The 274,779-nt window shown below is 37.6% G+C and overlaps 3 protein-coding genes across 10 annotated transcripts in view; all 3 read left to right on the top strand.

Moving 5' to 3' along the window:
• The first annotated feature begins 59,968 nt into the window (after positions 1-59,968).
• LOC132419216 (ubiquitin carboxyl-terminal hydrolase 9X-like) lies at positions 59,969-205,846 on the top strand. The gene is made up of 45 exons (XM_060003206.1): positions 59,969-60,382; positions 79,915-80,165; positions 88,203-88,348; positions 91,006-91,085; positions 93,975-94,087; positions 95,514-95,732; positions 97,059-97,174; positions 97,356-97,607; positions 97,683-97,821; positions 99,466-99,618; positions 100,894-100,998; positions 113,315-113,521; positions 116,303-116,439; positions 118,119-118,252; positions 123,899-123,986; positions 126,522-126,864; positions 128,004-128,099; positions 128,511-128,722; positions 130,045-130,285; positions 130,593-130,742; positions 131,543-131,663; positions 142,685-142,815; positions 142,988-143,266; positions 146,720-146,845; positions 148,572-148,697; positions 149,726-149,895; positions 172,505-172,613; positions 173,335-173,481; positions 174,755-174,901; positions 175,647-175,869; positions 178,573-178,793; positions 181,094-181,284; positions 186,361-186,534; positions 189,374-189,515; positions 190,878-191,622; positions 192,009-192,132; positions 192,900-193,125; positions 193,662-193,791; positions 196,902-197,087; positions 197,494-197,714; positions 197,799-197,887; positions 201,569-201,725; positions 201,878-202,090; positions 202,471-202,566; positions 203,260-205,846. Exons 2-45 carry the CDS (start codon positions 80,073-80,075, stop codon positions 203,395-203,397), a joined length of 7,656 nt encoding a protein of 2,551 aa, XP_059859189.1. The 5' UTR covers positions 59,969-60,382; positions 79,915-80,072; the 3' UTR covers positions 203,398-205,846.
• Positions 205,847-219,212: 13,366 nt separating this feature from the next.
• On the top strand, positions 219,213-235,277 carry LOC132419218 (ATP-dependent RNA helicase DDX3X). 3 transcript variants are annotated; one of them, XM_060003209.1, is made up of 18 exons: positions 219,213-219,456; positions 219,935-220,027; positions 222,844-222,904; positions 224,309-224,353; positions 226,398-226,527; positions 227,716-227,868; positions 228,284-228,383; positions 228,752-228,887; positions 229,884-229,969; positions 230,222-230,320; positions 230,402-230,562; positions 230,834-230,978; positions 231,075-231,219; positions 231,450-231,631; positions 231,708-231,825; positions 232,042-232,195; positions 232,470-232,600; positions 232,829-235,277. In XM_060003209.1, exons 1-18 carry the CDS (start codon positions 219,451-219,453, stop codon positions 232,906-232,908), a joined length of 2,025 nt encoding a protein of 674 aa, XP_059859192.1. In that variant the 5' UTR covers positions 219,213-219,450; the 3' UTR covers positions 232,909-235,277. The 3 variants fall into 3 exon arrangements, with proteins under 3 accessions (XP_059859192.1, XP_059859191.1, XP_059859193.1); XM_060003208.1 differs by having other exon boundaries at positions 224,306-224,353; XM_060003210.1 differs by lacking the exon at positions 219,213-219,456 and adding an exon at positions 219,814-219,836 and having other exon boundaries at positions 224,306-224,353.
• Positions 235,278-242,413: 7,136 nt separating this feature from the next.
• Positions 242,414-274,779, top strand: part of LOC132419222 (lysine-specific demethylase 6A-like) — a 168,432-nt gene continuing 136,066 nt past the window's right edge. For 4 of the 6 annotated variants that reach the window (XR_009518158.1, XM_060003216.1, XM_060003215.1 and 1 more), the window contains exons 1-3: positions 246,615-247,276; positions 247,469-247,532; positions 272,407-272,515. Coding sequence is in view for 5 of the 6 variants with exons in the window: in XM_060003216.1 (XP_059859199.1) it covers positions 247,125-247,276; positions 247,469-247,532; positions 272,407-272,515 (325 nt within the window). In the remaining variant the exon portion in view is untranslated. Of the gene's footprint in view, positions 242,463-244,176; positions 244,291-246,614; positions 247,277-247,468; positions 247,533-272,406; positions 272,516-274,779 lie in introns of those variants that run through there. The other 2 variants (XM_060003217.1, XM_060003218.1) reach the window with 2 other exon arrangements.

Raw genomic sequence — 274,779 nt, 5'->3', positions numbered from 1 at the left:
GGTGTGATAAGAGGTCTTTAATTTCACATCATTTATGATAAGACCACTTTAAGGTTAGGGGTCCAGCAGAGATTGTGGTAGGGGTGTGGAGGAACAGAAGGAAATGCAGGCAGCACTGTCCCTGTCCACTTAACACCCGGGAGCCTGTTGGGCTACTGAGCCTAATCCTCTGCCCTCAGAACCTCCCTCCTGCCACTCAGAGCCCAAGCCCTGCCCTCACACCCCCACGCAGGGCCTGATCTCTACAGTCAGAGAGCCCCTCTGAGAACCCCTCCAACATGCTGGATCTAATCCCCAACCACACCTCCCACCCAGGGCCCTACTTCGAAACTCCAGAACTCCACTCCAGAATCCCTCCTTTCCACGTGCTGCCTCCCCCCTTCAGCCCAGATCCTAAGCAGAGGCCACGCCCCACGCCCCACCTAGGCCTCGCCCCCAGGGCCTTTTCCAGCTGCTTGGGTCCTGAGCCCCGCCCCACACTCATACGTCACCCCCACCCACCTAGGTCCTGCCCCACCCTATACCCCACCCCTGCCTAAGTTCCACCCCTTCCTGAACTCTGCCCCAATACCCAATCCTTTTTTTTCTCCTCTTTTAGATTGGGTTTTGTTTTACCTTGTTGATTCATTGTTATTGATTCTTTTACATTTTTATTTTTCCTAATAAATCTTTTATTTTTCTAATTTTATTTTATTCTTTATACTTTGTTAGTGTTCTCTCCTTTTGACTTTTTCCCCTCCCCCTGCCTTTTTTTCTCTTGTTTTATTTTAACTTCTTGCTGTTGTTGCAATTATAGTTTTATTTTTCCCGATATATTTTTTATTTTTCTAATTTTAGTTTGTTTTTTATTCTTTGATATTTTACTGCACCTTTCTTTCTCTCTCTCTTTCTCTCTCTCTTTTTTCTTTTTTTTTTTTTTTGCATTTTTATTGGAGTATAATTGCTTTACAATTGTGTTAGTTTCTGCTTTATAACAAAGTGAATCAGTTATACATATGTTCCCATATCTCTTGCCTCTTGTGTCTCCCTCCTTCCCACCCTCCCTATCCCACCCCTCCAGGCGGTCACAAAGTACTGAGCTGATCTCCCTGTGCTATGCGGCTGCTTCCCACTAGCTATCTACCTTACGTTTGGTAGTGTATATATGTCCATGCCTCTCTCTCGCTTTGTCACAGCTTACCCTTCCCAATCTCCATATCCTCAAGTCCATTCTCTAGTAGGTCTGTGTCTTTATTCCTGTCTTACCCCTAGGCTCTTCATGACATTTTTTTTCTTCTTAAATTCAATATATATGTGTTAGCATATGGTCTTTTTCTTTCTGACTTACTCACCCTGTATGACAGACTCTAGGTCTATCCACCTCATTACAAATAGCTCAATTTCGTTTCTTTTTATGGCTGAGTAATATTCCATTGTATGTGCCACATCTTCTTTATCCATTCATCCGATGATGGGCACTTAGGTTGTTTCCATCTCCGGGCTATTGTAAATAGAGCTGCAATGAACATTTTGGTACATGACTCTTTTTGAATTTTGGTTTTCTCAGGGTATATGCCCAGTAGTGGGATTGCTGGGTCATATGGTAGTTCTATTTGTAGTTTTTTAAGGAACCTCCATACGGTTCTCCATAGTGGCTGAACCAATTCACATTCCCACCAGCAGTGCAAGAGGGTTCCCTTTTCTCCACACCCTCTCCAGCATTTATTGTTTCTAGATTTTTTGATGATGGCCATTCTGACTGGTGTGAGATGATATCTCATTGTAGTTTTGATTTGCATTTCTCTAATGATTAATGATGTTGAGCATTCTTTCATGTGTTTGTTGGCAGTTTGTATATCTTCTTTGGAGAAATGTCTATTTAGGTCTTCTGCCCATTTTTGGATTGGATTGTTTGTTTTTTTGTTATTGAGCTGCATGAGCTGCTTGTAAATTTTGGAGATGAATCCTTTGTCAGTTGCTTCATTTGCAAATATTTTCTCCCATTCTGAGGGTTGTCTTTTGGTCTTGTTTATGGTTTCCTTTGCTGTGCAAAAGCTTTGAAGTTTCATTAGGTCCCATTTGTGTACTTTTGTTTTTATTTCCATTTCTCTAGAAGGTGGGTCAAAAAGGATCTTGCTGTGATTTATGTCATAGAGTGTTCTGCCTATGTTTTCCTCTAAGAGTTTGATAGTTTCTGGCCTTACATTTAGGTCTTTAATCCATTTTGAGCTTATTTTTCTGTATGGTGTTAGGGAGTGATCTAATCTCATACTTTTACATGTACCTGTCCAGTTTTCCCAGCACCACTTATTGAAGAGGCTGTCCTTTCTCCACTGTACATTCCTGCCACCTTTATCAAAGATAATGTGTCCATATGTTTATCTCTGGGCTTTCTAGCCTCTTCCATTAATCTTTCTGTTTTTGTACCAGTACCATACTGTCTTGATTACTGTACCTTTGTAGTATAGTCTGAAGTCAGGGAGCCTGACTCCTCCAGCTCCTTTTTTCGTTCTCAAGATTGCTTTGGCTATTCGGGGTCTGTGTTTCCATACAAATTGTGAAATTTTTTGTTCTAGTTCTGTGGTAGTTCAGTGGTAGTTTGATAGGGATTGCATTGAATCTGTAGATTGCTTTCGGTGGTAGAGTCATTTTCACAATGTTGATTCTTCCAATCCAAGAACATGGTATATCTCTCCATCTATTTATATCATCTTTAATTTCTTTCATCAGTGTCTTATAATTTTCTGCATACAGGTCTTTTGTCTCCTTAGGTAGGTTTATTCCTAGATATTTTATTCTTTTTGTTGCAATGGTAAATGGGAGTGTTCTCTTGATTTCACTTTCAGATTTTTCATTATTAGTGTATAGGAATGCCAGAGATTTCTGTGCATTAATTTTGTATCTTACTACTTTACCAAATTCATTGATTAGCTCTAGTAGTTTTCTGGTAGCATCTTTAGGATGCTCTATGTATAGTATCATGTCATCTGCAAACAGTGACAGCTTTACTTCTTCTTTTCTGATATGGATTCCTTTTATTTCCTTTTCTTCTCTGATTGCTGTGGCTAAAACTTCCAAAACTATGTTGAATAACAGTGGTGAGAGTGGGCAACCTTGTCTTGTTTCTGATTGTAGTGGAAATGCTTTCAGTTTTTCACCATTGAGGACAATGTTGGCTGTGGGTTTGTCCACGTACCGCAAAATCAAAACAAAACAAAAAAAAACCACTACTAGCAACCATGGTATAATATTTATGAATATTAGTGTGTGAAATGCCCCAAAAAGTCATCAACAGGGGAGGAGAGTTATGTCAGCCTGATTTCTTCAAGAACGCTAGGTGGGGTTTCAGCTTCCTGTTGAGGGAAAATGTGAGGTTTTGGTAAGCAGATCCCAGGAGGCTTCAGAATGTGAAATTGACAATGAAAGTTGTGAATGTTTTAGAGAATAAAGCAAAAAAGAAAAAAAAACCTTCTTTTAAAAAAATCAATATTATAGGAGCATTCTGCATCTGAAATCAGACAACTATTATTTTCAGCATTCAGTACTATGGATGCTATAACACAAAAATCAGATCCACTGACAACCTACTGGCAATTTTTTAAGTCACTGTTACTGACTTATATGTAGAAAAGATACATTGTTAAAATTCAATTCCTCTCCCACAAATACAAAGCAGAACAATTAAAGCTCCTGTGTTCCCAAAATTCTTCAAATGCTGTTTCTCATGCTCTTTTCTTGTTGTACCTTTATAGTTAAGTATTCTTGTTTGGTTTTTTACTCTTAAATTAACTACCCAGAGAAGCAAGCCTTCAGAAACAGTCACCAAACCTCCAAAGGCAACCAGTGGCATTTACATGCAACATACAGAAACAATGCTCTAAGACAAAAAGCCCTATGTAACAACTGACAGTCATTTTTAAAATTCAAGGAAGACAAAACAGAGCAGGACTATCTAGAAAAAGATTTTAATTTTCCAAAGTAACATACTATATTTTCATGGAAGAAAATAGTATAATTATATTATATCCATCTAGTAAATAAACTTACTTTTGCATCCTAATCATGATATAGCACAAAACAAATTGAAATAAAAATTACAGTAAACCATAAATTTTTAGAACATCAGGTTTAACTCTGTATGAAAACGACAATGTTTAACTCAACATTGTAATCTTAAGTAAAATGCTTAACTCGATAGACTGTTTCCTTCTTTGAAAAATAAAAATATGACAGTTCTTACCTCATGTGTTGAGATAATCAAATAAGATAATTCTCAATTTCTCATCAGATAGCCCCATCCAAGTGCTTCATTAAAATGAGAATACTAAGAATGGAATAACTATGTACCTCCCTAACACTACAGTTTGGGCACTGGCCTTCTTTGGGCAGTAAAGTAGTTTGAGTGTATATACAATTTTTGGACTTCCCTGGTGGCACAGTGGTTAAGAATCCACCTGCCAATGCAGGGGACATGGGTTCAAGCCCTGGTCCAGGAACATCCCATATGCCGTGGAACAACTAAGCCCATGCTCCACAACTACTGAGCCTGTGCTCTAGGACCTGCGAGCCACAGCTACTGAGCCCATGTGTCACAACTGTTGAAGCCCATGTGCCTAGAGCCCATGCTCCATCCTCAACAAGAGAAACCACCACAATGAGAAGCCTGTGCACTGCAACAAAGAGTAGCCCCCACTTGCCACAACTAGAGAAAGCCCACGTACAGCAACGAAGGCCCAACACAGCCAATAAATAAATAAAAATTTTTAAAGTATATACAATTTTATAAAACCAAAATTAGCAAAGCATAAAGTATAATAAACTGAAATACAATTAAAACATTGTACCAAACTATAACTAAGTGAAAGTACTTAGGTTTAAACAAATTAAGATTTTTACTTTTTTTTTTTTTTTTTTTTTTTTTGCCGTACGCGGGCCTCTCACTGTTGTGGCCTCTCCCGTTGTGGAGCACAGGCTCCAGACGCGCAGGCTTAGCGGCCATGGCTCACGGGCCCAGCCGCTCCATGGCATGTGGGATCTTCCCGGACTGGGGCACAAATCCGTGTCCCCTGCATCGGCAGGCGGACTCTCAACCACTGCGCCACCAGGGAAGCCCAAGATTTTAACTATTTAAATAAAATTAGCACTAATACCTTTAAGGGTTACTTACTAGTTAACAATAAAAAATGTACAACGTATTTTTCTGACATAGTTTTCAGATCTTAAAGAGACATTGATACTGTCATGTGGCACAAACATGACTCAATACATAAGGCGGGGACTTCCGTGGTGGCACAGTCGTTAAGAATCCGGAAATTATGTACTGTTAAACACAAACAAGTACAGATTATTTTAAATGACTTTGTTGGAACAATGATATTTTACACTAAATATTATTCCTAAGGCAGTCTGAACCTGGGAAGAGTTACATAGATTGTTTCATCATAGCATTTTTTTTTAAAGGGAAAGGCATATTTGACTGCTGAGGATTCATTGTGATTATGATCGTTTGGTCGCTTGATTTTTTTTTTAAACATCTTTATTGGAGTATAATTGCTTTACAGTGGTGTGTTAGTTTCTGCAGGGGACACAGGTTTGAGCCCTGGTCTGGGAAGATCCCACCTGCTGCAGAGCCACTAAGCCCATGCACCACAACTACTGAGCCTGTGCTCTAGAGCCTGTGAGTCACAACTACGGAAGCCTGCGTGCCACAACTACTGAAGCCCATGCGCCTAGAGCCCGTGCTCCGCAACAAGGGAAGCCACCGCAATGAGAAGTCCATGCACTGCAAGGAAGAGTCACCCCTGGGGCTTCCCTGGTGGCTCTGTGGTTGAGAATCTGCCTGCTAATGCAGGGCACACGGGTTTGAGACCTGGTCTGGGAGGATCCCACAGGAAGCAGAGCAACTAGCCCCATAAGCCACAACTGCTGAGCCTGCGCATCTGGAGCCTGTGTTCCACAACAAGAGAGGCCGCAATAGTGAGAGACCCGTGCACCGCGATGAAGAGTGGCCCCCACTTGTCACAACTAGAGAAAGCCCTCGCACAGACACAAAGACCCAACACAGCAAAAATAAATTAATAAACTCCTACCCCCAACATCTTCTTTAAAAAATAATAATAACCCCTGGTCACCGCAACTGCAGAAAGCAGCCAAAAATAAATAATTTGATGAAGTCCAATTTATGGATTTTAAAATAAATAATAAGGCATTCAAAATTCTTTAGTTCCCTGTTTTACCTTAAATATTATATAATGGCACAAATTAATTTTACTTGCATATTAGTTCCACATACACTTTTATGTGACAAAAATAGGTGACTCATTACAATACATAAATTCATACAGAATATAATCATACTATGTTTTAATTTTCTTGAATCTGTCAACATTTGTAGACCAAACCACCCTGCTAATTATGGCACTGTTTATACTAACCCAGTATTCCAGCTCTACTTTCTTTAGTAAACATTTTAACAACTGCAGATTTTAAGCTTAATAAGATTAATCAGTTCATTACTGTTAAAATTAATGCTGTTTCTTCTTAAAAGATATATGTATTTAAGATGAAATATTATTCAGTGTTCATAGGTCCAAATTTTTTAAGAAGTTGTGGGCAGGAATAAGCTATATCAAGTTATCATATAGAATAAAAATTTTAAAATGGGGTTAAAGCTGCAGACAGGAAAATACAGTAAGTCCCCTACATACAAACAAATTCCGTTCCAAGAGCATGTCCATAAGACCAGTTTGTTCATAAGTCCAACAAAATGAGCCTAGGTATCCAACTAACACAATGAGCTATATACCATTGCTTTTACCCTTGCTTCTCGATATCCTGGGCTTGAAATAAAGATACTGTACTACTATACTCTATACAGTACTGTACAATAAAGTACACAAAAGCACAACCACTTGTAGAGAATGTACACACATTAAAATGTACGCCAGACACATGAGCTAACTTACATGAATGGACATGCGAATGCACATTCACATCTTTGAAAGTTCACAACTTAAAGGTTCATATGTAGGGGACTTACTGTACCACAATTGTAAAGGTATTGGTTCTTCACTGAACTGAAGGTATCTTTTCTTCATAAATATATCAGCTCTTTAGTTTTTCTGTTAAATAAGATGAGTTTTGTAGTACACAGGGATATTAAAGTATTCATTACATGGCAACAACAAAAACTGACACAGACAGAATATCTACAACATTTTGTGCACAGTGAAACAAAAATTTAATTTCTTTTTTTTAAGATTGAATTTTTTTACCTTTAAAAGAATGCCCAGGAGATCAAATTCATCTTTTATAACCTCTACCTTACTGTATACAATGGTAATAATCATTATTCAAAATGACAACCCTACAGCTTACAAAATCCTAAAGCACTGTATTTATTAATACTTTGAAAAGATTTTCAGTGTAAGTCATCTGGTGAATACTGAGTTAAATGGAAATTCAAATAGAGTAGTCCATCCTGCCCACTCTTCAGGATTAAACTTACAAAAATCTTATTACATGAAGTAAAGGAATTTACTCCCTTTCAATTCAATCTCTTCATGAAAATTATTATAGCCTAAGGTAAAATTTCATCTTCACCTTACAAATCATAGAGAAAAATTTTTCCCAAGAAAAAGTGGAAAAATAGTCTCTCATTTGGCACTTTACATAGTACAAGAGATTTAGAACTATTAACTCTGCTTAAAAAAATTCCAAAGACTATGACATTGAGGCTAAAGATATTATGTACAAAATGTCACTCCTCATATAGATTTTAAAGACTTCCTCAAACAGATTTGTTAATGCCCCTGCTTACAAATTTATGTAAAAAGATGGTTTCTCATAGCCACAAGGAAAAAAGAATAACATAAGTTTTTAACTAACCCCTACAGAGACCATAGGTGGATTTCTAGAGAATCCAAGAAACTCCTGATAGTAGAGACAAAATTATGTATTTTCCCCCTAGGGATAGGGCATTTTTCCTTCAGAACCTCAGAGGGATTATACCTCTCTCACAAAACATCTATAACCCACAAAAGCTAAAAATTGCTAATTTAAGAAATCTACCATATTAAGTATTTTAAAATAATCCCATGTTAATATTTATTTAACCAGGAGCCTTGAAAATTTAAGGTACAAAGTCATGTAAATTATTCCAAAAATATGTATCACAGAACCCTACACTTATAAAACCATTCATTTTATGTGTGCAATATAGTGCTGTTGACTACAGATACAAGTTGAACAAAAGATCTTTACAACTTGCCTAAATAAAACTTTATCTCGTTGATTATAAATTTCCCATTCCCTGAGACCCACGTAAACACCATTCCACTCTTTGATTCTATGAATGTGACTTTTTAAGATTTTATATAAAAGTGATCATACAGTATTTGTCCTTCTTTGACTTGCTTATTTCACTCAGTATAATGTTCTTAATGTTCAGTCATGTTGCTGCATACTGAGAATTTCCTTCTTTTTTAAGGCTGAATAATCTTCCATTGTATATATGTACCACATTTTCTTTATCCATTCCTCTGTTGATGGACCTTTAGGTTGTTTCCAATTCTTGGCTAATGTAAATAGTGCTTCAGTGAACATGGGAATGCTAATACCTCTTCAAGATTCTGGTTTCAATTCCTTCAGATAAACGTACAGACATGAGATTGCTGGAAACATGACAGTTCTAGTTTAATTTTTTTTTGTCCTACAGAATCTCTCTCACAAAACATCTATGTTTTGTATGGATTAACCTAACAGTATTAACAGTATGGATTAACCTCCATACTGTTTTCCATAGCAGACACACTATTTTGCATTCCCACTGAGTAACGGTTCCAATTTTTCCATATCCTCATCCAAAGTTGTTATTTTCTGATTTTTGATAGTAGCCATCCTAATGAGTGTTCACTGATATCTCACTGCAGTTTTGATTTGCCTTTCCCTGATAATTAGTGATGCTGAGCATCTTTTCATGTGCTTGCTGGCCATTTATATCTTCCTTGGAGAAATGTTTATTCAAGTCCTTTGCCCATTTTTTAAATCAGTTATTTTTTTAATTGAGTTGTTCTTAGTTCTTTCTATATTCTGGATATTAACTTGTTATTCGAAGCCTCAAAATTCCAAACAAGACTTATTATTAAAGAGAATATAATGTGACAGCTCCAGGCATCTTGTAACTTTAATTAGTTGACAGAACTTTTTTTTTTTGTTTTTTTTTTTTGCCATACGCGGGCCTCTCACTGTTGTGGCCTCTCCCGCTGTGGAGCACAGGCTCTGGACGTGCAGGCTCAGCAGCCATGGCTCACGGGCCTACCTGCTCCGCGGCATGTGGGATCTTCCCAGACTGGGACACAAACCCATGTCCCCTGCATCGGCAGGCAGACTCCCAACCACTGCGCCACCAGGGAAGCCCAGAACTTTTTAACTTTAGGCAAGGATTGCTGATAATCCAAACCCTCTTTATAGCCAATAATCTATTCTGCTATATTTAAAGAAAAAAATTGACATTAATCAATTTTTAAGATTATCCTTAGTGGACAGAAAATCCTCTTCACTGGAAAACAACAATAAAAAAAGATCTGAAAATGCACCAAAATAAATGTATTCTTTCACCAATTTTAAGCTATTTTACATGTTTTAAATAATTAACCACTTTAGACTGCTTGAGTCTGAAAGAGTTGGCCTATAAATTAATAACTTAATGACATTTTAATATTTTAGGCTGATGTTTAGCTAAATGATATAGAGGTCCATAATTAACCATCTTACTTAGTTCTCTCACAAATAACAACAGATTAAATATAAATTCAGTATTCAGTCCTCACAAAATCAGTACGTCTTGTGAGTCACAAAGAATTATGCAGTGATGTAAGCAAATGGCAGAGGAGGCATCATCAAGGTCTCATTAACCCCCCAAAAAATCAAGAAACATGCAGAACTGTCAAAAATCAATTTTGTCATGACTCTAGAAACCAGTTAGTTTCAGGAATTAAGTAAAATGATGAATGAAGAAAAAGGCCACTTGAAAATAGTACGAGGGACTTCCCTGGTGACTCAGTGGTTAAGAATCTGCCTGCTGGGCTTCCCTGGTGGCGCAGTGGTTGAGAGTCCGCCTGCCAATGCAGGGGACCCGGGTTTGTGCCCCGGTCCGCAAGGATCCCACATGCCGTGGACTGGCTGGGCCCGTGTGCCGTGGCTGCTGGGCCTGCACGTCTGGAGCCTGTGCTCCACAGCGGGAGAAGCCACAACAGTGAGAGGCCCGTGTACCACAAAAAAAAAAAAAAAAGAATCTGCCTGCCAATGCAGGGGACACAGGTTTGAGCCCTGTTTCGGGAAGATCCCACATGCCGCAGAACAGCTAAGCTCATGCACCACAACTACTGAGCCTGCGCTCTAGAACCCGCAAGTCACAACTACTGAGCCCACGTGCCACAACTACTGAAGCCCGTGTGCCTACAGCCCATGCTCTGCAATGAGAGAAGCTACCGCAATGAGAAGTCTGTGCACCGCAGTGAAGAGTAACCCCCACTTACGGCAACGAGAGAAAGACCACAGGCAGCAAAGAAGATCCAATGCAGCCAAAACTAAAAGTAAAATAAATTTTAAAAAAAACAGAGAGGATTGTCTGTGGAAGCCTGAAACAAGATGCCAGAGTAGAAGGACATACTCTCACTCCCTCTTATGAGAACACCAGAATCACAACTAGCTGCTGGACAGTCATCAAAAGGAAGACACTGGAACTCACCAAAAAATATACCCCACATCCAAAAACAAAGGAGAAGCCACATGAGACGGTAGGAGGGACGCAATCACAGCAAAATCAAATCCCATAACTGCTGTGTGGGTGACTCACAGACTGGAGAACACTTATACCACAGAAGTCCACCAACTGGCCTGAAGGTTCTGAGCCCCATGTCAGGCTTCCCAACCTGGGGGTCCAGCAATGGGAGGAGGAATTCCTAGAGAATCAGACTTTGAAGCCTAGTGAGATTTGATTGCAGGACTTCGACAGAACTGGGGAAAACAGAGACTCCACTCTTGAAGGGCAAACACAAAGTAGTGTGTACATCGGGACCCAGGGGAGGAGCACTGAACCCATAGGAGACTGAACCAAACCTGCCTGCTAGTTGGTTGGAGCTAGCTGGTTGGAGGGTCTCCTGCAGAGGGTCTCCTGCTTGTTGGTTGGAGGGTCTCCTGCAGAGGTGGGGGGTGGCTGTGGCTCACCGTGGGGACAAGAACACTGGCAGCAGAAGTTCTGGGAAGTACTCCTTGGTGTGAGCCCTCCCAGAGCCTGCCATTAGCCCCACCAAAGACCCCAGGTAGGCTCCAGTGTTGGGTTGCCTCAGGAAAAACAACCAACAGGGAGGGAACCCAGTCCCACCCATCACCAATCAAGCAGATTTAAGTTTTACTGAGCTCTGCCCACCACCAGTCCCTCCCATCAGGAAACCTGCCCAAACCTCTTAGATAGACTTATCCACCAGAGGGCAGACAGCAGAAGCAAGAAGAACTACAATCTTGCAGCCTGTGGAATGAAAACCACAATCAAAGAAATTTAGACAAAATGAAAAGGCAGAAGATTACATCCCAGATGAAGGAACAAGATAAAACCCCAGAAAAACAACTAACTGAAGTGGAGATAAGCAACCTTTCTGAAAAAGAATTCAAAATAATGACAGTGAAGATGATCTAAGATCTCAGAAAAAGAATGGAAGCACAGATGAAGAAGATGTAAGAAATGTTTAACAAAGACCTAGAAGAACTAAAGAACAAATGACCTGGAAGACAGAATGGTGGAAATCACTGTCATGGAAAGAATAAAGAAAAAAGAATGAAAAGAAATGAAGACAGTCTAAGAGACCTCTGGGACAACATTAAATGCACCAACATTTGCATTATAAGGATCCCAGAAGAAGAAGAGAGAGAGATAAGAACTGAGAAAATATTTGAAGAGATAATAGCTGAAAATTTTCCTAACATGGGAAAGGAAAGAGTCACCCAAGTCCAGGAAGTGCAGAGAGTCCCAGGCAGGGTAAACTCAGGGAGGAACAGGCTGAGACACATAATAATCAAACTGACAAAAATTAAAGACAAAGAAAAAATATTAAAGGCAATGAGGGAAAAATGACAAATAACATACAGGGAACTCCCATAAGGATATCAGCTGATTTCTTAGCAAAAACTCTGCAGGCCAGAAGGAAGTGGCACAATATATTTAAAGTGATGAAAGAGAAAAACATACAACCAACATTACTCTACCCAGGAAGCATATCATTCAGATTTGACAGAGAAATCAAAAGCTTTACAGACAAGCAAAATTGAAGAGAATTCACTGATACAAGACCAGCTTTGCAGTTCTCTTTGCTAAAAGAATTCTTCTAGGTCAGAAAGAGACCAGCAACTTAAAACAACCTTGTACATATATAGACTGCTATATCAAAACCTCATGGGAACAGCAAACCCAGAACTGCAGTAGATACACACACACACAAGCAACTTGTTTGTGTTGCTTTTGTGTGTGTGTAACACACACACACACAAAAGCAACACGAACACAACACTAAAGATGGTCATCAAACCACAAAATTAGAAAACAAAAGAGGAAGGGAAGAAAACAGTAAATGGACTCAATGCTCCAACCAAAAGACACAGACCGACTGAATGGAGACACAAATAGGACCCATATATATGTTATCTACAAGGGACCCACTTCAGACCTAAGGACACATACAGAATGAAAATGAGGAGATGGAAGAAAATTTTCAATGCAAATAGAAATCAAATGAAAGCTGGAGTAGCAATACTCATATCAGACAAAACAGACTTTAAAATAAAGACTGTTGTAAGAGGCAAAGAAGGACACTATATAATGATCAAGGAATCAATCCAAGAAGACATAACAATTGTAAATACACATGCACCCAACATAGGAGCACTTCCATATTTTAAGCAAATACTAACAGCCATAAAGGGAGAAATTGACAGTAACACAATAATAGTGGGGGACTTTAACACCCCACTTTCATCAATGGACAGATCATCCAGACAGAAAATCAATAAGGAAACACAGGGTTTCCATGACACATTAGACCAGAAGGACTTAACTGATATTTACAGAGCATTCCATCCCAAAGCAGCAGAATGCACATTCTTCTCAAGTGCACAAGGAAGGTCATCCAGGATTGATCACATGCTGGGCCAAAAAGCGAGCCTCAGTAAATTTAGAAAAAAAAAAGAAAAAGAAAAGAAATCATATAAAACATCTTCTCCAACCACAGCTCTATGAGATTAGAAATAAACTGTAAGAAAACAAACTGTAAAAAACACAGACACTTGGAGGCTAAACAATATGCTACTAAACAACCAATGGATCATTGAAGAAATTAAAGAGGAAATTAAAAAATACCTACAGACAAATGAAAATGAAAGCACAATGATCCAAAACCTATGGGATACAGCAAAACTTTCTAAGACGAATTTTATAGGAACATAATCTTACCTCAGGAAACAAGAAAAAATTAAAATAAACAACTTAACCTTACACCTACAGCAACTAGAAAAAGAAGAATAAACAAAATTTTAAGTTAGTAGAAGGAAAGAAATCATAAAGATTAGAACAGAAATAAATGAAATAGACCAAAAATATGATAGTAAAGATCAATGAAACTAAAGGCTGGTTGTTTGAAAAGATAAACAAAACTGATAAACCTTTACCCAGACTCATCAAGAAAAAAAGGGAGAGGACTCAAATCAATTAAATTAGAAATGAAAAAGGAGAAGTTACAACTGGTACCACAGAAATACAAAGGATCATAAGAGCAACAAGCAACTGTATGCCAATAAAATGGACAACCTGGAAAAAAGACAAATGCTTAGAAAGGCACAATCTCCCAAGACTGAACCAGGAAGAAATAGAAAATATGAACAGACCAATCACAAGCACTGAAATTGAACCTGTGATTCAAAAACCCCCAACAAACAGAAGTCCAGGACCTGATGTCTTCACAGGCTAATTTTATCAATTATTTAGAGAAGGATTAACACCTCTCCTTCTGAAACTGTTCCAAAAAATTACAGAGGAAGGAAAACTCCCAAACTCATTCTATAAAACCACCATCACCCTGATACCCAATCCAGATAAAGATACCACAAAAAAAAAGAAAGAAAATTACAGGCCAATATCACTGATGAACATAGACACAAAAATCCTCAACAAAATACTAGGTGTCTGAATCCAATAATACATTAAAATGATTATACACCATGATCAAGTGAGACTTATCCCAGGGATGCAATGATTTTTCAATATCTGCAAGTCAATCAGTTTGATACACTACATCAACAAATTGAAGAAAAGAAATTGTATGATCATCTCAATAGATGCAGAAAAAGTTTTTGACAAAATTCAATACCAATTTATGATAAAAAAAAAAAGAACCTCTCCAGAAAGTGGGCATAGAAGGAACATACCTCAACACAATAAAGCTCATATACAACAAATCTACAGCTAAAATCATACTCAACAGTGAAAAACTAAAAGCATTTCCTCTAAGATCAGGAAAAGACAATGATATCCACTCTCACCACTATCATTCAAAATAGTTTTGGAAGTCCTAGGTATGGCAATCAGAGGAGAAAGAGAAATAAAAGGAATACAAATTGGAAAAGAAGTAAAACTGTCATGGTACTGTACATAGAGAATCCTAAAGAGGCCACCAGAAAACCACTAGAGCTCATCAATGAATTTGGTAAAGTGGCAGGATACAAAATCAATACACAAAAATTTCTTGCATTCCTATGTACAAACAATGAAAGATCAGAAAGAGAAATTAAGGAAACAATCCCATTTACCATTGCAACAAAAGGAATAAGTACCAAGGAATAAACCTGCCTAAGGAGGCAAAAGACCTGTACTCAGAAAACTATAAGATACATGTGATGAAAGAGATAAAAGGTGACACAAACAGGTGGAGAGATATATCATGTTCTTGAATTGGAAGAATCAATATTGTGAAAATGACTATATTACCCAAAGCAATCTGCAGATTAAGTGCAATCCCTATCAAATTACCAATGGCATTTTTCACAGAAATAGAATAAAAAATTCCATACAATTTGTATGGAAATACAAAAGACTCCAAACAGCCAAATCAATATTGAGAAAGAAAAATGAACCTGGAGGAATCAGGCTCCCTAACTTCAGACTATACTACAGAGCTACAGTCTTCAAAACGGTATGGTACTGGAACAAAAACAGAAATACAAATCAATGGAACAGGATAGAAAGCCCAGCGATTAACCCATGCACCTATGGTCACCCACTCTATGATAAAGGAGGCCAGAATATACAATGGAGAAAACACAGTCTCTTCAATAAGTTGTGCTGGGAAAACTGGACAGCTACATGTAAAAGAATAAAATTAGAACACTTCATAATACCATACACAAAAATAAACTTAAAATGTATTAAAGATCTAAATGTAAATCTGGACACTATAAAACTCTTAGAGGAAAACATAGGCAGGACACTCTTTGACATGAATCACAGCAAGATCCTTCTTGACCCACCTCCTAGAGTAAAGAAAATAAGAACAAAACTAAAGAAATGGGACCTAATTAAACTTAAAAGCTTTTGCACAGCAAAGGACACCATATGCAAGATGAAAAGACAACCCTCAGAATGGGAGAAAATATTTGCAAATTATGTGACTGGCAAGGGATTAGTCTCCAAAATTTACAAAGAGCTCATGCAGCTTAATATCATCAAAACAGATGATAATACATTCCAAAAAAAAATGGCCGAAGACCTAAATGGACATTTCTCCAAAGAAGACATACAGATGGCCAGGAAGCTGATGAAAACTTTTTCAACATTGCCAATTTTTAGAGAAATGCAAATCAAAACTACAATGAGGTATCACCTTACACCAGTGAAAATGGCTGTCATCAAAAAATCCACAAACAACAAATGCTGGAGAGGGTATGGAGAGAAGGGAACCCTCCTACACTGTTGGTAGCAATGTAAATTGGTGCAGCCACTATGGAGAACAGTATGGAGGTTCCTTAAAAATCTAAAAATAATGCTACCATATGATCCTGCAATCCCACTCCTGGGCATATAGCCAGAGAAAAACATGGTCCAAAATGATATATGCACCCCAGTGTTCATTGCAGCACTGTTTACAATAGCCAAGACACAGAAGCAACCTAAGTGTCCATCAGCAAAAAAATGGATAAAGAAGATGTGGTACATATATATAATTGAATATTACTCAGCCATTAAAAAGAATGAAAATAATGCCATTGGCAGCAACAAGGATGGACCTAGAGACTATCATACTGAGTGAAGTAAGTCAGACAGAGAAAGAGAAATATTATATGATACTGCTTATATGTGGAATCTAAAAAGAAATGATAAAAATGAATTTATTTACATAACAGAAATAGACTCACAGACTTAGAGAAAGAACTTATGGTTATGGGAGCAGGGGCAGGGATAGTTAGGGAGTTTGGGATTCACAGGTACACGCTGCTATATTTAAAATGGATAACCAGGGACTTCCCTGGTGGTCCAGTGGTTAAGAATCCACCTTCCAGGGCTTCCCTGGTGGCGCAGTGGTTGAGAGTCCGCCTGCAGATGCAGGGGACGCGGGTTCATGCCCCGGTCTGGGAAGATCCCACATGCCGTGGAGCGGCTGGGCCCGTGAGCCATGGCTGCTGGGCCTGCGCATCCAGAGCCTGTGCTCCGCAACGAGAGAGGCCAGAACAGTGAGAGGCCCGCGTACCGCAGAAAAAAAAAAAAAAAAAAAAGAATCCACCTTCCAAACCAGGGGACACGGGTTCGATACCTGCTCAGGGAACTAAGATCCCACGTGCCACAACTACTGAGCCTGGGAGCTCTGGAGCCCGCATACCGAAACTAGAGAGAAGCCCACTCCCGCAACAAAAGATCCCGCGTGCCGCAGCTAAGACCCAATGCAGCCAAATAAATAAATATTTTAAATAAAATAAAATGGATAACTAACAAACACCTAATGTATAGTGCAGGGAACTCTGCTTAATATTATGTAACAAGCTAAATGGAAAAAGAATTTGAAAAAGAATAGATACATGTATATGCATAACTGAATCACTTTGCCATACACCTGAAACTATCACAACATTGTTAATCAACTATACTCCAATATAAAATAAAGTTAAGAAAACAACAACAACAAAAGAATGTGCAACAAAGACAAATATGTTAAGCACATAATCCAACATTTCTTAAAACCAATCAAATAGAAGATACATGCTCATTAGATTTTAGTAAAGGAAAATCACTTCTACTACTGCAAAAATGTTTCCAATAAAGTAAACAGAAATAACTGAAGAAAGTTTAAAAAAAAGAAAAAGAAAACCTGCACCCAAAGTTGAGTCCTTCCCAGTTCTATGAAACACAGGGGGATTTGGAATGTGCGCTTGATGCCCTATTTGAAAAGTGAAAGTCAATCATGTTCAAGTGCTTCACTCAGCACACAGCTCATTTGAGGTGCCAGAATCCCCTTCATAACCCAGGCCACAAATTCAAGTCTAAACTGTGCTGCAGTGGGCTCACAGGATATGTCCCTGACACCTCACTCTCCTTATTGTACTATTTATTAGCCACTACCTATAGACTTGTCATTTTGAAACTGCAGAATGCATCTCAGGGCTCAGTGGAGCTCAGCTTCCTATGTCTCAGAGTGGAAAGAATTCAGAGAAGGGCAAAATGACAGGTAAGAAGTGATTTATTAGTATAGGATGCTTGTGAGAGGTACAGGCAGACAGGCAAGAGGGGTCTCTCCCAAGAACTTAGAGAGCTACATTTTTATAATGAAAGGAAAAGTGAGGTGGGGGAAAGACCATGTTCTTCCTCACTCTTTGAATCATCCATTATTAACTCCTCCCACATGTTGCGCATGGAGTTACTGACACTCTATGTCCCAAATGGACTGTCATGGCACTATTGAAATCAGCAGAAGCATGGTAATATGTTAAAATATGGCAAATCATCTCAGCTTTCAGTATAATGTCACCTTTCCCCTGTATTTCTGCTCTTAGTATGTGTAGAAAAAGCCCCTTCCCAAAGCCCCTTCCCATTGCTGACCTCAATGGGCAGGATTGAGGCCATTCCACCATTGTTTTATTGTTTGGGGGCATGTCTTGTACTTCTATTGCATGATTTTCTTGCTAAGCCAGCCTGCTTTCTTGAGTGATCCTTAACTTACAGGGGTCTCCCAAATTTCCATCTCTATCTATGATCTCCCAGGGGGATATTTAAACTAGCTATTTGACTATCTCACTTTATCTCTCTCAAATTGATTCCTAAGATTCTCGAAGAAACAGAATTAATACCTACAACTGCACCAAAATGTCATGAAAGCCAAAAGAGAATGTACAAACATTCTCTGAAACCTATTTGAGTTGGCCAAAAAGTTTGTTCAGTTTTTTTCCATAAGATGGCTCTAGTAGCACTTAGTTGTCCTTAACTTCATTTAAAACAATTTTTTTAGATTATATTGTGATAGCTGTCATGTCAGGGTGCATTTTTTAAAAAACTTATCAAAATTGGTGAATTTTTATGTAGCCATTTTAATATTGGAGATGAAAAAAAGCAACATTTTCAGCACATTATGCTTTATTATTTCAAGAAAGGTAAAAATGCAACTGAAACACAAAAAAGAAGATTTGTGCAATGTACGGAGAAGGTGCTGTGACTGATTGAACATGTCAAAAATGGAAAATGGTTTGCGAAGTTTCATGCTGAAGATTTCTTGGTGGATTGTGCTTCACAGTCAGGTAGACCAGTTGAAGTTAATAGCGATCAAATAGAGATATTAATTGAGAACAATCAATGTTATACCATGCTGGAGATAGCTGGCATACTGAAAATATCCAAATCAAGCACTGAAAATCATTTGCACCAGCTTGATTATGTGAACTGCTTTGATATTTGGATTCCATATAAATTAAGCAAAAAAAAGCTTTTTGACCGTATTTCCACATGCACTTCTCTAGTGAAAAATAATGAAAACATTCTGCTTTTAAAACAAATTGTGACTGGCAATGAAAAGTAGATACTACAACAATGTGGAATGGAAGAGATTGTGGAGCAAGTGAAATGAACCACCACCAACCACACCAAAGGCCAGTCTTCAACCAAAGAAGGTGATGCTGTGTATATGGTGGGATTGGAAGGGAGTCTTCTATTATGAGCTCCTTCCAGAAAACCAAACAGTTAATTCCAAGAAGTACTGCTCCCAATTAGGCCAACTGAAAGCAGCACTCAATGAAAAGTGTCCGGAATCAGTCAACAGAAAATGCATAATCTTCCATCAGGATATAACGCAGGACCGCATGTTTCTTCGATGACCAGGCAAAAACTGTTACAGCTTGGCTGGGCAGTTCTGATTAATCTCCCATGTTCCCCAGATCTTTGGATTTCCATTTATTTAGGTCTTTACAAAATTCTCTTAGTGGAAAAAATTTCAATTTCCGGGAAGACTATAAAAGGCACCTGGAAGAGTTCTTTTTTCAAAATGATAAAAAAGTTTTGGGAAGATGGAATTACGAAGTTGCCTGAAAAATGGCAGAAGGTAGTGCAACAAAAGGGTGAATACATTGTTCAATAAAGTTCTTGGTGAAAATGAAAAATGTGTCCTTTATTTTTACTTAAAAAGCAAAGGAACTTTTTGGCCAAGCCAAATATGCACAAATACAAGCTGTTGCTCTTAATAGAGGTTACATATTCATAATACATTACCTCCCCCAAAAGAATGTATAATAAAAACAAGCAATGGGAACTGCCAAGTGCATTTTCAGAACTGTCTCCTGTAGAGGGAGTAATTCCCTATCCACCTAGCAAATGGACTTGGCTGGCTCTGTTTCTAATTTAATGGCTCTCATTTCCTGTCTGATGGCTGGCTGTATTAGACTCCAACAACACAACCAAATGGTGCAGGACAAGTCTAACAAAGGGAGGCCTGGTTTAAGTTTATTCCTCTCCACTGTTAATGACTAGGTTTGAGAATTTCTTTTCAATATCTTCAAACACCTAAGGCAAAACAACAAATTTAGCCACAATATTCAAGAGTAGAATTGTCAAACCAGGAATTGTAGCTAAATTTGCTAATTTTAGGGCATTCATCTACTATCCAAAAATAACTGCTAGAAATATAATGTGTCTCCTGTACATTCAATAAAATGTAAGTGCTACTCTGTGCAACATATGACATAGGGGTTCATTTTCATTTCAAATAGAATAGGCTTGAAGAAGTCATAAGCTAGACTTACATGAAAATATTTTCACTTAATTCAAGACACCATGATTTCCATACACCCATCAATTTTTTCAGTCAAGAGAGTTATATATAATTAGGGTTTTCCACTAAATTTTTTGAAATACCATTTAAGTGGCAAAATACCCATTCATTCATGTGTATCTTATTATATACGGGGAGAGAAAAGAGTTAAAACTGTTTAATATTTTAACCAGGAACCGCAGTACATATCTCAATAAGTTAACTAAAATTCAACCAAATTTAAAATTCCATTCATCTCTTACATGCCATTCATCTAGTCACATTTCAAGTGCTCAGTTGTCATTTGTACCTAAGGACTCCCATATTGGAAAGTGCAGACACTTCCATTATTGCAAAAAGTTATATTGGATACTACAGATTGAAAAACAAACAAATGATAATTTGAAAAAATACAATCACAACATACGGTCCTCCTTGCCAAATACTTTTTTTAAAGAGTATAGTTGTCTATAGTTCATTAAAATCATGGCCAACATCTCTCATGCATCCATGTGTCCCTCAAATAATGGAAACTCTCTTTTAAAAAGTATTTTACTGTACTATTTCTTGTAAGACAAAAAAAATTGTGCAGCAATATTTGGGGATTTCTATTTTTACGACACTTGCTCTACTGAAAAGATTTGAGTTCAGCTTGTATTAGTCAAGTTTGTCGAAGCATTCATGGTTTCTAATAAATTTCCAGTATAAAAAAATATTCCAAGGTGCTGGGAAAGAATACAGTAATGTCTCATATGTCTCATCTTCTATGTTACCCCAAGGCAGTCATTGAGCCATTTCTTTTCTATTAACAGAAAGAGGTGTTTAGAATTTAAAATATTGTAATTTTACACATTTATACAGGATTTTCTATTTTTTCCCCAGTTCCTTGTTACTGCTACTATACTTACTTCCTTTCAAGTACCCCCTAGAAGCCATAAAATATAAGAGCAATGAGATTAAAATTTAATATTCTTTGAATGAATTTTGCACTAAGTAGTAAACAACAGAATATACCCAGGCATTAAAAGTACAGTAGTCTATATCACTATTAACTCCGTTTCCATCTAGCATCACAGCAGAACTACACTGAAGACTGTTCAATAAAAAGGACATTTAACCAACATTTAATCCCCAAGGGAAAGTACTCAAATATGGTTGACCCACTTAAGTGTCAAGGTATAGAGTTGAAGACAATCAATCACTGGGGGAACTGTTTCTTGTTTATTTTTGTTAGAAAAATAACAAAGAGTTGTAAATGTAGTATTTTAATTTCTATATTGGTGCAAAGTTTACAAGGCAACATCTCAATTTTCCTTATAGTCATCCTAAGGATGACGTTTAGGAGTGAGGACTTGGAAAAAATTACCCAGGAAGGGGCAGACTTAGAAGTTAAATCCATAGCCCCTACTTTACTTGTCTAAACTGTGCCCAAAGAAACAAAATATTTACATCATGTATTGCATGAATGGTCCCTGACAACATCAATCATGCAGCCCCTTTGGGTTAAAAAAAATAAAAGCGAGATGATTCCAATTTTGAAACTGTTAGAAACTGCATGACAGATTTGTGAAGGTAAAGTCTAGTCCCCCTTAAAACAAGTTCCCTTACCAAGTTCATAATTAATCTCTCAATCCAAAACAATGGAGGGACTATTTCCACCTACAGTGAACACCATCAGTAAAAATTCGGTGAACTAGCATCCTAATAGGATACAGATTGGTACTCTTTTCTCATTAAGCAATTCAGGAATGTATATCAAAAACAAAGACAGCAGTAGCAGTGGGAGCCGAAGCAAAGACATTAAACCGTCTGGGGAGATCAGGCAAGCTTATCTATATGGATTTGCATACATTTTCTCCTGTAGTCAAAGGAAAGCATGGAGAGTTTTACACTCCAAAATAATCTGGGAAGATCATTCTGACAACAGAAGATAACTTGGGAGGAGAAAGACTGGAGGTCAAGAGACCAGGTAGGAGGCTTTTTAAGCAAGGAAGAGAAGAAGGAGACTGGAATAAAGGTAAAATTACTAATAACAGCACAATTAGTGACAACCAGCCAATCCCATTATACTCACTAGTTGACAGAATGTTCTCAGGTACCAAATACATGGTAACCCAGAACCTTGATTCCTCAAAGTAATTGGCTATGACTATCCAATAGTGATATTTAATTATCACTATTGCTATATCACAACATGAAGTATCTCTATTACTGGAAATACTTAGTAGTGTCTTTCTTAAATATTTATTTATTTATTTGGCTGCACTACGTCTTAGTTGCAGCACGTGGGATCTTTGTTGCTGCGTGCAAGATCATTGTTGCACCACACGGGATCTTTTAGCTGCAGCATGCAGACTTCTTACTTGCGACATGCTGACTTTTAGTTGCAGCATACGGACTTCTTAGTTACGACATGCAGGCTCTTAGTTGCCCCGTGGCATGTGGGATCTAGTTCCTTGACCATGTATCAAACCTGGGCCCTTGCATTGAGAATGTGGAGTCTTAACCACTGGACCACCTGGGAAGTCCCAATTAGTGGTGTCTTTAAATCTAATCAGATTATAGGAAAATTCCAAATTACCCAGAACCAACTTGGAAAACTCATCCCTAAGATTCTCCAGAGAGAGATCAATTGCTTCTATTCATTCCTTTTCTCTAAACAATTCTAATATAGATTTTGGCACCAAGAGAGGTTTAGAGGAACAGAGTCTTCTGAATGAGTTTTCTAAATTGTTTCTACAGCATTCAGAATATATATCTTAAACTATATATATATATATATATATATATATATATATATATATATATATACACATAATAAGAATACATTTGTGTGTATACCTATATGTATTACATTTCCAAACCACTTATAAGTAGTTCACAGACATCATAGAACTTTACCCCTAAATTCTTTATTCACATTTACTAAAATTAAAGACATGTTTTATATAACTGCAGTAGCATCACATCTATGAAAATTAACATTTATTCAATGACATCATTTCCACCAAGAGTTTTTTTTTTTTTAAGTATTTTCAGCCATTCTCTAATGTGGTTTTATTTATTTATTTATTTTTGCTGTGTTGGGTCTTTATTTCTGTGCGAGGGCTTTCTCCAGCTGTGGCAAGCGGGGGCCACTCTTCATCACGGTGCACAGGCCTCTCACTATCGCGGCCTCTCTTGTTGCGGAGCACAGGCTCCAGGCGCGCAGGCCAGTAGTTGTGGCTCACGGGCCCAGCTGCTCCGCTGCATGTGGGATCCTCCCAGGCCAGGGCTCGAACCCGAGTCCCCTGCATTAGCAGGCAGACTCTCAACCACTGAGCCACCAGGGAAGCCCCCCAGCAAGAGTGTTTGATGGTTCCCTTTTTCTATACATTTTCACCAACATTTATTTGTGTTATTTTTGATGACAGCCACTCTAACAGTTGTGAGGTGATATCTCCTTGTGGCTTTGATTGGCAGTTCCCTGATAATTAGCAATATTGAACATCTTTTCATTTGCCTATTGGCCACCTACATTTCCTCTTTGGAAAAATAGTCATAGTTCTTCTGCCCATTTTTTAATCAGGTTATTTGGTTTTTTGATGTTGAGTTGTATGAGCTCTTTATTTATTTTTGTAATTGAAGTAGTGATGATTTACAATGTTGTGTTAGTTTCTGGTGCACAGCAAAGTGATTCAGTTATATATATCTGAATATATATAGTCTTTTTCTGATTATTTTCCATTAGATTTTATTACAAGACATTGAATATGGTTCCATGTTCTATACAACAGGAGCTTGTGTTTATCTATTTTATATACAGTAGTGTGTGTCTGCTAATTTTAAACTCCTAATTTGTCCCTCCCCTGCCTTTCCCTTTGGTAACCATAAGTTTGTTTTCTACGTCTGTGGGTCTGTTTCTGTTTTGTAAGTAAGTTTATTTCTATCATTTTTTTAGATGCATGCATAATGATATCATAATATTTGTCTTTCTCTGTCCAACTTACTTCAGATAGTATCATAATCTCTAGGTCCACCCATGTTGTTGCAAATGGCATTATTTTATTTTTTTATGACTGAGTAATATTTCATTGTGTGTATATACCACATCTTCTTTATCCACTCATTTGTCAATGGACATTAAGTTGCTTCCATGTTTTGGCTATTGTAAATACTGCTGCTATGAACATTGAGCTTGTCTCTTTTCAAATTAGAGTTTTATCTGGATATATTCCCAGGAGTGGGACTGTTGGATCATATGATATCTCTGTCTTTAGTTTTTTAAGGAACCTCCATACTGTTCTACATAATGTTTGTACCAATTTGCATTCCCACCAACAGTACAGGAGGGTTCCCTTTTCTCCACACCCTCTCCAGCATTTATTATTTGTAGACTTTTTGATGAGGACCATTCTGACTAGTATGAGGTGGTACCTCATTGCAGTTTGGATTTGTATTTCTCTAATAATTAACAATGTTGAGCATCTTTTCATGTGCCTGTTGGCCATCTCTATGTCTTCCTTGGATAAACATATGAGCTGTTTATATATGTCAGCTATTAACCCCTTATCAGTCATATCATTTGCAAATATTTTCTCCCATTCAGTAAGTTGTCTTTTATTCTGTTGATAGTTTGCTTTGCTTAAGTTTAGCCAGGTCCCATTTGTTTGCTTTTATTTCCTTTATTCTAGGAAACAGATCCAAAAAATATTGCCACAATTTCTTTCAAAGAGTGTTCTGCAATAGTTTCCTCTAGGAGTTTTAGGATTTTGTGTCTTACATCTGGGCCTTTCATCCATTTTGAGTTTATTTTGTATATGTTAGAGAATGTTCCAATCTTATTGTTTTATATGTAGCTGTCCAGTTTTCCAAATGCCTCTTGCTGAAGAGACTATCTTTTCTCAATTGTATATTCTTGCCTCCTTTGTCATAAAATAATTGGCCATAAGCATGTGGATTATTTCTAGACTCTCTATTCTATTGCATTGATTGTGTGTTTGTTTTTGTGCCAGGAACATAGTGTTTTGATTACTATAGCTTTGTAGTATTGTCGGAGGTCAAGGAGCAGCTTGGTGGGAATGTAAATTTGTGAAGCCACTGTGGAAAACTGTATGGAGCTTTCTCAAAAAACTAAAAATAGAACTACTATATGACACAGCAATACCACTCCTGGGTTATATTTGGAGAAAACTCTAATTCAAATGCACCCCAGTTTTCATAGAAGCACTATTTAAAATAGCCAAGGTATCAAAGTAATCCACTGTCCATCAACAGATGAATGGATAAAGAAGGTGTAATAGACACACACACACACACACAATGTAATACTACTCAGTCATTTTAAAAAACTGCTATTTTGCCATTTGCAACAACATTGATCAAGTTGATGGGTATTATGCTAAGTGACATGTCAGACAAAGAAAGAAAAATACTGTATATTATCACTTATGTGTGTAATCTATAAAGTACAACAAACTAGTGAATATAATAAAAAAGAAGCAGACTCACAGATATAGAGAACAAATTAGTGGTTACCAGTAGGGAGAGGGAAGAGAGAAGGGAAAGAACACGGGTAAGGGATTAAAGTGCACAAACTCTTCTGTATAAAATAAACTACAAGGATATATTGTACAATACAGGGAATGTAGCCATTACTTTATAATAACTATAAATGGAGCATAACCTTTAAAAATTTTGAATCACTCTATTGCACACCTGTAATGTATATAATATTGTTCAACAAATATATTTAAATTAAAAAAAAAAGGAAATTACTTGCTACAGCAACAGTCTTCACCAATCCAAAAAAGATAACTGTAAGCTATATGGTTATATAATGAGCTATAGAAAATTCTAGAAGTTATAAAATAATAATATAAAACCAAACTCTTACTATAAAATGTAATTAATCTCTGCAAAATATACACTTCCACATTCCATGTGATTTATTTTATATCCACTCTTAAGACTGTAAGCACCATCTCAGATAAAAATTAGGGACACAAGCTTAAGATATGGGGCTTTTAAAAATACACATAATGTGAGTGGAAGAAGCTGTTACTTCACAGGATACACAGTCTTGTAAATGGAAGGTTAAAATATCCCTGCCTCTACCTACCCCTGTGCCTTGTGAGTGGTATGGAGTAAAGAGTAATAACCAAAAAGAAAAGAGAAAAAAATGAAAAAATTCAATGTAATATTCAAGCCATATTAAATTTTCTCATTTATCATCAAATGTTTTTAAAGATTACTCAATTTTAAAAATCCATCAAAGTTCATTTGCTAATTTTTTCTTAAATTTAATTTGTATAAGTCAGCCTGTCTTTAAAAATTTTTTATAACATTAAGATTTATGTAGAGTTCAGATCAGTTGTCTTGTAGAAATGATCAGAATCTGGATTTATTTGAATGTGTTCTCATGATTAGAATCATGTTAAGAATTTTTTGAAATTTAATTCATTGGGTCTGTGTGTACTTTATAAGTACACGTGAAGAGATCCATGATACTAGGTTGTCCAGTGTGGGTAGTGCTTAGTTTATTACTTGGCTTTGTTGGTGACTGCTTGGATATCTGCAAACACCCTATGATGTGTCAGTATTAGACTAGACTATATCCATACTCCCCTACTACATAAATTTGTTGCTTTAATGGGTAGTAAACAATGGTTGAACACTAGGAAGCTAGGGATATGAAGATAAAGGTATATGGCTTCTTTTACAAAACACACCAGGACTTCCCTGGTGGCACAGTGATTAAGCATCTGCCTGCCAGTGCAGGGGACATGGGTTCAAGGCTTGGGAAGATCCCACATGCAAGGAGCAACTCAGCTCCTGCATCACAACTACTGAGCCTGCCCCCTAGAGCCTGTGAGACACAACTACTGAGCCCATATGCCAGAACTACTGAAGCCCATGCACCTAGAGCCCCTGCTCTGCAACAAGAGAAGCCACCACAATGAGAAGCCCACACACCACAATGAAGAGTAGCTCCCGCTCTCCTCAACTAGAGAAAGCCTGAGCTCAGCAGTGAAGACCCAACACCGCCAAAAATAAATTATTTTTAAAAGTTCACTGTGATTTTAAAAAAAACAGGTATATATATATATATATATATATATATATATATATATATATATATATATATATAAAAATAAATAAATAAATAGAAACACACCAGTTAGTGGCTGATACATAGGGATTCTTTGACTACCATGGAAGCCTGCCACTCAGCTGTAATTCCAATACCAGCATCGGAATTAAGCTTTCATTCTCTGCAAGCATACTGTCTTGCTAAGGAGTCACTACTAAGCATTTTACTAAAAAACTGCCAGTAAATTTTATCTAGAGACCAGCAGCCCCCAGGTAGGAATCAACAGGTCACCCAGCGCAAGTAGGAAGCACATCCAAATTAGATAATATTCATTAATCATTGCTTACAAACAATTCCGCATGAACAATTATGCATGAGTTATTTCTCCCAGCCATCTAACTTGTTCCACTGTCATCCTCCTTTCACATGTGAGCTCCTGAAATAATGGAGAAAATAAAGTGGCTGGGAAGGGTCAGAGCATACATCCAACACGGACGACACTGGAATGTCCAATCTGCTGTGTAAGCCATGTAGCCTCACAGAACAGGAAGCTCATCTTCATATGCAGTCTCATGAAGAAACAGGCCACTAGAGCCAGGAAAAGTGGAGCTGCTCAGCTGAAGCAAGGAAGAACCTGGAATCCCCACCCACCCACCCTACTCCTCACCACAGCTTGGATTCCAGCTCCACGGGACATGGTGTGAAAACCACTGCACTGCTTCAAGACTGCAGGGAGTGATTATTAATTTGGAAAGAGGCCCAACAGAATATGAAAAGCTGTTCCCATCTGAACACACGGTTAAAGGAAATGCTAGAGAGCTATGAGCCTCTTCTAGCAGGTAATGTCACAAACAAACAGGCTTGTGTAACAAAGCACATACAGACACACCATACAGCAATCCTGCAGTCCTAAATTGCAATATCACAACCCAGTCCACAGCAGTGAGAGTCCAGAGTCCCAACCACTAGACCACCAGGGAATTCCCAATCTTGTACTTTTAAAGTTATTACAGTATTCTTGGATGAGAAGAAGATATAAATTATATATGAAATTAGTATTCAAATGTAATGAAATTCCAATAAAAATATTCAAATCTTATTTTTAAAATCACCATCCTTAGTTTATCTGCCATATAAGTTTTCTAATTCAGTGTATAAGGAGGTTGGAAGTCATTACTCCATCCTAATAACAAACTGAAAAATTTACAACTCTTCTTACATTCATCCAGAAGTGAGATTACAGGCAAAACACACCCCCAAAATTGGAGGGACAAACAAAGATACACAGATTCACACCTTAATAGAGTAGAAAACTCCGAAGGAACAAGTGATGAGGCAAGAGAGTTTGAACTGTAATTGACAAATTGCTAAAGTCTCAAAGTGAACAACTCTGTGTTAAAAATGCTAAGAGAAGTCATCTGGGGCAGGAGGCACCACTTTTGTGAGTTTTACCTCCTGGATCTCTACTAGGTCTTCCCAGTGAATATCAGAGAAAAATCCCTTCATGTTTCCGCTAAGGAGAAGAGAAAAGGAACAATTTGAAATGCACCTGAGCATTGTTCTTCTTGTCAGGGCCTTCCCTAAAAAGAAACTTGTTAACCAGAGCCTGCTGAAGTTTTTTCAGAGCATAACTGGCCTGGGAGAAGGGAAATACAAAACACCAGCCCATGGTAGCCATTCTGTCCCATCAAGGGAGTGGGGGAAACAAGAAGCACTAATAAAGTCATAACCTAGAGACACGCATTCCCTGAAATTCGAATACCTAATTATGGTATTACAGAATTCTTCCTCTCCCCCTACACCATAGCCATTCCTTTTACCTGATACATCATATCCAGATAGTAAGAAAAATTCTAAGACATAGTATAAGGCAAAAAACACAATTTAAAGACACAGAGCAAAGATCAGAACCAGTTATGGTAGGGATGCTGGAATTATCAGACTGAGAATTTTAAACAATTATGATTAATATACTGAGACTGTGTCCCATAGGGTTAAGAGGAAGCATGCCCTATAGGGTTGAAAGAAACTGACGACTAATAGAAATTCTTTAGCTAGTCTTACAGGATGGCAAATAAGAAAGCAGCTTGCTGAAATCCCCTTCACTTATAAGAAAACAAAACTGGATGCAAGCAATAAGACTGATCAGAGTTTGTGCATAATAAACTTGTTTGTCCAGTGGGTGATGTTTTGATGTCAACAGCCAGAAATTTCCCCACATTTCATACCAACTCCCCCTGGAATTTGCCTATGCGACACATGAAGAGGCACAAAGCCTGCTCGCATATGCATATGGGAACCTAGCACTTCCTTAAACTTTGCAACTCACCACTCTCTTCCTTCTTTAAAATGCCCAAAGCCCTAACCTTTAAATGTCCACCTCACCTTGCCACTAGGGAGACATATTTGAGAGCTCTACCTTCTGTCTCCTTGCTTGGCCATCCTGCAATAAACCCCTTTTCTTTCTGCAAAAGACCATGGTGTATGATGTAAGATAGTGATCTGGTATTATTTTTATTCATGGGGCTACCCAGTTTTACCAACACCACTTATTGAAGAAATTATCTCTTTATGTAATTTGCTCCTTTATCATAAACAAATTGTCCATATATATTTGGGCTTAATTCTGGACTTTGACTTTTGTACCATTGAACTATGTATCTGTTTTTATGCCAGTACCATACTGTTTTGATTACTGTAGCTTTGTAATATAGTTTAAAACCAGGAAGTGTGACACCTCTGTCTTTGTTCTTCTTTGTCAGGACAGCTTTGGATATTTAATGTCTTTTGTGATTCCATATGAGTTTGTTTGGTTTTTTTCTTTATTAGGGTATAGTTGCTTTACAATGTTGTGTTAGTATCTGCTGTACAACAAAGTGACATGTGACTTTTCAAATTTTTCTTTTTTATTTTGTGAAAAATATCATTGGGATTTTGATAGGATTTACACTAAATCTATATGTGGCTTTGGGTGCTATGACCATTATAACAAAATTAATTCTTCTAATCCATGAACATGGTATGTTTCCATTTGTCTGTGTCTTCTTCAGTTTCTTTCATCAGGATCTTGTAGTTTTCTATTTTATCTCCTTGATTAAATTTTTTCCTAGGTATTTTTATTTTGGTGTGAATGGAATTTTTTTTTACTTCATTTTCAGAAGTATTGAAATGCAACTGATTCTGTATGCTGATTTTCTATTCTGCAGCTTTACTGAGTCCATCCATTCTAATTTTTTCTGTGGAGTATTTAGGGTTTTCTATATATAAGACCATATTTAATACAAAGACAATTTCACTACTTTCTTTTCAACTTTGGGTGCCTTTTATTTCTGTAAATTGCCTTATTGCTCTGGCTTGGATTTCCAGTTCTATGTTGAATAAGAGTGATGAGAGTGGGCACCCTTGTCTTATTTCTGATCTTAGAGAAAAAGATTCAACCCTTCACCAGTTAACATGAAGCTAGAGCTTCTTATATATGTCCTCTATTTTGTCAAGCTATTTTCTTCTGTACTCAATGTGTAGAGATTGTGGGATGTTTTACTTTGTCACATAGTTTTATGAAATGATAATATCCATTTTTATCTTTTATTCTATTAATGTATATATTATATTTATTGATTTGCCTTTGTTGAACCATTCTTGTGTTCCAGGGATACATTCCTGCTGATGAAAATTCCATTATCAAGTTAAGATAAAACAAAAAGAATTTTATACAAGCCAAACTGAGGATTATAACCTAGAAGAAAGACTCTCAGAGAGCTCTGAAAATTCTTCCACCTGTTAGAAATTGAAAGCATAGTCATGAACATTTTCAAGACAAAGAATCATACATCAAAATGACATACAGACACTTTACATAAAGTTCACCAAATGTACATAGTCCAGTTAAGCACATATAAGGGGAGGAGCAAGTCACAATGTCCTCTACAGGGCTGGGAGAGAACATTAATCTTTGAAGAAGTTACACTGCTGGTATCAGAAGAAAGGGGGGAAAATAATCTTTGTGGTTGAGCAGGCATTCCCACATTTGAGAAGGTACAGTCGATGTGTAATACAGATGCACACTGCACACAGGAAGTAGGGGAGTAGGTCCAAATGGCCAAAGAGAGAGAATTTTATGTTTAAATTTTCTTGACCTGCCTTAAAATATAAATTTTATTTTATTATCGCTTTTGATCATGGTGTATGATTCATTTAATATGCAGTTAAATCTGATTTACTAGTATCTTGTTGAGATTTTTAAAATCTGTATTCATCAGTGATACTGCTCTGTAGTTTTCTTTTCTTGTAGTGTCTTTCACTTTATTATCAGAGTAATGCTGTCCTATTAAAATAAGATTGAGAATGTCCCCACCTCTTCAGTATTTTGTAAGAATTTTAAAAGGGTATATGTTAATTATCTCTTTAAACATTTGGTAGAAATCACCAGTGATACTATTGGTTCCTGGACTTTCATTTTTAGGAGGTGTTTTATTGCTGACTCAGTCTCCTTACATATTACTGGTCTGATTTCTATCATCATGCCTCAGCTTTGATAAGTTGTATATTTCTAGGAATTTATCCATTTCTTCTAAGTTATCAAATTTGTTGTCATTTGACTGCTCATAGTAGTTTCTTCTGATACTATTCCTATGTATTTCAGTTGTGTTACCTGTAATATCTCCTCTTTAATTATTGATTTTATTTGAGTCTTTCTTTTTCTTAATTGGTCTGGCAAAAGGTTTGTCGATCTGTTTATCCTTTTTAAAAACAGCTCTTGTTCATCATTTTTATTGCTTCACTGGTCTCTGTGCCATTTATTCCTTTTGTGATCTTTGTTATGTCCAGCCTTCTGCTAACTTTGTCTTTAGTCTGTTTTTCTTTTTCCATTTCCTCGATATGTAAATTTATTTGAGATCTTATTTTTTTCTTAATATAGGCTTTTGTCTCTATAAATGTCTGTCTTAGAACTGCTACAGATGCATCCCATAGGTTTTTTTTTTTTTTTTTTTTTTTTGCGGTATGCGGGCCTCTCACTGCTGTAGCCTCTCCCGTTGCGGAGCACAGTCTCCGGACGCGCAGGCTCAGCGGCCATGGCTCACGGGCCCAGCCACTCCGCGGCATGTGGGATCCTCCCAGACCGGGGCACGAACCCGTGTCCCCTGCATCAGCAGGCGGACTCTCAACCACTGCGCCACCAGGGAAGCCCATCCCATAGGTTTTGATATGCTGTCTTTCCACTTTCCTTTGTTTTAAGATTTTTTTTTAATTTCTCTTTTATATATTTTGACCCAATTATTATTCAGGAGTGTGTTGTTTAATTTCCGCGTAGCTGTAAGTTTTCCAGCTTTTCTCCTGTTGTTGATTTGTAGTTTCATACCATTTCTCAGAAAAGATATTTGGCATCATGTCAATCATCTTAAATTTGCTTTTATCATAAGATCTGTCTTTTGTGTCCTATCATAAGATCTATCTTGGAGCTATCCTAGAGACATTTGCATGCATGCCTAGGAAGAACGTATATTCTGCTACTGTTGGAATGTTCTATATATGTGTGTTTAGATATTTAGTCTCAAGTATGGCTCAAGTCCACATTTCCTTGTGATGTTTTGTCTGCATGATTTCCTCTTTACAGAATCTGTTCACTGTGATCTCGGGTGTATTTTATTTATTTATTTATTTATTTATTTAGCTGCCTTGGGTCTTACTTGAGGCACACAGGATCTTTCATTGGGGTGAGTGGGCTCTTTGTTGTGGCGTGCAGGCTCCAGACTTTGTGGGCTCAGTAGGTGCAAAGTGAGGGCTTAGTTGCCCTGTGGCATGTGGGATCGTAGCTCCCTTACCAGGGATCGAACCTGCATCCCTTGCATTGGAAGGCAGATTCTTAACCACTGGAAGTCCCTGTCTGGATGATTTATCAATTACTGAAAGTGGTGTATTGATGTCCCCTACTGTTATTTTATACTTATCTATGTCTCCCTTCAGATGTCTTAATATTTGCTTCATATGTTTAGGTGCTTCATTGTTGTAAGCATATATATTTATGATTGTTACATTTTCTTGATGAATTGACCTCCTTGTCTTTCTATAATGAACATCTGTTTTTTTTTCATTACTGGTTTTTACATAAAGTTTGTTTTGTTGGATATAAAGGTTGTGTTGTTAGCCACCTCTGCTCTCTCTTGGCTTCCTCCAGAGACAGGGAGGAAAGGACAGAGGGAGGAAAGAAAGAAAGAAAAACAGAAAGAAGGAAAGAAAGAAAGAAAGAAAGAAAGAAAGAAAGAAAGAAAGAAAGAAAGAAAGAAAGAAAGAAAGAAAGAAAAGAGAGGGAGGGAGGGAGGAAGGGAGGGAGGGAGGGAGGGAGGCAGGGAGGGAGGAAGGAAGGAAGGAAGGAAGGAAGGAAGGAAAGAAAGGAATAAGTTGGCAAGTATGTGGGCAAATTGAAACCTTGTGCACTGCTGGTGGAAAGGCAAAATGGCGCATCACTATGAAAAATAGTATGAAAGATCCTACAAGAGGTAAACATGTAGGGCTTCCCTGGTGGCACAGTGGTTGAGAGTCTGCCTGCCAATGCAGGGGACACGGGTTCGTGCCCCAGTCTGGGAAGATCCCACATGCCGCGGAGTGGCTTGGCCCGTGAGCCATGGCTGCTGAGCCTGCGTGTCCGGAGCCTGTGCTCCGCAATGGGAGAGGCCACAACAGTGAGAGGCCTGTGTACCACACACAAAAAAAGAGGTAAACATGTAGAATTACCATATTATCCATTAATTTCATTTCTGAGTATATACCCCAAAGTATCGAAAGCAAGGAGGCAAGGACCCAAAGAGATATTTGTACACCCTTGTTCATAGACAATTACTGAAAGACAGAAGCAACCCAAATGTCCACTGATGAACGAATGTGTAAATAAATGTGGTATATACATGCAATGTAATACTATCCAGTCTTAAAAAGGAAGGAAATTCTAACATAGGCTACAATATAAATGAACCTTGAAGACATTATGCTAAATAAAAGAAGCCAGTCACAAAAGATCACATATTAATGATTCCATTTATAGAAAATGTTCAGAATGGGCAAAATCAGAGACAGAAAATAATTTATGCTATCTTAGAGTTCGGGAAGGAGGAATGTGGAGTGACTGCTAATGAGTACTAGGTAAGAAAACGTTCTAAAACTAGATTATGGTGATGGTTGCATAACCTGCAAATAACCTAAAAGGCATTGAGCAGTACATTTTAAATGAGTGATTTATAAAAGCTGTGAATTATGGAAGACAGATTTTTCTGGCCTTAAGGTAAGAATGTTTCAAAGAATTGTCCACTGATACTAAAATTCATTATCTTTTCAATAAATATGTGTTTCAATGGGACCTTAGTCCTCTGTACTCAGTGGCGGCAACCTAAAGCAATCATGTGAGTCTGTTGGATATAGTCTGGATTTGTATCCACTCAGTTGGAAACCAACCCTAAAGAAACAGAAAAATATGATTACCAAACAAAGCATTCAAATGCCCAGTGAATTAATGAGAGTATAGGTAGACAAATGAAATCAGGAAAATGCATGAATAAAATGAGATAATTAGCAAAGAAACAGAAACTATAAATAAAAACCAAGCAGAAATTTTAGTGCTACAAATTACAATAAGTGAACTGAAATATTCAGCAGAGGGGTTCAACCGGTGACTTTACCAGACAGAAGAATCAGTCTACTCAAAGAAAGTATATTTAAATGTTTGGAGGTAGAGGGTGAAAGAAAGAAAGATGGGGGGTAGGGGGAAAGAAAAGAAAGGAAGAAGGAAGGAAGGAAGGAAAGAAGGAAGGGAGGGAGGGAGGAAGGTGGGGGAGGGTGAAGGGAAAGGAAAGGAAATGAAAAGGAAAGAAGGAGAAAGAAAAAAACAGAGTTTGAAGGACTTTTGGAGTACTATCAACCAACATATGCAACATGAGAATCCCACAAGGAGAAGAAAGTGAGAAAGTGTCAGGAGTGTGTTTCAAAAAATAATGGTCAAAATTTTTCCAAATCTGTAGAAAGAAATGAAAACACAAATTCAAAAAGCTCACAATAGGGACTTTCCTGGTGGTCCAGTGGTTAGGATTCCACACTTTCATTGCTGAGGGCCTGGGTTCAACCCCTGGTTGGGGAACTAAGATCCCATAAGCTGTGCAGTACAAACAAACAAACAAAAAAAGAAACTCACAATATCCTACTGTGATGAATTCAAGGAAACCTAGACTGAGACAGCTATAATCAAACTATCAAAAGTCACACACAAAGAGAAAATCCTGAAAGCAGCAGGAGAAAATTTACTTATATACAGCAGGGCTCCTAGAAAATTATTAGGGGATTTCTCAGCAAAAACTTTATAGGCTAGAAGTGAATGGAAAAGTACAAAGAAACTGCCCACTTCAAGAATATTATATCCATCAAAATTGTCCTTTACAAATGAGGGGGAAATTAAGACTGTTCCAATAAACAAAAGTTCATCACTAGACCTTCCCTACAACAAATACTGAAGGGAGTTCTTCAAGTTGATGTGAAAGTGTTGTACAGGTGCTGTGAAAGTGCTATAAAGAGAAACTATACAAAAGTATAAACCTCTCTGGTAAGGGTAAATATATAGTCAAATATAGAATTCTATAGTGGTGTTATATAGGTGCATAAACCACTTTTAAACTTGGCATAGAATTTAAAAAACAGAAGCATAGAAAGTATAAAACAATATTGATGGATATTCAATAGTAAAAGAGGTAATTTGTGTAATCAATAATGGAAAGTGGAGGGACAGACATGTAAAAGAGTGTTAAAGTTGTTATCAGCTTAAAAGAGTTTGTTATGGGCAGTCTGGTGGTTAGGGCTTGACACTTTCACTGCCATGGCACAGGGTTCAATCCCTGGTTGGGGAATCAAGATCCTGCAAGCCGTGAGGCATGGCCAAAAAATAAAATAAATAAAATAAAAGAGTTTGTTATAACGTTCAGATGTTTTACTTTTTTGAGAAGTTACCCAAAAGATAATATTTATAGAAAATACAGAAAAAAAAGAGAAGGTAAACAAAACATGTTAAGTACAAATAATCAATGAAGTACAAAAGAAGGTTGCAAAAGAGAAGCGGAAGGCCAAAAAAAGCCACAAGACAGACAGAAAATAATGAACAAAATGGCAATAGTAACTCCTTTCCTATCAATAATTACCTTTTTTTATTAAAACAGCATTTTTTTTGCTGTGTCAGGTCTTAGTTGCAGCATGTGGGATCTTTTCCTTGCAGCACACAGGTTCTTCATTGCGGTATGCAGGCTCTTCATTGCGGCATGCCGGCTTCTCTCTAACTGAGGTATATGGGTTTTCTTTCTCTAGTTGTGGTGCGTGGCATGCAGACTCCAGGGCACATAGACTCTGTAGTTTGCAGCATAGGGGCTCTCTCACTGAGGCCCGCAAGCTCAGTAAGTGTGGCACCTGGACTTGGTTGCCCCATGGCATGTAGGATCTTAGTTCCCCAGAGATCGAACATGCATCCCCTGCACTGGAAGATTTATTACCACAGGACCACCAGGGAAGTCCCCCAATCAGCAATTACTTAATTTTATTTATTTATTTATTTATTTACCTACTTACTTATTTATTTATGGCTCCATTGGGTCTTCGATGCTGCATGCAGGCTTTCTCTATTTGTGGCTAGCAGTGGCTACTCTTCATTGTAGTGAGTGGGCTTCTCATTGCAGTGGCTTCTCTTGTGGCAGAGCATGGGCTCTAGGCACGCGGTCTTCAGTAATTGGGGCACTTGGGCTCAGTAGTTGTGGTGCACAGGCTTAATTGCTCCACGGCATGTGGGATCTTCCCATACCAGGGCTTGAACCCATGTCCCCTGCACTGGCAGGCAGATTCTTAACCACTGCGCCACCAGGGAAGTCCCGGTAATTACTTTTTTGTTTTGTTTTGTTACTTTTGGCTGTGTTGGGTCTTTGCTGCTGTGCGCAGGCTTTCTCTAGTTGCGGCGAGTGGGGGCTACTCTTCATTGCAGTGCACAGGCTTCTCATTGCAGTGGCTTCTCTTGTTGCGGACCATGGGTTCTAGGCACACGAGCTTCAGTAGTTGTGGCTCATGGGCTCTAGAGCACAGGCTCAGTAGTTGTGGCACACTGGCTTAGTTGCTCTGCGACATGTGGGATCTTCCCAGGCCAGGGCTCGAACCCATGTCCCCTGCATTGGCAAGAGGATTCTTAACCACTACACCACCAGGGAAGCCCCCAGTAATTACTTCAAATGTAATAAACTGCTCAATTAAAAGTCATAGATTGGGACTTCCCTGGCAGTCCAGTGGTTAAGAATCACCGCTTACCCCACAGGGGACACAGGTTCGAACCCTGGTCAGGGAACTAAGATCCCACATGCCACATATGGCCAAAAAAATTTTTTTTAATTTTAAAAACCATAGATTGACAGAATAAGTTTTAACAAAATATGATTCAACTATATGCTGTTGACAAATAAAGGCTAACAGTGGAGGGAAAATAAAAGATACTGCATGCAAACAAGAACCTAAATTGAGTATGAGCAGCCATACTTATCAGACATAAGAGATGACCTCCAGAGATGATCACTTACTAGGCGTGTTATTCACCAACACCTATTTTTTCTGTTTCAACATTAGGTAGGCCTCCAAAAGGCCTAATCTTCAAAATACTGAGGAGGAAATATGTTTGTAAAAGATAATAAGAATCTAAAAGAGCGTGGATATATGTATATGTATAACTGATACACTGTGCTGTACAGCAGAAAATAACACAACATAGTAAATCAACTCTACTCCAATTTAAAAAAAACAAACTGCATTCAGCCGTTGGAGGTCTATAAGATAACAGACCCTGAAAATTAGTGCATTCCTGCATGTAGCCAAGACAGGAATATAGGTGAAAGGGAAAAGAAACTAGGTGAAAAGGGACATTATACCAAAACCTGAGATGAATTATCATATTTTTAGTATATGTCACCACCCATTTGCTAATACATGTATGATTTAAACAGCGTCATGACAGTCCCAGTTAAACCATGTAGGTCAAAGGAGCACTAATCATGTAAGCCTTGATGTCTACCCAAGAATGAGGAAGAAGGTGGTCTCCTCCCCTCTCCACTTTTTCTTTGATTATAAAAATGTAGTCCTCTTTGTTCTGGGGCTGCACTCCCTTGCCTGCCTTGTATCTCTCACAGCAACCTATGCTAATAAACTCAGTCACAGACTAGTGCAGTGACTCTCAATGGAAGGAAGAAGTTTTCCTACCTGCCAAGGGAACATTTGACAATGTCTGGAGACATTGCGGCTGCCACAATTTGCGGTGTGCTATTGGCATCTAGTGGATAGAGATTGGGGATGCTGCAAACATCCTACAATGCACAGACCACTCTCCACACACATGTATACACACATAAGAATTATTCTGGCAAAATGTTAATAATGCTGATGTTGAGAAAGTATAGTGGGAGAGAAACACAGCCTAATAGGAGAGGCGTATTAATTTAATAATCACACAAGCAAGTGCAAAATGGTAACTTTCGCAAACACAATGAAGGAGGAGAATTAACCTACTCAGAGAGGTCAGAAAGGGGATCCTGTGCTTTCCTGGTGGCGCAGTGGTTGAGAGTCCGCCTGCCAATGCAGGGGACATGGGTTCGTGCCCCGGTCCGGGAAGATCCCACATGCCGCGGAGCGGCTGGGCCCGTAAGCCATGGCCGCTGAGCCTGCGCGTCCGGAGCCTCCGCTCCGCAACGGGACAGGCCACAACATGGAGAGGTCTGCGTACCGCAAAACAAAAACAAAACAAAAAAACAGATGTTCTCAAAGCCTGGGACTAATATCAAAGATTACTATTTAATTTCGGAGACTTTTTTTTTTAATTCTGCAATGCATTGTCTCACAGAATGCCAATAAATTACTCTGGTTTGGATATATACTTTAGTTGCTGTTATTAATCAACATATGTAAAACATCTGCTTGATTATTACCAGAATATATCCAACACGTTTTCTTATGTATTTACTTATATATTTGGCTGCATCAGGTCTCAGCTGTGGCATACAGGATCTCCGCTGCAGCATGTGGGATATTTCGTTGCGGTGCGCAGGCTCTTCATTGCGGTGTGCTGGCTTCTCATTAATTGTGGCACACAGGCTCAGTAGTTGAGGCACTCAGGCTTAGTTGCCTTCGGCATGTGGGATCCTAGTTCCCTGACCAGGGATTGAATCCATGTCCCCTGCATTGGAAGGCGGATTCTTAACCACCGGACCACCAGGGAAGTCCCTATCCAACATGTTTTCTTAACTGTACATTCAGCTAAAGCAAGATGAGTCAGTAGTTCTGTTATTTCATAATCATTATGAAAAAATTATTTTTTAGAATTTTCTCTTTTTACTGTGTTTGTTCCTTTAGTGGCTGTGTCTCCAGGTGGGCAAGGAAGCCTGGAACTGGGCTCAGATATAACTTCCTCCAGAGACCAAGCATACAAAAGGGGACAGGAGGACAAGTACGGGGGAAGGTACTCCTCGACAGAAAGAATAACATGGGCTATTTAATAGTTTTTAATCACTATGTAACAAATTGGCATAAATTTAGTGGCTTAAAACAATATTTATTTGTTCATAGTTGTGTAAGTCACAAGAAGAGGTACAGGTTGGCATGGTTCTCTTCTTGAGATTGTACATACTCAAATCATGGTGTTGGCTACACTGACTTCCTTTCTGGAGGTCTGGGAAAGAATCTAAAGCTCATTGAAATTGTTGCTCAATTTCTTTCCTTGCAGTTTTAGGACTGACGTTGCCATTTCCTTGTTAGCTGGCAGGGTCTACTTTCAGTTCTGAGAGACCACTAACATTCCTAACCTCCTACATTACCAAAGCTAGAAATGGAGACTGTCTTTTGTGTTAAATCCTCTCATTTTTCAAGTCTCTTTCACCAAGAAGGGAAGGTTCTTTTTCAGAGTTACTTGTTTGATAAACACTACAAAGAATAATTTCCTTTTTTAAAAAATTTGGGACCTTAATTATATTTGCAAAGTACTTCACAGAAGCATCTAAAATACTATTTGATTGAATAACTGAATGAAGGTGTAATGATTAATTGTATGTGTCAGATTAGCTGGGCGTTGGAGCTCAAATATGTGGTCAAGCATTATAGATGGTCCTGTGAGAGTGTTTTGGGATATGATTTACACTTGTGTCAGTGGACTTTGAGTAAAGTGGATTGCCCTCCATAATGTAGGTGGACCTCATCCAATCAGCTGAAGGCTTAAATGGAACAAAAAAACTGACCTCTCCTGAGCAAAAGTGAATTCTGCAGCCAATAGCCTTGGACTTGAGCTGCAAGTCATCAGCTCTTCTCTGTGTCTCCAGACTGTCAGCTCACAGTGCAGATTTTGGACTTGTCAGCCTCCATATTTCTGTGAACCAATTTCTTAAAATATATGTCTTTATAACACACACATACACACACACACACACACACACACACTTATTCTATAAGCTCCATTTCTCTGTAGAACCCTAAGACAGTAGAAATATGTATACCACAGACCAAGAATTTTGTGTTCCATCTCAGACTTCTATCTACTGTGTGCTACTTCCAGAGGTTCTGAAATAGCCTAGTATACCAGAGGGAATGACAGGCATTTTAGTTGGCTGAAAAGATGCCATTAGAAACATTTTATTCTATTCATAGCAGTAGTTCTCAAAGTATGGCCTGAGAATACAAGACCTCTAATAGAGTTTGTAGGTCAATATTATTTTTTTTGATAGTCCTTAAGTCATTCATTAATTTTATTCTCATTCTCTTATGTGTACATGGTAGAGTACATTATTAAATTAAATATGGTTTAATGGTTTTTTTGTACCAAGTTTACTAGAAGTCAAATAAGATCTTATAAATTTGTCAACAAGAAAAATTATATGATAAAATTTGATTTTGTCAAAAAATGATATGATAAAAAATTTATAAGTAAATTAAATACAAATGAGATAAGAATTTTTAGGTGAACTCCCTGGGAAAATATATGTTTTAGTGATATACTTTTGTGGATATTAAATTCTAGTGTTGATTAATTTTTTTGACATGTTATATTTAATGCCTAAGACTCACTTCCTGTATGGCTCCTCATTACTAGTTACATTATTGTAAAATTTACTGAATTATTAAAAAGACATTCTAAGTTTGATTCTCAGAGCTTATAGATTATCACAGTAATATATGCATACTATGAAAGACATCATTTAAAAAACTATCTTCAACCTGGATGGAAGGACCCTTACCAGGTACTCTTAACTAACCCATGCGCAGTGAAACTAAAAGGAATTGACTCTTGGATTTATATTTCCCACTTAAAATGGGCCCCTGCACTAAACTGGTCTATAGAAAGGACTGTTGACCTCAACTCACCTTAGAACAATGCTCAACAGAGTAGAAAATATAGCCACAACAGGACATGAAGAAAATGACATGAGAAGTTGACTGTTATCCCAAGATGCTGGACCTGACTCATGCAATCATTTATAGTATTTTCTTGATTTGGGGGGACTTTTGCCTACATCAGTGATTTTCTGTCATGAGCACAAATCATATGCAAGTTTCAAAAACCAGTACAATTGTTGGGTTTGTAACATATTATCTATGTCCAGCAATTCTGGGTTACCCTGATGAAATTCACATCTCCAGGGTTTAGACTGGCTAGCCCTTAGGGATTTTATTTTAGAAGAAAGAAATTCTAGTGCAATGAAAGCCACTGTTTACATCACTAAGTAGGACCTTCCTACCTGGCCAATTAATGACACCTGTTCTGAACCTGGCCATAAATACTCCTTTTTACTAGATATGAATTATATTGGGTAGCTCCTAATAGGACCCAATGGATTTGTGGAACAAATGTATGACCTTGGCTCTCCCCACAGTGGCTAGGAAGATGCACAATTGGTTTTCCTTGGGCTCAAGGTCACCTATAATTAGACTTGGAATCCATCACTGCCAATTTGCCTTTAATGTGAGCACACTGGGATTGATCAGTCTTTCACTGGTATTATCATTTGGCCATGATATTTATTTCTTCACTTAGAATAGGAGATGTTAGTACTGGCATAGAAGCTTCAACAAACTTCACTCAGCAAGCAGTAAATGATAGTATCAAGTCATTAGCTTGCTCAATTCAGAAGTTCCATGATGAGAATAGTGGTCCTACAGAATAGCATAGCCCTTCATATATAACTGATTCCCAAACTTATGCTATAATATACACTGAATTTTGTGTTTCTATACCTGATGAGTCTTCTAATGTAAGCCATCTAATGACACATATGAAGAGTCAAATTATGGGACTTCCTTTGTGGCGCAGTGGTTAAGACTCTGCTCTCCCAATGCAGGGGCCCAGGTTCAATCTCTGGTCAGGGAACTAGATCCCACATGCATGCCACAATTAAGAGTTCACAAGTCACAACTAAGGAGCCCACCTGCTGCAATTAAGACTCAGTGCAACCAAATAAATAAATAAATTTTTTTCTTTAAAAAAAGTCAAGGAATTTCCCTGGTGGCACAGTGATTAAGAATCCACCTGCAAATGCAGGGGACGTGGGTTCGAGCCCTGGCCGGGGAAGATCCCACATGCCACGGAGCAACTAAGCCCATGCACCACAACTACTGAGCCTCCGTGCTGCAACTACTGAAGCCTGTGAGCCTATAGCCTGTGCTCCGCAATATGAGAAGCCACTGCAGTGAGCAGCCCACGCACCACAATGAAGATTAGCCACCACTCACAACCAGAGAAAGCTCGTGCGCAGCAACGAAGACCCAACGCAGCCAAAAATAAAATAAATAAATAAATTTATATGAAAAAAAGAGTCAAATTTCCACTCTGAATGATCCTCTTCCCAGGTTAGGAGAAATTCTAAGAAAATGGTTTGGATCCTGGTTTAAATCTTTACTAAAGACCATTCTTACTCCTATTTGCAATTTTGATTACAGTTTGTATAACTTATAAAGTGTTAGTTTCTTGCCTTTCATACTGTGTATCACCTACTCCTGTTACCAAGTACAAGCTTGCTCTGCTAGCCCCAGGACAGCCCAATAAATTGGGCGACAAGGTGTTGAGGCAGGGAAGATGGCTTTATTCAGAAAGTCAGCAGACTGAGAAGGTGAAGGACTAGTGTCTCAAAATAACCATCTTATTGGGGTCTGGATGCCAGTTTCTTTTATAGAATCAGAGAGAGAAGTAAAGTAAAAAGGCAGGATACAGAGGGATAGTCAATGAGGAAGTAATTAAAAAGGGCCATCAGTCTTGCAAAACATCTCCTGGAATGACCAGCCTTGGTGAAGGGATGTGTTAATTTCAGCCATTTACAGGTAGACAGGGTTCCCTGATACAGGCCATTATGTATGATTATAATAACAAAAGCAATGAAAAGCAAAGGCTAAAGTCAAAGAAACAGGTCCAACATGGAGTAAAAATTGGCTCTTCTCTGTTAAGATTCCCCCTGTCGATGTCCATTCCAAAATCTGTGGAAAAAGTTGTGACAACCATTCTAACTGTTCCATCAGATGGACCTTTCTGGAAGTGTCCGCCATCAGTGCCAGTGTTCCAAATGTTGAGATTTGTCTTCCTTTGTTCCTCTTTGGAAAGTGTCAACTTTACACCGGTAGACTTAAAAATATTCACAATCTATAAGTTGAGAGTTATTAAGAATTTTGAGGGCTTCAAGCCCAGGAGGCTGCATCTCAAGTTAAGGAATTTAATATTTTTCTATGCATGGGAAGATGCAAGAGTCTGAGCTCACTGAAGTCATTCCTTTGATAACCACCACAGCTATCTTGGGGCTTGTATCCTGTATTTTCACATCCTGAGTTTCCTCAGGCCTCACCATAGGAAGTGGCTGCAGTCTGATGGTGCAGTCTGATGGCTGCTAGGTGGCAGGTATTGTTCTTCTTCCTGAGTTTCCTCAGGGTTCACCCTCTCACGTTGGAGGGCTGCAATTGCTGGTGACTGGTCCTCTCCTCTTGGTCAGGAATCTGACCAATATTTGGGAGACATTTCATGATCAAATATTGTCCCATGGAGCTGGGATGCTCATCCCAGCTCAGGTGAAAATTCTTGATATGCCACCTCAAGGTGCTAATTTTCAGATTAGGCCCTATTGATAACGAAAGATTCTCTGGATCCTCTGTCTAATTATGATCCAGGAGACATTTTCCCTGGTTGCTTCTTCCCATACCTAGAATCACACTATTACAATTATTTTATGTTATAAATGTGAGAAGTTTTGCTGAAGGTCTGGTTACACACTGGGTACTGTAAGAGACAGCAATCTTATAAAACATACAGGATATAAGTAATGCAGCTAGTAACATTGACAAAGACATAGTGCAGCAGAAAAACACAAAGCACAAACAATTTGGAAACAAAGAACAAATTAAAACAATGATTGGTATAACTAGTTGTAATTCCAGTTGCAATAACTAGTGACCAAAGGAAACATAACTGCTTTAGTGAGCCATCCCCAGCTTTGAAACAGGAGAGAAGGAGGCGGGGCACAACCTTTGAAAGAATGACAGAGCCCGAAGACATGACATAAACTGATTAGAACCAAATGGGTCCAAGATGGCAGACAAGACAACTTCCACTAGACCTTGATCCTCAGTATATGCACACTGTAACACATCAGCAAGCTAACTGACACACCCACAGGTGCCAAGACAGTTCCAAGGCCGAACATAAGAATCAAAAAGTGACTAATGGGGCTTCCCTGGTGGCGCAGTGGTTGAGAGTCCGCCTGCCGATGCAGGGGACGGGGGTTCGTGCCCCGGTCCGGGAAGATCCCACATGCCGCGGAGCGGCTGGGCCCGTGAGCCATGGCCGCTGAGCCTTTGCGTCCGGAGCCTGTGCTCCGCAACGGGAGAAGCCACAACGGTGAGAGCCCTGCGTACCGCAAAAAAAAAAAAAAAAGAAGAGTAAGGTAAAAAGGCCATTAGTTTTGCAAACTATCTCATGGCTTGGCAGGCATTCGGGAGGGGTTGTGTTAATTTCTCCTTTCTGGAGCCATTCACAAGTGGGCAGGATCAGATTGTCTCCCTGTGAGCTGAACAAAGGCACTTTAGTTTAACATTCAGGCAGAGGGGCAGGGTTCTGTGAGGCAGGCCATTATGTATGATTATAATAACAAAATCAACAAAAAAGCAAAGGTTAAAGTCAAAGAAACAGATCCAACGTGGAGTCTGATTTAGCTCTTCCCTGTTACACTCCTACTAACATGATGGGATACAAACAGCTTGATACAATTGACCACATCTATACATCTCTATTAAGTATGGACAGGCACAATGCACATGAGAGGTAAAATTGGCAGAAGTCCTACTGGACAATTTGTAATTGATTATCAGTCTTTGCCAGATATCCTACCAGTACAACCCCATAAGAAAAAATTAAAAATGGGTTATTGAGACCCTGCATCAAGGGCGGTGATGGACCCAAGGCAAGTAAGCAACCACCCTGGAATCAAATATTTGAATGCCTAATACTTTGTATCAAAAGATTAATAATCAAAAGGGGATGTTGATAAAATAAAATTATTTTTAAGACAGGAAAAGAATTTAAACATGAAATTTTCTCTGCCCCCTTGTACATCCTCTCTCCCCTTTAGTGTGCATTGTGTATCTGCATTATACATTAACTAGACCTTCTTAGAAAACACAGGAAGGCCTACTCAACAAAAAAGAGCAATTTCCTCCTGGAACCAGCAAGGTAACTTGTTAGGAGATAATTTAACCAAGCAGGACCCTGTGGGGCCTTCCCAGGACAGGTCTTCCCCCACATCCTCTGCTTTAGCTCGTCTCTGAAGTACCTAGATAACAGTATTTGATGCACATTCCTGAGTTGTTTTGCAGATATGAAAACCCTACCAAAAGGAAGAACTTACTTGATGACCAAGAGCACATAGCCCCAGGCATGCTGGAGTCTAAGGACTGATAATGTTAACATCTGTGATACCACTGCCTCACCGTCAGCCAATCAGAGAATTGTGCACAAGCTGATCACAAACCCTGTGACCCCTCCTTCCCCCAACCTGACCTTTAAAAATGCTTTGCGGAAACACTTTGTGGAGGTCTAGACTTTTCAGGGCATGAGCCACTTCATCTCCTTGCATGGCCTTGCAATAAACCTTTCTCTGCTCCAAACTCTGATGTTTCAGTCTGTTTGGCCTCACTGTGCATTGGGCACATGAACTTGTGTTAACAATAACATTCCTTCCTTAATCCTGTAAATGGTCACTATGACCCACTACTTACCTTATACAGGCAGATCTGGACTATGTAAACTGTCAATATGTTACTTTGATGTATAACCCCTTGACTCAAAAACTTTATGTAATAGTATGTTTGAAACAGAGCAGGACTCTGTGGGACTCCCCGGTACAAATCCTTTCTGTGTCCACCATTTCTTGTTTGTAAGAAATAGGTTTCAGCCTCCTAGAGCTTCCCTGAGTTCTAAAGGGCAGAGTCAAACAGTTGCTAACCAGGGAAAGGAGGGAATGCAGAAACAAATGAGTACAGTGAAGAAAGAATAATGCAGGATGCGGCAAAGCCCTGGTTTCTCAGGAAGGAATATACAGAACTGTATCTTTGAGTATTTCTACAGGAGCTAAGTCCCCACCCAGGTGGAGGATGGCAACTTCAGGCTGAGCCCAAGATTCCTGGAACACTGCCCTGTTACCTCACCAACGAATCAGAAGAAAGTCACACACCCTGCAGCCCACACCCTAAATTTTGCCTGTAAAAACTTCTGCCAGAAAAGTATTGGGGAGTTCAGGGGTTTTGAACAGAAACTACCCCTTTTTTGGCCTTGCAATAACTTTTTCCACTCCAAACTCCAATGTTTTGATTTATTTGGCCTCATTGTGCATGGGGCACATGAACTTGCGTTTAGTAACAATTTTTGAGGGCTAGCCAAGGAGACACCAGGCCCATGGAAGGTCAACCATAGCCAGGGGCAGCCACTTCCTTGAGTCCCTAGCAGCTGACAGAGCTCATTTTGCTCCAGGGTAGTTGGAGGGACTCTCCCTGACAGGCACCAGCCACCCTGGCCCAAGGTTATTTGGAGCCAAGAAATGTCCTGAGACATGGTCCACACTTGGAGTTGTTTGTGGGTGAGTCATTCCAGCTTGCACAGGCTGGGAAATTCTACCTTCTCCCCTGGAAGGAGACTGAGCCACTCTGGGCTCATTGCAAGCCAGTCTGGGTCTATTCTTTTTCAGAAGCCAAGCCACTCTGGAGACCTCCAGCTGCAAGTGGGAGTGGAATTTTTGGACTAAACCCCCTCTGATTTTCTGTCTTTGCAACCATACCACATTTTGTGTGCATCAATTTGGGGTGAACCACTCTAGGCTGTGAAGCCTAGAAATTCAACCCACTTCATCTGGGCCCACTTCCCTTTTAGGGAGTGAGCCACTCTGGGCTTATTGCGAGCCAATCTGGGCTTGTTCTCTTTAGAGAAGTAGGCCATATTTTGGAGGCCTCCATTTGGGAATGGAAGTGGAATTTTGGGGCTACACCTCATCTGATCTTTTGTTTGTGGGACGTTGTTTGCTGTTTGTATGTGTTTCAGTACTGGCATTGGCTAGTGGAGATGTCTCTGAGCTCTGAACACTGATGACATGAAGGTATTCTTCCCTATTGCATTGGCTTTGCCTATGGCAGAACACTGGTTGGCATTTTTTCCCTTTTGGACTAAGGCTTAGCCATCTGGCCCCATCTCTGATTAAGCATTGATTGGGAATTTCCCTTTCTGGGTCCAGGGAACTGTGACCCTCAGAGACAGTTCTGCATTGCATTGGTTTGCTGTTTGGCCATAAATTGTTACATATGGATTCCCAGAACTCTTTTCCAACTTAGAGTCTCCTAAGGTGTATTTTTGCAAAACTGGAAGACCTTCAGCTATGTTCCCATGAATGAAAGAAAATGGTATTTTATTGTAACCCTGCTTGGTGTCAGTATTCCTTGAGATCCAAAGAAAAATGGTCCCTAATGTACTCTAAATTCTTTTATGCTGTTGTATCAAAGTCGGCCTTTTAAAATTTGTTTGCCTTTTATCTTGGGTGTGTGCATGAGCACTTTGGTACAGGTATCCAAATTCTATTCTCTCTTCCTGGTTTGACCCTTGTTAGGGGGTCCTGGTAATTTGAATGCTGATTTATGCTCATCTAGAAGTGAGGCATATGAGTTATATTTATTATTGTCTATTATTGTTATTGATTTCCACTATTTAGAGACTGAAAAAAAAATCCCAGTAAATGGTCAAGATGGAGCTCCTTTGACATTCTAAAACTAACTTTTGCATATGCAATTAGAGGAAGCTAGCTTTCTAGAAGGAATTGGTGTTTCCCTTTTTGTGCCTTTAGGATGTAAATAATCTTCCTGAGCTCTCAGGAGCTTTAATCATCTGTGATCCCAGAGAGTGAAGAAAACAAGTGGCCTTTTTATAGTCAAGCAGGAAGCAACACATGCAGCTCAATATAAAAAAAATAAACAACCCAATCCAAAAATGGGCAGAAGACCTAAATAGACATTTCTCCAAAGAAGATATACAGATTGCCAACAAACACATGAAACGATGCTCAACATCACTAATCATTAGAGAAATGCAAATCAAAACTACAATGAAGTATCACCTCACACTAGTCAGAATGGCCATCATCAAAAAATCTACAAACAATCAATGCTGGAGAGAGTGTGGAGAAATGGGAACCCATTGCACTGTTGCTGCAGTGTTGGTGGGAATGTAAATTGATACAGCCACTATAGAGAAAGTATGGAAGTTCCTTAAAAAACTAAAAATAGAATTACCATATAAGCCAACAATCCCACTACTGGGCATATACCCTGAGAATATCATAATTCAAAACGAGTCATATACCACAATGTTCATTGCAGCTTTATTTACAATAGCCAGGATGTGGAAGCAACCTAAGTTTCCATCAACAGATGAATAGATAAAGAAGATGTGGCACATATATACAATGGAATATAACTCAGCCCTAAAAAGAAACGAAATTGAGTTATTTGTACTGAGGTGGATGGACCTAGAGACTGTCATACAGAGTGAAGTAAGTCAGAAAGAGGAAAACAAATACTGTATGCTAACAGATATATATGGAATCTAAAAAAGATAAAAATTGCTCTGAAGAACCTAGGGACAGGACAGGAATAAAGACGCAGTCGCAGAGAATGGACTTGAGGACACGGGAAGGAGGAAGGGTAAGCTGGGACGAAGTGAGAGAGTGGCATGGACATATATACACTACCAAACGTAAAATAGGTAGCTAGTGGGAAGCAGCCGCATAGCACAGGAAGATCAGCTCAGTGCTTTGTGACCACCTAGAGGGGTGGGATAGAAAGGGTGGGAGGGAGACACAAGAGGGCGGTGACATGGAGATAGATGTATATGTATAGCTGATTCACTTTGTTATAAAGCAGAAACTAACACACCTTTATAAAGCAATTATACTCCAATAAAGATGTTAAAAATATATACATACAGTCAAGCAGGGAAACTGATATCTCTGTATCTTAGAGATGCAAGTGTGTCTATGTGTACCTTATAAATATGATGCATTTCTGCCCTCAAAACCAAAATTGGTTTGTCTGTTTAATTAGCTTAAAAGAAATTAAGCACTCATATAAATTCTCAAAAATATAGAAGAAACTCGCCAGAATGAATTTCAGGTTCTTGTGATCCGGGAAATATTCAGTACTGAATCAATACCTGGTATTGAAGCTAGCTTATGCTAGTTGGTTTGACTAATAAAGATATGTCTTTAGGCTCATCAGTGTTAAGTATGACACTTTTGCTGTACCTAGATTTACTAGAGGTCAAATAAGACTTTATTATATCTGTTGCAAACTTGTCAGCAAGGAAAGTAACTCAATATGATAAAACTTTTTTTTTTGATAAAACTTTTGAGCAAATTAAATGTAAATGAGACAAGATTTTAAAAAATTTTTGTTATTTATTTATTTGGTTGCCCTGGGTCTTAGTTGCAGCAGGGGGGCTCCTTAGCTGCGACTCACCTGCTCTTTAGTTGCAGCTTGCTGGCTCCTTAGATGCGGCACCTAGGCTCCTTAGTTGTGGGATGTGAACTCTTAGTTGCAGCATGTGGGATCTAGTTCCCTGGTCTCCTGCATTGGGAGCTCAGAGTCTTAGCCACTAGACCACCATGGAAGTCCCTCTTCCTTTGTTTCTGCATTCACTCCTTTCCCTGATGAGCTACTCTTTGAATCTGCCCCCTGGAACTCAGGATAGGTCCAGAAGGCTGAATTAGGCCTATTTCCTACAAACAAGAAATGGGGGACAAGGAAAGCATTTGTTCCTGGGAGAACCCCACAGTGTCCTTCTCAGTTTCACCTCCCTCCATAAAACCTCCTTTGTTTTAGAGATCTTGGTTGGTTTTAGTAACTAGTCATTTGGTCTGCTTGTGTTTTCTCTTTTTGGGTTTTAAATTCCCCCTAACATATTTTAAATTAATTAAAAAGAGTGAGCCTGTGGGGACTTCCCTGGTGGTCCAGTGGTAAAGAATCCGCCTTCCAATGCAGGGGACGTGGGTTCAATCCCTGGTCAGGGAACAAAGATCCCACACGCCGTGGGGCAACTAACCCCGAGTGCCACAACTAGAGAGAGAAAACCTGCACCCTGTAACCAGAGAGAAGCCCGCGTGCCGCAACGAAAGATCCTGCATGCCTCAATGAAGGTTCCATGTGCCGGAACTAAGACCCAACATAGCCAAAAAAAAAAGTGAGACTGTGAAACCCTAGGCTTCTACCTTTGACCCAAGTAAAAGCAGAATCCTAGGCCTGCACTCTCCCTACCTGCAAACTTGCTGTGTAACCTGTTGTCAATATGAGTTCATGTGCCCTATTTGATTTGTATCTTGTTTTTCAGGCTCTTAATGGTGTCTTTTCCAGGGTAAAGAATAATTATCGTAAAATTTAATTAATTTTAAAAAACAGATTATGCTTTTGGAGTGGTATCTGAGAACTCCATGGCTAGCCAAAGGTCTTAAGGATTTTTCTCTTATTTTCCTAAAAATTTTACTGTCTTAAAATCTTTTACATTTAGTTCCCTTCACCATTTCAAGTTAATTTTTGTAAAAGGATCAAAGTACTGGGTTTTTTTGTTTGTTTGTTTTGTTAAAAAATATAATTTTAATTTATGTTACTCTGCTGTAACATAAGGCGTAACATTTTCACGGGCTTTTTTGGGACTACAATCAATGATGAGCAACATACAATAGTGGTCCAACTTTCTAAATAACAATCACTAGACAAACTGGACACCCCCTTACATGTGCACAAATCTGCATGGGAAAATACTAAAGTGTTAGACTTGGACTTGTGTACTTTCTAGTGTATTAAGAAATGACATACACTTTAATTTGCCAAAATCAATGCTTGTATTCTGGCAGCAACATGCTACTTCCATTATACGGTAAAGTGAATACCAGAACTTAGAAAGGCAGAAGGTGTAAGTAAATTTTTATCGGGAAGGGAAGTTGTCAACTTAAACAGCAGCAAATGAAGAGTGAATAAGGAAACCCCCTGTTGTCACAGATACACAGGACCTCCTCAAAGTACCATTTTTATTTGTTGGTTTTTGCACATGGAAGTCAGTTCTAAGAGCACTGAGGCAGGAGATAGATGGTTAGACATATACAGCCAGCCTCTGTTTACACTTCCAGATAAAAATAACAACAGGAATAGGGTAAATAGCTGGACTTTACCTCCTCTGGACACTTTAAGATAACAGTAATGGCAGGAGCAGGGAGGAGGAGAGCCCTGTCCAGATAAAAGATAAAGAGACTACATATATCTCATTCTTAAGGTCAGGAGACCTTCCTGACTACACATGCACAGAAAGACTCCTCTGAGGTCAAAAAGGAGGGGACGCCACCCTGTACAGGTGATGTTGACCTACCGACAGCCCTCTTCAGTGGAATCCGTCTTGGCTAAGAGATGCACATGCACACAAGGGAGGACCCTGCAATGAACCAAATATGGACTCAGAGCCCAGCAAAGCAAGATGACTCTCCAGAGGAAACCTGGTAGAAATGCCCCATAAAATGATTCAAACAACAACGAGGGTGCAACTCTCTCTCTCGGTCTGCCCGTGTATCTATCCATACATACACTTTTGCCTCCTAATAAACACTTCACTTGCTTCACTACCTTCTATATCTTTTTTTTTTTTTTTTTTTTTTTTTTGGTTGAACCGGGTCTTAGTTGCGGCACGCATGTGGGATCTAGTTCCCCGGCTAGGGATCGAACCCAGGCCCCCTGCATTGGGAGCATGGAGTCCCAACCACTGTGCCACCAGGGAAGTCCCCCTTCTATATCTTTGTGGGAATTCATTTACACAAAGCCAATGAGCCAGGGTCTTGTCACTGACCACTGTCCCTCATGGTCTAGTGGCTAGGATTCAGCACTCTCACTGTCACAACCTGACTTCAATCTCTGGCCAGGGAACTGAATGAAATTCTGCTTCAAGCTGCTGCAGACTGAGGCCACCCAAGATCACATTTGGTTCTGAAACCTGGAATTCAAGGTAAATCATGGGCTTCACTCAGCTGCGGCTTGAGGCCCCTGACTTTTGCTCTTGCCCTCTTTGTCTTGCTCACTGCTTTGTCCTCTTTTCAAGACCTGCAGGGCACGATCTCAGTCTGCTCAGTGAAGAAGCCCAAGGGGTCTCTCTTTCTCTCTATCTCTCTCTGTCCATATGGAACCCTCTACTACGCTCTTCTTTTCCACTTTACTCACAAAACAAGGTCTCTTTCTCACTTCACATCTCCACACCCTTTCAGGGAAGGATTTTCTGGACCTCATTCCTAAACTGTGTTCCCACCACTGCCAAACTTGCTGTTGCCTGTGTCAGATAAAATCGTCAGAAGATTCCCAATTTTACCTTAGCCACCAAACAAACAGGGCAATAGACTTGGGGTTCTTCTTCTGTTTAATCTCCCCCCTGCAACATGTATATGGAAACACAAAAGACTGTGAATAGCCAAAGCAATCTTGAGAAAGAAAAACAGAGCTGAAGGAATCAGGCTCCCTGACTTCAGACTATAGTACAAAGCTACAGTAATCAAGACAGTATGGTACTGGCACAAAAGCAGAAATATAGATCAATGGAACAGGATAGAAAACCCAGAGATAAATCCACACACATATGGTCACCTTATCTTTGAAAAACGAGGCAAGAATATACAATGTAGAAAAGACAGTTTCTTCAATAAGTGGTGCTGGGAAAATTGGACAGCTATGTGTAAAAGAATGAAATTAGAACACTCCCTAACACTATACACAAAAATAAACTCAAAATGGATTAAAGACCTAAATATAATGTCAGACACTATAAAATTCTTAGAGGAAAACATAGGCAGAACACTCTATGACATAAATCACAGCAAGTTCTTTTTTGATCCAACTTCTAGAATAATGGAAATAAAATAAAAAGTAATCTCCCCCTGCATTGGGAGTGCAGGGTATTAAATACTGGACCACCAGGTAAGTCCCTGGGCTGGGCACTTTCAAGCTGATTCCAATTCTCACCTTAAGCAGAGCCCTGGGAATGCAAACATTCCCTATCAGGACACCTCACACAAGGGACTGGGTAAACCCAGCACATCTGGTCAGGGAACAATGAGGGAATAGAGGATGCTCAAAATCCCATCAAGCACAGGATTAGAAGAAAATTCAGAGGGCACTCTGAAACTCCTTCAGGTGCCTCCTGGTAATGTTTCTGGGACTCTAGACTTCATTTCTAGGCGTGCTGTTCTGGGTTGCAGGTTGCTCAACATGGGAGGATCCCCTCTCTAAGCCAGATGGGCTGAGAAAGGAAAAACTTAGGTTTTACTGTAACATTGCCTGGACTTTATTTAAATTAGGGGATTGAAAAATGGCCTGCAAATGGGTTTCTAGATTATAATACAATTAGATTTTTATTGCCACAGGATGGGAAAATGGACAGAGGCTAACTCTCCTGACATTCTAAACTATCCTCTTCTAACTTCTTTGAACTCTGGTTGGGAGGGGGCGGTGGTGAACCAAGCTTCCCCCACTCCTGCAAGTTCCTTTACTCCTTCAGATTCTTCTGATCAAACTAAGACCCCACCTCATCAGAGGGACAGTCCCTGCTGCAACAACATTTTATCATTTTATCAGCCTGTTTGCCCCTGTTGTGAGGGCCAATTTGAGCACTATCTGGTCTAAATTTTAGCTATGAAACTATGACTACAGAAAAGAAAGATAGTTTATTATCACATTGTGTGGCCACAATATATTCTTTGGACTCCAGAGAAAATTGGTTAAGATAAAACTTTTTTTGAAATTGCAAAACACTGGTTCTTTTGTCCATGTGCAATTAGAGGAAGCTAGCTTGTTAAAATAATTTTTCCTCTTTTTTTTTTTTTCCAGAATTCTGACCCAGAGGGAACAAGTCCTACTAGTAGAACTTGACTTTCTCTCCCTGTGCCTGGAGACCAGAGCTCTCAGGAAGACTTATCTAGACCATCTCTAATTCCTGAGACTGAGGGAAAAAAACAGGGAAGAAGCCTTTTAAATTTTTACTTATTCCAACTGTTATTTACAACTAGTGAATTTTATATTGTGATATCTGATTGATGACTAAGTTTAGAAAATGAAGCTATGAGATCTCTTGCTGTGTCTGTCTATATGTTTATGTGTGCATTATCTTTGTCTTTACATTTGGGTGGTATTATAAAAATTAATTTGTCAATGAGGTCTACTTAATTGGCTTAAAGGAAATTAAGCGCTTATATAAATTCTGAAAATTATAGAAGGTAACAGGCCAGCATTAATTTCAGGTTCACATGAACTGGGAAATATTCAATATTAAATTTATAGCAGATATTAATGTTTAAGTTTGTCAATCTAATATAGATATGTCTTTGAAACTGTGTAATTCAGATTGGGACTGGAACCCACATGCCAGGACCAGAACCCGGCCAAACCCATTATGAACCCAAGGTCTTTTAATTTAGATCACACCCCTGGTCTCAGGAATTAGTGAAGCTCAGGTTCTTGATGTCTCATTGCAGAAAGAATTCAGAGACAGACAAAGTGGTAGGTAAGAAGTGGATTTATTTAGAGACCAACATACTCCACAGACAGAGTGTGGGCCATCTCAGAAGACGAGAGCGGCACCAGGGTATGGGGTGGTTAGTTTTTATAGGGGTGGGTAATTTCCTAGGCTAATGAGTGGGAGGAGTATTCCAGCTCTTTTGGGGAAGCGGTGGGAATTTCCAGAAATTGGGGTACTGCCCACTTGTTGACCTTTTATTGATGGCCTTAGAACTGTCCTGGCACCTATAGGTGTGTCATTTAGATGCTAATGTATTCCAGTGGGCATATAATGAGGCTCAAAGTCCACTGGTATTCAAATCTTCCACCATCTTGGCCCCAGTTGTTTCTAACCATTTATGTCATGTTCTATGGCTATGCCATTCTTTTAAAGGTTGTGCACTGCCCCCTTCCCTCCTATTTCATCTTCAGATTCATCAACATTAAGTGTAATACCTTTATTGTATGTAGGTTTAATAGAAGTTAAATTAGATCTTATTATATCTGTTGCAAACTTGTCAGCAAGAAAAATAACTTGGTATGATGAAATATAAGTGAATTAAATTCAAATGAGATAAGAGCTTTGGGTGAACTTTTTAGGAATAATTATATTTTAGGAATGTCTACTTCAGAATAATCTCTCCAGATATTCACAACTTGAAGGTTAGAGGTGTGATAAAATAAGTTAAGTGATGGAAGATTTGTAGAAAGAGGACCCCGAGAAAAGAATTTTGTGCATGGTCAGGATTGATTAAGTTTAAAATAAATGTAATTGAGTAAATGAATTTTAAAAGTAAGCTGGTGCAAAACGTGAATTTGGCTTGTATCTCTGTTAAGAGGACAAGTTTTCTTAAAATGTTGAACTGCCTTTGAAAACAGATTTTGTTTACTTACCCTTTTTAAGAGATCTATTCTGTATTTGTCTTTGAAATCTTTTATTGTTACTTTGGCTAAGTGAATATTGTTTCACAGTGACCTATGATCCTATCTGAGGCCTCTAAACCCTTTTTATTTTTTGAGTTTTATTTATTTTTCTATACAGCAGGTTCTTATTAGTTATCTATTTTATACATATTAGTGTATATAGGTCAATAAACCCTTTTTGATCTTTTTTGGACAAAACTTTCTAAATCCAATTATTTCATTTGGCTGTCTCTGGTCTTTAGTCGTGGCATGTGGGATCTTCGTTGTGGCAAGTGGCTTTCTTTCTAGTTGTGGCGTTCAGGCCCCACAGTGTGTAGGCTCCGTAGTTGAGCATGCGGGCTTAGTTGCCCTATGGCATGTGGCATCTTAGTTCTCCAACCAGGGATTGAACCCACATACCCTGCATTGGAAGGTGGATTCTTAACCACTGGACCACCAGGGAAGTCCCTCCTAAATCCAATTCTAATGAAGTCCTTTTGAGCCCTAGCTAACTTTAGGGTGCTTCAAAGGGCTCCTGAAACATCCCAGAGATATTAAACAAATTAAGTTCATTTGGTATGTTAAATTATATGGGAAGTATTGTCAAATGAGTAACAAATCTTAAGTTATATTGTATAGTAAATGTTATTAACATAGATATTCTAAAAATTATATGGAGTTCCTAAAATTCTGATATGTTCTGGTAAAATGTTATCAGTCATAATTCTACTTATCTTAAAGTGTTGTATGTCACAGCAGTAACCAACTTACTTTGTCAATTGCATTGCAATCAGATTTTTTTTAAGATTATTATTTATTTTATTTATTTATTTTTGGCTGCATCGGGTCTTAGTTGCGGCACACGGGACCTTCGTTGAGGCATGCAGGATCTTTCATTGTGGCTTACAGTTTTCTCTCTAGTTGTAGTGTGAGGGTTTTCTCTCTCCAGTTGTGGCGAGCAGGGGCTACTCTTCATTGAGATGCGCAGGCTTCTCATTGCAGTGGTTTCTCTTGTTGTGGAGCATGGGCTCTAGGTGTGTGGGCTTCAGTAGTTGCAGCACACAGGCTCAGTAGTTGTGGCATGTGGGCCCTAGAGCATGTGGGCTTCAGTAGTTGTGGCACACAGGCTCAGTAGTTGTGGTTCACGGGCTCTAGAGCACAGGCTCAGTAGTTGTGGTTTATGGGCTTAGTTGCTCCGCGGCATGTGGGATCTTCCCAGACCAGGGATTGAGCCCATGTCCGCTGCATTTGCAGGTGATTCTTAACCACTGTGCTACCAGGGAAGTCCCTAAGTTTATAATTTGAATAAACAAAACCACTTTGGAGAAATACTTGGCATTATTTATTAAAGATAAACATATACTCAAAAAAGCCAGAAATCCAACTCACAGGCTTGTGCCTACTAAAAACAATGACATATATCCCCCAAATAACATGGTGTAAAACTTGCTCATTCATAAAAGTTCCAATATGGAAATGACTCAAATGTGTTGTCAGTACTAATTAGGTACATATTTATATAATGCAACACAAATAAAGCTCTTAGACACAATGTTGAGCAAAAAAGTCAAAAATAAAAGTTTACATGCTGTATGATTCTGTTTATATAAATTTCTAAATCAGGTAAAATTAGTTTAGGCCAATAGAAGTCAGAATAGCTGTTACTTCAGAAGGTTGAGGGTGGACAATGACTGGAAAGGTATGTTTTTGAAGTACTGGTAGTGCTTGTTGGGAAAGATGATCTGCCACGGGTCTTTCACTCTTTCCCTGGGTATGCTAACAATGCGTCTACGTCATTTACCTATGCCCATTACCTAAGTCATTTCTCAGTTAGGAATCTTGAGCGATAAGGTAGCATCCCTCCACCTCCCAACACACAAATAGCAAGCTTCCTTATTAGTTAGTATAAACTATTGGAATCCCCAAGCTCACTGTTTCTCAGCTGTGACGGAAATAGTGAAATGCGTGGCAAGAATATGTACTTCTTCACATCACTTGCGTGGGATTTAGGAAATAAGGGAAACCTGCAAACATGATAGTCATGCTGCTTATTCTGCTGTAAGTAATAAAGTCATTGATCTTGTCCCTAGCTCCTATCTCTTACCAGGATCCACTAAATACTGCATTCTATACGAAACTTGTCCAGGTTACAGAAATGTATTTACTTAGTAAAAATTGAGCTGTGAATTTTACAGGATGTATGTACCCTTAAGTAAAAACATTTACCCGCCCCCCCCCCCCCCAAAAGGCTCATGTCTAAGTATCAGCTATCAAAATCGTTCACAGGAGAAGGGAAGGCACGATGTAGGAGGCAAAAATAAGACCCAAAGGATTTTTACATGTAGGGTGCACTCTGATAGGGATTAGAACTTCCATTTCCCACTTACCATACCTATCTGTTGATCTTGATCAATTTACACTTTGTACATATTTTCTTTACAGAGAATCAAGGATGGTAATCTATGTCTTGAAAACTTCATAGAGTAATAAGTATTAACAACATCCCCATCATTAGCACACCTGCAATTGTATAATACTTGGATGGATGCTTGCAGGTGGACCCAGAAGATGAACAAATAGTACTAATTGAATCCATCAATATATTAAAAAATATTCTACACCAAGGCTAAGTGGCAGTTATCCCAAGAAAACAATATTGTTTTAACATATAAAAATAAATTAACAAAAGATTCCACATTAATAAAGAACAAAATCTACATGGTCACGTTAACATATCTCACACGGACAACCAACAAGCTTTCATCTTACTCTCTCAAAGAGGTGGCTGGCCCCCTGGATTCTACCAAATCGACAATTTTTCCCTCCTCAGCGCCCAAGGCCCTAGGAGAAGACTGAAGGGCTCGCAAAGCTAGGAGGTAGTAAGAGGTGGTGCCCAAAACTGAGTGTCGGAGATTGCCCAAGCACGGAACAAAAGTCAGTCACAGCATTTTTTCCATTCAGGTCCATATTCTCCCTGGCATTCCGAATCTGCAAAAAAAGTGACATCGGATGCAGCATTCATACGGGTTTTTCGGCGGGGAAGAAATTCACATTGCAACAAAACCCAGCGATACAAGTGAACATGTCAGTGTGACGGCGATGGGTCACCACACGCGATTAATCTGTGTTTAATACCTTCTTCGAATTAGTTACTCCTCGGGAGTCCCAGTCTCAATACCGTACTTTTTTATTCTGGCCCGTTCTCAGTCCAGCTGTTCCCCTAAGGAGCTCCAGAACCGAAACGGGTTAGAGGAATGAGACCCATTACAGTCTGTGGAAGGGCATGCGCAACAGTTACTTCTCCGACGTGGTGTGTTTACCGTGTGGTCCCCACCCCTTCCCCAGCAGTGCAAGATCAAGGTGTCTCAGTCAGACTGATTTGCTTCCGGCTTTGGGTTGGAACTTCTTTCCAGTTCCGGCTGAGTGAGGCCATGGGGGAGGGGAAAGGGAAAAAAAGGGAGGAACAGCTGACCGGCAAGGGACTGCGCAGGAGTAGGGGGGAGAGGCCGAGAGGCGGGACTTGGCGGCAGAGCGTTGCGGGGATTGGTCCTCCAGGCTCCGGGTGGCGCTGAGGCTGGTGGGAATCTGCGCCGCTGTGGTTGCCACTGGCCCGGCGGTTTTGTTTTTTTTTTTGTTTGCCGGATCCGCCATATTGAAGACGACGAGGCCAGGCGACTGCCTGAGCTCCAACGTCGCCGTACCTCGCCCTTTAGGGGGTCTCTTGAACTGAGCTACTTCCAGCCTCACCAGGCCTTACAGGAGCTTGACCCCGTGCCGCCTCTCCCTTACGGGAGACGGCCGCCTTAGCCCCTCATTTTGGTGTTGGTGTCGGCACCTAGGACTCCGTCGCTGCTTAGAGACTAGGCCCAAGAAGGTGAAAACCCCGCTGCCGGAGGACTAAGGACGTGAAAGAGGAGAATCTCACCACTTGGAGCGCCTCTAAGCTCAGAGACACGCCGGCGCGAGAAAAAAAGAGGTAAGAGGGCCACAGAATGTGGAGGAGGATGGAGTGGGAATAGTGCCTTTTTCCTCACGCTGCGGTCCGGAACCCGGCATCTGCAGTTTTTTTCCTATTTGGGATGAGCTTTGCGTCTCCGTCAGCTATTACGTTGTCTGGTTTTGGGGTAAAAGCATTTGCATTATGCAGTGAGTGGCCACGCCACCCGCACTTCCCCGGGGTCAACAAATGGATCTGTTCAGTATTTCTTCCCTTCTCCTTGCCGAGCCTGGAGGTTTTTAGGTCTCCTGTTGTCCGCCCTAACTGGGCTGGAGTGTCCCTCACCGCTGTAAAGGGTGCGGATCCTCAGCTCCAGGAACATATCCGTGTTTTGAAGTGTAAGGGAAAATGGCTGACGTCTCTGTCCCTCCCTCTCTTTTCCGACACGCTTTTATCTATGGCTGGAGGCTAACCGCTCCACTAAAGGCCCTTGCGATATAATCCTCAGAGGACCCTTGATGTATCCTCTTTCGCGCTTGCCACCAAACGCCATCACTGAGACCGAGTGATTCGGAGTAGAGCTAGGTTCCAGCTACGCCTGGCTATTAGATCTTGACGTTTGTCCATATTCCGAGATAGCCTCGGATAGCACACCAAAGTGGTGAGGGCCGAGGGTGAAAGATGTTTCAGTGAAGAACTGTTCCAAACTATGTTTTACTTTTTTGTTTTTGTCTGTTGCTATAAAAATACTAGCTTCATTCAGTTTCTTACTGTTAAAACTTCATTTTTGTTAATGTCAGCTGTTATGTTTCAGATATATAGTATACTTTTCGTTTTTATGAAATATTAATGTACAGTTGCAGAGCAGGTATTTCAGTTATTTTATGGAATTCTGTTAAAATGTTACTGAATATGCCACTGTGCAGTTTCTGCTACAGGTGTTTAAATATGAGGTTTTTTTAACTTAATTTAGCGAGTTTTAAATGTGGTTTAAATAGTCATGCTGTATTTTGAAAATGATATACTTTGTAACTTTTACTTAACCAGTAAACACGTTCATCCTGAGAAGCTGTATAACACTTTATACGTACTCTCGGTCTTAGAAAATAATTTGGTATGCTCTGCTTAGGAAAGATCTTTTATTGGGTCTTATCATTAGAGATTATGTCCTGAGTAAGCAGTAGTTGACAAGAAGCCTTGGTGCTTATCTTAAATTTAAAGACAAATTTTCCTTGCTCTACTAATTCGATAATTAAAGCATGTAGTTTTAGTTTAAATGTTTTAAACTTCATTGTCCCAGTATTTGGGAACTATTTGCAATTATTGATTCAGAGGGCACCTGAGAATGTGTTGTATTTCATAAATTTCAAGATAAGATTTTTAAATTATAACTTTTTCTTTCTTACCCTTTTCCCTTACAATTTTAACACAAAAGTTTAACCTGTCATCTTGATATTTTAATTATTGTTACTACTTCTTGCTTGGCCCTAATAATATCTAATGTTTCTTCTGAAGTTGGAGAAAATTTCTGTAGTGACAGCCTAACAGCAAAACATTACATTTGACAATTTAAGTTCTCAAGTAATTTTTAAGACAAGGTTTTACTTTAAACCATATTAGTGGGTAGAGATGGGTTTTTTTCTTCTATGATTTTGAAATGTATTTTCAGATTTCAGTAAGATAAAGTACTTTTCATGGATAATTTTTGTTTGATGAAGTATTTCTAATGCAGCTTACTCTGTTTGAAATTGGATATTTGTAATGAAATTTCAACATTCAATTATTGTCTAGCTGGACAAATGCACACTTTCAGCTTTTTAATATTTTCACATTTGTTTCAGCATTTTAATGTGGACACCACATTTCTTTTTTTGTGTGTGTGTTAAAGGATTTGTCCTTACAAATTGGAATGACAATTGTGTCTTTTGGCCATCGTGTAAGTTAATTTTTTTTTTTTTAAGTTAATTTTTTAACAACTTTAGTGAGGTATATTTTTTACATACCATAAAATTTACTTCTTTAACATATACAATTAGGCATAAATTTACAGTGCTGTAAAAACAACAAACCAATCCAATTTTTGAGTATTTCCATCACTCTGGTTACTACCGTTTACCTGCAGACATCCAGATCCTCAGATCCCACTCCCCCCGACCTTTAGTTTCTAGTCCCAGGCAATTTCTACTCTACTTCTTATCTCTAGAATTGCCTGTCATGGATGTTTCAGATAAATGGAATCATAAAATATGTAGTCTTTGTATCTGACTTCTTTCACTTAGATAATGTTTTTGAGGTTTATTCATATTGTAATATGCATTTGTATGCTCTGGACTTAAAGTAAAGCTCTTACAAACACTAATTTTCAAGTCTTGGTATGTGAACAATACATTTTTGTGTTGGGTAGATACCTGGGAGCAAAGTTATTGTATTGTAAATTTATGTTTAACTTAAACTGAGCAATTGTTTCCAAAGAGATTGCCTCCGTTTTACTTCCTACCAGGAGTTTATGAGGTTTCCAGTTCATTTTGAGTACATTTTGACTTTCTGGATATATCCATTCTAGTGGGTATGTAGTGGTATCTTATTGTGGTTAATTTGAACTTCCCTAGTAACTAATTATATTGGACATATTCTCATGTACTTATCAGCTGTTAGCAAATCTTTGGAGAAATGTCTGTCTAGACTCTGCTCATATTTTAAATTAGTTTTTTAAAATTGTTATTTGTTTAGGTTTTATCTTTTCTGTGATACATGACTTGCAGTATTTCTCCTCATCTGTGTTTTCTCTTTTCACTTTCTGTATGGCATGTTTTGAAGTGAGTAGTTTCAAATTTTGATGAAGTTCAGTTTATTGTTTTTCTTTATTTTAAAACTAATTGCTGTGTTGGGTCTTCGTTGCTGCGTGCAGGCTTTCTCTAGTAAGAGAAAGTGAGCGAGGTGAGTGGGGGCTACTCTTCATGGCGCCACGTGGGCTTCTCATTGTTGTGGAGCACAGGCTCTAGGCACACAGTCTTTAGTAGTTGCAGCACGTGGGCTCTGTAGTTGTGGCTTGCGGGCTTAGTTGCTCCGGGATCTTCCAGGAGCAGGGATTGAACCCGTGTCCCCTGCATTGGCAGGAGAATTCTTAACCACTGCGCCACCAGGGAGGTCCCTTAACGTTTTTCTTTTTATCACTTTTCAGTCTAGCCAAGAAATGCTTGCTTAACTGAAGGTCATAAAGATTCAGTCAAATTTCTTTCCTTAAGGATTTTATATTTAAAGTACTTAGTCTGTAATCCGTTTTGGGTTAACTTTTGTGGACTGTGTAAGTTAGGAATCCAAATTCATCTTTTATGTGGATGTACAGGTTGTTCAAAACACTTTTCTTTCACCCTTGAATAGTCTTGGCACCCTTGTTGACAATTATTTGACATTCAAAGGTCTTATAAGTAAGGGCTTATTTCTGGACTGTCAGTTCTGTGCTGTTGATCTGTCTGGTGTATCCTCACACTAGCAATGGGTAAATTAATTTATATTCTAAATGACAGTGACAATTAAATTTTGTTTTAAATTGTGGTAAAATACACATAAAATTTGCTACCTTAACTGATTTTAAGGGTGTAGTTCAGTGGTGTTAAGTACATTTACATTGTTGGGCAAGCATCGTGAGAATACCACTTTTATGTTAAATGTCACTGCATTTTTACTTTGACCTTACATTTCCCGAATCTTGATGTATTTTTCCTTGTCTCAGCACTCAAGAAATAAATTTTTAGGGCTTCCCTGGTGGCGCAGTGGTTGAGAGTCCTCCTGCGGATGCAGGGGAGGTGGGTTTGTGCCCCGGTCCAGAAGATCCCACGTGCAGCGGAGCGGCTGGGCCTGTGAGCCATGGCTGCTGGGCCTGTGCACCGCGAGGGGAGAGGCCACAATGATGAGAGGCCCGCGTACTGCAATCAATCAATCAATCAATCTTTAACTTCCATGTAGTTCTTTTAGGAGCGTATTCATTACTTATGTAATGAACACATAAATATTCATTAGTATTAGTCTTAACTTGAACAGAAAGTCTGATATTAGTATTTGGGAACGGGTTAATGCAGTTTTTTGCTCAACCCTGATAGTGCATTAAAATCACTTGTGCAGCTTTTAAAATAATGCTGATAATTATTTGTTATACTCCCCCAACCCCCTACCCTGCCCCAACTCTACCCACTTATCTAATTTGTCTAACATAAAGTCCTTAGGGTGATCTTTTAAGAGTGGGCAGTAATCACTTATCAGTTGTTTATAAGCATGCAGCTGTAATCTTTTAGATGAATAAATAAAACCATGACTTTTTTGATAGTTTTTTAATTAATAGCGAATTTGTCTTTTGAGTTTTAGGCTCAGCTATGGTGATTCCAACCATAGTACCAATTATTGTCATAATATTCTATAATAAATCACTGGTTTATATTCTTTTTCATTTTTAAACATTGAAACTTAATGTATCAGAGTAGACTTAGGTTTGATTAAAATTTTTTGTTTGTAATATTGTTTTAAAGATTATTAAAATATTTCGTGACTGAGGAGTAGCCACAGAGATGTGTATTGAATAAAGTTCTCCCAGCATATTACTTTTACTTTTCATTCCCAGCATATTTAGAATATTTAAATTGTGTTTATTTCTTTTTTTTTTTTAAATATAAATTTATTTATTTATTTATTTTTGGCTGTGTTGGGTCTTCGTTTCTGTGCGAGGGCTTTCTCTAGTTGTGGCAAGCGGGGGCCAGTCTTCATCGCAGTGCGCGGGCCTCTCACTGTTGCGGCCTCTCTTGTTGAGGAGCACAGGCTTCAGATGCGCAGGTTCAGTAGTTGTGGCTCACGGGCCTATTTGCTCCGTGGCATGTGGGATCTTCCCAGACCAGGGCTCGAACCTATGTCCCCGGCATTAGCAGGCAGATTCTCAACCACTGCGCCACCAGGGAAGGCCCTGGTGTGTTTATTTCTAAAAATGTTTGAATAACATACTATTTGTAAGAGATAAAAAATTGAGGCATTTGTCTTCCTGTCATTCACTTAAGTCATCTATAAAAGACTGGTTTGTCGTGCAATTCTGTTCCCTCAATTTAAGTGTTATATCTTAGTGTTATAAAAGAAGAAAAAGAGACTGTATGAAACTTACAGCATTTTCTGTCTATTGGGGTTTGAATTTACCTATTTTTATTTTACTTTATTTTTATAAAGTGATCATTATTATATACATTTAAGGAAGATGTGAAAAATATTGTAGTTTGATGCAAAATCATATCTAAGTTTATTCTTTAAATACATGTGTGCTAGTCCTATGTTTTATCAAATGTACACATGCATTATGCACGTATTTGACAGTAAATCCTTTTTCTTACTCTGTTTTCATAGTCATTGTATAGTTATGATTTTCTACCTCAGCTTAGAATTACCTGTGGAGCTTATTGAAAATTTTAATTAGCTCCTAGGATAGATTCTAGGGGCTTCTAACTGAATAGTTCCAGGGTGGAACCTAGATATTAAGGGGGAAAAAAGAGAAACTTAATGGGTGATCATGATGTGCAGTTCCTTTTAGGGAAAGGGGAGACCTGAAGTGCTTTGAAAATTGTTATTCTGCCAGTAAGCAGCTGTATCCTCTTTTGAGTGTTTAATGTCATTAGTGGTGCTATCAAAAATCTCATCCAAACTCATAGACACATAGTGAAAAGGATAACAGTAAAGAATGTGAGGAACTGGGTTCCACTTAGAATCATGATTCAATTATGTGTTTCTTACCACTTACAGTTTCAGCTCTACTACTCTTTTTGTTTCTTAAGACTTGTTTGCTTTTACCTTCAACAAATATTTGTTGGGCATCTGCTATGTACCTGGTCCTATCCTAAAGGCTTATCGCATACTGGTGTACAAAATACAGAAAAGATTGTTTTTTTCCTCAGACATTATGTTATATGCAGTGAATGGAGGTGGGTAGGACCAGATAATTTTGCTAGCTCTGATATTCCCTCATTCTTTTATTCTGCCTCAGTAACAGTAGGGTATAAGTTGTGTTATTAAGCCAGTGGAATTTCCCTGATACTTTTCAGTTTATGTCAGTTTAAAAAAGAAGAAAAAAGAACTTAAGTCTTCTCTCATGCAGTATAAGTATCGAGTATAGTAGAGCAGGAGTCTTTTTTTATGTATTGGCTTTAGGAATACTTGATCTTGGTAAAGCTTTCAAGTTCCATTCCTCTTTTCTGTTTCTGTGCTCTATCTTGTGTCTTCATGTTATATGTGTGTTTTTCTGACCTTGTTTTAATTTTTTGTTCAGTTTTTTTTTAAAACATCTTTATTGGGGTATAATTGCTTTACAATGGTGTGTTAGTTTCTGCTTTATAACAAAGTGATGTTCAGGTTTGATTAACATCTTCCTTCAGATTCTTTCAGATTCAGATCTTAACCTGAGGTCAGGTTAAGATCCTCAGCCACTATTCCTAGCACTGGAAAGTGTCTGACATGTAGGGAGTAACCATTGTTGAATAATCAGATCAGTTCACCATTGTCTACATGATTTCTCCTTTCTATTTTTGTGATTTCATTAATAGTTTTCATTACTTAGTTTAGTTTGACTTCACCTGTTAATCATTTTAAGTTGAGTAGTACAGGAAGGGAATTTTAGATTTAATAAAGCTCATTTTACAGATGGACAGAACTGTCTCAGAGAGGGGAAAGAGCTTGACATAGTACGGAGTCATCCATTACCTTTTCTCTGAAGTTGCTGTCATAAACTGTCTTATCTAACAAGTTGTTGATAATTAACCTTTCTGGATCCTGATGCCTTTTTATTTGTCTTCTCACCTAATACTGAGTTATTTCATATTTGTTAATTCTCCCCCTCGTACTGGATAATGAACTTGGCAAGGTCAGGAATACTTTCCTGTATATTTTCTGCGTTTTACAGAAAACGTAGAATAATATTGTGCCTGGTAACGGACAACATTTTTACTTTATTTCCAAAACCCAGAAATACTGTGCATATTGATGCATTACTTGATGGTACCTCACAGTTTATTGTTTTTTGTAATTGATGAATCCCATGATCATTAAACATATTGGAAAACCAAATTAAAGAAATTGCTTTACTTTGGATAATATTTGAGCTGGTAACTTGAAGATTAGATTTCATTTTCTATCACAGCAGGTGAAGTGGAATGAGACATTTTAAGAAAAGAGAATAAGGGAAGTCTCGCTTTTCTGTTTTGTATGCCAATTTCATTTCTGTTAATTTAATTGGCTACTGAACGTTGTAAGGTTATTGATCACCTTTTTCTTGTTTTTTTTTTTTTTCCTTAAGTAGCTATTATTGGGAACTTCTAATGAGTCTGGTTAGTTTTGACCATCAGAAGTTATATGGCATTAGTCCCATGTTCTGTGTAAACAGAATATGTATTTATCTCTGAGAAATTTGATTGTTCTTTTAGTAATGCTTCAAGAACTTAGAATAGTGCTGTATGAATAACAAGTATATCATTTTTTCTATAAACATACAGAAAAATTTACCTGGAGGACTAATTAAAAATACACAGTTGGACTCCATCCTCAGATTTCTAGATTATCTAAGTCTGGAGTGAGACCCTTGAGATTTTGCATTTCTAGTAAGTTCTCAGGTGATACTGAAGCTGCTGGTCTTAAAAGAGACCTTGAGAGCTGTTGACTTAGAGTTTATTTCCAGTGTAGCCTTTTTATTTTTAAGGGAACTTTATTTTTTATTTATTGAATTTTATTTATTTATTTTGGTTGCATTGGGTCTTTGTTGGTGCGTGCGGGCTTTCTCTAGTTGCAGCACGCAGGGGCTACTCTTCATTGCAGTGCATGGGCTTCTCATTGCGGTGGATTCTCTTGCTGCAGAGCACGGGCTTTAGGCATTCAGGCTTCAGTAGTTGTGGCGCACAGGCTCTAGAGCTCAGGCTCAGTCGTTGTGGTGCACAGGCTTAGTTGGTTCTCAGCATGTGAGATCTTCCTGGACCAGGACTCGAACCCGTGTACCCTGCACTAGCAGGTGGATTCTTTTTTTTTTTTTTTTTTTGTGGTATGCGGACCTCTCACTGCTGTGCCCTCTCTCGCTGCGGAGCACAGGCTCCGGACGCGCAGGCCCAGCGGCCATGGCTCACGGGCCCAGCCGCTCCGCGGCATGTGGGATCTTCCCGGACCGGTGCACGAACCCATGTCCCCTGCATCTGCAGGCGGACCCTCAACCACTGCGCCACCAGGGAAGTCCAGGCAGGCGGATTCTTAAGCACTGTGCCACCAGGGAAGCCCTAGCCTACCTTTCTTCCTAAGCACTTGTACACACGTGTATGTTTGTGTGCGTGTGCTTTTGTGTGTATGAAAGTTAATGCATATTGTTGACTGGTGAAAAGGTTTGGAGCCCATAAAAGAGAAATAGAAGGCAAAACACCACGTACAGATATTTTATTTCCGTGATACCACCATGTAGAAGCAATCATGTTATTAGGTATTTTTTAACTTTTTTGTGTTCATTTTTTAAAAATAAATGAAAACACTGAAAAGTACAAGTTAGTACTTTGTCATTTAAAAAGTTATACATAGGATTTTTCAGGTCTTTTAATACTCCATTTTATAAGTGTATTGTGATTTATTTACTGTTTCCCTTGGTGCCCTCTTTAGACTGTCAGCGGTTTTTGTTAGGTGTATGCTGTGATGAACATTTTCATTTTGGTGAATATTTGAATATTATGTTGAATCAAAGCTTTCATTAGTTGCAGTATATTTCAGTTTAGTAAAGTTTTTTCATGTTCTTTGTCTCTACTTCCTTAAGGCTTTAGCATTTAGATATGTGCTATCTGTTCATTCTGCCTGGGAGACGTCTTCATAATCCTTGTTTCTGTGTCAGATACTGCTGCTCCTCCTCTCCCCTTCCCCCACCCCCACCCCAGCTCCCTACCATATGGCTCAGAACTCTCATCATGAATTTAATTAACATTTCCAGCGTTAAAAGCCACACACACACAACTGAAAAGTTCTCTTAATTTTTTTTTTTTTTGTGGTATGCGGGCCTCTCACTGTTGTGGCCTCTCCCGTTGCGGAGCACAGGCTCCGGACGCGCTCAGCGGCCATGGCTCACGGGCACAGCCGCTCCGCGGCATGTGGGATCCCCCCGGACCGGGGCACGAACCCGTGTCCCCTGCATCGGCAGGCGAATTCTCAACCACTGCGCCACCAGGGAAGCCCTCTCCTGTCTTTACTTATTTTGACTCAGGATTTTCCATGCACACCCTAGGCTTACAGCTTTGCAACTTTGTTCAGTTCCTTTTGGGAGGATTTTCCTTTTCTTTGTTAGTGCCAGTTATTTTTCATTTTCAGTGGCTGAGGTTTATATGTAGGATGGTTCACGTAAGTAAAATCGTCTTAGGCTCTTTTAAATGAGGTTTTAAAAAACTTTCTCCTTAGTATTTTTCTGTCAGATAGTTGTTCCCAATGCAAGTTTAGCCTCTGTTTTCTTTTTAATCTGTGTGCTGGGACATGAGATTCATTCATTGTGTTTGAATGTAGCACACTGTTTGTACTTGAAGTGGTTGCCCAGACCTTTATGTAAATAATTACAGATAATCGCATGTAATCATATTCAATTGATATACTTGTTATTCATAGCATTTGTATGAATCTGTTAAGCAGGATAAAAACAGTAGATATGTTATCTGTTTTATGTAATTCAGTATTAGGGTTTACAGCAATAGATTTCAACTTTGGCTGATTTTGCCTTCTTATTAGAGAATCAGCAGTGTCGAAAAATACTTTTGGTTTTCATGATTTGGGTGACTTCAACCAACTTGTGAGTTATTTAACCTTAAAATGAGAGACTTGGGGACTTCCCTGCTGGTCCAGTGGTTAAGACTCCACGATTCCATTGCTGGGGTCACGGGTTCCATCCTTGGTCAGGGAACTAAGATCCCACATGCTGTTAGGTGTGGTCAAAAAAGAAAAAAAGACAGAGAGAAACTTAGACTCAGTATTTGCTATTTTATCTTACTATAATTCTTTAGTTGTAGTTATTCATTTAATGCCATTGATGGTTCTGGGTCAGGGTCTCTCTAGAGATTTTACTCAGGGTGCCAGCTGTGAGTAGCAGTCTTCTATCTGAAGGCTTGACTGAGACTGGAGTATTCACATCTGTGATGACGTATTCAAAAGACTGTTGGCAGGAGGCATCAGTTCCTTGGATCGCTCTGTAGTGCTGCTTCAGTGTTTTGGGGCAAGTGTTAGCTGCCTTGTTAAGAATACCTTTGTTAAGCTTTAAGAATCCTAATACTGCTAAAAAATTTTTGTACCTTGCTAGGGAAAATAATATTGAGGAATTTCAGTTTTTTCTCACATGAAGAGTAGAAATATGCAGTGATTAAAGTTGGTGTAGACAATTGCAGGTAAAATTGCATGTTCTTTGTTTTTTATCACAGTAAGATAATTAGCAAAAGGAGCTTATTTTGTATGTTGGACTTAACAGGCTAGCAGTTCTCAATTTTTTTGGTTTCAAGGCTCCTTAACAGTAAAAAGTTTTGAGAATCTCATGAAGCATTAGTTTCTGTGTGTTATCTCTTGATATTTACCATGTTGTAAATTTAAATTACAGATGAAAAATTGTTCAGTATTTCATTTGAAAACCAATTACATGGTAACAAATATTTTTGTGAAAGATAGCTATTTTCCAAGTGGAAAAATTTTTAATAAACTATTTTTTAGAGGAGTTTTAGGTTTGCAGGAAGACTACACAGAAAATAGAGTTCCTATCCGTCCCCTTTTCTCTGTTGTTCACTTCTTGCTTCAGTATGATGTATTTGTTATGACTGATAAATTTGTATTGATACGTTAGTCTTAACTAAAGGCCATAGTTTTATGTTAGGGTTCATTCTTTATATTGTGCAATTCTGTTGGTTAGGACAAATGTATAATGTCATGCATTCATCATTATAGGGAAAAGTTGCAGGTCCCTAAAATGCCCTGTGCTCTACTCGTTCATCTCTTCTTCCCACTCCCTGAATACTTGGTAGCCACTAAAGTTTCTGCTGTCTCCATAGTATTACCTTTTCCAGAATGTTAAGTACTTGGAATCATACAGTATGTAGGCTTTTCAGACTGGTTATAAAGAAAACACTTTGCAACAGTATGAATCTGAGACTTCTCCATGTCTTTTTGTTGCATGATGTCATTTATTTCATCTATGAATAATACTGTATTATTTGAGTGTATTTTTGTTGTTGTTTTTGTTTACCTATCTTGGTTGCTTCCAACTTTTGGCAAATGTGAATAGAGCTGCTAGAAACTTTTGTGCGCAGGTTTTGCCCAGGTTTGGACATAACTTTTTTGCTTTTTTTAAAAAATAAATTTATTTACATTTGGCTGCATTGGGTCTTCATTGTTACGCATGGGCTTTCTCTGTTTGCAGCGAGCAGAGGGCTACTCTTTGTTGTGATGCAGAGGCTTCTCATTGCGGTGGCTTCTCTTGTTGCGGAGCACAGGCTCTAGGTGCGTGGGCTTCAGTAGTTGTGGCACACGGTCTCAGTAGTTGTGGTGTATGGGCTTAAGTTGCTCTGCAGCATGTGGGATCTTCCTGGACCAGGGCTTGAACCTGTGTCCCCTGCATTGGCAGGTGGATTCTTAACCACTGGGTCACCAGGGAAGTCCCTGGTGTTTTTTAAAAATAAATTTATTTATTTATGGCTGTGTTGGGTCTTCGTTGCTGCACGTGGGCTTTCTCTACTAGCGGAGAGCCGGGGCTACTCTCCATTGCATTGCATGGGCTTCTCATTGTGGTGGTTTCTCTTGTTGCAGAGCACAGGCTCTAGGCGCGCAGGCTTCAGCAGTTGTGGCGCACGGGCTTAGTTGCTCCACGGCATGTGGGATCTTCCAGCACCAGGGCTTGAACCTGTGTCCCCTGCATTGGCAGGTGGATTCCTAACCACTGCACCACCATGGAAGCCCTGGACATATGTTTTCGTTTGGGTAAATATCTAGGTGTATGATTGCTGGTTTGTATGGTAAACCTATTTTTAGTTTGTAAGAAACTGCTAAATTGTCTTTCAAAGTGATGGACTACCATTTTGTATTCTCACCAGCAGTGTGTGAAAGTTTTTCAATAAGGGGAATAAGGCTATCATTTTTATATTCTGGGTATGAGGACTAAAAGATTTGTTTTTTTCTGTAAATAGACTAAATAAGGGTAACAATGATTTAATATTCTATTTTGGTAGCCATTATAGATCACCATGCTTCTAGATCCTCAGGGAAGAAATTAGTGAGAGTGATTCAGAGATAGTTTTTGATCAATATATGAGAATAAGATTCTGGATTTGGGGTGAGGAATTTCTTAACATCAGTTTGTGGAAACAGTTACAAAGGACATATGATAATTGGGAGTCCTTGGTATTTGTTTATGCAAATTCTGCCAGTGGTTGCTAGATTGGTGGAACACTTGACATATCTTACAGGCTTTTTGGGATTCATCATGAGCAAAACTCTAAGGCTGTTGTCATTATGGAGTTTATGTTTTACTGTCTTACAGAGAGATATTCACATAGATTCCAAAAATCACATAGATTCCAGGGGGATTGATGAGACTTGTCAGGGATACTTCAGAAAGGCCACATTTGAGTTGAAAGTTGCAGAATGAGTACAGAATTAACCAGACAAATTGCTGGTGCAAAGGTCCCAGAAATAACATGTGGAACAAAATTTAAAGGAACATGAAGAAGGAAAAAAAATTACTTTTAAATTAATATTTAGGTTTATTCTCCTGAAAATAGGATTCTCACTCAAATTTTGTTTTCTTATGAGAGAGGGAAAACTCTTGTAAGATCACTTATTAGGTAGTTGATTGTCTATTAGCAGCTAGTTTTATAAACATTTTGAGAAACTGTTGTTTGTATGCATTGTTCTATATAAACTACACTTTGTAAAGGCTTGCATTTTAGCATTGCATGTATATGATCGTAGACATATGTTAATAAGCCCATAGATAGCATATGAGGCTCATCATGCATGACAGGGAAGTAATAATTAGGAATTGCTGTTTTGTTTAAGATACTCGTCCAGAGTACCAGTACATTAAAGATACGCCTTCAGCCTTAACCGAATGCACTGTAGCAATTCAAGTTTTAATTTTAAATATTTGTATTAAAATTTAAATGTGTTAATTTAGAAATAGGTACTTTTATACTTTACCTTATTCTTTTACATAGGACTTAAAAATGCTTACTGAATCATAGTACAGAATAAACTATTATATGCATTTAACTCAGTGTTTCATGTATATTTTTATAATAGTAATTGCAAAATAGTTTGTAAGTAGTTTAAGATAGTTATTGTTTACTGTCTTAGAATGGTTTACAAGAGCAGTGAGGTTTAGTTAGCTTCATGAAGGCTAAGTATAGGTTGAGCTTTTCTGTTATACTGCTTGAATCTACTGAGTCCAGATTATATGTATGTTATCTAAATTGTATTAAAACATACATAAGAAAATTTAGCACTTTCCTCTTTTCAGCTATACCGTTTAGTGACATTAAGTACATTCATTCACATTGTTATGCAGCCACCACCATTCATTTCCAGAACTTTATTCATCTTGTAAAAGTGAAACGATACCATTAAACAATAACCATTTCCCCTTTCTCCTAGCTCCTGGCAATTACCCTTCTACTTTTTGTCTCTCTGAATTTGATTACATACCTTATTTGAGTGGAATCATAAGTTATTTGTCCTTTTGTGACTGGCTTACTTCATTAACATAATGTCCTCAAGGTTTATCCATGTTGTCATGTGGGTCAGAATTTACTTTTTCTAAGGCTGACTAGTATTCCACTGTGTGTGAATACCATATTGTATTAATCCATTCATTTGTCAGTGGGTAATTTGGTAATTGGTTATACCTCTTGGTGATCAGGAGTAATGATGCAGTGAACACATTTTTGCAAATATCTGTCTGAGACTCTGCCTTCAGTTCTTCTGCATATATACGCAAAAGTGGGATTGCTGGGTCATATGGTAATTCTATTTTTTTATTTTTTGAGATACTGCCATGTTTATTTCCCATGATGGTTGCACCATTTTACATTCCCAGCAGTAGTGTACAAGAGTTCCAGTTAGTCCACAGCCTCATTAACCCTTATTCCTTTTTGTTTGTTTTCTGATTTTTTGATGGTAGCCATTCTAATGGGTGTGGGCCAATATCTCATCGAGGTTTGATTTACATTTCTTTAATGATTAGTGATGCTGAGTATCTTCTCATATGCTCACTATTCATTTGTACATCATCTTTGGAGAATGTTTGAGTCCTCTGCCCATTTTTCAATCAGGTTATTTGATTTTGTTATTGTTGAGTTATAAGAATTCTTGAATATTCTGGGTATTGCTCCCACATCACATATGATTTTTACATTTTTTGTTCAGTTCTACAGGTTGATTTGTTCAATTCTGCCTTTCACATTGTTGATTGTGTCCATTGATGTACAGAATTTTTTGAGTTTGAGATCAGTTTATGTATTGTTGCTTTGTTGCCTGTGCTTTTGGTGTTTTTGTCAAGAAAATTTTGCCACATTTAATGTCATGAATATTTTCTCCTGTGTTTTGTTCTAGGAGTTTTATAGTTTGGGGTTTTAGATATTTAATCCTTTTTGAGTTAATTTTTGTGTGTGGTATTTTACGTCAATATATTACATTCTTTTTTACATGTAAATATTCAGTGGATATTCAGTTTTCCCAGCAACATCTGTTTAAAAGATTATTCTTTTCACATTGAATGTTCTTAGTACTCTTGTTGAAGATCATTTGACCATATGATTGAGGATTATTTCTGACCTTTCTATTCCTTAGTCTACATGTGTGTCTTTATGTCAGAACTATACTGCTTTGATTACTGTAGGTTTGTAGTTTGTCTTGAATCGGGGGTTTGACACCTTCAACTTCGTTCTTTTTCAAGACTGTTTTAACTATTTAGGAGTTGGCTTGACATTACGTATAAATACTAGGATGGAGTTTTCTTTATCTTCAAACACTCTGTTTGAAGATATTGGTATTGATAAGGGTTGCGTTGCTTCTGTAGACTGACATCTTAATAAGTCTTCCAGTCTGCGATATGAGATATCTTTACATTTATTCATGTCTTCAATTTCTTTCAGAAATGTAGTTTTTCAGGGTACGTGAAATCTTTCCTTCTTGGTTAATTTTATTCTTAAGTTTTCTTAATTTCCTTTTTGGATTGTTCATTGTTAGTGAACTGATTTTTAAGAATCAAAATCATTTGTATCTTGCAAGTTCAGTGAAATTGTTAATTAGTTCTAACACTTTTTAATTTATATTGTGGAAGCTTTAGTATTTTCTACATACAAGATTATATCATCTCCAACAGACATAATTTATCTTTGTTTTTTGATTGGGATGCCTTTTTAAACTAATTAATTAATTTTCTTACCTAAATGCTCTGACTCAGAGTTACAGTTCTGTATTAAATAGAAGTGGTGGAAGTGATCAGCCTTATTTTATTCCAGATCTTAAAGGAAAAGCTTTCAGTATTGAGTATGATGTTTGTTGTGAGTTTTTCATATATGGCTTTTTATGTTGAGTTTCCTTCTCTTGCTTTTTTATTTCTTATCATAGCAGGGTGTTCAGTTTTGTCTAACCCTTTTTCTCAATCAGTTGAGTTGATCATTGGTATTTTTCCCTTTATTCTGTTAATGTGGTATATTACATTGATTGGTTTGAAAATCCTACTTGGTTGTGGTGTATAATCCATAATGTGCTGTTGAATTCAGTTTGCTAGTACAGTATTTTGGTGAGGATTTTTGCATCAGTATTCATCAGGGATATTGATCTCTAATTCCCTTGTTTGTAAAACATATTAAAAAAGAAAAGGATCTTAAATCAACAACCTAACTTGACAAGTTAAGGTACTAGAAGAAGAAGATACTCATCCCACAATTAGCAAGAGGAAGTAAATAATAAAGATTAGCACTGAATTAAAAGACAAGAGAGAAGAAATAGGGAAATAACTGAAACCAAACTGCTCTTTGAAAAGATCAATAAAATTGACAAATGGAATAATAATGAAGAGAAGACTCAAATTGCTGAAATCAAATGAAACTGGAGATATGACACCTGGTCGCAAAATATGTCAGATTCTAAGAAAACGGTATGAAGTATTATACATCACCAAGTTAAGTAAAGTAGAAGTGGATAAATACCTAGAAACATTAACCCTACCAGAACTAACTCATGAATAGACATAAAACTAGTAAGGAGAATGCATCAGTAATCAAAAATCTTACAACAAAGAAAAGCACTGGACCTGATGATGTCACTTGTGAATTCTGTCAAACATTCAAATAACATCATAGCAATCATTCTAAAATTTTTTTAAAAGTTGAGGAGGGAATGCTCCTCATTTGAGTCCAGCATTACCCTGGTACTTCAGCCAGAGAAAGACACTATAAGAAACCTACAGACGGGTATCCCTTGTAAACCATGATATACAATAATCAACAATATACTAACAAATTGAATTCAGCAGCATATTAAAATGATAATACACAGTGAATAAGTGGGAGTTATTCCTGGAGTGTAGAGTGTAGGTTCAGTATATGAAAATAAATATAATCAAATTAACAATAAGGGAAAAAAATACATAATAGTCTCAATTGCTGCAGAAAAACATTTGGCGAAATTCTTTCAGCATTTTGAATATATCATCACTCTTCTAGCCTGCAGGTTTCTGCTAGAGAAATTTCTGATAATCATATATAGGTTCTGATAATCATATATAAGTTCTCTTGTATGTGACAAGTTATTTTTCTCTTGCTCTTTTTGAGATTCTCTTTTAGTCTGACTTCTAACAGTTTGATTATTAGGTGTCTTGGCATGGCTGTCTACTTCTTGGAGTTCCTTGTTGAAATTCTCATTTTGTTTCTGTATAATTTTCTGGTTTTGTTTAGTTATCTATCCGTGTTCTCTTTCATGTCATTCTGCATTTTTAAGACGGTTTAAAGAAATTCTTCTACGGGGTTGGTTTTTTGGACTTCTTCTTTTGATTAGGTCAGATTTCCCTAATCCCTAATGTTTTCATGTGTTCTATAATTTTGTTGTTGAGATTTTGGGCATTGGAGAAAATAGCTGCTGGTTCCAGTCTTTACTGACTGGCTTCCTGTAGGGGAAACCTTCACCAGTCAGCCCAGATAGATCTTTCAGACCTTCCTGGGCCTTCATGTCTTTGGCTTTGTGTGCTTTTCTCCAACTATATGTGGGTACTTTTGGCCATGTTCATTTGGCCATGTTCATTTGGCCATGTTCATTTCCATGTTTCTCATTAAGAGTTCTTGGTTTCAGTTTAACTAATCTCTTGCTCCTCCTGTCTTCCCTGTTGAACTGCAGAGTTCTGCTATAACATGCTGTGGCACTCATCTGTTTTCAGTGGCCTCGAACACTATGCCACTGTCAGGCCATTTGGAAATCCCTAGGAAAGCCGGAAATCTAGACCTAAGTTCCACTTTATTCCTTCTGTCCTGAGAAAGGAGTCAGTTGGAGCAAGGAATTGGGTATTATTTTTTCTCTTTTACTTTGAGCTACATTGGGTTGGGGAATGACCCAGTGTGAGTCAAACTTCATGAACTCTTATCCTCCTCACAGTTGTCGTTTCTGTTGTTCATGCAGTCATCTGGGTCCAGAAGCCCCATATTAACCAGTTTCTGGCTGTCTTACAATTATATTTTGATCCACATATTGCTGTTAACTTGTCTTTGAGGGAGATCTAGGGCCTGGAGCTTCATATTCTGCCATCTTGCTGACATCAGTCTCCTAGTACTAACTTTTATCTAGAGAAAGATGATACTTTCCTACTCCTAGAATATGTTGAACTACTAGAGTTTGAATATGACAGAAATGCTGTTGTGATCTAAAGGAAGTATCTAACATTGCGGTTTTGAATTACATTTCAAATGATTTGAATAATTACTCAATTGCTCAGTTGTGTCTCAGGGTATTGTATCTTTGTAGTGCAGAGTTTCTCCCTAGACAAAACACAGAGGCTTTGTGAGAAGTAATGGGTCTGTGATGTTGGAGAAAGGTGTTTTATTTGAGGGAAGGGAGATTGCATGGTCACTTTGTTTCCATTTACCCTAATAATACCCTGTTTTTTGAGAATGATTTATTCCCCTTGCTAAATTACTTAACATGTACCTCTGGATAGAGAGATAAGGGCAGACATAAAATGACAGATGAATACAATTTTAAGATATTTTAGTTCGAATAACGTCAAATGCCAAAGAGAATACTATGCAAGGGAAAAGTGTGTGAAGAAAAATTTAAGTAGGACCCCCTCACCTCCCACCCCAGGAAGTAGTGTTTTAGAGAGAGATGGGATTAATTCTAGGCTTCTGTACTTTCTTACCTGTGCTTTGTTAAATCACTCAATTTCTTAGAGCCTCAGGTTCCTAATTCATAGAACAAATTTCACAAAATCTGTGTAACTTCAGTTATGAAAGTCTTAGTTAAGTCTTGCTCTTGGACCAAGTGTCATCTCTCTTGTCCTCCGCAAAACACCCATACACATAAAGCTTTCATTGTAGGTTTAGAAATGCCTTATTTTCAGTCAGCCATGGAACTCCCTTAAGACGATTTCCTTAAAAGCAATTTTGAACACAAACCAGATGATGAGAAAGAGGAATGACAGACATTTTTTTCAAGAAATTCCTGAAGGACAGGTATCAGTGACTTTCGCTAGAGGAGTTTTAAGCATATTTTTGACCAAGAAAAATGGATCCAGAAAGAAATGGAGAAGCCAAAGTTTAAGACCAAGGCCTTTTTACACACGGAACATACACAGTGGGATCAGTAGCCCAGGTAAAAGGGCAAAAAGAACATTAGAATTGAATGGGTGGCTGATTTTTTTGAGTTGTAAGAAAAAATTAAATAGCTTTTGTTAGCAACAGAAGAACTCAACGAAAGATGATAGCGAATTTCTCTTGTTTTAATAATTGTCTACTTCATATAAAGTTTTTGAATGAGAATGTTTAAATATGGCAAAACAAAAGTGAAAGACTCTGTGATCTTCAAGTGACCATGTGGAGATATGTGTGTGTATATGTATTTATGTAATCTGTATGGATACTTCAGATGTTTTCTTGATCTACTTTCCCCCTCTAATCCTACCTTTATGAAATCATGTTTTATCTTAATTGGCTTTTCATTTTATTTATTTAAGAGCAGTCTACACCTTTAAGTATCTATATTTTCTCAGTATTTGATGGGCATTTTATAGATTCTTTTGTTAAGTAAAAGATAACTAAGAACTTTGTATTTTTTCTGGAATATTGTATCTAATATTAAGACTTTTATGTTTTCTTGTTATAACTACTGGTACAACAATGTAAATTTATTGAGTAACAATATTTATAAAAATTTTACTTTTTCACTTCTATTTATTTCATTTTTATAGCCATCTCTTACTGATTGTAAAGACGTGATTACCATACACATTAAAATTGGAACGATTCATTATTTTTTTAATACTTAATACAAGTATACCTTTTGTTCCCTTCTACTTTTAGGTAATGAAATGGTCTCTGCAAGATGGTCTATCTTTGAATTGGAGATATTTAAGGCTGACATATGCTGGTACTTCAACTCTTATAAGTGGACTATAATTTCTTCTCTTACGACGACTAAATAAACAGACAAAATAGCAAAAATCTGTTCTGTGTCGAGTATGACTGCCACCACTCGTGGCTCTCCAGTAGGAGGGAATGACAGCCAGGGCCAGGCTCCTGATGGACAGTCTCAGCCCCCCTTCCAGAATCAGGTAGGTAATGAAGGCTGTGTTTTCTTGGGTGCTATGGATTAGTAAACGATGGCCAGATGTCCTGAATAATTTGTAAAGTAATCATAAAAGCTATTGTCATTTTAAGTTACACTTTAAAAAAGTCACTGAGGTTCTTAGTAAAAGGAACCGTACTGTACGTATGCTTGAGAATGTACCTCTACTTTATTTTATATGTAAGGCCCTCTGAGCATGAGGGCAAAAGAGTTAAATCAGTCATTGTATCCTTTAGTTATCAGCATAGATTCAAGTCAGCTGTTTTTGTTGACATCCCATCTTTGTACCCACATGTACCTTATGCATCTGGTTAAGTAATATAATATCTAATCTTCAGATGTTCCATATCTTTAGATTAAAAATTCCACGTCTTTAAAATGAAGATAAATGAAATAATGTAAGTAAAGAGTTTGACAGATTTTAGTGCCAAAGTTTTGTGCTGGCCTACACGGAAATAGTTTTTTTCCTTTCTCTGGAAGAATTTGTATAAAATAAATTTATTCAAAGCTTAATTAACATTAATTCTTTGATTCTAATATCAGATATTGGTCATTTGTATTTATTATGTCTTAGGGGATTAATCAGTTTCATTAAACTTTGCAAAATAGAGTTCTGGAAAGGTATTGCCTTTTATTTTTTTCCTCCCATGTGTAATTTTTTTTCATGTTCATTAGATCATTCCTTTTGTTTTCCTGGGGTTTAATTTGTTGTTCATTTTCTAGTTTCCTGATAATGAACTTTAAATAATTGTTCAGCTTTTCTTTCACTTTTTCCATTTTCTAAAACACGCAATTTATACTATAAATTTTTGCTAAACCATATCCTGTAACTTTTTTTTTTTTTTTTTTGTGGTAAGGGGGCCTCTCACAGTTGTGGCCTCTCCCGTTGCGGAGCACAGGCTCCGGACGCGCAGGCTCAGCAGCCATGGCTCATGGGCCCAGCCGCTCCGCGGCATGTGGGATCTTCCCAGACTGGGGCACGAACCCGTGTCCCCTGCATCGGCAGGCGGACTCTCAACTACTGCGCCACCAGGGAAACCCTGTATCCCATAACTTTTGATATGTTTATGGTTAGTGTTACTCAGTTAACATTTTAAAATTTGCATGGTAATCTTTCTTTGTAAGGATTCTTTATAAACACCATGCTTCGTTTTCAAGCAGTTAGAGATTTTCTGTTTAACTTTCTGTCATTGGTTTGTAGCTTAATTCCTCTGTTATTAGAGAATCTATTCTCAGTGATGCCACACTTAGGAACTTTTTGAGGGTTGGTATGTTACTCAACATAGGGTTAATTTCACTTCTGCTTGGCAAAAATACTATATATTATGTATGCTGTAACATTCATTATGCATGTCAGTTGTTTCCAGTTTTCTCAGTATTCATTGCATATGTTTTATATAACCTTGTTTTATTTTGTTTTAAATCTGCTGGTTTTATTACTCGTTGAGAATTCTGTTGATCTCCACCTGGGATTGTGGGCTTGCCCATTCCACTTTTATATGCTATATTAATTTTAGCTAGACATATTTTGAACCAGTAAGATGCATTCACATTGAAAATAGTGATTTTGCGGGGAGGGGGTTTTTGACTCATTAATCTTTACGTGCACACCTCTTATGTGTGTAGAGATCTCTTTAATTAATTTTATAAATTTATTTATATATTTTATATTTGGCTGCATAGGGTCTTTGTTGTGGTTCTTGGACTTCTCATTGTGGTGGCTTGTCCTGTTGAGGAGCATGGGCTCTAGGTGTGCAGGCTTCAGTAGCTGTGGCTTGTGAGCTCTAGAGCACAGACTCAATAGTTGTGGCACATGGGCTCAGTAGTTGTGGCTCGTGGGCTCTAGAGCTCAGGCTCAGTAGTTGTGGCGCATGGGCTTAGTTGCTCTGCAGCATGTGGGATCTTCCCAGGCCAAGGCTCGAACCGTGTCCGTTGCATTGGCAGACGAATTCTTAACCACTACGCCAACAAGGAAGTCCTAGAGATCTCTTTAATCTCTAGTAACTCTTCCTACCTCAAAGCCTAACTCTCACATATTAGTATAGGTGCACCACTTTGCAGGGAGGGTGGAAAGTTATTGTTATGAAGGATATCTCATCCTTTTCTTTTTTAAACACCATTTGTTATTTTTACTGTCGTCTTTCATTAATTCCCCTGGGTACTACTGTTTTAAGTTATTCTCTTTTGTACTTTTTACTTGTGTTTAATGGGATTTTAGGTTTAGAGCAGACTTGAGCAGAAAGTATAGAGTACCTCCCTATACTACCCTCACACCCTGCACCACAACCATCCTTGTTAAAATCAATGAATCTATATTGACAGATCATTATCACTCAAACTCTATAGTTTACATTATGGTTCACTTGCATGTTATCTTCTGGGAGGATTACAGTATTGTGTTTTACATTTAGGTTTCTGATCCACTTTGAGTTTTCATCCTGAAGGGTGTATTGTCTTGTTTCTGAATTCATTACTTTGCTTGTGGATATCCAGTTGTTACAACATTATTTATTGTAAGGATGTCTTTTCACCATTGTTATTGTCTTTGTTCCTTTGTCAAAGATCAGTTGACTGTTGGTATGGGTCTATTTCTATATGTTTCTTCATTCCTTGAACTTTATATTTGTTTTTAGTATGTAAACTTTTAGACAGTTTTCAGCAAATGCAACATCAAGTTGAATTTCCTTTTTTTTTTTCAGTATGCGGGCCTCTCACTGTTGGTGAAGAAGGAAAAAGAAATTCGTGCTAGGTTTGCAGTTCCACCTCTAACTGCAAAAGTTATAGCCACAGTGCATGATAAATGCTTAGTTTAGATGGAAAAGGCATTACATTTGTACAAGGTGTTTTTTTGTTTGTTTTTTGGTTGTTTTGAGGTACTCGGGGCCTCTCACTGTTGTGGCCTCTCCCGTTGCGGAGTACAGGCTCCAGACACTCAGGCTCAGCAGCCATGGCTCATGGACCTAATCGCTCCGCGGCATGTGGGATCTTCCCGGATTGGGGCACAAACCCGCGTCCCCTGCATCGGCAGGCGGACTCTCAACCACTGCGCCACCACGGAAGGCCAAATTTTGCTTTTGATCCACTCAATCTTTGTCTTTTAATTAGTATATTTAGACTACTGATGCTTAAAGTGATTATTGAAATAATTGGATTAATACCTTCTGTATTTGTTAACTGTTTTCTGTTCATTGCTCTTGTCCTTTGTTCCTGGTTTTGTGTGCCACTTTCCACCTTTTGTGGTTTTAATTGAGCATTTTATGATTCTCATTTCTCTCCTTTTTTTAGCATATCAGTCATAATTTTTTTCCTTTATAGTGGTTACCTTAGTGTTTGCAGTATACGTTTCTAACTAATCTGCACATTCACTTTCAAATAACACGATAACAGTTATATGGGTAGTTTAAGTTCATTATAATAAATTATTCATAACTCCTCCCTCTGGTTCTTTATATCACTGCCATTATTTATTTCATTCACCCCAAATCTATTATCCTTAAATATATTGTTGCTTACATTATTTTGGACACATTATGAGTTCACATAAGAACTAAGATAACGAAAGTATTTATTTTGTCTTCACTTACTCCTTTTCTAATGCTTTTCCTTTCTTTATGTTGAACTGAGTTTCTGACCCGTATCACTTTTTTTCTCTTTGAAAAACCTAAAATTTCGTGCAAGGCAGAACTACTGACTATAAATCCCCTTAAATTTTGTCTTAAAGATTCCTCCTTCACTTTGAAGTATGTTAGTTTCCAGGACAGAGATTTCTAGATGGGTGGTTGTTTTCTCTTAACTCTTTGTTTTTTAATTTTTATTGGAGTATAGTTGATTTACAATGTTGTGTTAGTTTCTGCTGTACAGCAAAGTGAATCAGTTATAAATATCCATGTACCCATTCTTTTATAGATTCCTTTCTTTATAGGTCATTACAGAGTATTAAGTAGAATTCCCTGTGCTATACAGTAGTTCCTTATTAGTCACCTATTTTATATAGTGCTGTGTATATGTCAATTCCAATCTCCCAATTAATCCCTCCCCCTCTTACCCCCTTAACTCTTGAAATATTGTGGGGTTATTTTTCCTTCATGGCTTCTGAGGAAAAGTCTGCTGTAACTTTTTTTAAATAATTTTTTTGATATGGACCATTTTTAAAGTCTTTATTGAATTTGATACAGTATTGGTTCTGTTTTATGGTTTTTTTAGAGGCATGTGGGAGCTTATTTAGCTCCCTAACTAGGGATTGAACCTATGCCTCCTGCATAGAAAGGTGAAGTCTTTTTTTTTTTTTTCTCTTTTTTCAGTACGCAGGCCACTCACTGTTGTGGCCTCTTCCATTGCGGAGCACAGGCTCCGGATGCACAGGCTCAACGGCCATGGCTCATGGGCCCAGCCGCTCCACGGCATGTGGGATCCTCCTGGACCAGGGCACGAACCCATGTCCCCTGCATTGGCAGGCGGACTGTCAACCACTGTGCCACCAGGGAAGCCCGGAAGGTGAAGTCTTAACCACTGGATGACCAGGGAAGTCCCAGCCTGCTGTAACTTTTATCCTTGCTCATTTATAGGAAAGATTCCCCAGCCCCCCAACTAATGACTTCTTTCAAGATTTTTCTTTACCATTTACTTTTTGCAGTTTGAATATGATATGCCTAGGTGCTTTTCTTTCTTTCTTTTTCAAACATTTATCCTGCTTGTTTTTCTCTGAGGTTTTTGGATCTGTACTTTGGTGTAAGACATTAATTTGGGGAAAATTCTCAGTCATTGTTTCAAATATTTCTTTTTTTTTTTCTCTCTTTCTGCATTCTGGAATTCCAAGTATGCACATGTTACACCTTTTGTAGTAGTCCTTCAGTTTGTTCCTCTTTTTTCTTATCTTTTTTCTCTTTGCTTTCCAGTGTTGGAAGTTTCTCTGGACATATGATTAACCTTAGAGATTCTTTCCTCAGCTGTGTCTAGTTTACTAAGGAGCCCATCACAGGCATTCTAAATTATTGTTACACCATTTTTGATCGCTTGCATTTCCTTCTGGTTCTTTATTAGAATGTCATCTCTCTGCTTACATTACCCATATCTTCTTTAATGTTTACATTTTCCATTAGTGTCCTTGGCACATTAGCTGTAGTTAAAGTTTTGATCTGATAATTCCATCATCCCTCCCGTATTTGAGTCTGATGCCTGCTTTGTCTCTTCAAGCTATGTTGATTATCTTTTAGTATGCCTTGTAATTTTTTGTTGAAATCTGTACATACTATATTGGATGGTAGTAAGGAGGGACAGGATTACTGGAGAGGGCTAGTATTGGGTGTTTCTCTTTTCCCCTCGTGGAAGCCTATATAGCAGGCTAGAATTTGCTGTTTTCCTTATTTCGGGTTGGTTAGGTTCTGATAAAAACCTAGGCGATTAGGCTCTGGAAAAGTTTTTCCTGAGGATAGGCGCTATTAAGAACAGAATGCTTGGGGACATATTTCAGAATGGCTACTTTGTACCACCTCCTCCTCCTTCAAACACAAGGGAATTTTTCTCTGATCTTCACTGTGATAACTTGATAGGACTTCTGGAAGTAAAACTCAGAAAAGTGTGGGGGTTTCCTTAAGTTTAGACCCCCCTGGAGTTTTTAAACTCTCAGACTTTCCATACTCTGCTTCCAGCAGTTAATGAATTAACAGTTTAGGTTTTCTTATCCCAGTACAGTAGTATCCCTCCCCTGCACCTTATCCCCAAGGAATACATTCCGAGACCCACAGTGGATGCTTGAAATTTCAGGTGGCACCGAACCCTGTATATATAGTGTGCTTTTTCCTAACCATTGATACCTATGATAAAGTTTAATTTGTAAATTATGCACAGTAAGAGGTGTACAATTTTATTAATAATAAGATAGACAATTGTTGGGGACTTCCCTGGCTGTCCAGTGGTTAAGACTCTGACCTCCCTGTACAGGGGGCACAAGTTTGATCCCTGGTTGGAGAACTAATATCCCTCATGCCACATGGCAGCCTAAAATAAATAAATAATTAAATAAAATAGAAAAATTGCAGTAATAACATACTATAATAAAAATCATGTGAATGTGGTCTCTCAAAACACCTTGTACAGGCTTCCCTGGTGGTGCAGTGGTTGAGAGTCCGCCTGCCGATGCAGGGGACACGGATTCGTGCCCCGATCCGGGAAGATCCCATATGCCATGGAGCGGCTAGGCCTGTGAGCCATGGCTGCTGAGCCTGCGCGTGTGGAGCCTGTACTCCGCAACGGGAGAGGCCACAACAGTGAGAGGCCCAAGTACCGCAAAAAAAAACAACCAAAAAACAAACAAAAAAACACCTTGTACAAATGTAATGCCTTTTCCATCTAAACTAAGCATTTATCATGCACTGTGTCTATACCTTTTGCAGTTAGAGGTGGAACTGCAAACCTAGCATGAATTTCTCTTTCCTTCTTCACAGTTTCACAGGTAGAAAATTCATTCTTACCATAGGTGTTAGTAGCCTTATATGATTTTTTTTCTTCCCTTGTTAATTCAAGAACTTTCAGCTTTTCACCTTAAGAACTTTACAGCTTTTCTTTGGCATTTCTGAATTGCCAGAATCACTATGCTTGTGCTTGGTGGTGATAATTAAGTAAAATAAGGGCTTCTTGTAAGAACACAAGCACTGCATTACGAGGACAATCTGATAGCCAGGTGATAACCAAAGTGATAATATTCTTGTCCAGTGCAGGACCGGTTGGGCAGGAGCAGGATGCCTTGAGATTTCATCAAGTTACTCAGGGCCCACAATTTGAAAACTTGTGAAGTGTTTATTTCTTGAATTTTCCATTCCATAGATTTAAACCACAGTTGACTGTGGGTAACTGAAACTGCAGAAAGCAAAACTGCAGCTAAGAGAGGGATTACTGGTCTGGTTTCCATGGAGGTTTCTGCTTGTGATTTTCTGCTCTGGTAATTTTTGATTCTTTGTGTCCCCCCCAACTCTATTTTGATTTTGTGTGCAGCAGTTTTCCCCTTTGACCTTAATTATCTGCTCAATGTGAGAAGAGTTGTTGATTTTCATTTTATTCATCTCTTTTATTTTTTAAATATTCCCTTACTGGTTCTTTTTGAAGTATAGTTAATTTACAGTGTTGTGTTAGTTTCAAGTGTACTGCAATATTATTTAGCTCTTTTAATTGTTAGTAAGGAGTGACAGCTTACAGGCTCCTTACATATTGGACTGGAAACCAGCAGTCTCTTCCTATACTTTTACTTTCTTCTTTTTTGTGTACTTGTATTTAAGTATCTATATTTTATGTAGCCTATGGCTAAGTTGTTTTTTTTTTTTTTTGTAACTTAAAACAACACCCCTTTTCTCACAGTTTTGGTGAATGAAGAATTTGAGAGTGGATTAGCTGACTGGCTCTGCCTCAGTATCTTTTTTTATGGTTGCGGTCAGCATGTCACCTTGGATTATAGTTTTCTGGAGATTTGACTCGGGTGGGGACTTCATTTCCACAGTGGCTCACTCAGATGACTTTTGGCTGGGGATCTCAGTTCCTTACCACATGGGCCTCTGTACCTGTGCACATTGCCTTCAAGACACTGTTACAAGTGTCTTCAGGACATGGTACTTAACTTTTTCCGGAAAGATAGCTCTAAGAGAGTCACCAGAAGTTATGATGACTTCTGTAATGTAGCCTCAAAAGTTACTCTTTTCCACACTTTGCATAAAGATTTGTAATTACGGAGGTTCAGTACAACTATATTGTATTATCAGTAAACATTACAGAAACTGATGTTCTCTAATTTTAATCTGGTTAATTCATGTAGTACAGTGTAGCTATGAATTAACTTTTGTAGGGTTCTTAATTATGTGGAAGAATACTCATAGGTTGACAGGAAAAGATATCCGTGTGATTTCCATTTTGTCAAATATTTACAGATATATATTGACAATAAAAATTTATATTTTCACATAACCTGTGTTGGCATCTGAATTGCTAAATATTGTACATGTTATAAAAATTTAAATCTATAATATTTAATTTTAAGGCCTCATCACCTGATTCCTTCAATGAGAATTCCCCACCAGCTCGTCCAGATGAACAAGGTCAAGGTGATGCTCCACCACAGCACGAAGATGAGGAACCTGCATTTCCACATACTGACCTGGCAAAGTTGGATGACATGATCAACCGGTAAGTTCGTTGTTTTGGGTGGGGTTTGTTGGTTGGTTGTGTGTTTTTGTTTTGTTTCATTTTGGGTTTGCTGTTTTTGTTTTATTTTATTGTAGTATGATTGATTTACAATGTTGTGTTAATTTCTTCTGTACATCAGAGTGGCTCAGTTATACACATATATATTCTTTGTCATCTTTTCCATTGTGGTTTGTCACAGGATTTTTTTAAAAATTAATTATTTGGTTGTGTTGGGTCTTCACTGCTTCACACGGGCTTTCTCTAGTTGCATTGTGTGGGGGCTACTCTTCATTGCGCTGCACAGGCTTCTCATTGCAGTGGCTTCTCTTGTTGCGGAGCTCAGGCTTTAGGCACGCAGGCTTCAGTAGTTGTGGCACATGGGCTCAGTAAGTTGTGGCTTGTGGGCTCTAGAGCACAGGCTCAGTAGTTGTGGCGCACGGGCTTAGTTGCTCTGCAGCATGTAGGATCTTCCTGGACCAGGGATCAAACCCGTGTCCCGTGCATTGGCAGGCGGATTCCTAACCACTGCGCCACCAGGGAAGTCCCTGTCACTGGATATTGAATATAAGTCCCTGTGCTATACAGTAGGACCTTGTTGTTTAGCCATCCTATGTATTATGGTTTGCATCTGCTAATCCCAAACTCCCAGTCCTTCCCTCTTCTAACCTTAGGGTTAGTTTTAATTTTTTTTTTTTAATGGAGGCAATAAACTAAAAAAACCTATCAGCATTGCAGCTGGTAGTAAATGAGAAAAAGTGGACTTCAATGTCACAGTCATCTTACTGTCCTTTTTTTAAAATATATATTTAAATTTATTTATTTATGGGTGCATTGGGTCTTCGTTGCTGCATGTGAGCTCTCTCTAGTTGCAGTGAGCGGGGGCTACTCTTTGTTGTGTGCAGTGCGAGGGCTTCTCATTGTGGTGGCTTTTCTTGTTGCGGAGCACAGGCTCTAGGTGTGTGGGCTTCAGTAGTTGTGGCTCGCGGGCTCTAGAGTGCAGGCTCAGTAGTTGTGGCTCACGGGCTTAGTTGCTCCGCGCTATGTGGGATCTTCCCAGAACAGGGATTGAACCCATGTCCACCATGCATTGGCAGGTGGATTCTTAACCATTGCATGACCAGGGAAGTCCCTTACTGTCTTCTTAATAGCCTTCACATTTTAGTCATTACCAAATACTTCATAACTCATTGTTCCTAATGCAGGCATTTGTATGGAGTTTTTTGGTTTTTGTTTTTTTCTGGTACACGGGCCTCTGTTGTGGCCTCTCCCATTGTGGAGCACAGACTCTGGACGTGCAGGCTCAGTGGCCATGGCTCATGGGCCCAGCTGCTCCGCGGCATGTGGGATCTTCCCGGACCGGGGCACAGGCTGTGTCCCCTGTATCAGCAGGCAGACTCTCAATCACTGCGCCACCTGGGAAGCCCTGTGTATGGAGTTTTTAAAATTGAAAGACAATGATGATAAGGATAAAGCTGTTAAAATATGATGATATGTGATGTTACTTGGTATGTTTCTTACCTAGAACTATATGTGGATATTTCCTTTTGAGTGTTTATGCAGTTCGTTTCTTCATGGTATACTGACTACTAGAGTTGCTAAGTGACTTTTGTTATTTCTACGATGTCCATTTTCTATAGGAGTCCACTTTTTCTCATTATTACCAGTTGCCATGCTGATAAAGTAGTGCTTTTCTAGTTTATTACTTCCAGTTTTTTACGGATCAACGACAGGGTCCTACTGTATAGCACATTACTGTAAGAGATTGTATTATTGTTTACTTTGTCTGATGCTTGTTATTATTACTAGAGTGTACTTCTAATTAGAACCAGAGGACTGAGTTATAGTAAATCCTTAGTGGCAGGGAACTAAAAAAGATGCTTTTCTGTAACTAAAAGTAACCCAAAAAGGTAGTATCAATTTATGTCTAACAGATGATTTGTAATAAGAAATCTTTATCAAAATAAGAATATTTGGGAATTTGCTATAATTCAGGAAAGGGTTTAAGGGATAGATAGAAGTAAGTTCTTTAGGGGAAGTAGTGGGTTGGTAGTGGATATATTCCTAAATGACTGAGCTTTTTTGATATTGGGGAAAATACTAATTGGATATGGTGGTATCTGTATCATTGCTTTGATGTTGAAGTATACTTATTGTATAAAAGCTTGGAGACCATATGAGTCCCATAATCTTCAGGAGAAGTTGATAGATCGTCCTGTGAAGGTGAATTGAGAAACCAGCCATTTGTCTTCTCATTTCTTTTGTCTGTTGTGAAGAAGACAAAAGAAAAGGGTTGTCATACTTGTTTTTTTCTCACTAATAAACCTGAACCTCAAAAGAACACTTTTCCTACTAACCCTAACAACAGGTATACACTTAATAATTATTTTTAGTTTTAGTGGTCTGTGAAAGTTATTAAAGGAATTCTCCCTTAATGCTATGTCTGTAGTTTTAGTACTTTAAAAAATTGTGTGTGTAAATACAGTAGCACCAAGCAAGTAATTTGCGAATCTCTTTTTTAAATTTTATGATGAGTACATAATATAGTCAGGGTTTCTTCACTTTTTCATAGTAAAAGCAATTACAGTAGGTAAGTTATTTATGGTATTTCATTTGTGCTCAAAGAATGCAGCATTTTAAAACTCTATGATAATTTTTAGGCCTCGATGGGTGGTTCCAGTTTTGCCGAAAGGGGAATTAGAAGTGCTTTTAGAAGCTGCTATTGATCTTAGTAAAAAAGGTGAGTTTATATTTTACTGTACTTTTTATTATGTAGGCTATTATATATTTTTTCACATTAAAAAAAAATTAATTTATTTTTTGCTCCGTTGGGTCTTTGTTGCTGTGCGTAGGCTTTTCTCTAGTTGTGGCAAGAGGGGGCGCATGGGCTTCAGTAGTTGGTGGCTCACGGGCTCTAGAGCGCAGGCTCAGTATTTGTGGCACATGGGCTTAGTTGCTCCGCAGCATGTGGGATCTTCCCGGACCAGGCTCGAACCCATGTCCCATGCATTGGAAGGCGGATTCTCAACCACCGTGCCACCAGCGAAGGCCCCACATTGTTTTTGAAGGCTTTGTTTTTTTCAATTATAAAATCCTAGACTACACTATATCGCTAAACTTTCTAGTAGGGCTTATGTATATTAAACTTAGAGCAGAATGTTCATAGAAACCTTAAGACAGCCTTTAAGGACCTCTGAGTCCTTTAAAATGTAATGCAGAATTTTATATGACTATTCATGTTTCTTAGAACAGGATCTGTTGTTTTATGTTTTGAAAGAAGTTGTTACTCAAAAGTCAAAAACATTTTTTAGAATGTAATAGATTTAAAAAATCTGTTATGTGAAAGAGTACACATTATAGCATATTTTACAGTTTATAAACTGTAAAACATTATAGAATATTTTACAGTTTAAAAACACTGTGTGGCCATATGACTTCAGATATTTTTGTAGTACTTTTTTGGTACCTAAACCATTTATATTTGAGAAATATGTTAATTTGCAAAATAATTCAGTAAAAAATATTTTAACTCAGCCATTTGAATCACTTACTAAAAAGCCAGTGAATCAAATGACATGCTAATGGAAGCCCCATCTGTTATTGTCTTTGTAATAAGCTGTCAAGATTTTATGTTTGACATTTTTTTAAACACAAAGGTTTTTTCTGAGAAAGATAAAAAGTCTTGGGAAATAAGGGTGTTTTGTGTGTGTGTGTGTGTGTGTGTGTGTGTGTGTGTGTGTGTGTGTTTTAAAGCAATTAACAAAATCTGTTACCAGATGTAAAAGTTTTGTGTTGCAACACATCATTTTTCAATGACTTTCTTCTACTAATAGGTGCACCTGAATTCTTGTAGCAAATGACTAATTTTTGTTGTATATTGTACTTGATTAAGGCCTTAAAGGCCAAAACAAAGGGCAGTAGCATTATATTTTCTGGTTCATCCAATGAGGAGTTGAAATGGGCTATCCACAGATGTATTTACTGAGTGTAATGTCATTAGGCAAATTTTTAACATCTGTGATGCCTTGGGAAATCTGTCTGACTCCATGGCAAGGGTAATAATTTTATTTAACTTATAGAGACCTAACATTTAAAGAATGTTTCATGATTTTTTTTTTTTTTGCGGTACGCGGTCCTCTCACTGTTGTGGCCTCTCCTGTTGCGGAGCACAGGCTCCGGATGCACAGGCTCAGCGGCCATCGCTCACGGGCCCAGCCGCTCCGTGGCATGTGGGATCTTCCCGGACTGGGGCACGAACCCGTGTCCCCTGCATTGGCAGGTGGACTCTCAACCACTGCGCCACCAGGGAAGCCCTCATGATTTTTAAAAAAAAATCTTACAGACATAATCTAGTGTCCTATGAAAATATCTTACCAGATAAAAAATATTTCTCAACACTCAAAAAAATTTTATTGTGGTTAGTTTGGGTTGTATTTATTTATTTATTGAAGGGTTTATGTACTAGACATGTTTTAGGTCCTGACAATATGTGATGAACAAAAACTGAAAATGCTACTTAGTTTAATAGCATTGCCATTCAGTGGATGTATATCATTTTCAGGGGCTTTTCTCCACTTTTTTCTGGGGTCATGGTTACTGTATGAAGCAAAGTTTACATTTTTATGGAAGATCCTGGGTTTAACTGACATACCAATAAGTATATAATCGAAAGCACAGTATACTTTATTGTACTAATTTAGTTTCTGAGTTAAGAGGAGTTACAAGTTGTCTTTTTGGATGAAGGCACATGAGTCTGCTCTATTAAATCACACAAAAGTAAAAAGAAAATTCTTAGATGCCAAGAAGTGAGAGAACTAATTAGAAAGACAGGATTCATCTTTTAAATTTTTTTTCAAGTAAATTTATTTGTTTACATATTTTATTGTTTTTTGCCTTCATTGGGTCTTTGTTGTTCCACGTGGGCCCTCTCTAGTTGCAGCGAGCGGGGGCTCCTTTCTTTGTGGTGCACGGGCTTCTCATTGTGGCAGCTTCTTTTGTTGCGGAGCACAGGCTGTAGGTGAATGAGCTTCAGTAGTGGTGGCTCGGGGCTCTAGAACGCAGGCTCAGTAGGTGCGGTGCACGGGCTTAGTTGCTTCGTGGCATGCGGGATCTTCCCGGGCCATGGCTCGAACCCGTGTTCCCTGCATTGACAGGTGGATTCTTAACCACTGCGCCACCAGGGAAGCCCCTCATCTTTTAAATTTGATGATAAATAATTTACAGGCAAATGAAGTTTTTAAGTCACTGTTTAAAAGTTTGAACTGTTACTTTCAGTGAGTAAAAACAAATGGTTTGTATTCCCTGTCTACCCAGTAATTGTCTTTGTTTTAAAGTCTAGTTTAAAAGCCTAATTTCAGAGCATTTTCATCGCATTCATTAATTTGATATAGTTTTATACAACTCAGTGTTACTGAAGTTTATTGAGTATAGTAATTCATTTTTCTGAGTTACATGTTTTCAGTGTAAATGAGTTACCATTTAACCTCTCTTGGTAATGCCCTACCTTGTTTCAAAAGCTACAGTACTATTTTTTAGTTGGAAACCATAATAGTTCAAAACAGTTTAATGATATAACTGGCCAGAGAACTTTTTACTTTGTGTCAGGTTTAATTTTTTCACCTTTTCTTAGGTCTCGATGTTAAAAGTGAAGCATGCCAACGTTTTTTCAGAGATGGGCTAACAATATCTTTCACTAAAATCCTTATGGATGAGGCAGTGAGTGGCTGGAAGTTTGAAATTCATGTGAGTCTTATAATTTATTTTGGAGACTCAGGTTTACATGGTGATCCCTGTGGGTTTGTCTGGAAAACATTACTGTGAATAATGTATCAACTCTGCTGATGTATTTGATTCAGTTAAAGGTCTTTTAGAATGGGCTTGACATTTTGAGTTATGAAACCTTTGCTTCATCTCTCACCTGGAACCCCAGGTCCCTGTGACCTTATGTAAGATACCATATTTCATCAAATGTATTGGGTTGGCCAAATAGTTTGTTCAGGTTTTTCTATAAGATGTGATGGAAAAACCCAAACAAACCTTTTGGCGAATCCAATATGTGTTGGTGATTGGTAGAGTCCCCCTGATTTATTTACCAGTAAGAAAGCTAAATACCCCAAATGGGGAATATAATAGGAGACTCCCAGTATAGATGGCTACCAAAGGGTGTGTACAATTTCATTGAAAATGTAGCTGGTAATTAAACTCATCATGTAGAAATGATATCTTGCAAGATATCTTGCACAATTTAACCTTGGCAGTGAGTAGAGAGAAAGAAAATCATCCCTGGGAATTTAAAAAACTAGTATGCCCACAAGTTTGTGGTATGAATTCGAACTCAGTTTTAATAGCAGAAGTCAAACAGAATTTAAAGTAGTCTAAGATTGGTTGTATCTTCAAGTGACTGCATCAGGAAACACAAGTACTCTAAGGTAACACCTTCAGTCTAGGACAAAATTAATTCAAGCTACCATTAATTCTAAGATACCCTCATATTCCAGAGATTTTGAAAGTGAAAAAGTATGCATCTTAATAGAAGCATTGAAGCACTATAATTATTCCAAACCTCTGGTTATTTATAAAATGGAATTACTCAAAAGTTATGAAGTAAACATATACTTTTTTTGTGAATTTCAACCTAGAAAGTATAACTTAGACATTTCCCACAAATACTTGTGGCTTATTATATAAATCCTTACATTTTCTGATTTGATGTGAATTTTTAGCTCTAGAAATAGACATTTTGGGAAGGATCTGTGAGTTCTGAATTGAGGCTTAGATTACACATCTTTGGGTCTTTGTTAATTTACATGACTTAAAATGTTTAAGTCATGGATTTTGGAATTACTGCCTCTAGAGTAGAAACTCCAAAAAAAGAAAATGGTAATTTGCATGTTCCTGTGCACATAGAGCAGAAATAGACAACCTCTGGTGCCTACTTCGTTTGTAACCCTTCTCAAATATCTTTTGAAATTGGGTGCAATACTATTATGAAGTGAGTAAGTATAAATTTATTTTACTGATATATCAGTTTGATCTCAGTATTTGTTAAATGATCATATGTATAGAAAAATGTTGTGAGATCATTATTAACAAGATTTTAATGTTTCATTGTTTGAAATTGCAATGTCTTCTCTTACTGAATCAATTTCTCCACCCCCAATATAAACAGAGGTGCATTATTAACAATACCCATCGCCTAGTGGAACTTTGTGTGGCCAAGTTGTCCCAAGACTGGTTTCCACTTCTAGAACTTCTCGCCATGGCCTTAAATCCTCATTGCAAATTCCATATCTACAACGGTACACGTCCATGTGAATCAGTTTCCACAAGTGCTCAATTGCCTGAAGATGAGTTATTTGCTCGTTCCTCAGATCCTCGATCGCCAAAAGTGTGTTGGTTTGTTATTTTCAAAATTAAATATTAAAATGGTTTTATCATAAAACTGTAGAGTCATTAACCTCCTTTTAACTTAATGATCAGCACATAACCTTGTTACATGCTGCTTCTTGGGGCCTTCACAGTTGTCTTATATTCCTCAGTCAGTAGTTTGCCGCAAAGTCTTGTGTATCTGTAGTTCTTTCTGTGGTTTTCTTGAACTGTCCCTGCTCCTTTCTGTCGCTTTCCCTATCCTGAGTTCCAAGCTCCTTTTGTTTGTCTGATCTGCAAGGTAGGCAATAGAAACAAATTTCTCAGGCAGCCCACAGTTTATTAATGTTGCAAATTCAGTCCTCTCTGCCCTTTCCAGTTTATGTAAAAGGATTAAAGATTAGACCATTGCTTCCCTTAAACTATGTTGCTTTGGGGAAGGAGTAGGCATTTGTCAGTAAAAACACAATGAAATTGCCTAACTTTTGAATGTGACTTCTTCTTGATTGAGCATTTGCTTGGTTGCTCTAAAATGTGGACTGATTTTCAGAGCTCCTATAAAGTTATTTAACAAGACCAATGCTTTCAAGCTTCCTATTCGGAAGTCTTCCTACTGTCAGTCTCTATATTAACCCTTTAAATAAGGGTTATGGTAGGAAATAAAATGGGAGGAAAATGCTATAGTGCATTTATTCAGGAAAAAAACTTGATTTACAGGAGGCTCGTAATAGGTTACTATCAAAGCTAGAATTGAGATATACCAATGTAGTCTTCAGCTAGCATTTTACATGTGCTTTGAATACTTTTTTTCTGTTTGTAATTATTTTCTGTTTGTAGAAATTATTTCTGCCTCAGATTGTTAGTTAAAAGGCCTCTGTTCCTAATTTTTGTTTCTGTTAATATTTTTTCCCGTAAAATTTGGCTTTTTAAAAGATAAGATTTAAAGGTCTTTCTTGTGCACTTACGCTTACAATATGATTTTTATATTTACATAATGTTTAAACTCATTTACATCTTTCTATAGCTGTGTTTTTAGCTACGAAAACTTAATTTCTGTTCACCAGACATATGGGATGTGAACAAATACCAGCCATGCCACTAGGAACTACTTCGTAAATTAAACCTGTGCTGCCTCTGGCTCAAGCAATACAGAGAACAGAATACAATAGGAAAAGTTCTAAGTCTCCATAAATATTTCTGTGACCATTTAATACAAATATTTTGTATTCTTTTAAAACACAGCTTTACATAATTATTTTATTGAATTTCTTATTTCAAACAAAGGTATTTCAAATAGTAGCTTTTTCCATTCTTAAAGGAAAAAATTAACTCATCGACTCTATTGCAGGGTTGGCTCGTGGATCTCATCAATAAATTTGGCACATTAAATGGGTTCCAGATTTTGCATGATCGTTTTACTAATGGATCAGCATTAAACGTTCAAATAATTGCAGCCCTTATTAAGTAAGTTAATTTTTAAAATTAATATTCATTGTACTGTAGAGATTTATTTTATGGCCTTGAAAATAATTGAATTTCAGTTTTCTATTCTGTTAATTTTTTTTAAGTGTTGAAATTAGTTTGGTAGTTAAGTCTTGGTAAAAATACTGGATATCACAAAAGTATTGCTTTTTCCTTATTTCAGACCATTTGGACAATGCTATGAGTTTCTCAGTCAACATACAGTGAAAAAGTACTTTATTCCAATTATAGAAATAGTTCCACAATTTTTAGAAAACTTAACTGATGAAGAACTGAAAAAAGAAGCAAAGAATGAAACCAAAAATGATGCCCTTTCAATGATTATTAAATCTCTGAAGAATTTAGCTTCAAGGATTCCAGGACAAGAAGAAACTGTAAAAAATTTAGAAATTTTTAGACTGAAAATGATACTCAGGTAAGAGATTTCCTTCTGTAAATAATTACTTGCTTGGTTTCTTGTAGTGATACTCAATCCAAATTTTTCTTACAGATTATTGCAGATTTCTTCTTTTAATGGAAAGATGAATGCACTGAATGAAATTAATAAGGTGATATCTAGTGTATCATACTATACTCATCGACATGGTCATCCTGAGGAGGAAGAGTGGCTGACAGCTGAGCGAATGGCAGTAAGCCTCTTTGCTTCTTTTAGGAATAAGAATCTGCTTAACGAAAACTAGTACCGGTTAATGTTAGAACAAAATCTAACCTGATATTAGGAGATTGACTTAATTGTGAGCTATTAAATACTAAAACTTTCTTTATAACAGTAATTACAAATGATTGGTTATTTGGAAGTGATAGGCTAACGTATTGTGTCTTTGGTAAATTTATCATTATTAAATGTGGGTAGGTGTTCATGATGTAGTTAGTTTGGTGGTTTGGATAAATGAAGTGGATAGAGGTGATCTTTAGAGGGGGTCCGTGCTGGAATCTAGTGAATGAATTGGTGTGGTGATAAATTTGCAAATTCAGTTTAGAAGTTTTAAAATGGAGATTATACTTAAAGGAATAAAATCTTTACAGGTAATGTCATGAGTTTAATAACTTCATTTTTAGAACACCTGTATCTATATCATTTTGACATTGATGTATGATAGATATTTTTGTATATTTTAGTATTGGAATGAATAGCATACAGTAAGTTATAGTAATAAGTTATTCAGTAATAATTTTTGAATGTATATTCTGTGCCAGCACTGGGGTTTATCTGTGAAGAATAATCTCTACCTTAAAGGAGTCTTCAGTTTAGTAGTATAAATGATCAAACTGTGATAAAAGGTTCTTTGAGGACATATAGTTGATACTGAGAAGTATTACAACCTAGAGCCAGGTTCAGATTCAGTGTTGGGAGTCAGCTCTCCTGTCTCCCATTTGCCTGCTTTGTGGAATGTTGAGGAGTGATTGCTCAAAATATTGTCCACTAGTCTTAAATTGTTCTCAGTCTTTTGACAGATGAAGAAAATGTAAATTTGTAAATTTAAATTTACATTGTAAATGTAGATTTACAATCTAAAGCTGATTGTAAATATAACATTGATTGCTCTCCACAGATAGTTTGAGAAGTGTTTTCTGTAGCATATTTAAGGGAACATTTCTGTATATGAAAAAGTAGATTCCATGCATTTATTTATTGTACTATATAATGATTTTACATTAAAACAACAATAAGCACATTACATTAGTGGGTTATACTTTGTAAATTTATCACATCTGTGGGAGTATTTGTGTTTAAAACTGGATCCTATATAATTATTGTAATGTTATACATTAAAACAACATGTAAACACATTATGTTAGTATGTTATAATTTGTGAACATAAATGTGATTTGGGTTTTTGAATTCCTATTAATGTTATTTAGAAGTCTGAACGATGTTTTTAATTCTATGATTTTTGCAGTTTTGCTGAGATATATGCTGACACAATAGCACTGTATAAGTTTAATGTGTACAGCATAATGACTTGTCTTACATGTGTTGTCAAATGATTATCAGAAGTTTAGTTGACATCCATTGTCTAATAGATTTAAGAAAGAGTTTTTTTCCTTGTGATGAGATGGAAATCTAATGTCTTAGCTTTCAAATAAACTTTACAGTAGTGCTAACTCTAGTCATCATCATTGTTGTCCTTCCCATCCCTAGTAGTTACTTATCTAATGACTAGAAGTTCGTATATTTTGATCACTTTCATCCAATTCGCCCTCCCTGTTTTGCTTTTTAAAAAACTTTTCTAACTTACTGCTTTGAAACAAAATTTTCGTATTATATTTAGGAATGGATACAGCAGAACAATATATTATCCATAGTCTTGCGAGATAGTCTTCATCAACCTCAGTATGTAGAGAAGCTAGAGAAAATTCTTCGTTTTGTGATTAAAGAAAAAGCTCTTACATTACAAGATCTTGATAATATCTGGGCAGCACAGGTAAGGAATTTAAAATGCCATTTTAATTTTATAAGCAAGATACTAAAAATTAAGTATCTTGTGGTAGTCATTGTGTAACGGTATGTGAGTTTCTTGATCTAAACAGAAATCCTGCCAAGAATACTTCTAAAATAAAAACAAGTTTCCCCCATCATGACACCCTTTGCTGAAGGGTGTAAATTATAAGTTTATATATATATATATATATAAAATATATATGGATTTATAACAATTATATCTTTTTTTCTCTGAGATTTGTAACAATTATAAATTGCATTTTTTTTCTATGAAATATGTAAAGAAACACGTTACAAAAGTGGTATTACTATATTACAAAAACTTATGATTAAGGCCTTCCCTGGTGGTTCAGTGGTAAAGAATCTACCTTACAATGCAGGGGATGCAGGTATGATCCCTGGTTAGGGAACAAAGATCCCACATGCTGCGGGGCAGCTAAGCCTGCATGCTCAACTACTGAGCTCCCACACCTCAACTGGAGAGCCGCGTGCTGCAAACTACAGAGCCCACGTGCTTGAGAACCCACATGCCACGACTACAGAGCCCACATGCCCTGGAGCCTGCGTGCCACAACTAGACAAGATAAAACCTTCATGCCACAACTAGAGAGAAGCCCGCGCACTGCAACGAAAGATCCTGCATGTCTCAACGAAGATCCTGTGTGCCTCAACTAAGACCCGACACAGCCAAAAATAAAATAATTTTTTTTTTAAAAACCTTACAATTATTACAGAACATTTAAACTTTTCATGAGGATAAGTAACATTTTGGTTTCAGAACTATTAATGTATAATTTAATTACCTTAAATGGCAGATGTTCTTCATGGGTCAGTTGGGAAGTAACATAAGTTCTGACTTACAAAGCTTTTTTTTTTTAAAGAGAAACCAACAAAATGCTCATTTGCTGTCATTGAGCACTTAAGCTTTCAGTGTGGAAACAATCCACCATTTTGCCTTATTTTCTCTAAATTTTATTTTTAAAATTCTGTAATAAACTTTCATATGAATTTCTGAAGAGCATTACCACTTATATTAAGAATTAAATATCAAATGAGTACAAACAGCAGCTCTAAACCATTTAAAGTATTAGGAATTTTGTTTATAACCACATTAAGCAGGTAGGAATATTGTACTAATTAATAGAGGTTGATACAGTACAGCTTATTTCCTGTTTTTATTCAAATTTAAGTATAATATGACTTTTTGTTTTTATTTTTGTCCTAAATAAATATTATTTATTATTATTTTTTTCAACAGGCAGGGAAACATGAAGCCATTGTGAAGAATGTACATGACCTTCTGGCAAAGTTGGCCTGGGATTTTTCTCCTGAACAGCTTGATCATCTTTTCGATTGCTTTAAGGTAGTAGCTCAAATAGTAAAGCAGTACCATTTCACTTTCAGTAGATTCAGTTAATTAGATATCTTTTGTGTTGGCCAAAATACTTACTAACACATTTCATTAAAGAATCTCTTAGAAATAAGAATTGGTTGTTATATATTCCAGTCAGAATGTAACAGTTTTTATTATATTAATAATTTTCTTCACAAATACAGAATCAACTATTTTTCTTTCAGTTAGTTTCCTCTGCCAATTTTTGATTTTGCTGTAGGTTAAGATAAATTGTAGAAATGCGGGGAAATGTTATCTGTTATAGTGGAAAGTGAGACATGATAACAGATGTGGAGACAAGACACTAAAACACAGTGGTTCCTTGGGCTAATGCACACAGGCAAATAGAAACGAGATTTAGCAGGAAGTTCAAGACTCTAATGTCATATCTGCCTTGGTATATTTGGGCACTTGAAAAGTTTCTCTGTAGTTGTTAAGGTTGATTGGAGAATTTGTGAATCAAGAGCTTAAAATCATATGTCATTGTTCATGAGTGATTATTCCAGTAACCACAGGGCTTAGAATCACAAGATTTCTTATTTATAATAACTATTGTATTGCTGATAGCAAGTTAAGTTGGTACAGCCACTTGAGAAAACAGTTTGGCATTATCTCTTAAAATGAAGGTTTTTCATAAACAAGACCAAAAGGCAACCCTTAGAATGGGAGAAAATATTTGCAAATGAAGCAACTGACAAACGATTCATCTCCAAAATTTACAAGCAGCTCATGCAGCTCAATAACAAAAAAAAACCCAATCCAAAAATGGGCAGAAGACCTAAACAGACATTTCTCCAAAGAAGATATACAGATTGCCAACAAACACATGAAAGAATGCTCAGCATCTAATTAATCATTAGAGAAATGCAGATCAAAACTACAATGAGATATCATCTCACACCAGTCAGAATGGCCATCAAAAAAATCTAGAAACAGTGGCGCAGTGGTTGAGAGTCCGCCTGCCGATGCAGGGGACACAGGTTTGTGCCCTGTTCTGGGAAGATCCCACATGCCGTGGAGCGGCTTGCCCCATGAGCCATGGCCGCTGAGCCTGCGCGTCCAGAGCCTGTGCTCCGCAACAGGAGAGGCCACAACAGTGAGAGGCTCGCGTACCGCAAAAAAAAAAAATCTAGAAACAATAAATGCTGGAGAGGGTGTGGAGAAAAGGGAACACTCTTGCACTGTTGGTGGCAATGTAAATTGATACAGCCACTATGGAGAACAGTATGGAGGTTCCTTAAAAAACTACACGTAGAGCTACCATACAACCCAGCAGTCCCACTACTGGGCATGGACCCTGAGAAAACCATAATTTGAAAAGAGTCATGTACCAAAATGTTCATTGCAGCTCTGTTTACAATAGCCAGGACATGGAAGCAGCCTAAGTATCCATCAACAGATGAATGGATAAAGAAGATGTGGCACATATATACAACGGAATATTACTCAGCCATAAAAAGAAATGAAATTGAGTTATTTGTAGTGAGGTGGCTGGACGTAAAGTCTGTCATACAGAGTGAAGTAAGTTCAGAAAGAGGAAAAACGGATACTGTATGCTAACACATATATATGGAATCTAAGGAAAAAAAAAAGTCATGAAGAACCTAGGGGTGAGACGGGAATAAAGACACAGACCTACTAGAGAACGGACTTGAGGATGGGGAGGGGGAAGGGTAAGCTGTGACAAAGTGAGGGAGTGGCACGGACATATATACACTATCAAACGTAAAATAGACAGCTAGTGGGAAGCAGCTGCATAGCACAGGGAGATCAGCTCGGTGCTTTGTGACCACCTAGAGGGGTGGGAGGGAGGGAGATGCAAGAGGGAAGAGATATGGGAAAATATGTATATGTATAACTGATTCACTTTGTTATAAAGCATAAACTAACACACCATTGTAAAGCAATCATAGTCCAGTAAAGATGTTAAAAAAAAAGTGAAGGTTTTTGTGTCCTATGACACAACTATTGTATTTCTGAATGAATACTTCGAGAAACTCATCATGTGTGTGACAGGATACATGTTCAGCAGTGTCTTTAGCAGAATTATTTGTATTAGCCCCAACTGGAAGAACTCAAATGTCTATGAATAGTAAAAGGATAAGTAAAGTGTGATCTAATCCAGCAGTCTCCATTTTGGCACCAGGGACTGGTTTTGTGGAAGATGAAGCTTCAATCACTTGCCTGTCGCTCACCTCCTGTTGTGCAGCCTGGCTTGGGACCCCTGGTCTAATCTAATAGTGGAATGCTACATGACAGTGAAATTAATGCATTAGAACAACTGATCAAATGGGTGAATCTGCTAATATGGTGAATTTTTAAAATTTACTTAAACTTTTTTAAAAATTTTAATTTATGGCTGTGTTGGGTCTTTGTTGCTGCAGTGTGGGCTTTCTCTAGTTGCGGTGAGCAAGGGCTACTCTTTGTTGTGATACACAGGCTTCTCATTGCAGTGGCTTCTCTTGTTGCGGAGCACGGGCTTTAGGCGCCTGGGCTTCAGTAGTTGTGGCACATGAGCTCTAGAGCGCAGGCTCAGTAGTTGTGGTGCACGGGCTAGTTCCTCTGCGGCATTTGAGATCTTCCTGGACCAGGGCTCAAACCCATGTCCCATGCGTTGGCAGGCGGATTCTTAACCACTGCGCCAACAGGGAAGTCCATGATGAATTCTTTTGTACATACTATTTTAAATCCATTAAAGTATATCACAATTGGACAAGAAAATCAATATTGAGACGTTGTGGATACTCTAAAACTTAATTTAACAGAAAACTTCTGAAATGGTGATATATCAACAATACTAGCCATAATGGCAGAAGAATGGAATGGTGTCAGTTTCTCTTTTTAATTCAAAGATTCTCAAATGGTCTAACTATAATTGTAATAAAAATTCCATTATCTGTGCATTGTCCCTTTGGCTCATCAGATGTCTGTTATTCAATAAGAAGCACTATTTTGTGAGGGGCTGGTAAAGTGATGTTTTGTATAGTGTATTTCGTTGTGTCTTGAAAGATCTTACTAAAGGTGCCTTAAAGGAAGAATGGAGTATAGGTCGGCTAATGGTTCTTTATAGTTTGTAACTAAATGATCCTGACTTATCCTCAATTACCTTTGGTTATGTTATTGCTCAAACACTAGTCTCTACTTATTTGAGTTCTTAGTAGTCTTTGTCTTCCAGTGTTTGTACTAATTTAGTCCTTTGACAGTGGAGTTGTCACTTTTTTCACAGTCTCATGAGTTTGAAATTCTTTCTCATTGTGGTGATCTTCATGTTCTTAGTCATTAATGAGATTGAAAATGTTTTTACATTTTTTTTTAACTGATTTTATCTCCTTTTTGGTGAATTGTATACTCATATTTCTCCTGTTTACTCTTCCTGTTTGTTTCCTTATTTCATTGATTCCTAAGGTTTTTTTGTATCTCTGTTGCTCACTCCTTGTCCATGTTTTTAAAGTATTTCTCATAGTTTTATTAGCGTTTTTCTGAATCAGTATCCAAACATATTATGAACTGTACGATTGGCTCGTATGTCTGTTTTTCTTATTTTAGCCATCCTAGTGGAGTTGAAGTAGTATCTCATTGTGGTTTTGATTTTGTATTTGCTTAATGGCTAATGATGTTAAGTATCTTCTTACATGTTTATTGGCCATTTGTGTTTTGTGTATCATCTTTGAAGAAATTCCCACTGATACGTACTCATTTGCCTCTTTTTTTTTTTTTTTTTTGCCGTACGCGGGCCTCTCACCGCTGTGGCCTCTCCCGTTGCGGAGCACAGGCTCCGGACGCGCAGGCTCAGCGGCCATGGCCCACGGGCCCAGCTGCTCCGCGGCATGTGGGATCCTCCCGGACGGGGGCACGAACCCGCGTCCCCTGCATCGGCAGGCGGACTCCCAACCACTGCGCCACCAGGGAAGCCCTGCCTCTATTTTTGATTTATAAGAATTCCCTATACAATGTGTACACAAGTCTGTTAGTATTATTTGCAAATATTTTCTCCTCTCTGATGGTTTGTCACTCTCTTGGTGTCCTTTTTGTAACACAAAAGTTAACTTTTTAAAAAAATTCAGGTGAATTTCATATTACATAGAATTAAATGTTTTAAGTAACTATTTAAAAGTGTATGATTCAGTGAAATCATAGTACATTCATAGGGTTGTGCAACCACTGCCTTTGCAAGAATCCAAAACATTTTCCCCACTCCCCTTATTTCTCTTTCCACCCTTCCTCCCTGACCCTGAAAACCAGCAATCTGCTTTCCTTCTCTACAGATTTACCTATTCTGGATAAAAGTTCTAAATTTTGATGAAGTCCAGTTTATCTCCTTTTGGGACGGGAGGGGGACAAAATTTGGGGGGTTCTTGTACTTTTGGTTTCATATTTAAGAAATTATTTCCTAATCTGTGGTCTCAAGGATTTTTTAAAAAATATTTTTAGCTTTTATATTTAGGCCTATAATCAGTTTTGAATAATTTTTTTGTATATGGTGTGAGGTAGAGTTCCTAGTTCATTTTTTTGCATGTGAATATTCAGTTGTTACATCAATGTTTGTTTAAAAAAATTTTTTTAATGGAAATGTCCTGGCGTTTTTGTTTAAAATCAGTTGATCATAGGTGAAAGGGTTTATTTCTTGGCTTTGTGTTCTCTTCCTTTAATGTATGTTGTATTTTATTCCCGTACTGCATTGCTTTGATTGCTGTAGCTTTGTAGAAAAAATTTTAAGGTTGTTTTGGCTATTCTAGGTGTTTTGAAATGCTGAATGAATTTAGAATTAGCTTGTCAATGTCCGCAAAGAAGGAGGTTGTTGGGTAGCTGTAGCTTAGTTTGTATTATATTGCCATCGTAACAATATTAGCCTTCCAGTGCATGAATATGAAATATGTTTCCATTTATTTAAAGATGGTTTTTCAGTATTTAAGTCTTCTTTAGTTTCTTTCAGCCGTTTATTAAAAGTGTCTATTGAAATTTTTAACCAGAATGTGATTTATTTTTTGATGTTACTGTAAATGAGAGTTTTTCTTTATTTTGGGATTGTTCCTACCTAAAAACATACCTACTGTATAGAAAAATAATTGATATTTTGGGTTTTTTGGTTTTGTTTTTATAAATTTATTTATTTATTTATTTATGGCTGCGTTGGGTCTTTGTTGCTGAGCGTTGGTTTTCTCTAGTTACAGCGAACTGGGGCTGCTCTTCGTTGCGGTACATGGACTTCTCATTGTGGTGGCTTCTCTTGTTGCGGAGCGTGGGCTCTAGGTGCACGGGCTTCAGTAGTTGTGACATGCGGGCTTCAGTAGTTGTGGCACACGGACTTAATTGCTCCCCGCATGTGGATCTTCCTGGACCAGGGTTCGAACCCATGTCCCTGCATTGTCAGGCAGATTCTTAACCACTGCACCACCAGCGAAGCCCCAACAATTGATATTTAAAATTTTTACTTTGCATGCTGTGACCCTGTTAAATTTATTACTTGAATGTTTTTAATGAATTCCATATCATTTCCCAAAAATGATAGTTTTACTTCTTCCTTTCCAATCTGAATACCTTTTCCCTCCCCTCTTCCATAATTGTCCTACTCAAGGTAAAGCAGGGTGTTTAAATAGTTGGTGAAAGTAGGCGTTTAGGTAGAAAACTTTTAGTCTTTCACCATTAAAGATGTCGTTAGCTATGGGGTTTTTGTAGATGCAGTTTGTCAGAATGAGAAATTTCTGTCCTATTTCTAGTTTATTGAGTATTTTAATCATGAAAGGGTTTTGGATTTTGTCAGTTGCCTTTTCTGTGTAAAGTGAGTTGTTGACTTTTTGTCATTTTTTTGTCCTGTATTAACACTGATTGGTATTTTGTATGTTCAAATAATCTTGCACTTCTGGAATAAATTCCACTTGCCATGATGTGTAATGCTTACCTATGTTGCTAGATTTAATTTGTGAGTATTCTATTGAGGATATTTTTACACTTCTTACTGCTGAACTTTTTTTAAGTTAGCTGTAATTTACATTGTCACCCACAATTAGGAGTAATCCATTTTCTCTATCTCATTGCCAGATTTGGATATATTCACTATTTTATTTTTTTCTGATAGGTGTGCAGCAAAATCTTATGGTTTTAATTTATATTTCCTTAATGGCGAATACGTTGCATCTTTGATACACTGACATATGTATCTTTGTTGAAGTATTTGTTCATACCTTTTGCCTATTTTATATTTGGGTTGTTTGTTTTCTTTAGTTTACAGAGTTCTTTATGTATTCGGCATTCTAGTTAATTTTTAGATATGTGCAAGTATTTTCTCCCAGTCTTAAGTTGTGTTTTCATCCTCTTAGTAGGCTATTTTGCTAGCAAAGTTATTTGTTTTGACGAGGTCCTATCTTAATGGGTCATGCTTATGGTGTCGAGACCAAGGACTTGTTGCCTTGGTCCCAAGAATTTTTTGGGAAAAAAATCCCAGAGAATTTTTACTGTATTGTGTTTTCTGAAATTTTTATAATTTTACAGTAAAATCTGATTTATTTTACTCTAAGTTTCATTTAGATATGAGACAGATTGTGGGGATTTTGGTGGTTGTGTTTTTGTGTGTGTGTGTTTGTTTTGGTTTTGGTCTCTTGTGTATTTTCAATTGTTCAAGTACCATTTGGTGAAAAGCCATCTTCTTGCCTACATTAGGTTAAACCTACATAAGGTTTTGCACCTTTGTCAAGTATCAGTCAGGTATATTTGTATCAATCTATTTCTAGGTTCTCTGTTCTGTTGCATTTGTCTATCCCTTTTCAGTACTATGGTTTTGATTACTGTTTGCATATAAGTTTTGAGGTCAGGCACATAGATTCCTCTCACTGTATTTGTCTTTTTTTCAAAATTGTTTATTCTAATTCCTTTGCATGTAATTTTTAGCATAATCTGGTCTAATACAGTGAAAAAATATTGCTGGGATTTTGACAGAAATGCATGAAACCTTTCCATCAATTTGGGGATAATTAACATTTTTGCTATCTTGAATCTCCCATTCCATGAACATCATATACCTCTTTGTTGATTTAGATCTTTGAGTTCTTATGCGTTGTGTAGTTTTTAGCTTATAAACCCTATAACAGTTTATTTTACACTTAGGTATTTAAATATATTTTCTGAAGTGACTGTAAATGTTACTGTATTTTCAGGGCTGATATCTGTAAGTTTATCACTACTGTGTAGAAACTATTGAATTTTGTTATGTGTATTGATACCCTGTGATCTTAAATATAGGCATCTTTAAATCCCCCCCCCCCCCGAGTTCCTTGAGATTTTTTTACATACAAAATCATATCATTTTCAAATAGGAAGAGTTTTTCTTCTTTCTTCCCAATCTTCCCATCCAGATCCAATCTGGATGTCTTTTCTTTTTCTTCCCCTACATTAGCTAGAATTTCTTATACAACGTTGTTTTATTAAGATATTAGGGAGACAAAAACATTCATGTTTCACTATTAAGAGTAATGTTAAGTATGTTATTCACAGATGACCTTCCTCAGAGTTGAGAATTGTCTACTCCATTTCTATTTTCTGAGAATTTTTGTCATAAATAGATGTTGAGTTTTGTCAGATTTTTTCCTACATTGATTGATGTGATTGTATCATTTTTCTTTTTTACTGTTAATGTAGTACAATAATTGTTTTTCACTTATTGAATCAGCCATCCATCCCTGCAGTAAACCACAGATGGTCATGTCCTATTCCTCTTTGTATCTTGCTGAATTTCAGTTTCTAATATTTGTTGAGGAATTTAAAATCTATATTCATGAGGGATTGTTTGTGTCTGTGTATATCAAGGTATTAATTCTTTTATAGTGTAAATTGGAAAGTGTTTTCTCCTATTTTCTGGAAGAAATTATGAACAGTTGGTGGTACCTTAAGTGTTAGAATTTTTCAATAAAACCATCTTGGTTTGGTGATTTTGTTTCTGGAAGTTTGTAAATTATGAATTTAATTTTCTTAATAGTTCTATTCAAATTATCTATTTTATGTTTTATGAGTTGTAGTAATGTGTTTTTTCAGTGGTGTAGTTCATTTCATATAAATTGTCAGATTTATTTGTTGAATTGTTTCTGTTATTCCCTACTATCCTTTGATGTCTGCAATGCCTGTAGTGATATCTCTGTTTATTCTTGATGTTGGTAATTTGTGTATGCTCAACTTCTTCCCTTTTTCACAATACTAGAAGTTTGTTAGATTATTGATTCTTTCAAACATCCAACATTGCCTTTCTCTGTTGTTTTTCTGTTTGCTCTTTGTTGGTGTGTGTTCTGTTCTTTGGTATTTCATTCCTACTGCTTTTGCTTCAGGCTTTCTCTTGCTTTTTCCAGCTTTTTAAAATAGTTTAGATTATTTATTTAAGCATTTTCTCCTTTCTAATCTATGCTTTAGTGCTACTTATTTTCCTCCTTCTATTGCTTTCATAACTGCATATATTAGGTAAATTTTGTGTATTGGATTTTCATTTACATTGTTGATTATGTTTTTTATCTCTATTAAGGTGTCTCTTCAACAGCATAGAAACATGTTTTGTTTCCAAGAACTAGGAGATTTTTCTGTCTTCTTGCTGTTACTGACTTATGGTTTTATTCCACTGTGATAGGAAACAGTCTGATTTCCATTCTATTAAATTTGTTGATTTTTTTTTTTCATATATGGGAAATGGTTTGTCTTGGTATATTTTCTGTGGGTACTTTGAAAAGAAGGCCTGTTCTGCTGCATATGGGGGAAGTGTTATCTGTAAATGTCAGTTAAGTCCTGGTGGTTGACGTTCCTGTTGAGTTCTGTATTTTGCTGATATTCTGTTTAGTACTGTCAGTCGCTTAGAGAGGGTTGTTGATGTCTCTATTATGGACTTGCCTATTTCTTTGTGGAGTTCTCCTTTGTAATATATGTATTTTTGATGCATGCAAGTTTAGTATTGCTATGTCTTGATGGGCTTACTCTTTTTCAATATATAATGTCCCATTTTCTCTCTGATAATGTATTGTACTTTGAAATCTATTTTATTTAATTCGGCCACTCCTGCCTTCCTTAAATGCTTGTGTATTTCTACATCCGTTTACTTTCAACCTGCTTTCATCTTTATACTTACAGTATAAAGAATCTCTGTTAATCTTTGCTTTGTATCTGGTATATTTAGACCTTTTATATTTAATGTGATTATTGATACATTAGAGTATAAGCTTGCTATTTTATTTTTGGGTTCTGTTTGTTCTCTCCTGTTTTTCTTTCTCTTTTTCTCTTTATTTTCCAGCTGTCCTGGGAGTTATTTGTACACTTTTTAGGTTTCTTTTTTTTTTTTTCTTTTTCTTTTCTCTTGCGTATTACAGTGTCTCTGTATGGCTGCTTTAACATCTGTTCTAAGATTTGTCATCTCAGTTTTGATGTCTTATTTTTTTTTCTTCCAATTTAATAGCTTCCTGATTCTTGCTATGTTTGAGTAACTTTCAGCTGAAACCTAGGAGTTTTTATATTATAAGACCATGCGACTAACCTGTTTTTTAATCAAGATCTTTATTATTTATTATTATTTATGGCTGCATTGAGTCTTCATAGCTACACACAGGCTTTCTCTAGTTGAGGCGGGTCGGGGCTACTCTTTGTTGTGGTGCACGGGCTTCTCATTGTGGTGGCTTCTCTTGTTGAGCACAGGCTGTAGGTGCGCAGGCTGCAGTTGTGGCCTGCGGGCTCAGTAGTTGCAGCATGTGGGCTTAGCTACTCCTTGGCATGTGGGATTTTCCCAGACCAGGGCTCAAACCCATGCCCCTTGCACTGGCAGGCAGATTCTTAACCACTGTGCCACCAGGGAAGTCCTATTTAAACCTTTTTTTTTTTTTTTTTACGGTACGTGGGCCTCTCACTGTTGTGGCCTCTCCCGTTGCGGAGCATAGGCACCAGACGCACAGGCTCAGCGGCCGTGGCTCACGGGCCTAGCTGCTCTGCGGCATGTGGGATCTTCCTGGACCACGGCACAAACCCGTGTCCCCTGCATCGGCAGGTGGACTCTCAACCACTGCACCACCAGGGAAGCCCTATTTAACCCTTTTTTAAAGCTGGTTTTGTCTGGTGCCCGTCAGGCAAGGGAGGGGAGGAATGCCCCATTTTTTTAAAGTTTTTTTATTTTTTTGTGGTACGCGGGCCTCTCACTGTTGTGGCCTCTCCCGTTGCGGAGCACAGGCTCCGGACACTCAGGCTCAGCGGCCATGGCTCACGGGCCCAGCCGCTCCGGGGCACGTGGGATCTTCCCGGACCGGGGCATGAATCCGCGTCCCCTGCATCGGCAGGCGAACTCTCAACCACTGCGCCACCAGGGAAGCCCGCCCCTTTATTTTTATAACCAGACAGAGATTTAACTCTAGGTTCCCCTCTTGGTGTTCCTTATCTCCCAGGGTGGGACATTCCTTTCCACTGGTAGGTATAAAGGAAATTCTGACACACTGTGTGATCCATTCTGACACCATGGTTGGGGGTGACCTTATTAACTGCTGGGCAGTAGTAAAAGTCCTGACTCTACTAGGCCTTCTCTGGCACCATACAAGCAGGCACTCTTTGTTACTGTTGGACAGTAGAAATCCTAGCTCCCTACTTGGTCTTCTATTATTTCACCCAACCAGGTGTTGAGATGCTTTGCTAAACAGCCTTATGTGATATGTATGTGCATTGGCCATAATTTTTTCTATGTTGTTTATTTAGAATAAGGCAGTTATTTTCTGAGTGTTTTCTGTCATGCTATGTTGCCCCTTTTTTGACCCTTTGACTGTAGAGGTGGCTTCGGGGAATGACTTCCTTGTCTGCACTGATTTCCAAATTGCTGGCTTCTTAGCTTCTAGTCTGGGATATATGAAGAAAAATCTGGGGAAGTCAGCTGCCTTGTTGTTCCTCAGATTTTGACATTCTTAGCAGTTCTGCTTTCTTCTCTTCAATTTTCAGAGTTTGTTTCATGTATAATGTTTTTAGTTGTACTTAGTGGAAGAAATAGTAGTAGTAAATCTATTTTATCTTCTATCTTCTCAAATGCAGGAACTATTTCTGTTTATTTTATTTTATTTATTTTTGGCTGCATTGGGTCTTCGTCACTGTATGCAGTCTGTCTCTAGTTGTGGTGAGCTGGGACTACTCTTCATTGCGGTGTGCAGGCTTCTCATTGCCATGGCTTCTCTTGTTGCGGAGCACGGGCTCTAGGCGCGCGGGCTTCAGTAGTTGTGGCTCACGGGCTCTAGAGCACAGGCTCAGTAGTTGTAGCACACGGGCTTAGTTACTCTGTGGCATGTGGGATCTTCCTGGACCAGGGCTCAAACCCATGTCTCCTGCATTGGCAGGTGGATTCTTAACCACTGTACCACCAGGGAAGTCCAGAAGACATGTTTTGTCAGAAGTGGGATTCGAACCCATGCTTCCAGGGGAGACTGCAACTTGAACGTAGTGCCTTAACACTGCTCGGCCATCCTGACCTGTGTTCTCTGCATTCTTTTTTTTTTTTTTTAAATAAATTTAGTTTATTTTGTTTTTGGCTGCATTGGGTCTTCATTGCTGCTCGCACGCTTTCTCTAGTTGCGATGAGTGGGGGCTACTCTTCATTGCGGTGCGCTGGCTTCTCATTGCAGTGGCTTCTCTTGTTGTGGAGCACAGACCCTAGGCCGTGGGCTTCGTTAGTTGTGGTGTGCAGGCTTATTTGCTCTGCAGCATGTGGGATCTTCCCAGGCCAGGGCTTGAACCTGTGTCCCCTGCACTGACAGGCGGATTCTTAACCACTGCGCCACTGTGGCAGCCCTGTTCTCTGCATTCTTATGGATACTTGCTATTTTCGTAGTAACCAGGCTGATGGGTGTGAGGTGTTTTCTCATTGTAATTTTGATATGCATTTCCCTAATCAGTGATGTTGTGCATCTTTTCATATGCTTATGGGCCATTTGAGTCTTCTTTGGAGAAATATCTGTTCAAGTCCTTTGCCCATTTTTGAATCAGGGTGTTTGTTGTTGAGTTTTAGAACTTCTTAATATATTTTTTATTGGGTATTTTCTCCATCTTTTTATTATGTAATATTAAAGTCAGCAGTGATGGAGTTAAAGTTGTAGATAGAGGTTTTTTTCTCCTGGTATTTAGATTAATCTTCCTTTTGAATACTATTAGTTTCCTCAAATGAGAAATGAATTATGCTGTTGGTATGCATGTGTGGGTGTGATGAATAGAGTTAGTTTATCCAAAGCCCTGTAATTAAAGTAGTGATGACCTAATACATGTATAAATTGTGATATTTACGTAATTTAAAATTTTTTCCTAGGCAAATTGGACAAATGCAAGTAAAAAGCAACGTGAAAAGCTACTTGAGCTGATACGACGTCTTGCAGAAGATGATAAAGACGGTGTTATGGCACACAAAGTATTGAACCTTCTTTGGAATCTGGCTCATAGTGATGATGTGCCTGTAGACATCATGGACCTAGCTCTCAGTGCCCACATAAAAATACTAGATTATAGTTGTTCCCAGGTATGGGAGTGCTGCTTTGCTCATTTTCTCTTTTTTCCCCACTATTAGGATGACTTTGTTAGAGGATAATCCCATTATTTAATCATTCCAGGTAATTTCTGAGGGATCGTCTTACTTTTGTCATATAAGCCTGGCTTCCTCCTCTTACATGTTTTTCAACAAGTTTTTGTGTCATACACTAAGCATCTTTACCACCCTGTGAGAGGGTTTGTACAGATAAAACAACTCATAATAATAATACTGTAGTTAAATATATGATGGTAAAATGGAATCGTCATTCATTAAAACCAATTATTACTTTGGAGGTAAGGGTAATTAAGTATTTTTGCTCAAAACATAATTAACAGAATTTTCTAAATAGAGGTTTAGCAATTCACAACATCTTCTCTGTGTTTAACTTGTGTCATTTATGTTTACTGATTTTAAGTATGCATTTTTATACTAATTTTACTTAGGTTTTTGGACCTGTTTCTGGATTTTTATCAGCAGTGATTTGCTATCCTTTTGATAGGTTGGCTATATAAAGGTGTTATATTCCCTTAAAAAAAAAAATGAGCAGGGTATTTTTAGCTACCTCAGGGCAGGTGTTCTGCTTTCAGCTGGATTTGAATTTAATCAAGTTGAGCAAAGGTGATGCTGCCAGGTTGTGAAAATTATATAATTGTGAAGGTTTAGAAATATTTTCTGACCTCATAGATTTTAAAAGTGTTGTCTTTTTTTTTAAAGTGCTTTCTTTTGTATAGCTAAGTGAATATATTGAGAGAACATTCTTTACCTGGGTTACTTTCTTTTTCTTTTTCTTTTTTTTTTTTTTGGGCTGCATTGGGTCTTCATTGCTATGCTCAGACTTTCTCTAGTTGTAGCGAGCAAGAAATACTCTTTGTTGTGGTGTGCAGGCTTTTCATTGCAGTGGCCTCTCGTTGCTGACCACGGGCTCTAGGCATGCAGGCTTCAGTAGTTGCAGCCTGCAGGCTCTAGGGTACGAGGGCTTCAGTATTTGTGGCACTCGAGCTCAGTAGTTGTGGCTCACGGGCTATAGAGTGCAGGCTCAGTAGTTGTGGAACACAGGCTTAGTTGCTCCATGGCATGTGGGATCTTCCCAGACCAGGGGTCGAACCCTTGTCCCTACATGGGCAGACGGATTCTTAACCACTGCGCCACCAGGGAAGTCCCAAGTGCATCTTGTTTTGATGAAATATTTCCTTAGCACTAAAGTATTGCATCTTCCTTTAATGTGTTATTTAGAAATTGCCTGCCATAGGGTCTTAAATATTGCTGTGTTAATAGGTATTGGATTTCATGGAATTCTGTAAAAGTGTTTTGCCTTTTTCAACTTCAGCCTTCATTTATTGTATTAAGGAAAACTATAATAAATTTTGCACTTTTTGCCCTCCAACCTAAAGTGCTTTTGGAGTCATGACATAATTAGTATTCACATGTAAAAAATTTTAAATCCTTAAATATGCACACAGAATTCAGTTCAGTAATTTCACTAGAAATTTTTTCCTAGGAAATACATGAAAACTGTGATATTTAGAGTTAAGACTTTTTAAAAATTTTTATTTATTTATTTATTTATTTTTGGCTATCTTGGGTCTTCATTTCTGCGCGTGGGTTTTCTCTAGTTGCGGTGAGTGGGGGTCATTCTTCATTGCGGTGCGCGGGCCTCTCACTGTCGCGGCCTCTCTTGTTGTGGAGCACAGGCTGAGTAGTTGTGGCTCACAGGCCCAGTTGCTCCGCGGCACGTGGGATCCTCCCAGGCCAGGGCTCGAACCCGTGTCCCCTGCATGGGCAGGCAGATTCTCAACCACTGTGCCACCAGGGAAGCCCAAGACATTCATTATTTATACAGTAAACAATAGAAACCATTTAAACTGAGAATACAATCCATAGCATATTGTACAGCTAATTAAAATGGCTATTGGTGTATATAGTTCATAGTATTCAATAAAAACCCTTGAAGTATAGAGCCTCTTTCATTTCTAAAAAGAGATACGCATGTGCTTGCAAAAAGTATCTCCATGTGAGCTGTTAAACAACATTCCTTTTCTTCCCTAAATATGCCTATAGATAGAATCATTTCAATTAAAAATTAGTTAGGTATTCAAACTTATGATTATTAGTGATCTTAGATAAAAAAGACTAAATCAAGTAAATTATGGTAGATTTTTAGAAATAAACTTATTCTTACAACATTTTTAAACATTTTAAATTTTCCTTTAGGTGAAAACGTGCCTGTTTTCTCTAACATTCTGTTTGTGTGTTGATTTGTTTTTATTCTTATTTTAATTTTTTAAAATTAAAAATAATTATACTGTTATTTTTTGATGAAGTGATGTTCCTTGATCTTTCAATAAAAATATGCTAATATTGCACCCACATATAGTAATACTTGGGATTGTACATTTTTCCTAACTTTTATAATATCAAGAACGTTATAAAATAGTTAAAAGCAATACCCATATTTAAGTGTGTTTTTTAAAAGTCAGATTTCCTGTGAATGTTCCTGAACATGGAATTTATACCATGTTGCAGATATATCTGAATCCATGGAACACTGACTTCGTAGTAGTACTTTACATTTTGGAATTTAGGTGATAACATCAAGTGAAGAACATACTTAAAGCATTTTATTTCATTAAACTATTATAACTACATCGTAATGTTTATGAGGCTTAGCTTAAAAGCTTTTCTACTTTGTATTCTCAAAGTAATTTGAAGGTAGAATGATACTGAACACCTGTCCTTATAACCATAATTTTGTGTGTGTGTATGTGTAAGGATCGAGACACACAAAAGATCCAGTGGATAGATCGCTTTATTGAAGAACTTCGCACAAATGACAAGTGGGTAATTCCTGCACTGAAACAAATAAGAGAAATTTGTAGTTTGTTTGGTGAAGCACCTCAAAATTTGAGGTAAGGCTCTTAATTCAGAAAATTTTCTGATTTTTATTTATATTATGTTGAAAACAGAATATCAGTAACAGCAAATTTTAAAGAGAGAAAGTAGAGGGGGAAAACAGGAAGCTTAATGAAATAAGAACTCTTTATTCTTCTTTATATTTAATGACACAGTTTAACATACCCAGTTTTATATAGCAGATAAGTATGAGTCAAGTTACTGCCTTCCACACTTAGTTCAGAATTGTCTCAATTCCAGCAGATCTGCCAGACAGTATCGTGTGGGTTGTGTTTATTTCGCTCCTTATTTCATCTTTCCTTTTCTACCAGTTCCCTCTGTGTTGGCTTGATATTCATTCTAAGTTCCACATGATAGTATTTCTTACAGTTCTTAAATATATTCTTAACTGGTCTACTCTGACACATTTCTCAACAATTTTTTTTTTAATTTTAAATTTCATACTAGGGAATAGGAATTTTCAAAGGGTGTTTTTTACCTTTTCTTGAATTTAAAAGTTAATTTTCAAAGGTAAGACTAAATGTGATTTAAATTATGGAAGATGACAAGTCTTGTTTAAAGATACTTTTTTACTCTTTATTTTAGCTATATTTTTCTTAAATAGTTAATTTCATGTTTGTACTTGATGCTAAACTATTAGTGGTTATTAGAATAATTTATCCCTTTATATTCTTGCAGTATATTTTGAATTAATGACAGAAGAGAAGTAATAACATGTAGAAAGCTAAATGTAGTGCAAGAATATTCACAATGCAATTAGGATTCCTGGTAGTGAACCCCAGTTTTGTCTGACTAGCTGTCATCTTAAAATGCTTCCCTAAACTTTAAGAAATATTTTTCTTGTATGTAAGACAATTATGATTGCCAAAATCCTTTATAGCACTAAACTGATAAGATTATGCATGTAAATAGAATTACTGTTTTAAAAGAATTATATAATGCTACTTTTAATGTTTTTCTCAAGTTGGATTTTTATTTTTTCCCCCTAGTGCTAGAAAAATTATATGAAATTAGGAAATTCTATGGCGATAAATACTGCAGGAAATGTTGAAATAGTCTAATAATAATATTTGTTTGTGAAGGACATATTTTTATTGTCTGATCTATGATACATGCCTTTTGCCTTTTATCAAACATACCCTTTTTCTGGTTGCTTATACATGAAATACTATATATACTCTGTTGGCTGGTGATTTGATCACCAGTAGATTAATAATGATGTGACTATGATTGATTTCACTGAAAATGACAAAACAGTATGGGAACTAGGTGTCTTTCTGGTGGTATCCATGGGCAAAACTGGCTACAGATTCAGTGTTCTAGAATGAACCTTTAATCGCTAATATCCTTGATAATGTAGATTAGCATATAACTGTACAACAGCTGTGCTTTGATATTAGTATCATGTAAGATCAGTATCATGGGTGAAATTGGAGAATACTGATAGACAGTTTTCAAGTAAAGTAAGAGTACTGGAATAAATATGTTGTGAGGCATCAGTTAATCTCAGATTTCTTGATATTTTATTACTAAAAAAGGAGAATATTGACCAATTTTATTACAGATGTCAAGTATTTTAACCTTTTAAAAGTAGTAGCTAGAATTTAGTCTCTGTAAACTTAGTTACAGCAGTGTTCATTTGCCTAATTATACTGTTAAATTCTTCTCGTTTTAGTCAAACTCAGCGAAGTCCCCATGTATTTTATCGTCATGATTTAATCAATCAACTTCAGCACAGTCATGCCTTAGTTACTTTGGTAGCAGAAAACCTTGCAACTTATATGAATAGCATGCGACTTTATACTAGAGGTATGTATTAAAAGCTAAAATTAACTATTGGGAATCAACCTGGCCTTGTCTTCCCTGTATTTTGTTTTGTCCTCATGTTAATTACTGTAGAAATGAAAATATATTTATTTTTTAAAGGACCAAAAAATGGCAGTGAATTGGTTTTTATAAGGTATATTCAGTTATGGGTCCTCTTGACCTCTCAAATCTTAAATGACCAAAACTCTAGGCCAACTTTTCAAGACTGTTTACTAAGTGCTTGTTTCTCTCCGTGCTCATCTTTGTTAAACTGATTTCTTTCCTTCTGTATTTGGGAACTGTATCTTGTACTTACAGTTGGTTGTTACCCTCTTGGGTATATACTCCTTTTAAACCTTTCCTTTCTTACTGACAGTACTTTTAACTGCTTTTCAAGAAAACTTAATTAATAATTCTCTTGTCAGTTTTCTCCACGTCTGTTGTTTGTATATATTACAGTTGTTTTTAATAACCTTACATTGATGTTTTCAGTTCTTCAGAGAACTTGGTTAAAATGTTACTAGATCACCATATGTACCATTGGTTCTCAGTGTATGAAACTTTAAACTTATTGGGATGAAGTTTCCTGTGGTTCAACAGAAAACTTTTTTTAGTAATTGCTATATGTGAGGCAGCCTTCTTGGTGCTTTAAAGACCAATTCCAGTATTAATTGTTCTTTAACAGTTTAATCTGAATGTCTGTGCTGGAGCACAAAATATTCTTTGTACATCTGTACCTCTATATTATACCAAATTCATAGGACAGACAAAACACCAGCTACCTTGTAGGCCCAATTTTTTATATTTGAGTATGAAAAAGAAAAGTTTCTGTTGTCCATTATTGAAGATATGATTAAGCTTAGTGATGAACTGAAAGTATTGCCCAGTTGACGTGATACATGAGGATGTGTAGAATTCAATCATATACATACATTTATAATGTGGGTGTTTGTAATAACTCATTATTTGACCAGAACAGTAGACTCTGTTCATGTCATTTTACCTTTAATGGCTATGTTGTAGTTTGGTTGAATAATAAGGTGTTTGTAGAGGTAGCTTAGTTTTTGCTGATACATACCCATATAAGTTACATAAATGTGTTGCAAGAATTAATCAACTCTTCAGATAACCCAAATGATTGTACTGACCTCCTGTTCATCTCATATTTTACCCATTCTAGTCGTAGTACTAGAAAAGCAGTCAAAGAACCAGGTGCTTAAATTGGTCCCACTCAGTCCTGCTTACTAGGTATACCAAGGTTTATTCTTAGCAGAATGGTAGGACAGGGAAGTCACTATAGGAATGAAACTGTAGTTTATTTTCTCTTGCAAGAGCAGCCCAAATCAGCAACATAAGTGAGAGATTTGTGTATAGTTCTCTTGAGGTTTTATGACCTCAGGCTTTCTTGGAGGTAGAGTCCTCCTACATGCCAATTAAGACCTTTTCCCAAAGTACAGTCGGCTACATATTTAATTTCAATAATTTTTATTCACTTTTGTGTGAATTCCTCTGTTAACTTAATGTCATTGCCATAAATTGAGTCCGAATTGGCCAGTGCAGTCAGGTGGAGCACATGTGCACTTCATCATCACTAGGATCCTCTGTTTCATTTAGTCAGATTATACTTGTGCTCTTGGTTTATCTCACTTTCATGATCTCAAGAACGGCAGCATTCTTCCGTATCATATTTATATTGCTTCTTTGCAAAGTTAGAGATAACAAATGCAAGCTCTATCAACTGCCTAGATTTAAAACCTGGCCTCATTCATAGCTATATAACTTGCAGGTTACTTAAGCCTTCAAAGAAGAGTTACCAAATCTGTAAAATGAGGATAATAATAGTTATAACTTCATAAGTTAATACTTGCTAGAATGGAGTTAATGCTTGTTAGAATGTTGCCTGACACATAGCAAGTACTTGAAATTTTGTTGTATTAATGAGTTCCTCTGAATTAATTGATTTCATATCATCTGCTTCTAACCTTTTCCTCCTTAATGTATTATTTTACGTTTCTCACCAGTGCTTTTTAGCAGTTGACCTTTAAATATAGGGACAAACTTAATTTTTCTAGTGAGACTTACATTGAATTCTATGATGTAGAAATAATAACACAAACTATGGTGATTGCTTATGTCTAAGAAGCATATTGCATGCTGTTCTGCATGTGCTGTTCATTGTGCTGTTCAACAGCACATTGATCTGTTCAGGCATGTGACAAGATATATATTGTGACGTTCTTGGAGTTCACTGATACTCCTTAGTTTCATTTCTTCCATGTTATGCATTTGCCATAACTATGTTGCATTTCTACTAGGCATCTTTGGTTTTGGAAAAATTATTTCTGTAGTGTCATGAGCAGCTGATTTCACCTCTGCTTTCATGTTATCTTAGACAAGAAAGTAACATAAAATTCTTCATAACTTTTACATGTGAAAGGTAAAAATGAGCTACTTTTTATTGAAGTTATGCACCAGTACTTCCTGAATCACAGTTAAAGATTTTTTTTTAATGTTTCTCAACAAAATACATAATACACTTCAGCTTAGTTCATTAGAGGATACCCTTTGTGTTGATTTGAAATTAATGAGAGTTTTATGTATCATTTTCTCCTATTTCTGAGCAAAGTTTTTAGGACTTACACAGTGCAATTCATTTAAATCTGTTTTTTTTTAGGGACTGCCAGTTTGCATTACCTCTTCCCATTCTCTTTGCTTTCATTATGATGCTTGGTTATTATCAGGACCACTTGGCAGCAAAAAAAGATGTATTTACAAGAGTCATTTAACAACCGTGGTGTGTTAAAATGTACATCCTGTGTTTTGTTCACGTAGTAATTCTTACTCATTTATACCTGTTAGCCGTGAAGTACTGTTAAATATATTTGTGGAATCTTGCAATTTAAAGAATATCTTTAATATTACTCATTTTACTAAGCTTATAGTTCTTTGGAGAAATGACTTTTTAAGGCTACCACAGGAACGTACAGGATAAGACTTGAACATCATTATGCTAGAAAGTGTTTTTAGAGAATCATGTCTCAATGTCAAAAAGAAGTAAGCTCTGACTTGCCATTAAAATAATGATACCATTAATGATAACCTTTTCAGTGTATGAGTCCTTGAGTTCACAGTGTTAAAAATATATAAATGGAGGCAGATGTCAACTATAGATGTAGGAAAAAATAATGGATGATAAAACTAGTAAGTGAAAGTTTGATGAGGACCAGAACAGTGACATAGTATCAAAGTATTCTCCCACAAATATTTAATTACAAAGAGAAAAGTAGTAACTGTTGGAGAAATTTGGTAGAAACACCTTAAGTAAGCTATTTAAGTTAAATTAACATTATTAATATTGGGATAAACTGATGTCTTTGCTTCTGATAATGATATATGGGAAAAGATACAGCGTTACTTTTGTGGTATTTCTTGCCAAATATGCATAACCTGAATCTAACTAGAGGAAACATGAAGCAAATGCAAATTGAATGGCATTACACAAATAGCTTTAAAATAGTCAAGGTAAAAATACACAAAGAAGAACTAAGGAGACTCTAAGAAAACAACTGCATGCAATATGTGAGCCTAGAGTTGATTCTGGATTGGGAAAAAGGGAAGCAAAAAAGAATGTTACTGAGACAGTTAATGAAATTTGAGTATATGCTCAAATTTGAGTATATGCTCAATTAGTCTTGGATTAATCTTAAAATCATGTAAGTACTATGGCTGTTTCCTTGTCAGTAGGGCTAGTTTTAGGGAGTAAAAATGACCAGCTTTACCTTCAGATGGTTCACAAAATGATACAAATGTGTATAAATAGAGATACTGATAAAACAAATGGACAGATTATAAACAATAGGTACATGTGGGTAAAGACTAGTCTTGTATCATTTTTGCACTTGAAATTATATGAAAAAGTAAAGTTGTACCATGCTTTTACCTCTGTGTGTGCATATGTGTGTGTCTCCACCCCCAAATCCTGCCAAGTAAGCACACACGCAGACGTTTTCAGACAGAGGTCTTTAAGGGATAAAAAGCAGCCAAAGTGGTGGCATAAAGTTTAGTCAGGTACTTCAAGATCAGCACTCTTGAAATACCAGAAAATGTGTATGTAGTAGAACATAAATTTCCACACTTTTGGAGGCCTGAGGCTTGGGCAGTTGATGACTTACAAGGACGTAATAAGATTATAGAACTGGTAGTAGATGCTCATGCATCTGGAAATGTAAAGCAGTGATAATATGTGCCTTTCTTTCCCAAATCCAATTCCAGATACATCTCTAACATCCTTTATGTTCCATCTTTTATAGCAAGTCAACATTTTACTTCTAATTCAGGTTTTTCTGAAATGTAAAATCTTGCCATTTTGATGACTTGGGTTGCCTTTACCAATTCTGAAAGGAGCTCATACAGTTAGAATTATTTGGCATCAGTACTGACAATAATACAAGTTCCAAAAGATGCATAATTGAGAAATACCAGTACTTCAGATTTTTGAAATAAATATCTTTGATTCCTGAGTGGTTGGCAGCTCTGTCTGAAGCATTTATTTCCACTGTCTTCTGTTCCACCCAAACAGATTTGGTTATTTTCAGGCAGAGATCTTTATCCTGTCCTCCTACTTCTTTTGTGATTTTTATTTTGCTTGATACTGAGATAAACAACCTTATGAGAATTTTTTAAGACAGGCTTTTTTTTCTTTTTTTTAAGATTTTCGATGTGGACCATTTAAAAAGTCTTTATTGAATTTGTTACAATATTGCTTCTGTTTTATGTTTTGGTTTTTTGGCTGTGAGGTATGTGGGATCTTACCTCCCCTACCAGGGATCAAACCGTCATTCCCTGCATTGGAAGGTGAAGTCTTAACCATTTGACCACTGGGGAAGTCCCCTAAGACAGACTTCTAAAACTCATGTTTTAGTTGAGTTATACCTTTTTTTTTTGAGTTATACCTTTTTTAAGGAAGCATCTCAGACACAAAAAGTATTAATGGTATTTTTAGGAAAATACGTGTTTTCAGATTTTTCCTTCACTTTTTCATTGACAAACACTGAGAGAATTTTTCACCCAGTATATGAAGTTGATAACAGAAGTCCAGAGTACTTACTAGTTTTATATTTAAAAAAGAATTTTCAACCTCAGTATAGGCCAACTTACCAACATATGTATTCATGGTCATATGGGAGGCTAGATTTGTTTTGTTTTATATATTTTTTAAAAATACCCCAGACATTCATAGTCTGTTGATTAAGGAAATTGTATGATAACGTTATCAAATGCAATAACATATGTAACTTTGTCTTAATGATGTTGTGTATGCAGAAATACTACAGTAACTGGTGTTAATATAACAGAAGGAAAAGTCAAGGGGATAAAGTCATTTTTTTTCTCACAGAATTGTTTCATTATATATGAAAAATGGAAGGGCTCTGCTGAAAAATTATTTTTTATAGCACATATCACATTTTCCTTTTGACTGTGTAAAAAGCAAGTGTTCATTTTTGTGGGGAAAATTAGATTATTTAAATATATCTATTACATGTTGCCTATTAATAATAAATGATTACTGGATTCTTAACTTCTTTTGGTTAAAGTCAACAGTGATGTGGATATACATGTGTATAATGCAATATTTTTGTTAATTTGCAGACCATGAAGACTATGACCCACAAACTGTGAGGCTTGGGAGTAGATATAGTCATGTTCAAGAAGTTCAAGAACGGCTTAATTTCCTTAGGTTAGTTTTAAACAATTAGTGCTGTTCTCTTTAAGGCATACATAAGGAATGCAATGTTAACATTCTTCATAGCTGAGTCCTTTTTAGGTAGCCATTTCACCTGTAACTGAGTATTTCCCCACATAAGAACCATTGCCAAAAGTTAATGTAACATTTCCTATGTGTTCATTATTAAATGCTTTTTAATTATTGGCTAATCTTTAACTTTATTCTTTTATTGGATTTTGAAGAAAATACATTTTAAATTTCAGAGTGGAGCTTATGTTTATTTCTGTTAGAAATTAAAGTTTATTCTTCATACATTTTCATACTTTGAACTATAGGACAGAAAAACCATGATCCAGGGAACATTTTCATTAATGCTATATCATGGCAGTAAGGAACATTAATGCTATCATGGCAGTAAAGGGTGGTTGGTATGCTTAGGTGCTTTATTTATTCTAACAATGACTGATAAAGGCAAACTAAACCTATATATAATAACATTACTTAAGATGGAGATAAGGAAAAATAGCCTATCTTTTAAGCCAAAACTAAATAATACTGAATTTGCTCAGTAATGTTTAACTTTTTTTAATATAAATTTATTTATTTTTGGCTGAGTTGGGTCTTCGTTGCTGTGCACGGACTTTCTCCAGTTGGCAAGTGGGGGCTAGTCTTCGTTGCAGTGCGCGGGCTTCTCATTGTGGTGGCTTCTCTTGTTGCGGAGCACAGGCTCTAGGCATGCAGACTTCAGTAGTTGTGGCACGCAGGCTCAGTAGTTGTTGCTCATGGGCTCTAGCTTAGTTGCTCCGTGGTATGTGGGCTCCTTCTGGACCAGGGCCCAGACCCCTGTCCCCTTCATTGGCAGGTGGATTTTTAACTACTGCGCCACCAGAGAAGCCCTGTAATGATTAGCTTTTAATGACGTGTCTATTTATGTGTATGGATATGGCTATGTAGCTTAAATAACGAGGTTGCTTGGAATTTCAGTTAGCATATCATAGCAGAAAAGTATATTTAAATCATAAGTATGTTAGGAAAGAATGCCCAGGCTATCAGTTTTTCATAAAATCTTGTATTTATTATTTTTCATACATATTTATTCTTGGGAATTTTCTCTTTAGAGTATGTTGTATACTATATTTCTGTTGCTGAACCATGTAATTTATGGGGAATATTTAGATTGACATACAACCTATTTTCTAAGTCAATCCATAGCTACCTTTAAGAATTTTATAATCTGTCAGATAGATCTGATCTCTCTGATGCAAGTGTTTACACATTCCAACTTAGGAAAAATTCTGGTCATCAAATTTTATGACATTAAAATCTAGTCATCAGATTTTATGACATTTTTTTAAAGTGCTCTTCCCCCCGCCACCCCCCAAACATCCAAGGAAAAAAAAGTTGCCACCTCATATCTAGATTCTCTCCCACAGTGGGCCACTATTATTGACATTTGTGTACTGTATCCCTTAGGTTTACTGACACAGAAAAATGGTTTAGAATTTACTTATTCTGTTAAAGTTTAGAATTAGACCTATTGTAGTTCCTGCTCTATACATACGTAGTAGTGTAGTTCACTAAAGGAAAAGGTGTTTTATTATTCTGGCCCTCATGTTGCTCATTTGTAAATTGGAGAGATTAGATAGAATTAAAAAGTTCTAAAAAGGCACCTTCATACTCAAACCTAGATTTATTGAGATATTAAAGACCTACAGTTACGACCCAAAAGAAGAAACCCACTGACATTAAATGAATACACCATACTGTATTAGAAATGAAGCCACCATTTGTTAACTAAGAATTAAATGTAAAATTATTCAGATTAAAATTAACTTACGTTTTCTTTCATTATCATTCATAGAAATAACACACAGAGAAAGTAGAAGAGTGCTAAGAGAGACTAGAGTCTAACTGAAGGAAGACACTGATTGAAGGAAAATGATCAGCTTCATTGTAGTCTTATTTTAATGGACACCTAATAGTCACACAGCTAAAAAGCACCAGAGGACATCTTGAATATTGATAAACATATTATAGTGGTCACTGACCTAGAAATAAGCTTAAATTACATAGACTGTTTTGTTTACTGTGTGCAGGTATTGAGTATAATATTTTTAGAAATTAAAAAATTTTGAGAAGCTTTATTTTATGAAAACATTCTGTTATGTCAGAGTCATCTAACGTAATAACCCTATTTTGCAATGAAACCATATATGCAGGGAGCTAAGTCAGGATCTGGTTTCAAAGCCTAAACTTCTTGAGAGTCAGAAAGAAGCTTCTGTATTTAGCTCACATCATCTAGCATAATTCTTCGAGTATAATAGTTGCCCCATGAATATATGCTTGTTAAATAAATGAATTTAATAGCTGATATTTTTTTCCTGCCAGATACATGGTTAAGAAATAAGCTTTTTTGAAAGAACACATTTTTAAGCTGTAATTAAAATGTGATTGTGCTAAATGAATTATTTTAGACACATTGAAATAAATTGTGTTTGAGGGTAAAATTGTATAGACCTAATTACAGATTTCTTAAATTTTTCCAAGATTTTTACTGAAGGATGGCCAACTGTGGCTCTGTGCTCCTCAGGCAAAACAAATATGGAAATGCCTAGCAGAAAATGCAGTTTACCTTTGTGATCGTGAAGCCTGTTTTAAGTGGTATTCCAAGTTAATGGGGGATGAACCAGACTTAGATCCTGATATTAATAAGGACTTCTTTGAAAGTAATGTGCTTCAGCTTGATCCTTTCCTGTTAACTGAAAATGGAATGAAATGTTTTGAACGATTCTTCAAAGCTGTTAACTGTCGAGAAGGGAAACTAGTAGCAAAAAGAAGAGCCTATATGATGGATGATTTGGAGCTAATAGGATTAGACTACCTTTGGAGGGTAAGTGAGAAGTTGGAACTCCTGTTTGCAAACACTGTACCTGAGGTGGTTTCTAAAAAATGGTTAAGGAGTCATAATTTTGCTTGTAAGTTACATGTATTTATCCTTGTTGATGCTTTTCCTAGTAATTGGGGGATAGGAGACAGTGCATGGGTGGGAACTGTTCATCTTCAGCTTCTTGTTATATCAATTTTATTTGCCACTAACTTTGGGTTCATTCTCTCTCTCTCTCTTCCCTCTCTTTAACTATCTGCCACTGAAACATCTATTGTACTTAGAATTTTTTCAGGTATATGCAAGTACAGTAACCATTTTCTGCCTGCAGATCTTTCACATTCCTTTCATGAAGGTCATTAGCTACCTTACATAAGTTATATCTTGGGGTTTATTGTACATTTAATGCCACAATGAATGATGGACAGAACAGAGGACTATTAGTTGAATGGAGTTTTCAATTAATACCTTTATGATATTCCTTAATTTGTGATATATTAAAGTACCTGAGGGTAAAATGCTTAAGCCTTTTTCCATCTTTATAAATAAATCTTGTTTCCATCTTTAAAAATCTAACCTATTACATTTCAGCTTATATTGTGTTATGGATGTGGGGTTTTTTGGTTTTATTTCTAAACCACAGGTAAGCTAAGGTGTTTGCTTGGTCTTTCATTAAAATCAAGGCTTTTTCTCAGCTCAGTCTCCCTCTATTCCTCTCCTTTTCCCTCCTCAAACCTCTCAAAGTGTCAGCCCTGAAACACCCTCATAGCATAGGATTCTAAACATGTTGTAAAAACCTCTGATGTAATTAGATAAGTGACAAAGATGTGCAGAAGTTGTTGGAGTTGACAGGATTGCTTTTTGTGATGAATGATTTTTCATGGAAAATTTTTTAACTTATTTGAATTATTCCTTGAAAATTTCACAATTTTTATTGTTTTCATTTTAAAGCAAATTGCTCTATTGAGAAAACTTGTATGTATCAATTCTTAATATTCCATTTACTTAATTTTACATGATTTGCATATCAAAATCAATTTAGTCTTAAATTATTGAATTTTTTTAAATTGAGGATATAATTTGAATTTAAGTGCCAAATGAAAATACATCTTGAATGTTACTAATACTTTAATTTTTGGATCTAGGTTGTAATTCAGAGTAATGATGATATTGCAAGCAGAGCTATAGATCTCCTTAAAGAGATATACACAAACCTTGGCCCCAGGTTACAGGTCAATCAGGTGAGGATTGAAGTACATAAAAACTTCCACTCCAGGTAGATTGAAAAGTAATCTTGTGTTTAGTAGAATCTTTTTAAACTTAGAATTAATTAGAAAACTAGAAACGTAACTTTTTAACTCTTGTCAAAAGTATTTAAGTATTTAATGCACATTTGTCCCTTACCAAATGCCAACTCAGTGAATGTTTCCGTGATAATTACTTTTACGTGGTTACGATCATTTCGAATGTAATTATTTATTATTGTGTTTCTTATTATTGTGTTTTATTATTGATTATACATAATGTGAGTTACGTAATTTTAGGAGTTACCTAGAAGTTGAAATTTTACTGTCTTTAATTGGATTAATGTCATATTTAGTTTTAAATTTTGAAGCAGTTTGAACTGGTTTTATTTGGCCCAATATTTATAGGTGGTTATCCATGAAGACTTCATTCAGTCTTGCTTTGATCGCTTGAAAGCTTCATATGATACATTGTGTGTTTTGGATGGTGACAAAGACAGTATTAATTGTGCAAGACAGGAAGCCATTCGAATGGTTCGAGTATTAACTGTTTTAAGGGAATACATAAATGAATGTGATAGTGATTATCATGAGGAAAGAACAATTCTACCTATGTCAAGGTTTGTAAGAAACTGATCTTTTGGTGTTAATTTGCAATTATTTATTTTTCTTAACCAGTTAATTGGGAAAGTTATGATGTATAGATTAAAAGGACCATAAAGAAATTTTTCATTTCTGGATGTCAATATCCTGCCTTTTAAAAACATTATTTGCACCTTACAGATATTTTTTTTTAAAAATAGGAAGTTTTGAGTTACATTATGGAGAGGCATTGTGCTCTGAGCTATTACCATCCACTGAGTGTTGCTCTGGTATTTTGCAGTTTGATGTGTTTTTATTTTGATATTATTTGTTTACACTGTTAAAAATAAAATTCTTTAAAGCTGCTTATTTAGTAAATGTCACAAAGAATATTTTTAAATGTCTTTACTAAAATTTCTTTAAATATAGGAACTATAATATAAATCACTAAATCATTTCATTTTATATATTATGTGATATAAATGATATATTATAAATTAAATAAGCAATATATTAAATTATTTAATAATAGTGTAAATGGCATTTCTAGTTTGGGGGAAAGTTTTGTAGGATTAAGTACCATAAGATGTTTAAAAATTGTGATCATTTTTTAAATGGAAAATGTAAAATTGCTTACTTTAATGTGATTTTTATTTTGTATCTTACCTGTGGGAAGAGAATATATATCAAGAGAAATATTTTAGGGTGAATTTTGTTTTTAAGAATTCAAAGAATTTTTTAGTGGAAACATGCATTTTGACATTTTTGTTGACACTCTCGAGGTGAAGTTCATTTCTTCCACATTTAAAAATACTCTTGGGCTTCCCTGGTGGCGCAGTGGTTGAGAGTCCGCCTGCCGATGCAGGGGACACGGGTTCGTGCCCCGGTCTGGGAGGATCCCACATGCCGCGGAGCGGCTGGGCCCATGAGCCATGGCCTCTGAGCCTGCGCGTCCGGAGCCTGTGTTCCACAATGGGAGAGGCCACAACAGTGAGAGGCCCGCGTACCGCAAAACAAACAAACAAACAAACAAAACTCTCGGTGAATTGACCTTTTATGGCTTAAAATTAATTGATATTTTATTCATGTCTCTGTTATTAATTTATCATAAGTAGAAATCTTCTGTTCTGCATTCATAGAGGCAAAGATTAACAACAAAGGCTTATAGTTATGTTGTGTTTTCAAAATTAATTATAGTGTTTACAGTTAAAGAAATAAAAATTTTTTATTTTGTGTATCCTAAAAACAAAATTAGTCTAACCGTCTTCCTTTTACTTAGTTAGGAAATGTTAAATTCCCAGCTTTTTGTCTTGGCCATCTACTGAATATTACTGTGTTTCCCCCCTTCCCCTCCCTGCAGAGCATTCCGTGGTAAACATCTCTCTCTTATAGTTCGATTTCCAAACCATGGCAGACAGGTTGATGACTTGGACATATGGTCTCATACAAATGATACAGTTGGTTCAGTAAGACGATGTATTCTCAATCGTATTAAAGCAAATGTAGCCCATACAAAAATTGAACTCTTTGTGGGTGGTGAATTGATAGATTCTGAAGATGACAGAAAGCTAATTGGACAATTAAACTTAAAAGATAAATCAGTAAGTACATATAATTTTCAAATATTCTCCCAAAATTAAACATTGAGGCTGTTTTCTAATTGTTTATTAATGTTTGAGCATCTAACTATTGTGTACAGTCTTCTATGTTAGGTGTTTGGGTTATAACCCTAAGTAAGATGGGTTGTGTTGTGGAGGAGATAAGCTACTAAGGGGTTATTTTGGATAGAACTTTTAAATTGTACCTCTAAAATTAAAGCATGAAATCTTTTTTTAGCCTTATGATATATCTAGTTTCTGCATTTTGTGGAAGCATTTTCCATTGTGTTTGCTGTTCTATCATTTTCAGGTAATTACAGCCAAACTTACACAAGTAAGTTCCAATATGCCTTCCAGCCCTGATAGTTCTTCTGATTCTTCAACTGGATCTCCTGGAAACCATTGTAATCATTACAGTGATGGTCCTAATCCAGAAGTGGAAAGTTGTTTGCCTGGAGTGGTGAGTAGATAGTGTGTGTAAGGATTACACTCTTCTTTGATAATACAGAGAAATGTGTAAAATGGTTCTTTTTGTAAGAAGTTTACATGTTCTAAAGATTGGGAATGTCAAATAAATATACAGTTAACTGTTAACTTCTTGTTGGATTTCTTAGTTGTTGGATTTTAAAATAAAATTTCCCCATGGATATAGAATTATATTTGCATAGAATTAATCTATCACTATTGAGCTACAATACTACTAAATATATACCTCTAGAAAATATTAGTCTTTCATTTGGAACCATTTTTACAGAAACGTACAATCTCCTGTTTTTCTCAGATTCTTAGTAATACTTCTCACATCTAAAGCAACTCTTCCCTTTCTTACTCTTCTCTACCCATCCTTCTTAAGAATCATAGCTGGAATAATACCAGCCACTTCATCGTGAGAGGAATTTGAGTCCCTGTGACAATTGGATTAGGAATTTAATCAACACTAGTTACCCCTGAAGGGGGAAGTGTCTTTTGTATAAACAGCATCTGAGAGCTGTGTGTAATTCATGGTTTACAAAACAAAATGTGTCACAAAGAAATTAGAGTATCTTAGGCTTATTTAACAAAATGATTGAGTTTGCATTGTGAAGAATCAGTTGGTTTGTAAAAAGTCAAAAGATAGGGAAGGCAGATAATTTCAGGTAGTAAACGTGGCATAAGCAAAAGATGGGATTGATAAGTAGAAAACTTAGTATAGGTTATTTTGAATAACAAAATTTTTTGACATAATTTATAGGTATGTACTTTCTGTGTTTTATATTCCAGATAATGTCACAGCATCCCAGATATATCTCTTTCCTTTGGCAAGTTGCTGATTTAGGTAGCAATCTGAACATGCCACCTCTTAGAGATGGAGCAAGAATACTTATGAAACTTATGCCACCAGGTAAGAAAAATACCTCCCCACTCCCTTCTCTACCGTGCTCCGAATGCTGACAAGTACCTAATAGACAAATACTGTTTCTTTTGAGATACACTTTGTGGTGTAGTATATGATATTGATCATCTGTCATCCATACCATTGCCGATGAGAAATTTTCTATGGGTGATTAAAGAATATTTAGGAACATATAATGTAAAAAATATTTTTAGTGAACTAATGCACACAAGTGAGAAACTCAGGATTCTTCAAATCCTATATGAAAAACAGTAATCTACCTCACCCATCCTCATCCTGCCTTTCTGTTTCAAAAAAAAGACTTTTTATCTTTTAGGTTTCATTATTGCGTATAACAGTTTATCCCTAAACAGTATGTTTGCATTATTAATTTTTTATGTCAAGTTTAGATATTATATACTGACTTTCTTACTTTCACATCCTTTTTTGGTCATCTCACAATTTTGCTGAAATAAATTATTCATATTTTCAAGACTGTAAATATTACAGAACTATTTGGCTTAATAAAAATGCTAAAAATAAAAATGCTACTAACGTTACAAACAGACTATATATCAAAATATTGTAATCTCCTAGGTTACCCACCTATTTATACTAGCTTTTAAAATCTCCCCCCTTTTATCTGCTAGATTTTCTGTGGTATTCATTACTAAGTCTGCCTCATTCCCTTCAGTAATTTTTAAAACAGTTTTCAACACGGTCAGATGTGTTATGTCCTGTTTTTGTTTATTTTCTTCTTTTGCTCCAGTCTGTTTCTTGGACTTCTTTATACAACTTTTGTATTGTGGATGCTCTAGTACACCTTTGTCTTGGGACTTTTTCAGTCAGTCCTTATTTTGCTGAAACATAGCCCCCTAAAAAAGGGGGGGAGTACATGGGAAGCAGATTTTTTTTAAATAAAAAAATGACTTTTCTCAATTCAGCTGAACTCTTAACTATAGTATTTTTTGCTTTGTTTTGTTTTGCTTATAGTAGTTTGAGTATAGCATTAAAGGATGAAAGTTTGTTCCTTTATAATAAAGTTTCATAGCAGTTTTGACCATTTTGAAGACTAAAGCTTTTGTATGTCTATTTTCTTTCTGTGGAGAAGCCTTTTAAGTTTATTTTTAAAGCCCTTGAGTTGAGCTCTTCTGATGAACTCATCAGAAGAGGTTTAGGTGAATTGTTTTTTGTTGTTGTTGTTTTGTTTTTTGGGTGCTGGGTACTCAGTGGATTTCGTCAGTCAAAAGATGAGTTGCTTCAGATGTGAGTGATTTGAAAATTTTTTGCTCATATTTTTCTCATTCTTTTATTTGTGCTTTTGAAAATTTTTTATGCATCAGAATGTGCTATTGGATTTACAAAATCCATTTTAGTTATTGTTTTGCCTCTCTTAAGCTATTACAGGTTTTTTGAAGATTATGTTGATACAGCTCTCAGTTGACTTTTTTAGCTTATTGTAACATTTTCACTTTTTTTTCTGTTACGTATAGTTCTGTTTTATTTTATGAACGTTTTGCAGTATTTGTACTTAAAGGATATTTGTGTTTCCCTAAACCCCATGTTTTGCAAAACCATATGTTGTTACAGAGAAAATCACAAAATTACAGAAAAGTAAGAAGTACAAAACAAAGAACTTTTTTCTTTTTTAAACCATAAGAGAGCAATTGCTCTTGATGCTCTGTCATCCTTCAAAATAGTATTGTGATATTCTTCAAACCAAGGACATTCTACTATTAATAGCAAATTAAATATGTAAACCAGAAAATAAGCACTGAAATGTTTTCATCACCTAATTGTCCCCATTCAAGATTCACCAGTTACTCCAGTAACATTCGTTAGCAGAGAGATTGGAAAACTTTTCCTATTAAAGACTAGATAGCAAATGTATTAGGCTTTGTGGGATAAGGGGCAAAATCAAGGACGCTGTGTAGGTACTTACATGAAAAGGGAAGCAAATTTCCACAGAAATGTTTATTAGCAAAATTCAAACTATAAGAATGATAAATATAGTGCAGTTTTTATGATATGGGTCTACTAATGAGAATCACAGGATTTTTTTAGGGCATTATACTATTTTGTTCTGTTGGGGTTCAAAGTTGGTGTTCCATATCATCAAATCAGTTGCAGATATTCATTTGTTATTGCTTATCTCTAAAATATAAATTTTATATTTTAATCTTTGACATGGTTTTTCCACAAACAGGTACTCCTGGTCATTGTTCCTTGAGAATTTGTAAAAGGCATTCATAGAATTTCCTTTATTCTTCTCTTAATGTTTGATTTTTATCATGTCATTACATTGAAGTTTAATCACTTTGAAATTTAGGCTAGGTAGGAAGCTCTTCAATTTCGCAGTTAACTGCGTTTTGAAATACGGAGATTTCCTTTGCACTTACATCACAATTTGGAAAGTGCTATGGGAACTGTAGTTTGAGTTTGGAAAATATATCTGCTGTGAATTTAAGTCATCTCTACCTTCCTTATAGTACCTGATACAGCGTAAATGCTATATGAACAGTTGTTGTACTGTTTTGTTTAGTGAATAATGTCAAGAAAGGTCTGTGCTTGTTCAGTACAGATTGTAGGCCTAACCACATAGTACGTACAATAGCATAACGTTTCTTTAAACACAGATTGCTTTCTTTCAGTGACCTGAAAGAAAAATAATTGAATAACATAGAATATTTAAAACACAAGTACGTACAGAAAATTTAATTATCAATGAGAGAAAATATAAACTCACCCCCCCACCCCCACACACACACTGTGTTGACATTCACCAAAATAGTGGGTTTTTTCTCTTTTAACCCTTATGTGATGATCACAGTGTTGACGACAATTACTGTTTGGTTGCCTACAGTGCTGATGTTGTGTTCCACACAACATCACTGAAATGTGTGGCACTATTGCTAAGCTGTGAAACACCAGGGTAACTCAAACCTCTGATAGTATGTTAAAGAGATCATCTACGTTGGGAGAACTGGGTTCAGATTGTAGACTCTGACACTTGGGAGGAGATCAGTAATACTAATGTCAGAGACTTCCCTGGTGGCACAGTGGTTAAGAATCCACCTGCCAGTGCAGGGGACACAGGTTCGAGCCCTGGTCCAGGAAGGTCCCACATGCCACAGAAGCAGCTAAGCCCATGCACCACAACTACTGAAGCCCATGCACCTGGAGCCTGTGCTCTGCAACAAGAGAAGCCACCATAATGAGAAGCCTGCGCACTGCAACCAAGAGTAGCCCCCACTCGCTGTAGCTGGAGAAAGCCCATGCGCTCAGCAACAAAGACCCAACACAGCCATAAATAAATAAGTAATTTAAAAAAAATTACCAGTGTCAGGATCAGTGGAGGTTCAGTCAGGAACATCATTTCCACATGAAGCGGAGAGATTAGATTAGGGTTGACTGGGAGCATTGCCAGTTAGGAGGACCTTGAATGGCACATTCTTCTCATCGACATATTTCTTCACTTCAAGAATGAAACACTCGTGGAGCCATCCCAAGGATGAGATAGCTTGGCATTCTTATGGATGTGGGTACTATTGGACACATTTTTCCAGAGCAAGCTTTTTTCATCACAATGGAAGACTTGCTCTGATGTAGCCGTTTGCTTCCATGAATTTCTTGAGCCCCTTTGGAAATGTTGATGCTGCCTCAGCATCAGCCAGTGCCGGTTATCCCATGATCTCTAAGTTCTTGAGGCTGTAGTGCTTTATATATAGCTATCCTGCTGTCCCTTACTAGCCTTAAAGTCTTTCCTCTTGTTCTCCTGAAACCCCTCACAGCACTGCTCATGGAGACTAAACGCTTTTTCGGTCATAATTTCACCATGAATAGGATATGTTCTCTAACATGTCCTTTAGCCACACGCTTAATGTTTTCCCAGTCATTGCAAACAGATAATCATGAAACAAGACTATTTTAGCCATTGTAGGGGCAGCACAAACACACAAGTTTCAGCTTTTTGTTTTATTGTGTGAATGCTCAACTTGCTTTTAACTTTATAGCCTTTAAGTCAAAGGAACAAAGATTTTGATTTTCTTGTTTACAGATGGCACTTTATACTCCTTAGCCTCTGACAGATTGCTTTGACCAGTTAATTACATTTAGAGCCATTTTTTCAGAGAAACAGTACACACACAAGCAAACAAAGAAGATGTGAGCAGTGCCCAGTGAGTGCAGGAGATAGATTCAGGGTCTGTGAAGTGCTGGGAGGCTATAGCAGAGTATACTTAAACATCGCTTAATTCGATTGGTTTCAGTGTAGTATATGGTGCATGGTCAATTCAGGTTTTGCTTTTTGGAACCTTCTAGGTTGTGTTTTGTTTTGATTTTTCAGTATTTTTGATTCACATTGGTGGAACGCTTGGATGCTAGATCTGCAGATGTCGAGGGCTGGCCACTTGTGAATCAAACAGTGGTAGTTGGCATCTTAATAACTTTACTGCAGTATTTTCAACACTTTTCCCTTGTGATTGTATGTTGAATTCATTAAGAAGCATCAAGTCTGCAGCAAAATCTAAACTCCTAAACCATTCCAGTGTTTGAGAATATTTCTACTTGTATAAAAAAATTTTTATTCTTAAACCTGAGCTTTTAAAAATCACAACAAAACATTACTATTTTGCTAAAACATTGAACTGCTATGTGGTAGGGCAAGTCAGAATACCCTGATTCTGTTTCCAACAAAACTTTATAAACTAAATATTAAGTCCATGAAAGTAAATGAAGTTGCCTATTGACACTGCTGGTTAATAACATATTGATAGATTTGAATGTTTTCCACACACTACTTGCTGATGAATAATCCAGTGAACGAATGACCATAGGTTTTAAACATCTTACATTTTCACAAGCTTTGTGAGTCTTTCTTCCTAAGACTTTTTCTCTTCCACATACACAATTACCATGATAATTTTATCAGATTTTACTGTTTGTATTTAATTAGTGTTTTCTCAGCTTATTTGAGAATATTTTCATACGTAATTGTTTAATGCAGACTATCTAATTAGAGGCCAGTTCTTTAATCACTGCAAACTTGACATTGCCTTATTCTGAACAGATACTGAGCAGCATCATTAATATCTGTCACCTCCCCCAAAAAAATCACTCAAAGTCATTTGCCTTGTTTTTCTTTTTCTTTTCTTTTCTTTTATTTATTTATTTTTTTGCGGGACGCAGGCCTCTCACTGTTGTGGCCTCTCCCGTTGCGGAGCACAGGCTCTGGACAAGCAGGCTCAGCAACCAGGGCTCACGGGCCCAGCCGCTCTGCGGCATGTGCGTTCTTCCTGGACCAGGGCACGAACCCGTGTCCCCTGCATCGGCAGGTGGACTCTCAACCACTGCACCACCAGGGAAGCCCTCTTTTTTTTAAATTTAATTTTATTTTTTTATGAAACAGGTTCTTATTAGTCATCCATTTTATACACATCAGTGTATCCAGTCAATCCCAGTCTCCCAATTCATCACACCACCACCACCACCACCACCCCCTGCTTTTCCCCCCTGGTGTCCATACGCTACTTCTCTACATCTGTGTCTCTGTTTCTGCCCTGCAAACCAGTTCATCTGTACCATTTTTCTAGGTTCCACATATATGTGTTAATATATGATATTTGTTTTTCTCTTTCTGACTTACTTCACTCTGTATGACAGTCTCTGGATCCATCCACGTCTTTACAAATGACCCAGTCTCGTTCCTTTTTATGGCTGAGTAATATTCTATTGTATATATGTACCTCATTTTCTTTATCCATTCGTCTGTCGATGGGCATATAGGTTGCTTCCATGTCCTGGCTATTGTAAATAGTGCTACAATGAACATTGGGGTGCATGTGTCTTTTTGAATTATGGTTTTCTCTGGGTATATGCCCAGTAGTGGGATTGCTGGATCATATGGTAGCTCTATTTTTAGTTTTTTAAGGAACCTCCATACTGTTTTCTATAGTGGCTGTACCAATTTACATTCCCACCGACAGTGCAAGAGGGTTCCCTTTTCTCCATGCCCTTTTGAGGATTTGTTTGTAGATTTTCTGATGATGCCCATTCTAACTGGTGTGAAGTGATACTTCACTATAGTTTTGATTTGCATTTCTCTAATAATTAGTAATGTTGAGCAGCTTTTCATGTGCTTCTTGGCCATCTTTGGAAAAATGTCTATTTAGATCTTCTGCCCATTTTTTCATCGGGTTGTTTGTTTTTTTAATATTGAGCTGTTTATTTATTTTGGAGATTAATCCTTTGTCCATTGATTCATTTGCAAGTATTTTCTCCCATTCTGAGGGTTGTCTTTTGGTCTTGTTTATGGTTTTCTTTGCTGTGCCAAAGCTTTTAAATTTCATTAAGTTCCATTTGTTTATTTTTGGTTTTATTTCTATTACTCTAGGAGGTGAATCAAAAAAAATTTTGCTGTGATTTATGTCGAAGAGTGTTCTTCCTATATTTTCCTCTAAGAGTTTTATAGTGTCCAGTCTTACATTTAGGTCTTGAATCCATTTTGAGTTTATTTTTGTGTATGGTGTTAGGGAGTGTTGTAATTTCATTCTTTTACATGTAGCTGTCCAGTTTTCCCAGCACCACTTATTGAAGAGGCTGTCTTTTCTGCATTGTATATCCTTGCCTCCTTTGTCATAGATTAGTTGACCAGAGGTGTGTGGGTTTATCTCTGGGCTTTCTATCTTGTTCCATTGATCTATGTTTCTGGTTTTGTGCCAGTACCATATTGTCTTGATGACTGTAGCTTTGTAGTATAGTCTGAAGTCAGGGAGTCTGACTCCTCCAGCTCCGTTTATTTTCCCTCAAGATTGCTTTGGCTATTCGGAGTCTTTTATGTCTCCATACAAATTTTAAGATTTTTTTTGTTTTAGTTCTGTAAAAAATGTCATTGGTAATTTGATACGGATTGCACTGAATCTATAGATTGCTTTGGGTAGTATAGTCATTTTCACAATATTGATTCTGCCAATCCAAGAACATGGTATATCTCTCCATCTGTTTGTGTTATCTTTGATTTCTTTCATCAGTGACTTTTAGTTTTCTGCATACAGGTCTTTTACCTCCTTAGGTAGGTTTATTCCTAGGTATTTTATTCTTTTTGTTGCAGTGCTGAATAGGATTGTTTCCTTAATTTCTCTTTCAGATTTTTCATCATTAGTGTATAGGAATGCAAGAGATTCCTGTACATTAATTCTGTATCGTGCTACTTTACCAAATTCATTGATTATCTCTAGTAGTTTTCTGGTAGCATCTTTAGGATTCTCTATGTATACTATTATGTCATCTGCAAACAGTGACAGTTTTACTTCTTCTTTTCCAATTTGTATTCTTTTTATTTCTTTATCTTCTCTGACTGCTGTGGCTAGGACTTCCAAAACTATGTTGAATAATAGTGGTGAGAGTGGACATCCTTGTCTTGTTCCTGATCATTGAGGAAAAGCTTTCAGTTTTTCACCATTGGGAATGATGTTTGCTGTGGGTTTGTCATATATGGCCTTTATTATGTTGAGATAGGTTCCCTCTGTGCCCACTTTCTGGAGAGTTTTTATCATAAGTGGGTGTTCAATTTTGTCAAAAGCCTTTTCTGCATCTGTTGAGATGATCATATGGTTTTAATTCTTCAGTTTGTGAATATGGTGTATCACATTGATTTGTGTAAATTGAAGAATCCTTGCATCCCTGGGCTAAACCCCTCTTGATCATGGTATATGATCCTTTTAATGTGTTGGTGGATTCTGTTTGCTGGTATTTTGTTGAGAGTTTTTGCATCTGTATTCATCAGTAATATTGGTCTGTAATTTTCTTTTTTTGTAGTATCTTTGTCTGGTTTTGGTATAAGGGTGATAGTGGCCTCATAGAATGAGTTTGGGAGTGTTGCTTCCTCTGCAGTTTTTTGGAAGAGTTTGAGAAGAATGGGTGTTAGCTGTTCTCTAAATGTTTGATAGAATTCACCGGTGAAACCATCTGGTCCTGGACTTTTGTTTGTTGTGAGATTTTTAATCAGAGTTTCAATTTCATTACTTGTGATTGGTGTGTTCATATTTTCTGTGTCTTCCTGGTTCAGTCTTGGAAGGTTATACCTTTCGAAGAATTTGTCCATTTCCTCCAGGTTGTCCATTTTATTGGCATAGAGTTGCTTGTAGTGGTTTCTTAGGATGCTTTGTATTTCCATGGCATCTGTTGTAACTTCTCCTTTTTCATTTCTAATTTTATGGATTTGAGTCTTCTCTTTTTTGATGAGTCTGGTTAATCATTTATCAATTTTGTTTATCTTCTCAAGCAGCTTTTAGTTTTATTGATCCTTGCTATTCTTTTCTTTGTTTCTATTTCATTTATTTCTGCTCTGATCTTTATGTTTCTTTCCTTCTGCTAACTTTGGACTTCGTTTGTTCTTCTTTCTCTGGTTCCTTTAGGTGTAAGGTTAGATTGTTTATTGGAGATTTTTCTTGTTTCTTGAGGTAGGCTTGTATAGCTATAAATTTGCCTCTTAGAACTGCTTTTGCTACATCCCATAGGTTTTGTATCGTCGTGTTTTCATTGTCTGTAGGTATTTTTTAATTTCCTCTTTGATTTCTTCAGTGATCCTTTGGTTTTTTAGTAACATATTGTTTAGCCTCCATGTGTTTGTGTTTTTTACATTTTTATCCTTGTAATTGATTTCTAATCTCATAGCTTTGTGATCAGAAAAGATGCTTGATATGATTTCTTAAATTTAAGTCCATTGGTGTAAGTGAGGTGTTAAAGTCCCCCACTATTATTGTGTTAGTGTCAATTTCCTCTTTTATAGCTGTTAGCAGTTGCCTTATGTATTGAGGGGCTCCTGTTGGGTGCATATAGATTTATAATTGTTATATCTTCTTCTTGTATTGATCCCTTGATCATTATGTAGTGTCCTTCCTTGTCTCTTATAACATTCTTTATTTTATAGTCTAGTTTATCTGATAGGAGTATTGCTACTCCAGGTTTATATTGATTTCCATTTGCATGGAATAGCTTTTTCCATCCCCTCACTTTCAGTCTGTATGTGTCCCCAGGTCTGAAGCAGGTCTTTTGTAGACAGCATATGTATGGGTCTTGTTTTTTATCCATTCAGCAAGCCTGTGTATTTTGGTTGGAGTATTTAATCCATTCACGTTTAAGGTAATTATCTATATGTATGTTCCTATTACCATTTTCTTAATTGTTTTGGGTTTGTTTTTGTAGGTCCTTTTCTTCTCTTGTGTTTACCACTTAGAGAAGTTCCTTTACCATTTGTTGTAGAGCTGGTTTGGTGGTGCTGAATTCTCTTAGCTTTTGCTTGTCTGTAAAGCTTTTGATTTCTCCATCAAATCTGAATGAGATCCTTGCTGGGGTAGAGTCATCTTGGTTGTAGGTTCTTCCCTTGCATCACTTTAAGTATATGATGGCACTCCCTTCTGGCTTGTAGAGTTTCTGCTGAGAAATCAGCTGTTAACCTTATGGGAGTTCCCTTGTATATTATTTGTCATTTTTCCCTTGCTGCTTTCAGCAATTTTTCTTTGTCTTTAATTTTTGCCAATTTGATTACTGTGTGTCTTGGCATGTTTCTCCTTGGGTTTATCCTGTATGGGACTCTCTGCGCTTCCTGGGCTTGGGTTGCTCTTTCCTTTCCCGTGTTAGGGAAGTTTTCAACTATAATCTCTTCACCTATTTTCTCTGGTCCTTTCTCTCTCTTCTCCTTCTGGGATCCTATGATGTGAATGTTGTTGCGTTTAATGTTGTCCCAGAGGTCTCTTAGGCTGTGTTCATTTCTTTTCATTCTTTTTTCTTTATTCTGTTCTGCAGCAGTGAATTCCACCATTCTGTCTTCAAGCTCACTTATCCGTTCTTCTGCCTCAGTTATTCTGCTATTGATTTGTTCAGTTCTTTAATCACTGAAAACTTGACATTGCCTTATCCTGAACAAATACTGAGCAGCATCATTAATATCTATCAGTTCACCATGGGTGCCTCCAAAAAATCACTGAGTCATTTGCCTTGCTTTTATTTTTGTTTTCTTATCATGGTAAAATATATGGTACATTTTCTATTCCCACAGTAAGGTATAAGGGTTCCATTTTCTCCACGTTTTCACCAACATGTGAAGTCGTATCTTATCATGATTTTGAGTTGCATTTCCTTGATGACTGATGATGTGCTTACTACCAATTTGCCTATCTTTGGAGAAATGTCTGTTCAAGGCCTTTGCTTATTTTTCATTTGGGTTATTTGTATTATTGTTTTGTAAATGTTCTGGTGTATTCAGATACAAGTCCTTTATCAAATCACATAACTTAAACGTATTCTTCTGTGTGTTCTCTTTTCACTCTGTAAATAATGTCCTTTGTTACAGTCAAGTTTGTCTCTTTTTCTTAACACTTGTTCTTTTGGCATCATATATAAGAGATCATTACCTTATCTAAGGTCATGCAGATTTGCTGCTAAGTTTTCTTCCAAGAAGGAACTATCTTTTTAGTGTAATCTTTCACTGTGTGGGGTTTTTTTCTCTAAACTTCACATCTTTATATGACAAAACAAAATAAATAGCTTTTCTCATTTTAAGTATACATTAAGAATAATTGTTACTTTTGTCATTTTCTTTTTAAAGTGTACCTTCTTTTGAAGCTCAAAATTTTCAGTAAAGCTCAAATAGTTTATGTGTAATGTCATATGAGACAGATAATTGAGAACTTGGTGGGAGGAGCTTGTGTTTGTGTTTCAAGAACTAATTCCTTTTCAGTGTTGTGGTTTGTGTTTTTTTTTTTTCTGTCTCTAGTGGATGAAGGAGAACCTGTTGATTTTAGGTCTCTGGATAGGAAACTGTTCCCTTCATATATTGGGTTGACGATTAAAGAGCCCTGGTTGATCATTAACCAGTCCAGGTCTGGTTATGTCTTGTAACATGTGAACTTATAGCTCAGCTTAATTGAATTTATAGATGATGTTTCATGTTTAATACTCTTCAGTATATATGTGAAATATTAACAACGTATTGAATATTTTACTTTAGTCTTTGTCTATTTTCTTTGCAGATAGCACAACAATAGAAAAATTAAGAGCTGTTTGTTTGGACCAGGCAAAACTTGGAGAAAATAACCTTGGACCATCTCTTGATTCACTTTTCTTTGGTCCTTCTGCCTCCCGAGTGCTGTACCTAACAGAGGTTGGTATTTTCCTTTTCAAAAGTAGAATTTTTCATGATGTGGTGATATGATTGTGTATAATCTTTTGAAATAGTTAAGAATTTCTTAGCAATGATAAGGGAAATAGAAGTTATAAATTTATTTTTAACATCTTTAATACAGTTTCTGTCCCCCCACCCTTCTCTTTTCCAGGTAGTTTATGCCTTGTTAATGCCTGCTGGTGCACTTTTGGCAGATGATTCCTCTGACTTTCAACTTCACTTCTTGAAAAGTGGTGGCTTACCCCTTGTGCTGAGTATGCTAACAAGAAATAACTTCCTGCCTAATACAGATATGGAGACACGAAGGGGTGCTTACTTCAGTGGTCTTAAAATAGCCAAACTCTTGTTAACTGCTATAGGCTATGGCCATGTTCGAGCTGTAGCAGAGGCTTGTCAACCAGTTGTAGGTGGTGCAGATCCCATAACACCGGTAATACATTTTTTTAAATGTTTTGTGGTTAATATTTAATTTTTAAAGTTAGAGCCTTCAGTGAGAGCATGCAAGTTCAATTCACTCTATTAAGTTATATTTGTGTTGAAATATTAAAAAAAAAAATTTTTTTTTTTTGGCTGCGCTGTGCTGCATGTGGGATCTTAGTTCCTTGACCAGGGTTTGAACCTGGGAGCCCTGCAGTGCAAGCACCAGAGTCTTAACCACTGCACTGCCAGGGAAGTCCCCAAATGTAAATGTGATATACTGATTACAGTAACCTCAGAGGATACTTCATTCCCCTTAAGTATCCCCCCCCCTTTTTTTTTTTTTTACTTTTCAGTTGTTTTAAGTCTCATAAAAACTTCACATGAATCTTTCGTTGGCTCATACCTGAAAGTTATATAAAGACAGTTGGTTATAGAAGAAAAGATGTATTTGGCATGTCACCCACGTCTCATCCCGCTGAGCAATGTAACTACTGCGACTGACAAAGACTCTCTGTTTATGCTGGTAGCATCCTTAAAGCACAGATGCTCACCAGATGCTCTCAAGATATGCTGAGATTTGATGCAAATGTTGAATGTGGCTTCCAATTCTCACTGAAATTGAGTTTATTTACATTACAAGTGATGGTTTTATTAAATTGCTGAAGATAAACTAGCTTAGGCATACAGATTTTTTTTTCATCAGAAATGGGTTAGTTCTTAAGGCAATTTAAATAATTACTAGATATTTGATGTTAGAGTTAATTAATTATCTTAGGTGGGAGAGTAGTATTGTGGATATTGTTTAAAAGAAGAGTCATTAGGAATTCCCTGGTGGTCCAGTGGTCAGGACTCAGCACTTTCACTGCCAGGATGCAGGTTCAGTCCCTGGTCAGGGAACTAAGATTCTTCAAGCCACTGGGGCTGCCAAAAAGAATAATAATAAATAATAAATAAAAAAATAAAAATTAGCATAAATTAAAAAAAATAAGAGTTACGCTAAGTCATTTCTAATAAAATAGAATGTCTGGGATTTTCTCCAGAATAATTCTGGGTGAGGTGGGCAGAGTTAGTGAGTTGGGGATTCAGTGAAACAAGTTTAGCCTTTTGTTTACAATTATTGAAGCTAGATAATGGGTACTTAAAGGTTATTTATAGTCTCTATGTTTTTATATAATTTTGAAAATTTGATTTGAAAAGTTAAAATTTATGCAAGCACTTTTAGAGAAGAAATTTATAGTGCTCTGTCCTCACTGTAAGTTTGATTGCTTTGTATTGTGGTTTATGTGCATATTTACATAAAAACAGATAGGTTCTGATCATGATCGTTTCCATAGTGGCTTAATGAAGTAACAAAGCAATTTTATGTATCTTCTTGTTCTTTTCCCTAAGACTTACTATTTAGAAAATGCCATAAGGATACAAAGATACATAATAGGGTCTAATTGCAAGCTGCCCACATTCTAGTAAGGAGTTAAGTGAAAAATTAGCATTTAAAATACGTTTATTATAGAACCACATATAATATTTAGAATAGGGTTACAAGTTGATAAATACAGTAACTAGTAAAGAAAATTAATTCTGGGTGTTCTTCCTCATGGATTTAAGAATTTATTTATACTCTTAAGTAAAACTTTATCATTTCCACATTTATACTTTTATTATTACTTCTTTAACTTAATTCCTTTTCCATGAAGTTTTAGACCTTTTTTTTTTTTTTTTTTTTTTTTTTTTTTTTTGGTGGTACACGGGCTTCTCACTGTTGTGGCCTCTCCCGTTGCGGAGCACAGGCTCCGGATGCACAGGCTCAGCAGCCATGGCTCACGGGCCCAGCCACTCCGCGGCATGTGGGATCGTCCCGGACCAGGGCACGAACCCATGTCCCCTGCATCGACAGGCGGACTCTCAACCACTGCACCACCAGGGAAGCCCAGACCTTGTTTTTTTTTAATAGAAAATGTTTAGTTCTGCCAATACAGTAAGTGAAAGGAAAGTTATTTTTACCTTGTATACCATACTTAATCCTCATCCCAGTTTACTGAGTTGAATTGGAAATTAACATATCAGTGGTGTTCTTAACAAGAAGAATTTCAGTGTAAAAGTGCCCTAAGCTTTTGATTTAAAAAATAAACCCTAAATAATTAGTAAAAGTGAATTAACTGTTTGAAAACATGTTTTTAGTCTTTGCACAGATAATCTATCATGCCTCTATTATATACCATATATTGCTTAAGGTGAAAATGTTAACAAAAGCATACATGATTCCTGTGTGTTCAGGCTAGTTCATTGGAAATTAGTAATCATGTAAATATATTGAGTTCCTTTATGTTAATTATTATACTTTATCTTATTTAATCATTAATATAAATATATTTGGTCAGTCACTTTTATTTCTTCCTATTTTTTAAGTGAAAATTTAAGATCTAAAGAGGTGAAATAACTTGACCCAAATAGTAAAAAGGACCTGAGAGTTTTAACTCTGTGAAGATGCTACTGTACTTATTCTGAAACTGTACTTATACCACCTGTGCTACATTCACTTTTTATTTGAAATCTCATGTAGTAGCACCTGGCAAGTAGACCTTCAAATACTTTTGGAAGGATTTAAATAATTAATATGTACATAATAATAAATAACAAAAGATTAAACAAAAAGTTAAACTTGTCCCATTTGAAGTTAAGAGAGAAGAGCTGGAAGCCTTGTACCTAGTCAGTCTTCGTTGTCCACCTAGAGACTGTAGGAACACCTCTGCAAACTCTTAGAATTTTTTAAAACATCTATTTTTGAAAAGATTTTCTTACCAAAACTTGACTGTAAAAGAAAGGTATATACAGAGGATGGGGGAGACTTCAGCACATTTTTGGTGATGTGTGTTTAGAGCACAGTTAACAAAGTACTTATGAACAAAATATAAAAACCATTTTAAAGACTGAAAGGGAAGGAAGTGAGAAAAATAATTTTAGAGATTAGATGATAAGAAGTTGAAAGTCTGTTTATTTGGTACCCTCAGTTTTCTTAGTCATATCACAGCAAGCATGGTCATTTGCTGAGTAGGAGGCCTGGGAAAAGGATTTTTGCTAGAGACCTATAAAGTCTATAGACCTATAAAGGATTTTGCTAGAGACCTATAAAGACCTATAAAGTTCAGAGCTGTGTCATTATGTCATGCAAGTGAAAGTGAACATAGTTGTAGAAACAGTTGAATTCATGTGAAATTGGAGTTTGCAGAGGAGTATTGTCACTTTTTAAAAGGCAACTAACAGAGGCAGTCTACAGGTTGGCAATCTGAAATGCTTTTTTATGCTGAGCACCATATATTCTACAGTAGATAAGTAGAAGGATGACATCCTAAGAGAGTGATGGTGGATGAGGAGCAAATGGTTGGGTTTTTGCTATGTACAAATTTTTGAAATTTAATCATGTACAAGTTTTTTACTCCCAAGTAAAAAGGTTAACTTTTTTCAGATTAACCACATTACTCATGATCAAGCAGTGGTGCTACAAAATGCCCTTCAGAGCATTCCTAACCCATCATCTGAGTGCATGCTTAGAAATGTATCCATACGTCTTGCTCAACAAATATCTGATGAGGTTAGTATCATACTTTGAAAGTTCTGGGACCTTGGTTGGCTTATTTTTTATTACTCTTGACACAGTCTCTACTTACTCATGAATATCACAACCTGAGGTTGAATATTCTGAGAGTATCACTTTAGAGTCTCTTATTTTAACTAAAATTTGCTAAAATTGTATTTACTATTACATATTAACATCAGTACTTCAGAAAGTACTTCTTAAAAACTTTTAAACAGGCCTTTTGAGCTGTAATATATATTGCATAAACTAGATCAAAATAAAACATATACTGCGTTTTGACATAATGTTTAAATTAATGATACAGTCAAGAAACAGAGTATTTCTGTCAGCCCCAAAAGTTTTCTCTTCCTTACTGCAGGCATTTACTGCTGCTTTTGTCACTGTAGAGTAGTAATCATTTTCTTAAATTTTACATAAATAAAATCATATTATAAACGAAATTAAAGACAAATACATGGAGTCTTCTGTAACGTAGAAGACAATATGGTAAAAGTGTAAGTTACCAAATTGATCTATAGAATCAAGGCAATGCCAGTAAAAATTCTATCCAGTTAAAAAAAAAATTGTATACTCCTTTGTGTCTGGATTATTTCAGTCTGCATGATTTTGAAATTTATCGGTGCTGTATTATATGTCAATACTTTATCCATTTTGAGCAATATTACACTTTATGGTCATCCTACATGTTCTGTTAATGAACACTTGTGTTATTCCTAGTTTTTTTACTATTTGGAATAGAGCCATTTTGAAAATCACCAGTAAGTCACAAGTGCCTCTTTGGCACATGTTTTCTTATTTCTGGGTAAACACATAGGAGTGGAATGGCTGGGTAATTTCGTTTCTGTGTTTGTAAAATTCTTATGAAATATGTTCATGCCAGATTAGATCTTAACCTGAAGCCTACATTGTGGCTATAGCTGATAAGCATGATTTTGCTTCATCTGTGTGTGTGTGTGTGTGTGTGTGTGTGTGTGTGTGTGTATATATATATATATATATTTTAGTTTATTTATTTTAATTAATTTCTTTTTGGCTGCATTGGGTCTTTGTTGCTGCACGCGGGCTTTCTCTAGCTGCGGTGAGTGAGGGTTACTCTTCATTACGGTGCCTGGGCTTCTCATTGTGGTGGCTTCTCTTGTTGTAGAGCACGGGCTCTAGGCACGCAGACTTCAGTAGTTGTGGCATGTGGGCTCAATAGGTGTAGCGCACAGGCTCTGGAGCACAGGCTCAGTAGTTGTAGCACGGGAGCTTAGTTGCTCTGCGGCATGTGGGATCTTCCTGGACCAGGGCTCAAACCCGTGTCCCCTGCATTAGCAGGCAGATTCTTAACCACTGTGCCACCAGGGAAGCCCTGTCTGTATATGTTGTATGACTTGACGTTAAGATCCAAAAAAACATGGGACCAAGGCTACTTTGTTTTTCTTTTATTAATTTATTTTTTAATTTTATTGAGGTATAGTTGGTTTACAATGTGTTAATTTCTGCTGTACAGCAAAGTGATTGTTTTACATATATATATATATATGTATATTCTTTGTCATTCTTTTCCATTATGGTTTATCACAGAATATTGAATATAGTTCCCTGTGATTGGTGTTTATCCATCCTATATATAATAGTTTGCATCTGCAGGACCAAGTCTTCTTCACATCTTAAAGATAGCATAGACTGTCATAGTTATTTTATTCTGTCAGCACTTTAATTACTCATTTTCTTTCAGGCTTCAAGATATATGCCTGATATTTGTGAAATTAGAGCTATACAAAAAATCATCTGGGCATCAGGATGTGGGACATTAGATCTAGTATTTAGCCCAAATGAAGAAATCACTAAAATTTATGAGATGGTAAGAGTTATTACAGAAGTGCATTCCTTTTGTGTACATGTTAATTATGTATATGACTAAATTTTTCATCTTGTCTGCCATCTTTAAAGACCAATCACTGTGTATCTAATGGTTTAAGATAAACTTCTGTAGTTAGGGTGAGAATGTATAAAATTTTATTTTGAAAATAAATACTTCAAGATCTCACTGTAAGGCAGTTTTTTTCTAAAACTTTTTTAATCTCTTATTGAGTTGAATATAGTTACGCCATAAAGAATTTGCTTTTCCCAGTTTTCTTTAATTATTATTCTTTCTTCAAGTTTGTGGAATTATGACGTCCAAGTACTTTACTTCCTTCTTTTATAGCACTCAAAAGCAGCAACGGTTTCTACCATTTAGGTGTTATCCCTGTTTCTCATTTGATTAAGCAAATTATTTGCAGAAATGAGACTTTGTTTAGCTCTTTGATTTTCTATTCTGTTTACTTGTCTTTGATAGTCATTTCTGTATATTTAAGAGAGGAAAGTGGTTAATGGAATTGTAGAGGTTCCTTTTTGGAATATTTGAATGACTATTCTGTTCTAGACGTATATTATACTGATTTTATTTTTTTGATAAATTATAATTATAAATTATTAGCTACCAACTTGAATATATTTTAGGTTGGAAAAGTCTTCTATAACCTTCCTCAACATTTGTGTAAGCTAGTTGCTTTTTTAATAAAATGGCATTTTAGATACGCTGTACAAGAAAACTAATCAAAGAACCAAGTACAGTGCCAGAGTTATTCTTTAGAAAGGAATCATGATTAATGCAGAAGTACACCACTTACACCCAGAAGAACAAGGAAGTAATTCTTAGTTTTTACTGAGCATACTTCTTTAATCCTCTTTGGGATATATTCCAAAGGGTCTCAAAAGCTACAGGTCAAGAGACTGAAGACAAATGGTCTTTAGTGAGTATACATAAGTTTTAAATACTAACTTGAAGGTTTGTGACTTTGTCCTAACTGTATCACTGGTAATTTACTCCTCATCATAATTTTACAGACCACCAATACAAGCAATGGGCCAGACATGGAAGATGAACAGGTTTGCTGTGAAGCATTGGAAGTGATGACATTATGTTTTGCTCTAATTCCAACAGCCCTGGATGCATTTAGTAAAGAAAAGGACTGGCAGACATTTATCATTGACTTACTGTTGCACTGTCCCAGCAAGTAAGTGATTTTTTTTTATTGTTGTTTTGTGAGAAGTCTGACCTTATTCTTTTAGGCAGACATGAATTAATTTTGATCAAAATTTATCTCAGAAGTCAAATAAGGAAACCTTTTTCTTGTCTACATTAGCACTTTGATATTTAGGAAACATGTATTTAATATTTTTCACTTAACCTAAATATGTTTTCATCTCTGGAAAATGCCCCTGTTGATTTTTAAATTTCTTTTACAGTTTTTTAATTGTGGTAAAGTGTATAGTTATTTGTAACAAAAAATCAGACATTTTAATGACTTTTAAGTGAACAGTTAAGGGACATTGAAAACATTTACACTGTTGGGCAGTCGTCACCACTATTTCCTAAATTTTTCATCATACCAAACACATTAAGTAGTAACTTACTCCCATTTCCAAACCTCTGTGCCACTGTTTACCTCTAATATATATCCTGTCTCTGTGAATTTGCCTATTGTCAGTACCTCATATAAGTGGAATTACACAATACTAGTCTTCTTGTGTTTCATTTAGCAAAATCTCAAGGTTCATACATGTAGCTTGTTGAAGGATTTCCTTCATTTTTAACGCTCTATAATATTTCACTTTATGTATGTATTATATTTTTGCTTATGCATTCATCTGTTGGTGGACACTTTGATTGTTTCTACTTCGGGCTATTGTGAGTAGTACTGCTATGACCATTGTTGTAAACACAGATACGTGTTTGAGTTCCCATTCTCAGTCTTTTTAGCATGTAATTTGGAGTGGATCTGTTAGGTCATGTAGAAATCCTGTGTTTAACTTCCTCAGGGTCCACCAAACTGAATTACACAGTGGCTTCACCATTTTATACACCCACAAGCAGTGTACAAAGATTTCAGTTTCTCCACATCCTCTTTCATACCTGCTATTTTCTGACATTTTAATAATAGCCACCCTAATGGGTGTGTGGTGGATCTCACAGTAGTTTTGATTTTCATTTTTCTTTATGGTTAGTGATGTTGAGCATCTCTTCATGTGCTTATGGTATATCCTCTGTGGAGAAATCTCTAGTTAGACATTTAAGTAAGTCCATTTTTCTTTGAATTTTAGAATAGGTTTCTGCATTTCTGTGATAAAAAGAATTTTGAAAGAAATTACATTAAATCTATAGATTGCTCTGAGTGGTATTAACATGTTAACAATGTTAAGTTTCAGTATGTGATGCAGGTTATCTTTCTATATTTAGGTCTTCTTTCATTTCTTTTGACACTATTGCACCTTCTTGGTTTTATTTAAAAGTATTCTTTCCGCTGCTATTCTAGGTGGAATTGTTTTCTTAATTTTCTATTTGGGTTGTTCGTTGCTAGTACCTAGAAATACACATGATTTTTGTGTTTGATTTTGTATTTTACAGTTTTGCTGGATTAAGCTTCTGAATGGATTTGTTAGGGTGTTATCAATATCAGAGCCTGTCATTTGTAAAAAGAGGTAGTTTTACTTCTACCTTTGCAATTTGGATGTGTGTCATTTGCCTTTGCTTACTTACTCTGTTATGTTGAATAGACATAGTGACAGCAAGCATCCTTTTCTCGTTCGTGGTACGGAGAGAAAACTTTCACTCTTTCATCTAATGTGATGTTAGCTGTCAAGTTTTTCATTGATGTCTTTACTCTCCTAAGAAAGTTCCTTTTTATTTTTAGCTTATTAAGTATTTTTATCATGAAAAAGTTGAAATTTGGGTGTTTTTTCTGAATCATTTGAGATGGTCATGTGGTTTTCCCCTTTTTTATATGTATGTGTTGTATTAACATAACTGATTTATATAATGAACCACTCTTCCATTCTTGGAATAAATCTCACTTGGTCATGTTGTATATATTTCTGTATTTAGTTGTCAATATTTTACTGAGAATTTTTAATTTATTTTATTGTGGTAAAAATATGTGACATCATACTGTTTGAAAGTTTACAGTTAATGTTAAAGTTATTTACATGGTTCTGCAATAGAGCTCTAACATTTTCATCTTTCAGAACTCAAACTCTGTTCCCACTACACACTAATTCTCCAATCTATCTTGCCACCACTACTCCCCCCTGCACCCTCCCTCTTGGGAAATGCCTTTCTACTTTATGTTTCTGTGATTTTGACTACTTTATTTATTTATTTTTTAACATCTTTATTGGAATATAACTGCTTTACAATGGTGTGTTAGTTTCTGCTTTATAACAAAGTGAATCAGTTATACATATTTTCCCATATCTCTTACCTCTTGTGTCTCCCTCTCTCTCACCCTCCCTATCCCACCCCTCTAGGTGGTCACAAACCACCTAGCTGATCTCCCTGTGCTATGTGGCTGCTTCCCACTAGCTATCTATTTTACGTTTGGTAGTATATATATGTCCATGCCACTGTCTCACTTTGTCACAGCTTATCCTTCCCCCTCCCCATATTCTCAAGTCCATGCTCTAGTAGTTCGGTGTCTATTCCCATCTTGCCCCTAGATTCTTCCTGACCTTTTTTTTTCCCCCCTTAGATTCCATATATATGTGTTAGCATACGGTATTTGTTTTCCTCTTTCTGACTTACTTCACTCTGTATGACAGACTCTATGTCCATCCACCTCACTACAGATAACTCAATTTTGTTTCTTTTTATGGCTGAGTAATATTCCATTGTATATATGTACCACATCTTCTTTATCCATTTACCTGTTGATGGACACTTAGGTTGCTTCCATGTCCTGGCTGTTGTAAATAGAGCTGCAATGAACATTGTGGTACATGACTCTTTTTGAATTATGGTTTTCTCAGGGTATATGCCCAGTAGTGGGATAGCTGGGTGATAGTTCTATTTGTAGTTCTATTTGTGGTTTTCTAAGGAACCTCCATACTGTTCTCCATAGTGGCTGTATCAATTTACATTCCCACCAGCAGTGCAAGAGTGTTCCCTTTCTCCATACACTCTCCAGCATTTATTGTTTTTAGATTTCTTGGTGATGGCCATTCTGACTGGTGTGAGATGATATCTCATTGTAGTTTTGATCTGCATTTCTCTAATGATTAATGATGCTGAACATTCTTTCATGTGTTTATTGGCAATCTGTATATCTTCTTTAGAGAAATGTCTATTTAGGTCTTTTGCCCATTTTTGGATTGTTTTTTTTTTTGTTACTGAGCTGCATGAGCTGCTTGTAAATTTTGGAGATGAATCCTTTGTCGGTTGCTTCATTTGCAAATATTTTCTCCCATTCTGAGGGTTGTCCTTTGGTTTTGTTTATGGTTTCCTTTACTGTGCAAAAGTTTTAAGTTTAATTAACTCCCATTTGTTTTGTTTTTATTTCCATTACTCTAGGAGGTGGGTCACAAAGGATCTTGCTGTGATTTATGTCATAGAGTGTTCTGCTTATGTTTTCCTCTAAGAATTTGATAGTGTCTGGCCTTACATTTAGGTCTTTAATCCATTTTGAGCTTATTTTTGTGTATGGTGTTAAGGAGTGTTCTAATTTCATACTTTTACATGTACCTGTCCAGTTTTCCCAGCACCACTTATTGAAGAGGCTGTCTTTTCTCCACTGTATATTTTTGCCTCCTTTATCAAAGAGAAGGTGACCATATATGCGTGGGTTTATCTCTGGAATTTCTATCGTGTTCCATTGATCTATATTTCTGTTTTGTGCCAGTACCATACTGTCTTGATTACTGTAGCTTTGTAGTATAGTCTGAAGTCAGGGAGCCTGATTCCTCCAGCTCCTTTTTTTGTTCTCAAGATTGCTTTGGCTATTCGGGGTCTTTTGTGTTTCCATACAAATTGCGAAATTTTTTGTTCTAGTTGTGTGAAAAATGCCAGTGGTAGTTTGATAGGGATTGCATTGAATCTGTAGATTGCTTTGGGTGGTAGAGTCATTTTCACAATGTTGATTCTTCCAATCCAAGAACATGGTATATCTCTCCATCTATTTGTATCATCTTTAATTTCTTTCATCAGTGTCTTACAATTTTCTGCATACAGGTCTTTTGTCTCCTTAGGTAGGTTTATTCCTAGATATTTTATTCTTTTTGTTGCAATGGTAAATGGGAGTGTTTTCTTGATTTCACTTTCAGGTTTTTCATCATTAGTGTATAGGAATGCCAGAGATTTCTGTGCATTAATTTTGTATCCTGCTACTTTACCAAATTCATTGATTAGCTCTAGAAGTTTTCTGGTAGCATCTTTAGGATTCTCTATGTATAGTATCATGTCATCTGCAAACAGTGACAGCTTTACTTCTTCTTTTCTGATTTGGATTTCTTTTATTTCTTGACTACTTTAGATAGTCAAATCTACTTTATTTTTTTAATAGATCTTTATTGGAGTATAATTACTTCACAATACTGTGTTAGTTTCTGCTGCACAACAAAGTGAATCAGCTATATGCATACATACGTCCCCATATCCCCTCCCACTTGAGCCTCCCTCCCATCCTCCCTATGACCCCTCTTGGTCATTGCAGAGCACCAATCCGATCTCCGTGTGCTACGCTGCTGCTTTCCACCAGCCAACTGTTTTAGATTCAGTAGTGTATATATGACGATGCTACTCTCACTTCGTCCCAGCTTCCCTGTCCCACCCTGTGTCCTCAAGTCCACTCTCTATGTCTACCTCTTTATTCCTGCCCTGCAGCTAGGTTCATCAGTACCTTTTTTTTTTCTTCTAACATTCCATATGTATGCATTAGCATACAGTATTTGTTTTTCTCTTTCTGACTTCATTCTGTGTGACAGATTCTAGGTCCATCCACCTCACTACAAATAACTCAGTTTCATTTCTTTTTATGGCCGAGTAATATTCCATTGTATATATGTGCCACATCTTCTTTATCCATTCATCTGTCGATGGGTATTTAGGTTGCTACCATGTCCTGGCTATTGTAAATAGTGCTGCAGTGAACATTGTGGTACATGTCTCTTTTTTTTTTTTAACATCTTTATTGGCATATAATTGCTTTACAATGGTGTGTTAGTTTCTGCTTTATAACAAAGTGAATCAGTTATACAAATGTTCCCATATCTCTTCCCTCTTGCGTCTCCCTCCCACCCACCCTCCCTATCCTACCCCTCCAGGCGGTCACAGAGCACCGAACCGATATCCATGTGCCATGCGGCTGCTTCCCACTAGCTATCTACCTTACGTTTGTTAGTGTGTATATGTCCATGACTCTCTCTCGCCCTGTCATAGCTGACCCTTCCCCCTCCCCATATCCTCAAGTCCGTTCTCCAGTAGGTCTGTGTCTTTATTCCTGTATTACCCCTAGGTTCTTCATGACATTTTTTTTCCTTAAATTCCATATATATGTGTTAGCATACGGTATTTGTCTTTTTCTTTCTGACTTACTTCACTCTGTATGGCAGACTCTAGGTCTATCCACCTCATTACAAATAGCTCAATTTCGTCTTTTTATGGCTGAGTAATATTCCATTGTATATATGTGCCACATCTTCTTTATCCATTCATCCGATGATGGGCACTTAGGTTGTTTCCATCTCCGGGCTATTGTAAATAGAGCTGCAATGAACATTTTGGTACATGACTCTTTTTGAATTTTGGTTTTCTCAGGGTATATGCCCAGTAGTGGGATTGCTGGGTCATATGGTAGTTCTATTTGTAGTTTTTTTAGGAACCTCCATACTGTTCTCCATAGTGGCTGAACCAATTCACATTCCCACCAGCAGTGCAAGAGTGTTCCCTTTTCTCCACACCGTCTCCGGCATTTATTGTTTCTAGATTTTTTGATGATGGCCATTCTGACTGGTGTGAGATGATATCTCATTGTAGTTTTGGTTTGCATTTCTCTAATGATTAATGATGTTGAGCATTCTTTCATGTGTTTGTTGGCAGTCTGTATATCTTCTTTGGAGAAATGTCTATTTAAGTCTTCTGCCCATTTTTGGATTGGGTTGTTTGTTTTTCTGTTATTGAGCTGCATGAGCTGCTTGTAAATTTTGGAGATGAATCCTTTGTCAGTTGCTTCATTTGCAAATATTTTCTCCCATTCTGAGGGTTGTCTTTTGGTCTTGTTTATGGTTTCCTTTGCTGTGCAAAAGCTTTGAAGTTTCATTAGGTCCCATTTTTTAATTTTTATTTCCATTACTCTAGGAGGTGGGTCGAAAAAGATCTTGCTGTGGTTTATGGCAAAGAGTGTTTTTCCTATGTTTTCCACTAAGAATTTTATAGTCTCTGGTTTTAAATTTAAGTCTTTAATCCATTTTGAGCTTATTTTTGTGTATGGTGTTTGTTAGTGTTCTGATTTCATTCTTTTACACGTAGCTGTCAAGTTTTCCCAGCACCACTTCTTTTTTTTTTTTAAATAGCATTATAGAAGCCCTGTGATTGTTTTTTTTAATTATTATTATTATTTAGTTTTGGCTTCATTGGGTCTTCGATGGGTCTTCATTGCTGCGCACAGGTTTTTCTCTGGTTGCGGCGAGTGGGACCTACTCTTCGTTGCAGCGCACGGACTTCCCATTGTGGTGGCTTCTCTTACTGCAGAGCATGGGCTCTAGGTGCACTGACTTCAGTAGTTGTGGCTCACAGGCTCTAGAGCACAGGCTCAGTAATGCGGCATAGAGACTTAGTTGCTCCAAGGCATGTGGGATCTTCCTGGACCAGGGCTTGAACCCGTGTCCCCTGCATTGGCAGGCAGATTCTTAAGCACTCCGCCACCAGGGAAACCCCCCAAGCACCACTTACTGAAGAGGTTGTCTTTTCTCCATTGTATGTTCTTGCCTCCTTTGTCGTAAATTTGGTGCTCATATGTGTGTGGGTTTACCTCTGGGCTTTCTATCCTGCACCATTGATCTGTATTTCTTTTTTTCTGCCAGTACCGTACTGTCTTGATTACTGTAGTTTTGTGATATAGTTTGAAGTCAGGGAGCCTGATTCCTCCAACTCTTTTTCTCTTAAGATTACTTTTGCTGTTCAGGGCCTTTAGTGTTTACATACAAATGGTAAAATTTTTTGGTCTAATTCTGTGAAGAATGCCGTTGGTAGTTTGATAGGGATTGCATTGAATCTGTAGATAGCTTTTGATAGTATAGTCATTTTCACAATATTGATTCTTCCAATCCAAGAACATGGTATATTTCTGCATCTGTTTATGTCATCTTTGATTTCTTTCATCAGTGTTTTATAGTTTCTGAGTAGATGCCTTTCACCTCCTTAGGCAGGTTTATTTCTAGGTGTTTTATTCTTTTTGTTGCAATGGTGAATGGGAGTGTTTCCTTAATTTCTCTTTCTGATTTTTTTGTTACTGGCGTACAGGAATGCCAGCGATTTCTGTGCATTAATTTTGTATCCTGCAACCTTACCAAATTCATTGATTAGTTGTAGTTTTCTGGTGGCATCTTTAGGATTTTCTATGTATAGTATCATGTCATCGACAAACAGTGGCAGTTCTGCTTCTTCTTTTCCAAGTTGTATTCCTTTTGTTTCTTTTTCTTCTCTGATGGCTGTGTCTAGGACTTCCAAAAGTATGTTGAATAAGAGGGATGAGAGTGGACATCGTTGTCTTATTCCAGATCTTAGTGGAAATACTTTCAGTTTTTCATCATTGAGTATGATGCTTGTTGTGGGTTTATCATATATGGCCTTTATTTTGTTGAGGTAGGTTCCTTCTGTACCCATTTTCTGGAGAGTTTTTATCATAAATGGGTGTTGAATTTTGTCAAAAGCTTTTTCTGCATCTATTAAGAGGATCATATGGTTTTTATTTCATAATTTGTTAATGTTTGTTAATTTGTTAATGTTTCACATTGATTGATTTGCGTATATTGAAGAATCCTTGCATCCCTGGGATAAATCCCACTTGATCATGGCGTATGATCCTTTTTTCTGCTGTTGGATTCTGTTTGCTAGTATTTTGTTGAGGATTTTTGCATCTATGTTCATCAGTGATATTGGTCTATAATTTTCTTTTTTTGTGTGATATCTTTTTCTGGTTTTGGTGTCGGTGGGTGGTGGCTTCATAAAATGAATTGGGGAGTGTTTCTCCCTCTTCGATTTTTTGGAGGAGTTTGAGAAGGATTGGTTTTAACTCTTCTCTAAATGTTTGATAGAATTCACCTGTGAAGCCGTCTGGTCCTGTACTTTTGTTTGTTGGAAGGTTTTTTTATTTCAGTTTCAATTTCATTACTTGTGATAGGTCTGTTTATATTTTCTAATTCTTCCTGGTTCAGTCTTAGAAAATTGTACCTTTCCAAGAATTTGTCCATTTCTTCTTGGCTGTCTGTTTTATTGTTATATAGTTTTTTGTAGTAGTCTCTTATAATCCTTTGTACTTCTGCAGGGTCAGTTTTGATTTCTCCTTTTTCATTTCTAATTTTATTGATTTGCATCCTCTGCCTTTTTTTCTTGATGAGTCTGGCTAAGGGTTTATCAAGTTTGTTTATGTTCTGGTACTAAAAGATCCAGCTTATAATTTTACTGATCTTTGCTATTGTTTTCTTCATTTCTATTTTATTTATTTCTGCTCTGATCTTTATAATTTCTTTCCTTCTACTGACATTGGGTTTTCTTTGTTCTTCTTTCTCTAGTTCTTTTTTTTTTTTTTTTTCGGTACACGGGCTTCTCACTGTTGTAGCCTCTCCTGTTGTGGAGCACAGGCTCCAGACATGCAGGCTCAGCAGCCATGGCGCACAGGCCCAGCCACTCCACGGTATGTGGGATCTTCCCGGACTGGGGCACGAACCCATATCCCCTGTATCGGCAGACGGACTCTCAACCACTGCGCCACCAGGGAAACCCCTTTCTCTAGTTCTTTTAAGTGTAGGGCTAGATGTTTATTTGAGATTTTTCTTGTTTCTTGTGGTGAGATAAAATTGCTATAAACTTCCCTTTTAGAACTGCTTTTGCTGTGTCCCATAGGTTTTGGGTCATTGTGTTTTCATTGTCATTTGTTTCTAAGTATTCTTTAATTTCTTTTTTGATTTCTTCAGTGATCTCTTGGTTATTTAGTAGTGCACTGTTTAGCCTTCATGTATTTGTATTTTTACAGTTTTTTCCCTGTAATTAATTTCCAGTCTCATAGCGTTGTGGTCAGAAAAGATGCTTGATAGGATTTCAGTTTTCTTCTATTTTCTGAGGCTTAATTCGTGACCCAAGAGGTGATCTATCCTGTAGAATGTTCCATGTGCAATTGAGAAGAAAGTGTATTCTGCCACTTTTGGGTGGAATGTTCTTTAAATATCAGTTAAATCTGTCTGGTGTACTGTGTCAATTAAAGCTGGTGTTTCCCTATTTATTTTCTATTTGGACAATCTGTCCATTGGTGAAAGTGGGTTGTTAAAGTCCCCTATTATTATTTTGTTACTGTTGATGTCTCCTTTAATGGTTGTTAGCAGTTGCCTTATGTATTGAGGTGCTCCTGTACTGGGTGCATAAACATTTATAATTGTTAATACCTTCTTCTTGGATTGATTCTTTGATCATTACGTAGTGTTCCTCCTTATCTCTTGTAACAGTCTCTATTTTAAAGTCTGTTTTATCTGACAGTAGTATTGCTATTCCAGCTTTCTTTTTATTTCCATTTGCATCAAATATCTTTTTCCGTCACTTCACTTTCAGTCTGCATGTGTCCCTAGGTCTGAAGTGAGTCTTTTTTAGACAGCATATATATGGGTCTTGTTTTTGTATCCATTCATCCAGTGTCCGTCTTTTGGTTGGGGCATTTAATCCATTTACATTCAAGGTCATTATCGATATGTATGTTCCTATTACCTTTTTCTTATTTGTTTTGGGTTTGTTTTTGTGGGTCTTTTTCTTGTGTTTCCCATCTAGGGAAGTTTCTTTAGCATTTGTTGTAAAGTTGGTTCGGTGGTGCTGAATTCCCTTAGCTTTTGATTGTCTGAAAAGCTTTTGACTTCGCCATTGAACCTGAATGAGATCCTTGCGGGGTAGAGTAATCTTGGTTGTAGATTCTTCTCTTTAATCACTTTAAGTATATATCATGCCACTCCCTTCTGGCTTGTAGAGTTTCTGCTGAGAAATCAGCTGTTAACCTTATGGGAGTTCCCTTGTATGTTATTTGTCATTTTTCCCTTGCTGCTTTCAGTAATTTTTCTTTGTCTTTAATTTTTGCCAGTTTGATTACTGTGTGTCTCGGCATGTTTCTCCTTGGGTTTATCCTGTATGGGACTCTCTGCGCTTCGTGGACTTGGGTGACTATTTCCTTTCCCATGTTAGGAAGTTTTCAACTATAATCTCTTCACATATTTTCTCAGACCCTTTCTTTTTCTCTTCTTCTTTTGGGACCCCTGTAATTCGAATGTTGGTGTGTCTAGTGTTGACCCAGAGGTCTCTGAGATGGTCTTCAGTTCTTTTCATTCTTTCTTTTTTATTCTGCTCCTTAGCAGTTATTTCCACCATTTTGTCTTCCAGCTCACTTATTCATTCTTCTGCCTCATTTATTCTGTTACTGATTCATTCTAGTGTATTTTTCATTTCAGTTACTGTGTTGTTCATCTCTGTGTCTTTGTTCTTTAGTTCTAGATCTTTGTTAAACATTTCTTGTATTTTCTCAATCCATGCCTCCATTCTATTTCCAAGATTCTGGATCATCTTTACTGTCATTACTCTGAATTCTTTTTCAGGTAGAGTGTCTGTTTCCTCTTCATTTATATGGTCTTGTAGGTTTTTACCTTCTTCATCTGCGACAAATTTTTTTGCCATCTCTCTTTTTTTTTCCTTGAGTGGGATTGTGTTCCTGTCTTTCTGGTTGTTTGGCCTGAGGCTTTTCCTCACTGGAGTTTGTAGGCTTTTCGGTAGAATTGGGTCTTGGTGCTGAGACGAGGAACTCCATGAGACCTCACTCTGGTGAATATTCCCTGGGGTCTGAGGTTCTCTGTTAGTCCAGTCGTTCAGACTCGGAGCTCACACCACAGGAGCTTTGCGCTTACACCTGGCTCATGAACCAAGATCCCTCAAGCTGAGTGCGGTGGGCCAAAAAAAGAACAATAACAAAGTAAAAAATAAAATTAGACTAGGACACTAACAGATATGTTAGAAAGAATATAAAAGTAAAAATACAGATGAATCAACAACCAGAACATACATCATTACAACAATAGTAAAAAAAAGAGGAGGCGGGAAAAGAAAAAGGGGAAGGAGGCCTTGGCTCTGGAGGTCGGGGCCTAAGCAAGGGTGAGGTTTGGGCAGTGGGCGGGACCAATGCTTAGGATCCACAAGGCTGGAAAAGGCCCTGCAGGGTATGGCTTAAGCTCAAGGGACAGAATGGGCCCAGGCGTGCTCCCCACCCCTGGTCTCAGAGGGCAGGGGACTTCACCTGCAAGCCTAGTAGGCTTCCTGGGCTTCAGTGGGTGGGGCAGTCACCCTCCTCTCCTGCTCCTCCCAGAGGGCCTCTCCAGACTGCCTCTCTTGTTCTCCCCTCAGCCTCCTTCCTACGCCCCCAAGGACCCACATGACCTGGAGGGGACCTCAGAGGGCAGGGAATTGTCCTGGGAGCTCAGCAGGCTCCCCTGGCCCCAGTGGGCAGGGCAGTCGCTCCCCCCCCCCACTCCTCCAGAATGGCTCATCCCACCTGCCTCTCCTGATCTTCCCAGCCTCCCTCCTGTGCCCCCAGGACCCACAGTGCCTGGATGGGGCTTTGGAGGGGGGGATACTCCCTGATCTCCTGATCTCCCCAGCCTCAGGGGTACTGTCTGGCCTCCACTTCTCCTCCCCCCTCAGTCCCCTTAACGTCCTACCGGTTCACTTTCAGGTTCCTCCCATTTCCTTGGGTGTTAGGTTCCCCAACCAGTGGCTGGCAGGCACCCTAGTTTTGGGGAGATGCCAGCTCTGCATCTTCCCACACCGCCATCTTGACTCCGTCTCCAAATCTACTTTAGATTCATATGATTGGAATCATACAGTATTAGTCCTTATATGACTGGACTGTTTTCCTTAGCATAATGTCCTCCAGGTTCTTCCATGTTATAGCATGTGACAGGATTTCCCTCTTTTGTAAGTTTGCATCACATTATATAACATGTATATCACATGTTCTTTGTCCACTCATCTGTTAATAGACATTTGGGTTACTTTTATAGTGAATAACTCTCTAATGAATTTGGATATGCAGATATCTCTTTGAGAGCCTGCCTTGAATTCTTTTGGATATATACCTAGAAGTGGGGTTGGTGGATTGTAGGATAATTCTAGTTTTAAGTTTTTGGGAACCCTCTATACTGTTTTCCATGGTAACTGCACCATTTAACATTCCCAGTAATGCACATAGGTCCAAATTTCTCTACATCCCTGATGATACCTGTTATTTTGATACTGGTCATCCTGTTGTGTGTAAAATGATACCTTATGGTTTTGATTTGAATTTCTCTTATGATGAGTGATGTTAAGATCATTTTCATGTGCTTGTTGGTCTTTTTGAGTATATTTGCATCTGTACTTTTAAGGTTATCAGTCTTGCAGTAGATTTGTCTGGCTTTGCTAACAGGATGATTTTGGCCTTATGGAATAAATTAGGAAGTAGTCTCTCCCATAAAATTTTTACAAAAAATGAAGTTTGTTTCAGTTCTTCATTTTTTTTGCGGTATGTGCGCCTCTCACTGTTGTGGCCTCTCCCGTTGCGGAGTACAGGTTCGGCGGCCATGGCTCACGGGCCCAGCCGCTCTGCGGCATGTGGGATCTTCCCGGACCAGGGGACGAACCCATGTTCCCTGCATCGGCAGGCGGACTTTCAACCACTGCACCACCAAGGAAGCCCTCATTTCTTCGTTGTTTGCTAAAATTCACCAGTGAATCCTTTCTGCTCCTAGGCTTTTCTTTGTTGCGGGATGTTTTGTTTTTTGTTTTTGTGGTACGCGGGCCTCTCACTGTTGTGACCTGTCCCACTGCAGAGCGCAGGCTCCGGATGCGCAGGCTCAGCGGCCATGGCTCACGGGCCCAGCTGCTCTGCGGCATGTGGGACCCTCCCAGACCGGGGCACGAACCCATGTCCCCTGCATCGGCAGGCAGAGTCCCAACCACTACGCCACCATGGAAGCCCTGTTCGGGAATGTTTTTGATGATTGATTCAATTTCCTTATTACAGATCTATTGGTTGATTTTTTTTTTTAATTAAATTTTAAAAGATTTTTCTGCTTACCCTGAATTTAATTTGCTGTATTTTTCTATTTTAAAGTGTATGCCTACATTTGTCATTCTAGATCTTCTTTTCCTATATGTGCATCAGGTGCTACTAATTGTTCAGCATTGCTTTTACTGTACCCTATAAATTTGATATGGTATTTTCAGTTTCATTTTGTTTGAAGTAATTTTTTGAGACTTCTTCTTTGATCCATGTATTATTTAGAATTATGTGGTTTAATCTCTAATCTGTTTTGGGTTTTCCAGCCATCACTTTCTTGTTCAGTTTTAGTTTAAATCTGTTGTGATCTGAGGGCATACTTTGTATGTTTTCTATTCTTTCAAATTTGTTAAAGTATGTTTTTTGTCCCAGAAATTAGTTTATCTTATTGAGTGTTAGTGTCAGCCTGAGAAAAATATACATTACTGGCAGAGGAGTTTCATTTATTTCTCCTTGAATTATTATCAGTTTTATTTCTCCTTGAATTATTATCAGTTTTTACCTCTGTAGTTTGAACCTGTTGTTAGGTGCATAAATATTAAAGATTGTTATATATCATTATTTAATGCTCCTGATAACTTTCCTTGCTCTGTAGTCTACTCTGTGAAATTATAATTCTCTCTTTATTACAGCTACTCCAGCTTTCTTTTTATTGGTGTTAGCATAGAATATATTCTCCAGCATCCGACTGTGTCTTTGAAATGGGTTTTTTTAATAGCAATATATAGTTGGGTATTATTTCTTTTACACTCTCTTACAATCTGTATCCTTTATTTAGTGTATTTAGACCTTGACTTTTAATATTATTATGTCTTTGGATTAATATGTACCATATTTGTTGCTGTTTTCTGTGCTTTTTCCATATTTTTGATTCTTTCTCCTTAACTTTTTCTTTCTTTCTGTCTTTTGTTTTTTTTAAGTATGTATAATCATGTAATTAGTTATTAGCTTTCTTATTTAGAGCTTAACTATACTAGTGAATTTTTTTTCCCCAAATTTACAAATGGCTTGCAAGTGTAAAAATTATCACTGTGGAAAATGTCTAATACTAAGCTTCTTGAGAAAGTAGATACAGAATTGTAAATATTGCATATTGACCTATTTTTATTTTTCCCCAGCTTTATTTAGGTATACTTGACAAACAAAAGGTATATATATTTAAGATGTGAAATGTGATTTCTTTTTTGGGTATATTTCTATATTGTGAAATGATTATCACAGTCAAGCTAAATAATATATTGCTCACCTCACATAGGTATGATTTGTTGTTTGGCATGGTGAGAAAATTTAAGTTCAACTCTCTTAATTTCAGATATTGTGATACATTATTATTAAGGATAATTACCAAACTGTGCATTAATTTCTTTAAAACTTATTCACCCTTCATAATTGAAAGTTTCTGCAGTTTGACCAACTTATTCGCATTTCCCCCTTCCCGGTCACTGGTCAGTCTTAAACATCTGTGCTTATAAGAATGGGACTTTTTAAGATTTCAGATGTGGGTGAGATTATACAGTATTTGTCTATCTAGTTCTGGCTTATTTCACTTAGCACGGTGACCTCCATTCATGGTGTCACAAATGGCAGGATTTCCTTTTTATATGGCTCAGTAATACTCTGCTGTAGACATTTATCATATTTTCTTTATCCTGCCATCCGTCAACAGACAGATTGCTTTCATGTCTTGAAATAATACTGTAATAATCATGGGAATGTTAAGATCTTTTCAAGACACTGATTTCATTCCACTGGATATATATTCAGAAGTGGGATTGCAGGATCATATGGTAGTTCTATTTTTAGTTTTTTAAGGAACCTTCATAATGTTTTCGATAATAGATGCACAAATTTAATTTACAACCAACAGTGTTCAAGGGCTCTTTTATCCACATCCTTGGCAAAACTTGTTATCTATTGACTTTTTGAAAATAGCCATCCTGACATTTGGTGAGGTGTTTTTTGATTTCTATTTCCGTGATTATTATTCATAATGTTTATTTTTTCAAATACCTGTTAGCCTTTGTGTGTCTTTGGAAAAATGTCTGTTCAGGTCCTGTGCCCGTTTATTTCGGGTTGTTTGGTTTTTTGGTATTAAATTGTATGAGTTCCTTATATTTCGGGTCTAAATCTCTTAATCAGATATGTGGTTTCCAAATATATTCTTTTTTCTTGGCCTCACTGTGCATCATGTGGTATCTTAGTTACTCCGACCAGGGATTGAACTGAAGCCCCCTTCAGTGGAAGCGTGGAGTCGTAACCACAGAACTACCAGGGCAGTCCCTATTCTCTTTTTTAATAGGTTGCCTTTTCACTGTTGTTTCCTTTGCCATGAAACTTGTTTGTTTGCTGCAGTCCCATTTATCTGTTTTTGCTTTTGTTGCCTCTCATTTTGGTGTCAAATCCAAAAAAATCAGTTGCCCAAAACAATGTCAAAAACCTTTTTTTCTGTTTTCTTCTAGTAATTTTATGATTTCAAGTTCTAGGTTTAAGACTAATTCATTTTGAATTACTCTTTTAGATAGTGTAAGATAAAGATTCTTTTCATTCTTATACATGTGGATTTATAGTTCCCTCTATACTGCTTATGGAAATACTGTTCTTTCCCCATTATGTATTCATGGCACTCTTACCAAGGATCACCTGACCATAAGTGTATGATTTTATTTCTGGGCTGTGTAGTCTGTTCTGTTGATCTGTATGTCTGTCTTTATGTAAATACTCTACTCTTTTAATTACTACAGTTTTATAATATAATTTGAAACCAAGAAGTATGACGCTTTCACCTTCTTCGTTTTACTCAGGATTGCTTTGGCTATTTCGGGTCTTCTGTGGCTCCATATGAATTTAGGATTGTTTTTATATTTTTGTTAGAATGCCATTGTTATTTTGATAGGGATTGCATTGAAGTAGGGTACTTAGGATGGTGTGGACATTTTAATTATAATATTAATTCTCCTAATCCATGAACACAGAATGTCTTTCTTTAATTTCCTTCATCACTGTTTTATAATTTTCAGTGTGCAAGGCTTTTCACCTCTTTGGATAAGTTTATTCTAAGTACTTTATTCTTTATGTTCCTGAAGTTAATGGGATTGTTCTCTTAATATCTTTTTCCTGAGAAATGCAGCTGTTTTTTGTATATTAATTTGGGGTGTGGGGGTGCATGCCGTGCAGCTTGAGAGATCTTAGATCCCAGACCAAGGTCAATGCCCCCTGCAGTGGGAGTCCTTGTTTATTGATTTTTGTATCCTGCATCTTTATACGTTTTTTCATGGAGTCTTTGGAGTTTTTTTACATTTATGATTATGCCATCTGAAAACAGCCAGTAGTACTTCTTCCTTTCAATTTGGACGCATTTTGTTTCTTGTGTAATTGCTCTGGAGAGAATTTATATTGCTGTGTTTGGTAGAAGCAGTGAGAGTGGGTTAGAGGGAAAGCTTTCAGGTTTTCACCATTAGTTATGATGTTAACTGAGGGCTTGTCATATGGCTTTAATTGTGTTGAGGTGAATTTCTTCCCTTTTTTTTTTCCTCACAGTTTAAATCATGAATAGTTGTTGAACTTTGTGAAATGCTTTTTCTGTATCCACTGTGTTGATCGTTGTCATTTTCTTTTATTTCATTAGTGTGATGTAGCACATTGACTGATTTGCCTGTGTTGAATCATGCTTGCATCCCAGGGATAACTCCAACATGGTCATGGTGTATAATCCTTTTAATGTGCTGTTTGTTTTGTTTTGTTTTTTGTTTGTTTTTATTGTTTGTTTAAATTGTATTTATTTATTTTGATTGCGCCAGTTCTTAGTTGCAGCAGGCGGGCTTCTTAGTTGTGGCATCCATGTGGGATCTAGTTTCCTGACCAGGGATCAAACCCATTTCCCCTAAATTGGGAGACAAATTCATAATCACTGCGCCACCAGACGTCCCTGTGTGCTGTTAAATTCAGTTTGATAGTGTATTATTGAGGATTTTTCACTTTTGTTCATCAGGGATATTGACCTGTGCTTTTTCTTGTATTTTTATCTGGCTTTGGTATCAGGGTGGTGCTACTCTCATAAAATGAGTTTAGAAGTGTTCCCACTTACTGTTTTTTGTAAAAGTTTTAAAAAGATAGCTATTAACCTATTTGGTAGAAATAACTAATAAAGTCATCTGTTTTGGCTGTGTATTTGTTTTTCTGTTCCTGACTCATTCTCCTTAATTCTTATTGGTTCCTGTCTATTTCTTAAATTTGAACAATACCAATTTAGTTTCAGTAACATACAAATACTGTTCTGTGCTTTTCAGTCCTTCCCCTTTATATTTTTATTGTTACAGGTTATATCTCTAAACACTAAATTAAAATTAAATCATTAAAATAGGTTTAAGATTGTTGCCTTTTAAATCATAAGGGAGCTGCATACCAAAAGTACCGTGAGTCTAGCTTTCACATTTTCCCATAGAGAGCTTTACCAGTGCTTTCTACTTCTTCATGTTGGGTTTTTTTGTTTTTGTTTTTGTTTTTGTACTTGAGCCTCTCACTGTTTTGGCCTCTCTCGTTGTGGAGTGCAGGCTCAGCAGCCATGGCTCACGGGCCCAGCCGCTCCGCGGCATGTGGGATCTTCCTGGATCGGGGCACGAACCTGTGTCCCCTGCTCGGCAGGCGGACTCTCAACCACTGCGCCATCAGGGAAGCCCTCATGGGTTTTTTTTGTATTTTTGTATATATATTTTTTAAAGTGACAGGTATACTTTATTAGAAGGTATTAGGTATTACTTTATAAAGATGATACAGCTTGATATCCCCAGTTTGTATCTTTTATTTTTCATTTTTTGGGGGGACGCGGGCCTCTCACTTTTGTGGCCTCTCCCATTGCGGAGTACAGGCTCTGGATGCACAGGCTTAGCAGCCATGGCTCACGGGCCTAGCCGCTCCACGGCATGTGGGATCCTCCCTGACCGGGGCACGAACCCGTGTCCCCTGCGTCGGCAGGTGGACTCTCAACCACTGCGCCACCAGGGAAGCCCCCTCATGTTGTTTTAAATTACTAGCTAATGTCCTTTTTATTTCAGCTTGTAGGCTGCCCCTTTAGCAGCACTTGTAGGGCAAGTCTAATAACAAATTCCCTTAACTTTTTCTTATCTGGAAATTTCTTCATTCTTGAAGTATTATTTGCCCTACATAGAACTTCTTGGTTGATGGTTTTTTCCTTTGGCACTTTGTATCTGTCATTCTCCTGCTTTCCTGATTGATTATAAATCTTACTGAAGTGCACTTCTCTGTGACAAATTGCTTCATCCTTTACGCTTTCACAGTTTTGTCTTTGGCTTTTAACAGTTTGACTGTAATATGTCTGCATGGCTCTCTTGAAGGTTTTCCAGTTTAGAGTTTATTGCCCATGTCCTATCAGATTTGGGACATGTTCGGCCATTATTTCTTCAAATATTCTTTCTGTCTCTGTTTCCTTCTGGAACTTTTCATGTTACTATATTGGTTCACTTAATGGTGTATCACACATCCCTTAGTTTTTTCACTTTTCTTTGTTTTGTTTCTGCTCCTCATACTAGATTATTTCATTTGTTCAATACTGTATTGTTTGCCTGCTCAAATCTGCTGTTGAACACCTCTGTAGAGTTTTTTATTTCAGTTAGTTATTTTTTATACTCAGAATTTTCACTTGTCTTGCTATAATTTCTTTTTTAAAAATATTTTCAGTGTATTCATACATGATTTTTCTGTTGTGCTTTAGTTCTTGCATTGTATTTTAAGAGTGTTTTAAAATATTCATCTACAATTCTGGCTTCCTAAGGGATAGTGTCTGTCAATTAATTTTTTGTTTTTAATTGGCCATACTTTCCTGTTTCTTTATATGCTTTGTGATTTTTGTTATTGTTGTTGGAAACTATATATTTGAATATTATAATGTGGTAACACTGGAAATCAGATTCATCCCCTCCTTGATTATTGGAGGATTAGATTGGGTTCTGCCAGTGTTTTGACTGAATACAGAACAAATCTGTTTTGCAGATTGGACCTGTGTTAGCACAATTCTGTAACATTTTGCTCAAATCTTTATAATTCTGCTTTAGCATTCACTTCTGATTGTACTGAGACTATATATTAGCCTGAAGGTGAAAGCTTAGTGTGAAATTATGTAACTTTTAGTATGTATTCTATCCTGTATGTGATTTTTTTTGTATTCTTCAGTGTTTTTTACTGGTTTTCAGTATCCTAATTTCCTCCTCCTAAAAATCTCTGTCTAGTTTTTGCTCCTTTGCCTTATTTTTATTTTATGTTTCAATTATAATCTTTGCTCCTAATGGCTCTTTGGGTTTTTCTTTCATGTTAGGACGTTTTTGACTAGCACCTGCCATTTTCTGACATGAGTGAGTTCTGAGGAAACAGAAATAAATGTTGTTCTTTTAGGACCCTTGGATAGAGTAGAACACAGTAGTGTGCAAATAAGGTTTGTTTTGCTCCATCTGGAAAAGGGGATCAGGGTCTTATATTGGGAACATGGCTGCCATCTTTAAGATCTCCAGCATGCAGGGTAGGTGGTGGGGCAACACCAGAAACTTTCTTATCACTTTCAAGTTGTTATTTTCTTGATTGAGTGCTTATTTGAAGTAAACCTTTGTTTTCCAGAATTCTGTCAGCTTTTGCTTGTTTTTTGATGTTTCCATGGAGATAGGTACTTGGAGTTGGCTGTGTTGCAGTTTTGTGTCTATTATTTTTTTCTTTCTTTTTTTAAATACCTTTAATTTTATTGGAGTATAGTTGATTTACAGTGTTGTCTTAGTGTACGTCAAAGTGATTCAGTTATACATAAACATACTAATTCTTTTTAAAATTCTTTTCTCATATTGGTCATTCTAGCATAACTTCTTGAGTACTGTTTTCTAATTTCAGAATTCATTTTCATTTAAGAAGTTTGTTTTAGCCTATTTTGTAAAATCTGATTAAAGTATTTAAGTAGCCCTAACTTGGCTTCCCAGTTCTTAGATTTTTGTTTTGTTAGTGGTGATGTGGAGGTTTTTTGTTTGTTTTGTTTTGTTTTTAAGCAACTCAGTCAATTCCAAGTAAAATTTGGTATGATTTGATTTTGTGTAGGACAATCAGGAAATATTTCACTGACTAGGCTACCTTTAATTAAATGCTGAAAGTCTAAATGAATCATTGTGTAGGTATATAGAAGGGTCAGTATATGTAAAAGTTCTGTGCACAAGTCTTCTTAACCTCTTAGACAATATGAAGAAGGTCATTGTTACTGGAGCTGAGTAAAGGGAATTTCTAGAGATGACGTAAGAGAGATAACAAATAGTATGTCTAGTTACGTAGGATTTTATAAGTCCTTGTAAGGCTTCTGATTTTATTCTTTAAGTCAGTGATTCATAACTGGAGGTGAGATTGGGAAAGTAGTTACTGGCCTCTAGTAGTTGAGGTGAATGCCACTAAATATCTACAGTTCACAGAGCTGCTTCCTTATACCCTGACTTAAGTGAAATAGGAAGTCATTGTAGGGTTTAGAATACGGGTGTTATATGTTTGACTTAACCTTTCAGGAGGGTGCTTTTATCATTAAATAAGTATCAGGAATTTGGGCAGTAACTCATTTTTAAAGTGAGGTTGAGCAATGCACTCTCAAACACCTTTGAAAATGTGTTATAAGTATTCAGTCATCCTTGCAGAAAATTGTGAAGAAAGCCACCATATGTGTGGAACTTTTTAGATAATATTTTGGAGGTTTTTAATGCCCATCTTTGTTTTTTATAAGTCAGAAGGACTCTTAAAGCCTCAGAAATACTGTGGGCTTATTATGTTTAGGCAAATCTAAGTGAACTGAGGTCAAACCAGTAATATGTGATATACTTTAATAGAGCCATTTATTATTTCTTCTTCTCTTTTTCCTCCTTCATCACTTATTAATACTTATGTGAAACAGTGTTGGTGAATAAAACCTCATACAATTTTCTAAGGTAATGAAGGGAGAGGAACAGGAGAACTGGATTTTTGACATTTGGGTAACTAATTTGGACTATAAATGCAAAGCATACAAGTACATTTACATACCACAGTATTTATGCTCTTTAATTTTGTTTTTCCTAATATGAAATTGTTGACACAAAAGTTACTAATGACTTTCCAAAAAAACAATCCAAAGGAAAGTGGTTTCTTAAGGATTATGGTTGGTGTTGGGAGAATTTTTGAATTTTTGCTCTTAAATTTTTAAGTAGAATTAGTAGGCAAGTAACATTGTTTGGAAAAATATTTGAAAGTGAGTTATAAATTGATCATCTTGGGTTTGTTTTAGTTATGCTTTGTCTTGTTCCACAAGGTTAAAAAAAAAAAACATGCACAGGAAAATGAATGTGGACCGTAAGATAATGAAAGTAAAAGAATGAGAATTTGAAAAATTAAAGGTAGAAAAGTTAAAGTGAGGCCAAGAGGGAGCTTAATACATAGAACTTAAAATCCTTCAGATTTGCACCACAAATTTATTTCAGAGCTTTATCCCCTAGCAAGAAGACAGAAATACAGTATTTATCCATCAAAATGCTCACTCAGTCACCGTTTAACATCAGACATGTGTTAGGCTCTGTTCCGGTGTCAGTGACTCTCATTAACAAAGACTGAAAGAATTCACTTAGGTCAAAAATTAATGATATCACTATTCAGTGAAATGGAAAAAATAAAGATTAGTTTATTACTTGTAATAGTAGGGGAAAGCTATAACAGTAGAGCACATTCTCTGAGCAAAGCAGTGTGGTTTTAAGCATAAGCAGTTTTGCATAGGTGTCAGTGGGTTGACATTATTTGTAGATCCAGGTTATTCAGGTGAGACTGGGTTATTACTACTTCTCAAATAGATGATATTATACAATATAATGTTCTGGTTGTGCTCAAACTTCTATCATAGTCATTGGGATTGCTTATTAAAATGCAGGTTGCTGGGCCTCTCTCCCCGAGTTTCTGAATTAGTAAGCATAGAGTGGGCCCAAGAATTTATATTTCTAAGAAGTTCCCAAGTTCTTAGGTAATGCTGCTAGTCTGACAGCTGTCGGGTTTAGCTTCATCTATATCGAATTTCCACAAGTTCTTTGCCACAAAGCACTGTTCATTGAAAACAATTCTGTGGAAAACCACGAAAGATGTATACAGCTTACTGCATGGCATCTTGTATCATATCTGTTGGGATATTTCTATATTATTCCAAGAGAGGTTTGAAAGGTGTCCTGCAAATATAGACATATTTTATTCATCTATGTTTGCTCTTTGCAAAGATGCTGAGAAATCGGTTATTAAGAAATTTTAACTCGGTAATTTCCAGCTTATTTAGGTATAATGTGAGGTTTTACTCTAAGAAAAGTAACTTACATATGTATCTGTTGTGTTGCTAACTAACTGCTAATGGTGGATTACCTTGTAGTTTTACCATTAATTTATCTCCTCTGTTAAAGGTAAAACCAGTGTTGGAATAATTTATTGTTGTTTTTATTCATGAGAACAACTCATTAAATAGAAAATGTTTTTATTTCAGAACTGTTCGTCAGTTGGCACAGGAGCAGTTTTTTTTAATGTGCACCAGATGTTGCATGGGACACAGGCCTCTGCTTTTCTTCATTACTCTGCTCTTTACCATTTTGGGGGTGAGACATTTTTTAATGAACTTATCAGTATGATTCATTCTTAAATGAGGAAAATTCAGGAAACTGGTTTTAGATTTTATTTAAAAATTAGGTTATGTTTAATAAAATAATGAATCTTTCCCATTATTTTGTTTACTGTTTATAGATTGGGTTCTATTTGTTTTTCTATAAATCCTTAAGGGAAAAATACACCACCTTCTTTGAAAAATAGAAATCAAAGATCTTATTCTTTTTAATATCATTGTATAAGGTATTGCCACATTGTATAAGGTAATTTACCAGTTCTCTGAGATTTTTAAAAAATTAATATGGGGATTCCCTGGTGGCATAGTGGTTAAGAATCCGCCTGCCAATGCAGGGGACATGGGTTCAAGCCCTGGTCCGGGAAGATCCTACATGCCAGGGAGCAACTAAGCCCATGTGCCACAACTACTGAGCCTGCGCTCTAGAGCCCGTGAACCACAACTACTGACCCCGTGTGCCACAACTACTGAAGCTCGTGCACCCAGAGCCCATGCTCCGCAACAAGAGAAGCCATTGCAGTGAGAAGTCTGCACCCCGCAACAAAGAGTAGACCCTGCTCACTGCAACTAGAGAAAGCCTATGCACAGCAATGAAGAGCCAACGCAGCCAAAAATAAATAAATAAATAAATTTTTAAAATTAATATGAATTTGAGCATGGACTTGTGGATTCATATTGTTTCAATTATTCTTTTTCAGAGCACAGCACGACAGAGAGGTAAACATTCAGGCGACTATTTCACTCTTTTACAGCACCTTCTTAATTATGCTTTCAACAGTAATATTAATGTACCCAATGCTGAAGTTCTTCTCAACAATGAAATTGATTGGCTCAAAAGAATTAGGGTAAGTTTTATAATATTCCATTTATTACACTATTAAATTATTTTTCTTATTAAAAAGCGGGTTTATTGTTTTGAGTATTTATGTTAAGCTGGAAAAAAAAAACCTGGGAGGTAATAGAACAAACAAAATACATACTTTTCATCAGTGAACTAATAACTCATGATTCATAGAAAGAAGGTACAACTAGATTTGTATAAATGCCTTACTTTATAGTTGGGACTTAGAATGCTGATGTTCACTTTCCTCTAAATCGGTATTTTTTAAATTTTTTGCAAATTATAATCATATTTAATAAGGATTCTATAAAACGTTTTTTTTTTTTTTTTTTTTTTTTTTTTGCGGTACGCGGGCCTCTCACTGCTGTGGCCTCTCCCGTTGCGGAGCACAGGCTCCGGACGCGCAGGCTCAGCGGCCATCGCTCACGGGACCAGCCGCTCCGCGGCATGTGGGATCTTCCCAGACCGGGGCACGAACCCGTGTCCCCTGCATCGGCAGGCAGACTCTCAACAACTGCGCCACCAGGGAAGCCCTATAAAACTTTTTAAATAAGTATCCGATAGGTTAGTATTTACATTTCATGATTTGCTTTTTATATATACAGAGTTTTATGAGAATACATTTCTGAAATATGTAGTTTTGGGCCTTCAGATGAGCATTCTCCTAAAACCTACTTCTAGAATTTCTCAACCTTGGCACCATTAATATTTTGGACCAGGTATTCTTTTTTTTTTTTTTTTTTTTTTTGCGGTACGCGGGCCTCCCACTGTTATGGCCTCTCCCGCTGCGGAGCACAGGCTCCGGACGCGCAGGCTCAGTGGCCACGGCTCACGGGCCCAGCTGCTCTGCGGCACGTGGGATCTTCCCAGACCGGGGCACGAACCCACGTACCCTGTATCAGCAGGAAGACTGTCAACCACTGTGCAACCAGGGAAGCCCTGGACCAGGTATTCTTGTTTTGAGGAACTGTGCTATGTCTTACAGGATGTTGAGCAGTACTCCCAGCTTCTGATCAGTAGACTGTGTTTTAATAATTCCACTTTCTTCTAAGTTGTGAAAACCAGAAATATCTCAAGAGACAATGCATGTACTCTAGGGCAAAATTGCTCTCATTTAATGAGATAGAGTTCTATAGAAGAAATAAGAAACTACCTGAATGAAAAGGTTTGGCAACATTGTATCTGAGTCATCACTGTCCTCCAGCTCTGTTTTGTTCTTCTGATCTTTTTTGTCCTCTTTTCTGTAAGTTAGGCCTATAATATTTTTCCTTTGACAGGATAATGTTAAAAACACAGGTGAAACAGGTGTTGAAGAGCCGATCTTGGAAGGCCACCTTGGGGTAACAAAAGAGTTGCTGGCCTTTCTAACGCCTGAGAAAAAGTATCATGTTGGTTGTGAGAAAGGAGGTGCTAATCTCATTAAAGTAAGTCCTATTTAGTACTAACTAGTTATCATGAACTTTTGAATGTCTCTTAGCAGATCTATCTGATTAAGTTCTATACTATTTCATCTTTAAGATATCTTGGCCTTTTTTCTTAATTGTTTGTCTCATAAAAACCTTTATATCTGTGAAAGTTACGGTAATTTTTAAGTAAATGTGTACCTCCCTTTATTCAAGAGTTTGTTTAATTAATTTAATCAAAGTTCAGGGAAGAAAGTTCAGATGAAATGTTTCAGAAAGTTAACAAGCAGCGTTAATTGACTTTGCTGTTTAGTAAATCTGAATTTTTATTTGATCAAACTTTAAAGTGAAAACTATCTTACAAGACTGTTTATTTTTTACATGTATTTGTTAAGTGAATTTCTTTAAGTGTGTCTTATAATTCAAGGAAAAGAGTGTCATTTGATGTTTTTTATTTTTATTTAAAATGCATTAATTTCAGTTCATATTTGATTAGAGGAGTAGATTTATTTGGAATGTATTTTTTCTTAAATAATAGCTTTTTAAAATATTTTAATATTCAGAAAATTGAGTATGTTTATTAATTATGGTCAGTAGTTTTTTGAAATATAATTTTTATTTGAAAATCCAAAATTGTATTTGAGATAATAAGATATTTAATTGTATCAAACAAATAAGTAGAAGACTATTTCCTTCCAAGGGACATTTTTTCCTAAAGAAAATATTATTGCTAACAATATGTGATCTGTTTTTTTCAACTCTTTAGGAATTAATTGATGATTTCATCTTTCCTGCCTCCAAAGTTTACCTGCATTGTATGAGAAGTGGAGAACTACCAGCTGAGCAGGCTATCCCAGTCTGTAGTTCTCCAGCTACCATCAGTGCTGGGTTTGAACTACTTGTAGCATTAGCTGTTGGCTGTGTAAGGAATCTCAAACAGATAGTAGACTGTTTGACTGAAATGTATTACATAGGCACAGCAATAACTAGTAAGTATTTTAACTTGGAAAGCTGTTTCTGTTGGTTAATAATATTTCTGTGTTTAAAATTTTGGGTTTTTTCTTTAGGAAAATATTTAACCTGTGTTTGTTTTTAGCAACTAGTATAATGATTTTTATAATCATATATAATTGAGACCATTATGACCACAGAAACTCTATACAGAAAAATTTCCAAATGTACATTTAAATGTCTTCCTGTAGATGATTCAGGTAACTTGACAAAATGCTTTATTTCATCATATATGAAATAAGATCCAAATTCCAGGATAATAAGCCAGATTTGATGCTACAGGCTTTTATACTTAAAACTTAAAATGCGTGACATGCATTGGAAAGATTTTCAGTGTCTCACTTAGAGGTTCCTTAATGATACTTTGATCTGACTTTTAAGAAAGTTGTAGTTTTGAAGATCAGAATGTGAGAAGAAAACATTTTTGTGCATTTTATTTTTTTCTTAATTAATGCCAACATCAGTCCCATGAAGTAGGAAGCTGTCTTTAGATCTTGTAAGAACTGAAACTCAAAAGGGAGGAGTGTAAGTAAAAATAACAGAAAATAAGATCATAAAATCTAATTAATTTGAAGAGAAAACCAAGGCATGGCAATGTAATGTACAGTATGCAATACTAATCCTTTAAGAACATCTGAAATTATCTTTCTTACGCCGTCTTTTAGAGTGTAAATAAGTTTTCAGTCACATTTTAGGAGTTTCTAACTGAACTTATTTATTTGTAGTGTGGAATCTACATAAAGAGAGGAGATTCTTGAAAACTTTTTTTTAAAAACTTATTTAGATTAAGAATTTCATGGTTATATTATTCACATATAAAAGAAGGTGTATAACTAAACATATTAACTCCCTACCCAATCCTGGTTCAGAGATTGTCTGCACATGCAAGTTGTACCTATGGATAGCTCTTTGCTTAGTTTTTTTCCTTTTAACGTAAAAAGGAATATGCTGAACACAGGGTTCTTCATTTTGTTTTATTTGTCTTACATTTAGTAATATATCTATCACCGTAATAAAGATCTATGTAATTCAGTTATTGGCTGTATAATTTGCAGTTCAGTATACTTTATGTAATCCATCTCCAAGTTAGTGATTAATGTTTAGGTTATTTTTGGTTACATGGTAGGTGGCAAGGCTTATAAAGTGATTTACAGTTCTCACAGACCTTTCAAATATACTGTCTCATTGGCTCCTGAAAATATTATAAAACTGGGTATAGGCAAAGTAGTTTTTACTGTTACCGTGTTATAAGGAAGGAAACATATTCATGCAAAAGTTAAAGTTTTTGTGATGTGGAACTATGGCTTGAACCTTAAGTGATCTTAAATCACTTTAATATATCATTATTTTATAATTTAATATATAAAATAGGTAATTAAAACTAAAAATTTCTAATTATATGTATAAAGTCACATGGCTTTTTGTTGTTGTTTTGAATGACTTTATTGAGATATAATTTACCTACAATAAAGTTCACTTTTTTGTATGTAAGCATACAACTTCAGTGGTTTTTAATCTACTTCTGGAGTTTTGCAACCATCACTTAATCTAATTTCGGAACATTTTCATTATCCCCAAAAGAATTTTTGTGCCCTTTACCAATCACTCTAATCTTCTTCCGCTACCTGTTCCTTCCACCTCAGCCTTACGCAGTACTAGTTTTCTTCCCCTATAAATTAACTTATTCTGGATATTCCATATAAGCAGAGTCATAAAATATGTAGTCGTTCATGACTCCCTTCTTTCACTTAGCATAATGTTTTCAGTGTTCATCCATGTCGTAGTATATGTCAGAATTGTATTCTTGTTCCTTTTTGTTGCTGAGTAATAGTACATTGTGTAGATATATACTAAGTTTAATTTATCAGCTGATGAACATGTGGGTTTTTTTTTAAATCCACCTTTTTTACTATTGTGAAGAACGCTGCTATGAACATCCATGTGCATGTTTCATGTAGATATATTTTTTCATTTCTTTTGAATAGATATATTGGAGTAAAATTGCTGAATCATATGGTAACTGCATGGAGAGCTGCCAAACTTTTTTGCATGTTGCATGTCTCATCTTCATTTTACATACCCCACCAACATGTTGGAGAATCCCAATGCTTTTTATTGTCTGTTTTTATTATTTTATTATTATTTTTTTTGCGGTACACGGGCCTCTCACTGTTGTGGCCCTTCCCGTTGTGGAGCACAGGCTCCGGACGCGCAGGCCCAGTGACCATGGCTCACGGGCCCAGCCGCTTTGCGGCATGTGGGATCTTCCCGGACCGGGACACAAACCCGTGTCCCCTGCATCAGCAGGCGGACTCTCAACCACTGTGCCACCAGGGAAGCCCTATTTTTTTAACTTTTAAAATTATTCTGGTGGGTGTGAAATTGTAATGTTTTTATTTAAAGTTTTGATCACAGTGTATTGAAATTACTTAAAGCAAAGACAATTGGTTATCCCAAGAAATTTATAATACCATCTTATATGTCTCTCTAAGAAGACTATCATAAAAACAACTCAGTACTTCTATATTAAAGATCTGTATAGTGGCGTATATTATTAAAATAATGTACTCTCTTGGTGTACTCTCTTTCAATGTGCTGATTTTAGTTTGTCAGTAGAACAGAGCTGCCAGTGGACAGAATCATTATTTTCATGTTATGAGGATCTTTTTTTCTTCTCTTAGCTTGTGAAGCACTTACTGAGTGGGAATATCTACCACCTGTTGGGCCCCGCCCACCAAAAGGATTTGTGGGACTTAAAAATGCTGGTGCTACTTGTTACATGAATTCTGTGATCCAGCAGCTATACATGATTCCTTCCATCAGGAACAGTATTCTTGCAATCGAAGAACCAGGTAGTGATACAGATGATGATATGTTCAGTGATGAGAAGCAGGACAGTGAGGTAAGTTTTAAGTATAAATTCTTTTTGTGTGTGTTGCAAGATATTCATAACAGATACTGTTTTTCTGTCTTAGAATACTGTACTTATCATAGGATTTTTATGAAGTACATTTGATGATAGAACAAAAATCTCTGAGCTACTGTCCCTGGCACGTTATAGTACTCACTATATAATGGACTTTAAACTGCAAGTTGATAATCTTTGTCACACATTTTCTGTTTGTTTTTTAAAAGCAGCAGTTAATGTAGTCATGTCTTGTGGGACATGGTAAGTATAATTTGGTGTTTATAAAGTGATAAATATCTTCATTTAAAATAATGAAATTATGTTTTCTTCCTTTAACTTTTCAAAGTAATGATTCCATTTAATTGATTCCACATCTTGTATCATTTACCATTTTTATAATCTGTGCTTATTCTTGGGATACTTTAAATATTTTTCTCAGATAATGTTTTCTTCTGGTAAGGAAACAAAATTTGTCTGCTAGTTTAATGCTACATAGTGTTATTAATAGTATTAGGTAACAAGAGTAGATAATCAGGCTCCCTATCAACAGTAACCAGTACAGGGCTTCCCTGGTGGCTCAGTGGTTGAGAGTCCACCTGCCGATGCAGGGGACACAGGTTCGTGCCCCGGTCCGGGAAGATCCCACATGCCGCGGAGCGGCTAAGCCCATGAGCCATGGCTGCTGAGCCTGCGCGTCTGGAGCCTGTGCTCCGCAACAGGAGAGGCCACAACAGTGAGAGGCCCGTGTGCAGCAAAAAAAAAAAAAAAGTATCCAGTGCAGAACAAAGTAACAGAAAAGCTGGGTTTCAGTGGCAGGTCAGAGTACATGTAATTAAAATGTAACTCTTACGTACATAAATACAGAGGACTTTTGGTTATGTTTATACAGAAACTTTTTTTTTAAAAAATCTTTCACTTTTTCATTCACATAAGTTTCTAGGAATTAATTGAAAAGACAGAATATTACAAATGTGAATGCTTTTCCTCTCATTCCTATGTTTCTTTCCTTCTCTCTCCAAGACTAGATTGGCTCTAGAGTAGTGATCCATCACTTAGAGATATTCTGAAACATAAACCTAACTTTACTCTTCTCAGATCTGATTAATCACACCACCCAGGGTCTGGGTAGGTTTACTTTTCTTAGAATCACCATATGGGGTACATACACCAATACTTGATTAACAACCACTGTTTGAAAGAAAATTGGAATTTTAAATACCTAGTTCTGTAGCCCATGTTACTACTAGGATGCCAAGTTAAACATGAACGTGAGGGACTTCCCAGGTGGTCCAGTGGTAAAAGAATCCGCCTTGCAATGCACGGGACGCAGGTTTGATCCCTGGTCAAGGAACTAAGATCCCACATGCCGCAGGGCACCTAAGCCCACGTGCCCTGGAGGCTGCGCACCACAACTAGAGAAGAGAAAACACATATGTCACAACTAGAGAGAAGCCCAAGCACCACAACAAAGAGCCCGCGTGCCACAACAAAAGATCTGACACGGGCATAAATAAATAATCAGTCTTTAAAAAAATATACATAACTAGTCATACCCTAAGAAAGAAAGTAAGGCAGAAAAAAAGACTAGAATTTCAAATTATGCATCTGCCTTTACTGCTTGATCCATGTGCTTTATGTTGTCTCACCACGATAGTGTGGTTATCTGCCTGTTTACTAGTTTCTTTTCCTGCACTGTGAGTTTTTCAAGGGCAGGAACTGGGTATTTACTTTCCTACCATAAGCCTCAGATGCAGAGCAAAGAATATAAAAAGATACTCAGTTTTCTGTAAAACAACTAAATTCTTCTTTGTAGAGTGATTAAGGCTTTTAGAGCTCTCTCTATGGTTCTGTTTCTACCAAAGGTACTCTCAATTTCTGTACTTACTGAGTATTAATAATTCACATCATGTCACATAATTTACCTCATATAATCTGTGAAGAATGCGTTATCTCACAAGAAAATACTGAATCCTAGAAAGGCTAAAGTAGCTTATTTCCCCAGAGTTTTTTGTATAAAGCACTCACTTATCTCCAGTCTAGTCTACTCAACTAAACCTTTGTCTCTTACACTGTCTCCAAAAAATATTATGGTTTTTAATGCTTTTTTCAATTGTAACCCTCCTGAGAATTTGTGAGGGTAAGCACTAATATTATAAAATGAATGTTAAGTGCTTTAGATACTTGGAGTATAAAATAATACAAACCATTTTTCATTTATTTGCATTTGTCTCAACTTATTTCACTATACCTTTAAAGTTAAATTAGATCATTGATGATATCTTTTTCACCTTCAGAGTAATGTTGATCCCCGAGATGATGTATTTGGATACCCTCATCAGTTTGAAGACAAAACAGCATTAAGTAAAACAGAAGATAGGAAAGAGTACAATATTGGTGTTTTGAGACACCTTCAGGTCATCTTTGGTCATTTAGCTGCTTCCCGACTGCAATACTATGTGCCCAGAGGATTTTGGAAACAGTTCAGGTAAATTATGGGTGAATGATGATTTCAGTTTTATAAAAATCTCAGTATACTGAGTCAGGGTGGGGGCTATTTTGTTTGCATTTTTGTTTGCTTGTCTGCAGTTGCCAATAAAGAAGCTAGGTACTTTGCCCTGGAAAATGTCCCACAGTCTGGATTTTCCTAATTGCGTTCTGGTGTTGTGTTTCAGTATTTTCTTTGTCTCCATCCCTGTATTTTCTAGGTTTGCAGGTCATATGGTCTGTCACACCTACTCAACTCTACTGTTACAACAAGAAAGCAACCATAAACAAATACATAAATGAATAAGGTGTGGCTCTGTTACAATAAAGCTCTGTTTATGGACACTGCAATTTGAAATTCATATTGTTTTCACTTGTCATGAAATACTATTTTGACTTTTTTTTTCAGTTATTTAGTATATATAAAACCGTTCTTAGCTCTGGGATGCGATGTAGGTAATGGACTAGACTCAACTCATGGGCTATATACTTAACCATGATTAAGAGGCTTGAGCAGATTCAAGTATGTTATTCCCCATTTGCAGTGGGTAATACTGTTTAATAGATGGTGATTTAATTTCCTCCGGGAAGATATAAAATGTGTATATTTCTGTTTGTGATATGAAAGAGCCACTTAGTCATCATAAATAGAAGTGTCCCTCATGAGTTAGATAACTAACCTTAACATACATATCTACATGAAAACTAGGATAGATACTATTTTGTTTTTCCTTTTATGTTTATAAAGTAATCATACAGCTTCTTAGCATCCTACTCAAGTGACCAATGAAGTTTGTTCTATTTTTATATTTTAAAAGTTCAATTACATTTTGATGTTATTTCTTTTTTTCTCACAAATTGTATCGAGCCTATTTTTTGTCATGCCCACTACAGCTGTAACTACACAGCTCTATTGTCTAGAACAAGGCTCCAGTCTTTTATAGGAGTTCAGAATTATGTCAGCAGAGTAACTCCTAAGTAAACTTGAGGTGGGTAAGCAAAGGGATCATCTGACTTCTGGGTCACCTCTGTTTCAGTCAGGGTAGTACCCTTTTAATATATATTAGGATATCACTTAGATTTCTTTTGAAACTCACAAATTTATAGTATGGTAAGCCCCATTATCTTTCATTATAACTTTATGTATTCTACAAATTAAACTCTCAACCTCGGTCATAAGAGTGATTTGCATTTATAACATTTCTTACCAGATATGTACCTTTCTTCTTTCAGTTCTGTCACCTAGCAAATACTTCTCTCTTTTCTCTACCTGTTACTGTACCAATTTTTTTTCATACCTTTATCCTGACTCAAGATTTTCTTTTGTATTCTAGTCAGCATTTGCGTTCTTCCAGATTACTATACTATGAGCTTTTATCTTAACATCTTTCACTCAATTATTTGTATGTGTGCATGTATATATAATTATAATTAGATAGCAAAACTGTATAACATACATGTATGTATCTGTATCTACATATTTCTACCTATAGATATAGCTAGATATGTAGGTGTGTATAGTTTTCCTCATAATACAAAATTACAATGTTTGTATTTAAATGTTCTAAATCATAATGTCTACTTAAATATGATATGTTTATGATTTTTGTCTTCACACTCACTCCCTCCATACGATGGTGGAAAGCTCACAGCACTTTTGTACTACCTATAATCATTAAGAGACACAAAGTGTGCTCTTAATGTGTTTTTTCTTTTTGGCAAAGTTTATATAATATAAAATTCACCATTGTAACCATTTAAAAGTATACAGTTCAGTGACACATATTACATTCAGAATGTTTGTATGATCACTAGTACCATCATCCCACTATCTTCTTCCAGAATATTCTCATCATCCAGAAAGAAACTCCCATGCCTATTAAAGAGTCATTCCCTCTCTCCCCTTCTTGCAACCAAAAAAAAAAAATAGCATTCTGTGTACTAATTTGCCTGTTTTTAGTATTTTAAATAAATTCAATCACACAGTATGGTATATGGGGTATAGTTTCTTTAAGCATATATTTAAGGTGCATCCATATTCTAGTATGTATCAGAACTTCGTTTCATGGCTGATTGATAATCCATTGTTTATGAATACTCCATATTTTTGGTGATGCACTCATCAATTGATGGATCTTTGGATGGTCTCCATCTTTTAGCTATTGTGAATAGTACAGAACTTCCATGAGCAGTCATACTGTATAAGTTTTTGTGTGAACTTCATTTTTTAAATTTCTTTTAATATGTATCTAGCAGTGCAGTTGTTGGATCATATGGCAGTTATGTGTTTAACCTTTTGAGGAATCACTGAACTCTTCTACATCCCTTATACCATTTTACTTTCCCACCAGCAGAGTATGAGGGTTACAGGTTTTCAACATGCATGCTAATATATGTGGGGGTTTTGTGTTGTTTAGGTTTTGGTTTTTTGGTATATGTTGTTTTTTTGTTTTTGTTTTGTTATTTTTAATTATAGCCTTTCAAGTGGGTATGAAGTGGTTTATCATTGTGGTTTTAATTTGTATTTCCCTAATGACTAGTAATGTTGAGCATCCTGTCATATGTCTATTGGACTTTGACAATTTGTGTATTTTGTTGAGGAACATGTGTATTCAAGTACACATTGTCTTTTTGTTGTTTTATAACAGTTCTTTCTGTACATACTAGGTTTTTATTATAAATGATTTACAAATATTTTTTTCCCATCTTGTCTTTTCACTTTAAATTTTGATGAAATTGTTTTTACCTATTTTTTCTTTTTACTCCAGTTTACTAATTGTTTTTCTTTTTACTCCAGTTTACTAATTGTTTTACATTACAATGTCATACATTGTGGTAAAATGTATGAAACAAAAATGTACCATTTTAAATGTTTTCAGGTTTATAGTTCAGTGGCACTGGGTATGTACATTCATACTGTGTGTACCGCCATCCATCTTAAGAACTTTTTTCATCTTCCTAAGTTGAAATTCTGTATGCATTAATAATAACCCTCTATACTGATTTTTAGGTGTTGATTTTTAAATCTCTCAACTTCACTGAATTTGCCAAATTCTAGCAGATTTTGGTTGACTCTGGAGGATTTCCCATTTGGATGCCTTTATTTCTTACTCTTGCCTAGTTTGGTCTGACTAGAATTTGTAGTGCTGTATTGATAAAAGTGAAGAAAACAGGCATCCTTACCCTTATTCCTGATCTTGGAGGGTAGGTTTGAGTCTTTCATCATTACACCTTTACTAAATGGACCAAATACCTAAACATAAGAGATAAGCTGTAAGACTTTTAAAAGAAAAAGTGGGGGGAAAAGCTTCATGACACTGGATTTGGCAGTGGTTTCTTGGGCTAACACTAAAATCATAGTGGTACGACCAAAAAACAAAAAGGTTGGACTTCCCTGGTGGTGCAGTGGTTAAGAATCTGCCTGCCCATGCAGGGGACATGGGTTCGAGCCCTGGTCTGGGAAGATCCCACGTGCCACGGAGCCCACAAGCCTAAACTACTGAGTCCACGTGCCACAAACTGAAGCCTATGCACCTAGAGCCCGTGCTCCTCAACAGGAGAGGCCACTGCACTGGGAGGCCCACACACTGCAATGAAGAGTGGCCCCTGCTCGCCACAACTAGAGAAAGCCCACAAGCAACAACAAAGACCCAACACAGCTATAAATAAATAAAAAAATTTATTTTAAAAAAAAAAGGTTAAAGGATGAGATCATTCAGTGCTGACCAGGATGCAAAGAATATGGGTCACCTATTGCTGATGTGAGTGTAAAGCAATAAAATAGGTGATTTCTCCAATTATCTCAAAATTAATTTTTAAAAACTATAAAATGGTAGGAAAAAGTAAACTATAATCACTAATACAAAGAAAGTTAAAAGAGGGGCTTCCCTGGTGGCGCAGTGGTTGAGAGTCCGCCTGCCGATGCAGGGGACACGGGTTCGTGCCCCGGTCCGGGAAGTTCCCACATGCCGCAGAGCGGCTGGGCCCATGAGCCATGGTCGCTGAGCCTGCGTGTCCGGAGCCTGTGCTCCGCAACGGGAGAGGCCACAACAGTGAGAGGCCCGAGTACGGCAAAAAAAAAAACAAAAAAAAGTTAAGAGAACAAATTCATGTAACTTCAAAAAAGAGTACTTTGATTGGGTTACTGTGAAGCTTTAAAAAGTTGGTTTCAAGGAAATAGGGGTCCAGAAGGGTTTGACTACTGACGTAGTAGCATTGCAAAATTTGGTGGGGGAATTGAGGTACGGTTTAGTATCTTGATAGTGGTGGTGGTTACACAACTGCCTGTGATTTGTAAAGATCACATAGTGTGCTCCAAAAAGATTGAATGTTACTCTATGTAAATTTAAAATTAATTTTTTTAAATCAGTAGGCAATTTTTTAAATTGTAAAAGCACACACAAAAGAAAATAAACCTCCTTAGCAGGTTTAAAATTTTGACTTGTCTTTTGCTAAAAATGAATGTATTTCTATTCTCTTAGGTATATTATTCTGTAAATATTAGATTAGATGTTGTTTTAGATCTCCTAGCATGACTTGGCTTTTACAGCAGTGGTTCTCATCTTGTGTACACAATTGAAAGGCTTGGTTGGCTTAAGTTTTAAGTCCATTCAGATTACAGAAAATACATTCACTCTAGAACAGAGCAAATGTTTCTATTTTCATTTGGAAAAATCACTTTAGTTAGGAAAAAATGGTTGTGAACTTTGCAATATAGCCCCCCAAATTTAAGCAGAATTAAATAACAAAGTAGTCGTTACAACATCTATATAAGACTGTTTTCCTTCTCATGTTAATGCTGTCTTTACTTGAATTCAAAATACATGACTATACTGCTTCATAAAGGAAGCACCATTCTGAGTACCTGGCACTGTAGTACCAATTTTACTATGAGCTTCACTTCCATTACTATAGCCACCCAATACATAACATGCATTCGTTTACCTCTGCTTCCTGTGTAAATGGATAAAGCCTCAACTTACATTTCTAATGTCATTGTCATTTTTGTTGTTTAGAAAAATAAAATACAGATATTCTGGGGATGGAGACTACAATTTGTTCTGTTTTTTTCTCTTAGGCTTTGGGGTGAACCTGTTAATCTTCGTGAACAACACGATGCCTTAGAGTTTTTTAATTCTTTGGTGGATAGTTTAGATGAAGCTTTAAAAGCTTTAGGACATCCAGCTGTGCTAAGTCAAGTTCTGGGAGGTTCCTTTGCTGATCAGAAGATTTGCCAAGGCTGCCCACATAGGTAAATGCTAATTGACATTTTTAATATGTAATTTATATGGGTCTTTCTTTTTTTAATAGTATAAATAAAATTTTTACCAATACATATGTATGAAAGCAGAGAGTACCAAATATTACATTCTCATGCTATACCCCACTGTTCTGTGGGTTGTTTTTTTTTCAGTAGCATTTAGTTCTTGTTACTCTCCGTATCTCATTATTTTTCTCTTACATTCTTACATTTTTTTCATATCTGAGGAAATAAAATGGAATTTTTTTCATAAATCTACAGTTATTATAAAGATATTTACTTGGCTGTTATAATGAAAGTAATCATTGAAATGTCTACAATACAGTAACTTTAGGGAATTCTCCAGTAGTTCAGTGGTTAAGACTCGGCACTTCCAATGCAGAGGGCACAGGTTTGATCCCTGGTTGGAGAGCTAAGATGCTGCAAGCTGGGCAGAGCGGCAAAGAAAAAAAAAAATCCTCGTGAATGAAACCTGGCATATAGTAAGCACTAATTAAATGTTAGTTATCTATAGCACACTTCCCTGGGTGTTTGGAGTTCAGTTAGTTACCCAACACCTTTTTAAAATATATATAAATAAACAAGCAAACAAACAGTAACTTTAGAAGATAACCGGTAGGTCTGGAATTTTCTGTAGAAATTTAAAATTACCATCGATTACCATTCATGAGATATGTTAGGTATGTTTGCACATCAGATCATTTCCAAGAGTTGACAAGACATTTTTCTGTGTTTTGGAGCAAATTAGAAGAGATTGATTTATTATGGGTTCCTAATGAAAATAATTAAAGAGTTCTTGGTTATTAGTATTAATAGTTCAGAAGGTTTAACGATGGACACTCATATCATGCCTATTGTGTGGGACTTCTTGTTACACATTCACATAACACAGAAAGGAAATTCTTTCTCACCCAAATAATCAAAATAAGATAGTATTTTCTAAAAGCTACTCTAGGGTCTTCCCTGGTAGCACAGTGGTTAAGAATCCAACAGCCATTGCAGGGGACACAGGTTCGATTCCTGGTCTGGGAAGATCCCACATGCCATGGAGAAACTAAACCCATGTGCCACAACCGCTGAGCCTGCTCTAGAGGCTGCGTGCCACAGCTATTGAAGCCCAAGCGCCTAGAGCCCATGCTCCACAAAAAAAGAAGCTAACTCAATGAGGTGCCCACGCACCACAATGAAGAGTAGCCTCCACTCGCTGCAACTAGAGAGAGCCCATGTGCAGCAACAAAGACCCAGTGCAGCCAAAAGTTAATTAATTTAATTAAAATAAAAGCCACTGTGTTATCCTGTAAACATTAGTTTGGTGTAGTGGATAAAGCAGATTTTTTTGAAATTAGGGAAATGAGTTGGGGAAAGGTAATCTCACGTAAATGAGAAACTTACCATGTTATAGCACCATTAATTTGGAAGATGGGGGAGTCATTTATTCACCTAGCTTGGCCAACTTTGTATTCTTATGAAAGATATTTTACATAGGTGAACAATAAAAATCCAACTCTTCGTCATGTGTTCTTATCAGTCCTCAGTTTTTTTAGTCAGAGTTACTTGTGAATTCTTTTGCTCTGCCAAATGGAAGTGTCCTGTGCAAATGAAGTACACATTCCAACAAAATTAGTCTTACTAGACATTTTAGGAGTATGTAAGAGTCTCAAGTCTTTCTAGTATTATAGAACATTGTTTTATTAGGGTGTCCCAAATTGCAAAAGAAACTGTTAATCTCAGTTTATCTCCTAAGACCTTTTTCTCCTCTGTGGACAGGTTTTTATCACAGAGAAACGTGTAATAAGCCATTCATAAATACTTCTGTGTTTTGTCTTTCTGACTTACAAGTTTCTAAATATGAAGGACTGTCTAAAACATAATATCCCCTATGCTCTACACATGGCGGGCACTCTTTTTTTTGACCATGCCATGGGGCTTGTGGGATCTTAATTCCCTGACCAGGATTGAACCCGGGTCTGCGGCAGCGAAAACACGGATTCCTAACCACTGGACTGCCAGGGGATTCCCAGGTACTCTTGATATATTGGTTGGATCAGTAGATTTAATGGTTGAAACGTTTTTGAGTTTATTAGTGTGTCATCAGAAATTCCTGAAAGCCCCTTTTGTAGAAAATCATCACAATGTGGGTTGCTCACTCCATCCCACATCACTTAACTCTTTTTACAAATTGTTTTATGACTCTGTAGAACCGAATACTAGAGACATACAAGTATGTTGGATAGTTGAACTTGTACATTAGGCTAGAATTTGTCATCTAAGTGCCAAAATATTAGTTGCTATTCTGTATTACACAAGTGGAGGAACATTTAAAACTTCAGTTCATAAATAGCCTTTTTTCTAAACTTGATGAATGTTTACCTTTACCTTGCCATGAATTACTACTACTTAAATAACAAAGGTAGCTGTGTGAAAGAATGTAAAGAACTTAAGCAGTGAGGCCAGACAAGCTTGGCTTCAAATCACACTCTGTGTAGTAAACTGGCCCATATTAATCTGTTTGTCACCTCTTTCACAATCACCCCCACCCCCACTCCAGTTTCTGTATCTGTAAAAGAGGAACAGATAACATATCTCTAGCAGGTTTTTTTCTGAAGGTGAAGGTAAGCAATACTGTGTTTAAAGACTCTGATACATTGCCCAGTACAAAGTAAATGACCAGGGAAAGACAACTGTTACTTACAAATAACACTGTGACTAATGCATTTGACATGGTACAGTAAATACTGCAAATGTGTTTTTTGTCAAGTTCACAACTTACGACAGTGTTTAGAAACCTGAGGAATAAATCCTTTTAATGTTTCTTAAATAATGTCTTTAGATACGAGTGTGAAGAATCTTTTACAACTCTGAATGTAGATATTAGAAATCACCAAAACCTTCTTGATTCTTTGGAACAGTATATCAAAGGAGATTTATTGGAAGGTGCAAATGCGTATCGTTGTGAAAAATGTGATAAAAAGGTATGTATTGTTTGTTTTTTAGTAAATATGATTGCATTTAACATAGCTGGAAGACATCAAAATTGTTTTCAATCTCAAATTTTACCTCTGCTTTGCTACAGTGGCAGTCAAGATGATAACTGATTAAAAGATTTGTCAAGGAAACAATATTGAAAGAAACTAATAATAATAATAATAAATTAGGAAAAGTCCTTTTAATTGGGTGGTTAATTTTAGAAGTCACAATAACTTAACATCACTTTTTCTTGTAGTTTAAAAGTTGCACAGTAACTTTCCATTTTTGCCCTGAAACACATTGCCATTGAATTCTTCAAACCTGAAGAGTTGCTAACAGAAAATATTTTTCCCTTTCATACTCTAGCTTATTCTTAAACTTTAGAACAACTGTGTGCCTATTTTATTTGGTTACAGCAGATTTTCAGAACTACTTGCAGTTTTAAAGATCAGATCTAATTTTTAGATCCCCCCAACTAATTTATCTGTGGCCACTTAAGCAGTTTTGTGAGATGGAACTATAACATGTCTTTGAAAATACATAATATATGATAAGTAGTAAATATTTTTCTGGGCCCACCATACCCTCTCATCTCCAAGTTATTACCTGAACTGCTTTGATTTTAAACACCATTTAGATTGTGTCATCTAAAGCCATACCTACAGCTCTGACACAGTTTCTGCTAGGGCAGTTTCTTCTTATACAACTTGCCACTCTTAATCCATGCATTTTAAAGAAGAAACCTTGGTAGCACTTTTTCAGAAGGTAGTATGGATTAAATGCAGCATTTAGCATGTTATCTGTCACTAAGTGCTATATATATTAGCATATTATTGCTTACAGTATTTCTTCAGTTTGCTTACAGCAGATTTTATTCATTAACATAAAACTAAAGGTCAGAAAAGTAACATCAGTTAGCAGTGGGAGTGTGGAGCCAGGTAGTTATTAGGTTTTTTTGTTTGTTTGTTTGTTTTGCGGTATGTGGGCCTCTTACCTCTGTGGCCTCTCATCGGCCACGGCTCACGGGCCCAGCCGCTCTGCGGCATGTGGGATCCCCCGGACCGGGGCATGAACCCGCGTCCCCTGCATCGGCAGGTGGACTCCCAACCACTGCACCACCAGGGAAGCCCAGTTATTTGTTTTTATATCACTGATTTTTATAGTTTGCAACAGATAAGTGATTACATATTTTTAGGCTTGGTTATAAGTATTTTGAAAAAGTAGTGATGAATGATCTTGATTATGTTATCATTTATCTGTTTGTAAATACATTTAGATGATCATAAAGTTTTAAATTGTATTATTAAAATTCTTGTTTTATTTGTCTTATAGAAGAACATTCACTTAATATTTACCATTTATTGTAGGTTGATACAGTAAAGCGGTTGCTAATTAAAAAATTGCCTCCTGTTCTTGCTATTCAATTGAAACGATTTGACTATGACTGGGAAAGAGAATGTGCAATTAAATTCAATGATTATTTTGAATTTCCACGAGAGCTGGACATGGAACCTTACACAGTATCAGGTGTTGAAAAGCTGGAGGGAGATGATGTAAACCCAGAGATGCAGTTGTTACAACAGAATGAGCAATCTGAATGTGAGACAGCAGGTAGCACAAAATACAGACTTGTGGGGGTGCTTGTACACAGTGGTCAAGCAAGTGGTGGACATTATTATTCCTACATCATTCAGAGGAATGGTAAAGATGGGGAGAGAAATCGCTGGTATAAATTTGATGATGGAGATGTAACAGAGTGTAAAATGGATGATGATGAAGAAATGAAAAATCAGTGTTTTGGTGGAGAGTACATGGGAGAAGTATTTGATCATATGATGAAGCGCATGTCATACAGGAGGCAGAAAAGGTGGTGGAATGCTTATATACTCCTTTATGAACGAATGGACACAATAGACCAAGATGATGAAATGATAAGATATATATCAGAACTAACTATCACAAAACCCTATCAGATGTCACCAGCCATTGAGAGAAGTGTGTGGAAACAAAATGTGCAGTTCATGCACAACCGAATGCAGTACAGTTTAGAATATTTTCAATTTGTGAAAAAACTGCTTACGTGTAATGGAGTTTACTTAAGCCCTGCTCCAGGTAAGATTCTGGAATTTAACTTAGAAGTTTATCAAGTATCAATATGTATTTAGTACTTTACTTCAGCATTCTTTTACCTTCTTTTTTTTCATAAAATTATTTAGACTCATTTTGTTTTAAATGTGTCAGCATATTCATTGCCAGTTATTTTAAAGTCATGTATTTAATATACCCATACCTTTGAATAGTCAGTATCTAGAAACATAGAAGAGCTGTTAACTTATGGGAGTTTTCACTAAGCATTAGTTTGAAACATGGATTGGTTAAGTGCTAAGGTAAGTGCTGAAGTTTACTTTTTGACTAAAAGTTTTTTTTAAACATGGAGCATTTATTTACACACATTTAAACAAAAGTGTGTTTGACTGTTCATGTGCTTTTTATTTAAGGACAAGATCACTTGTTGCCTGAAGCAGAAGAAATCACTATGATTAGTATTCAGCTTGCAGCTAGATTCCTCTTTACCACTGGATTTCACACCAAGAAAATAGTTCGTGGCCCTGCCAGTGATTGGTATATGGCTTTGAATTTTATTTACTTTGTACTTAGAGTCGGTATGGTTCATTATTGTGTTGCTTTATTTACCCCTAACTGTGGGAATCTTACTTCAAATTTTAAATATAGGATAAAAATCTTGGTAGTAATGTTGAGAGAAATGGTATTTAAAATGCTTAATTTTAATGTGCCTTTTATTATTCAATGTTTGGCTCCTGTTTCTGTTATTTATATTCTATATCTTTACTACATGGAATCTGCTTACATTTAAAAAGGTAGAGGATTTTTAAATGATTATAGTCTTAAGTTTATAATTGTAAAAGTATGGAAGACATTTTAATACCTTAACCTAACAACTGTTCTTAGCATCTCTCAGAAGATGTTAAGGAGTTATCACTGGATCAGAAAGAGTTTATTAATAGATTTGTATCCACCTAAATATACAGGTCTCATTTAATTCATTTTGTGACTATGGGACTAGATCAGGTCACAGGGCTGAAGTTTGTATTGAAACCAACTATAATCGGGAATTCCCCCTTGGCCTAGTGGTTAGGACTCCCACTTTTATTGCCAAGGGCCCGGATTCAAGCCCTGGTCAGGGAACTAAGACCCCACAAGCCATGCGGCTCAGCCAAAAAAAAAACAACAGCAACAACTAAGAACATTAATTGTAGAGCTCTTTCCTCTTTATTTGGTTCACAGAAGCCTGTTGGTTCACTGTAGTAGTTAAAATGGAAGCACCTAAAATGAAAATATATGAAAAATCATATATTTTTCTGTTTTAGGTATGATGTATTGTGCATTCTACTCCGTCACAGCAAGAACGTACGTTTTTGGTTTGCTCATAATGTCCTTTTCAATGTTTCAAATCGTTTCTCTGAATACCTTCTTGAGTGCCCTAGTGCAGAAGTGAGGGGTGCATTTGCAAAACTTATAGTATTTATTGCACATTTTTCTTTGCAAGATGGGCCTTGTCCTTCATCTTTCACATCTCCAGGACCTTCTAGTCAGGTAATCAAAAGCTTTTCTTTAATTATGAAATACTTAAATGTAAATTCTATTTTCTCCCAGGTGAAATCAGTAAACATATGCATTTGTTTGACATATATGAAATGGTTGCACACATCTAGTTAAAATTGCTTCACAGTAATGTTTGATTATTGGGCACTTTAAAATATAAGGAAAATTATTTCTATTTATTCAGTTACTTGCATCTGTGTACTGAGTCTTCAGATTCTGTATGTTCAGTTAAGGTTTAATTTTATAATGGCTAAATTTAAATCTTTTGTTGAGTAGCATTTTTAGCATAAAACTCCAAGTGGTTTTTATTTTATTATTATTATCTGACACTTAAAAACAGTATAAAACATATGCAATGAAATCTACCCAAGCTGTATATTTCATTTCCCAAAAAGCAAATGTATTTAATAATTTCCTACCTGATACTTCTGCCTAATAACCTCTGTGTAAACATACCCTTTTAATGCAAATAGAAGTATACTTTTCTATATCTTGTTGCTGATAAAATAATAAATTATGGTTCACAGGCATGTGATAACTTAAGCTTGAGCGATCACTTACTAAGAGCAGTATTAAATCTCCTGAGAAGGGAAGTTTCGGAACATGGCCGTCATTTACAGCAGTATTTCAATCTGTTTGTAATGTATGCCAATTTAGGTAAGACTTTTCATATTCTTTTTAATGTGTTGCTTTGTATTTACATAATAAATGATGAAAGCATTTATTGCAGTGTTGAGAACTAACCTCTTCTAAAGTAGAAGCAGTTATTCCATACTTACCTTTGAAATCCATTGCAGATTATCTGTATAAATTTTTTTTTCTTTTTTTTTTTTTTTTCTTTTATCTTTGGCTGCATTGGGTCTTCGTTGCTGCACGCAGGCTTTCTCTAGTTGCGGTGAGCAGGGGCTACTCTTCGTTGTGGTGCACGGGATTTTCATTGTGGTGGATTCTCTTGTTGTGGAGCATGCGCTCTGGGTGCACGAGCTTCAGTAGTTGTGGCACGTGGGCTCAGTAGTTGTGGCACGTGGGCCCAGTAGTTGTGGCTTGCAGTATTTTTCTTTCTCTGTCTGACTTCACTTAGTATGATAATCTCTGGGTCCATCCATGTTGCTGCAAATGGCATTATTTCATTCTTTTTATGGCTGAGTATTATTCCATTGTATACACATAGCATATCTTCTTTATCCATTCCTCTGCTGATGGACATCTATGTTGTTTCCGTACCTTGGCTGTTGTAAATAGAGCTGTTATGAACACTGGGCCGCATGTATCTTTTTGCATTATGGTTTTCTCCAGATACATGCCCAAGGGTGGGATTGCTGGATCATATGGTATTTCTGTTTTTAGTTTTCTAAGGAACCTCCAAACTTTTCCATAGTGGTTGCAGCAATCTACATTCCCAACAGTGTAGGAGGGTTTCCTTTTCTCCACATTCTTGCGTTTATTTGCTATCGTTCTGTCAATAGCCATACTGACAGGTGTGAGGTGGTATCTCATTGTGGTTTTAATTTGCATTTCCCTGATGATTAGCGATGTTGAGCATCTTTTCCTGTGGCCTTTTGGCATCCTGAATGTCCCCTTTGGAAAAATGTCTATTCAATTCTGTCCATTTTTGAATCGACTTGTTTTTTAGATGTTGAGTTGTGTTAACTATTTGTATATGTTGGATATTAACCCCTTACTGGTCACATTATTTGGAAATATTTTCTCCCATTCAGGAGGTTGTCTTCGTTTTGTGGATGATTTCCTTTGCTATGCAAAAGCTTTTGAATTTAATTAGGTCCCGTTAGTTTATTTTTGTTTTTATTGCCTTTGTTTTAGGAGACTGATCCAAAAGAATATTGGTATGATTTATGTCAGAATGTTCTGCCTTCGTTTCCTCTAGCAGTTTTTTAATATCCTGTCTTACATTTATTCCTTTAATCTATTTTCAGTTTATTTTTGTATAATGGTTTTAAAGAATGTCCTAATTTCGTTCTTCTCTATGTAGCTGTTCAGTTTTCCCAGCACCACTTTTTGAAGAGACTGTTAAAAACACAGTAAATTTGTTGGAGAACGTGTTGCAGGGAATTTGTAAACAGAGTGAACGGTAGATGCAAAGACTTGACATTACATGACTTGGCTCACTGGACAATATGAACGTTTTTCTGTGTGACATGATCTGGTGCAAGATTTGAGATAGGTGATGGACCTGCTCTTTTTGCAGGTCTTGTGCGGGCACTGAGAGCCATTATAACATTTTTAGCAAGGTTTACCTTAGAAAGATTACACTTGCCAAAAAAAAAAAAAAGATTACAATTGCTATAGTGTAGAATGGATTACAGTTGTACAAGACTAGAGATTGTAGTATTATCTATAGACAGATATAATTATTGCCTTATGTTATGGAGTGGGCAATAAGGAGGATAACACTTGAAAGATTTAGGAGTTTTTATGAGAGAATCAGCAGACCTTGGTGATTGGATATTTGAATGAATGGAGCAGGGAAAAGACGTATGTCCAAGGTGTGACTTGAGGAACTAAGAGAGCTGTGTTGCCATTTACTGAGAGGAAACCTAGGAATAGGAACCTATCTAGGCAGATTAAATTTTAAAAGTATGTTGTACACCTTAGAAAAGAACTCCAATAAACAGTGAGATACATACATCCAAAATTTGGAGTCATCTGTATGAATGATTATAAATTCTATAATGACTATATATTTAGTCATAGGAAAGTAAGCAGTATTAAGAGATAGTGTAGAATGAGAACTTCGGGGGAAAACATCTTCTAAAAGCTAGAAAAAAAGAATCCACAGTTAAGAGTAAGAAATAGAAAAGGGAGGAAATAAGAAGGGACGGACAGAAGGAGAGAGGAAATAGAAAATGGAAGAGACAGAATCCCAAGTAAAAGATTCAAGAACAAGGAAATAGTTAAATTTGAGAACTGTTTTTTAGCTTCAAACCAAGTTTGGGAGAGAAACTAAAATGAGAATGAGGAATGGAAAAATTAGAAAACAAAGCAACAGGAAATTTAGGCTTTTTTTCCCAAAAAATTTTTCTCTAGAGAGGGGAAAAAGAGATGGTAGATTACAGAAAAAAAGATGGTAGATTATCTTGTTTCTTGTTTAGCATAGTTTCTGTCTTTGTCATCTTCCCTTATTTTGTTGAGAGACAATATCTAGGCTCCACTGGTCTCTCTAGGCCCTACGAAGTGTGCTTTTCTCTAGGGCTTAGTATAATTGGAAAGCCAGAGTCATGATCACTACTTCACAGTTAGAATAATTAAATTTACTTTAACTAGGAACTTCCCTGGTTGTGCAGTGGTTAAGAATCCACCTGCCAATGCAGGGTTCGAGCCCTGGTCTAGGAAGATCCCACATGCTGCAGAGCAGCTAAGCCTGTGAGCCACAACTACTGAGCCCGCATGCCACGACTACTGAAGCCCGCACGCCTAGAGCCTGCGCTCCACAACAAGAGAAGCCACCTCAGTGAGAAGCCTGCGCACCACAACCAAGAGTAGCCGCCACTCTCCACAACTAGAGAAAGCCCGCGTGCAGTAACAAAGACCCAATGCAGCTAAAAATAAATACAATTGTTCTTAATTTACTTTAAATCAATGTATTTTTTGTTTTATCTGTATTTGTGCAGTCTAATCAAAGGAGGTGAGCTTTAATAATAAAAATTGTAAGCAGCTATACATAGTTACTTTTTTATTAAAGCAGAACCTTCCATTCTTACTATTTTTGCTTGTTTTTCCTAAACATTATTCTTGTCCCTTTTTTACAGGTGTGGCAGAAAAGACACAGCTTCTGAAATTGAGTGTACCTGCTACCTTTATGCTTGTGTCTTTAGATGAAGGTCCAGGTCCTCCAATCAAATATCAGTATGCTGAATTAGGCAAGTTATACTCAGTAGTGTCTCAGCTGATCCGCTGTTGCAATGTCTCATCAAGAATGCAGTCTTCAATCAGTGGTAAAGTAGAATGTTCCATTATTTATAGTACTTTAAAAGGAATGCTAGGCTTTTGTACTAAATTAAAATCCTGACATTTATAAAAATGAAGTAAAAGACTATATGCTTTATTATGTTTTTAAACCGTTAGCTTTTTTACATGTTTACAAGAGACCTTTTTCAAAATTTACCACTTACTATGATAAATCCCTTATTTATGAAATGGTGTAAGAATTTTAACTTTATTTTTTTTTTGTCTTCAATGTCAGCATTTATATTTTTACATCTTAGTATATCTGATCATTTTAATGAATGTTTTATTGTGCTTAGGACATTTAATTTATAATTTTGTTTTTAATAAAAAATTTAGTATTGCAGTTTTGCAAAGAAGTGTATTGTCTTTTCATTGATGACAAATCTATTCTAGGTAATCCCCCTCTTCCCAGTCCTTTTGGTGACCCTAATTTATCACAGCCTATAATGCCAATTCAGCAAAATGTGGCAGACATTTTATTTGTGAGAACAAGTTATGTGAAGAAAATTATTGAAGACTGCAGTAACTCAGAGGAAACCATCAAATTGCTTCGGTTTTGCTGCTGGGAGAATCCTCAGTTCTCGTCTACTGTCCTCAGTGAACTTCTCTGGCAGGTTAAAGGAAAATAAACATTGATGTGCCTGTAATTTAACTATTCCTTTAAATAAGAAATTCAGTTATGTTTTACCTGTCTTTAGGTTGCGTATTCATACACCTATGAACTACGGCCATATTTGGATCTACTTCTGCAGATTTTACTAATAGAGGATTCTTGGCAGACTCACAGGTGGATACACTTTTTGCTACCACAATAATTACATTTTTCTAGGTTCTAGAAATAACTGACATTTCTAGTAGCCGAATATATTTTTACTTCTTGAATTTCTATTAAATGCTTAATCTTAAAAATATAACATAAAAAAATGAATGTTTTCCGTATCAGTTTTATTTTTTCTTAAAACTGCAGTTTCATGCTTATTACTATTCTTTTTCCTTGTACTTAACGTTTTTCACTTTTTTTAACTTAAGACTAATATAGGCTTTTGATAAGTTTTTAAGTTCCATTAATAGTAATTTAGGACTACATATGCTTGTTTTTTAATTCATTACACTAAGTAACATTTAGATATTTAACAATAATCCTTAGCCTGTTAGAAGTTTTATTAGTATATGAGGAGTCAACAGTAACTTTTTTGACCTAAGGTTATCCTACCTACCAGCAGACCTTCAGAGTTCTTCCCAAAATTCTGCTGTGTTCTTTGCAGTAAAACTCAGCCTAAGAATACTGATATAGAATTAGTGGCTCAAATTTACCACTTGACCCTCACTTTTCTCCCCACAGGGACTTATATGTATACATATTGCCACCTATTAGTCATTCTAATAAGCAAAAGAAAAATGTGAAAATGACCGTCAGAATTTTGGGCACTCTGTAACATCTTTGGTCATGGTAGTCCAGTTTTCCTAGTAACTTTGTTAATGTGCTGTGAACGATTGACAATTTGAGTATGTAGTGTGTATGATATTAAATTGTGAATTAGTGGGACTTATGATATAACAACATGTCAGTATTTCAAGATACTGGGGACTTCCTGGTGGCGCAGTCATTAAGAATCCACCTGCCAGTGCAGGGGACACAAGTTCCATCCCTGGTGTGGGGAGATCCCACATGCTGCAAAGGAACTAAGCCCGTGCACCACAACTACTGAGCCTGTGCTCTAGAGCCCGCGTGCCACAACTACTAAAGCCCACTCACCTAGATCCATTCTCCACAACAAAAGAAGCCACTGTAGTGAGAAGCCCATGCACCGCAATAAAGAGAAGCCCCCGCTCACTGCAACTAGAAAAGCCTGCACGCAGCAATGAAGACCCAACACACACAAAAATAAATAAATAAATAAATAAATAAATAAATAAATAAATAAATAATTATAATATGAAGCTATTGGTACTTGATATTCTATTAAGGAAAATTTGCCTCCAAATTTTAAGCTGGAAGGTCACTGGAATAACTGTTAAAAGAATCACAACTACATGATATTTTAGGTTTTTGGTACATAATGTTAAGAATTGTGTACAAATTGAAATGTCTGTGTATTGATCCTCAAAACAACCAGTAAAATCTTAATTTTTAAATAAATAATAGAAATGAAAAAATTTAAATGACTTTAAGTTTTTAATAAATTTGTAGAACACAGTGTTTAATGATAAATCACTTTAATCAGGTATTTAAGGGGGACTGGAAATACATTAGACTTCTTAAATTAATATTTTCAAATTCTCAACTAATTTAGCATCTTAAATTTCCAGAAAATCAAAATCAATGTTTTCAAAATAGTGTTAACCAGAAACAAATTACCATGAAACAAAACTGTTACAACCTATATTCATTTATTATTTAGTACCTATTTCAGTATCTTGACAGAATTAGATACTTTTAGAGTCTGTTTTAATAGGATCTAATTTTTACTCATTAATTATTTTTCTAAAGAACTTAAGCATATGTTATTTACTGTGTGACTTTTTTTTTAATTCATTAATTTATTTTTGGCTGTGTTGGGTCTTTGTTGCTGTGTGTGGGCTTTCTGTATTTGCAGAGAGCAGGGGCTACTCTTTGTTGTGGTGCGCAGGCTTCTCATTGCGGTGGCTTCTCTCATTGCGGAGCACAGGCTCTAGGGCACGCGGGCTTCAGTAGTTTGGGCATGCAGGCTCAGTAGTTGTGGTGCACAGGCTTAGTTGCTCTGCAGCATGTGGGATCTTCCTGGACCAGGGCTCAAACCCATGTCCCCTGTATTGGTAGGCAGATTCTTAACCACTGTGCCACTGGGGAAGTCCCCGTGTGACTTCTTACAGATGCTTTAAACTCATCAGTCTTATCCTAGCCTTCTAGTTTCACTCAAGGAAGTGATAATAGTAAAGGTATAAATATTGCGTTAATGTGCACAATAGTGAGCTTTTGTGAACAAATTAGTATGGGATTGTTATTAGCTTAAATGTGAAGTGTTTTGTAAAATGACCATTTGGTTTATTTAATAAACAGTACTTAAGAGATATTTACAAAGTGTGTACTTTGTGCCAAGCACTGTCATTGGCAACAGAATAAAGTGGGCAAAAACAATATCGATTATAATGGCTTAAAAAAGTAGTTGATATTAATGGTGATGTGGCAGAAATACTGAGTATCACTTTGTTATCAATTAAAACTAAAGAATAAAAATAGAATATATACTACAAGTGTTTCCAGCTAAACAGTGCCTATGCATGTTATTTTTTTGTCTGGAATGATGAGACTTCGAAAAATTACTCAGATGTCTGTGAAGGTCCAGTGGTTAAGACTCCATGCTTCCAATGCTAGGGGGTGTGGATTCAATCCCTGGTCAGGGAACTATGATCCCACATGCCAAGTGTGACAGCCAAAAAAAAGAAAAATTACTGAAATATTTTCCGAACAAGATTTATATGAATGTATGTACTGCAAAAGAAACATGTAAACAAAAGAAAAAGCCATGCTTTTGGTTTGGAATATAATGATATTCTGTTAAGTAAAACAAATGGTATGCAAGAGAATTTTTTCTAGATACTTCATGTTCAGTTACTGATACTACAGAAGGCACATTTTTACCCATAAATTTAATTGGCTACTAAGGAGAACAGGACTCCATTGGCTATATAAAATGTTATGTTGAGGTTTGGCTAGAGGTGAAATGAAATCATTGATCATTACCAATTCAGCCAGTTCTTGGCAGTGAAAATGGCTTTACCCACCATGTTGATTAGAATTCAAGTTAATTTTGTACTGCCAGATTATATCACTTTCATAGAAACTAGACTTTATACTCTGAAGTGCAGCCTTGAAGTAATGCTCTAACTACAAGTAAATGTGTTCTCAGCCGAGGCATTCATGAAGACATAGTTTATAGTTAATTTTAATGAGAACAATTTAGTATTAGTATCCTTAATTGTTCATTTAAATTACAGTATAGGGAAATCATTTCAAATTGATAATAATTTCATAGGACTTCAGACTCTTGAGTCATACTTAGCTCCCCAGCTTGCTAGCTATGTGACATTAGCTGTTTGAATTCCGTACTCGTTTTCTCATCCATGAAGTGGGTTTACTAATGGTACCTTCTTAGTAATTTAACTATAGAGTTAAATAGATCAGATAATTACATCAAAAATGTGTATTGAGGGCTTCCTTGGTGGCGCAGTGGTTGATGGTCCACCTGCCGATGGAAGGGACACGGGTTCGTGCCCCAGTCCAGGGGATCCTGCGTGCCGCGGAGCGGCTGGGCCCGTGAGCCATGGCTGCTGAGCCTGCGCGTCTGGAGCCTGTGCTCCGCAATGGGAGAGGCCCATGTACCGCATAAAAATAAATAAATAAAAATTGTATATTGAATGGCAGTCAGTAGGCTCCAGAATGTTAGCTAAGAGATACCGCAAATTTATGTATCTGGTTCTTTTCTAGAATTCATAATGCACTTAAAGGAATCCCAGATGATCGAGATGGGTTGTTCGATACTATCCAGCGCTCTAAGAATCACTATCAAAAAAGAGCATACCAGTGTATAAAATGTATGGTAGCTCTCTTTAGCAGTTGTCCAGTTGCTTACCAAATATTACAGGTGAGAATTTTTTCTTATAATTTTGAAACAACCTGAATCATAATAAGGGGTGCTTTGTAAGAAAAGAATCATGAAAGTTTGGCGTCAGCATTTTAAGCTAACATAAAAATTATTCCAAATTCTTTCATAAACAATTTTATTTTCTTTTCAAGGGTAATGGAGATCTTAAAAGAAAGTGGACCTGGGCAGTGGAATGGCTTGGAGATGAACTTGAAAGAAGACCATACACTGGGAATCCTCAATACACTTACAATAATTGGTCTCCTCCAGTGCAAAGCAATGAAACATCAAATGGTTATTTCTTAGAGAGATCACATAGTGCTAGGATGACACTGGCAAAAGCTTGTGAACTCTGTCCAGAAGAGGTAAAAAAAAAAACCACTAATGGGCAGCAGATAAAAATGGAAGAAAGAGAAGTAATTTTTTATAGGCCAGTGGTAAAAAATTTTGTCATGCAGTTTTATTGGCTTTAACGTTTAGTGTTGGTTGTTCTCAAGTAATCAAAGAAGCATGCTGACTCCTTTGTTAGAGTTAATTTGGAGAAATTTCTGTGAAATTGTCTGAAACTCATATATCTAGGTAAATCAAACTTTTTCTCTAATTGTGAATTATCTGCAGTAAATGAAAACATGTTAAACAGGTCAGCTTTACGGATTTGAAAAAAATTTATTCCTAAAGAATAAAAATAAATTTAAAGTTGCTTTATAATCACATTCTTAAACTCTTTTAAATATTTTACTATTAGGAGCCCGATGACCAAGATGCCCCAGATGAGCATGAATCATCTCCACCAGAAGATGCGCCATTATATCCTCATTCATCTGGATCTCACTATCAACAGGTGAACAGGAGTTTGCTTCTTTTCATTATCCCCCAAATTTTTGTGCTTTACTTAAAAATTATTTACTTATTTTTCTTACATATTCTGTAACTTACTACCTGTGACTGTAAAGTAGTAAAGGGACTATCTAGAATAACTTTGACAAGAAGAAGAGTGGTTGGAGTGGGGTCATGTAATAGCATGTTTTGACTAACCTGGTAGTATTTTCTTTCTCTACTAGGCAGCCCTCTTGAACTAAAAGCTGTAGTATTTAATAAAAATGTGTGATTTATTAACATAAAATTAATAACTATTGAAATAATATTAAGAATAGAAGTGTCTTGGTTACTTCTATGCAATGTTAAGTTGCAATAAGAATGTCTTTTAAAATTAACAGTTTGATTGACTTCAGTAGATGGAAAGAAAGAATGATAACTGATGAAAAAGTTTTATCTGAAAAAACTTTCATTCAAAAACAAGTTTCTGGAAAGATTGTCCTCAATTAAACCATAAACGAGACTAATTCACATCTTAAGTCAGTGGTTCCAAAATTTAATGTCCCTCAGATCACTTGAAGGCACTTGTTAAAATCAGAGATTGCTGAGTCCCACCCCAAGGAAAAAGGACTCATGTCTACTTTTAGACAGACTTTACACCATGATTTTTTATTTTAATTTGAAAAGTCTGACATGCTGATCTGTTTCACCTTCTCAGAATAATCATGTGCATGGACAGCCATATACAGGGCCAGCAGCACATCACTTGAACAACCATCAGAAAACTAGCCAACGACCACAAGAAAATTATGAAGGCAATGAAGAAGTATCCTCATCTCAAATGAAGGATCAGTGAAATTCCCATAATTAACTGGTTCCTTTAAGACCAGGCACTTAGGCCTTACAGTCCAAACTTCTATATTTGGCTAGTATTTACAACTAGAGAAATTGTTCAGCATGGAATGAAGAGTTGATTCATTGTCTCATCTGCAGAAATTTGCTGTCAGTTTGTGAGCCACCTGCAGGAGAAAGTGTATAATGTTTTGTAATAAATGGCTGATAGCAATATGTAAATGGCAGAGGTGTATATAATATATTAATGTTTGACTGTTAATTCTTAGGCAAGAAAATTTTTTTGATGAATGTCAGAGTTCTACAAAAAAATAATTTTTTCTGTTTGCTGCATTTGGCAACCAGTATGTTCAGCTTTGTGGCAATTGGATCAAATCCTTTACCAGAATAAAGAAGAAAAAAGGTAACATTGAAAGAGGCCATTCATGTCAATCACACCAGTAGCTTTTTGTTAACTCTTGTTACTGGAGCCATGTTAGGCTTTGAATTACATGGAAGATATCTGAAAATTGATGATGTAATAACACTGTTTCTGCATATTTTTCATTACCTTTTTATTCTGGTAATACATTAATCACTTTAGAGCTGTAGTAATGCTATAACATTTAGCTTGGCTTCACACTAAGTTTGTGTAGCCAGTGAGGACACATTTACCTCAATGACAGCAGTTTCCTCAAAGTGACAGCTGTATTGCCCAGAGCTTTTATTTCTTATACCAAGAATAAATAAAACAAGGGGAGATGTGACAAACAAGCAGTTTTTGGTTACATATATTTTCTTCATATTTAATGTTTGACAGTTCAGTCTCTTTGGTGGTATACAGAATGTGAAAATATTGATAATAAGAATTTTAAGATTTTAAAATAAATATGTAAAATTTTGCCATACCAGAATGTGGGGAGCGTAAGAGAAGACTGTATTTGGTGCATTTGTTTTGTTTTTTGGTATAGTTTATTAGGTGAACCTTCTAAAATTTTGCTTCAACTGCAGCCTGATGAAGTGGACATCATCAGGGTTCCACAGTAGTTTGAAATACCATTGTACCAAGATGTCTGGATGATTTTCTTGTCAATCACTATTTTACTTGAGAGCAAGATTATCCCAGTTTCTTTTCCATTCCAAAATTCTTATTGTTGTGAGTTTAATTAAATAATAAATTTCAAGTTAATATAATTCTGAAGTACTATTTTAGAATAAAAATTTGTTTCAGCATTCCAGGAAACTTGTGAGTAAATACTATATTTAAAAAAGAATTGGTGGGCTTCCCTGGTGGCACAGTGGTTGAGAGACCGCCTGCCGATGCAGGGGACTCGGGTTCGTGCCTCCGGTCCGGGAGGATCCCACATGCCGCGGAGCGGCTGGGCCCGTGAGCCATGGCCGCTGAGCCTGTGCATGCCGAGCCTGTGCTCCACAGCGGGACAGGCCACAATGGTGAGAGGCCCGCATACCGCAAAAAAAAAAGAATTGGTAACTTTTGAATGTGCATAATATTTTGGAACCTATCTAAAAACCAAATATCCCTGCAAGCAAATACAGCCCATCCGATACTACTTAAATATTTTGCTGTTTTGTTTTATAGAAATTATTTTGCTGAATTCACACAAATAGAATTTGATTTAAGAAGACTTTTGTCCTGTGTTGTGTTTTTGTTTGTTGTTCCTCTTTTTGTTTTCTTTTTACAGACTACAATAAAATTAATTTTTTGTATAGCATGCCTTGACATGCACTGAATTTAGCATTTCAGACACGTTGAGTTTTTATTTTTAAAATGGTTTGCTTTTTGCCCTTTACCATACAGGAATTACAGAAAAGAAAAACAAGTATTGTTAATTTTTAAATTTCCTAAAGTAAGTAGTCTTGTGCTTTGGGCATATTTCTGTGGTCAGTCTTTGTTATTTACAGTAGTTATGTTAGAAGGAGTTGCCATGAGCACTGAGTTAACAAATACTGATGTACGGGAAGTACTGGGTTAGGACCCTGCAAGCCTCTGGTTGTACTTTTGAACCCATCAATACATAATCTTCTTTTATGTGTGTTTCTGTTCAAAGATACTTTATTTAATATATATTTTTGATATTGAACTCAAGGGCAGCAGAACTATAAGATTCACATCTGAATGATGCTTATTGAAAACATAAGTTCTCAAAGTGACACGGACCTCTTGTGTTTAAGAACACTACACAGCACTTAAAACACTTGGGGTCTATTTTAAATAGCAAAATCATAACCAAAAATCAGAAAAAAAGAAGAGAATGTGCCACTCAATACCCCGAAAATGACGCCTTTTTTATAGTATGGCAGGGGAAATATAAAGGCAAATCGTGACCCACCTTTATCTGGGAACATTAATATCAGATGCATAAACATTTTTGCTGCTCTGTGATGACTGAATAGCCACAGGACTATTGATTTTTTTTTTAATTTATTTATTTTATTTATTTATTTTTGGCTGCTATGGGTCTTCGCTGTAGCAGAAAGCCTACGCACAGATGTGCGTAGGCTTTCTCTAGTTGTGGCGAGCGGGGGCTACTCTTCGTTGAGGTGCATGGGCTTCTCATTGCTGTGGCTTCTCTTGTTTTGGAGCATGGGCTCTAGGCGCGCAGGCTTCAGTAGTTGTTGTTGTCAGGCTCTAGAGTGCAGGCTCAGTAGTTGTGGTGCATGGACTTAGCTGCTCTGCAGCATGTGGGATCTTCCGGACCAGGGCTCAAACCCGTGCCCCCTGCAGTGGCAGGTGGATTCCCAACCACTGTGCTACCAGGGAAGCCCAGGAGTATTGATTTTGAGGTTATAAATAAATTTTATTGAGTAGGCAAATTATAAATTTGAAATATAGAATCTACAAATAAGGAAAGTTGAGTGTATTTGTAAGAATTAACAAAACAAGTTTGATGGTACTTTAATTGAATTGATAGGAAATTTTTTTTACAAGAGGCCTCTAGCTGGAATTGTACAAAGAAGAAATAATGTAATTAAAAGAGAAGGTACTTATTTCCACTACTCCATATAGGTACTATTATATATATATAATCAATGTATTCTAGGTTTTCTGTAACCTTAGGAAATTTAAGATAGCCAGAGAGATCCTACTTTTAACTTTTTAATTATAATACATCTGCCTTTTATCAGGTAAGTTTGTCGGTTACTTGCTCCAACTGCCAAGGGCTCGGGTAGCCAGTGCTGCTTCAGGGAATTTTGAAGGGAAGATCCTCAGGACACATGGTCCCGGCAGCTGCTAGGGACTTGCCCCAATATCGCCTGACCAGGACCAGCTAGCCACAGGCAGCGAGGCTCCTGGCTGGCTAAGCCAAATTTGTTACAGGCCAATAAATCAGGAGACAAGGTGTTGAGCCAAAGAATGCGACTTTATTTGGAAAGCCGGCAGACCAAGAACATGGAGAACTAGGGTCCCTGAAACACCATATTGGGATCTGGATGCCAGTTTCTTCTATAGCAGAGAGAGGGAGAGGAGGTGAGGAAGTAAAGTAAAAAAGCCATTTGTCGGGCTTCCCTGCTGGCTCAGTGGTTGAGAGTCTGCCTGCCGATGCAGGGGACGTGGGTTCGTGCCCCAGTCCGGGAAGATCCCACATGCTGCGGAGCGGCTGGGCCCGTGAGCCATGGCCACTGGGCCTGCCTGTCGGAGTCTGTGTGGAGCCTGTGCTCCGCAACAGGAGAGGCCCCAATAGTGAGACGCCCGCAAAATAAGAGGGAATGTGTTAATTTCTTCTTTTCTGCAGCCATTCACAGGTGAGCAGGGTCAGAGTGTCTCTCTGTGAGCTGAACAAAGGCACTTTAATATTCAGGCAGAGGGATAGAGATCCCTAAGGCAGGATGCTTACAGCTATAGACAATGATTATAACAAAAGCAAACGAAAAGTAAAAGAAACAGATCCAACATGGAGTCAGAATTGACTCTTCCCTGTTACAGTAGCTGCTGTGTTTTTGTACATCAGGACATCAGTAATGAATTAAATACATATGGAACATTACAGTTAGGATCACCGTGAGAGTTTCTCAAAAGACAGTCCTAGGGAAATCAAAATTAGGATAGGAATTATACATAACTTCTGGAATTCCTAACATGTTCATGATATAGAATAAAACATGCCTCCATGTGGAAGTTTATTATAAACGAATTCTTTCAGACTTGCTCATTTGATGCTTAAAATTGGGGCATGATCTCTAATCATCCTCAAATTAACCATTATGAGACCATTTTAGTCATTGACATTGTAGAAGCATATTTTTTATATAAATTTATTTTTATTTATTTTTACTGTGTTGGATCTTCGTTGCTGCGCACAGGCTTTCTCTAGTTATGGCAAGAGGGGCTACTCTTCATTGTGGTGCGCGGGCTTCTCATTGCGGTGGCTTCTCTTGTTGCAGAGCACGGGCTCTAGGCACACAGGCTTCAGTTGTTGCAGTACGCAGGCTCAGTAGTTGTGGCTTGTGGGCTCTGGTGCAGCCTCAGTAGTTGTGGCGCACGGGATTAATTGCTCCGCGGTATGTGGGATCTTCCCAGACGAGGGCTCGAACCCATGTCGTCGGCGTCGGCAGGCGGATTCTTAACCACTGTGCCAATAGGGAAGTCCTAGAATGGTATTTAAGAGACAAGAGGAAAATTCAATCCATTACTAGTTACTATGGGTAACTAGTGTTTGGTGTCCCTGTGATCTTCTTTCTGAGAAGCTTGTAGAATGGGCCTCATGATTGTCAGCGTACAAGGAAGAGAAAAGTATTTGTCCACTGGATTCCATTGTGAATTGGGCAAGTATCAACCCTGGGTTATTAACTCCCTGGCATTTTCTTTTCGCATCAAACTGTGTCAGAATGCCAGAGAGGATTCTTCTAGCCCCCATTTAAAAGACCCATAGCCAGATTTAAAGATGTATAGTGCTCCCCTAATGATATGGTATTAGCAGGTAGTATCTTTGGGAGGTGATTAGGTGATGAGAGTAGAGCCCTCTTGAATGGGAGAAGAAATGTAAGAAGAAATGTGAAAGAATCAGGTCCCTCTCCACTATGTGGGCACAGGATGGCAAGAAGGCATCCATCTGTAAATCAAGAATATGGCCTTCACCAATGCAGACCATGCTGGCACTGTGATCTCAGAGTTCCAGCCTCAAAAACTGTGAGAAATAAATGTCTATTGTTAAGTAATGCATTCTGTGTCATAGTAGGTTGAACTAAGACAGCTGTTATCTGGCAGAGGGATCACCAGAATATATATTCTGCTAGTTTAGCTTCAGTGTGATGATCCATAGACAGTGTGCTATTTTAAAACATTTTTCCTGCTATGCAAGTTAGTGTAAGGTCCCAAAAGCCTTTCTCTGTAGCCCTTTAGCTATAGCACATGTGACTCCTTTCCACTGGAACTTCAAGATAAAGTGTGCTTGGTCTCAGTCATTTTATGTTGAGTGAAGAAAACATTCATTAGGTTGCTCTCAGGGAGAAGTAAACCTGTAATCACTGCACTGTTTTCTGAGAGTGAAAATTGAGAGCTAAACAAATTATGTACTTTGTGTGTATATGTACATGCAGGACTCAAGTGCTTAGGTTTGCAGAGGTGGGGAGGACCCTTGCCACAGACAGCATTATCTAAACACAGAGGTCAACATGCAATTCTTAAGCAAATGACTCTCAAGAGGAACCTGAAAGAGAATGAAAGAAGCAGAAAGGGGAAACTAGAAAAAGCCAGCTGGGACATGGGTTCAGAAGGCTAGCCTCAGCTTGATCCAGGAGGAGCTTTGAAGTGTAAATTATACCTCACAAACTGTCTTGCCTTGCTTCAAGGGATAAGAACTTGAATACTCCTACATACTTAATCATTGCTTAGAGGATATAGGGGATCAGGGTTATATAGTTCCCAGAAACTTTCAGCTTAGTGAGTGTAATCACCAAATGCAATCCTCTGTAGAAATTTACAGATGTGACTGATTAGCAGAGCCTTCAGCTTCTGTGTACAAGCACTGCAAACCAGTAAAAGCTATCCCAGGAGATCTAAGGGAGGCTTCACAAAGTATCCTTTCAGTCTCCCACCAGAGGTAAAGTATGAGTTAAATTTTCAATATACCACATAGAATTTGGGGGGTAAAATTAGGGACAGAATATCCAGGTCTCTGCAGAGTGTTTGTTTTGGCTGCGCTGGGTCTCAGTTGTGCCATGTGGGCTCTTCATTGAGGCATGCATGCAGGATCTAGTTCCCTGACCAGGGATCGAACCCTGGCCCCCTGCATTGGGAGACGGAGTCCTAACCACAGGACCACCAGGAAATTTCCTGCAGAGTTCTTTAATGCCACGCTGAGAAATGCACATTTCACTGTTAGAGAAAGGGGTAAGTTGAGATGGATTCAGAGGAAGGTGCAAGAAAATAGAGGCTAGAAACATGTCATCAGATAAGGATCTTCTGGACTCAATTGCCAAGGATTGGGCTGTGTGTTAGGAGTATCTTAGGCGTGGGGATAAAAGTAAGTTTCTCATGGAATTGAGGCCCTCCCACAGGAGGCCCTCTTCTCAGCTCGCTCTTCATCTCCCAGCTTTCTGGTCTTCCCTCTCCCATGCCCTTCTTTTTACTCTCTTCCTCATATTCCAGTGTCACATTTTCTTTCCTCAATTTATCAGTAATCCAGTGTTTAAATTCTATCTATTGTGGACATGCAGTTCTGGGTACATCATTGATCCATCTCTTTTTCTCCAAAATAACCAACTTTCCTTTACCCCACAAGCGATACCCTGGAAACTTTTTTCTACTTTCTGTCTATGAATTTGACTACTCTACTCACCTCATATAAGTGGAATCCTACATTATTTGTCTTTTTGTGAAGGCCTTATTTCACTTACATAATGTCTTTAAGGTTCATCCATGCTGTAGCAAATTATAGGATTTCCTTTTCAGAGATGAAAAATATTCCATTGTATGAATATATCCCATTATGTGAACATATTACCCATTTATTTGTTGATGAATGGTTGAGTTGCCTTCCACCTTTTGGCTACTGTGAATAGTGCTGCTATGAACATGGGTGTGTAAATTACCTGAATTTCTGTTCAAGTCTCTGAAAAATCTCTTGAATATATACCCAGAACTGAAATTGCTAGATGGTATGGTAGTTGTAGTTTAAATTTTTTGCAGGACTCTATTCTCTTTTCTTTCTTTCTATTTTTAAATTTATTTCTTTATTTTTGGCTGCGTTGGGTCTTCGTTGCTGTGTGTGGGCTTTTTGCAGTTGTGTCAACCGGGCTCTACTCTTTGTTGTGGTGCGCGGGCTTCTCATTGCTGTGGCTTATCTTGTTGCGGAGCACGGGCACTAGGTACGCGGGCTTCTGTACTTGTGGCACGCAGACTTCTGTACTCGTGGCACGTAGAATCTGTGAGCCACAACTACTGAGCCCATGAGCCACAACTACTGAGCCCGTGCACCTAGAGCCTATGCTCCACAGCAAGAGAAGCCACTGCAATTAGAAGCCCGCGCACCACAACCAAGAGCAGCCCCTGCTTGCCGCAACTAGAGAAAGCCCGCACGCAGCAACAAAGACCCAACACAGCCATAAATAAATAAATAAATTTATTTTTTAAAAAAACCAAAAATACAGAAGGGCTGTGGGAGCACAGGGAAGGGAAAGTGTGTGTGAATGTTGAAGACTTCGTAGGAATTTGAGGGGCAAGAACATAGCATCTTTTGTGGAGGGGAACAAAGTATACAGGTAGGAAAATGCTGAGTGTTCCAAGAAAAACTGAACAGTCCAGAACAGGTGATGTGAAACAGCAACGATGGTAGTAGATGTACCAGTTGGCGACAAGGTGGACAAGAGGGATGGCAAATGATCAGAGTATAGAAAAAAATTTAATCAGAGAGCTCCTTTGGAGCCAGATCTTGAATTATCTTGAATGTTGTGGGAGATATCAAAGGTTTTCTAGTAGTAATGTGGTACAAATGAGACAGAAGGGAAGGGGGCAGGGCACAATGCTTAAAGACTGATATAGCCTTTGAGGATACTACATAACTGGTTAGAACAGATTAGGCCCAAGATGGTGGAGGATTCGACTTCCAGGGGACCTTGAGCCTCATCATACACTCATTGTAATATATCAACATTTAAATGACACACCCACAGGCATCAGGATAGTTCTGAGGCCAACCATAAAAGGCCAAAAAGTAGGAGGTGGCCCAATTCCTGGAAATCCCTACCCCTTCCCCAAAATAGTTGGGATAATCCTCCCACTCCTTAGGCTATGAAATTACCCAGCCCATAAAAACTAATTTGGGGCCTCTCTCACCTTTTGAGATATTTTGCATTCTGCTTATGAAATGTGTTATCTCCCAGGATTTCTCACCTTCTCAGATGCTATAGACTCTGCGTACAGAGTGTGTATCTCCCTAAATAAAGCTGCTTTTCCACATAGTTCTCTGGGCAGAGCCCTCTTGCCTGCCCGCTGGTATGTCTCACAACTGTCCTATGCTAACAAATCTGCTTCTTGCTTATCACTTTGCTTCTCTGAATTCCTTCTGTGATGAGACATAAAGGACCTAAGCTTCAGTAAATATTGACACCAGGTGAGTGATTCTAATTAAAAGACCTTGGTATCAAGTCCCAATCTGACTTTTGGCTGGATTTGAGTCCCATCTGAGCTGTGTGGTTTCACAATGAGCTTTGTGTTAAGAAAAAACTCTGCCAGAAATGTAAAGAGTGAGATAAAGGAGGTAGATATGAGTCAGAAAGAGCAATAAGGAGGTTCTCAGGAAATCAAGAACACTGTTGAGTAATGATGGAACTATTTTAAGAATATACACAAAAGGAACTCATAAACATTTATACTGTTTTAAAACAGTATATGGGGGTGGGAGGGAAGCTGCTCATTATAAATGTCGAGTTTAAATAAAGGCCTGAGCTAAACAATGAGACAAGGAGACTAACTTGATATTCATATGATGATAAAGGAGGAAATTATTTGTGACTAGTGGATATGAAATAAGCATAGTTTAAGAAAAAAACAGTACAAGGTTCTGAGGCTGGGTATTGGTGAAGATGAAGCTATCATCTGAGATAAGGACTAAAAGAGGAAGTAGCTTTGGAGAAAATGATAAATTTTGCTGGCACTGTTGAACTGAAAGTGTTTGAGCAACACTGGGCACAAGGCTAAATGATAAACTGTAAAAGTCCTGAAATTATTCTGCCTGTGCTTGAATTCCTCTGCTCAGCTGAAATCAAGCAGGACTGTATGTAACTCCTGGATACAAATCCTTTCCATGTCTGTTTCTTGTTTGTAGAAAATAGGCCTCAATCAGCCTCCTAGACCTTTCCTGAGCTCCAGGGCATAGATTCAAACACTTGCTAATCAGGGAAAGGAGTAAATGCAAAAACAAAGGTACAGGATAGGGCAGCGCCCTGGCTTCTCCTCAAGGGACATATGTAACAATAGCTCTGAGTTCTTCTTCACCCAGATGGTGGATGGTAACTTCACACTGAGCACAATATTCCTGGAACATCACCCTGTTAACTTATACCACCAATCAGAAGAAAGTCACACACCCTGCAGCCCTCACCTCAAATTTTGCCTAAAACCATGAGGGAGTTTGGCATTTTTGAGCACAAGCTGCCTGCTCTCCTTTCTTGGTCCTGCAGGAAGACTTTCTCTGCTCCAAACTGCAGTGTTTCGGTTTATTTGGTCTCACTGTGCGCTGGGCACAGGAACTTTCTTCAGTAACAAAACCACCAATTTGCTCTGTGATGTAGAAAATGTTTTGGTAACTTTTCTGTCCATTTGTTTCCTTACCTGCAAAATGGGGAATCTTCTTTATAGTATCTTCTTTACAGATATATTATGAGAATGAGATGAGTGTATACATGTGAAACATTTAGAACAGTGCCTGGCAACACTTAATGCTGCTGCTATTTTTATATAAAGTTAACCACATTCAGCAAGCAGTTGAAAATTTACCTTCCCAGAAAAAATAAATATGACTTCCAAACACCTTCCCTTCTGGCTTTCCTTCTGGCTTCTGGAGGTGTCATCTATTCTGTGAGTTGTGCTATTCATGGACAGTCCATAATTGTATTTCCCTAATATATATTTCCTGGTTGTTTGTTCAGAACATTAGTATTGTCAGCATATGGGAAGAATTCACAGAAGATTCAGTCCTGCCTAAGTATACACTTCTGTATTTCTTAATAGAAAATGCTGTGCTGGATAATCTTAAGATGTCTAGAGACATTTTCAAAAACTTGAAAAAAATTTTAAAACCCTATAAATTCCTAATAACGAAGTAAAAAGTGTAAAGGAGTGAATTGTTTTTATAAAGTATAGAGTATCTGATTCTAAAATACAAGTGGGGACTTCCCTGGTGGTCCAGTGTTTAAGAATCTGCCTTCCAGTGCAGTGGATGCGGGTTCAATCCCTGGTCCGGGAACTAAGATCACAAATGCCACAGGGCAACTAAGCCCTTGCACCACAGCTGCTGAGCCTACAGGCCACAACTAGAGAGGCCAAGCACCACAACGAAAGATCCTGCTTGCTGCACCTAAGATCTGACACAACCAAATGAATAAATGAATATAAAGTAAGATAGGAGTGATACTCAGCCCTCATTTGTGAGGTTATAGCCTGTCTTCAAGTTCTACATCAGATGTCCCTGTTACCTATGATATAGCCTGGAATCCTGGAGGCTAGATGTGTAACCTCCCTTCACAGCACTCTGAAGATTTCCCATCTTCTTTATCAAGCCAAAACAGTTTCCTTGCCCCTTTCTCTCCAGTTTAGAGTGTTTCCCTGTTATTCATTTCTCTTAATAACAATTACTTATTTGCATAAACAAAGTCAAGAATTCACTGGGTCTCATGTTTTAAAATATTTTCAACAATACTAACAGTGGAGAAATTGCCCTGTGATATAATTTCAGTTTTGATTTTTCCATCTTTATGAAAAGTTAAGTGAATTCCATGCCAGGTCCTACTATTTGAGAATATAATTAGGTATAATTGCTTAAAATACTTCTAGTGTTATCGGTTTCAGATTTCACTCTCTGAGAATAAGGGTTTATAGCAATATTGCAGGTCAAATATCTATAATCACTGCCCATTCTTATATTCTTCTAATTGTCTTATCAGGCATTTGTATGTAATTTGCTTTAATCGGAAGTCACTACACCTTCCCACAAAATACAAGAAGACAGCACCCAAAGGTCAGTTACACTTTAAAATGTAAAGTGAGTCTCAACAGGAATCTGTTTTTTGTTTGCATACCTATTACTATGCTTCTGTTTACTGGGGAGTTCCTTCCTTTTTTGATTGTAATTAACATACTTAAAAGAAGTATCAATCTGTAGGGCAACAGTGAATTTCATTAAAGACAGATTTCTTCTTCTTGGGATACCTTTTACTATGCCTTTTCTTATAGCTAATATTCTGCATGGTTTTTGGTTGCTTGAGTCGTTTGTGTACATTATTTGCATCATTATCAATCCTTATAATCTTTATAATAATTATTTGTTATCCCTATCTCTTTCATGTCCCAATATCACGTCTATCTTAAGAGACTGGAATCACAGCGTAGTAAAAAAAAAAAAAAATTGCAGAATTTTGAGTATAGACAGATGTTTTATCAGACTCCTTATTGTGACTGCATAAGACATGGTATACTCTTGTAATCAAAAATTCATTGGCTGCCACATCTGGGGAGTGCTAGGATTGTGATATGAAAAAAAAAAAGAGTAAATGTGAGAGTTGTGAATTAAGTTTTTTGGGGGGCAAAATGACGACTATAGCCCAGGAGACAGCATCTCAGATAGCTCTGAGAAACTGCTCCAAGGAGGTAGGGGGGATGCTCAGTATATATGTGATTTTGGTGAAGGGGGAGTATATGCAATCAAGCACATATTTTTGCAGAAGTTTGCTGCTAGTCTCATGAGGGTTACTGCTAGTCACAAGGAGCAGAGGTCACCATGAAGGATTTTAGTGATTTTCTAGATATGAGGAGATACAAGAATTGGGCTCATAAAATCGTCTTCTGAAAATATCTAACTATCTGAAGGTCTGCTATCCTAGTTATTTTCTAGAGCACAGAGTTCCTCATTCCTGATGTCCACCCTGAACTCCTTTCAGGGGGTGTTGAAGGTCAGCAGCTACAATAGATTGTGATTTAATCCTTATATAGGCAGATGGCAAGTGCCAATTTTTATTTGACAGTGACAGGTTTCTTCCTTTGGTAGACTCTTCCAGGGGAAGAGGCACTTACAGTAGAACATGGTAAAATGTTAGAGTGGAATATTGCTTAATGGTAAAGTCACTTGAGAGGCTATGAAAAGGTGGTTCATTTAGCTGTCTCAGGTGTATTCTCTTTTGCAAAGTGAATATATTTTAACACAAAGATTTCTCTTTTGCTTCTCATTTTGATACTACTAATACATTGATTAGCAAATCATCCTAATTGTTTGGAACTGAGTATGTCTATGAGTTATAATTAATTGAAAATGGAAAACTACTATTTTTCTTTTCTTTTTTTTGGCCGCCTTGGGTCTTAGTTGTGGCACTCGGGATCTTCATTGAGGCATGCAGGATCTTTCATTGTGGGCGTGGGCTCTTCGCGGTGGCGCGGGCTTTTCTCTAGTTCTGGAGTGCGTGTTTTCTCTCTGTAGTTTGCGGCATTCAGGCTCTCTACTTCAGGCACGTTGGCTTAGTTGCCCTGCGGCATGTGGGATCTTTGTTCCTTGGCCAAGGATTGAACCCGCATCCCCTGCATTGGAAGGTAGATTCTTTACCCTGGACCACCAGGGAAGTCCTGAAAACCGCTATTTTTCAAATCACTTTTAGGTGCATCAGTGACAGTACCTGCACTCCAGGACTACTCAAAAGTAAATCAATCCCAGACCCAGTAGTCACTAAATTCTGTTATCGCTAATTTGAACATACAGATAGAAGAGCTGCCAGAACTCATGGTTTCTGACTCTCAGCTTCATACTTGCCCTGGTCTACATGAAACAAAAAACTAAAAGGATACAACTCATAAAGTGCTCCATAATATGAATTCATAAATCTCAGAGTTGGACAAGACCCTAAAGATCATCAAACCTAATGTTTCTCAAGAGAGGATTGTGCAAATTTGTGTGAGCAGTGACTGGCAAAGGGTACTGGTATTTTAGTAGGCATGGGGGCCAGGCATGTTAGCTGTCCTGCAATGCAATGAACAGTTCTTTTCACATGGTGAAAATCCTGTTGTCAGAACACTTCCTTACATATACAGTCACACCTTCATATCCTTGGGTTCTGCATCCTCTGATTCAATCACAGATCAAAAATATTTGGATAAAAAATTTTTTTTCCAGAAAGTTCCAAAAAGCAAAAGTTGAATCTGTTGCACACTAGCAACTATTTACATAGTATTTACATTGTATTAGGCATTATAAGTAACCTTTAAATAATTTAAAATGAGTATGTGGGTAGGTTATAGGATTGTAAACACAAAGTATTTTTGACTAGTCTCAACATATTGGGATTTGTTTTCAGGAATGCTACTATTATAATTAAAGGGTAAATTTCTATTGTTTTCACCATTTTGGAAAAGAATATCACCAATAGCAACACTGTTTATGTACCTGAGTTCTGAACACATTTTATTTGTTTTCATGGCAGAATTGGAGAAGTGCTTGACTATCCTTATTGTGGTAGTGAAACTGCACAACTCAGATGGGACTTGAACCCACGTACCAGGACTCAAACCCAACCTAAACCCAGATTGGGACTTGAACCCACAGCTGACTCAAAACCAGCCAGAACCTATTGTCTTTTATTTATTTATTAAATATTTATTTGGTTGCACTGGCCCTTAGTTGCAGCGAGGGCTCCTTAGTTGTGGCATGCAAACTCTTAGTTGTGGCATAACTGTGGGATCTAGTTCCCTGACCAGGGATAGAACCCAGGCCCCCTGCACTGGGAGCTTGGAATCCTATCCACTGTGCCATCAGGGAAGTCCCTACTGTCTTTTTTTTTTTTGGCTGCATTGGGTGTTAGTTGCTGCGCGCAGGCTTTCTCTAATTGTGGCAAGCGGGGGCTACTCTTTGTTGCGGTGCGGGGGCTTCTCATTGTGGTGGCTTCTCGTTGCAAAGCACGGGCTGTAGGCGTGCGGGCTTCTGTAGTTGTGGCACGCAGGCTCAGTAGTTGTGGTGCATGGGCTTAGTTGCTCTGCAGCATGTGGGATCTTCCTGGAAGAGGGCTTAAACTCATGTCCCCTGCATTGGCAGGCGGATTCTTAACTACTGTGCCACCAGGGAAGTCCCCTACTGTCTTTTAATTGAGATCACACACCTGGTCTCAGGACTTAATGAAGCTTGGGTTTTTTTGTTTGTTTGTTTTTGACCGTGCCTCAAGGCACACAGGATCTTAGTTCCCCAACCAGGGACTGAACCTTCACCCCTTGCAGTGGAAGCATGGAGTCATAACCCCTGGACCACCAGGGAAGTCCCCCTGAAGCTCAGGTTCTTGATATCTCATCACAGAAAGAATTCAGTGAGAGACAGATTGATAGGTAAGAAGTGGACTTATTTAGAGAGAAACACACTCCACAGATAGAGTGTGGGCTGTCTCAGAATGCGAGAGGCACCAAAATACAGGGTGGTTAGTTTTCACAGGCTGGGTAATTTCATAGGTTAATTAGTGGGAGGAGTATTCCAGCTATTTGGGGGGAAGGGGTGGGGATTTCCAAGAATTGGGCCAGTGCCCACTTTTTGGCCTTTTATGGTTAGCCTCTGAACTGTCAAGGTGCCAGTAGGTATATCATTTAGATGCTAAGGTATTACAATGAGCCTATAATTAGGCTCTAGGTCCACTGGAAGTCGAATCTTCTACCATCTTGGGCCTAATTAGTTTGTGTCATATCCACGATGGCTATGTCATTTTTTTTAGAAGTTGTGCCCTGCCCCCTTACCTCCTGTTTCAGTAGTGCAGGATATTTACATACTAAATATTTTATTATAATTTTCCTTACATTTCTCTGTAGTACAGTTAGGTCATTTTGCAGAGAAACTTCATTTGTGGGTTTAATTTATATTATCTATGAATTTAATTTTATAATGGTCGAAGTGTTGTCACAAAATGTTTGCTATAAAAAGGGCTAACTTAGCTTACACCTACAAGTTTACAAAGCAGTAAAGCAACTTGTTCCAACCACCTTTGAATATTTACATTTTCTAATTGAAAAAGTAAAAAGCGTTTCTGTGGCAGTGTTTTTTGACAATACAACTTTTTGAACCCTCAAAGGAGACCCTACCATGCAGTTATTCTTTTTTCAGTAATAAGAATGGAATAGCGTTTTTTTTAAGGAACTAAGTATAAGCTAGCCTGCACTTCAAACCAGGGACCCAGTAGTCAACGTTTTCTTCCATTTAAGGGGACTATGGCGCTGAATCTTCCAACAGGAAGCGATTCCTGCTGTGAAAGTAGCCCATTTCCTTCTAAATCACAACCAATGCAGCGGCCTGAGGGTCATAACGAGCCTACGTCCAATCACTTAAAAACCTGTTCAGAAGGCTGATAGCAACCCTATCCACAAATAGCCCTGGGCCTGTTGGGTTTCGACAGTGTATGTAGCTCTGAACCCCCCAGGGCCCTGTGGTTTTGGAGAGGTGCACTACTAGCGGCCACCGTACCTAAACCAGTGGGTAAAACCAAATACTTGCTGCGAAGTGAGTACCTGCGCGGTGGGGGAGGGGTGAAGAGAGGCCTTCCGGGAAAGTCTGTCATCACCGACGTCATTCACCGTACAATTGTTTCATTGTTCCGTCACCCGGAGGACCTACGAGCTTGAAGGGCACAGTCGCTGCCTGCAAAGTGGAGGTGCCTCGGGTTCCTGGCCAAGCCACGGTGGCCGAGTAGCGTCCGCCCGCCCGCGCTACGAATTCCCCCTCCGCTTACCTCCCCCTCCCGGCTCTCCTACTCCTATCTACCCTCCCCTAGCTCGTCTGCCAGTCTCTGTTTTCGCCCACCCAGCCAGACGATTCTACTCAAGCCATCGTTGACTGCTCTACAACTCGCTCGACACCTGGGATCAAGTGACCCTCAACCTTCTTAGATGCAGGTATATCTGACTAGTTTCGACTTTGGGGAAGCTTCCCAAAGGCGGGAGAGGGTCAGGTGGAACGGAGACATTTTACACAAGTTCAGATTCCTCAAACTGTAAGAGAAGGGAAAGGCAGAGCGCTAGAGAAAGGAGCAGGGAAAAGAGCTAGGAGGAGGGTGAGAAAGATTGCGGTGTACTGGCGTCATGTTTAACCCCCCCACACACAGTGATTGAAAGAGGTACTCCGCGAGTTTTCGCTAGTTCCCAGAGATTCCAAGACTTTGGGCGAGGGCGGGGGAAATAAAGCTCTCGCGAATTTTGAGAGCGGTGCGGGAACGGGACTGATTAGAAGATCTCGCGAGGTTACGAGTAAAGGAGCACAGGGTTTCCGGAGAGAAGTGAGTGTAGCGTTGAAGCGGTTGGTGGCGGGCCTGGGGAACGGAGGAGGAAGACGCACCGCTTAAGTACTGACGTGGGGTCTCTTTCGGCCTGGCAGGATACGCTAGACCTGCAGCAGGAGACCGGGAGTTCTCGCTTCTCTTCAGGCATGAGTCACGTGCCGGGAAATGAGCGCGGGCTGGACCAGCAGGTGAGCCAAAATGTTTCTATCTAGGCCTTCATATTTGGAGCTCTTCCTTGGCTTAACGTGGCCTATGGTGCAGTGCTAACTAGCCACCTTCATCTTACTCGTGCTGGGTTCCTTTGGCCGTGGTTGGACTGTGGGCAAACGGGGGAGAAGACTGAATTAAAGCATGTAGAGGCGGCGTGGAGAAAAAAACGAATTGGTAGCACTCTGGTGTAGCTGTTAAACCAGGGCCGCGCGTAATGGCGGCTTTTGTATGTGCTTGCGATTGTAGCAGAGGCGCGCATGTGCTAGAACTGACGGGTTAGTGATGGAGGGAGGTGAGCGAAGTTGGACCATTGTTTTTGTGTCAAGGGCGTTCGGCTCTCGATGGACGGCACTGATTTCAGCCCCAAAGGTGTCGTTGACGTATAGGTGAAGGGTGGATTGAGGACACTGAGTGGGGGCGGGGGGGAACGTGGCCTGCTCTAGGGGTTATGGCGGCGGCCTCCTTTGTTTGGTTCCCACGACCATGCGGCGCTGGGGTCTCCGCTCACAGAAGGCCCAAGCTCCGTAATTTGTGCCTGCGGGACCCTGGCGGACGTTTTCACTAGAGAAAAAAAAAAAAACAGCTGTTTTGTTGCTGTTTCCGCCGCGGTCCTTCTGCCTCTGTACTGCGGATGTGAGTGCTCTGTACGACGAGGCCGTCTTCCCTGAATGGGAAGTTTTGTGACACAGAGGAGCTGGCAAGGGTAGTGGGAAGGGGGTGAAGAATGGCCGCCGCTTTTTCCGTTGACTGCTGTCTGGATGTAATAGAAACTGGACGCCGGCGGGGAGGCTTCTGGGAGGTTAGGGATCAGGATTTGCTGTATTACATTTACTTAATTAAAAAAGAGTCACAGAATGGCCGTTAACCCGAGGGTGGTACTCTCTTCCGTCGTGAGGCGTACTGTCTTGTACGTCTTCTCAGGTTATGCGTTTGACTTTGAAAAAAGGGGGGGGGGACTAGAAAAGGGGATTCGCAGCGAAGATTAACTTTCTGTTACTGCTTTCTTCTTTCTGACTTTACAAACATTCAAATATGGCAGGGTCATGGACCTGTTCTTTTTAAATACAGTGCTTTCCTTTGAGGTGCTGGGAATTTGGAAGAGAATACGGGATCTAAGAAGAGTGAGGCTCTTCTTACAGGCTTGTTTTCCATTTCCGGGAAATCTCCATTTATTTTTGTTTTTGCGGTACGCGGGCCTCTCACTGTTGTGGCCTCTCCTGTTGCGGAGCACAGGCTCCGGACGCGCAGGCTCAGCGGCCGTGCCTCACGAGCCTAGCTGCTCCGCGGCATGTGGGATCTTCCCGGACCGGGGCACGAACCCGTGTCCCCTGCATCGTCAGGCGGACTCTAAACCACTGCGCCAGCAGGAGAGCCTCATTTCATTTTTGCGGTGTTAGGTCCTGGGAAATTCTGCATCAGTCGCTTCGACTCTTAAGTGAATACCTTATCTCAGCTTCTGTTTTCCATGTTTAATAGTGAGAATTGATTTAGGGCAAAAGCCTTTAATATTCTATGAACTCGTAAATTGTCGTTAAAGCCTAATGGCAGTACTTTATCCCAAATTTTATTTTTGTTATAAGTAGTACAATTTGAGGGATTTCACAGCATTCTTCTTTGAGGGTATTTTTCCCCTAAAGATACGGTTATCAACGCCTGCAGTATTCTGAGCTGAAACTTGATAGGTTAAAGAGAGCGTGAAAGTTGAAAATCTGATACCAAGAGTACAGGCAATCACATTTGTAGTATTTTCTGTGTAGATGGGATCCATTTAATTTTTCATAAACTATACCCTTTGGACCGTTAGAATTTAGTAATAACCAAATTCGAGATGGAAAAGTAGTATCTTGATTGAAGACGCATGTAAATTTGGTAATATTAATTTTGAACTTTTAAAGTAGTATTTATAAACATTATTGTATAGCAGATTTCCTTTGCAAACAGGTGTCAGTATTGCTCCTTGATCTTTTGTACTTTTTAAGATTTATTTTGGCATATATAATTTTTCACTACTTCTGGTTATTTCTTGGTTAGTTCTTATGAAATGCAGTTAAGTGAAATAACCTTTTTTCTATAGTATTGAAACCCATCAGTGTAAAGGGACAGGTAGGAATTGAGATTAAAGATAATTATCTTGTAAAAACATTGTCATTTGGGCCAACTGACCATCAGTCTCTTTGAACTTATCTCTAAAATGGGAGATACAAATATTGTCTTCATGATGTGGCAAGCATTAAATGATTCAGTGATAAGTGACACAGTGCTCACTAAATGATGAGTGGTGCTGTTGCTGCTTGGGAATTTGTTGGAGTTAAAAACAGTTACTATACTTCAATATAAATAAATTTTTTTTTTTAATTTACAGTCTTTAGGGAATAAAGAAATCAAAGAATTTTAAGGTTGCTGTAACATTTTTCAGGTATACTATTCAGGCTTAAAATAATGCCACTGAGGAAACCAGTGGCTCTGAGAAAATGGTAACAAAATTTGTTTTGGTAACTGATGAGATTTTACTATGGAAGACTGTTAGAGGGACAGCTTGTTTTGAGTGAATATATTTGAATTATCTATACTGGTGTACTACTTGGCACCCAAGTCCTACCTTTTGCATTTGCCATAATTTATAGACTTGTGTTCTTAAAAACAAAGCAGACGGAGCAGCTGGCTAGTAAATGCTAGAGGGTGGGACTAGAATTTAGGACTTCTGATTTGTCTTTTGTAATGCTGTCTGTGCTTGATTTTTCCCTTAGTGTAGTGTGTCAGCATGTAAGAGCTATTAATATCTCTGTTCACCTAGTTTTCTGGTCTAGACCTGAACTCCCCTGATAATCGGAGTGGAGGAGGAAGTACAGCAAGCAGTAAGTAAAATTTTTGTTTATTTAGAATCTTTATTAGAGCTTAATGTTAATATTTCATTGAACTTATTTACTAAGTCTAAATTTAAAAAATGTTCCGGGGGCTTCCCTGGTGGCACAGTGGTTGAGAGTCCGCCTGCTGATGCAGGGGACGTGGGATTGTGCCCCAGTCCGGGATGATCCCACATGCCGCGGAGCAGCTGGGCCCGTGGGCCATGGCCTTTGAGCCGGCGCATCCGGAGCCTGTGCTTCCCAACGGGAGAGGCCACAACAGTGAGAGGCCCGCGTACCGCTAAATAAATAAATAAATAGATAAATAAATAAATGTTCTGTTGCCCTATGAATTTATAAAGTATTTTGGCATGTTCGGATAAGATGACACTGGTTGTTTTCCAGTGGAAACATAATCATTCAGAAGAAAGTTTATGTAATAGTCACACTTTTAGGAAACCAATTATGCCCAGTATGAATCCTGGCCAAATACAGAGGTGGGGATACGTCAGTCCCTCTTGTGAATTGGCCTGAAATGTGTTAAACCTGATAAAGGGAACCTGTAGACTTGTTTGCTATAGGTATTGTTCATTCCCCCTGGAGAACCTGAGCCTGGTTTTGGAGAACAGATGGAACTTGGCTCTACTGATTCTTGGGTGGTAATTAGAATTTAAAATGTTAAATTCTATGTTAGCCATGTTATTAAATTTTTTTGAAAAGAAGTTAAATCTTTGGAGGAGAGTGGGGTTTCTGGATTGTTTTTATTTACTTGCTACTTGTTAGACATTAGTGTCACAGTTAGGTGGATAGGGACAGGAAGTTGGTGTTCTGTTATGTGGCAGCAGATTTCACCTTGGACCCAGATTTCCAAGAGAGTAGTTGGTGCACCCTGAAAAGCCTGTTCAAGACTGGTTAATTTATATCAAATCTTATTTGCCGTTGTATGAATATCAAAAGGATTTAATTCCACCAGTAGACAGTTTCGAATACTTAATTAAGTTAGCAATTTGGATTTTCTATCAGTTTCTTTTCAGAATGTTTACCCTTTACAGCTGTCAAGTGTTTATTGTTTAGTATTCATATTATTGAAATGGAAACAAAGCCTCTTGTTGGTTAGTTAAAATTGGTCGGTTGGTTTAGTACATATCCTTTTTCTCTTAGTATCCAGTTTTATTGTATATATTAATGGTTATATTTGTTAGTTAAAGGTTATAATTCATGTAATAATTTACTGAAAGAGCAGAGCTTTTTAAAAATTTTGAGTAACCACTAGTAGCTACTGAAATGTATTTGGTTTTAGGATTAGGTCTGCGCCACCAGGGAAGCCCTAGGACTAGTTTTTTAATAGACGTTTTTGCAAAAAGCTGTGTTTTAAAGGATATGATAAACTTTTAACTTTATATTTTCTTACAGAAGGGCGCTATATACCTCCTCACTTAAGGAACAGGGAAGCATCTAAAGGTAAGTGGTTATGGCAACTTAGTATTCAACTTTTTCTGTGTTTTGAAAGTTAGTCAAAGAAGGAAAAATGAGATAACTTTGGGAAGTGTATACACATGCCTCCCCCTGCCCACCCAGTGCTGCTTTCTGTTTTTAAGAACTAGCACTTCCTAACTTTGAAAGAGTTCATCTAATATTGCATAATGTGTAATTCTTATTTCTTTTAACTAGTTTTGAGCCCAAACTGTTAGTTTTACTAGTGCTTTTCATCTCTTTGTAAACGTTGATAGCCTGATTTCAGTCTGAAAGAGGTGTGTTTGTATATCTGGGGATGCCTTATTATGTAAAACAGACCACAAAACAAGTCCTACTTTTTGCTCTTAAAATGCTGCCTCAGTGAAAATGGGGTTATTGCGGAGTAGTTGGGAATTGCAGGATTGCATCTTTGTGCACACTCAGTAGGTTAGAGAAGTCTGGTCTCACCTTTTTGCTGAACTCCTTCATTTGAAAGATTTTGTTTGAAATGTTATTAAAACACCTGGTGTCTTTCAGTATTAAGTTTTTAATGTAGAGTGATTAAGTTATTAGGAACATACTGTTGTGATGATGATTTGAGTGCTGTATATTAACCAACACCGGTGTCCTGAAATTTTCAAGAGAAGGAAAAGTCAGGAAAACTATTTGAAGCCAAAAGGTGGTGGATAAAGAAGGGGTGGGGTGCAGGGGTGGGAAGGGTGGAAATAAACTAGCTTGTGGTTGGGCATGGTGCCTCCATATTTAGTCTTTTGTTGCCAGCTGCAGACTTTTAAGTCTGTATATGTCTACTGGAACATCGGTTGGGTAATAAGAGTATTCTTTTTTCAGTGTAACTGCAGTTTCTTTCATCATGGGTATTCTTCAGAATATTTGGCTGGAATTGTATCTAAGGTGTAATTGCTTCAAAGGGGGAGTACTACCAGCATCTTAGGAAGTTAAATGGAAGAGACCTTAAAAATCTAACAGTCTTTTTTTCCACTTAGCAAAGACCATTCGTCACTTGGCTGGCTCATGATGGAGCTATAAAGCAGAGAGAAAGTAACTTCATTAACTTGTAAACTTCAGAATATTTAAAGAAACGTATGAATCTAGTTAAATTCTCAACTTAATCATTTGTTGAGTGAGCTAACTTTTTGTCACCTTCCTTTTATTTATCTGTGATGTGCCTGGAGACATGTGCAGAGGGAAAACAGGCAAGGACGGGAGTTTTCTTTTTTCCTTGGTGTACTTGGTTCTCACTAAACTTACAGTTGGGAAAATGTTGTTGGACTCTTAGGATTTGATAATAGTATACATAAATGCAGAGCACGGTAACAGTTATACGAACTGTTATTTTGTTGGTTAACCTGAAACAGAATAACGTTTTATTTAGTTGGGAATTCTGAAATTTATATATGCCATATAGCGTATATCTTAAATTGACCTACTTTTGTATTCAGCGTTTGTGAGATTAATATTTAGGGATGGGACATAACTGAAAAACTAACTTAGAGCTGGTCTAACTACTGCCATTGAGGTTAAAAATTGGGGGAGGGGGTGGATTTGGCATTCCTTTGAGAGCAGTCATATCTTTAAAAGGGGGGCTTGTCACACAGTCTTGTTAAAATAATCACTTTAGAGTAAGCTATTTTATTGGTTTTGGTAGATAGCAAACATTGACATTTAAAAAGAATGAATCTTAAATTATTAGTATGATAATGGTATGTAACGTATCAGTAGTATACTTGTGTTTCATGTAAACTATTACCCTCTTAGGGGTGGTATTCATTCAGTACATTGCTCTTATTCCATGAGGTTACTTTGCTTAATATAATAATTTCTTAATGGAAAAGAGAATTAAAGGTAGGAAAACTCTGTTTGTTAAATCAAAATAATTATCTCAATCTTGGTTCTCTTTTCCAGTGTTTTGATAATAATTCCAATGACCCTTGGTCCCACAAGGATAAGATAAAGGAAGGCTATGTCTTTGAAAAGACTGGAATCTTGTAAAAGTATTGTCACCTTCTCTAATTTTTACTTCTTTTGGAAGGATTTTATGATAAGGACAGTTCAGAGTGGAGTTGTAGTAAAGACAAGGATGCCTACAGCAGTTTCGGGTCTCGAGATTCAAGAGGAAAGTCTAGTTACTTCAGTGATCGAGGAAGTGGATCAAGGGGAAGGTAAGTTATTCTCAGCTTGTGAGTGTGTATATAGTTGCAATTGAGGAATCAGTTCTTAGTTTGATGTGTTCTCATTCTTTTCATTAACAGACCATCCTATTATAGATAAGATTTTCTTAGTTCCCTGACCAGGGATCAAACCCACGTCCCCTGCAGTGGAAGTGCAGTCTTAACCACTGCTGGACTGCAAGGGAAGTCCCGCTATAGATGAGATTTTAAACAAAAGTTTACTAAGTTTAATCTGTTAAACAGGAATTACAGGCAGTAAGAGTATGGTTACTTGATGTAATGAATGTTAATTTTATTTTTTTAATGGTTTCTCTATAGTAGTTTACCCAGTTTTAGTTTAGTTTATTGTAGTTTAATCATAATCATTGCACAAGTGTGATATATTGATCTTAAGAACTTAATATCCCGTTAGTCCTATACTGTTTTATGCAAATAGGACTAAAACTCTTAAAAACCTTAGTCTTGGGCTTCCCTGGTGGCACACTGGTTGAGAGTCTGCCTGCCGACACAGGGGACACGGGTTTGTGCCCCAGTCCGGGAAGATCCCACATGCCGCGGAGCGGCTGGGCCCGTGAGCCATGGCCGCTGAGCCTGCGCGTCCAGAGCCTGTGCTCCACAGCGGGAGAGGCCACAACAGTGAGAGGCCCTCACACCACCAAAAAAAAAAAAAAACCTTAGTCTGGTCACTTGTATATAGCCAGATACAACTTAGTTGACATTAATATGTTATTTCGCCGCTTTTTTTTTTGTTTTTGTTTTTTTTTTTTTTTTTTTTTTTTTGCGGTACACGGGCCTCTCACTGTTGTGGCCTCTCCCGTTGTGGAGCACAGGCTCAGTGGCCATGGCTCACGGGCCCAGCTGCTCCGCGGCATGTGGGATCTTCCCGGACCGGGGCACGAACCCGTGTCGCCTGCGTCGGCAGGCGGACTCTCAACCACTGCACCACCAGGGAAGCCCTATTCCTCTGCTTTTTAATTAAAGATGTATAAATTATACATAACCACAGGTTAATTAGAGAGTCTTATTTCACAAATAAGTTACCCAGTATTGAATTGTTGGCATCTTTGAAAGTTACTTGTGACCAACAATTCAATTACTAATGTGCAAGTATGTTTCTGGAGAGATGATAATATGATATTGGCCAAATGACTATTCTGATCAGTTGCTTGTGCTGTTTAGGTTTGATGATCGTGAACGGAATGATGGTATTGGCAGTCGTGGTGACAGAACTGGCTTTGGCAAATTTGAACGTAGTGGACGCAGTCGTTGGTGTCACAAGTCAGATGAAGACGATTGGTCAAAACCACTTCCACCAAGTGAACGCCTGGAGCAGTAAGATTTTTGTTTTGTTTTGGTTTTTTATTTTATTTTATTTATTTCTGGCTGCATTGGGTCTGCGTTGCTGTGCGCGGGCTTTCTCTAGTTGCAGCAAGCGGGGGCTGCTCTTTGTTGCAGTGCACGGGCTTCTCACTGCAGTGGCTTCTCTTGTTGCGGAGCACGGGCTCTAGGTGTGCAGGCTGTAGTAGTTGCGTCTCGTGGGCCCTAGAGCGCAGGCTCAGTAGTTGTGCGTGGGCTTAGTTGCTCTGCGGCACGTGGCATTGTCCCGGACCAGGGCTTGAACCCATATCCTCTGCATTGTCAGGCGGATTCTTAACCACTGCACCACCAGGGAAGTCCCTGGAGCAGTAAGTTGTTGATATGAAACTTACCACATAGTATGATATATGTAGTAAAGATTTGGTTTCAGGGAACTCTTTTCTGGAGGAAACACTGGGATTAACTTTGAGAAATACGATGACATACCAGTAGAGGCAACCGGCAATAACTGTCCTCCACATATTGAAAGTGTAAGTTGTTTTGTTTCACTTTTTAACTGTTCTTTAAAATTACTGCTAAAAATTTCATTGGGTTATGAAAAAGGAGAGACTGAGATTAATGTCACCATTTTGAGTAATCCTAAAACAGAAAATGCGTCAAATATAAAAAAAAATCAAAACTGCTTTGTTGTAGATTAGATCCCTCAGGAGTCCACTTTCTTAAAAATACCTTGATACTTTAACATAAAATCCAAAGCAACTATACATTTAACCACAAATAGACATTTGGCTGGTTACTTACGTTCTAATGTTAACATAAAACACATAAACTGCAGCAGAACATAAGGCATTTCTAGTTTTATATGTATTTGATTAACCTGGTTAAATTTCATTGACAGTTCAGTGATGTTGAGATGGGAGAAATTATCATGGGTAACATTGAGCTTACTCATTACACTCGTCCTACTCCAGTGCAAAAACATGCCATTCCTATTATTAAAGGAAAAAGAGACTTGATGGCTTGTGCCCAAACAGGTAAGCTCATTAATGAAGAATAACTTCACTAGCTTTAAAAACAGTACATTATGTAGGGAGGCCTGAGTCCCGTATTTAGTCTGATTTAGAGTCAGGTAAAGATTAGCTGGGGATGTCTCTTATGTCTTTGGATCCTTTGGGTGAAACTTGTATTTTCATCGGGGCATCTTGGGAATTCTATAGCACATTATCAGCCAATTAATATTGCTAGCATTCTCTCCACTGAATTCATAATTTTCCCCTCCTGTGAATTCACTGCAGGGAAAGTTAACAATAATTGGAATAGGAAATCCAAAATCAGGGAAGAGCCAAGAGTCTATGATTCATAAAAATGTGGACAGGGAAAGGAGGAGGTGCCTCCCATCCCCTAGTACTTCATGAATTAGGAAATAAGAGGGCTGAGGTAGTGTTTACTCCTCTATCAGAATTTGGCGTAATTAAAAGATGGCAAATCTTAAACTTATGTATTGAGTTTCTTTTTATATAGTGGTATGTATATATAAATACATAAATTTCAGTCATTTGTTATTTTTAATATTTTTTAAAGAAATAAATTATGTCATTTATATCTGTGACTTTTGGGCCAACACTATTACCTGTTTTTTAAAACAAAGTTCTAGTACAGTAATTAGTACCCATGATTTTTATTTTGCAAAGTAACAGAATGGCCTGCAAAGTCCTCTGTTATTAGACTCTTCAGAAAGTTTGCTGACATTCTGACAGTTACCAAATAACACAAGGAAGTATTGAAATAGAAGTTGATGCCATTTTAGAAGAAAAATTCTTGTGTTGTACAGATTAAATTGCAGAGAAGTGTACGTTGATTGCATTGTTATAAATGGAGAACAGAAATCATTTGGCATTCTTTGCTTAGCTGTATAAATATGCTATATATTTCAGAAAATTAGGCAGAAAATAATTCTTTTTTTTCACTAAAAGGGCATTTAGAATACTTTAATTACTATTCAAATGTAATAAGGCAGTATTTTCTAACAGGGTCTGGAAAAACTGCAGCATTCCTTTTGCCCATCTTGAGTCAAATTTATACAGATGGTCCAGGCGAGGCTTTGAAGGCTGTGAAGGTAAAGATTCCGTTCCTTTATAAAATAAATAGTTTTTGCTTAGAAAAATTTTTGTAGATAATCTGTTGGCACCGTTCTTTCTAAATGAAGCCAAACATACTTTATTTCCTTTTCAATCTATTTACTCAAGGAAAACACCTGTTTGGGTGTAATCCTTAAATTACGGAGGGGATTTTGCTGTCATGAACTTCAGAAATGAGTCTTGAGTTTTGAGTCTTTGAGCTTAATGTATAAATTGTCCTTACTTCTTAGGAAAATGGAAGGTATGGACGCCGTAAACAATATCCAATCTCCTTGGTTTTAGCCCCAACTAGAGAATTGGCTGTACAGATCTATGAGGAAGCCAGAAAAGTAAATATGCATTTTTACTGATTATTGCCTTTTTCATTGATTCTAGTGATGTTTTTATAAACAATAAATTATTGCTTGTAGTTTTCATACCGGTCTCGAGTTCGTCCTTGTGTGGTATATGGTGGTGCTGATATTGGTCAGCAGATTCGAGACTTAGAACGTGGATGTCACTTGTTAGTCGCCACTCCAGGTCGCCTGGTGGATATGATGGAAAGAGGAAAGATTGGGTTAGATTTCTGCAAGTAAGTGAATTCTTATATATGGTTTGTAACTAATGTTTACGTTAGTGAGTGTCAGTTTCGTAGTATTTTATTAGTATTAGAGTTAACCTGTGTGATTCATTGGAACAGAATCAAATAACAGCTAATTTGGTTATGTGTTCTATCTGTGTTTCACATGTATTAAATTATGAAGCTAGAATGTTAAAATGACTATATTAGCGTAATTAATTACATACACAACTATAGTCAACAGTTTCTCATCAAATTCTTAACTGAGTCTTTTTCATAACAGATACTTAGTGTTGGATGAAGCTGATAGGATGCTGGATATGGGGTTCGAACCTCAAATACGTCGTATAGTTGAAGAAGATACTATGCCACCCAAGGGTGTCCGCCACACCATGATGTTTAGTGCTACTTTTCCTAAGGAAATTCAGGTAGTTCTTTTTTTTTAGAATATTTGTGTTTGTAAGTGATAAATTAACAGACAGTTTTCAACAAAGTAGAAAATGACACCTTCTTCCCTCTTCCAGATGCTTGCTCGTGATTTCTTGGATGAATATATATTTCTGGCCGTAGGTAGAGTTGGCTCTACCTCTGAGAACATCACACAGAAAGTAGTTTGGGTAGAAGAGTCAGATAAACGGTCATTTCTGCTTGACCTCTTAAATGCAACAGGTAAAATTATGAATAATAATATTGTTAGGTATAAAGAAGAGACTCTGTTTGGATTTCTTGAGCCTGTACCCTACCCTTCCTTTGCCCACTTTTCAAATCATTAAAACCAAGCTTATTTTTAATTATCTCCATGTGCATCCTTACTGAGTGCAAAGAGAACTAACAAACCAGTTAATACTTGTGATGCAAAGTTGCTATTAATAAAGAAAACATTTTATATAATTTTTCAGGGAAGAATTCACTGACTTTAGTTTTTGTGGAGACCAAAAAGGGTGCTGATTCTCTGGAGGATTTCTTATACCATGAAGGATATGCTTGTACCAGTATCCATGGGGACCGATCACAGAGAGATAGAGAGGAAGCCCTTCACCAGTTCCGCTCAGGAAAAAGCCCGATTCTAGTGGCTACCGCTGTGTGTATATTTTAATTTTATTCTCAGTTAAACATGTTTGAGTATTGCTGTATTTTAACAAAAATTATTTTTTTAGGTGGCAGCAAGAGGACTAGACATTTCAAATGTGAAACATGTTATCAATTTTAATTTGCCAAGTGATATTGAGGAGTATGTACATCGGATTGGCCGTACAGGACGTGTAGGAAATCTTGGTAAAGTGTTCAGTTGCTTGATGGTTTAACACAGAGATTTAAACATTAGAACATTACTTTAAAGGTAAAGCTGACATCAGATGTTAGACATCTAGAAGTTTTTGTTTTAGTTTGTAATTTGATTATATTGCACATTATAATATTTTTGTGTTGTAATTAATGTTCTATATGATTATGGAAGCCTAGACTTATTGTACTTTTTTTGGACTCTTGTAGGTCTTGCCACGTCATTTTTCAATGAAAGAAATATAAATATCACAAAGGATTTGTTGGATCTTCTTGTTGAAGCTAAACAAGAAGTGCCATCTTGGTTAGAAAATATGGCTTATGAACACCAGTATAAGGGTAGCAATCGTGGGCGTTCTAAGAGGTACAGATTGTTTTGAACCTTCATTATTAATATTACTTGTTTGGGGCAAGAAGTTATGTCCAAGGTTTAATAACTAAAACACTACCACTACTTACATACTTTGGGCATGGGATATTTTTAGAAAGGTTGACATGGAGTAGTTAGATGTCAGAACCACTATCAGAGGAAGTTGAGTTGAAACTGAGAATTGGGAAGTTTAGGCGTGGGAATTGTCATTTTAATTCAATTTTGTATTTGTAAAACCACCACATAATCTTTTTCCTTGTAATAACAGATTCAGTGGCGGATTTGGTGCCCGAGACTATCGACAAAGTAGCGGTTCTGGCAGTTCTAGCTTTAGTAGTAATGCAAGCAGCAGCCGCAGTGGTGGAGGTGGTCATGGCAGCAGCAGAGGATTTGGTGGAGGTAATGTTAATTTTTTTCCCCTTTTATTTTTTGGCAAGGGCTTTCTCCCCGCCCTCTCCTTGTTTTTCAAAGTGTAATTTATTGGAGAAATTTTATTTCAGAGAACACAAAAACCAACACTAAGAGTTCATCCTTTTTTATTAGGCTTATATTAAAGTAGTTGAGAAGCAAGAGAAAAGATACTTAAAATGGCTGACCTAATTTGTCTGTTTTAACATTTCTTGATAGGTGGCTATGGAGGCTTCTACAGTAGTGATGGATACGGAGGAAATTGCAGTTCTCAGGGGGTTGACTGGTGGGGCAACTGAATCCGCTTCACAGCAAAGTCATCCTTTTGAAAAAACTATTATGGAAACCACATGTAACTTAGCCAGACTATACTGTGTAGCTTCAAGAACTAGCAGTACATTACCAACTGTGATTCTCCTGAAAATTCAAGGGAGCTCAAAGCCAAGGGAAGAAAAGAAAGTAACAGTCAACAACCGTATTAAAAGTTGGTGTGAAAACTTAATTGCTGTAGTTTGGATTAACTCCCCTCCTGCTTATTTCCATCCCAAACTGCATTTATAATTTTATGACTGAGGATCATTTGTTTGTTAATATACTGTGACTTAACCTTTAGGCAACTTATTATTTTGATGTCCTGTTGTCTCAGTAATGCTTGAGTTTTCAATTGTTTTGACAAAGTAAATCCACTCAACTTGGTCTAAAATCAAACCTTGGCGCAGAGGTGTGATACAACTTAACAGGGATCATCAGTTTATCCGTAGATATTAAAAAGAAAAAATCTTGGATGGTATCCTGCATTAGGACTTTTTGATAACTTACAGAGTGGGGAGGGAAACATCTTACAGCAGAATTAGTTTCTAATATGGCAGCCTGTACTAAGTTGAAGTTCTGACTTGCTCACTCTATCCTGGATGGGCACTTGCAGGCTTTAAATAAGCCGTTCCAGTCATGATGAGGTGGCATGTATGAATACATCCATATGTTTTTCAAAGCACTCTTCGAAGTTAATGCAAGTAAATACAGCAGTTCCTCTATTAATGTTTAGGTTATTCTAAGCTAGGCAAATGTGGGCACATTATAGGAAAAGTTTAAAAGTTTGGATAACAAAAGTGTTTAGCAGAAATTTTTATCTAATTAGATGTTTTTAAATAAAATTGAGATGGTAAAATGGCTGACCATGCCAGTGACCAGTCCTTTTAAGGGCCTGCTTGGATTTTGGTCTTTAATGCATGCTAGTGTTGATGTTTTTTGGTAAACAGGATATGAGCAGGAGGGATTGTGCAGCAGGCTTTTATTTTAATACAGGTTCTCTTTATTCTGTTTAGGCTGCATTGAAATGTTAAAATGACTTACATTTGTAGAGTTTGTAAATCAGAGTAACAACAAACACTGAAATCCTTGAGATCACACAGGTTGCAAATATGTACTAAACTGTGCAAGGTGTTATTTCTATATAGTGCAGTTTTAATGTATTTTAGTTGCATAGGTTTCCATTGTATTTATAGTCACTTTCTGCTAAATTTGGCCAAAGATGATTGTTCACCAACTAAAAATGCCTCTGCCACTTGGAATTCTGTGCTGATTTTGTGGTTGGAATGTAGTGATCTTTATAGGCAAATCTTTACAATGGCTTCAGAAGGCAAAAATTTCTTAAAGTGCAATAGATTTTCAAGTGTATTGTGCCTTGTTCTAAAACTTTATTGTAGGTGCACTTGACAGTATTGAGGTCGTTACGGTGCTATTTCAACTAGTATAGATTTAGACTCTTGTACATTTTGCCCATACATTTTTACAGAATACTTATTTTATTGCACGTTCAGAGAATTTTATATATATGTCTGTGTGCGTGTCCTTAAATTTCCAGTCTTATTTTTGTCTCTTGGAAATTGTTGAACGCAGCTTGGTAAGAACTAGATTCTAAAATTTTATTTGGGACCATGGAATGATAGTTGAGAAGAAAACTATTTGCGCACGACAGATTTTAGATACTTTTTGCTGCTAGTTTGTGTAATATTTATTGAACATTTTGACAAATGTTTATTTTTGTAAGCCTAAAAGTGATTCTTTGGAAGTTTAAAGAAACTTGACCAAAAGTACAAAAACACTGGCACTTGAATGTTGAATGTCACCGTATGTGAAATAAAATATTTCAGGGTAGTGTGAGCTTTTAATGTTAAGTCCTATTGAACTTGAGTCAAATTAAGCAGACCCAGCATTGGCAATGTAGGTAGCTGTAACTTTCTGACAAAATTTAAGGCAAAATTGGCAACTTGAAATTACAACATGCCAAGGTTTTGATACCTTTGTCTTAAAATATTAACGAAACACTTCTAAACACTGATATGAAGTGTCCACCTTTTCAAAGGTTCTCAGAGTTTTATTTAGTACATACTTTGTTTGCTTTGGTTTTCAGTGTCTGGCAAATTGTAGTTCTCAGATGTGTGGTTATCTTTGTGTATTGCCATAATCAGTGACTTCTACATTGTTTTGTCAGCCAGCAATATTTTCAGTAAATAAGAAATAAATTTGCTGAATGAATGTAAATATCAAAGCGCTCAAGTCACTGTAAGTTTATTAACTGCTTAAAGTATTAGTTTTAGATGCTAGCACTGCATGTGCTGTGTTTTTCCTGATTTTACTAAAATAAAGAGTTGAATACAATCTTTGTTGTCAGTTGTGGCTTAATGAGAGGTAGAAATGAATCTGTGCTCTCAACCTGAAGAGTTTGAAAGTGATATTTTTTGGTTATCTGCCAAACCCATTTGTGAAATACTTCTTCATGAAACAAGTAGTATTCCTGTGTTTTAAGTATTTGAATAAATGAAGGTGGTGTAAGGTAGGGATATAGAGAAACAGGATTTTTATTATAAATTCCACTGATCTATTTAAGGATCAAGAATTAATTGGAACATATAACAGAGATGGCAGAGGTTCCCAATGTCCAACTTTGGTTCCTTCTGTTGGCTGATAAATCGTTATTACCACACACTGATGCTTGCAGCCACTACCAAGTAAGAGATACTGTTAAAGAACCAAACCAGTTTAATATAACATTGCAATAGCTTTATGAAATTTTTTTTTTTTTTTTAAGCTTTAGATCTAACCTCACATGTATCCTTAATTCTAACGCTGTAGACTGGCTTTTGACTGTTACTAAACATCCTGTAAATGAGATCAGTTTAAATTCTTATACAGTTTTTTACACTCAGCATTACATGTTTGAGATAAAATATTGTCTGAGCTGTCTTGGTCTAACTGCTATATTGAATTCTGTTGTGTGCTGAACACACCTGGGTTTTTTCCAGGTTGTGGTTATGTTAAATTATTCATGACATTTGTTAAAGAGAGTAAAGAAGACTATTTAAGAGGGCCTATGTGGGGTCTTGCAGTGTGGAAGAGAGACTGAATTCAGTTACTTTGAATGCATGTGCAAATGGGAATGTAATATACCCAAGGAGCAAGGCTGGCGGGGTGGGGGGGAATAGAGGAAAGAAACAAAGGGAGGGGGGTGTATTTTTCTTAACTGACCAAACAGGACTTGCTGAAGGTGGATTTAGGGTAATAATTAGATAACACCGGGGGGTGGGGGGGGGTGTTGGGGAAATAACCCTGTTGATCGAGAGTGACCAGATACTGAGGATTGGATTCGGCTAAACTGACTTAGGATTCTTGTTAAAATTGGACAATACAGAGACAAACAATGGATGTCCAAAAGTTGAGGCCTAGTTGTAAAATGCTCAGAGGAGCACAAGTAGAGTTTGGTCCAGGATAGAATGTGTCAGCTTTTATGAAAGACATGTTCATATCTCCTGGATACATTCTAAACTAGAATTGGATTGCATGACCTCCATCTTTCACAATTTACTAAAGCATTTATTCTTGTTTTACACTTCTTCCACAGTTGTATTAGGGATCTGGTTGCTCCATGCCCTCACCATATTTTGGCTTAATGTTTAAATTTTAGATACTCAGGTGGGTGTGTATTGATAATTATTTTAATTGATATTTTCCTGATGACTAGTGCTTCACATTTGAGCCATTTTCTTGAGGTTAATGTAAGCAAATAATTTGACCTTATCAGTTTAGGAACATGCTGACATACAAAAAGCTAAAAGAAATCTGGGATTTCTTTTTACAGAAAAATGTAGGTGAAGTTGGATTAGCAAGATACTGATAATTGTTGAAGTTCAGTGATGGGAACATAGAGGTTCAGTTATACAAGTCTATTTGTTTTTAATTGGGGTATAATTGCTTTACCATGTTGTTACTTTCTGCTGTACAACAAAGCGAATCAGCTATACATATACAGATATCCCCTCCCTCTTGGACCTCCCTCCCACCCCCTGCCATCCCATCCATCTGGGTCACCACAGAGCAGAGTTTTTCATATTAAAACTCTGTTTTAATACTCTGTTTTAAAACTCTGTTTTTCATATTAAAAATCAGTAAATAATAAATTACAGATGAATAATAATGTGGGGATTCAGTGAAGCTGATGATAATTAAAGGTAACTTTTCCTTCTAGTGAAAAAACTTTCCCGATGCCCTTCCTCTCGCCTAGGCCAGTCTTGCTTGTGGTCTGCCCAATGTGGATTGTATTTGTCTCCTTCGGGTCTCAGATGATTTTTTTTTTTTTTTTTTTTTTGGCGGTACACGGGCCTCTCACTGTTGTGGCCTCTCCCGTTGCGGAGCACAGGTTCCGGACGCGCAGGCTCAGCGGCCGTGGTTTACGGGCCCAGCCGCTCCGCGGCATGTGGGATCCTCCCGGACCGGGAAACGAACCCGTGCCTCTCACTGTTGTGGCTTCTCCCGTTGCGGAGCCGGACGCGCAGGCTCAGCGGCCATGGCTCACGGGCCCAGCCGCTCCGCGGCATGTGGAATCTTCGCGGACCGGGGCACGAACTCGCATCCCCTGCATCGGCAGGCGAACTCTCAACCACTGCGCCACCAGAGAAGTCCTCAAACTGCTATAATTTTGAACTGTGCTGTGAGCGTCTATGCTTTGTCTGCATTTATACTGTGTCTCCTTTAAAAACATATGTCCTAATGTAATTGTTTCTTTTCTTTCCAGTTTTCAGCCTAGTAAACGTTTCATAGGAACACTCCACATTCAGATAGATTGAAGGTAGATTGAAGGTAGAGACAGCAGTATCTCCTGACTGAATATGAAGTGTGATAGACTGTTGAGGATATCTCCAAGCGTATTTCCTTAAGCAATTAAGGTTGTATTTGTCATTGATAGAGATGAGGAATTCTCCACATGATGCACATTTGCTGGTAAATACTCTTATTAAATTTGAGATACTTTTCAGATAAGCTGGAGATCTGCACATTCCTACTACTATCAGAGCAGCACAAAAATATGTTTTAAGAGGATTTTAAAAATACTTTCTTCAGTGTTTTATGTTTTTCAATTGGCATATTCAGTCAGGGCTTCTAATATGTCATACTACCAGAAATGTGCTGTTTGCATTCTATAATCTGGTTCCACCCCCACCCCCCACCAAGGAAAAAAATCTCTACTGTATATTCTATTGAACACTGTTGCTATTCTCTAAATCTTTCCTAGTCTTTGACATACTTTTCTAGAATAAATAAAACGAAACTGCATTAACTCTGCCGTCTTTAACAAAGACAGTAAGAGGATTCCACATAGTATTTGTTTTTAGAATATTGACACTAAATGTGTGAATATTGACACACTTAGGGTTTAATAAACCCTAAGTGTGATAATAACAATTGTGAGGTAGAGTATATGAAAGGTTTATAAAGGGAAAGGAGGTGGCTTTCTCTTTATAATGGGATGTTCCCTGTAATACCCCATTCTGTAGTGGTATACCTGAATCTTTTGGATCTCACTGCTTAGCCTTGTAGGAGGTAACAAACATTGACCCATATTTGGGATAAATACATTTGTTAATATGATTCTTTAGAGTTATGGAGAAATCACATCAGGAAAAATTGGGAGTTATGAACTAATCGAAGACCTATTTGAGTACCTATCAACTGACAGTACCATATTTGACATTTCTAGTACTAAAACATAGAACAACTTTGTGGTACCTCCTCCCAAAATTATACTACTGTAAACATAGCAAGAATGTTCAATTCAGGTTTTAATACAATTTGTACTGGCCTTTTGTTTCATTTCTAAAACTTTTTATTTTGAAATAATTATAAATGTACAGGAAGTTATAAAAATGATATAGATGTACCCTTTATTCTGTTTTCCAGTGAATACATTTTACATACATTATAGAACAATATCAAAACTGGGAAACTGATGTGCACAGAGCCCTATGCCATTTTATCACACATGTAGATTTGTGTAACCAGGACAGCAATCAAGATAACAGAAGTATAAAAAAAGTATATATGTATATATTTTTTTTAATGTATTCTATCACCACAAAGATCTTCATCTCACAACTCCCAAACAGGAACACCCACCATACTGCTCATCCCAGTATCTACTAATCCGTTCTCATTTCTAAAATTTGTCATTGCAAGAAGTTATATACACCAATTTATACAGTATGTGATTTGAACTTCGCTTAGACTTGTATTTTGGTTTATTTATAAATAAGTTTGTAGATTTATGTAGTGTTTTTTGTTTTTTTTTGGTGTTGCTGTAGGTACTACATTTGACATGCATAACCTGTCACAGTCTACTTGTGTTGACATGTTACCAGTTCAAGTAAAGAGTAGAATATGGAGTTATTATTCCAGGTTCCTGAAGTCAGAGTATTTCCAATACATTATTTAAAATTCATCTGCACAGATTTGTCTATTTTTCCACATTTATTTATTTAATCTTTTATTTATATTAATATGGATTCATATTTACTTAATATTTTGAGTTTTAATCCATACTACTATATTTACTTCATTGCTTAAATTGTTCATGCTTAGAGTATTGGCAACTTTTTATGCTGGCTCCTGTGTCTCTTTGACATATTTTCATCTTTGATTTTAGCACTTCTTTACTTTTTGCTACTGCTAGATATTCAAGACTCATCTCATTGTCTCATATATCTCCTGCCCCAGTCTTTAATCACCCAATTTTCCAAGGAGTCAAATATCCTTTTACTAGAGAATAATATTAGAAACCAAGATCCAGGTACTGGGGGTGCTATAGCTACTAGTCATGGTTTGTAGTCGCCCTATCCTTATACAGCAAGAAAATATATATGTGAAAATTATGTTGTGCATATACCTGTATCTACAATTACTTTATATCCCTATTAAGATACCTTGAATTAAGTTAAAAGTTCATAATTATGTGTCCAGCTCTAATCAATTATCATAGAGATCATTCAAGCCTCGTTTTGCTTATCTGTAACCTCTCACTCCAGTAGTGACCCTGGTGCCTACTATTTCACCATCTATTTGCTTAATTGTTTATTTCCAGTATACCCATATAGTGGTTTCAAAATTGTTAACCCGTATCCCCATGGGCAGCAACTTTATCAACTACAGTACATTGTTTCTGTACAGTTCCTTTTGCCTTTACTTTTACAGACCCCACCTCATTTCCAAAGTTACTTAGGAAGCAATTCCGTCTTCTCTCTTCAGTGTGGTTGTTTCACACTTTTGCAATACAGTTAAGAGTCTTTCCTGGCACTTTGCATTCCACACAAGCCTCTTCTGACACCTAAATATTTGTGTGTGTGTATATACTAACATAAAGATTCTTCTTTTGTGCTGCAAAATTCTGTAAATTTTGACAAATGTATAGTGTCATTATCTACCATTTACAGAATTATACAAAATAGTTTCATCTCCAAAAATAACCCCACTGTTTTCTCTGTTCAACCTTCTCCCTATTCCAAACCCCTGGGGAGTAGTTTTGTCTTTTCCAGAATGTCATATAAGTGCAATCATATAGTAAGTTGCCCTTCCATACTGAATTCTTTTACCATAGAAATTTAAGACTCATCTATGCATTGCTTGATAGCTTATTCCTTTTTAAAAAAATGTTAATAATTAGTTAATTAACCTTTGGCTGCGTTGGGTCTTGGTTGCTGGGCAGGCTTTCTCTAGTTGCAGGGAGTAGGGTCTATCCTTCGTTGCGGTGCATGGGCTTCTAATTGCAGTGGCTTCTCTTGTTGCGGCGCACAGGCTCTAGGCGTGCAGGCCTCAGTAGTTGTGGCATGTGGGCTCAGTAGTTGTGGCTCGTGGGCTCTAGAGCGCAGGCTCAGTAGTTGTGGTGCATGGGCTTAGTTGCTCCACAGCATGTGGGATCTTCCCAGACCAGGGCTCGAACCCGTGTCCCATGCATTGGCAGGTGGATTCTTAACCATTGTGCCACCAGGGAAGGCTACTCATTCCTTTTTAAGTGCTGAATAATATTCCATTTTATATATGTCCTATAGCTTTCTGGTTCATTCATTCACTTATTAAAGTGCATCTTAGTTGATTCCAGTTTTCAGTGCTTATGAATAAGGCTGTTATAAACATTCACTTGGAGGTTTTTTGTGTGGACTTTTATCAATTTATCAGTTTTTTAATTTCATGCATTATACTTTTTGGTGTTGTATCTAAAAATTCATCATGAAACCAAGGATCACATAGAATTTCATCTATGATTCCTTCTAGAATTTTTATACTTTTGCATTTTTAACTTTAGATCAATGATCCATTCAGGTTCATTTCTGTGTCTAGGTTATTCTGCCTTTGGAATCCCTAAATTTACTTTTTAGTTAACTAAAATTAGTTAACTAAATTTACTTTTTACTAAATTTACTTTTAATCCCTAAATTTACTTTTTAGTTAACTAAAATTATTTAGTTAACTAAAAATCTTTAGTTAACTAAGATTATTAACCAGAATCTTGTTTATAACTTGTACATTTCTTAAATTTTGTGACTATAATTTCCTTTGGGTGAAATTCTCATTCTAAAAATATCTTACTCTCTTTTAAAAAAGTAATCGTGGGTTTCCCTGGTGAGAGCACACACATTTTCTCCATGTGCATCTGACAGTTAAAACCCTTTTTGAGTTGCATTTGATTCACACGACTGGAAAACGGTATTCAAAAAATGAGGATTTTCGGGCTTCCCTGGTGGCGCAGTGGTTGAGAGTCCGCCTGCCGATGCAGGGGAAATGGGTTCGGGAGGTCCGGGAGGATCCCACATGCCGTGGAGCGGCTGGGCCCGTGAGCCTTGGCTGCTGAGCCTGTGCTCCGCAACGGGAGAGGCCACAACAGTGAGAGGCCCGCGTACGGCAAAAAAAAAAAAAAAGAAATCGTATCCAATCTAAAGTCTTTTTGATGTTTAAAATTTCTTTATTTTAAATATTTCTTTATTTTAAACATACTTGTTTTAGAATCTGGTTAGCACTTTGGAAATGTTAAACCAATAACTGAGAAAATTTCACTGAGAAAACTTGAAGATCCTAGTGGATTTACTCAAGGATTCATTAACTGAGCAGCATCCCACCTAGCAAATACAAAGGAAAGCTATTTAAGACAGAAGGGGGCAGGAAAGTCACAAACAAAAGACAAGAAAGTCACAAACAAAAGAATTATTTCAGGCAAGGTTGTCTTCCTGTGGGTGAAGGTGGGAGTCTAACAGTTTGATTATCTTACTAGTGCTGGCCAGGCAATTCCAGACTGAATGATGAAAGGTCACATTCCTGAGAGAGTCTGAAGCTCAATTAAGTCTTGGTTTAAGACTGGGTTTTAGCACAAGGGATTCCATTTTGGGGCGTCATTTCTTTTTTAGCAGAAAGTTCTATCTCTTTGCTGACTGAAAAAAAATGCACAACCTAAGAGTTGAAAATTATGTTTTATTGGGCAGACTTCCTGAGGACTCAAGCCCAGGAGGCAGCCTCTGAAGACTGCTCTGAAGAGGTAAGGGAAGAGCCAGGATACCAAGTAGTGAGAACATCAAAAGATTGGTGTTAATTAAAGAAAAGCAATATCTCAAGTTAACAGAGTTAGCACTTTTTTATGTACGAGAAGATGCGAGGGTCTAGGCTCACTGAAATCATTCCTTTGATACGCAGCTTAACTATATAGATCCAGCATCCTGTTCTTTCCCATCATGATTCCCATCGCAGTAAACTGCTGGGGGCGGCTGCAGTGGCTAAATGGCAGCAACATCCTTTGCTTACTAATATGGCAGGCAACATTTTTTCATTTACAACTTTAAATTCTAGGATATTGGATTTAATTTTACTGTTTGCTTACTGTAATGGGATTGTTTCCTTGTGTTTTATATACTTTTGCATAATCTCATTTTCTGTATGTATCAGAGCAATTTACCTTTGATTTTTGAAGTCATTCCAGTAAGAAGGCCAGGACTAATTTTTATTGACTTTGTAAGGACAAACATAGGTTACAAATCTTCTCATGCAACACTTATTTTCCCACCCCAAAGAAATGCTATAATAAGTTTCCTCATCACCAGCCTGGTCTCTTATCTTTCCTTCTTCCAGTCATTTTTTTCTACTAAATATACATATAACTAACTAACTAACTGACTTTTAAAGGCTTTTTTTTTTTTTTTTTAAGGATCTTTGTTTCTTCTCGTCTTGTTTTTTTTTTTTTTTTTTTTTTTTTTTTTTTTTTTTTTTTTTTTGCGGTACGCAGGCCTCTCACTGTTGTGGCCTCTCCCGTTGCGGAGCACAGGCTCCGGACGCTCAGGCTCAGTGGCCATGGCTGACAGGCCTAGCCACTCCGTGGCATGTGGGATCCTCCCGGACCGGGGCACGAACCTGTGTCCCCTGCATCGGCAGGCGGACTCTCAACCACTGCGCCACCAGGGAAGCCCTCGTCTTGTTATTAAAATAACACTCCTTAGATTTTGGGACAGCTGCCCCTACTCTCCCTTGCTCTTTGTTGCAGACTCTGCAAGGCAGGAACAAAGATGATGTCAGTATGTTTTTTTCTGGTTCACTGAGAATTGCCCTTACATTATTTTGGGACAAACCTAATATTTAAAGAACTGAGTATCTATTTTTTTGAGGCAAAAAAAAAAAAAGTGTTTTGGTATCTAGCAATATCTGTCAGCCAACTTGCCAATACTTACTGAGCATGGTACCAGCTCTGAGACAGCTCTGAGCTCATTGAAAAGAAACCTCTGTTTAAAAAAGAAACAATAACCACATCATTATATTTTTCCAGTGCAAGTTGCCTTTTAGTACTAAAAGAATGGTTGAGAGCCATTAGTAGCTCACTATAAACTCTGGTATAATTCTTTAGTGTTCCATTCTAGACTCTTCGTGGTCTTGCCTAATTTACAGAATCAAGATTCTTCATTCTCTTGGTTACAGCCATACTCAAGTTCTTGAGTAAATTCTTTTTTTTTTTTGCGGTATGCGGGCCTCTCACTGTTGTGGCCTCTCCCATTGCGGAGCACTGGCTCCGGACACGCAGGCTCAGCCGCCATGGCTCGCGGGCCCAGCCGCTCCGCGGCATGTGGGATCTTCCCGGACCGGGGCACAAACCCGCGTCCCCTGCATCGGCAGGCGGACTCTCAACCACTGCGCCACCAGGGAAGCCTTTGAGTAAATTCTTGAATTTACCAGAACCCTGACATTCTCTGGCTTATCTGTTTTTACAGGTATGTTTTTGCCTCTGCCTGCAACACATACGCCCACCCACAGCTCCTGCCTATCCACCTCCTCTTTTGCAAGAGCCTTCCTGGGTTCCTTTAGACTGCCTCAAATGCCTCTTGGTAAGCTCTGCAAAAATTTGGGTAAATTTCATAGCAATCATCCTCTCTATTGCAGACTTTACTTACACAGCTTCCCAAGAAAGGGTGACATGGGAGCAGCGTGGCCTATAGGAGATTTATTTTCGGTAAATGTTCAGTAAATCATGGAATTAAACAGTAAAATTTTGGAAAGCACTTTAAAAATTATTACCTATTTATTTTGAACATTTCCTGTTTTATTGCTGGCAGCTAACAAAATTCCGTGAGCACTTCTTCCATCTCCAATGAAATGATGGCTACAATCCCCAAATTTGTAGATGGTTTTCTACTTGCTCATTTTCTATGCTTGCTTTTATGGTTTTGAAAGGCCTATCAGTGTCTCACTCTCGCAGCATGATTTATTTAGAGATGATACCATACACACTTTGCTCCTGAAGAGGTGAAGAGATTCAGGTCTGTTAGGGAGCAGTTAGTGATGCCTAAGCATGTCAGCTGGCTGTCAACTATAAAGCTTGGTACCTTAACGCTGAGCATAGGAAGTCACTGTCTGCTGCTCAAAAGCATTTTTGGAGATTACGCTGCCATCTCCTGGAACTTTGTCAATGAGTTCATGTATGAACCTTTTCAGGGGCTAGGGTTACTAGCAGTCTCCATTCCATAAACAAAAGCAGGTAGACAAAGGTTAACAATGATGAAAAGAAGGCAGAGAAGGTTAGAAAACATGTAATTAGAGAAAAGTGTGCTTGTTGGACAGAGAAGAAAAAGGAAAACCAAAAGCTGAGAAAAGCAGTAATCATCTATTTGGTATTACTTACTGGAATACCGTTTATATTAAAGGTTACCCTTCCTTTCTTTCCTCTTCCCTCCCCCACCCCCTTTTTTAAAATAGAAGTATAATAGGATACTTGACCAATCCTTCAAGGAATTGCAGTAAAAATGGAAAGGAACCATAAAAAATGGGACCAACCTATAACCCCAGTAACACAGGGCAACCCATAATTGACTATCTTTCTAGCTACTAGAAATAAAGTGATCACACCATTTATTATTGTCCATAAACCTGCACCTCAAAAGATTCTAGCTTAGAACAAAAAGCAAATTGTTTTTACAGCAAAAATGTCAAACTGAAAGTCTGCTCACTCTTCGCTCTTTATCACTTAAAAAAATAAATTTATTTACTTTATTTATTTTTGGCTGCTTTGGGTCTTCGTTGCTGTGCGTGGGCTTTCTCTAGTTGCAGTGAGCGGGGATCAACTCTTCGTTGCGGTGCATGGGCTTCTCATTGTGGTGCCTTCTGTTGTTGCAGAGCATGGGCTCTAGGCGCATGGGTTTCAGTAGTTGTGGCTCACAGGCTCTAGACCTCAGGCTCAGTAGTTGTGGCACACAGGCGGAGTTGTTCCATGGCACGTGGGATCTTTGCTGACCAGGGCTTGAACCAGTGTCCCCTGCTTAGCAGGTGGATTCTTAACCACTGTGCTACCAGGGAAGCCCTCTACCACTTTTCAATTACAAATCAGTATTTAGTTCTCTTATTGATGCTTATTTATGTCAATGACACAAGCTTCAGCAATACCCTGGTGGCGCAGCCTATTTTAGACCAAGGGAAATTTATTTACACAAACAAATAAAATCAGGTATTTCTTAAGATACCTATTAAAAAATAGCATTTTTCTACCCTTAACGAGTGGAGGCACAGCTGTAAAAGATGTTACATGAAATATTATTATGCAACTTTCCTTTGGAAAAGAGTAATTTTTACAGAGGCCTAGTTTTTCTCACAACTATAGTATTTATTTACAGCAGCTCGGATTAACGCCCCACTTTGGGATAAGTGCAGTAAACAGCAATAGTGTGTGGAGTGCCATTGGGTGGGCCCAGGAGACCGCAGGGAAGACTATTCATTCCGTCCCGACTGGCACGTGGGCTGAAATCTTAAGGTCCTTAACCTCTTCTGTTACCACAAGGTTGAAAGGAAACGGGGCAGGGAGAGTCCGGGCCGCGGGGTCGTTATTTCCCAGAGATGACAAAAGTCTCCGGTTCTGGGAGCGGAGATCAGTGACATACACTAGTTGCAAATAATGTGAACCAGCCCCTGAGGAGTCCCACCGCCATGTAATACCTCGTGCTAAGGGACAGGTAAAGGGACAGGTAAAGGAGATCTATCCGTACTCGAGGCGCACTTAAGTCCGCCTCGAGGACGCACTCCCTGATCTCATCATTCGCCACCACTGACTTCCTCGGTCATCTGGGCTACAGAGTAGCGAGGCCTGGAGCCTCCCTTTTCAACAAGAGCGTAATTTAATCACCCGAACGTTTTGCTAAATCTGGTGACTACTCTTTTCGCAACTGACGCGTCAGCTAACCAATTACCAGCGGGAATTTCCTCCCCTTCCGGTCCTTGGTTGGGGCGGCCTCTGGTATCTAGCAAGTTTTGTGGAGCCACAACTGACGTAAGTCAACAAAGGTCATGTGAAAAGAATCGTTCGCGTCAATTGGCGGCGCCCGGCTTTGGGGGTGCTGACGTGACGGCGACTTGGCTTTCGCCCTGTGATACGGTTAAAACAACTTTGTGCTGGTGCTGGCGAAGTTTATGATTCTAAGAAATTCTTCCATTACAGCGAGGTTCCGCTTTTTCTGCTGTCACCGCGAACCCCGCGATGTGACTCCCGGAGCCTAGCTCCGCATTCCCTGCTTTTGCTGTCACCTTGGGATTTTTCGTCGCCGCCACCTGTATTGGAGAAGGTGGTTGTGGTAAAGTTAGTTTGCCAGTCTCTCGAGGTTAGGGCGTCTTTTCGAGCTCTGGACTGGGGGTTGGTAGGTTTCAGCGTTGGGAGTTTTACATTTATTGCGTTTATATGAAATCTTGCGGAGTGTCGGTAGCTACTGCCGCCGCTGCTTTTGGTGATGAGGGAAAGAAAATGGCGGCGGTAAAACCGAGCAGCGAGACCAAGGAGGGGTCCCTCAGCTTGACAGCAGAAGAGAGCGAGACACTCAGTGGACTGGACAGGTACGGACCGCAGTCATTCACCCAGGTGCCTCCGCACGGGCTGGAGCCGCTGTTCTGGGAGACCTGAGCTCGGGTTGCCTCCGGTGGCGGCCCCCAGGCAGCGGTCGCTGCTGTCGGAGCCTTGGGGTCAGGAAGGGACGGGTCAGTGGCTTTACCCGAGCGTTAACAAGTCGCGTGTATTTCTTCCCATAGTCGACTCTTTGGGTTCGTGAGCCTTCACGAAGATGGCGCCAGGACTAAGACCCTATTGGTCAAGGTAAGGCATCCTCGGACCTACAGTGTTCTTCGTTCACTCTCTGTGGGCTTTGGCTCCCGCGGCTCCTCTGAGGCGGGTCAGAGCTCGCTGTGGTCGCAAGTGAAAAATTATTTTTGCAAAAAAGACTTCACTTACTGCCTTGCGAAATTCTGAGTCGTAACCTGAGAAGCACAGAGGGCCGCGCTTTGTGACCAGGCGTTAGCAGTTGTTTGGGGGCATTTTCGTTAGAAAATTCAAATTATGTCTGAATTTTAGCATCACAAGATCCTGAATGTGTGCAGTTTAAAAATTTTAAGAGTGTTATATCATTTGCGGTGTGTTTTTCTTTTGCAGTTTTTTCTTTGACGTCTAATTTTAGCTTAGCGTTTTAAGCTTTCTTATATCCTTGTTCTCAGAACAAGGTACTTTAGAGCGGTCAAGAGTTTAAATTGGGTATTTGAACAATATACTGATTGATACGTGTTTGATCTGAAGTTAAGTGATTTGTTTACTTGTTTGGGTCTAGCTGCAGAGAATATTGCTGTGAATGCCATTTTATGATCGTGTTGTTTCTGGAACCAGGGAGCTTTCCCTGTTTGTGTGAAAAGTTGTTGAGATTGTCATTTAGTTAATGGCTGCTCCTGTCGGCCAAGATGGCGGGAAATAGTGGGTGGAGAAATGACGAGGCGAGCTTTGAGGGAGGGAGGAGATAAAAACAGGGAAAGAGTAGCAATGAGTAGGCTTTCGCGTCGGCTTGTGTAGCTCGATGGTGCTTAATAAAAACTAAGCACTATTGTTTAAAAGTAGAGTTCTTGTATCGTTACCAAGCTTTACAGCAGCATTCATAAACATTGACTGTGCTGTAGCCCATTTAGTTAATCTTATGTAAATGATTGCACAAAAGGCCCTCTAGTTTTCAGTCTCTGGCATTTTCTGTCTCCTGAGCAAAATTTGGTTAAAATATTTTCTGTTGTCAGTTGGTTCATAAAAGTTGGTAATTGTGCAACAAATATTGCTTCCATTAGATATTTTTTTCTAGCTGAAATCGATAGCTGGGGATTTCTCATAGTTTGTAATGCAATTGAAAAGGAAATATTAAGTAATTTTCATTTTAAGATGTTTTTCCTGCCATGATTCTTATCTTTAGTTTGAATTTGTGTAATCAACTTTCTTTTACCTGTAATCTCGTTTTTGTATTTGTTTTGAAGGCAAATAATGATCACAAACAACTGTAATTTTTTTTCACGAAATCTAGTCCATTTGATAAAACTTGAATTAAACTTCCATCATGTAGGTAATAGTTGCTCCATTAAAATGATCACTGGCAAAATAAATATTGATTAGCTCTGATATGATTTAAGCAGCAGTGATTGTTGTTTTTTAAAAAAATTGAGTATGTATTTTATTTTCAAAGTTATGACTGAAAAAATTCTGACCTTGGGGGATGTTATTTTTTTTTTTTTTCAGGCATTTTATTTAACTCATTCTAGTGAGAGTGCTGTGGTATTCATTGTGGTTTAATTTAAATTTCTTTTTTTTAAAAAAAACATCTTTATTGGAGTATAATTGCTTTACAATGGTGTGTTAGTTTCTGCTTTATAACAAAGTGAATCAGTTATACATATACGTATATCTCCATATCTCTTCCCTCTTGAGTCTCGCTCCCTCCCACGCTCCCAGAATGTTATTTTATAGCAGTGTGACTTGATAGTTTAACTCAAGGTTGGTCAAGTTGAGTATACTGACGGTAATTTGGAAAAGAATGGGCAAATCTATTACTTTGGTTATGATAATGAAGAAAAAAAGTATTGTGATGTTTTATGTGTTCAGAACTTTAAATATCCGTATGCATGAGTTCAGATAAATTCTCAATTAGTGGTGCTAAATGTTGGATAGGAATTTGGTATGAACTGTTAAGATACTGTGCAGTATTGGGTTTAAATTTTAAGGAACTGTCTTCAATTATTAATTGTGAAGGTGAGCATGTCTTTCTCAAATTACAGTAACATTTTAATAGTGAGAAGGCTTGAACTTTCATTGTGTCTGGAAGATTTGTAGCTTCATAAAATGCTTGAGTAATGTTTCGTTTTGTTAAACTACTGTAAATGTTTTGAGTGAAATGGAAATAAAAAATTAACTTGATTAACATTTAATTTTATGACTTGTGAATTCCTGCCTCTTCCTAATGAAGACTCATTAACCTTAATATTAAAGTAACTTAAGTGCAGGGGCTTCCCTAGTGGCACAGTGGTTGAGAGTCCGCCTGCCGATGCGGGGGACGCGGGTTCGTGTCCCTGGTCCGGGAAGATCCCACATGAGCCATGGCCGCTGAGCCTGCGCGTCCGGAGCCTGTGCTCCGCGAGGGGAGAGGCCACAACAGTGAGAGGCCCACGTACCGAAAAAAAAAAAAGTAACTTAAGTGCAGCGAAATATTCTGGGCTATGTGAGCAAACTCATGGATCCATCTCTCCCTCCCTTTCTACCTTTGTTGAGTTATAATTGGCATAAACTAAAACTGCTGGTATTGAATGTGCACAGCTTGACAAGTTGGACATATTTCCTCAAAGCCTGTGTTTAAATTAGGCTCTTTTCTCTCAACTTCCCTAGTCTTCAAGGGTGCTTTCTCCCAATGGTTAGCTTCTCTGTCTTTGAAAAAAAATTTTTAAGTGTAAATGTTGTTACGTACCATTAGAATTGTTTAATAATAGACGCTTAAAACTGTGAAATATAAGAATTTTTAAAGGATTGCCATAATATACAGTGTTCAGGATTTTAGATTGAAAAATAAATTAGTAATGTATTGCTTTTAGTAATACTTTAAAAATAAGCTGTAAACAGCTAGTCATTACTTAATCAAAATTTTTGAACTGTCACATGACCTTAACTAGGTTGCAGTTTAACCGGTGCTAACATTTACTCTTATGGTAATGTATATTTCAACATTTTTTTTTTTTTTTTGGCTGCAACATGTGGCATGCAGGATCTTAGTAAACCCGGGCTCCCTGCAGTCAAAGCATGAAGTTCTAACCACTAGACTGTCAGGGAATACCCATATTTCAACTTATTTTTAAATGGGTGTATTTTAATTAACCAGGCCTTTTAACAGAAATTAACAGTGACTTTCCTTGCAGTTTAGAAAATGTTTTAGATTGATTTTATGTTGGATAGGGTTGAAATAGAATTGTCCACTGAAATAAAAAATGCACAGCCTGAGAGCTGTGAGTTTCAGTTTTATTTGGGGCCTTACTGAGGACTCTAGCCGGGGATACAGCCTCTCAGTCCTGAGGAACTGCTTTGTATAGGTAAGAGGGGAGGTCAGTATGTATCTTGGTAGAAGGTTTACGGCTACTCATGAGGCACAAATATCTTAATGATTTAAGTGCTTTTCTAAGTATGGGAAGATTCAAGAAATTGGGTTTATAAAATTTTCTCCTGAAAATATCTGAACTATCTGAAGCCCTGCTTTGCCAGCTTTTTCTAGAGCACAGAGTGCCTCATGCCTCTTCTCCACCCTTAGCTCTTTCCCGTGATGTTGAAGGTCAGCAGCTGCCATGGCTAGTGGCTCAGTCTTTGTAGAGGCAGATGACAAATGACATTCTTTAGTTGGCAGAATATTACTAATATAGTGTTGCTTTCAAAGAATGCTGGGGGAATGTAGTCTGATTATTGCTGAGTTACCCATTGCTACTGTTGTTTGTTTAGAAGTATCTTTCTCAGTTTTTAGTCTTATCTCCAGCAGCAGTCCCCAACCTTTTTGGCATGAAGCACTGGTTTTGTGGAAGACAGTTTTTCCATGGGGTTGGGGTGGGAGGATGGTTCAGACTTGCCCGCAGCTCACCTCCTGCTCTGTGGCCTGGTTCCTAACAGGCCCAGGACTAGTACTGGTCTGCGGCCTGGGTGTTGGGGACCCCTGATCTACATAGTGTTATTGAAATTTTGCTTTTTTGGAGTAATTATGTTAACCAGTAAAAGAATTAGTAGGGAAGTTGTAGTTTGTTTAGTATTCAACAATGTGTGGGACTTCCCTGGTGGTCCAGTAGAATTAAGACTCCATGCTCCCAATGCAGAGGGCCCGGGTTCCATCCCTGGTCAGGGAACTAGATCCCGCATCCCACATGCTACAACTAAGAGCCCTCACACCTGCATGCCACCACAAAGATCCTGCATGCCGCAACTAAGACCTGGTGCAGCCAAATAAATAAATCATACATACATACATATTTAAACACCACCACCAAAAACAATGTGTGCTTTTTGCCCTGAAGGATAGTTTTAGAAGAGTTGGCATTTAAAAGTTTTTGCATAATGGAAGTGGTTTAAAATTGATTGAAGGGCTTCCCTGGTGGTGCAGTGGTTAAGAATCCGCCTGCCAGTGCAGGGGACATGGGTTTGAGCCCTGGTCCGGGAAGATCCCACGTGCTGCAGAGCAACTAAGCCCGTGTGCAACAACTACTGAGCCTGCTCTCTAGATCCTGGGAGCCACAATTAGTGAGCCTGTGAGCCACAACTACTGAGCCTGCACGCCACAACTAATGAAGCCCGTGGGCCTGGAGCCCGTGCTCTGCAACAAGAGAAGCCACCACAATGAGAAACCCATGCACCACAAAGAAGACCCAATGCACCCAAAAATAAGTAAGTAAAATAAATAAATATATAAAAAAAAATTGAAGCATTCATTTTTCTAGATTTGATCTTAATGCGTGGAGAAAAATTTATTAAAATGGTTTCAGAAGTGGCTTTTTATACAGTAATATTTCAGTGGTGATATTTAAGGTACCCTTACATTATATGTATTTTCTGTTTGTTGACATTTAAGCATATATTAATTTACTTTTTTTTTTTTTTTTTTTTTTGGCCAAGTCTTGTGTCTTTTGGAATCTTAGTTCCCTGACTAGGGATTGAACTCAGCAAGTGAGGGACGGAAGTGGGGCGGCCCACAGCAGTGAAAGTGCCAAATCCTAACCACTGGACCACCAGGGAATTCCCTATATTCATTTCCATTTTAAGAAAGTTGTTTGGGTTAAAAAAAGTGACAATAGAAACGTCATGTTTTGCTATTTAGAAATTGTCTTTAATTTGAGGCATTAAAAATTATTTTCTTGTTAGGAAAGTTGTATTCTAAACCATTATAGTTTCAGTGCACGTTACTAGACAAAGTTTTGCCTAGGCATTATGTAGGAATGTTAGTATAAAATTTTGGTATAACACTAGTCATAAAGACCAGAAGAGATTATAGGAAGTGTTTTCATATTTGGGCACAATTTAGAACTGGCAGGTTATAAATGGAAACTTTCTTTTTTTAAAAAAAATTAATTAATGAATTTATTTTTGGCTGCGTTGGGTTTTCATCACTGTGCATGGGCTTTCTGTAATTGCGGTGAGCAGGGGCTACTCTTTGTTGCAGTGCACGGACTTCTTATAGCGGTGGCTTCCCTTGTTGCGGAGCACAGGCTCTAGGCACACAGGCTTCGATAGTTGTGGCGCTCGGGGTCAGTAGTTGTGGCTTGCCGGCTCTAGAGAGCAGGCTCAGTAGTTGTGGTGCATGGGCTTAGTTGCTCCGTGACATGTGGGATCTTCCTGGAGTGGGGCTCGAACCCGTGTCCCCTGCTTTGGCAGGTGGATTCTTAACCACTGTGCCACCAGGGAGGTCCTAGTGGAAGCTTCCTTAATTTCAGCTTTTCTTTTTAAAAATGAAATTGCTCTATTTATTTTATTTATTTCGGCTGCTTTTGGGTTTTTGTTGTTGTGTGTGGGCTTTCTCTAGTTGCAGCGAGTAGGGGCTACTCTTCGCTGAGGTGCAAGGGCTTCTCATTGTGGTGGCTTCTCTTGTGGCAGAGTGTGGGCTCTGGGCACTAGGGCTTCAGTAGTTGCAGCACACGGTCTCAGTAGGTGTGGCTCACGGGTTCTAGAGTACAGGCTCAGTAGTTTTGGTGCAGAGGTTTAGTTGCTCCAAGCCATGTGAGATCTTCCTGGAGCAGGGATGGAACCCTTACCCCTGCACTGGCAGGCTAATTTTTAACCACTGTGGCATCAGGGAATTCCCAAAGTAGATCCTTTTAGAATTGAATAAAGTGGGGAATATTTGACACTCTTGTTAAGGTATGAATAAAACTGTTCTGATAGGAATTGTTGTGACTTGGGTCATAAAATTTGTAAGGCTTCACTCATTAAACAAAAATGAAGTTTTAGTGCTTGGCCAATTATGGAATCAGTGCAGACTTTTTTTTTACATTGGTTACATGATTTTTTATTTTAAAGTTTGTTTTTGCATCGCATCTTGTGATGCTTTGAGATATTTGCAACTCATGCTAAATAAACGATACTAATATTTTTGCAGTGAGGTGTCCAGAGGGCTAATTTACTTATAACTTTGAGTCGACAAATTAAGGCCTACCTGCACATGTTTACAGGCTGTGGGGTTTGTTTGTTTTGGCAATGCCACATGGCTTGCAGTATCTTAGTTCCCTGACCGATTTCAATCGGGCCAAGGCAGTCCTAACTACTGCCGAGTCCTACCACTGGACCACAAGGGATTTCCCTACAGAATGTTGTTAATGTAGGTTATTTAATGATTGCCATCTGTGAACTTACATTGAATCTTCAAATGATTCGCTTATAAATTGAGATAATAAGTCAGAGCAATAAAAACTAAAGTGTGATAAGTGCAAGATTTTTTTAATCTATAGAGATAATAGATATTTCTGCCTACTGTAGGAGAGGAAAAATCCTTTTCTCTCTACTCTTCTAGGTTGTTGGCTGAAATTCCTTTGTAATAAAAGGTAAATTAACAGGAGAAAAAAGGAGTTTGATAACATGTGTACCTCCTGTATACATGACAGATACCCAGGAAAATTGAATAACTCCAAAATGGCCCAAGCCACCATCTTAAATACCATTTACAGATTAAGGCAAAAAAGATGTTGGGGGTGGGAGGCAAGTTAAGAGGGAAAGGCATGGAAACTGAGGTTAAGGTTGTCATGTAGATTTAAATCTGGGTTCTGTCTGTTGATGATAGTTTCTTGTGATTTAGAGTCTTCTGTCTCTTCCTGGTACCAAAAGGGAGACATCCTTAGAGTGTTGTTTTCCCTTATAAATGTAAATGTTCCTTATGTTTACAACTGGAACTCTACTCCATTTTTAGAGATACTTTTGGGTCTGTGGCTTCTCAAGAGTAAACACTTCAGAATAATCCTATCTATGCCAAAGAGGCTTTTTTGGGGTGGCGTATTCTGCTACCTTTCATTATGTTGAGCTTGTTACCCCTTAAGTGTTGTAAGACAAAGACCCCAGAATGTCAGTGAAGAAGGAAAGTATAAAGTGCTTTAAAAGTTCACAGTAAAGATCAGTTTAACAAATTAAAGTTTGAATAGCTCTTTCTCAGTAGGAGTTTCTTGGTAATTGTTTTCTTGATTTAGAGCATATTGAAGCATTTTCTAATATTATTTTAAAAAGCGTAGTTTAAAATTAAGATTTTAGCGCTTAGAAACTTAAAGGATAATCTATTCTAGGCTCTGTTCCTCTCTGGGGTCATTTTGTAGTAATATTTACTTATGCTATAGTTTTTTATCTTGAGACGTTTTAACGAGTATTCATTGATCAGTTTAAGAAGTTCTCTGACAGATTTTTGGAAGGATACTTGGGAATATTTAATAATGGTCATCTTGGACCCATATTCCAGGGCTGATTTACATTATGTTCCCACCCCATCTCCCCTTTTTTAACATGGCCGTATATAACTTAAAATACACCTTAAAGACTGTGTTAGTCAATACCCAGGAGTACAGATTTTATATATACCTAGAAGTGGATTTGCTGAGTCATACGGTAATTCTGAGTTAAATCTTGAGGAACCAGTTGTTTTCCACATTTTTTTTTCCTTTTTTTGGCTTCACTGCATGGCATGTGGAACTTCCTGGACCAGGGATCAAACCTGCGCCCCCTGCAGTGGAAGCGCATAGTCTTAAGCGCTTTTGTTTTCATAGTTTACCATTTCCCTACTTTTTGCTTGGATTCAGAGTTATCTTTTACAGACATGCTGTAGTTGGCTCTTTCCCAGGTCCAGTCTGGCATCTCTGACATTTGTTTGGAATGTGTATACTGTTCACATTTAGTCTCAACTTAAGGATACGTAGACTCCTTTATTTGCTTCCTGTCTCTCTCATTTTTTATTCCTGTAAATAATTAATTAATTAATTAATTATTTGGTTGCACTTGGTCTTAGTTGCTGAAGGTGAACTCCTTAGTTGTGGCTCACTGGCTCCTTAGCTGTAGCACATGGGCTCCTTAATTGTGGCATGTGAACTCTTAGTTGCGGCATGCATGTGGGATCTAGTTCCCTGACCAGGGATCATACCCGGGCCCCCCTGCATTGGGAATGCCGTGTCTTACCCACTGTGCCGCCAGGGAAGTCCCTCCTTGTTGTTGTTGTTGTTGTTGTTGTTTGGTGGTACGTGGGCCTCTCACCGCTGTCACCTGTTCCATTGCGGAGCACAGGCTCCGGACGTGCAGGCTCAGCGGCCATGGCTCACAGGCCCGGCCGCTCCACGGCATGTGGGATCTTCCAGACCGGGGCACGAACCCGCGTCCCCTGCATCGGCAGGCGGACTCTCAACCACTGCGCCACCAGGGAAGCCCCCCTCCTTGTTTGTTGTTTTTTTAGTTGTATCTTTTAAAATTTATTGAAGTTAAATTCACATAGTATAAAATTCACCACTTTAATACTTTAAATCTGTACAGTTTAATGCTTAATATTAGTACATTCAAAATGTGTGGTTGTACTGTTACCTGATTTTGGACATTTTCATCATCACCCACCAAACAATCCCAGCATTTGCTACCCATGGCCCTTCTCTGCTCACCCCTTAAGAAACAAACAATATGTGGCCTTTTGTGTCTGTTTTTTTTCAGTTAGCATAGGTTTGCAAGGTTCATCTATGTTGTATATCATGTATCAGTACTTCATTCTTGTTTGTGGCTAATATTCCATTATGTGGATATGCCACATTCTGGTTATTTATTTATCCTTCGATGAACATTGGGTTATTTTCAGTTTTACCTGTTATGAATACAGTAACCCCTTGCTTATTCTTGGTTTTGCTTCTCTGGTCTCAAGTTACCCCCAGTCAGCTGCAATCCAAAAGTAAATGAGAAATTCCAGAAATAATTCATCAGTGTTAAATTGTGTGCTGTTTTGAGTAGCACGATGAAATCTCTCCCTGTCTTGCTACCTCCTGTCCAGGATGTGAATCATCCCTTGTCCAATGTATCCATGCTGTAAATGCCACCCACCCCATAGTTCACTTAGTAGCCCTCTCAGTTATCAGATTGACTGCCCTAGTAATTATATTCAAGTAACCCTTATTTTACTTATTAATGGCCCCAAAGTAGAAAAGTAGTGACTCCAGCAGTTTATAAATTAGGCACAGTAAGAAAATATCCAAATTGCAATGTTTGTTATGTATGGTATTGGGAAAAAACCATAGTACAGTAAACCTTTGAAAAACATAAGTTTGAACTACAGAGTCCACTTAATTCTTTTTTACACAGTTAATATGTATAATACTATAGTGGTACATGAATGGAAGTTGGTTGAATCCTTGAGTACAGAACTGAGGATGCAGAACTTGTGTTAGGAAGGGCCAACTGATGGTGAACTCATACTTGGATTTTTGACTACTTGGGTATTGGTGCCCCTAACCCCTGCATTGTTCAAGGGTCAGTTGTGTATATAGGCTTCAGACATCCCCTGGGGTCTTGGAACATGTCCCCCAACTGTAAGGGTGGACTACTATAGTACATTTTGTTGATGTTCCTCCTGCCTTTACGACACATTACTTGTGTGGTAGGTATCAGTTCTAAACATGGAATATGTCATTGCACTGCCTTCTGATCTCCGGTTTTAATGATGAAAAGCCAGCCAGTAATGAGATCATTTTCTGCCTCTCAACACAGTAAGTCATTTTTCTGTTGTTGGTTTAAAGATGTTTGATTTGTTTTTGGCTGTTAACAGTTTGCCTGTGGATACACCTACGTCTAGTTCTGTTTAGCTTTAGTCTCTGGACTTTCTTTAGCTTCTTGGATCTGTACTTAATTTTTCAAAAATCAAAGTTGCGGGGTTCCTTGGTGGTCCAGTGGTAAAGAATCCACCTTCCAATGCAGGGGATGAGGGTTTGGTCCCTGGCCAGGGGGTAAGATCCCACACCTGAGTGCCACAACTACTGAGCTTGTGCGCCTCAACTAGAGCCCCCATGCTGCAAACTGCAGAGCCGACGTTCTTTGGAACCCGCATGCCACAGTTACAGAGCACACAACCTGGAGCCTGTGCGCCATAACTAGGGAAGAGAAAACCCACATGCTACAACTAGAGAGAAGCCTGTGGGCCACAGCGAAGAGCCTGTGTGCCACACGAAAGATCCTGTGTGCTGCAACTAAGACCTGACACAGCCAAAATAAAAAATAATAATAAACAATAAATAAATCTTTAAAAAAAGAAATAAAAGTTGGGAAGTTTCTGTGGTAATTACTTGAAATATTTTTCTATACCCTTTTCCTCTCCACTGGGATTCTCATTACAGCTAGGGTAATGCTCGACATTATCTCCACAGGGGTCAGAAGCTCTTTTTTTAAAGTTAAGTATTGTAATTGTTTTGGATTGGACAGTTATATTGATGTATGAAATGTATTTTAATGGCTCTTTTGCTTATTTCATACTTTCTGTTGAGCGTATCAACTTTAGCTTTTCATAAAAATAATATTTTTAGCTCTAATTTCTGTCTGCTTTCTTATGACTTTTGTGTTTAGATTCTGCATGTGTTTATTAATTTGAGCACGTTTTCTTTTATTTTTTTGAACACAATTTTGTTTAATTTATGAATATGTTTGTAATAGCTCTTTTGAAGTTTTTGTGAATACAATATATAGATTCATTTGGGGTCAGTTTCTGTTGACCTTTTTATTTTTTTCTTTTGATTAATACAGGTAATACTTTCCTCTCTTTTTATGTGTTTAGTAATTTTTGAGTAAAAATAGGACATTTTAGATAAGTATTATAGCAACTTTCTTTGGGGGGGGCTGGATTTACAATGTGGAACTGTCTTCTCTGTGAATGTCTGCACGATATTAAAAAAATTTGTTTTTCTGTTTTAGCTCTGTAGAAGTTGTCTTACTGTCTTCATAGTCCATAGTTGGTGCAGAAATTTTAAGACACCTCAAACACATGAACCTTCTGTTCTGTGCAGGATAATTATGTGTGGCTTGCAGAACACATTAGAAGTTGGAGTTTTTAAAATTTATTTTAATTTTGGTTGCGTTGGGTCTTTGTTGCTGCAAGCGGGTTTTTTCTCGTGGTGAGTGGGGGCTACTCTTGGTTGCGGTGTGAGTGCTTCTCATTACGGTGGCTTCTTATTGCAGAGCATGGGCTGTAGGTGCGCAGGCTTCAGTAGTTGGGGCACACGGGCTCAGTAGTTGTGGCTTGTGGCCTCTAGAGTGCAGGCTCAGTAATTGTGTTGCACGTGCTTATTTGCTCCATGGCATGTGGGATATTCCCAGATCAGGGATCGAACCCGTGACCCCTGCATTGGCAGGCAGATTTTTAACCGCTGAGCCACCAGGGAAGTCCCCAAAAGTTGCAGTTTTTAAATCTCCCTTGACTTTCACTTGAGGCTGTCTTGGATCTTTCCCTTACATGTGTACCTTATTTTTTTTTTCTTTTTTCGCGGTACGCGGGCCTCTCACTGCTGTGGCCTCTCCCGTTGCGGAGCACAGGCTCCGGACGCGCAGGCTCAGCGGCCATGGCTCACGGTCCCAGGCGCTCCGCGGCATGTGGGATCTTCCCGGACCGGGGCACGAACCCGCGTCCCCTGCATCGGCAGGCGGACTCTCAACCACTGCGCCACCAGGGAAGCCCCATGTGTACCTTCTTACCAGCCATGATGTGCTTATGTGCTGCTCAACTCACACTGAGGCTGCAAACTAAAGCTAGAAAAGCCATTAGTTTTTGTCACCCACTGTCATATTTGTTACTTTTACTTTGTATGACTATGGGTTTTCACTAACTTCCCATTCACATTTGACATTTTATGTAGCAAAGCTGCTGACTTCATATCTGGTAAGTATACATTCTATAGTTGAAGCTTTAGCAGCTTCTCCAGAATAAAAGGTTCTTAGTTGTTTTTCTTTAATCTCTTTCCAGTGTCCTGAAATTAATGTTTTTGTAACTTTCAAGATTGTATTTAAAATTTTTTCCTTTTCTTCCTTTTTTTTTTTTTTTTTTTAAGAGGGTATTAATTATCCTGTTAAATGGTGCCCTTACTGGAGTACTTTTTTAGGATACTGCATTTTGTGGTAGGGAAGAAAATTTATATGTAGTTCTTGGCATTGGGCCTGACACAGTGGCAGTTTATTACAAGTTAAATGTTATATTGGGAGCTTCCTGGTGGCACAGTGCTTGAGAATCTGCCTCCCAGTTTGGGGGACACAGGTTTGAAGCCGGTCTGGGAAGATCCCACGTGCTATGGAGCAACTAAGCCCATGCACCACAACTATTGAGCCTGCGCTCTAGAGCCCGCAAGCCACAACTACTGAGCATGTGTGCCACAACTACTGAAGCCTGTGTGCCTAGAGCCTGTGCTCCAGAACAAGAGAAACCACCTCAATGAGAAGCCCATGCAACGCAACGAAGAGTAGCCCCTGCTTGATGCAACTAGAGAAAAACCGCACACAGCAACAAAGACCCAATGCAGCCAAAATAAATAAAATACATAAATTTTTAAAAATATATTATTTGGGAAAAGAGATTTTAATTTGAACTCAGGCAGTGGTTTAGAAACGAAGGAGACAATTTTAAGAGATTTCTTGAAACACACTTTCTTTTGGTTTTTTAAATATACTACTTGCATTGACTTCATTTCTGATTACACTTGAGTGTCCTTTGCAGATTTACTCCTTTCCTTCCTCATTAGATTATGTTTGATAATATAAACCAAATGATATATATTTAAAATGTGCAATTTGTTGCAATTTGTTAATGTGCAATTTGGTATGTATATAAATATGAAGCCACCACTGAAAGCAACATAGTGAATATAGCCATCAGCCTCTCAATTTTCCTGTGCCCTTTTGTAATCATTCTCTTTTTACCACTGCTGCCCCATTTGTCATTATATAGTCACTGATCTGTTTTTTGTCACTAAAGATTAGTTTTGCAGTTTATAGAACTTTCTATAAATGGAATTATACAAAGTAAACCGTTTCAGTATTTCTTCTCTCCCTCAGCTTCTTTTCAGGTTTTCTCATTTTGTTCTGTCAGTAGTTTATTCTTTGGAAAACTTGAGCATCTTATTGCTTGCTTCTCTGTATATGTTCTTTGAAGTGCTTGTTCAAGTCTTTCCATTTTTGAAAGTTACTTTTTTTTTTTACTCAGATTTAGGAGTTAAAAAAAATACATATATTTTGGTTTGGATTCTTTATCTGATAAGTAATCTGTAAAACATCTCTCCCATTTTGTGTATTCGTTCTCCTAATATTAGTGTGTTTTGAAGAGCAGAAGTTTGCAGTTTTCATAAAGTTCACTTTGTCTTTTTTATTCTGTGGATTGTGCTTTTCTTGCTTTATTAAGGATATCTTTACCTAAGTTAAGGTAAAAGAGGTTGTCTTCTTTGTTTTCTCATGAATGTCTTATTATTTTATATTTTACCTAGATGTGTGATCTGTTAGTAGTTTTATGCATGTAATATGTCAAAATTCTCATTTTTAATAAATGGATTTTCTTTTTTAAATTTTTTTTATTTTGATTATGTGGACCATTTTTAAAGTCTTTATTGAATTTGTTGCAGCATTGTTCCTGTTTTATGTTTTAGTTTTTTGGACTGCGCTGGGGCTTCATTGCCACGTGTGGCCTTTCTCTGGTTGTAGTGTGGGTGGAAGACATTGTGTGAGGGCTTCTCATTGCAGTGGCTTCTCTTGTTGCAGAGCATGGGCTCTAGGGCTCCCAGGCTTCAGTAGTTGTGGTGCATGGGCTCAGTAGTTGTGGCTCACAGGCTCTAGAGTGCAGGCTCAGTAGTTGCGGTGCACGGGCTTAGTTGCTCCTTGGCATGTGGGATCTTCCCGGACCAGTACTCGAACCCGTGTCCCCTGCATTGGTAGACGGATTCTTAACCACTACACCACCAGGGAAATCCCAATACTCTGTTTTTTTTGGCCCTGAGGCATGTGGGATCTTAGCTCCCCGACAGGGATCAAACCTGCACCCCCTGCATTGGCAGGCAGAGTCTGCCGAAATCTCAGCCTCTTGTTCACTGGTGCTGAATCAAATCTCAGAGACAGAGTTTTGGATGAAGTAGAAAAGGATAGTTTTATTACTTTGCCAGGCAAAGGGGGACACAGCAGGCTCTTGCCTCAAAAAACTATGTGTCTCAAACCCAGGAGAATTTGTTGAGGCGTTTTATGATAATGCTTCCCAAGGGTGGAGTTGCTGAGAAGTTTAGGGTGTGTGCAGGGTCTCAGGTGATATAATTTTGATGAGCTTTTTTGGTCCCTTTAATCTTGCCTCAGGTGGTTTCTTGGCTGCTCCTCCCTTGATTAGCAACTGTTTGAATCTGCCTTTTGGGACTCATGGGAGGTCTCGAGGCTGGAGTCTTGCCTACAAGAAATGGGGGACAAAAAGGCCTCCTTGTTGCCCTTACCCAGAAACCCCACAGGGCCCTGCTCAGTTTCATTCTTAACCATTGGACCCCCAGGGAAGTCCCTAATAAATGGATTTTCAATTGTCCCAGCACCAGTTGTTGAAAGGATTACCCCTTTTCCAATGGATTGGTTAAACTTATTCCTAAATATGCCCTGTTTTCATTTTCATGCAATTAAAAATACTGTCTAATTTTCCTTTTGATTTCTTTTTTGACCCAGGTTTATTTATAAATTTGCCATTCAGTCTCCAAATATTGTGGTGTTTCCAGAAACCTTTATGTAATGTCAACAAAAAAATTAGTAGTCTAAGAAAGAAAAGGAAAATCTTCAAGGCAACCTGAGGATTATAACTTGGGAGACAGTCTTTCAGAAAGCTCTTAGGATCATTTCACCTGATAGAAGTCAAGGCACAGTTATCTAAGTTTTCATGACAAAAGTTATACATCAGAGTAACATTTTGACAGTTTACATAGTCCAACAATGCAAGTAGTGGGTTATTGTAACCCTTTACAGGATTGAGGAAAGTGTATTACCCAAGAAATTACTTGCCTAGTGCCAGGAGAAAATTCCTTTTTTTTTGGTGAGCAGGTATCCCTGTGCCTCTAAGGGGATCTAGTTAACATATAGTATAGATGCACAAGCACATTAAAGGGGAAGGGGTATTGGCTCTAGTGGCAGAGAAGATTTTATGTTAAATTTTTCTTATCTTTAAAGTAATTTTGTTTCATCATTACTGGTTTTTAATTTAATTCCTTTGTTGTTAGAGAATATTCTTTGTATGAATTGAATTCTTTTACATGTATTGAAATTTATTTTATGATCTTTTTTGGTCCATGTTTTACCTGCACTGGAGAGGAATGTGTATTACTGTTGCCGGGTGGAGTGGTCAGTGGATATGAATTAGGTCAAGTTGGTTGATGGTATTTTCAAGTCTTAACAATTCCTTTTTTTGGAGGGGGGTCTTTTTCAGTCCATCATTTAGACAGAAAGATGTTATATTGTCTGGCTATAATTGTTGGCTTTTCTGATTCACCTCATATTTCTTTTACTTTTGCTCCATGTATTTTGGGCACCATTTTTAGTTGCATGGAAGTTCAGGACTGTTATGTCCTCCTGGTATCAGATCTTTTCATCGTTACTAAATTACTCTCTTTATCTTGGTTATAGTCTTTATTTTGAAATGAAAGTGTTACCTGAAAACTGGGTTTGCCTCTTGGTGGATATCAAGCCAAAAGGCGCAACAAAGCCAAAGACTGATGATGGAAGGGTTTATTACTTGCAGCAAGTAAGGAGAATACCTAGGATCTTTCCCAAAGCAGTGACTGCAGAATTGGGGAAATTTTAAGTTAAAGGTACACGCATATTCTTGAAGGGGCTTGACAAAAGAGAGTTGGGCAAATGTTGATAGAATTTAAGCTTTAGTTTTGTTGGTTTAAAAAATATTCACAACCTAAAAGTTGAGAGTTATGTTTTATTTAGTGGGAATTTTTAGGACTTCAGGCCTGGGAAGCAGCATCTCAAGTAGCCCTGAGAGAACTGCTTGAGGAGGTGAATGGGGAGCCAGATGTTTTGCAACAAAGAGCAGGTGTAACAGGGAAGAGCAAAATCAGACTCCACTTTGCATCTGTTTCATTGACTTTAACCTTTGCTTTTCATTGCTTTTGTTAATATAATCATACTAATGGCCTGCCTAAGGGAACCCTGCCCCTCTGCCTGAATGTTGAAGTGCCTTTGTTCAGTTCACAGGGAGACACTTTGACCCTGCCCACCTGTGAATGGCTGCAGAAAAGAAGAAATTAACACATCCCTTCCCGATGCCGGCCAAGCCAGGCAAAACCAATGAGCTTTTACTTTACTTTCTCACTTCCTCCCCATCTCTGTTCTGTAAAAGAAACTGGCAAACAGAGTCCAGTAAGATGGTGTTTCAGGGACCCTAGTTCTCCATGTTCTTGGTCTGCCGGCTTTCCAAATAAAGTCGCATTCTTTGGCTCAACACCTTGTCTCCTGATTTATTGGCCTGTAACAAATTTGGCTTAGCCAGCCAGGAGCCTCGCTGCCTGTGGCTAGCTGGTCCTGGTCAGGCGATATTGGGGCAAGTCCCTAGCAGCTGCCGGGACCATGTGTCCTGAGGATCTTCCCTTCAAAATTCCCTGAAGCAGCACTGGCTACCCCAGCCCTTGGCAGTTGGAGCAAGGAATCGTCAAACTTCTGCGAGTCGATGGACTCGCATTTGGAGGGTAAGTCGCTCCGGTGTGCATACAGGGAACATGTTCCCCCCTCAATTTGGGCGTTTCTTTTATGGGACAAGCCAATTTGGTTGGGGTATCCTGTTGGAGAGGGGAGTTGCTCTTGGACTCTACCTGACTCGGAACTGGTGTGTTTGTTTTGGTTTTGTGTGCATCGCTATTGGAATTTGTGCTTTTTGTGTTGGAATTTGTCTGCGTCTTTTGTGTTTTGGTGTTATCAAACTTATAAAAATGGGAAATACTCCATCTATCCTGAAGGGAAGCCCTTTGGGGTGTATAGTAGATAAATGGGCAAAACATAGCCATGAGCCTATGACTAAGAAAGACCTGATATACTATCATAATAGGGTGTGGACCCAATATATGTTAGGATCAGAAGGGCGATGGCCCCTGAGTGACTTACTCAATTATTATCTGATCTCACAGTTAAAAGTATTTTGCAAAAGAGCAGGGAAAGGATGAGATTCCATATGTTGTAGAAGCTATTGCATCAGGAGGAAAAGGACTCAGAGGGCTGCCACCTTATGGTGTAGTAATCTGAAAGGAAATCCAAGGGGGAACCTGTTCTACCGGGCAAAGAGGGAGGAAATGAGAGTGGGAACATGTTACTCCAAAACCTAAACCCCCCTCTGGCCTATCCAGCTCCTCCACTGGCCAAGAAGCCTGCACTGGCAGTTCTTCCAGCTGCTCCCCCATGCTGCCAACATATTCACTCCTTTCACCGCCTCCTGTTTCCCCTACCCATGGGGATCAAATAGAAGTTTCTGTGATAACCCCCAAGGCACAGGGACATCGTTTAGTATCACCGTCAAAGACCAGACAGCGCACCCAGTTTGGACCAGGATCTACTTCTGTAGCAGGACAATCTCCCTTGCACTGATATCCTGTTAGGAGGCCAGGGGGTCCCTTAGACTTGGGGCGTCCAATTCTAATTTCCCCACAGGAGCTCTGGGTAACTTTGACAGTGGGGAACAATTTGATTGACTTTCTAACAGATAAGGGTGCCACATGATCTGTGATAAACACCAAGGTGGCACAGAAAACATCTCAGTCTATCCCAGTCATAGGAGTTTCTGGAGACGTACAAAACCGTTCATTCTTACAACCTCTAGAATGCCAACTAGGAGACCTCACCCTGAAATACAGCTTCTTACATATGCCAGAGTGTCCAATCCCCCTTTTTGAGAAGAGATTTCCTTTGTAAATTAAATGATTAAGTCACTTTTTCACCAGGACAGCTTGACATCAGGGTCCCACCGGAGCATGCTTTAAGCGTATACATGCTACTCATGGAAACCCCAGAGAAGGAAACAAAATCTTCCTAGAAGAAACTTGTCTGTGTCTTTGAGATGGAAATGTCCTATCTGGTCTTCTCAGGAACCCTCATCTCTGCCATCTTTTTAAAATGCAAGTTTTGAAAAGAAGGTAAAGTAATTTAGAAATTGACTTGTGAAGGGTAAATAGAAATCCTAAGTGTCTTTTCTGTAAATAAAAAGATTTAACAAGTAAGCTTGATTTGTTCCATCTACCAGAAACCCAACTTTAATGCAACGTCTTTCGTAAATTGATGGGTTTTACATTGCATTACCTGACTCAGGGATGAAATTCTGAAATGAGAACTATGAGGTCTGTCTGTTTGTTTGTATGTTTGAATGTGTCTTTGTCTTTGGATTACATTGTTGATGTTGATTTGTGGATGAGCTCTGTTAAACTGGCTTAAAGGAAAGGAAGCGCTTACAAACCAAACAATTCTAAATACAAGAGACATTAAGCTAAATGAGTTTCAGGTTCATGTGAACTAGGAAATATTTAGTATTAAATTAATACCTGGTATTGATGTTTACGTTTGTTGATGCAATTAATATAGACATGTCTTTAGAGGCATCAAGTATAATACTTTCAGTGCACCTAGGTTTAATAGAACTTAAATGAAATCTTGTTATATCTGTTGCAGATTTGTCAGCAAGAAAAATCGCTTGATGTGATTTAATGAAAGTAAATGTAAACGAGATAAGAGCCTCTAGGTAAACTCTATAGGAATAATTATGTTCTGAAAATGATCTAAAAGTCTCTCCAGATTTCGGTAACTATTACTTGCCTCTTGGTCTTCACTGGAAAGTAAGATTTTTAAGAGTTGGGGATTCTAATTTAAATATATTTAAAGCTACTGAAAATAATAAAACATTTCAGTGTAGAGTATGTAAGCGAGGTATATGTTTTGAGTAAAAGGAGTTTTATGCATGGTCAGGCTGAGATTAACGTAATTGAGTAAATGAATTTTTAAAAGTAAGCTGATGCAAAACTTGAATTTGGCTTTCTCTCTGTTAAGAGGACAAGTTTTCTTAAAATGTTGAACTGCCTTTGATGACAGGTTTTAAGTTTCTTTACCTTTGAAGTGATCAGTTCTGTATTTGCCTTTGAAATGTTTTACTGTTGCTTTGGTTAAGTAACTTGTTTCTCAGTGACCTATGATCCTATCTGACTGAGTGTTCTAGACCCTTTGAGATATATATATCTATATATCTATATAGATATATAGATATATATATAAAAATTTTCTTTGTTTTTGTTTTTTGACAAAACTTCCTAAATCAGATTCTAATGAAGTTCATTCGGCCTCTGGCTAACTTTAGTATGCTTCAAAGGGCTCCTGTAACATCCTAAAGAAAGATAGGTTTGTTCAGTATGTTAAATTACATGGGAAGAATTGTCAAATGAGTAATAAATCTTTATAGGTTATACTGTATGGTAAATGTCACTAATATAGACCTTCTAGAAATTATGTAAAGTTCCTGAAATTAATATATGTCCTGGTATAATGTTATAATTTTAATCTTTATCTTAAAATGTTGTAAGTTACAGCAATTTGGATAAACTTCTTTGCCAAGAAAAATTGTAATCATTTTTAACCTTGCCTCTTTAAGACCTTCATCATTCATAGGCATCTAAGATAATACTTTGCAAAAAACTGCCACATGTTCAAGAAGACTTGTAAAAAGGAAACTTTAACATATAAAAGTGTCTTATAGCCTTTAGATAATACCACTGGACTGGGTAACAAATGACAAAACTAATAGGAAACCTGATAATTTTATCCACATTAATGGGAAATAATTACATGGGAATAAATGAACTGATGAATATGATGTATAACTTTATGACTTTGAGAAATATACTAGCTTTAATCTTTATTTTCCAGAAAACATTTCCTCTTATAAAGTATTTCTTTGTGAACAAAGATTAAACATTTATCTTTTTCTCTCTACCTGATCCTGCCAGAATTTGGCCTCTCCAGCTGGCTCTCCTGGCTTGATATTTTATTGGAACTGGATTACAACTAGTTATGCTAATCATTGCTTTAATTTGTTCTTTGTTTCCAAATTGTTTGTGGTTTGTGTCTCCCTGATGCACTATGACTTTATTAATGTTACTAGCTGCTTTATTTATTTTTTTTTGTGCAGACTTTCTCTAGTTGCAGCGAGGAGGGGGGCTCTACTCTTCGTTGTGGTGTGCGGGCTTCTCATTGTGGTGGCTTCTCTTGTGGAGCACATGGGCTGTGGGCACGCGGGCTTCAGTAATTGTGGCTCATGGGCTCAGTAGTTGTGGTGCACAGTCTTAATTGCTCTGCGGCATGTGGGATCTTCCTGGACCAGAGCTCGAACCTGTGTCCCCTGCATTGGCAGGTGGATTCTTATCCACTGCACCTTAAGGGAAAGTCCCTAGTTGCATTACCTTTATCTTGTTTATTTTATAAGATTGTTGTCTCTGACAGTATGTAGTGTGTAACCAGGCCTCCATACAAAATAGATGATGGCTAACATCTTGAGGAAATAGCTTAAATAGATTACATTTACAATGTAAAATAATTGTAATAGTGTGATTTCTAGGTATGGGAAGAAGCAACAAGGGAAAATATCTCCTGGATCATTTTAGACTATTTAGAGGATCCAGAGAATCTTTAAATATTGATAGGGCTTAATCCGAAAATTAGCACCTGGAGTGGCATATCAACAATTTTTGCCTGACCTTGGATGAGCCTGCTAGTTGTGGGACAGAATTTCGTCATGAAATGTCTTCCAAATATTGGTCAAATTCCTAACCAAGCGGGGAAGATCTGAGGAATGGAATTCTCCCTGCCGTATCAGTCATCAGCGATTGCAGCCCTCCATCGTGAGCCCATGAACCCTGAGGAAACTCAGGAAGAATACCTGCCATCTAGCAGCCATCAAACTGAAGCCATTCCCTCAGTTGAGCTGTGAGGAAACTCAGGATGTGAAAATATAGGATACAAGCCCCAGATAGCTGAGGTGTATATCAAAGGAATGATTTCAGTGAGCCCAGACTCTTGCATATTCTCATACGTAGAAAAGTGCTAAATTTCTTAACTTGAGATGCTGCCTCCTGGGTTTGAAGTCCTAAAAATATTCCTGCTGAATAAAACATAAATCTCAACTTTCAGGTTGTGAATATTGATTAAGTAGACATTTTCCAAAGAGGAACAAAAGAAGACAAATCCCACCATTTGGAACAAACTGGCACCAATGGTGGGCACTTTCAGAAAGATCCATCTGACGAAGCAGTTAAAACGGTTGTCACCCCTTTTTCCACAATATTGTGGAATGGACATTGACATTGGGGAATTGTAACAGGGAAGAGCAAAATCAGACTCCACTTCAGATATTTCTTTGACATTAACCTTTGCTTTTTGTTGCTTTTTTAACATAATCATACATAATGGCCTGCCTCAGGGAACCCTGCCTCTCTGCCTGAATGTTAAACTAAAGTGCCTTTGTTCAGTTTATAGGGAGACAGTCTGACCCTGTGCACCTGTGAATGGCTACAGAAAAGAAGAAATTAATAATACATTCCCTCCCCATGCTGGCCAAGCCAGGCAATACTAATGGCCTTTTTACTTTACTTCTTCATGTCCTTCCCTTCTCTGTTCTATAAAAGAAGCTGGCAAACAGACCCTGACAAGATGGTTTTTTGGGTACTCTAGTCCGCCATCTTCTTGGTCTGCTGGCTTTCCGAATAAAGTTGTATTCCTTGCCTCAACACCTGGTCTCCCGTTTTATTGGCCTGTCATCTGGCCAGCAGAGCGAGCTTCAACTTGGTAACACAGGTAGCCGGAACATCAAAAGGTTACTGTTAATTAAAGAAAACCAGATATCCCAAGTTAAGGAATTCAGCGCTTTCAGAAAATACATACACTGCGCTCACTGGACTCATTCTTTTCATATGCACCTCAGTTCTCTGGGGCCAGTATCCTGTATTTTCTTTCTTTCTTTTTTTAATGTTTATTTATTCATTTTGCATACTTTGGGTCTTAGTTGTGGCATGCCTGCTTCTTAGTTGCAGCAGATGAACTCTTAGTTGCGGCATTCATGCAGGATCTAGTTACCTGACCAGGAATCGAACCCACCCCCCGCCGCCACATTGGGAGCACGGAGTCATACCCGCTGAATTACCAGGGAATGTTTCAGAGTCCAAGCTCACTCTGCTCTCTGTTCACCATCACTGGTGACATTTTTGATTGGATTGTGGGAAGCTGACCTGTCTGTGCATTGTAGGAGGTTAATCAGAATATCTCCACACTTTGCCACATGCCCCTTGGAAAGAAGCAAGTCCCTACCCCCAACTCCATTCTTCTTGTAAAACCACTGCTGTCACCTTGTTCACCTTCATCTGCTTTGATATTTTATTCTGTCAGCGTCATTTTTTACCACCAACAAACCATGTACATGTTTAAGGTCAGACAGACAAAAAGGATGGAAATTTGCTTGAGTTTTGTTTTAAATAGCTAATTATGTATAGTATACTTTTTTTTTTTTTTTTTTTTTTTTGCGGTACGCGGGCCTCTCCCGTTGTGGAGCACAGGCTCTGGACGCGCAGGCTCAGCGGCCATGGCTCACGGGCCCAGCCGCTTTGCGGCATGTGGGATCTTCCCGGACCGGGGCACGAACCCTTGTCCCCCGCATCGGCAGGCGGACTCTCAACCACTGCGCCACCAGGGAAGCCCTAGTCTACATTTTTAATTAGTCTTTTGACTTCAAATAGTATTATTACAAAATCAAGTATCTCTTGTAGCTTACTATTCTAGCGTCAATGGGATATATCTCTATTTACTTACATTCCTTTAAACAGAGTTCAAGTGTCTAGTATCAGAAATTATAACACATTAAAAAATGTAGGAGTTTTAGTGTTACTGAACTAGACTTGGGTCTGACACCAGTTTGTGGAGAAGGAAAGTTCAGCCTTTATTTATTTATTTTTTTTGCGGTACGCAGGCCTCTCACTGTTGCGGCCTCTCCCGTTGTGGAGCACAGACTCCGGATGCGCAGGCTCAGTGGCCATGGCTCACGGGCCTAGCCTCTCCGCGCCATGTGGGATCTTCCCGGTCCGGGGCACGAACCCGTGTCCCCCGCATCGGCAGGCGGACTCTCAACCACTGCATCACCTGGGAAGCCCTAGAAAAGAGTTTTATTCAAGCCAAACTGAGAACTCTAGCACAGGTGCCAGGGTAGCCTCTCAGTAGCTCTGAGGAACTGTTCCTTGAAGCATGGTTTTCAGCACAGTCTTACACCTTATCAGAACACGGAACATATATCAAACATTACAGGGTTACATTCCTTCCAGATTTCAAAAGAGATGGATACAGCTGGACAGCATGACCTTGGGAAGCGAACCTTGTCTTCCAAGGAGCGTTAACATGGACAGTATAAAAAGGGAGTTTTTTATCCTTATCTTTGAACATAAAGTTCTTTATGTTAATGGTTAAACTAGATGTGCTATGTGTGTTTGATAGGTAGTAGGTCAGGCTGTTTTAGTTCACACAAAGTTTAGGCTGAACCATCTAAAAGCCAGTATGACTTCCCCATATCTTTTTTTTTTTTTTGTCTGTGCCACTCAACTTTGCAGGATCTCAGTTCCCCGACAAGGGATTGAACCCGGGACATGGCAGTGTAAGTGTGGAAACCTAACCACTAGACCACCAGGGAACTCCCCTCCATATCTTAATACATGAAAAAGTTTCCCATCATTAGTGACAACTCTGCAGAACACTGTTCTTTATGATGTTTTTAATAAATCATTTCTTATTTTGCAGACTTCTGAAATTAAAAAAAAAGGGGGATTCTTTAAGTGTTACTTTTTTCTCTAATAAAAGTGTGAGAGGTGTCTGTAGGTATTGGGGTGGGATAATATTCAAGTTAGTATGTTTGAAATATATGAGGAGCATTAGTAAGAAAACAATTAACATATATTCCAGAAAGAATACACTAAATTGTGTATGGTGGTCTAAAAGCTAGCGTTTCTTTGCAAAGATAGCTGATTAGTACTGACGGTAGCTACTGTTGAGCAACTTGGTTCAATAGACATGTTGTGAAGCATAAAATTTTAATGTCTTTTGTGATTTTTAAATTTTATAACAACTGTATTAGAAATAGTAAAAAGAAACATGAAATTAAATAATATATTTTATTTAATGGTTTAACATAAAATTGTTAGTGAATATTTTACTCTTTTGTATGCAGTCTTTGTAATCTGTTGTATAGTTTACAGTTACAGCACATCTCAATTTGGATTGGCTACATTTCAAATGTTCAAAAATCACATGTAGTTATTAGCTCCCTAAATTCAAGAAAGTTCTTTGTGCTTGTGTTTGTTTGAGAGTAGTTTTGTTATGTGAACAAAAATCAAAGGGAGCTCCTAAGTTATCTTATTTGGCAGGTTTGAGTCCCCCTTTTTTCATATGGGAGAGCACTTTGATCATCAGCAGGGCTCCTTTAATACGTAATTAGAAAGCTGTTTCTTCTAATTTATGAGAAAAATTGAGTCCTGTGTCTGTGGTAGAGCTGACACTGATTGTTTTGATTTCTCAGGTAATCTCATGGGGTGTATATGCATTCTCAGAAAGGATACGGTTAGGATTTTACCTTTCTCTTAATATTTATATTTTTCATTTCTAGGCTGTTCGCTGCTACGAATCTTTAATCTTAAAAGCTGAAGGAAAAATGGAGTCTGAATTCTTTTGTCAGTTAGGTCACTTCAACCTCTTATTGGAAGATTATCCAAAAGGTAATCTTTTTCTATTTTAAAATTTCTGCTTAATTTATGTTTGTGTCATATAAAAATGTAATTGCTTTTACTTTTTTTCTTTTTTTCTTTTACTTTTTATCAAGGCACTTAGAACTGTTGTTTAGTTTCTTCTAAGCTCAAACAAAACAAGCAATGATAAACAAAATAGAGTAGATGGAAATGTGAAAATTTTATGTAATTCCATGTAAATATTCAATAAATTTGATCATTCTGTAAAATTCATAACAACATACACGTGCGTTGCTGCTGTGCTTGCCTTTCTGCAAACCTGTGTTTAAAACCTTATCACAGAAAGAGATGTCGTTTGATATTTTCATCTATAAATACAAATGCGGAACTTTTCGGAAGAGTAACCCTGGCGTGTTTTCCAGCACCATCAAGCAATTTTCCAGTTGTCACTGTTCTCCTACAAATTTTACTCAATTTTGACACTATTTATCTGGAGATAAAACAGATCCCACAGGTAAAGGACTCAGTCCCATGTGACTGCCCCTCTTTAGAAGTCAGTTGTGTCAGGGTTGTCACGTGTCCTGCTGATGATCCAGCTGTAAATCAGAGTTTCCCAAACCCCGTCCTTGAATTTGAATTATTTGTTAAAGTGACTCACAGAGCTCAGGGAAACATTTACCAATTTACTATAAGGGATATTGTAAAGGATACAAATGAACAGCTAAATGAAGAGGTACATAGATAAGGTCTGGAAGTTTCCTGAGCTCAGGAACTTATTTCCCTGAGGAATTGGATGCATCAAATCTCAGTTTCCAGGAATTTATTATAGAGCTTAATCTGCAGGCTTTCTCCTACCTACCTGCCTCATCCTGAGGATACCTAAGGGCTCGCTGTTAAGTCATCTCATTAGCATTAAGTGAATCAAAAGTGGCTCTTAAGAGCCACTCTTCACTCAGGACATTCCAAGTATTTTAGGAGCTCTCTATCACGAGACCTTAGGCCAAATATACTTTTTATTGTTCTAAAACACAAACAGCATTTCTCATTTCTGTTCTTGAGTTTTAAAAAATTTTCCATTTAAGTTAGGAAATATTTGAAAATCTGACATTTATTCATGGCATTGGATGGTAATACTGATAATCTTCTCTAAGTTTGAGCTGTTGACTGAAAAAATGTACAACCAAAACGTTGAAAGTTATGTTTTATTTGGTTGAAGAAACTGAGGACTTAAGCCTGGGACACAGCATCTCAGATAACTCTGAGAGATTGCTCCACAGAGAAAAGGTGGGGAGCCCAGGTGTATAGGAGTTTCTGCAGCAAAGAATAGGTAGTTGGAACATCAAAAGATTACTGATTTTTTTTTGTTTTTTTTAAATATGGGTAACATATATTTTCTTTCTTTATTTTTTGTGTTTTTTGGCTGTGCACGGGCTTTCTCTAGTTGTGGATAGAGGGGGGGCTACTCTTCCTTGCAGTGCATGGGCTTCTCATTGTGGTGGCTTCTGTCATTGTGGAGCACATGCTGTAGGTGTGCAGTGAACATTGTGGTACATGACCCTTTTTGAATTATGGTGTTCTCAGGGTATATGCCCTATAGTGTGATTGCTGGTCGTATGGTAGTTCTATTTTTAGTTTTTTAAGGAACCTCCATACTGTTCTTCATAGTGGCTATATCAATTTACATTCCCACCCACAGTGCAAGAGTGTTCCCTTTTCTCCACACCCTCTCCTGCATTTACTGTTTGTAGATTTTTTTTTTTTTTTTTTTTGCGGTACGCAGGCCTCTCACTGTTGTGGCCTCTCCCATTGCAGAGCACAGGCTCCGGACTCGCAGACTCAGCGGCCATGGCTCATGGGCCCAGCCGCTCCGCGGCATGTGGGATCTTCCCGGACCGGGGCACGAACCCATGTCCCCTGCATCGGTAGGCAGACTCTCAACCACAGCGCCACCAGGGAAGCCCCTGTTTGTAGATTTTTTGATGATGACCATTATAACCAGTGTTAGGTGATACCTCATTGTAGGGTTGATTTGCATTCTCTAATAATTACTGATGTTGAGCATCTTTTCATGTGTTTGTTGGCAATGTGTATATGGAGAAACGTCTGTTTAGGTCTTCCACCCATTTATGAATTGGGTTTTTTGTTTTTTTGTTATTGAGCTGCATGAGCTGCTTCTATATTTTGGAGATTAGTTCTTTGTCAGTTGCTTCGTTTGCAAATATTTTCTCCCATTCTGAGGATTCTTTTCATTTTGTTGGCAATGGAGTGGTTTCCGTTGCTGTGCACAACTTTAA

This window comes from Delphinus delphis, chromosome Y (assembly GCF_949987515.2).
Source record: "Delphinus delphis chromosome Y, mDelDel1.2, whole genome shotgun sequence".
Taxonomy (NCBI): domain Eukaryota; kingdom Metazoa; phylum Chordata; class Mammalia; order Artiodactyla; family Delphinidae; genus Delphinus; species Delphinus delphis.
Note: the sequence above shows the minus strand (reverse complement) of the source record. Positions and strands in the feature narration are given on the sequence as shown.

Excerpts from the sequence above, each read along its gene's own strand:
- LOC132419216 (XM_060003206.1), top strand. The coding sequence starts at position 80,073 with ATGACTGCCACCACTCGTGGCTCTCCAGTAGGAGGGAATGACAGCCAG. Across the intron at positions 100,999-113,314 it reads ATCTTTTCGATTGCTTTAAG|GCAAATTGGACAAATGCAAG; the intron begins GTAGTAGCTCAA and ends ATTTTTTCCTAG. Across the intron at positions 146,846-148,571 it reads CTCAACAAATATCTGATGAG|GCTTCAAGATATATGCCTGA; the intron begins GTTAGTATCATA and ends ATTTTCTTTCAG.
- LOC132419218 (XM_060003208.1), top strand. Across the intron at positions 220,028-222,843 it reads AGCGCGGGCTGGACCAGCAG|TTTTCTGGTCTAGACCTGAA; the intron begins GTGAGCCAAAAT and ends CTGTTCACCTAG. Across the intron at positions 222,905-224,305 it reads AGGAGGAAGTACAGCAAGCA|AAGGGCGCTATATACCTCCT; the intron begins GTAAGTAAAATT and ends ATTTTCTTACAG.